This window comes from Corythoichthys intestinalis, chromosome 3 (genome assembly GCF_030265065.1).
Source record: "Corythoichthys intestinalis isolate RoL2023-P3 chromosome 3, ASM3026506v1, whole genome shotgun sequence".
Classification (NCBI taxonomy): domain Eukaryota; kingdom Metazoa; phylum Chordata; class Actinopteri; order Syngnathiformes; family Syngnathidae; genus Corythoichthys; species Corythoichthys intestinalis.
The window spans coordinates 49,675,373-49,910,811 of NC_080397.1; the positions used below are offsets into that span (position 1 = coordinate 49,675,373).

Here is a 235,439-nt window from a genome sequence, read left to right on the forward strand (position 1 = left end):
AAACATCTTTTACATCTTTGACCTGTCACTGGAACAAGCCATCATCCCAGCCTGCCTAAAATCGGCCCCCATTATCCCAGTCCCCAAAAAAGTCACCCACAAGAAACCTCAATGACCTCTGTCCGTTATCCCTCACTTCAGTTATAACAAAGTGCTTTAAAAAAAAAAACTAGCACTGAGGCACATCAAAGCCTGCAAAAACCCTTGAAACATATCAGTTTGCATTCCAGCCAAACAGATCCACGGAAGATGCAATAACCACCACCCTCCAGGCTGCATTAAGCCACCTTGAGAAGAGTTGGAGCTATGTCATATTTCTCTTCCTTGATTACAGCTCAGCCTACAACACAATTCCGGATATTGTCTTTCCCAAATTAGCCAACCTGGGACTCCCACCCTCCACCTGTCAAGGACTTTCCTGGTCAACCAACCCCAGTACGTGAAGCTGGGTCACCACCCTTCTTCCACCCACTAGCTCAGCAGTGTTGTTAAAGTGCGTACGACACCAGAAAATAAGTCTTAAATAGGATTATTATGTAAATTAGAATCATATTTTGAGACCATTCGACTATATACAACAATTTAGCAAAGCGCAGATGACGAGAAATTAGTGTTTTAATCTGCCGGTTAGCCACGCCTACCATTACAGGGCTCTAGCGTCCCCAACAGGTGGATGACGTCAGCGTAGTCACGATTTCATCTGATTTAGTATGCAGCCTATTGAGGGGGATCTATTCACAACGACGGAAACGCGACGAAGAGAGCCGCAAAATGTCACTGTTTCAGTCTATCTACTCCAATATTTTTACAGGATATTCTTTTTATCCAATTATTTTTCCCCAATAGCTAAATAAATGGCTTGAGAAGGACCAGTCAGCCCCTTGAGGGGGAATTATTCAGAACGAGGAAAACGTGAGGAGGAAAGCCGCAAATGTCATTGTTTCAGTCTCTCTACTCCAATATTTTTACAGGATATTCTTTTTATCCAAGTATTTTTCCCCAATAGCTAAATAAATGGCATGGTCATGACAAATAACAGTCTTGTGCTAAATGGAATATGAAATAATAGAAATGCATTTATTCAAGACGACATGGCAAAATTACTCCATAATGGTCAAAACTGTCGACTTCACCTTTACTGTCGCACCTCCAGAATGATATTTTATGCCACCTAAATCGGGCTTATGTCATTTCCCTTTACCAGCTTTGGAGAATGTAAACAAACCAAGAGGCGTGACAGCTAGCCAACATGCTAACCCGAACCGAGTGATGTTTCAAAGTCTTCGAAGCGGAAAATCACACATAACTAGCCCTGATCATTTCACATGACGACTGGGTTGTCGATTGTCTTTGCCAATCGGCAAACTGCCCGGCGGAGAGCAATTTACAGCTCGTTCCCCTACTACGGACAGGAGAGCTCGCCAGGAAAGCAGCAGGACAATGTTGCTAATGTGTATGAGGAGAGCTTTTTACATGCCCATTCATGATCAAACGTAAGTAGTCCTTTATTTAAAGAAAGTTTGTAGTGTTTACTTTGTAATCGCTGTATTCGCGGCTATTTTTAACTTAAAGTTGCAATTTCCGATCGGTCGGAAAATTTGACATAACACCGGGCGCATGAGCACAATAAGCTGGATATAGTGCTCTCCCGACGGGGGAGTGCGATAAGCCGCCGGTGTTGTGCCGAAAAATAGCCGCCCCACATGCATGTCAGCCACAAAAGGCAAGCTACCTACATATTAAAATGATCCCAGTATTTGAAATAATACAAAACACGATGTTTACTCACTTCCTCGTAAGTCCCATGGTCCCACAGTTGTAGGGCTTGTTTTGGCCAATATCCACCGGTGAATGGGAACCTTTTGAAACCCCAAAAAGGCGCACACGCCTCTCCCTCCTACAGCAAGATTTTTCTGCAGCCGTTTGGCCGAAAAATAAACGTATTATTCCGCAAAATCAGCTGAATCAGTCCTTCTTATACAACAGTACGGCTGGATAGTGAAGAGGACTCCTTCCTCTGTACATGTCACACCGCCCTCTTTCTCAACTCGAGATTTTCATGGCGCGGGATTCAAAAAAACTAAATAAATATACCGATCGCTTACACACACATCCAAGCGGTCCATTTCATTCAGGAGCATAAAGTACCATGTGTATTATGAAATAAACATGCTTTTTCGTGTCACAGGCACTTTAATCTTACTTTAAAAAAGTTACAGTTACAAATTACTTCTCCCAAAAAGTAATTGTGTTAGTAACTCAGTTACCTGAATGTAAGAGTAATTAGTTACTTGGCAAAGTAACTGGTGTTACTTTTCCTGTTTCACATAGGTGTTTACTAACGCCGGTGAATCCATCATTTCACATCTAGTTCTCTATACATGTGCTAACGCCGCCGTGTCTGTCATTTCGCATTTAGTTCTATATACAGTACATGTGATATCTACCGTAGCATCATTTGGGCGTTGTTTGTAGGCTATCAACTACAGTCAGGTATCATTGGAGCATTGCGTTTGCAACGGCGTCACAACTCCCTTGCCTCCTCCCCACTCCCACTCTGCCCTCTCGTCTCCGTGAGTCCGTGTCCCTCAGACCTTTCTTGCGTCATTCAACCAACGTAGTAACGCATAGTAACGCACGCCTTTACATCCTCAGTAACGATAACGGCGTTGCAAAGATGAGAAAAGTAATTACCGTATTGGCCCAAATATAAGACGGCCCTGATTATAAGACGACCCCGACTCAGTTACTTTTTGGAAGAAGTAGTGAGTAACTATAACTGATTACTTTTTTAAAGTAACATGCCCAACACTGGCTACCGAAAATAAATGGATGGATCATTGATTACCGTATTGGCCCGAATATAAGACGGCCCTGATTATAAGACGACCCCCTCTTTTTCAAGACTCAAGTTTGAAAAAAACACTTTTTGAGCCCCAAATTAATTTTTATACAGAAAATAATAACAGTACATCTGAAACATGATTATAACAATATATTTGAGAGAAAAAGCATGTTATTTTGCCTCATTCAAATCTTAATATCTGAACATTTGTCAACATATGTCAACTAAAGTGCAATCACATTCTTAAATGAACGGCTTCTGGTTTTTGAAATTGTGATAAAACAACAAAATTGCAATAACTGGATTAACCATCAAAGTGAAGTCTAACTGTAACTGTAGTCTTGAAACAAACCTGAATAAGGAAAAATATTGCAATAAAAAAATGCAAACTGGTAAACTTGAGAGTAGCTAAGATCTGTCATGACAGAACATCGCTTCAGTGATATCTGGCGCCGTCTAGCGTCGTGAATGGGGAGAGTAGCTGAGATCTCACCTGGCACGGCCAGACTGTTCGCCCTGTGTTTTTCAAACACTGACAGTATAGTCTGGGACCCAGCCCATTAACGGCCTCTCAAGCAAGTACAAAATCAATCGACAAATCAGATTTGCTTATTTGCGTGACGTGTTCTTAACGAGCAACGTCACTCTTCCGCGTCCGAAGTCGTCTCCACAACAACACAGATGGCGAACAGGAGAGCCGAGAATATGTTCCTATCCACAGTAAAATCGTAAAATCAGTTTTAAATGACCAAAAACACATCGACACAAGGCATTGAGAACAGTCTGTCTCGCGCTAGCCATGTTTACTTCCGCGCGCAAGTCCCTCGTCCCGCCCGACGCTGATTGGTCCACTCCGCTGTCTGTTTGCTGTGGCTTGCTCTGCCCTGGAAATTTTATCCGCTTAATGGTGGCCAGACTCAATAGCTGGAACAGCGGTGAGTCTGGAGTACCAGGCTAGCTGAGATCTTTCATGACATAACATCGCTTCAATGATATCTGGCGCCGTCTAGCATCGTGAATGGGGAGAGTAGCTGAGATCTGTCATGACAGAACATCGCTTCAATGATATCTGGCGCCATCTAGCATCGTGAATGGGTATAATGTCTAGACCGCGAATATAAGACGACCCCCTCTTTTTCAGTCTTATTTCAATGCAAAAAACACCGTCTTATATCCGGGCCAATACGGTAATTGGATTACTCACTACTGAAACAAATAACACCGCTATACTTTAAAGCCGTTATTAACAGCACTGTAACTCAGCATCGGCTCGCTCCAAGGCTGCGCAATTAGTCCACTACTCAGAGTGGGTGCGGCCCCACCCACCCTGAAAACATAAATGTGAAATACCTGCTATCAGTGTAATTTGTAATATTTGTATGAATCGGTCCTGTATGAAACGTTATGGTGATTTTTCTGTTGCTTTTTTTTCTTCCTAACTTGCTATTTCTGCCTCTGTCGATGCAGTTTGAAAGTCATATTGTGTTTGTTGATACATTAGTCACCTAAAAAAAAATAATTCATTCATTCATTTTCCGAGCCGCTTTTTGGAACTGGATTATTGGCAGTTTCAATTGCTTATCTTTATATGTAGAGTAGTGTTGCTTTCGTCAACGATGAGGATAACGAAAATATTTTGTCAACGAACAATTTTTTTTTTTTTTTTATGACAATGACGTCACAATGACCAGCTACGAATGTGTCCTGGCAGACTAAAATATAACGAAATGGATGCCAGTTGTTGTCTGACAAGACACAAAATTTGCCAGTTTCCGTCATTAGTTCACAATCTTTGACAATTTCTTATCGCAAGTGTAGTTAGCAAGCATTTTATCAGTGTTTGCTCGTGTCACTCATGGGATGCGCTGCGCCTCTCCCCGGACCCCCCACACCCCAGGTAAGGGTTAGTTGGGATTTCTTTCCTTTGCATTATTAAATAAAGCTGTAATGTTCCGTAAAACCGAGTGTTGATTTTTTTAGGACAAATTTCTCCAGCAGTTTATGACCTTTGACTATGACTATGACCTATGACCTCCTGCTCATGTCGACACTAAGCGCCGTTCATAATTTTTTTTTTTTTTTTAATCGTTTTATGTTGCAGTCATACTTGAAACACATAAACTCAGCCTAGGACCAAGTTCCTCAATAGACATGTGGCGTGGGAGGCATTGCCCTTCTATATCCAGTTTGGCATGTATTTTTTTTTTATGTATAACAGAGAGTCATGATTAAGATGTGACATTGCTTTGTATACATAAACATGGAAAACGTTTTTTTTAAGGCTTCATTTTCCAGTTATTACATTCGCAAATATTGAGCCCTGTGAACTCTGCCTAAGAACAAAATGAGATCAAAAATTGAAAAATGCAACTATCACATCAGCTGTTACCTAAAAATGGACACATCTAATTATTACTTCTGTTCATCGTAATACTAGAAAGGTTATGATGTAAAAAGGAGTTCACAGCAGGTGTAGGTCGTGAGTGGTCACAGGATTATCTGATGACATGTTGTTTGTCCAGGGAGGCACACTTGCTCGCCACCACGATGGATGTGCTTACGTCATGAGACCATGCCATGTGACTGTGATATGACCTCTAATGTTTACCTATATAAAAATGTTTCAAACATAACCTCTCGGTAGATTCCGGAACTTTGCCAAGGTTAGTTAGTTAAATGAAATGAATAGTCACTCTTACCTGAATACCCAGTAGCAGAAATGCACTCAAATCAAAGGAAATAAGAAATGATGAGGACATTTTAATACATTTGAATGAAAACTCACCAATGTCCAAATACAACTATATCAAAGACCTTGTTGTTACCAGATATAGAAAGATATTGCCACACTTGGCCCATATGCAAAATAGCAACTTCAAAATGTTATGGCAATAAGATATCTTCTTGCAAGTGTCCTTTCCCAGAATTGATTTAGATTAGACTTTATAGATAAAATCTAAAAAAAATACTTAACATCAATCCATTTATTCATAAAGCAGGAATTTGAGAAAAAAAATGCTATATTCTCCGAGGACAATGATCACTTAACACATTCACTAGTTGCCCATGTGTAACATGGGTTGAGATTCCCTATTCTTAACCAGTACTTGTTGTTCCCACACTCCCTGAATGCACCATGTCACACGATAAGTCGTATTACACCAATTATCCAATCACCAGTCACCTAGGCACTATATAAGCTTGCTTGACTCCTCCCGCTTCAGTCGTGTGGGAGAGAAGCCAACGAGCAACAACTGCACGTCACGTCAGTCTCAAATGCTTTTTGATGCATCCAACCAATTGTACTTTCCAAACTTGTTAAAAGTCTGTTTTATAACTTCTAGAACCAGACCTTTTTATTTGTGTTGGAGACCTGTTTGGTGTGTGTGCTCAAATACATCCACGTGAACTGGTGAGTCTGAATTTTTCCATCTATTGTAAGCGGATTAGCCACCATTCTAACTTACGCTACCATATGTGTTCATGTTATTTTCTGTCTGTGGGTGCTTTTATTATTGTATTTTGTTATGTTAGCATGCTGATGCTAATTTTGTCACCTCAGTGGTGCTCTTAACAACACGGCTCATGCTTGTTACACAGGTCACAGGGTATATATTGTGGTAGTTAGTAAGAGAAGCAAATTGATTTTGAGCATCTGGTGGCCGGGCCTGTACCCATGAGGCCTGGCCAGACACAGCCAGAAAAGGCAACGTGAGTCCATCTTCCCATGGGCTCATCACCTTTTGAAGCCAAAGGGGTCGGGTGCGTAGGAAGTTGGAGCTACAGCCAAAGGCAGGGCCTTGACGGTCCGACCCCTAGCTAAAGAAGCTAACTCTTGGGACATGCAATGTCACCTCTCTGGCAGGGAAGGAGCCCGAGGTGGTGTGTGAGGCAGAGAAGTTCCGACTAGATATAGTCGGACTCGCCTCCACATACATTTCGGTTCTGGTAGCAGTCCTCTCAAGAGGGTTTAACTATCTCTCTCTCTCTGGAGTTGCCCACGGTGAGAGGCACAGAGCAGATGTGGGCATACTTATTGCCCCACAGTTTAGCACCTGTATGCTGGGGTTTATCCCAGTAGACGTGAGGGTAGCCTCCCTCCGCCTTCGGGTGGGGGGACTGGTACTGACTGACTGTTATTTGTGCATAAGCACCAAACAGCAGCTCAGAGTGCCCACCCTTTATGGAGTCCTTGGAGGGTGTGCTGGAGAGCACTCCCTCTGGGGATTCCCTCGTTCTGCTGGGGGACTTCAACGCTCACTTGGGCAATGACAGTGAAACCTGGAGGAACGTGATTGGGAGGATCAACCCCCCCCGATCAGAACCCGAGCGGTGATATACTAAATGCTATGTTCAAACATAGGGGAGTCCATATGTGCACTTGGCAACGGGACACCTTAGGCCGCAGTTCTATGATCGACTTTGTAGTCGTGTCATTGGATTTGTGGCCGCATGTTTTGGACAATCGGGTGAAGAGAGGGGCGGAGCTGTCAACTGATCACCACCTCGTGGTGTGTTGGCTCCGATGGCGGAGGAAGATGCTGGCCAGACCTGGCAGGCCCAAACGTATTGTGAGGGTCTGCTGGGAATGTCCGTCAGTATCCCCTGTCAGAAAGAGCTTCAACACCCACCTCCGGCAGAACTTCTTCCTTGTCCCGGGATGGTAGGGGACATTGAGTCCAGTGGGCCATGTTCCGTACCTCCATTGTTGAGGCAGCTGATTGGTGCTGTGGCCGTAATGTGGTTGGTGCCTGTCGTGGCGGCAATCCCTGAACCCACTGGTGGACACCAGAAACATCTGTGCAGAGTATTTACTGGAGCTTGCAATGGAAAACACCTCCCAAAGTGGTGGAAAATGACAGGGCTAAAATCCTGTGGGATGTCCAGATACAGACGAATAAGATTGTCGTGGCCAACCAACCGGACATCATGATCATGAACAAGCAGCAGAGGACAGCCGTTGTGATCAATGTAGCATCCCACACAATGGAAATATCAGGAAAAGGAACACGAGAAACTAGAGAAATACCAAGGACTCAAGGAAGAGCTGGAGAGAGCCTGGAAGGTTAAAACAATCACAGCATCCTGTTCTGTAATTGGAGGATTCAGTTTTTTCCCAGAAATTCATATTTTTCTTTTTTTGCACTTTTCATGTTTCCACAACCTTTTTTTGTACCTACAAGTGGATAAGAGCAAACTTTTTCCTCTCTACTGGATCATGACTCATGACTCGTAGCGCTGTTGATCTGTGGCTGAGAGTGTGAAATGAATTAGTGGAGCAAACACAAGGTGCTGTATGCCAGCTACAACCGCAAGCAGCAGTGACTCGTTGCAGGCTTCCACGCCCATGTGATAGGATGATGACTTGCAAAAGCAGAAAATTTCTGTTCCATTAGAACTTTTTTGGTGGTGGTGGGGCTGGCTATTTTAAGTGTTGGCCTCTCTCTGCTTTATTCAACAAGTTAAAACACTGTACGTCTCTTGTTTCACATTGAAGTATTACTAAAAGGAGCACTTCCTATGGCGGTGCAAATTATACAGTGAGTCCGCAAGTCACCAACAAGATACAGTGGGGCAAATAAGTATTTAGTCAACCACCAATTGTGCAAGTTCTCCTACTTGAAAAGATTAGAGAGGCCTGTAATTGTCATCATGGGTAAACCTCAACCAAGAGAGACAGAATGTGAAAAAAACCACAATCACATTGTTTGACTTTTAAAGAATTTATTTCCAAATTAGAGTGGAAAATTAGTATTTGGTCACCTACAAACAAGCAAGATTTCTGGCTGTCAAAGAGGCCTAACTTCTTCTAACGAGGCTCCACTCTTTACCTGTATTAATGGCACCTGTTTTAACTCCTTATCGGTATAAAAGACACCTGTCCACAACCTCAGTCAGTCACACTCCAAACTCCACTACGGCCAAGACCAAAGAGCTGTCGAAGGACACCAGAGAAAAAATTGTAGACCTGCACCAGGCTGGGAAGACTGAATCTGCAATAGGTAAAACGCTTGGTGTAAAGAAATCAACTGTGGGAGCAATTATTAGAAAATGGAAGACATACAAGACCACTGATAATCTCCCTCGATCTGGGGCTCCATGCAAGATCTCACCCCGTGGCGTCAAAATGATAACAAGAACGGTGAGCAAAAATCCCAGAACCACACGGGGGGAACTAGTGAATGACCTACAGAGAGCTGGGACCACAGTAACAAAGGCTACTATCAGTAACAAAATGCGCCGCCAGGGGCTCAAATCCTGCACTGTCAGACGTGTCACCCTGCTGAAGAAAGTACATGTCCAGGCCCGTCGGCGGTTCGCTAGAGACTATTTGGATGATCCAGAAGAGGACTGAGAGAATGTGTTATGGTCAGATGAAACCAAAATAGAACTTTTTGGTAGAAACACAGGTTCTCGTGTTTGGAGGAGAAAGAATACTGAATTGCATCCGGAGAACACCATACCCACTGTGAAGCATGGAGGTGGAAACACCATGCTTTGGGGCTGTTTTTCTGCAAAGGGACCAGGACGACTTATCTGTGTAAAGGAAAGAATGAGTGGGGCCATGTATTGAGAGATTTTGAGGGAAAATCTCCTTCCATCAGCAAGGGCATTGTAGATGAGACTTGGCTGGGTCTTTCAGCATGACAATGATCCCAAACACACAGCCAGGGCAACAAAGGAGTGGCTTCGTAAGAAGCATTCAAAGGTCCTGGAGTGGCCTAGCCAGTCTCCAGGTCTCAACCCCATAGAAAATCTGCGGAGGGAGTTGAAAGTCCGTGTTGCCCAACGACAGCCCCAAAACATCACTGCTCTAGAGGAGACCTACATGGAGGAATGGGCCAAAATACCAGCAAGTGTGTGAAAAGCTTGTGAAGAGTTACAGAAAGCGTTTGGCCTTTGTTATTGCCAACAAAGGGTACATAACAAAGTATTGAGATAAACTCTTGGTATTGACCAAATACTTATTTTTCACCATGATTTGCAAACAAATTCTTTAAAAATCAAACAATGTGATTTTCTGTTTTTTTTTTCTCCACATTCTGTCTCTCATGGTTGAGGTTTACCCATGTTGACAATTACAGGCCTCTCTAATATTTTCAAGTGGGAGAACTTGCACAATTAATGGTTGACTAAATACTTATTTGCCCCACTGTATTTTGCTACGATGGCCACGTAACCCAAATTTCCGCGTCTGAATTTCCTAGGCACTGTAAAATCGCAGTTTGTGTCAAAACACTTGTATAAAATTGCTAAAATAACATTAATTTAAAAAAAAATACTTACCATTACTGCTAAGATGTAGATGGAGAAGAAGTTAGGGAGACTTTGAGAGGTATTGCATGTGCACCAACTTTTGGCGACATAAGGTCTGTGTGAACACAAAACTGCTTTTGTTGTAATATTAGACAGTATAAAAAATATTTGCAGATTCAAGTAATATCAGGACGAAAAGTCGTAAAATTGCAAGAGTGAAATCGTTAAATTACTTTTGGCGATGCAAGGTCTGTGTTAACACAAAACTGCTTTTGGTGACCAGCAAAGACGTTTTCGCGCAACCTTTTCCTTTGTTATGGATTCAGCATATTGTAACAAATTGGGTTGCATGCATTCTTCATGTTGCAGTGTTGACGAGTTGTTTCACATGACGACCCTAAACGCATCGTGTGACTAACTGGGGAGAGAGGGAAGGTGGACGAGTTGGCAGGAGCGCGGATTTTCTTGATTTGTTTTCGTTTTGTTGGCAATGGCTAGTTTACAGCAGTGTTGTTTTCGTCAACAATGACGATAACGAAAAGTTTTCGCCGACGAACAATTTTTTTCATGACGACGAGCTCAAAAAGTTGCTAGGGAGACTGGAACATAAGAAGAGTTGCGCTAAGTAATCATTAGATGCTAAATGTAACTCCTAGCATTAGCGTAACATTTGTGTTTGCATTAGCTCCAGAATGGCGAGCATCCTCCTTAAACACAGGCCAGTCTAAAGCAAACTCACTAGCCTTTTCTAGTCAGTAAGTCAAGAGGATGTTAAACGCTCTGACAATTTTTTTTTTTTTTTTTTTAACATACAGTTCGTGGCTTAATGGTAGGTTGAATTGAAAATAATGTACTGCTTTTCCTGCTGAGTGTATTACAATCTGACAGGGATCAGGAACAAAACGGACCCAAATTGACAGTGTTCCCAAGAGGTATAATGTGTGTCACAATTTTTAGCACCCGTGGTGTTAATACTTTGTACAACCCCCTTTTGCCAACAAAACAAGGTCTGGGGACTGAGATGGACATGGGAGGAGCTTGATTTTGTGTCTGGTGAACCATTTCTGTGTAGATTTGGCCATATGTTTAGGGTCATTGTCTTGCGGAAAGACCCAGTGATGACCCATCTTCAGCTTTCGGGCAGAGGGGAACAGATTTTGATTTAAAATGTCCTTGTATTTCAAAGCATTCATGATGCCATGCACCCTAACAAGGTTCCCAGGGCCTTTGGAAGCGAAACAGCCCCACAGCATCACTCACCCAACCCCATACTTCACAGTGGGTATGAGGTGCTTTTCAGCATGCGCATCTTTCGTGGCACGCCAGACCCACTTAGTGTTTGGTTCCAAAAAGCTCAATCTTGGTCTCATTTGACCAAAGCACACGGTCCCAGCCTGGGACCGTGTGCTTTGGTCAAATGAGACCAAGATTGAGCTTTTTGAATTGAGCTTTATTTGAATAAGAAAAATATTAGAAGCTCAAAAACACATCTTAACCAGGGGTGACAAAAATTATGGAGGGCACTGTACATCTGTAGCGCTGCAATGCATGCTAGAAGGCATGTTGGACAACAACAGTTTTGACAGCAGGTGGCAGCAGAGGTTGACTGTCTTCCCCAAGGGAGCAGTGATGGCCAAATGAAGGTTCTTGAAGCAATGAAGCTTTGCAGCCAATGGGTTCAAAGGTTTATGATGGTTCATTTGGTCTTATGACAGTTGTATGATGCTGTCAAATAAAATGTTACCGGTTAATATCTTTTGGTGTAAACATCACATAATACAGTGAGTACAGCTGCAGCTTATAGTCCAATGTGGCTTATCTATGAACAAATGCCGTTTTTGTGTCAAATTTGGTGGGTGGCGGCCTATAGTCAGGTGCACCTTATAGTTCGAAAATTATGGTAATCACATTTCAGGACAGTGCATACCACATGTTACATTAGGGAGATTTATTGTGGCATTGTCAACATATAGAAATCAACACATAGTTTCATCTGAATGACATACAAACATTCAAAATGTTGCACATCACAAAGTTCATAAGGCTTGGTTGTCCCAGAGGAGGGGTGAGTGGGAAAGTAGGGCAGATGTTACCTTAAAAAAAAAAAACTCCCAGAGTCACTTTAATGAATAAAACTAATATGATAAGAGGAAAAATCAGCAGTCTGTAACTATACATGCTCACACAATTCATCAATGCCACCTTTCAACATAATTTCTATGCCCAGTCATTGACCCGAGTTCATATGCAATGCATTTCACTCTGTTATATGAATTATTGTACACACTTTAATGTATTTTTGCTAATATTGATTACCCAAAACACTTGTCCTTGGATATAACATGGAAAAGTCTCTATCTGCCATTATTATTCTTTTTGTAATCAAAATGCACCTAAACAAACTTCCTGTCAACAAAATGTTTGAAAGTGACGCAGGCCAAAAGAACAGCTGACAAAAGTGGATAATTAACGGCTAAGCTACATGTTAATATAATGCTACATTATGTTCATGAGCTAAATTTCAAAATGACTAATATTTGACATTACAACAAGTAGGAACATTTTGGTGGCCAATACCTGCTAGCATGTATTTTAACCTCGTGTTTGGCCAACTACAAGTTATGTTAATTGCATCTTTTATTCTTGAGGCTAATCTGAAGTGAGAGACCCAAACTCAAATTGAATCTAAAAGAGTGGAGAAAAGCTCTGCTAGTTAACACAAAAACATGCTAGCATACGCCGCTCGCCTCATGTTTGTCTTTGGGGAAAGCTCCGCTACTTAACACAAAAACATGCTAGCATGCGCTGCTCGCTTTGTGTTTGTCTTTCAACACGGCAATGTGTTCATGATATTTTTAATTTTGTATATTTTCAATTAGAAAATGAAAATACAACCATTAAGTAAGCACACTTCCGGGGCGGAGTCATGTTTAGTTATTTTTGTCCTTCTCTGTCAACTAAAAAATGTTTTCATGCATTCTAGTGATGGTCAAGACAGCCAAGCCTACAAAAAAAAGACAAAAGTGAGCAACATTTTTCATATTCTCTTTTTTTGCCACATTAAATAACATTTTATTTACAAAAGGAGGACATGCAGGTTTTCGGGCTCTTAAAAAGGGACATAAGGAAGCAATTGAGCATGTAAATGAAGAGCTGTACATCTATGATACCTTTTGAGAATGACCTCAGATCTACTTCTTGATGTTAGCAGTTTGTATTACTGAATATCGTCATAGTGATTTGGCCCTTCTGTTGGATTTCAGTAGGAAAAATAAATGCTTTTTCACTGCATATTTTCTGTATGCATATATCGTGTTTTTATATACGCATTATGCATATTTATATGAAACAGGAAATATTTGTACGGAAATTTGTGACAGTACTGCTTGTATGGGTCAACTGAATTCACAATGATGACAAAGGTAGTGCATCAGTAACAGTTTCGCAAGAAATAAACACACAGCATGGTACACATATACAGAACGTGCAGTGCAAAACTATTAGTATTTTGAGAAATATTTGGATGTGCGTCTAGCTAGTAGATGTAGGTGGTTGCAATCTATGCTTTGGAGAAGCAATTTTGAAAATGGAATCCACTTCTGTGCTGTTGATTTAATACCAATAGCTTTGTCGGAAGCTTATTTGGTCAAATACTTGCTGAGAAAATGATGATAAAAGTATTGTAAACTGATTATTAAAAAAAAAAAAAAAATCAAATGAATTGACGGCAACAAACATGTTTAAAATTTTTCAACCATCTTAGAACACGTCTCTTAATATTTTGTTTTTAACCCCATCACATTTTGAGTTGTGAGTGTGGAGTTTAAAAAGTTTTTTTTAATCTAATAATGATTAAAAAAAAGTCTTAAAAGATGATTTTAAGTCTTCTTTCCAGTAGCGGTTTTAGGGGTGGAGCCACAGGGGTACTAGCTCCACCTCTAATTTGAATGATCCCTGAAGTGCCCTTGTCTTCATTTTACCACAAAGCATGGCGATCGGCGAATCCTTCTTTTCTGAAGTGAGAGAGAATGAGATAATGTTGTTTCTAGAATATGCTAAAGGTGCACAATGTAGGACTGATGGCCAAAAACGGCACTGCATCTAGATCGAACTATTGACTAGCACAAAATGCTCTACTCTTCGGAATACAGCTTCACATTGGAGAACCTGCAGGAAAAGAACTTTAAGTGGCAAATGACTACTCCTATGCAGAAGGTATATCTGATTTTTAATTTTCATGTTTTCAATGTAATACAGTGATCCCTCACCACTTCGCGCCCTCAGTCCATCACAGATTTGTTTTCCAATTAGAAAAAAATTAATAAATACAGATTAGCTGTTCCGAGCGTGTCACGTAGTCTGACTTTTCACCCTGCTGCTTTTTGTTGGTCAGGCAGTGCACTGGAGTTGGTTATTAAAGTAAATGATGATCGACAGACATACAATGTTTGATCTTGCCACAGATTTTATAACCCAAAGCTTCAAAGCGCAGCATGCGTCACTCATCGTTTAACTTGTTAAACAGTTGCTGTGGCAACTCCTTGTGTGTAAGTGAGCAGCTTGAGCAGATTTCAGTGGACTCACTCAATGAAGCATTTTTCTACTTTATTCTTGTTTAAAAATGATTCGGTGGGACAGTAGCATGTTTAAAACTTATCATAATTATTACATTTAAAGTGCTTAAAACCATTTATTAAAATATATACATACATAATTTTTTTCTTAATTATACTTAGGGAAAAAAAGTGAAAAAAAAAACTAGGGCTGTCAAACGATTATAATTTTTAATCAAGTTAATCACAGCTTAAAAATTAATCGCAATTCAAACCATCTATAAATATGCCATATTTTTCTGTAAATAATTGTTGAAATGGAAAGATAATACAAGACGGAAAATGGAAAGATAATACAAGACAGATATATACATTCAACATAAGTACTGTATTTGTTTATTATAAAAATAAAACAACATGATGGCATTAACATTATTAACATTCTGTTAAAGCGATCCATGGATAGAAAGACTTGTAGTTCTTAAAAGATAAATGTTAACGCAAGTTATAGAAATTTTATTCTAAAACCCCTCTTAATGTTTTCATTTTAATAAAATTTGTAAAATTTTCAAACAAACAAAAAAAAAACCAGTAGCTCGCCATTGTTGATGTCAATAATTACACAATGCTCATGGATGGTGCTGCAACCCATAAAATCAGTCGCACCCAAGCGCCAGCAGAGGGCGACAAAACACAAGTAACAAATGGACATGACACTGTCATTTTAATCTGTTTGAGCGGGGCACGTTCGTTAATTGTGTCAAATATTTTAACGTGATTAATTTAAAAAATTAATTGCCGCCCGTTAACGCGATAATTTTGACAGCCCTAAAAAAACATGTTATATCTCTTTCTAATGCTAAATCCGAATAAATACATTGACACACCAAAAAAAAATAATTTCTTTTTGGTGGGGGGGGGGGCGCTACTTCACAGTTTTTCACTTATCATGGCCGGTTCTGGTCCTCATCAACCGCGAAAAACGAGGGATCACTGTAGTACCAACATTTAGTCATGACGATTAAAAGAGCCGTGATACCAGGTCAAAGCTAGTTTATGTCACCATGACCTAGGTTTGGGAGGGATAATTGCTTTTCTCAATGTATAAGCACACTGGAAAAGAAGTATATAATTTGGTAATGAATTAACAGCATCCACAAAACAATTTACTTGCTGCATCCATTTTAATTTCCGTTACTGACTAAATATCCACATGCGTAAAGACTTTATCATTGCCTCGGTCAATGGATCCACATGCTAAATAACGTAGCGCAACCACGTCAAATGAATGTACACTGTATATCCTTGTTTTGCTACCCTTTTTGTCTTGAATCCTTTGAGATTTGTTACGTTTTTTTTTTTTTTTTTGCTTGAATGGTAGATATAATTCAGCCTTATGTGGATTTCAGAGCTGTGGAAACCTGGACGAAGACTGGAAAATGGTCTCGAGACCATGGCTGATCATGAACACGGAACAAGAACAGGAACAACTATGTGACGTGTTAACCGTCTTTTAAAATGGGAAAATCTCTGTTTAACCATTGAGATCAGTTTTAGAAGTATTTCAAAAAACATGTTTAATGTCTATTGAAATATTGTGGTCATTTCATGAATAATTGAAGTGCAAATCTTATATTGTGCATCTTTAAATATGAATGCTGCTTTTTGTGTTTAAAATGGCTTTCAAAAAAGTGATTAAAATTATTGTTCCATGTATTGTATGCTTACTTGCGCACAGTATGATTAAATATCAATTATTACAAACAGGTTCATCTTTGCTTGAATGTCAAAGATGTTTTTAGCGCCACATGCAGGATAATCTGCATATTGGCTTGTTGACCAAAACAAACACTGAACAAAGATGGCAACAACACTTGGCCCCTGCTTGAGAAAAATCCTAGAACCGCCACTGCTTCATTCTCCAAAATCTCCTTTAATGTTTTAAGTCTTTTCATTGTGTTTAATTGTATTTCTTTACATGAGTATCTTTTTTGGAAAAAAATGATTTTATCAAATATATACACACACACATACATACATATGTGTATGAATCTGCTCTCTTGATATATTTTTTGATCATTTAAATGCTTTTTTTCTCCTCCCCCAGTGGTTTAGAGGACATTTTAAACTATAAACATTTCTGTTGTGTAAGTGGAAAAAGTTGTACACCAATTGTATAGCAGTACCTGTGACCCATGAAATAAGTAGTAACCCACAAACTGAAAGAAAAAAATAATGTGTTCATTTTTGGCCTTGGCAAAGATCGGCACTTTTTAATCACATAATGCTTATAATCGACCTTTTGCACAATACTGTATTGTATAAATGGCCACTTGGGCACACTAGCACTAGGCATTTTGCGTCATAGCTAAAGTCTAGATTGTTTAACTGGAAGGAACGCCTCTTACTGCACTCAAGCACGGTATACTGTACTTGTCTGGTTTGGAAAAGGTGCAAAATTTCTGGCAGTGGCTACGTTTACATACAGCTAGTCAGGCTTTTCTTAATCATGTAGCCCGGTAACACACGGCCACGTAAAACCGTTCATACTCAAATGTGCTCATATTTCTGTTTTTTTAAAATGCTTATGTTAACCCTTTTCTAACCAGTTATTCAAAGTATTTGTGTTCTGCACATGCTCCAGCCACAAGGCATCTTGATCTTTTGAGTACAGGTAGTAACTGTTGCTCTGTGATAACTGGCAAAATGCGCCACGAAAAATTTGACTTCATTAGTGGAGTGAAAGGCTTAAACATCGTTTTGAATTGGTGATAGAAAGTACCAGGAGGTTGAAATTCGAAACGCGGCCAATGAAAAGTTACGAGAAGCAGAGCACAATTTCTATCACCACATACTCTGAGTGCATGTCACATTTAGGATAAAAATATCCTGATTCATGCATGCACACCAGAACAAAAACTAAATAAATAAACCCAACAACAACTGAATATTTACCTCTACCCAATTATTGGCCAATAAACAATTTACATACAGTATCATCCTTGAAATAATAAAAGGACCATCATTTCATTTAAAGCAACACGAGGTAACTTTTCAACCTTTATAAACTGCTATCATAACATTTGTGATGATATGTCGACTGACTAGTTGAATGACACTTCTTTTATATCTTGAGGGGGTCTGTATCGCTTTCACCGATACTAATAAACTTTGAGGAGGGTGGCAGGAATCCTGCCACACAAAAAAACAACAAATGTGCAAACTGCTTTATGGCATACTGTGGTATGAAAAAGTATCTGACCTTTTTGGAATTTCTCACATTTCTGCATAAAATCACCATCAAATGTGATCTGATCTTTGCCAAAATCACATACATGAAAATACAGTTTCTGCTTTACCTAAAACCCCCCAAACAATTATAGGTTTTCATATTTTAATGACTCTAGCATGCAAACAATGACAGAACAGGTAAAAAATACGTAAGTGAACCCTCTGCCTAAGGATACTTAAAGAGCAGTTGAAACCAATTTTTACCAAACAATTTAAGTCAGGTGTGTGCCCAATCACTGACGACTGGTTTAAAGCTGCCCTGCCCACTATAAAACACACACCTGGCAAGAAATGTCTCGATGAGAAACATTGTCTAAAGTGCATCATGGCTCGGTCAAAACTTCTGTCTGAAGACCTGCGATCAAGGATTGTTGATTTGTATAAAGCCCGGAAAGGATACAAAACCATTTCTCAAAGTCTGGATGTTCATCAATCGACAGTCAGAGACGTTACAAATGGAGAGAATTTGGCTCCGTTGCTTCTCTCCCAAGGAGTGGCCGTCTACAAAAGATGATGTCAAGAGTTCAGCGCACAATACTCAGAGAGGTAAAAAAGAACACTAGATTGTCTGCTAAAGACTTACAGAAACCACTGGCACAGTCCAATATCTCTGTGCACACATCAACTATATGTAAAACAATTGCAAAAAATAGTGTTCATGGGAGGACTCCACAGAGGAAGCCACTGCTGTCTAAAAAAAAAAACAAAAAAACATTGTTGCTCGTTTAATGTTCGCAAAAAGGCACTTGGACACACAACAGAACTTTTGGCAAAATATTTTGTGCACTGATGAAACCAAAGTTGAATTGTTTGGGAGTAACACACAACGTCATGTTTGGAGGAAAAATGGAACAGCTCACCAACATCAACACCTCATCCCTACCGTGAAGCATGGTGGAGGAAGCATCATGAATTGGGGCTATTTTGCTGCCTCAGGGCCTGGACAACATGCAATCATTAATGGAAGAATGAATTCAAAAGTTTATCAGGATGTTTTTGCAGGAAAACCTGAGTCCGTCCGTCCGTCACAAAGTTGAAGCTAAAAAGAGGATGGACGCTGCAACAAGACAATAATCCAAAACACTGAAGTAAATCAACTTCAGAATGGTTTCAGAAGAACAAAATACACATTCTGGAGTGGCCAAGTCAAAGTCCAGACTTGAACCGCATTGAGATGCTGTGGCATGACCTAAAGACGGCGATTCATGCCAGACATCCCAGAAATCTGACTGAACTACAGCAGTTTTGTAGGGAGGAATCAGCCAAGATTAGTCCTCATCAATGTGCCCGACAGATCTGCAGCTACAGGAAGCGTCTAGCCTGGTACACCAGACTCACCGCTGTTCCAGCTATTGAGTCTGGCCACCATTCAGCGGATAAAATTTCCAGGGCGGAGCAAGCCACAGCAAACAGACAGCGGAGTGGATTAATCAGCAACGGGTGAACGTGACGTTAGTAAAACGACGAGGGACTTGAGCGCGGAAGTAAACATACGAGTAGAGCGGAGTTTATTCAACATGGCTAGCGCGAGACAGACTGTTGTCAATGGCTTGTGTCGGTGTGTTTTTGGTAATTTAAAACTGATTTTACCGTGAATTGAAACATATTCGCGGCTCTTCTGTTCGCCGTGTTGTTGTGGAGACGACTTCCGATACGGAAGAGTGACGTTGCTCGTTAAGAACACATTACGGACATAAACGAATCTGATTGGACTGTTGATTTTGTGCTTGCTCGAGAGGCCGTTAATGGGCTGGTGTTTGAAAAATACAGGGAGAACAGTCTGGCCGTGCCAGGCGAGGAAGCGTCTGGTTGAAGTTATTGGTGCCAAACGAGGGGCCACAAAATATTAAATGTGATGGTTCGCTTACTTATTTTTTCCCCCTTTTGACATTGTTTGCATACTATCCTCATTAAACATGAAAACCTATACATGTTTGGGTGGTTTTAGTTAAAGCAGACACTGTTTTTTCATCTGTGTGATTTTGACAAAGATCAGCTCACATTAGATGGGGATTTTATGGAGAAATGTGAGAAATTACAAAAGGTTCAGCTACTTTTTCATACCTCTGTACGTCACTTCTCCCTTTCCCCATCCATTATAAAGACGGAAGTCAATGCAAGCTCTATTGTGCAAATTCTGCAAAGATGGCAATGCAACAAAAAAGACCAAAAGTTTTGTCTGAGGACGAAAAATAATAAAAGGACACTCAAAAATAAACATTGGACTGGATTTCACTCGCTTGCGTGACACCCCCCCCCACCCCCGCTATTGTTTAGCTACAACTGGATTCATTACCTCATTATTATTCAACCTTCACACAGCCGCTTGAAAACAGAAAAGTCGTTTAATCCATCTGCAGGCAACCGGTAAATGAGGATTTTACTACACCATGCGCTCATGCGCTGGTCCTCATGGGAAACGCAATCTTCCTTAAGGCAAAACACTACCTTTTTTGTCCACCGGCATCGCTAAAATCGACCAAAACTGAAAAGTTATCAAGTGTTGCTTTAACACTACCACTTTTGTGCAGTAGTTTCACTTTTGTTTACCCCACAAATTAGTTTTACACTTTTTTACTCCTGCTCTCTCAAAGTTGTGATCCTTTTTCATATAATTTTAAATTCATTTTTACTCTGTCACTTAGGCCCTGACACGCATTTCCTTCATTGTAACCACCAGAAATAAGCCACAAAGTCATAAAAATTTCCATGAATACAGTTTAGCACAGTGGAATGGCCACGATCCAGTTACTGTGAAACAAAAGGCCCAGTGTAAGTACGCCTAATACTATAGAAGCTTTTCTCGTTGTTGTTGGTAAATGAGGGACACGTTATTGGTTATGGCATGGGCTGCCATTTCCTGAGAAGTTGATAACAACTGACTGGACAGTACGAATGGAAGCCATCAACAATGCTGTGTAGTTTTGAATTTGGTTTGGTTGGATGGAGAAAATGTCAAAATGACCACTTTGGGAGACGAGATGCTCAGTAGATTTTGACACAGTGTTGTGGAAGAGAGCTGCAGGCTAAAACGTCCTCTAAGACACACATCATCGGAAACGTACAAACGACACTGACATAACACAAATCTCAACCAACGTCCTTCTCTTGCCTCCCCGTCTCAACAATTCATTTGAGAAATACCTGCCATTTTTGCTCTTAGATGCTTTCCTCCTGCACACCAACAAGCTATACATTTAACATGAAGACATGACATGTTGTATCAGCACAAAAAAATACACCCCACCCCTCCTGTTACCAAAATGACATCACATGGTCTGACAGAGAGCCGACTTGAATTTGTGCTGTTGGAGTCGTAAAAAATACGCCCTCCGCCCCCAATAAATTTGGGTAAATTTGCTTGGTTTTTTTTTTTCTTTTGTAAATTATCACATTTTTTCCAAAATAAGATCAAGTAGATCCTCTGAATGAAAAATTCCTGAAAGATCTGTGACACATAAAAATGTATAAAACCTTAAAAACAATGTGTACCAATGTTTTTTGTCTGTTTACTCTATTAACTTAGGAGAGTTTGGTAACTTTTAGCATGACTCCTGCCCACTCTTTAATAATCAACATGCTCTGGGACCAATTAGGGCACTATAAAACAAGGACAAAAGTCTTTGCATTATTTCATCAGCAAATTGACAATCTTTCCTTGATGTGCCTCTGGTGTGCCTTTTACCGGTCTTCTTTCGTATGCCACAAACATCTATTATATCTTAACAAGCGATCCCATCTTATGGTGGTCTGCTGATCAAGACTGATGATACAACAGTAGTTAAGACTGAGAATAAAATCGGATTACATGTTAAGACTAAGGAGCCTCAGACATGATACGGGGGATCAATGAAACGATTAAAATGTGTACATACAGTAGTTTAACATGAACAAAGACCAAGCAGGGATGAGAAATTTAGCATAATATATGCATAAAATATACATTTGTGCCCTAGAAGTATGTATAACATGCATAATAGCGATAGATAACATTAATATGATTCCATTGCAGTTAGGCAAATGAAGCACATCTTTAGAAATGTTTACGTAGGAGCAGTGTTGTTAATCTTACTTTAAAAAATTAATTACAGTTACAAATTACTTCTTCAAAAAAGTAACTGCGTTAGTAACTCAGTTACCTGAATGTAAGAGTTACTTGTTACTTGGCAAAGTAACTGGTGTTTCTTTTTTCTCTCTCCCCCCCCCCCCCCCCCCCAAAAAAAAAACAAAAACAAAAAAAAAGGTTAAAGGGTTTTTGGGACAATTGGCCCGAGCCCAATTCTTTACCTTAAACTTAACTAGACTCAGTGGTATTGCGGATATTGCCATAACTAGATAGTAACCTTTGCTATGTGTGGAAGTCATTTAATGTTGTGAATCAACCGTTAAAGTTGTTAAAATTGCTCCCGTTATTGCATTAGCTCCCTTCTGTCTACTTTCGACGTGTACGTTTTAAAACTGTTTCATCATTTAAAGATAGATTTAAGTTTTGCCGATTTAGGAGCATTTTTGATAAAAAGTTACTTAGGTTAGCTAGGAAGGTTCTCTACAACAGAGCTTTCCTGAGAAGTCTACTGCTTTAAGATGACGGCTGTTTACTAACGCATCTACCGGTAGCTTTTTATACACGTTGCTAATTCCGCCGTGGCTGTCATTTGCATCTAGTTCTGGATATATGTGATATCTACCGTAGCATCATGTGGGCGTAGTTTGTAGGCTATCGGTTAAAGTCATGTATTATTGGAGCCACCTAGCATAGTAGCATTGCGTTTGCAACGGCTTCACAACTACCTTGCATCCTCCCACTCCTGCTCTGCTCTCTCGTCTCCGTGAGTCCGTCTCTCTGACTTTTCTCGCGTCTCAGTCAACCAACATAGTAACGCATAGTAATGCACGCCTTTCCCGCCTCAGTAACGGTAACGGCGTTGCCAAGATGAGAAAAGTAATTAATTAGCTTATTCACTCCCGAAGAAAATAACGCCGTTAGTAACGCCGTTATATTCTAACGCCGTTATTAACAACACTGCGTAGGAGTAGACGGAACTTTCCAGCAAAGTTGCGTTTGTTTACACAGAAATCAGGCTAATGATAGTAATACAATAATATTAACACAGAAATTGAGCTGTTCACACACTGTTGCTGGTATTTCGGCCGATTCCTCCATGCAGATCTCCTCTAGAGCAGTGATGTTTTGGGGTTGTCGTTGGGCAACACGGACATTCAACTCCCTCCTCACCCCGTGGCGTGAATATGATAAGAACGGGGAGAAAAAAATCCCAGAACCACATGGGGGACCTAGTGAATGACCTACAGATAGCTGGGACCACAGTAACAAAGGCTACTATCAGTAACGCAATGCGCCGCCAGGGACTCAAATCCTGCACTGCCAGACGTGTGCCCCTGCTGAAGAAAGTACACACCACAGCCCATCTGCGGTTCGCTAGAGAGCATTTGGATGATCCAGAAGAGGACTGGGAGAATGTGTTATGGTCAGAGGAAACCAAAATAAAACTTTTTGATAGAAACACAGGTTCTCTTGTTTGGAGGAAAAAGAATACTGAATTGCACCATACCCACTGTGAAGCATGGGGGTGGAAACATCATGCTTTGGGGCTGTTTTTCTGCAAAGGGACCAGGATGACTGATCTGTGTAAAGGAAAGAATGAATGGGGCCATGTATCGAGAAATTTTGAGTGAAAATCTCCTTCCATCAGCAAGGGCATTGAAGATGAGACGTGGCTGGGTTTTTCAGTATGACAATGATCCCAAACACACAGCCAGGGCAACAAAGGAGTGGCTTCGTAAGAAGCATTTCAAGGTCCTGGAGTGGCCTAGCCAGTATCCAGGTCTCAACCCCATAGAAAATCTGCAGAGGGAGTTGAAAGTCCGTGTTGCCCAACGACAGCCCCAAAACATCACGGCTCTAGAGGAGATCTGCATGGAGGAATGGGCCAAAATACCAGCAACAGTGTGTGAAAAGCTTGTGAAGCGTTACAGAAAACGTTTGGCCTCCGTTATTGCCAACAAAGGGTACATAACAAAGTATTGAGATGAACTTTTGGTGTTGACCAAATACTTATTTTCCACAATGATTTGCAAATAAATTCTTTAAAAATCAAACAATGTGATTTTCTGTTTTTTTTTTTCCACATTCTGTCTCTCATGGTTGAGGTTTAACCATGTCGATAATTACAGGCCTCTCAAATATTTTCAAGTGGGAGAACTTGCACAATTAGTGGTTGACTAAATACTTATTTGCCCCACTGTATGCTGCGGGGTTTGCTGAAGTTTACATCATATTGAGAGTGGTACTCAATTTTGGGGGGGAAATGCATACTATTACTATTGTTCATTAGAAGTAGTTATCACGTTTATTTTGATTTTCTTACCAATTTCATACAGCTGTTCAACATTTTCCACAAAAGAAAAAAAACAGCCTGTACAAGATTCGTGTTGCTAAATTGGATATTTACTTCCATGTATTTAATAAAATAAAAAAATATATATATATATATTTATTAGTAGATATTATTATAGTTTTGTTGTAAAATGCAACATATTTTCAATGAAGGATTTAGGGATGTCTCGATCTGATCACGTGATCAGAAATCGAGCCGACCGCGCCATTTTTCACAGGATTGGAATTGGGTGAAAAGGATTGGGTTTTTAAGTTTAAAAATAGATTTACGTTTTTCTGCTTCTTCCTCATACAGTCTCTCCCTCCAGCTGCTTTTCCTGGTCAGCAGTGCAGCTGGAGTTTGCTAGTTAAAGTTAATGATGATTGACAGGTTTGTACTTTGATCTGGCATTTGAAGGCTTTGTAGCTTTAAGATCAAAGGCCCAACTGTGTCAATCATCGTTTAGTCAACCTTCAGTGTCTAGAGGCTGTTTTCGGCAGCGAATTTGAGTGGACTCACTCATATGATTTATCTAAGTGTTATGGAGAGTGATTGGAGTTAAAAGTGATGCGATTAAAAATGTAGGTGCGCCTACATTTTGTGCTGGAACACCTTAAAAAAGTTAAGCGCACCAGTGCAACCAATGCAAAAAGTAAGTGTGGAGCCTTGGTAATATACTGTATATTTACAATGTTATTTTTTGCAATATCATTTAGGCCTAATTCATATTTTTTGTTTCACTTTTTAAAGGCTAAAAAGTAATAAAATCACAGAGAAATACAATGGCATTGCCAAAAAGATACAAAAAAAAAAAAAACCATTTTATACTCCGCAACACTTCTGGAAAAAACTTAAACTGAAGTACTGTAAAAAGTTTTGTTAAAATTTTTTAAAAATATCGGATCGGGACTCGTCATCTCGATTCTCAAAATCAGGTGACTCGGGTAACTCGAACGCAAAAATTTGCGATCTGGACATCCCTACAAGGAATATATGGTTTACCATTTGTTAACTCAATATATAAAAAAACAAATACATTTTATAGCTGCAATCACAATACTGTGATATTGCAATATTTTTACTGAAGGTTATTGTAGTGTCAAAATCTGATACAGTCCCAAGCCTATATTCAAGTTGTTCATAGAAATTATATTAAATCTACACATTAATGTATTTGTATAGCTGTCTTACCTAATACATGGGCACAAATTAGTATTTCGCAACAGGTTATAATTGGCTAGTAATCAGACTTGGGGTGTAGACATGTTACATTTCATTTGTGGGCACAAATGTATATTTCTTATGTGCATTTTCCCTGCGTCATGACTGGGACTTTGTGTAAAAACAGATTTTTGGGACTGTTCATCGGGATAATATTAAACCCATACCTGAACTCGATGTTCACATTTTACGTAATTTGTGGCCACAAATACCTAATTTTGATAATACTTTATTTTAATGTGAAATTACACTGCAAAAACAACCTCCTTAAAACTAATTAAATTCCCTTGTTTCAATGTAGATCCACTAGAAATAAGTGAAATTATCTGCCAGTGCGTCAAGTAAATTTTACTTAGATGTCTTGAGATAAGAAAAATGGTTGGTTTAAAATAAGCTTAACAGGCTTATTTTCTAGCAATATTAGTATATTAAATCTTAAAGAAAAAAGCTTGTGTGCCAGAAATGTTCTTAGTTCAAGAATAGAGATTGTTCAAAACATTATTTGAAAGGATTTTTTTCATGATTTAGGTGAAAAAGTACCAAATTTTAGATGTGTGGTGACCTTAAGAACAGATAGTAATATTCACTTAAAGTGGAATAATCTGATGAATTAATCTGTTAACTAGTCCTTAACAGTCAAAAAATATGGAGAAAATTTGACAAGATTTAAGAAAAATAATCTGATTGACATTACAAATTTTCAGTGTATAAGTGTATAAATCTTAATTATGACACGACACCTGACATTATGACAGTTTAGTGGAAAAAAAAAAAAGTCACTTTTGATGCAAAGTTGATAGGAGTTATATTTGAATGGAGGCTTCTCCTAAAAGTATTTTGGTTCCCTTGATCAGTGACATGATAGTGAAAATATTAGGAATTGTCTCCATTCAAATACAACTGAAGCCGTTTTGTCAAGTTTGCACCAAAAGTGACAAAAGTTACCGAATGAGACAGAATGGCATCTATCATAAGAATTTTAATTCATGTTTATGAAATTGGGACAGATGTCATGTTATAATTATGACGGTCTCATGAACACATTCAAATAACTGTTACCCAAATTTCAAAGCAAAAATAATCACTTTTCCCCCCCATATCATGTTTAAGGCTCCATATAAGACTGATGTTTGGGCAACAATTTTATTTTCCCTGAAGTGATACCTTCACTCTTTATGCCTATTGGCCTCAGTGCTTTCCCATTCCATGTTCAGTCAGACCACAGGTTCTCCATGGCCATGCTGAACTTGCACACGATCCAGCGGCGAAGAGGGCAGTAGTACTCATAGTGGAACTGCTCGAACTCTGGCGTTTGGCGGATCTCGTGCAGGAAGGATACGTCCAGGTCGGACTCAAGCAACAGCAGCAGCGTGGGCACGGTGACCATCAGGACTCCAGTGAGCGCGGCGACCAGTCGGGCTATGCTTAACACGCATGCGTTGATCTGGGAGTTGGAAGACAGCAGGCTAAGGACCCCGCCGCCGCCTCGCCTCGCTGCCTGCCGTGTACGCTCGAAGGCCCTGTCACGCTCTCTCTCAGCTTCCAGCTGGGCCTGGATGTCGGGGTCGGCATGGAGCTCCCTCAGAAGCCTGGCGGGGCTTTGGACCGGCGAAGAGAAGAGTAGTTCCACATTTCCTTGGCTCTCGTCCACCGGTGTGGGAAGCATGCTGGCGCAAGGACTAAACAGGAACACATAGAAACATACTGTATTTAATAATTGATACTGTATTTGCATACATTATTTTCATTATGAATATCATTTAAAAACTGAATTCTGTAATATGTCTCAGGTTTTCTTTTTCACAAATTATGGCCTCGAGTTGTATACGAATTTCAAAAACAAGGGTGATACACCGTTCGATTCAAACCCTTGTTTTCAAAAACTAGTAAAGAACCATTTTGAAAACAGAAACCAGAATAAATATCTGGATCCTATTAGCAAATTTATATTGAAATATTTGCACATAATTATACTAACATACACAATAAATTCAGACTTTTTGATCATCTCTATCACGGAACGCAAAAAAATAAAAATTTGTCTTAAGAACACTCAAAATTGTCAGTCTAAATAAATTAAATATGTATATAAAAAAAACTTAGTCAGGGAATAACAAAAATAAATAAAAATGGAGCCTTCCTTTAGGCAAAACACTACTGCTTTTGTCCACAACAACAGCCAAACTCAACAAAAAATTAAAGCTCCTTTGGGCTGCTTCAAGACTACATAAATAAAATAATAATAATAATAATAATAATAATAATGAAAATTAGGGAGAAGGGGAAAACCTCAGTCCACGACATTTCTCACAGTTTAATTAAAGTTAATAGTAGAAAACACATACAGGAGGACATCTCTCTATGCAGCTTCCTACTCGAGTTTTCCAGGTTAGCAAATTCATGCAGTTTAATGTTATGCTATTTCTGATGCAGATAAGACTTTCAGTAGCAAAACTAGTGGTGTGTTCACAAACTCCACAACATTGATGTCTTTTTACATTACTTAGAGTGGCTATTGGTGGCAGAAAAAAAATTACTTTAGACTTAGAGTCAACTTTAATCCATTTTAACTGGCTGCAAGTGTGATTGAGTTATTGCCACCACCTGTGCCACAGGTAAGTAACAGGTGCTTTTAATTACACAAATTAGAGAAGCATCACATGATTTTTCAAAGGGTGTCAATACTTCTGTCCGACCCATTTTAGGAGTTTTGTGTGAAATGATAATGATTTTTTTCTCCCCATTCTTTTTGTGTTTTTAATTGCAAGCAAAATAAATGAGGATATTACTACCAAAGCATTTGTAATTGCAATCATTGTCTGGGAGAAATTGAGCATTATCTGACAGAATTGCTGGGGTGCCAATACTGGCCAGCAGCGTATATATTAGTCGAATTTTTCTTTTATCCCAGACAATAGTTATAGGTGGTTTAAATACCTGACATGTTTTGGCAAACACTTCTGCCTTCATGAGAGACTCTCTGATGAACATGTCAGGTATTTAAACCTATAACTATTGTCTGGGATAAAAGAAAAATTAGACTAACACATTGAAAACATTTTGACAGTATTATCCCATTCTGCTGCTGGTCAGATTTTGTTTTGTTACTATGGGGGCAAAAGTCGACATCACACCTGCAGCTAATTCCAGCTCATCAACAGTAGCATGTAAATGTAGGCGACTAAGAGAAGGGTGCCGAGATATTAACTTGCTGGTCGCGATTCAAGACCTAGTACTTTCGAGTTGCATTGTATTTGCTCCTGGAAAAGTTATGCATGCATTCATTTTCAGCAGATTGGACTATTGCAACGGTATATTTACAGGTCTTGATAAAAAAAATCATTCAGGAAGCTGCAGCTAGTACAGAATGCTGCAGCCAGAGTCCTCACAAATACAAGGAAACTGGACCACATTACATCAGTTTTGAAATCGCTACACTGGCTTCCAGTGAGTCAGAGGATAGCCTATAAAATACTTCTGCTCGTCTACAAAACACTTAATGGCCTTGGACCAAAACACATGCTGGATTTGTTAAGATTTCTATGAAACATCTAGACCCCTAAGGTCGTCTGGAACCGGTCTCCTGTATGTTCCAAGAACAAGAACCAAGCACGGTGAGGCAGCATTTAGTTATTATGCTCCTCTCCTCTGGAACAAGTTACCTGAAGGTCTGAAGGGTGCTTAAACTGTTAGCTCCTTTAAATCAGGGCTAAAAACGCTTTTGTCTCGCACTGCATATCCATAACTGTCAATATATTTCAATCTATTTGCTTTCTATTCCTCTTGTGCTTATCTCCATTGCCGATTTCAATTATTAGCAGTAGTAGTAGTAGTATTTGTTTTATTTTTCATTTATTTTTTATTCTATTCGTGATTATATGCGATTTTTATGAGTTATTTTTTATTCTATTCGTGATTAAATGCGATTTTCATGTATAATTTTATTTCCTATTTCGATTGTCTTTGTTTTTACGATCTATTGATTTTAATGTGATTTTTATGATCTTCATGTGCTGTAAAGCACTTTGAATTGTGCTATATAAATAAATTTGCTTTGCCTTGCTAGCTTGTTGGTCAGCCGCCTGTTTTGGGATCCTCTACTTTGTGCAGGTAATAAATGTATTTATTTTTGTTGTCTTATATGCTCTCTGCCCACCGCTTAGTTTAGTATTATTGATCCCCGTCAACCTATTGTCACGGACCCATTTTGTTATTCCCTCTTTTCCGCGATCGCGTGTTTGTTTTGTTTGTAATTAATAAACCCTTGAACCTTTGGCCTTGTTTTTCGCATTCGCGGACCGTAAAAGGTATATATTATGTTGAGTGGATGTGGAGTTTAAGATAATAGAAAATAGATAATCACAATGGTGGAAGAAAAATGCAAAGAAAGGGCAAGAAATAAGGGAGATGCTTTAATATGTTTTGGAAGGTGCTGCTGTTTTAGTTAGCAATGGCATTCAAACGGTTTCCATCGTTAACTCTAATGTGCCTGGGTAAACAGGTGCACCTGCAGTTGCATGTAGTCAGTGGTGTTTCTAGCCTACTTGGTGCTCTGGGCGACAAGACGCTTTGGCGCCCCCCAGGAACCGCCATTGCATGTAGTGGTGTCAGTGTAACATCATGGTAAAAAACTGATGTGCTAATTTATCTGTGACCTGTTGTCTGTCTCACACCTGTAAACAAGCTCAGAGATGGTCCGTGCTCCTTCAGCATCGTCATCCTCATCGACCTCATCCATCTGGGTTCCCGCTTTGGGTGTCTGAGGTCGGATACTTATGGTCTCCATGGCAACATGAGAAGGTGGAGGTTGTGATGCAGTATTTGCGCCATCCATGCTTTTTTGCTGGTCCGCATGAGCAACTGTATGTGTGAGTGGAGACAATACAGCCGAGTCCTTCAGAGCAACAAAGCCTGGTGGGAGACACAAATACGTACATTCAATTAATAATAATTACACATATTTGATTGTGGTTTTAATCAGCAGCAATTATTGCACAGGAGATGGGGGGTATGGTGGAAAATTGGTTATATGGCACATACACCTTACAGTTCAGTTGTATTGATTTTGTAGCTCAGTTACAATGTGGAGTTCATATGGTCAGCCTACGCTTCTGTAGTTTTTCTCTCACATTCCAAAAACATGTATGGTAGGTTATGCTACAATCAGACACTCCATATGTGTTACTGGATGTTTCTTTTGATTAGGGACGTCCCGATCACATATTGATTGCACCATAGTTCGAGTCACCTGATTTTGAGAATCTGCCGAGTCCCGATCCGAAAACCGAAAAAAAGTGTTGTTCAACTGTCCTACCGTGCCGCTTTCCTAATGTGAATTATTTTGAAGCAAGAATAACGTAGAAAAATCTTGCCTTTATTAAAGGCTTCATTGAGTGAGTCCACCCAAATCCGCTCACGCTGCTAAGAACTTACACACACACACACACAATGAATTGCCGTAACACACTACAGCTAGTGTTTAACAAGCTAAAAGATGATTGACGCATTCGGCGCCTTTGAAGGTAATGCTCCCAAGCTTCTCTGGCAAGATCAAAGCTTCAACGCCTGTCAATCATTGTTAACTTTCCCAAGCATACTCCAGTGCACTGCTAACCAAGATAAGCAGCAGGGGGGAGTGAGCGGCTGTACGATCATGAAGCAGAAAGACAAAAATATACCTTTTTAATAGTGCTGTCATAGTGCAGAATGACCCGCTCATGCGTTGCCTCAAACAGAATGCAATGACGCCATATTTTGCACATTGAGAGCTAAGAGGCAGAGAAAGGCGGGTGGACACAGCACTCCATCACAACAAACACAAGTATCATTTAGTTGCCTGGCTCTGCCAGACTATTCTCCCTGTATTTTTCAAACACTGAGAGAAATAGTCTGGGAACCATCCCATTAACGGCCTTTCGAGCAGGTACAAAATCAATCGACAAATCAGATTCGTTTATTTGCGTGACGTGTTCTTCACGAGCAACGTCACTCTTGCGCGTTGAAAGTCGTCTCTTCAACAACACAGATGGTGAACGGGAGAGCCGAGAATATGTTCCAATCCACGGTAAAATCACTTTTAAATCACCAAAAACACATCGACACGAGTCATTGACAACAGTCTGTCTCGCGCTAGCCATGTCGAATAAACTCCGCTCTCCTCGTATGTTTACTTCCGCGTGCAAGTCCCTCGTCCTGCCCTCGCCATTTTACTAACGTCACGTCTGCCCGTCGCTGATTGGTCCACTCCGCTGTCTGTTTGCTGTGGCTTGCTCCGCCCTGGAAATTGTATCCACGTGAATGGTGGCAAGACTCAATAGCTTGAACAGCGGTGAGTCTGGTGTACCAGGCAAATCATTTAGTGAAAGCACAACAAAAATAATATTCCTATCTCTCTCTCAAAAAAAAAAAAAAAAATGTTCACAAAAAGAAAAGCGCTTCAATCTGTATTAATGAGGCCCTATTCTCACACAGTTAAACAACAATGCAAAGAACTGGCATTCCCAATCAAAATAGCTGTGCAAAATACACATAAAACTTACTCAGCCTTTGTTCAAAATCTATTCAAACATTTCGTTAAGCTCAACAAATACACTGGATGGCAATATTTAGTCACAATATACAAACTATCAGAGGTCTCGTACGTTGTGAAGCCAGCACTCAAATGACCGTGAAGTACAATGGAAACGGGGAACTACGGCGTCAGTTGAGGGACAAAACAATCGTTGGCTTGATATCTAAGTAATTTAAAACTCACCATTAGCCACGTTTACATGCTGACTTTTTTTTCATACTGATTCAAATCATTCCGAATGGAAATTTCACATCTGCTGTTTACATGTCACTTCATCTATTCCGATCCAGCGTTTACATGTGACTGCCTTTATTCCGAAAGGACGTTTGATAACTGCCGTCTGACATGCGCAGATTAATCAAAACAAAGCGTCACGATGCAAAACATGGAGATCGATCGTCAGATCAGCTGCTGTTTTAACTTTTCGAGTGGAAACAAAACTTCAGAATGATACGCCGTTCATTTAAAAAGTTGTGTGGGTGCGCTGTGCGTGTGCTTGGAAGCCATGTTGCAAGTGACGTTACTTACGTCACCAAGTGACGTCACCACGTCAGTACGGAGCATGTGCAGAAAGAACGCAACCAGACACCATTCCGCTTCCCTGTTTACATGATATAATTTTACTTCTAATCGGTTTGGGAAAAGGAATATTCCACCCCTGTGAATCGGAATGAAATTCCATTCGGTTTGGACCTGTTCATTCCGAATGAGGTGTTTATATGGAACACATTTATTCGGTTTGAACAAATATTCCGATTGTAATTGGAATATTTGGCTCCATGTAAACGTGGCAATTGTCTTATCTTTCCATTCAAACAATAATTTACAGAAAAATACGGCATATTTTAGAGATAGTTTGAATTGCAATTAATTATGATTAATTGATTTTTAAGCTGTGATTAACTCAATTAAAAATTTTTAATTAATTAATTGTTTGACAGCCCTACTTTTTAATTAAAAACCCGATCCTTTTCGCCCGATTCCGATCCTTAAAAAATGACGGCTCGATTTCCGATCACGTGGTCGGATCGGGATAACTCTACTTCTGATGCTTGTCATGCTGGTAAGAACTGATCAGCAGGCTGTAGATCCAGGTTGTGTTTTTTCATTGCCAGAAGAGTTGATATGCAGTGCTTTGACGATCGCCTCGGCATTGTGGCCAAGGCTAACATAGGAAAGATTACAGCAGTGGTCACTAAAACTAATCCAAAATATGTGCCCGAAGCAGCCCAGCGATATAGTTTTTCCTGAGTAAAAACATTAAATGATTTAGTTGTAGTTGGGAGAATTTTGCAATTGCAGGTAAGCTATTTGATACTGTAAACGCAGATCATTTATAACTGGGGAATAATTGATAGTGAAGACTGTACTGTAACTCAATAATTCAACTTAATGAGTTACTGCTGTCCGAATTACCACTATGTGCACCATCAGTGACTCTTTTTGAAATATTGACATGTCTTAAAATTATATTATTACAAGCAAGGGCGTAGGTTTGGTCTCAACATTGGAAGTGATGATATAACAGCATAACCTGCATGTACACAGACTGGGTGAACGGGAGTCAGGGCTACATTTCTCAACAATATGAACCTAAATAATTGATAGGCTAAATGATCAATGCAAAATAAATCTGGATTGATTTATACGAACTTTCATGTGTATTGGTTCACGTGATACACCATTCGATTCAAACCTTTGTTTTCAAAAACTACCAAAGAAACATTTTGAAAACTTCCAGAATAAATGTCTGGATTTTATTAGCAAATACAAATTGTAATATTTGAACACAAATTCTATCAACATACACAAGAAATACAAACTTAATCTATGTGGGGGGTAATCTTTAAGTATTTAAATTGTAAGAAATGTAGTTAACGTTAACAGTAGAAAACGTACAGGAGGATATTCCTCTCAACGCAGCTTCCTTCTTGAGTTGGAGAAATTAATGTTATGCTAACTCTGATGCGGGTCGAACTTTCAGTATCAAAATTAGTGGCGTGTTCCCCAACTTCACAACATTGACATCTTTTTACATTAATTACAGGAGCTGCTGCTGGCGGGGAAAAAAAAACTTGTAATATCCCTTATCTTCAAAGGGGCCGGAGGAAGTGGCATGTTGTATTTCTGTTCGGCTGTGAATGCGTGTGTGTGTGTGTGTGTGTGTGTGTGTGTGTGTGTGTTCAACTGTTCTGTAATTCACTTAATAATGGTCGGGTCAATTCTATCCTTAGAACATATGGGAAGACAATCTAAATGACCTATATAACAGAAGCCATTATATCATGTAAAAAGATTGCTTAGAAGTTGGTGGGGACAATTTCAGCATCCTGAAAAGTTGGTAGTGTTATTTCCCTACCATCCCTATGCAAACCTACGCCCTTGATTACAAGCCATCTGACAATTCACGATTGCTTCATTATTATACTTAAATTATTGTAATTGCTGTATTGTAGCCACATGATGGCGCTCACACACTTGTAAAATGGGGGAGCAAACATCATATCATAGTTTTCAAATGACACAGAACTAAAATACAAGTCACAATTGAGGGCAGTTCCCTGCATATACAGTTGGCATTACTATACTATATGTCTTGACCACTACATGAAAAAGCCTGGAGGTTACTTATTTGTGCACTTGTGAACTGTATATCTACAGTATGCGGGTTTGTGCATGTGTGTGCGTATCAAGCCAGAGATAAACTCTGGATTAGCAATGTGTTGAAATGCTGAGTCAAACATCAAACAACATTAGTGAACCAACAACCAGACACCCCTCAGTCCCCCTTTTGATGCATCCGAGACAGCTGGAAATATTTTTGCGCACACACACATTATATTAACTCAACTGCATATTGCAAGGGGACCATATTTCGATTTACAAAAAAGGGGACACTTGGCCCGGTCTTGAAATACTTAAGTTTTACTCAAAGTTCACTCAAAGATGCCTCATTCCTCTAATATATTTAAAGTGTGCCTCCTCCGTCTGGATAGAAAATTCAGTTTTATAACAAAATAATAGGTATATAACCAAAGACACTAATTCAAATCCTCAGAAGTTACTCAACAGGCTTGATTATTACTAAAATAGAACAGTAATAATGTAAAAATTTGGAATGAAACAATGATTCAAATAATGCTGCTTCTGTATTAGCGAATAATCTTTGAACAAAATAATAGCTGTCTTTTCAATTCTTACTCAACAAATAATCTGAAATTATGTTCTAAATAATACCTCTTCTGTAGAAAATCCAGCTTTAACAAAAAGCTCTTTTCTCTTCCCAGTGAAATAATGTAAATCAAACTGTAGCCTTACAACAATACTAATTTACAAAACAAAACAAAACAAAAATGTCACTTTAGTCTTTAATTATCTTTGTTTTAGCACTTTGGGGGATGATGGAACACTGCTCCGACACCTGTTTTATCTGTTATTGAGCCCAGCAGAACCAACCACTGGGCAGGCTCTCTGGAAACACGTTACAAGCAGCACAGTACCGTAGTATTCTGTGCAAAGCGCTAGTCAATTTCAACACGTGTTGATTGGTTCCATGAAAATTAATGAAAACCATACATTTTCATGAATTTATAAAATCACACCGGACGCCCCATACAAGATGTAAAAAGTGGACCTGTCCGGGCAAAAGAGAACATTTGGTCACTATGGTATATTGTGGAAGCATCATTTGGAAGAAGCATTTGTGTACTGTTTGAATTTTAACACACAAATTAGAAATGCATCAAAAAGCAAATTAAGGTACATTAAGTCAAATAGATCAAAAAGTAATATGGCTACCAAGAACATAAATGTACAAAACATTGTGGAGTGATCATTTGTTAGCATCTAATGGAATTGTAATCGTTGTCCACATAAGAGCCCACCCTTTTGACTTTGTTCATCTCGTTACCTTTTCTATGGCATCTGACGCTGTCATAGAAACAAAGGATGGGAGTTTACCAACTGTGACGCCGAAGAGACAGCTAGGTTAACTGAACATTGGTTATCCAGCACTTTGTGGACACCAACCAAGTTCGATGGATTTACAAAAGTTTCAAATTTGCAAAACTTCAACTGGTATTCTCCTTGGCAAAAAAAGAAATTGAGTGGAATCATGTTAAGTAAGCCATGAAACCAACGACTTTTACAAAAGTCGAAAGGAAAAAGCATTACAGTGGGGTTCAAATGACAGTCCCTAAATGAAAGAACGCAATTAAGGCTTTATGTCACGCTTTTGGAACAGTAAGATGTAGCTAATGAGCCGTAGAAGTGGACTTGGTTTACCATTTACTGCTTTTGATCAAGTGCAAGGATTATGCTTTGGAACGCATTGGAACATAATTTGCTACTGTGATCGCAAACAGCAAATCGGGATTTAGTCAGAGCTTGAATATCTACCATCCCAACTACAAATAGTGGAAAACATGCTAAATGGAAGATCGATGCCCAGTGATTTGACTGGACCATTGAATGTCATTTTCTAGAATAAAAAGAATTTACTGTATTCTTCGGACTATAAGTCGCAGTTTTTTTTCATAGTTTGGCTTGGGGTGCGACTTATACTCAGGAGCGACTTATGTGTGAAATTATTAACACATTATGATATCATTTCACATGTTATTTTGGTGTTTTGGAGTGACACTGATGGTTTGGTAAACTTGTTAGCATGTTCTTTATGCTATAGTCATCTGAATAACTTAATAGCTATGGCCACGTTTGCGTTCCGCCTTTGGCAATGTGTGTTCAATTGTATTATTGACTTTTTATACTGAAATGCATGCTTTTAGTTTGTGGCGCTTTCACGCCCACGTGAGGGCGCACTTGCACTTGTTTACGTGAAGACAGACACCTACGCAGCTTGAGTGAGTGTGCGAGTTAGCGAGAGAGAAACACGGCTGCGAACCTACGTTAATTGTTTATGCTTGTAAAATATCTCTACAGAGGCAACGCCTGTGTGTATCATCTTTTCTGTTGTTGTTGTGTGTTTTCCACCCACGATCGGACACTTAAAGCCAGTTGTGTGGTTGTTTGAACGATGTGCTAATGCTAGCGAACGCATGCCAACCGTTTGTGTCATTGCTGTAACAGCACCTAATTATCATTCATTTATGTTGATGCGAACCTGTTTGGTATCGAGGACGAAATTGATTCCGCAAATTATATGGACGTTAAGCATCGTCATTTGGGAGCTTAGCTCGCTGTATAGCCTGGACCGAGCCGTAGCGTCCTGGTGAGGACAGTATATTCGCATTTCGTTGTTCATGCACTCTACACTTATTCAGCATGTTGTTCTCCATTGTATTTATTATTAAATTGCCTTTCAAGATGACAGATCTGTTCTATGTGTTGTATTTTATCAAGTAAATGTCCCCCAAAATGCGACTTATACTCCGGTTTGACTTATATATGTTTTTTTTCCTCTTCGTTGGGCATTTTATGGCTGGTGCAACTTATACTCAGGTGCGACTTGTAGTCCAAAAAATATGGTACATAATTATTATTCCTGATATACAGCTCAATTACTCACTAGTCTGCAAAGTTTGTTGGTAAAAAAACATGTCTGTTGTGTGGGAATTATTTGCAATGTCTATGACAGATGAAAGCGAAGCTATATGCAATCTGTTCAACACTGCAGTATCTCATGGGGGAGTGTCTTAAATCTTTTCAACAGGACAAATTTATTCAGAACATGCCGAGTTCATGAAATACACCATGGAAAAAGAAAAATGGGGTTCAGTACGATGCTCAGCTCCAAATATACTGAGTGTTGTTTGTAGTCTTAACTTTAGCTATCATACCATAATCTCATCAATAGATCTCTTTAATAATCTATCCAATTAGACCTTTCAATGTATCAAATCTATAGATATTAATTGTAGTAGCACCAGTGGTGTTACCAGGATGCCAGGTGTGGGTGGGCATTAGTCTTACCTGGGGGGGCAAAAAAAAAAAAAAAAGAAAGCTACAATGCCCAAGTAGGTCGAAATCCAGCGTAGAGCTACTGCAACTTAAAACATGTTTGGTTTTCTCCTTGAGATAACTGTTGTTCTGATTTGGTGTAAACAAATGAAAGTTGATTTGATGTTATTTGATTTGGAACACATCCATAACTGAACAGTATGGACATGCAGGTGACAATGTTTTTTTAGGTAACCTATTGTGGTTCCTCAGTTTTATTAAAATGGTAAAATGGTAAATGGACAGTACTTATATAACGCATTTATCTACATGGTTACCATGCCCAAAGCGCTTTACATTAGCACACATTTACCCTTTCACGCACACATTCATACACCAATGGTGCTGCTGCCATGCAAGGCGCTGTCAACCCATTGGGAGCAAATTAGGGTTCAGTGTCTTGCCCAAGGGCACTTCGACAGTGGGCAGTCGTAGCCGGGAATCGAACCGACCGACCCTTCGGTCTAAGGACAACTCCAACTACCAACTGCGCCACAGCCATTATTATTACTATTATTATAGTTATTCTTTGTTCGGCAGCCCCTTTGAGCTCAATTTAACCCCCTTAGAATGCTTCAAAATGCACCAAAATCGGCAGGCAGGTGCAATCAATCTTTGATACCGTGTAAAGACAAATTTCAAATTCACTATGTAGCGCCCCCTAGCAGTCATTATATGTCCCGTCGACGCTTTGAGCCCTACTTTGACCCCCTCAGAATGCTTCAAAACTCACCAAACTCAACAGCCAGGTGAACACTGGTGAAAACTTTGATAAAATGTAAAAAATGAAAAAATAAATAAATAAAAATATGCGTAAATGTGTGTAGCGCCCCCTAGGAACAAAACCAACATTTAATTTCATTCAATTTCACATCAATACTTTATGAATGGGATACCATACGGGGTGCCCAGACTGCCGTTGGTACACTACATCCACTTTTCTTTGGGTGGGCAGAGCGTGTCTGTGGGTGGGCACTGCCCCCCCCTGCCCCCCCGATAACGCCCCTGAGTAGTACTATTGGCAGTGTCTAGAGAGGAAATCATATAAAAATGATGACGACTGAAGCGAGGTGATTAAAGATGAGCACAAGGAACTTGAGTGTACTGGAACCCAGCCAACAAGTGAAACATCACATTGCACAGTGTAAATGTCCCTTTGAGGAGATGTAGAGATTTATTGCTGAGAGAACAATTAATGCCAGAGAGTGATTGCCATTCATTTGTAAGGACAATCCTGCCGCCTTGAAAACAAGACAATCTTTTGAGGTACTTTCCTGTTATAATATTGCCAAGAAAATTGTCTTACGCAGGACCCATGTAAAACAGGAGTTTACTCTGAGGCTAGGTTCAGACTGCAGGTCTTCATGCACCAATCAGATTTTTTTTCATGTTTTTCCAACTCGAGTGAGGCATAAACTTGACGGTCTGAACGGGACAAGTTGCATAGAAGTGGACCATTTCAAATCCAATCTGGGTCCCTTTCGTATGTGGTTTAAATCCAATCTGGGCCACATTTTTCCAGAATGTGGTGGCGGTCTGAACTGTCAAGTCTCCCAAATCAGAATTCATGAGGCAATAATTTTAGCAAAGAGCGAGAGCGGCAGGCAGAACTGCAGCGATGTAGCTGTGCATTAGCGTTAGCACCTAGGTTGAACTTGGCTTTTACACAGTAGGCGGGCTTGACCACAGTAATAAAAAATAAAATGGAGAACATTTTCTGATTCGACCTTCACTGCGCCACGCCTTCAAGTAGGGGGCCATCCCACAATCCGCTTCATTTATTCGCTGTCGGTCGCAGCAACACATGCAGCGATTCAACGCCGGATTTATGTTGAAAAAGTATGAAAGCTCTACCACACACAAACAGTAAGGAATGTCTCAGGAGTGATTTGTTCAAGGATTCAAGGTAATTATTATATTTTTCGTTTTTTCACAAGAATTTTCAATGTAAAAAGTTCTTTGTTGTAAGGCTGCCACCACATTGTCTAACAGACTAGCATCGTACTTCGACATATCTATGTAAAATAAATGCTAACTGAACGTTTTTTGTTGTTGCTTTTAACCAAGAATTGAGACTGTTTTAGGTCCAAATCTATAAAGAATTCAGGAAGCATTTATTCACAAGAATTTTCACCGGAAAAGCTCTGTTTACATAAGGCGGCCGCCACATTGACTAACAGACTAGCATCGTACTTCGACATATTTACGTAAAATAAATGCCAACTGCACGTTATTTTTTTTTGCTTTTAACCAAATATCGAGACCGTCTTACGTCCATATCCATAAAAAAATCAGGGATTTAAGCATTTATTCACAAGAAGTTTCACCGGAAAAGCTCTGTTTACATACGGCAGCCGCCACATTGACTAACAGACTAGCATCGTACTTCGACATATTTTCGTGAAATAAATGCTAACTGCACGTTTTTTTTTGTGTGCTTTTAACCAGGAATCGAGACAGTTTTACGTCCATATCTATAAAAAATTCAGGGATTAAGCATTTATTCACAAGAATTTTCATCGGAAAAGCTCCGTTTACATATGGTGGCCGCCACATTAACTAACAGACTAGCATCGTACTTCGACATAATTTTGTAAAATAAATGCTAACTGCACGTTTTTTTTTGTTTTGTTTTTTGTTTTGCTTTTAACCAAGAATCGAGACCGTCTTACGTCCATATCTATAAAGAATTAAGGGATTAAAGCATTTATTCACAAGAATTTTCGCCGGAAAAGCTCTGTTTACATATGGTGGCAGACACATTAACTGACAGACTAGCATCGTACTTCGACATATTTTTGTGAAATAAATGCTAACTGCACGGGTTTTTTGCTTTTAACCAAGAGTCGAGACGGTTTTACGTCCATATCTACAAAGAATTCAGGGATTTAAGCATTTATTCACAAGAATTGTCAACGAAAATGCTCTTTGTCGGTCAGCTCTGACGGACACACCAACAATGCAGGCCCCTTATTGTCCCGTCAATATCATTATGAAGTCTATGGCTTGGTTTTCTTTCTGTGCGCCAAATGAGCAATATTTCAGTATTGCTTACATGGCCGAGTCGGGGCAAACTGATGCACACACATAAGCCTTATGTGTGTGCGTCATAGTGCGTGCATGCGTTCTATGAATCAATATAAACATTGAACATAAGACTAAATGGAGATTATTAATGTCTGTTATTTGTGTCCTCTTTTTGGAAATCAAAACATGATCACCCTGAAATGACGTACAGGCAGCATGTGTAGTCATTTGTTTTGATGTTTCTGCGCATGCGGGTCAGTTTGCTCAGCGCGTGTCGGACCGCAAGTTAGACAACGTGCGTAATACTTGAACAGGCTCGATGGACAAAGGCAGTCTGAACGGTCATGCCAAATGACAAAAAATCGGAATTGTGCGTTAAGACCTGCAGTATAAACCTAGCCTTTGATGCAGCTGTGGCTTATCCATTTTCCTCACAGATGATCGATTCGCAAACTGATAGTTAGCGGCATGAGCATTGGTGAATCCCCCCACACAATCCCACCCACTAGTGACAGTGTAGGTAATATAATACAAGAGACTGGCTAACATTGTCTCTTTAAAATTGTAGGCAGTAGTCAATAATTATTTATAGCTTTTGGAACCCCTTTCATGCATGCTATAATTTGCATGCGTAGCGTTATCAGCAAATGAATGCAGCTGAAGTCGCGACTTGTGCATTCTGTACTGTTAACTTTCAAATATCTTGAATGTGCAATTTTTACTCTAATAAATCATTCATTGCTACTCTTTAGGGGCAAAGCATGTTTTCCTAACATTTAAAAAAAAGAAAAAAAAGGAAATAGACTCTAAGAGAAAACTAAATCAACAAACTATAAAGTTCAACAGTAACATTGTGTACAATGGTATGGCACTTTAGAATATCCAAATTGTATTTCTATCACCATCCCAGAATAAATTCAGTTCAACCTTAGAGGTTCCACTGTATTGCGCCAAAGATTTCCTTATCTTACTTGCAGTGGTTAATTTGTAAATCATAAGGTGCCGGAACGCAAAGTACATATGATAGCGCAGGGATGACAACACGGGCACAAGTCCCGGAACGTACGCAGAAAATGGTGCTGAAAACAAAACGCAAATGCCCACTTGCCATGCTGTGGGACTTTTCTTTTTTTGTCTTTTCTCTGTGCTTTTTTTTTTAACTCGTTTTGAACCATCTTCCTTCTTTTTGACAAAAAAAGACAGTAAATGCAACTTTTGGAATGTTGAAATACCGTTTGATCCTGGCTGCTTGCTCCTCAGAATCTGCAAATTTGAAGTTTTTTTCTTTTTATGTCAGGGGCATGATTTGTTGGTCCAGCTTTTCAGTGCATCAACAAATCTCCGACTGCCTCTTTCAAATGACGTTAAATTTTTATAAACAACATGCAATTCTTGGGATTTGTTGAGTAAATGAATGTATGCATATTATTATTTTTATTTTACAACGTAATGTCCATAATGTAACCCAAGTGTCAGCGCTGCCCCGCGTTCCGCTCCCACCAGGCTGGGACGCGAACCCACACGCCACGACGATTCTGTTCGGCAGGCAAGAACGGTAACCACTGTGCTAATAAGCTCGAGCCAACGACACAGCTGTTAGCTTCCTTACATGAAGGAATCGGCGGGGAGGTTTCCACGTTCCACAACGGATACAATTTGTATGTGTGAAACCTTCGCTGCAGATCCCGGACGAGCCCCCATTTGTAACCTGAGTGTCAGCGCCGCCCCGCTCCCACCTCTGACCAGGCATATTCTGATATGTTTTCCGAGGGACCCTGAAGTGCACGCAACCTTACTGTTTTTTGGGTCACGTGATGCGAGAGTGTGATAGAGGCACAGCCTGCCGAGAGCCCCAAGCTGTGTTCGTGCTGTTAGCTCCATGTGTTAAGAAACAAAGTTGTCAGCACGTCGTGTGTTTGATGCCTTTGTCAACAAAAAGTTCAAAACAAGACACTATGCATGATCAGTTTTCGAGACGCTGGGACTCGAGAGGTGTGAGTAGTAGGAAGCGAGGGGGAGACGGGCGAGAAGCAAAAGTTCGTGGTCGAATGTGGCGGCAGTCCGCAATTATTTTGTTTATCGTTTTCTAATTGTTGCTACAGTAAAGTGGAGAAAGTCATCAATGACTCCTCTCCTTCCCCCCGCCCCCAACATTTTTATTAGAGATGTGCCTATCGATCGGGTATGATCACGTCATTTTCAAAGTATCGGAATCGGCAAAAAAATATCAGCCATGCCTTTTTTTGATATATATATATTTTTTAATTTAATCGTTTTCTAATTGTATTTAACGTTACAAACATAATATGTTACACTCATCCAGAGTCTTTAGTTTAGGCTTAAGGTAGGGTTATCAAATTTATCCCGATAACGGCGGTAATTTAAAAAAAAAAAAATTTAATGCATGCGCTGCACGACCCACCCACGCATCGTCGCGCTCAATCTGTTATGGCGCCGTCTTATCTATATAGACCCTACCCACGTGACGTCACAACTCCGCTCTCCTGAATGGTACCGCCCAATTGTCCGTCAAAACATAGTGTTAACCTGTTACGGCTACGTACATTCCTCCTATTTAGGGCGTGTTTTTCTGCTCCTTAACATTAATAATCAAAATGGTGAAGGCGTGTGTGGCTGTTGGTTGCACTAACAGAAGATGGAAGGAGAGACTTGAAGTTTTACTGTATTCCGAGGGATCCAAAGAGGAGAGCGAAATGGACGGCTGCAATTTGACGTGAAAACTGGGCACCAAAAAATCACCACAGGCTATGTAGTAGTCATTTTATATCCGGTAAGATGCATTTAAGATATACTTAGAGGGTTTTGGGCTGACAAATAACCACAATTAAGATCATTGCTAGGCTAATCGCCGACAACATACACGTATGTATGTAGTGAGAGTGCTATCGCTAAACCATATAAACATTAAAAGCCTTAACTCCATTGACAAACGACATGAAATACATTAGACTTGACAGTGGATGTTAGCAATAACAAAAGATTTTGAATTGAAAATTTTGTAACTCACCTTTCCAAGCACAAGATAGATTCCTGCCGAATTTTCGTGGACGAGGACCTGTTTCACCCAACCAGCAACGAAGTATTTATAAGCCTCCAAGCGCTTGAAGTTTTTCAAATTTTCGTGAGAATAGGCTGATTTTGTGTGGACAAGATAATTGTAAATATCAGCGTAGCAGATGTCAGGCAGACAGGGCGAAGACAGTGGGTCGAAAAACATCGATTTGGGCATCAAATATGGATCTGGCGACTGTATAGAACGAAGCTTTTCCACATAACGCCTTTTATGCAACACATCCAGTGAGTTTACGGCATCAGAAAGCACCGGGTCTTCCATGAAATGCATTTTAAATTCCTCGATCAATTGAAACCAATGCTAATACAGAGACAAAATGACGGACAAGTGGGCGGAACCATACAGCGAGCACGTGGTTTTGTGACGTCGGTGGGTAGGGTCGAATAGAGAGATAAGAGGCAGCGTAAAATGACTAGAGTGAATTTTGGCAGGCTTTGGAGCCTTTTTTTAATTGGCTAAAGCCTTACAATCCCTCTCCCTATGAATAGAAATATCATGGGAAGCAATGTGGGGAAGCAAGGTAGCAATTGATCTTTTTCTTAACACCTTATGATAATTCCCAACGCAGAGAAGATATATCAATTGGTAGCACTACGCGCAGTCATGGTTCCACTTCCCATCATGCATTTGGGCATGGCTACAGTATCATTTACTGAAAGCTCAACAAATACACTAGATAGCAATATTTAGTCACAATATACAAAGTCACAAGTCTTTCTATCCGTGGATCCCTCTCACAGAAAGAATGTTAATAATGTAAATGCCATCTTAAGGATTTATTGTCATAATAATACAGTACTTATGTACTGTATGTTGAATGTATATATTCGTCCGAGTTTTATTCATTTTTTTTCTTAATGCATTGCCAAAATGTATATGATCGGGAAAAATTATCGGGAATGATTGGAATTGAATCGGGAGCAAAAAAAAAGCAATCGGATCAGGAAATATCGGGATCGGCAGATACTCAAACTAAAACGATCGGGATCGGATCGGGAGCAAAAAAACATGATCGGAACAACCCTAGTTTTTATATTATTATTTTTTATGTACGAGAGGTGCCGGATCTGCCCAAATAAGTTCCGGAACACAGGGAAGCCAAAATCAAGAGGTGCCGGATCTTGTTCCGGCAAGATCCGGCTTAAATTAACCCCTGCTTACTTGGCTCCAGTGCATTCCTCTGCATTCCAGCAGTGATCCCAGCAACTTGTTGGCCATGGCCCACCAGCCGTACGTAAACATCACGTGCGGTATGATTGGCAATGCGTAAATGGAGGCTGCGCTGGGTGGTGATCTTCACTTGGCACCTCAAGGCTTGTGCCACCACTACTGAGGATGACGATGGCAGGTCCTCCGAGGCCTCTCTTGGGTGGAATACTTCCAGGGTACCGGCATCTTCCTCTTGGACCCCTTTGGCCTCTAGCTCCTCTGGCGGCAAGCTACCCGGGGTACCGTGGTTTGGTTGAGCGGCACCATCCAACTCCAAACCGATTTTACCCAATTCATCATTTCGGTGGTCAAGAACGTCCATCATTCAGTCTGATGAATAAACTCCGACCCAACTATCCACTGTGACACCCCTACATTGACTGACCGGACTGTTTTTGGCATATGAACACACACACACACATACCTCTGTGTACACACTCGAGAGACAGTAGATGACACTGAACAGATACATTCTCTCTCTCTCTCTGCTCCACACACATGGCCAGCCCTCGCGTGAATGTCAACCATGTTAACAAAGACTGCAGGGGCATTAGAGGCAGATCAACCAAAGCTTTAGGTTCTAAATATAACAAGGAGGTCCTGGTGGACGAGGGGCAACTAATCTAACTTTGATTACAAAATGCAGGCCTGACCCCGGATGGGTGGGGATCATTTTCCACTTCCTCACTTCAAGTCAGTCCTTATGAAGGTCTTTTCTGGGTCCCATTGGTGCTTTACACACATCCCATTAAAATGTTTACCGTTGTGTACCTACAAATGATATTTGTCAGGGATGATTCAGCTTTCAAGGGAGCCAATCGATTCGTACTTCGAGACTTGAGCCTCTAACCTAAGGACCTTAAATTCAGTTCTTACAGTAGTTAAAAACTTGGGACTGACCAATTGACCTTACCTACTTTTCACTATTAAAATGCCCCGAGCCAGGCAGCTAACTGCAGATAGTGCAAGAAAAAAGAACAAATGTTTCTCATTAGAACAGAAGGCTCCTGGAGTTAGAGGGAAGCTCTGACTTAAAGGCTCTAATAAGCCCCAATTTTTGTCTTTTACTAAAATATGTTATTAGATACATAAAAATTTTTGCATCGATTTAAAAATCTATAATATTTAGTACATGTTTTGACCTACGGGGGGCGCCATGTTTTATGCGCGCAACGGACACCCGGGGTGATGACGTAGTTTGTCACTGTCACTAGATGAACACTACCGGTAATCTGCAACTCCATCTACACTGCGAGACGTCCAACACATGCACACATCGGTTATAAGTGGCAAGTACTAATTGTGTTTTTATTGAGTCTTTTATTCCCTTTTCATTACCTCAAAATACTTTTTGCACGTGCTTTCCTCTCATACTTTTAAACAATGTGTTTTCTTATGGTAGCTTTGAAGCAGATTGTTGATCTGTTGACCACATTAGTCACGTAGCGCAGGGATCCCCAACCACCTGACCGGGGCCCGGTACCGGTCCGTGGCTCATTTGCTACCCGGCCGCAGAGAAATAATAATTTGTTAATGATTGTAATCTGTCTTGTGCCTCTTGACTAAACCGAGTAGAGATCTGTGTACGATGCCCTCTAGTGGTTGGCCGCCATTACTGGGGTGTTTGCACACCCAGTGTCAGTCAGTCAATGTAAACATTAGCTGCTGTTGGCTGTGTGCTGCGGGCGGCAACATCTTTGGACAGGTTTTATCACTGAAAAAAGGCCACCAGCTGAGCCAGTAGAGGACCCTGCAACCAAGTCCATTCTGCATATTAAGTGGCTAAAAGCTAGCAAAGAAGGCAACATAGCGAATGCACTGAGAGCATCATACCTCATGTCAAACCTTATTGCTAAAGCCAAGAAATCTTTTACAATTGGAAAAGGACCCATGATACCTGCGACCAAGGATTCTTGCTGTCACGTTTTAGGAGAGGCCGTTGTTACAAATGTTTGATTAGGCATATAGCGAGTTACATTTTACTTAATGTTGGCTTTTAGCCCGTCGTGTTATTTTAAATTTACTATAATTTTCTGCCACACATTGTCGGTGCATGAAAAAAAAAAGGCCCACAGCACACCAGTCCGTGGTGCAAAAAAGGTTGGGGATGACTAATGTAACGTATTTAAACCACCCTTATTTGATATTACTACATTTAGTATTTTCTCAAGGCATTTTTATGACGTTCTGCCTGTATGCATCGAAATAAAACAAGATGAAAGCGCACATTAGTACTTTGGGTGTCAGATTTGCCTGTTGTAGGACATTTCACCGGTGTAGCACATTTTGGCAGAACACTGTTTTTGCCTTTATCATGTCTAGTCTCATCCAGTCTTTCCTGTTCATTTTGCTTTTGCTGCTCGTTTTGTGAAATATCGACGGTTCTGTCATGCTCATTAATGTTCCTCTCGGGTTCAAATTGGAGGGTTGAACAGATGACATGTTTATGTCACTAGAGTCATACTCTGGAAGCTGGTAGCATAACCCGTGACGTCAACAACGATAGCGACCTACAAGATAACTAATTTTACAAATTTATAAAAACAAAAACATCAAGAGGGGTTTTAATATCAAATTATTTTAACTCATAATATTGTTTATCATTTAAGAACTATAAGTTGTTCTCTCTGTGGATCCCTTTATGACAAAGGGAACATTAGCTCAACTTAGATACAAATTTATTTCAAAGATCTAGGCTTTAGACAGGTGGACTCAATGTCTAAAGCTCACTGTGGACTAAAATTAGGTTTAGTCTTGAAAAATGATAGTTCATTTTAATGTCAATTTGCTCATGAGGAAATAGGGAAATAGATATCAAGTACTAGAACAGCGGAGGAAACTACAGTATTTCAAATTTTGGGGACTAGAAGGGTATGAGCTCGAGTTAGACCTGAGGGAATGTTAAAAGTAGTGACTACAGGAAAGAAAGTTATTCTGGTTATACCTCATTGGCCAATATTCATTGTTGTTAACTGCTTTTTGACATAGTTTGGTTTCGTTTAAAGTGCAGAAAGTTGCCAAGCCTTGGATTGGTGGATGGCAGGTCTCAATGTGGATGACAGTCTATACTGGTTGCTTATTAATTAGCACTTCTTAAGTGTCTTTGAGGAAGGCATGGAATATTTTTTAAAAGAAATGTATAACCAGGAATCGAGCCTACTGGGAACATTAGCCCAGACTGTTGTTACTAGCGTTACATTAGTGGAAATTGTACTTTAGAGCCACAGAAAATGACTCCTGTACTACTACATATGACAGTGTATTAAAGTAGTATCATTGACTAAACAGGACATGGCAGGAGTGTAGTCCATTGCATAAAGAATATCCATCAGTGATAGCAACAAGGTCGACACAGACGCCCGGCCATGCAGCTTCCTGTTTCTCTTCTAATGTTGGAGATTAGAGCTCTGAATATAGACGGTGATCCTAGACGGCGAGGACACTTTATCCCAATGTCCTTGCAGTTGGTTGTTGATGCTTCCGAGGTGAGGTTGTGATTGGAAACCAACAAGATTGAACTACCCCTGAAGATCCATCACATCCAAACATTGTCAGGCATACTGTAACTACCTATCATCTTACCCTCTGCTCTTTATACCTTACATTTATGCTTTGATCAGATAATATATGGGAGTGGAACAAAGAATAAGGTCAGAGACGGATGAAAACATGCAAATGAAGTAATGAGAGAAAAACTAAAAAGCAGTCTTGGGAAATCCTTTAATGCAATGGTCTCCAAACCATTCCTCAAAGGCCCGCTGTGGGTTGTGGTTTTTGTTCCTGCCGATCCAGCACAGATATAGTTGAACCAATGAGGTTTCTGCTGCTAAAAAAAAAAAAAAAAAAAGCATCTGACTGCAATCAATTGATTGCACTTGTAAAACACCAGATTGGTGAAAAAGTGTACTCATCTTGTTTGGTTGAAATCAAATGCTGCACCTACAGTGGGCCTTTGAGGACTGGGTTGGAGACCCCTGCTTTAATTGACAGCTCTGATCTGGACAGAGGAGGTGGTTTCCTGAGATACTATTATACTGTGATCTGATATGTCTTTGGCACAACCACAATCAAACTGGTCATATTACAGGATTTATTTTTCCCCCAATACTTAAAACAATTTCCCAGTGTCTTAGAAAAATACATTACACTGCATGGAATGAAACTTTACTCCCCCTATTCCTTGTCCTGCTGAAAACATGGAATTTTTGGAGGACTCTCTCCACTAAACACTCAACACCACTGGGCCAATAGCAAGGTCCAGGTTTCCGTACCGTGAAGACTTAAGTTGAACTTTACAACTAGAAAGGGTTTGTACGGTTAACAGACTGGATCACCAGGGCAAGGAATTGTGTAACAATGGGCAGGATCTCGCCTGTTTCTGGATAATAGCATTTCAGTTTAGTCAAGTCATATTTATTTCTAGGGGCGATAGTGGCGCAGGTGGTTCAGAGGGTCGCCCACTAATTGAAGGATCGGGGTTTAATTCCAGTCCCCACCTGTTCCCATTGTCATGGTATCTTTGGACAAGATACTTCACCCTACTTGCCTGTGTGGAAGGAGTGTAAGATGGTGGTCGGGAGGGCTGATGGCGCGGATTGACTGCTTCGCTTCTGTCAGACTGCCCCAAGACAGCTGTTGCTACAGTAGTGGCTTACCACCATCAAGTGCAGAGTGAAAGAAAATTGCAATGTAAAGTGTTTTTGAGTGTCCCCAAAAAAGCGCTATCTAAATCCAAGGCATTATTATTATTGTTATTACTATTAATATTTAGGGTTTTTCCGATCATGTTTTTTTGCTCCCGATACGATCGTTTTAGTTTGAGTATCTGCCGATTCAGATATTTCCCGATCTGATTGCTTTTTTTTCGCTCCCGATTCAATTCAAATCATTCCCGATAATTTTTCCCGATCATATACATTTTGGCAATGCATAAAAAAAAAATGAATAAAACTCGAATATATACATTCAACATACAGCACATAAGTACTGTATTTGTTTATTATGATAATAAATCCTCAAGATGGCATTTAAATTATTAACATTCTTTCTGTGAGACGGATCCACGGATAGAAAGACTTGTGACTTTGTATATTGTGACTAAATATTGCCATCTAGTGTATTTGTTGAGCTTTCAGTAAATGATACTGTAGCCATGCCCAAATGCATGATGGGAAGTGGAACCTGGACTGTGCGGAGTGCTACCAATTGATATATCTTCTCTGGGAAATAACATAAGGTGTTAAGAAAAAGATCAATTGCTACCGTGCTTCCCCAAATTGCTTCCAATGATATTTCTAATCGTGTGAGATTGAGGGATTGTAAGGCTTTATCCAATTAAAACAAGGCTCCAAAGGCTGCCAAAACTCACTCAACTCATTTTACGCTGCCTTTTATCTCTCTATATAGGTAAAACGGCGCTATTACAGATTGAGCGTGACAATGCGTGAGTGGGTCGTGCAGCACATGCATTAATTGCGTTAAATATTTTAACGTGATACATTTTTTTTTTAAATTACCGCCGTTATCGGGATAAATTTGATAATCCTACCTTAAGCCTAAACTAAAGACTCTGGATGAGTGTAAGATATTATGTTGGTAACATTAAATACAATTAGAAAACGATTTAATTAATATATATATATATATATTTTATTATTTTTTTAAAAAGGCATGGCCGATATTATTTTGCCGATTCCGATACTTTGAAAATGACGTGATCGGACCCGATCGACATCTCTGGTTATTGTGATATGTAAGTTAACCCCATCATTGCATAACAATCCAGCGGAAGTGTAAAGGGGCTTGCTCAAATTTTAAAAACGACTTGGTGGTTTAATTTCACACTTAAACGATTGTCAGCAATCGCTTCCGTAAGTTCAATTAAAAATCGCTTTTACCCAATATATTGTCCTGGAACCTGCAAACATTGTGGAATTACAAAGTCAACTATAGAGGTGCCTTCACTTACAAGTGTCGCAGCTTTTTGCTTTTTTTTTTTTTTTTTTTTTTTTTTTTTAAGACAACAAGTGATCAGCCGCTAGTGCGGGTTCGGCCATGTTGCTCGCTGTGCGGTAGGATCAAATAATATTTGTCAGCGCATCTACCCTCCATAGTTATTCTGTATACTTTAATTGAATTTCATGCCTAGACGGAGGGCTACACATTAAAATCTGCATGTTTAAAAGGTTGATACACCCACATATTCAGACAGGAACAAGTGCACTTACACAGACACGGCGGCACCCAAAGGGAGGATCATGGGAAGGGTATTTTTAGCAGGCGGCCATTGGCGTCTCCAGGGTTACTGCACTGATGGAGGGACGGGAGCATCAGCTGCTCAATTAGCACTCTTTGTGAGGGATGTGTTCGTGCAAGCATTCATATGACCTCCCTATGGGACGTATATTTGTGTGTATAAGGTGATGCATCCGCCTACCGTTTTCTGTGACTGCTTCGTCATACTCGTTAGTGGAGGGCAGGGCTGGTAACAGAGGTTCCATGTTCATGATGAGGTTTTTATGGCTCAAAGAGCTAAAACTTCGACTCTGACCAAACAATGCCCTGAAAAGTAAAATAATAGATTTGTAATTATTTTAAAAAATATTAGTAATTAGGGGGGGGAAAGGGTTGTTGGTGCAGCCACACTGCCAGCAACCTCCCTAAGCTTCTGTTCTGTCTTGTTAGAAAGTCAAGCTCATGTAAGCTTGAATCTGATATTATACAAGGAAGTGAGTTTATTTTGGGGGGGGAACAAACTGTATTATGAACTATTAAATCTGTATGAGAACACATGCACTGTGTGAGTAGTCCTTACCTGCGCACTTCAGGTGGATCTCTCTGAATTTTAGAACTGGCTTCTATTACTTCCTTAGCTACTCTTCCACTGCGGGGAGGGAAAAAAAAAAAAACAATTCACCCATTAGTGTCATTATAGACATCCTTAAGCCACAAGAAATTGACACTCTTTTCAAAATGTTAGTACCGTATTGGCCCGAATATAAGACGGCCCTGATTATAAGACGACCCCCCTCTTTTTTAAAGACTCAAGTTTGAAAAAAAGACTTTTCACAGAAAATAATTGCAGTATATCTGAAACAAATGATTATAACAATATATTTGAGAGAAAAAGCGTGTTATTTTGCCTCATTCAAATCTTAATATCTGAACATTTAAATATATAAACTAAAGTGCAATCACATTCGTAAATGAATGGCTTCTGGTTTTTGAAATGTTAAATAAACCAATCTATTGTGATAAAACAACAAAATTGCAATAACTGCATTAACCATCAACGTGAAGTCTAACTGTAACTGTAGTCTCGAAAGAAATCTGAATAAGGAAAAACATTGCAATAAAATAATGCAAACTGGTTAAACTTGAGAGTAGCTGAGATCTTTCATGACAGAACATTGCTTCAATGATATCTGGCGCCATCTAGCGTCGAGAATGGGTATAATGTCTAGACCGCAAATATAAGACGACCCCCACTTTTTCAGTCTTATTTCAATGCAAAAAACTAGGGTTGGGAAACTCTGGCATGAAGCCGATTCGATATGTATCTAGATACACAGGTTACAATTCGATTAAAAAAACGATACATTTTTTAGGCTGAGCGATTCAATACAGTTTAAAAACGATACGGTTCGATACAGAGTGAAAACGATACGATAGTAAACATTTGTTGTGTGTGTTCGTACAGTATTTTAAAAATATTTTAAAAAGTAGGGCTGTCAAACGATTAAAATTTTTAATCGAGTTAATTACAGCTTAAATTATTCGTAATTAATCACAATTAATCGCAATTCAAACCATCAATAAAATATGCCATATTTTTCTGTAAATTATTATTGGAATGGAAAGATAAGACACAAGACGGATATATACATTCAACATATGGTACATAAGGACTGTATTTGTTTATTACAACAATATATCAACAAGATGGCATTAACATTATTAACATTCTGTTAAAGCGATCCATGGATAGAAAGACTTGTAGTTCTTAAAAGATAAATGTTAGTACAAGTTATATAAATTTTATATTAATTAATTAATGTTTTCGTTTCAATAAAATTTGTAAAATTTTCAATCAAAAAATAAACTAGTAGCCCGCCATTGTTGATGTCAATAATTACTTACAGAATGGTCATGGGTGCTGAAGCCTATAAAATCAGTCGCACCCAAGCACCAGCAGAGGGTGGCAAAACTCCATAAAACACAATTAACAAGTGAGCATTTCACTCTACTGGCATTTAAACCTGTCTGAGCGGGACATGTGCGTTAATTGCGTAAAATATTTTAACGTGATTAATTTAAAAAATTAATTACCGCCCGTTAACGCGATAATTTTGACAGCCCTGAAAAAAAGACATTTTTTAATAGCAAAATTAAACAACAAAATTTCCTTCCAATGTTGTTTTATTTTTTTATGAGAAAAAAAATAAGGCTTACTATATGACCGTCATTTTGTTGGATGGGATTGATAATAAAATAAAACCCCAGTGACTGACAACAATAAAGTGCAGTAATTTAATTACTGTATTTCCTGGTGTTTTGAACACAATTGGTAAGTAATTTAAGTGCAAACTTTGAACGTAAACATCTTACAAGCAAAAAATATTATATGCAGCAGCTCTTGAAAAAAAATAAATTAAATAAAAATATGGCATTTTTGACAGACAGGTCTATAATCATTACTTTAACCTTATACACAGCAAAGTCATTCACTTATGCCTGTGCTTTCATGTTTAATTTAAGTAGACTGCGTTTCGTGGAAACAATATCTCCAGGAGATCGTGCTGCCCTTTCCACCACTGTAGTGGGTTATTTTTCAGGGTTAAAAACTCACGATCTCTGTACTGCTTCACACTTCACACTAGCTCTGTCCCATGCGAACAGATCTGGCTGCCTTCGTCACTTCAAAGTCTGACTTTTGTTTTCCTGGGTGCGTTGAAAATCAATAGCTGCACGTCGCTGGCGTGGTGCGCAAACTGTCCATTGTTTTAGCACGTTGCTTCGTTGCTACTACTAGTTTCGTTTTGGGTTGTGAAGAAAACGCTACGTAGCGTGCATTATAGTGGTTTTGTTAGCTCTCGCGTTGTTATGACACGCCCGTGATGATCGGGTAATGACGGCAACTACTAGCGGTTCTGCCGAAATGAATGGGAAGTTGAGGCAACCACGACAGCGGTCACAATCTAAGTGCGCTGTGTCGTGAATGGCACAAGCGCAGCATGTGAGGTAAAAGCTAAATTATTATCATATTGAGCAATAGATTGAACTAGGAATTAGAAGCAGATTCTTGTGCTCGCGATAGCCGAATTCTACCTCTACTATCGGTTCATTGAATATTTAATGGCTAATTACTGTCGAATGGTAACTTTACTATCGATACAGCTGTATCTCTCACCTCTAAAACCGGATATCAGGTCGTATCGGTTTATCGTTCTCAAGCTTACAAAAAACACCGTCTTATATGCGGGCCAATACGGTAATTGTAATAGTCATAGATAATTATACCTAGACTTGTGAGGCTAAAAAACACATTTTGCAACATCACCCTCAAACATAAAATGACACTATTTGATCTTATTAAGTCACTCAGAAGAAGAAAAACATACACATGTGGCAACAGTTCGTAACTCCTGCTAACAACTCAGGCTAATCTTGGCTTAAAAATGAAAAGTTTAGATTTTTTACTTCAATATACCCCCTTGGCAGTTTATTAATTCTCACCTAGCCCAGGCTGTGGTGGCATATACTTGTATTCATATCATGTAAACACATTAGAGCCTTTTCGAAAGATTACAAAAACTGCGAGAAGGTGAACTTTCCAGCACATAGCTGGGCGTAGGTTCTTTAATAAAAGACAACAAACTGTAGAATTTGTCAATAGCCATGCACAAATGGCTGGAGTTCAATGCAATGAAAATGTGTTCCAATTTAGTGTGTTATTCCTGTAGATACAATATGTACAGTACCTGTATTACATACACCCCCCCCACACACACACACACACACACACACACTCACACACAAAAAAAAGCACGTTTATAAAACAAACATCACCTGTATCGGAACCTGCTGCCCTTGAAGAAAATGTTGCTACTTGACATGGTCTTAATCTGACTTGACTTTGCACACCTATTACAAAAAGGGACACAAGACAGATAAGTGCAAATAGCTTGATTATGCTGCACAAGGACTCAGAGGTGGGTAGTAACACGATACATTTAGTCTGTTACATTTACTTACCGTCATTTTCGGACTATAAGCCGCTAATTTTTTCCTTCCTTTTGAAACCTGCGGCTTATAGTGCAGTGGGGCTTATTTGTTGATTTATTTTGGTTAATAGGTAGCACTTATTTGACAGCGGTGTCATAACACTGTGATAAGACAGTCATAAATATGACATGACACTATCATGGGCATTATTGAATGCTTATCTGGTTAAGTGTCATCCAGCTAATTACGTCACTAACTCCATTCATGTCCAGGTAGGATGTTTTACATTCATTCAAAAATGAGATAATTTGTCGGATAACACTAAATGGCATCTGTTATAAGCATTCATAAATGCTCGTGACAGTGTGATGTCATAATTATGATTGTCTAATGACAGTCTTATGGCACAACTTTCAAATAAATTCCATAACTAGCAATTAATGGAACAACTAGAACAGTACCTGAAGAAATAATTAGCCCAGAACATGAATTTTGATTGAATTTACATCTGTAGCGCTGCAATGCATGCTAGGAGGCATGTTGGACAATAACTGTTGATTGCAGGTGGCAGGAGAGGTTGTCTGTCTCCCCCCAAGGGAGCAGTGATGGCCAAATGAAGCTTCTTGAAGCAATCTTGAGCTTTGCAGCCATTTTGTTCAAAGCTTCATGGTGGTTCATTTGGTCTAATGACATTCATATAATGCCGCTGTCAAATAAAGTTACCAGTCTTTTGGTCAAAAAATACCACAATACACTGAGGACAGCTGCGGCTTATAGTCCAGTGCGGCTTATCTATAAACAAATGCAGTTTTCGTGCCAAATTTTATGGGTAGCGACTTATAGTCTGATGCGCCTAATAGTGCGAAATTTACGGTAAGTAATATTTTGAGAAAAATGTACTTAGAGTAGTTTTATCACACAGTATTTTTCTGTTTACTTGAGTAGATTTGTGAAGAAAAAAACACTACTACATATTGACTGACTGACCATATTGTTGAAGCCAAGAAACCTTTCGCGATTAGAAAAGAACTCGTTATGCCTGCGACCAAGGATATTTGCTGTTAAATTTTAGGAGAGGCACCTGTAAAAAAAAAAAAAAGGTTGACTCAGCATACCGTAATTTTCGGACTACAAGCCGCCACCCACCAAATTTGACACGAAAACCACATTTGTTCATAGATAATGTTAGGGCCCCTGCTCCCTGAGCCCTGCTCCTCCTCGTGTGTGTGTGCGTCTTGATTGCAGGATCGAACAGATGGGTGCACCAGGTGCAGTCAATCGTTGTTAACAGCCTACTTAAGCCAGTCCCTGGCCTCACTTCATCGCCAGATCTACAACTCCACTCGAAGAGTTTGTGACACTAGCCCTTGTTAATTCTAGAAATCCGTACTACCTTGCTTCAGCTCATTTTACCTTTGTTCACAGATCCTGCATTGCTCGCCTGCCTTCACAGCTCACCTGCTTACACACCAACCGCCCGCCTGACTATCTGGACAAAGACTGCCTTCACATACAGCAATAAACAATTGTCACCACTGCCACCTTGCCTTCCTTCTCTGCGCCTTTGCATTCCTTCTCTGCGCTTGGGTCCCCCACTCAGCCCGAAACCTAACAGATAAACCGCACTGGGCTATTAGCAGCAGCTGTCCTCACTGTATTGTATTGTACTGTGTAGTCTCCTTACTGGCACATTGCCATGTGACTTTAAGCATGCAGTAGTAGAACCTTTGTTGAAGAAGAGAGGCCTAGACTCCACCCTCTGTTCAAATTTTAGGCCCATTTCTCATCTTCCATACATCTCTAAAATACTAGAAAAGGTTATCTATAGTCAGCTGCTACCATTCCTTGAAGAAAACCAGATTTCGGAACCATTTCAGTCTGGTTTTAAATCCCTCCACAGCACTGAGTCGGCACTTTTAAGAGTATCAAATGATATACTTCTGGCAACAGACTCTGGCAAGTTTGTTGTTTTAGTTCTTTTGGATTTATCTGCAGCATTTGATACCGTAGACCATCAGATTTTAATTTCTCGTCTTGAACACAGTGTGGGTATTCAAGGTGTCGCTCTTGAATGGTTTAAGTCTTACCTAAATGAACGGAGTTTTTGTGTGAAAATGGGCAATTTCATGTCCAAAAAGGCATCGCTTCCACATGGGGTTCCCCAGGGATCTGTTCTCGGCCCTCTTTTATTTTCACTTTATTTATTGCCTCTTGGTTCTGTTTTTAGAAAACATGGTGTTTCATTTCATTTGTATGCTGATGACTGTCAGATCTATTTTCCATTGGCGCAGAATGGCACTTTCTGTCAACTTATTGAATGCCTCAACGATATAAAGTCGTGGCTCTCATGTAATTTTTTAAGTTTGAATGACAGTAAGTCTGAAGTCATGGTGTTCAAACCGAGTAGCCAGGCCTCCCTGAATGTTGACCTCGGTTCATTGTCTCCGTTTCTTAAGAATTATGTCAAAAATCTAGGGGTCCAATTTGATGCTGATTTTAAATTGGAGAAGCAGATTTCTTGTGTTGTTCGGGACTGTTTTTATCAGCTTCGCCAGATTGCTAAGGTGAAATCTATTGTTTCACGCTCTGATATGGAAAAATTGATTCATGCTTTTGTCACAACTCGGCTGGATTACGGTAATTCTTTGTATGCAGGTGTCGGTCAGGCGGCACTGGCCCGTCTGCAACTTGTACAAAACTCTGCTGCTCGACTCCTAACTAGAACCCGCAGGCGTGAACATATCACCCCAATTTTAGCATCTCTTCACTGGCTCCCGGTACATTACCGAATACATTTTAAGATATTATTATTTGTTTTTAAATGTTTGAATAATCTTGCGCCGCCATATTTGTCAGAACTGCTTCAGCCTTACAGTCCAACCAGAACCCTCAGATCAGCTGACCACCTGCTTCTAGTAGTCCCAAGATCAAGGCTGAAGCTTAGGGGTGACCGTGCATTTGCGGTGATGGCGCCCAGGCTGTGGAACCAATTACCACTTACTATTAGACAGGCCCCCTCACTTACGGATTTTAAATCACGTCTTAAAACATTTTATTTTTCGTCAGCTTTTAATGTGCAATGACAGTTTATGACCTCGTCTTTTATTTATTTTATTTTATGTGTTTGTTTTATCTTTCAAAGTTGACTTATTTTGCTGTGTTTTGCTATGTAAAGCACTTTGGTCTCCTTGGCGGATTTTTAAATGTGCTATACAAATAAAGTTGATTGATTGATTGATATTATGGGATATTTACACCAAATTATATGAACCGGTAACAATTTGACAGTGGCATCATAAGACTGTCATAAGACCAAAGGAAACACCATGAAGCTTCGAACCAATTGGCTGCAAAGCTTCATTTGGCCATCACTCAACCTCTGCTGCCACCTGCTGTCAACACTGTTGTCGTCCAACATGCCTCCTAGCATGCATTGCAGTGCTACAGATGTAAATATCAAAATGTTCTGTGCTAATTATTTGTTCGATTACTGTTCCAGTTGTTTCATTAATTGCTAGTTATGGAATTTCCTAACACTTTATTTGACAGTGGCGCCATAAGACTGTCATAAGACAATCATTAATTATAACTAGGGCTGTCAAAATTATCGCGTTAACGGGCGGTTATTAATTTTTTAAATTAATCACGTTAAAATATTTGACGCAATTAACGCACATGCCTCGCTCAGACAGATTTAAATGACAGTATAGTGAAATGCCCACTTGTTGTGTTTTATGGAGTTTTGCCGCCCTCTACTGGCGCTTGGGTGCGACTGATTTTATAGGCTTCAGCACCCATGAGCATTGTGTAAGTAATTATTGACATCAACAATGGCGGGCTACTAGTTTATTTTTTGATTGAAATTTTTACAAATTTTATTAAAAAGAAAACATTGATATAAAATTTCTATAACTTGTACTAAGATTTATCTTTTAAGAACTACAAGTCTTTCTATCCATGGATCGCTTTAACAGAATGTTAATAATGTTAATGCCATCTTGTTGATTTATTGTTATAATAAACAAATACAGTCCTTATGTACCGTATGTTGAATGTATATATCCATCTTGTCTTATCTTCCAACAATAATTTACAGAAAAATATGGCATATTTTATAGATGGTTTGAATTGCGATTAATTGCGATTAATTACGATTAATTTTTAAGCTGTAATTAACTCGATTAAAAATGTTAATCGTTTGACAGCCCTAATTATAACATGACACTGTCATGAGCATTAATATATGTTTATAATAGGAGTGCAACGGTTTGCGGTTCAAAGCCGAACCAAATGAAACTAAACGAACTAAATGAACCAATGCACCCCTAGTTTATAACAGATGTCATTTAGTGTCATCCGGCAAATGATCTCACTTTTGGACGGATGTAAAAGATCCGAGCTGGACATACAGGTAAATGGAGTTAATGACATAATTTGCTCTTATGACACTTATTAACATCTGTCATAAGTCATTCAGTGATGCCCATGATAGTGTCATGTCATAATTATGACTATTTTATGACAGTCTTATGAAGCCACTGCCAAATAAAGTGTTAAATATTATCCCAAATAAATCAACAAATAAGCTGCACTGGACTATAGGCTGCAGGATTCAAAATGAGGGGGAAAAAGTAGCGGCTTTAATTGACAAACCGAATCGAATCAGGCGTTACTGTATCCTTGTCTGATATGTGAGATGAAATTTGTCTGCCTTGTTCTCTTCAAGACACTTTATCTGCTCTTATTAATAAATCAATAACATTGGCAGGGGTGGTTACCGGAAGAACTCTAAAAGTGCTTTCATACTGTCATTTTAGAAGTAGAGGAGTTATGGAAATACCCTGCAAAATTGCCCATTAATAGTAATCATATCATTGAGTTCCTGGAATATAGTGAGGGCCAAAACCGGGTATAAACTTATTAAAGGACGGGATGCTGGAAGGAAATATGAGGGCATGAATTGAATAAGGGAAGAAAAGAAACAATTGAAGGACAGATGGAAGGAATGAAAGGAGAGATGTAGGACAGGAAGGAAGAAGGAGGAATGGGTAGAAAGAACAGCAAACATATAGTGTACAAAGAGTTAGATTTAGAAGATATTGTTGATTCAGGGTACACCACCAAGTTTTCAGAACAGTAAGCACACACTTCAAGATTTTTTTTTACACATCATCATGTGTCGTTGCGTCCTTGAAAGGGTGTTAAAAATTAGCAAGTTTTCACCACACTTGACACAAACCGAGAGTGACGCTTGACGTTCCCTGATTTCCAATTCTTGACATTTCACTTCAGCCTGCAAGCTTTCAGCTGCTCCCTACTCGGGGACAGTGTTTGTCATTCATCGAAGCAGGAATTGAGTAAAAGACAAAACATGATGCGATGTTTTGAGGCAGATTGCCATTATAAAATATTAAATCAACTGTTGGAGACATGTTCTATTCAGTACATTCTGATGCATATTGGCACAATTGTAAAAGAGTTTGCAGATTAATTGATCAATTTTAAAAAGATACCAAAAAAAGGCAGTTACAATTGTGGTCGGCGGTCAGGGCCAGTGAGGCCATCTCTCTTTGTCTAAGCACTATTAGAAGTGCGGACTGCCTGAATATCAATATCTGTTTCCATAGGCGGAGTTTGACTTTTTTGGGGGGTGGGTAAAACATTTTGATGACCCCGAAATGCAGTGTCAGCAATAAAATTAACTTATATACAGTACATGAACCCTCTTGTACTGTTTAGCTTTAATTGTTGTTTTTAAGATGTTACTAGTTAGCGCCGAGCGCTACGCTAATTAGCGACTTGGCTAATATATATTTCCATGTCAATTTGTGTGTTCTTTGGTGGTGTACAAAAGTTACTCCAGATGCAGAATGTTTAAAACCAGGATGAAGTACAGCGGTAAAACTACAAACATGCGAAATAGTACAGAAATCTGTGAAAACAAAGTATATTGGTTAAAAGAAATCTTATTTCAAAAGACACTTTGTTTCCAGAAAATGTTTGTATTGTTGAGAGAAATAAGTACTGCCTTTGAAACAGCTAATGTTTTTCACCTTGTTTTGAAAAATGGCATCTCAAGGTCAGCTGTGTGTTGTATAAGCATGTTGAGAAATAAGTAATGCCTTTAAAATGGTTAATGTCTTTGCACTTTCTTGTTTATAAAAAAAAAAAAATACAGCTTAAGGGCAGCTTTTTGTTTTATGGGCATGTTTCCATCGTTCCCTTTGAATCATTAGGATATTTTAAATAAATAATGGACATAAATTTGTTTGGCTACTTTATGAATTGGTAATGTATGATGCATCGATAATCGTGATAATCGTGGCCATCGTCAATACCGTAATCATTGTTCAATAATCGAATCGTGGCACCCTGAATCGTAATCAAATCGACTCGTGGGGTGCCTAAGATGGCACACCCCGACTTAGAATGCCAATAAAAAATGATATTAACAGACCTAACATTGTCGAATAAATTCAAAATGCAGATCAATGTTTGAAATACCCATGCGGCCAAAACAATGTCACACCAAACGGCTGTAATTTCGTTCTGCAGGACTATTTAAAAGATGCGTAATGCGACCATAATAGAGAGGAGTGGTTCAGCCACTCTTCCTCAGTGTGCTAGGGAGTCCCTTTTGTTCCCACAAAAAAATAAATAAATAAATAACTGTGAAAAAAACGATGTGATATCACGGCGCCTGCTTGCCTAGACAGCCTGCTCCCTGCAGAGCTGCTGGATTAAAAATGTTGCTGTTCACACTTCGATATTAACATGCAATGATAAGTTTTAATTACTTTATCCTGAAAACATAGCCAACACTATTGATTGCATGTTTTATCGGTGACTCTCATACGTGCATACTGTATGTTGTTTTTTATTGGCATGCTAAGCAGGCACCGTTGACTCGCGCTAGCTTAGCCACTTCAGAGCCATGAAGCTAACAAATAACAAACTGCACGGAATTTGTTGAAATCAACTCCACCGACTAATTGAACCCCTGCTTACTGGAAGCCTAATGTCAAAAATCCTGAACTTCCCCTTTAAATTAATTTATTGAAAACTCAATTACATGCAATGATATTTTTCGGCCACCATGGGGGCACTGCCCCCCTTGCCCTCCCTAAATCTCCACCTATGTCTGTTCAATGGAATGGTATTAATTCGTTTTAGTAGTCTATCATTTTCATATTTTAGTGTTTCTAGTGGCCTGTGTTAGATTTTTTTTCCCCATTACAGTCGTGCTGGAATTGATTTTAAAGCCATTATTATTGATAGGACTTTTATGTTTTACCATTCTGATATTTACTGAGTCCTTAAAAGTCCAGTGAAACTAACCTTCAATATAGCTCAGCATATTAGTGTCCTCTAAGGGGTTGATTACTAAAACATCTGGGGGAGGATTTATTACTACTACTACTATTTACATTATTACTTGTATATACATATTTTGTGTGAACTTCCCCAAATAATGTACATGGCACAGTTACAGTAAGTGTTTTTACATTGTGGTTTGTGCAGTATTAAGGTTTTTGGGAATTATTTGGGATGTGGTTGTGGTGGTAGTATGTGGTGTAAAAGCAGGATAATCCTGCCCCCTCCACACACACACTCCCTAATTTTTTCCTGGAAAAATGGTTTTTGAATTGCGCATGTCTGTGTGTGTGCGACACGCACTTGTAAAAGGCCTGATTCTCCACCCCACACTTCCACAAGTGCTTACACGCTGCAGGGGTCGAGGTGTGGAATGTCAACACCAGTTTCTTCTGCACATAAAAAGCACAAAAGCAGAGAAAGAGACAGACAATGAGTAGGGGCAGAAAATTGTGAACTGCATTGTGAAATTGTGAAATACCAATACAGAAACAAAAAATGTGAGCTGTGCAAAAAAATAAACAAGCAAAGAAACAAAAAACGGCTAACGGCCACAATTGGAGACTCGGTCGTTCAAAGCTTCAGTGTTCAGGACGAAGGGATCTTGACTGGCCATATATTTTCAAGTGCAAATCTATATTATTGCGCATATTTCGTAATATGAGAAAATTGATCAATTCTGCCTAGTGTGAAGAGAGGCAGTTCAATGACGTGAGATGACTGTGAAACAGACAGGCATGATTTCACAAGCTCCTACATACATTCAAACATAGATGAGCAACTGTGAACAATTGGGGTAACTAATTTTTGTTACAGTTTAGTGAAACACTGACAAATATAGACATCTTCAAATTGGATACTGGTCACAACCAAACTTTAGTTCCAATTTTGAGGCGTAGGAGGCAGTCTATTATTGCACTCAGCACTTTTTTTAGCATCTGCCAGTTATTGCCTCAGTATGTCAAATGTCCTCTTTTGCCTGGACAAGTCCACTTTTTACATCCTGTCCTGGGTGTCCGGCGGGGTTTTGTAAATTGATGAAAATGTCCAGTTTTTATTACTTTTCATGGGACCAATTAGTGTGTGTTGAAATTGACTGACTCTTTGAAGTCCATTATTTCTTGTCAAAACCTTGACACTCTCTGATACTTTTGATGATTATATGGACTGTAAATAATGAAATCTCTGAGTTCCTTGCAATTTTAAATTGAGAGACATTGTTTTTAAACTATTGAGTTATTTGCTTGAGCAGTTTTTCATAAACCTTGCAATCTCACCTCTGTAAAGTTGGCCCCCCATCAGATGCAAGTCCAGAGAAAAATTATGTCATATGTTTGTGCTGTGATCATTTTTGAGAGATTAACAATTCTTTTATAGTTCAATCTGAGGTCAGCCAGACCCATTTTGACTAAAAATGCTATGTTTGCGCTAGTTGTTGGGACACCCCTCTGTTATTGATGGAGTTGGTACACTTCGTCAGCCGCATCGGAGGTGCTGCGATTGACGTCATCACTCAAAATTAATATCACAATAGCACAAACAAAGATTTTTACAGCACAAACGAGCACAAATGTGGCATAAACGGATGGCACCATTTCGGGTCCATTTTGCAATAAATGGGGGCTGCGTGAAGTCATCACTCGAAATAATATCTCAAACGATAGAGCACAAACGAAAATTTCATTTTGATTTTCTCTAAATTTGCGTCTGATGGGCGGCCAACTTCACAGAGGTCGCTATCTCCTAGCTTGTTAGCTATTGCGACAACCGGAGTGTGTCCTTTTATATCCAATCATGATACGTGTTTGAATTAACCTGGATAAATTTACCAGTCTTTTGTTGCCCTTCTCTGAACTTTTGGGGAACATTTTGCAGGCATCAAATAAAAATTGATTTTTGCTAAAAACAAAACATAAAAAAATATGTATCAGTTTAAATATCAAAGGCTTTTTTTTTTATAGGTGGCAGAGGCTCAGGCATGAAATGCAGCCTAATTGGTCTTTGGACATGGGAGCGCGAAGCTCACCGCGTGTTTTGTGAAATTTGGCAGACTGCTCTGCGATAAGCTAGACGTAAAGGCGAAAAGAGGGTATGCCCTTGTTTGACGCTGCAAATAGGTAGTGTACAGTCCCTGACAAAAGTCTTGTCGCTTATCCATTTTGTAGAAACAACTGCTAATAACCTGACTTTTAATTATTCAATTGGTTTCAGAAATGGCTCATATGAAAGCTAAGACCCTCCCAAATGATGTTGAATGTACAAAAATAAATTTGTTTCACTGAAAAAAGATTTATCATTTAATGAAGAAATATAGGTCAAATTTTGGCAAGACAAAAGTTTTATCGCCTACAGAAAGTAGTGTGAAAATTGAACAAAAAATGTACGTCAAATACAAAAATATGTTACATAACTGGTTTCACACATGCCGCGTCGCAGGTAAATCCTGGATATTATACTATGTCGCGACCCGGTTAATGTCTCTGTCAATCGACCCAGGATATTGCTTTTAGACATAAGGGCTACCCATTTAAATCCCAGGATTTAACCGGTGTTAAGCGTATGTCTGAAAAGGGCGTAATCAATCGAAAAGGGGTGCAGGCAGAGAGATATGCAAGCACCGCAGCCGGGTGCTATGATTCATCCATTCATAAATACAGTGGGGAGAACAAGTATTTGATACACTGCCGATTTTGCTGGTTTTCCCACTTGCAAAGCATGTAAAGGTCTGTAATTTGTATCATAAGTTCACTTAAACTGTGAGGGACGGAATCTCATACAAAAAAACAGAAAATCACGGTGTTTGATTTTTAAATAATAAATTTGCATTTAATTGCATGAAATAACTATTTGATACATCACAAAACTTAATATTTGGTACAGAAAACTTTGCTATTACAGATACCAAATGCTTCCTGTAGTCCTTGACAAGGTTTGCACACACTGCAGCAGGGATTTTGGCCCACTCCTCCATGCAGATCTTCTCCAGAGCCTTCAGGTTTCGGGGCTCCTGCCAGGCAACACGGACTTTCAGCTCCCTCCATAGATTTTCTATCGGGTTCAGATCTGGTGACTGGCTAAGTCACTCCAGGACCTTAAGATGCTTCTTACGGAGCCACTCTTTAGTTGCCTTGGTTGTGTGCTTTGGGTCGTTGTCATGCTGGAAGACCCAGCCACGACCCATCTTCAGGGCTCTCACTGAAGGAAGGAGGTTGTCAGCCAAGATCTGGCGATACATAGCCCCATCCATCCTCCCCTCAATACGATGCAGTCGTCCTGTACCCTTGGCAGAGAAGAAGCCCTCAAAAATGATGTTTCCTCCTCCATGTTTCACGGTTGGGATGGTGTTCTTGGGGTTGTACTCATCCTTCTTTTACCTCCAAACACGACGAGCCGAGTTTAGACAAAAAAGTTCAATTTTGGTCTCATCCGACCGCATGACCTTCTCCCATTGCTCCTCTGGATCATCCAGATGGTCAGTGGCAAACTTCAGACGTGTCTGGACATGCACTGGCTTCAGCAGCGGGACCTTGCGTGCTCTGTAGGATTTTAATCCATGACGGCGTAATGTGTTTCCGATAGTTTTCTTCGAGACTGTGGTTCCAGCTCTCTTCAGGTCATTGACCAGGTCCTGCCATGTAGTTCTGGGCTGATCCCTCATCTTCCTCATGATCAGTGATGCCCCACGAGGTGAGATCTTGCATGGAGCCCCAGAACGAGACAGATTGACCATCAACTTGAACTTCTTCCATTTTCTAATAATCGCTCCAACAGTTGTTACCTTCTCACCAAGCTGCTTGCTTATTTTCCTGTAGCCCATCCCAGCCTTGTGCAGGTCTATTATTATGATGTCCTTACACAGCTCTTTGGTCTTGGCCAGGGGTGGGCAAACCGGTCCTCGAGGGCCGCAGTGGGTCCTGGTCTTTGTTCCAACTGATCCAGCACAGAGCTTTTAACCAATGAGGTTGAAATGGAAACAAGAAGCACCTGACTGCAATCAACTGATTGCACATACAACACACCAGATTGGTGAAAAGGTGTCCTCTTGATGGGTTGCAGCAAAAACTTGCACCCACAGCGGCCCTTTGTGAAATAGTTTGCCCACTTTGATCTTGGCCATTGTGGAGAGGTTGGAGTTTGTTTGTTTGAGCATGTGAACAGGTGTCTTTTATACAGGTAACAAGTTCAAACAGGTGCAGTTACTTCCAGTAATGAGTGGAGAACAGGAGGGGATCTTAAAAAAGAACTAAGAGCTGAAATATTTACTAGTTGGTAATGTATCAAATAATTATTTAATGCAGTTAAATACAAATTTATTATTTAAAAATTATACAAAGTGATTTTCTGGATTTTTGTATTAGATTCCGTCCCTCACAGTTGAAGAGAACTTATGATACAAATTACAGACCTCTACATGGCTTGCAAGTGGGAAAACCAGCAAAATCGGCAGTGTATCAAATACTTGTTCTCCCCACTGTATGTGAACAATGTGCATAAAACCAACTAACTCATTGAATACATTACTGTTATTGACTTTATTATATTTTTGCAAATCATCCCACCGATTGTGGCACAGCTGAGGGTCACTGTGGCAGGGGAGGAGGGATTTTAACACAGATACGAATTATCATGCTGGAAGCCAATTTCATAGTGCAGATCTGTGATCTCCCAAACCAACTTTACATCATCCACCCATTGAGGTTTGCATGTTTTAAGATCACAGACTCTCCCTAATTAGTTTCTTCTTCCATCAAATTAGGGACACTCAATACTTTCTTAGTGCATGTCATTTAGAGGCATTGAAAGGACCATCTTTGATTGATAACTGTTGAATCCATTCAACACCAATTTTACAACAGTTTTAAAAATACCTCGGTGCTTATCCAGACAGCAAGCCAAGGCAAACTTCCCTGAAGTTATATTTTTTATTTATTATTTTTAAAGGCTTTAAATTGTGAAGTGGCACAGAAATGACAACGTACAGATTGACCTTCCTAAAGTGGCTCAGTCAGCTGGATTGCAGCCACTCCACTCTCATCTCCCCCGCGTGTCATACATCACTTTACATTAAGTCGTTAGGATTTCCACACATGTGCTCCACTGGCCTTGTATGTTTGTGTGTTCAATTGCCGTATGTGTACGGTGCTGTCCTTGGTCCCATTTTGGATTGAAAAAGAATCAATGGCGGTATATTTTCTTTATACCAATACAAAATTAAAAGACTGAATTGGTTGATGAAAACCATCACAAAGTGGGACATTTTGAACAGCGTATGACAAGTGATGGCAAACAGTCATGGCAAGGTCATGCAGTGAGGAATGATAAACAAAAACAGATATACACGCACACTGACACACTTGGAAGACAGATATGCGCACGCACGCACACATCTACTCACGCACAAACTCTCATATACTGCAAAAAGTGGCCAAGGGCATTTTTTGAATTGCAGTTGGAGGAGCTACTTTTTAAAATATAATACAACTGAAATACAGTAAACATCAATCTTCACTACTGTCTTAAGTCAACAGGTTGATTCAGCCAAGAACTGTTTACAGTCCCTGACAAAAGTCTTGTTGCTTATCCATTTTGTGGAAACAATTGCTAATAACCTGACTTTTAATTATTCCATTGGTTTCAGAAATGGCTCATATGAAAGCTAAGACCCTCCCAAATGATGTTGAATGTACAAAAATTTATTTGTTTAAATGAAAAAAGATTGATCATTTAATGAAGACATAAAGGTCAAATTTTGGCAAGACAATTTTTTTTCACTGTTTTCTGAGTGAATCTCTGATCCATGCGGGCTCCAGTAGGTCTCCTGCAATATTTGCGGCGACTGTGGTGTAGTTCATTGGAAGTTTCATCTGAAAAATCCACCTTTTGACACACAAGTGAAGTTTGGTGGTGGCAAAATCATGGTCTGGGGTTACATCCAGTATGGGTTTGTGCGAGAGATCTGCAGGGGGAAAGGCAACATAAATAGTCTGAAATATCAACAAATCTTAGCTGCCTCTTACATTCCTAACCATAAAAAGGGACAAATTCTGCAGCAGAATGGTGCTCCATCGCATACTTCAATCTCTACCTCAAAGTTCGAGGCAAAGTAGATCAAGATCCTCCAGGACTGGCCAGCCCAGTCACCAGACATGAACAGGATAAAAGAGGAAGCATGGAAGTCGAAACCCAAGAATGTTGATGAACTCTGGGAGGCATACAAGACTGCTTTTTCTTTCCACTACTGAATTCGCTTATGTAACATATTTTTGTATTTGAAGTACATTTTTTGTTCAATTTTCACACCAATTTCTGTAGGCGACAAAACTTTTGTCTTGTCAAAATTTGACCTTTATGTCTTCATTAAAAGATAAATGTTTTTTTCAGTGAAACAAATATATTTTTGTACATTTAACATCATTTGGGAGGGTCTTAGCTTTCATATGAGCCATTCTGAAACCAATTAAATGATTAAAGGTCAGGTTATTGGCAATTGTTTCTACAAAATGGATAAGCGACAAGACTTTTGTCAGGGACTGTATATGACCAAAAAGAATTGAGTAAAATTGTCATGGGCGTCGCCAGATATTTCACTAGGGCACGTGCCCCAGTATTTATCCGCTGTGCCCCAGTATAAATTTCACAGGTAAGAATTTTTTTTTTAAAAATAGTTTGGAGTTTTAAGTCTACAGAGCATAATCTAGAGAATGTGCCTATTTAATATGGTCATAATACTTTACTCACGCCATAAACAATCTGCTCATGGCTCTCTAATATGGTCATTTATGCATGTAACTTTGGGTGTGATAAGCATATGAGTGACACTACTGCAAAGCACTTCAGTTGGAAAATCGTTCTGATGTGTTGTAAAGTCGTTATGTGGGATAAAAACATGGTTGCTACAAAGAAGGGCAGCGTAATTTAATGCTCCAATGATACATCACACGTTGAGTGACTTTTTGGGGCTTTTTATTGACACCACGTAATAGAGAATCATGTTTTCGATTGCTCCAACAACACGTGAATGCGGCATCAATATTACGGTGCATGTGCCAAACTGCCAATCGTGCAGTCGACGCTGCAAATGACATCTTCCCACCTGCTTTACAGGTAAGTGCCAGATAAACTGCCCATCCTTTTTGTTCGTTTTTACCTCAGTGTTGATGTTTATTTGGTCGCCTATTCCCATGAATTGTGAATGTAAATGGTTCAACTTTACTCTTTACGCATCAGGTAGTTAACTGCTATAAACTACAGTCCCTGTCAAAAGTCTTGTCGCTTATCCATTTTGTCGAAACAATTGCTAATAACTTGACTTTTAGTTATTCAATTGGTTTCAGAAATGGCTCATATGAAAGCGAAGACCCTCCCAAATGATGTTGAATGTTTCACTGGAAAAAAAAAATCATTTAATGAAGACACAAAGGTCAAATTTTGGCAAAAGTTTTGTTGCCTACACAAAGTAGTGTGAAAATTGAACAAAAAATGTATTTCAAATACAAAAATATGTTACATAACATAAGCAAATTAAGTAGTGGTGCTGTGAGATCCAAATTTAATATTTGTATGACATCCATGGGCTTCGGCAAGGATCATACAATTTATTGATGAAGTCATCAGGAACATCAAAGAAAGCAGTCTTGCATGCTTCCCAGAGTTCATCAGCATTCTTGGGTTTCGTCTTCCATGCTTCCTCTTTCATCCTGTTCATCCTGTTGATGTCTGGTGACTGGGCTGGCCAGTCCTGGAGGATCTTGATCTTCTTTTCCTTGAGGAACTTTGAGGTAGAGATTGAAGTATGCAATGGGGCACCATCCTGCTGCAGAATTAGTCCCTTTTTATGGTCAGGAATGTAAGAGGCAGCTAGGATTTGTTGATATTTCAGACTATTTCTGTTGCCTTCCATCCTGCAGATCTCTTGCACACCCCCAGACCATGATTTTGCCACCACGTAACTTCACTGTTTTGTGGGAAAAGGCGGATTTTTCAGATGAAACTTCCATTGAATTACACCACAGTCACCACAAATATTGCAGGAGACCTACTAAAGCCCGCATGGATCCGAGATCCACTCAGAAAACAGTAACAATCTTTTTTCAATGAAACAAATATATTATTTGTACATTCAGCATCATTTGGGAGGGTCTTAGCTTTCATATGAGCCATTTCTGAAACCAATTGAATAATTAAAAGTCAGGTTATTAGCAATTGTTTCTACAAAATGGATAAGCGACAAGACTTTAGTCAAGGACTGTACTCTGGTCGCAAATTAAAGTAGCTGACTAGCTGCCGTCTTTTAGCTAACTGACTGTGAATACAGTGACAATTAAATGCGATTTGAGTGGGAGGCTCTCACTCAAGAGCTTTGTCTAATATTGTGTTAATACGATATGTGGTATTTGAATTGTATCAATACTGATGCTATTTATTGCGATTTGTTTGTATCAGTAGTGCCCAACCACTGGGCCGCGGATTTGCTACCAGGCCTCAGAGAAAGAAATAATTTATTAAGGACTGCAATCTGCAATCTCTTGACACATCAATATCCCTGTCTACTCTAGACTAATCAGAGTAAAAATTTGTATAGGTCGCCATCTAGTGGTTGGCCGCAATTACTAGAGTGTTTGTACACCTATAGCAGCCCAGCACCAGTCAATGTAAACAGTAACTTTAGCTGCTGTTGGAAGTGTGCTGTGGGCAGCGACGTCTTTGGACAGCTTTTTTACCGGGAAAATGCCACCTGCAGAGCCAGAAGAGGAGCCTACAACCAAGTCAATTCTGCATAATATGTGGCTAAAAGCTAGCAAGCGAGGCAACAAAAGCGAATGCACTGATAGCATCATAATGTACCTCATGGCGAACAGTATTTCTAATGCTAAGAAACCTTTCACGATTAGAGAAGAACTCATTATGCTTGCGACCACAGATATTTGCCGACAAGTTTTAGGCGAGGCCACTGTCATTTTCTGCCACACAATGCCGGTCCGTGATAAAAAGACCCACATTACACCAGTCCGTGGTGCAAAAAAGGTTGGGGACCACTGGTTTATATGACCAAAATGAATAAAAATCAATCTGTACAAATCTAATTGCCTATTTTGTGGATATAACTTTTAACCATTTTGTATGTGTGCCCATCATAATTTACAGCTGTTTTACAAGCATTTTTTTTTAGTTACATCAGCCCCCGTTATCTGTAACAAGATGTCTTTTTTTTTCATTTCTAGTTGATTCAAAGAGCATTACTTTTGCAAATGGGCATTTGTTGAATAAGTTGTAGTAGGTAAGTGTAAGTGTGGATAGGTTATTTGCTCGCAGCAAGGATAAATCAGCAAGGAGGAATGAGAGAGGTAAGCTAGGTAACCCACCTAGGCAACATAAACCACTTTAAGGTCACACTGATTAATTGCATAACTGTTACAATGATATATCTCAATTTCTGGCTCGACAAAATTGAGCAGCAGAGTGTAGGAAGAGGTGAAGAAGAGATAGAAGTTGATGAGCAGAGGTGAATTGACTATCAACAAGGGATGTCCCAATTTTGATTTTGAATACTAATGCCTGAAATTTTTTTTTTTTTTACAGAAACATTGTATTTTGGTTTGATTTTATATAGTTTAAAGCGCGATTTCTGACTTTTTATGATAGATAAGTGCTCCGTCAGTGCCCCTCTGTATTGTATTAGGTCTTGTGACCCCACCGGAATGAAATATAATTTGTCAACACCTTCTCTACCTTTCCCCAAATAGACTAATTGAAATAAACCTGTATTAGTATCTGCAGTTTAGTACATAACGTCCGAGGCCACTATTTGAGGACATGTGGTATGTTTAATTTCAGTGTTTTATACAGAGAAATTTCTATGTAAATCATACCTAATTGTTGTAATATTAGAATCAGGTGTACCTAATCTTGTGTCCACATAGTGCTTATTTTGTTTTTTTAACATACCAACAAAAATGACAGTAAGACAAGGAACACAATAGCAGTATCATGACATGAGATGACAAACAGACAACGTACAGCAATCCCTTGCTCTAGTAGATGTATGTTGCCAAGACTATATAAATTTCACCTACAACCTAGGAATAATTTAGCTCTACCCTGCCGTACAAAGCTCATCTCTCTGTTGAGATACATCACTTTAACATGCTTTCTTGTCACCGATGTTTTGTTGTTGCTTGCTGGTTGTTCTAGTTAGCACAATGAATACTATTTTTCTGCTTTTCTGACAACTTGCAAAGGGTGTAACGGTATATGTGTTTGAATTGAACCGTTTCGGTACGTGGTGCTCAGTTCATAACGGAGGCGTACCGAATGAGTTTCTGACGTAATGTAACCCTTACTTTTTGAGGCTGTGAGTCGATCGGGTTACAGTTTCTTTGTGAAAATTATATTTACTCAGTCTTCTCTACTATAATAAGGACCAACACGGTAGGACAGTATAACCCAGAAACGTCAACGGTGCGACAACGTGGCCGCTGCGAGAACGCAGTGAAATGCGGGCGTTAAAGTCAATTAGCCAATGCACACCAGTCGCAGTGCGGCCGTGTGTTAGACGCGTCCCAGAAGCGGCTCAACACGACACACACGAAAAGAACAGCAGAGTTTATTATTTGACGCGAGACCCGACCCTCCTGCGTCAATACTACTACCGGTAGCTAGAATCGGGCAGACCGGAAGTCACTCGTGTAAAAATACGTTGGATCCGGTCGATTTTCAAACTAATATGCACCAATCGTAACCCACTTTTTGAGTCCATCAGATCTCTTGAGTGGTAGATCAGGGCACAGTTGACTTCTCTTTGTTGATTTACTGCTGTCTTCTCTGCTATAATGATAACCAATACGGCCCCGTGTTCAATACAAAAGCCTCCTACCACAACAAAACAAGTAGGAACTAATATTCACATAGAAACTAAAGTTATACAACATAAAATTTACAATATAAATGAATATTACATCACATTTGTAAAATATAAACACATAATAAAATAAATAATAGCCCATTAAAAAAACAAATTACATTGAAATGAGCTAAAACACCTGTAATTTGATAATACACAGATCCCGCTAACACAATCAAATTTATTAATTTCTGTGTGGCGCTTTAACTTGAGAAAATCCACCAATAAAGCTTTTGAAAACCGTTCATGAGAAGAAAAAAAAGAGATTCATTGAGGCATTTCATTTGTAAAATACATGGGTAACACTTTTTAATAACTATCCGTTTTACTAGTTAATAGATCATTAGTAAACTGTTGATAAATGATTTATTGTTGATTTTTGAAGTATTTGTTAACAGTTTGTTAAGCATTTACAGGGTGTTCTTAACCTGAAACAGTTTGTAGAAACGTTTCAAGTTTTTGTGTGCAACGTTTGGCATTTCTATCTTTTCAGGTTAAGAAATGCCGTTCACTTCAAAAGAAAAGGCATTTTGATAAGGCATTTTGCAGGCAGCGCTCATGTTGCACATTTATGAACATCTGCCACAGAACCAACAAATATTTGTACTTTTCTTTGTATATTATGACCTTCAACATAAAATGTATATAGTTTTATTAAGATCCATCAACTAGCATGTGCATTTAGAATGGGGTCAACCATATTGGAACACCCTGTAAATGCTTAACAAACTGTTAACAAATACTTCACAAATCAACAATAAGTCATTTATCAACAGTTTACTAATGATCTATTAACTAGTAAAATGGATAGTTATTCAACAGTTGACTAATGATCTATTAACTAGTAAAACGGATAGTTATTATAAAGTGTTACCAATTAAAATCTTTGTCATTTGGATAGCTTTTCTCTTTAGCACAGGACTTTTTTTCTTCTTTCTTTCAAGAAGAAAGCTGACCAATACGCGGGGTCTGAAAGGCAAATTGTTGTTGGATTATCTTTAAATACCCGCTACTTTTTGAGCAGAATTCTAGCTTTGTATAAGCTAATGTTCCTACTGTTGAAAGCACAAAGGTGTGTAATAAACAACTAGCACATTTATATTTTGCATTTTGTTTTCTTACTGTACCGAAAATGAACCGAACCGTGACCTCAAAACTGAGGTACGTACCGAACCGAGATTTTTGTGTACCGTTACACCCCTACAACTTGCTGAATCTTTACAGTATGACAAAAAAATATTACAACAAAATTTTCAGCAAATAGCTAAAGTTGGGTTGCAAACAGTGTTGTTAATAACGGCGTTACAATATAACGGCGTTACTAACGGCGTTATTTTTTTCAGTAGTGGGTAATCTAATTAATTACTTTTCTGATTTTGGCGTTACCGTTACTGAGGACGGAAAGGCATGCGTTACTATGCATTACTATATTGGTCGAAAAGTGAGGGAGACGGACTCACCGAGACGACAGAGCAGAGCAGGCAAGAAAGTTGTGACGCCGAGCAAACGCGATGCTAGGTAGCTCCAATAATACATGTTGTAGCCGATAGCCTATAGACCCTACTCACGTGACGTCACAGCCACGCCCCCGCACCATGTTGTCCGGATACTAGTCATGTTAATGCATTAGCGCTTCGTAAATTCCTCCTATTATGGCGTGTTTTTCTGCCCGTTAACATTAATAATCAAAATGGTGAAGTCGTGTGTGGCGGTCGGTTGCAAAAACAGAGAAGATAGACGGAGAGACTTGAATTTTTACCGTATTCCGAGAGACCCGAAGAGGAGACCCAGATTGACTGCTGCAATTCGACGAGAAAACTGGGCTCCAAACGACTACCACAGATTATGTAGTAGTCATTTTATATCTGGTAAGATGCATTTAATATATATTTAGAGGGTTTTGGGCTGACAACCACAATTAAGATCATTGCTAGGCTAATCGCCGACAACATACTCTAAGACGTTGTGAATGAACTACCTGAAAATATATAATTATAAGGGGATAATCAGACAGTTGTCATACAATTAATTTACAATTTCACTATTGAGGTCAAAAGCCAAAAAATAAATTCAACGAGGGACAATCTGGAGTAGTGCTATCGCACTTCATATTTATTACGTATTATATATGTATATAGTGAGAGTGCTATCGCTAAACCATATAAACATTAAAAGCCTTAGCTCCATTGACAAATGATATGAAATACATTAGACTTGACAGTGGATGTTAGCAAGAACAAAAGATTTTGAATTGAAAATTTCGTAACTCACCTTCCGAGCACAAGATTCCTGCTGAATTTTTGTGTACGAGGACCTGTTTCACCCAACCAGCAACGTAGCATTTATAAGCCTCCAAGCTCTTAAAGTTTTTCAAACTTTCGTGAGAATAGGCTGATTTTGTGTGGACAAGATAGTTGTAAATATCAGGATATCAGATGTCAGGCGAAGCCAGCGGGTCGAAAAACATCGATTTAGGCATCAAATACGGATCTGGCGAATGGATAAACTGAAGCTTTTCCACGTAACGCCTTTTATGCAACGGATCCAATGAGTTTACAGCGTCAGATAACACCGGGGCTTCCATGAATTGCTCTATAACTTGCTCGACTAATTGAAAACAATGAGAATAGGTCTGAAAAAGATGTACAATATGGCGGCCGGAAACAGCGACACGCCCATTTTGTGACGTAGGTGAGTAGGGTCTATAAACTACATCCGCATGTTACGGTAGATATGGTAGACATGGTAGATATCATATGTACTGTATATAGATATAACTAGATGCAAAATGACAGACATGGCACTAAATGCGTTAGTAGACAGCCGCCATCTTGAAGCAGTAGACTTTTTAGGACGGCTCTGTTGTAGAGAACCTTCCTAGCGAACCTAAGTAACTTTTTATATAAAATACTTCTAAATCGGCAAAATCTTGACTTGAATCTATCTTTAAATGATGAAACAGTTTTAAAACTTTCATTTGTCGAAAGTAGAGAGAAGGGAACTAATGCAATAATGGGAGCAATTCTAACAACTTTTAACAGTTGATTCAGGCTAAAGAGTAAATTAGGGTAAAGAATTGGGCTCGGGCCAATTGTACCAAAAACCTTCACAAAAAACTTCACATAGTGTGGCCAATGTTTTTTTTTTTTTTTTTTTTTTTTTTTGAGGAAAAAAAAAAGTAATTATCACCAATTACTTTGCCAAGTAACTAATTACTCTTACATTCAGGTAATTGAGTTACTAACGCAATTACTTTTTGGGAGAAGTCATTTGTAACTATAATTAATTACTTTTTTTCAGTAAGATTAACAACACTGGTTGCAAAAGAGTGGTGGGATGGTGTGGACACACACATATAGTTAAATTCATATATAGTTACCAGTAATTGGAAATATACAGGGGATTGCTGTACACAAAAATGATAAAATCCAAAAGTTGCATTATAAACATGAGCCAAATTCCTTTAAATGCAGATTAAAGGGCAGGTGTGATGGTGGTGCGTTTAGGGACATCATATTGGAAGATTAGCGTACAACAGTGATTTGTGGCATCACTCTCCTGTTCGTACGCATGTACTCACCAGTGACGACTATGTTTACACACAGAGAGAAGAGATAGAAACACAAAGATAAAACTAAGCAGCCATCATCACATTGGATTAACACAAATCTAGCAGTTAGCTAGCCAGTCGACACATTGGAGACTACGCACGAGTTTTGACTTAATGGCCATAACATAGCCTAGTTCACACCCAATCAACAATGCGAGTCAGTCTCCAATGTCAAACACAATCAGCTGAAAAATGAAGGAACAATGCACAAATGTGAGTGAGGCATCAAAGCTGCAGCACCCAGAGGTTAATGAGAGGTTTACCCAAACACAAGACTTCAATTCAAAATCACTGATGTCCCAATTAAAATGGAATTTAGTAGATATGAAATTGTAATTTTTAATATAATATATATATATACTCTAAATAAAAAAATACCTTTCGATTACAGTGAACAAAATTATTAAAGTTATCAATAATAGGAAATAGTACCTTTTCTCGTAGGCACCGTCTAACCGTCTGCATTACTCCAACACACTTATTATCATCAATCAGGGAATTGTATCATTTCTTGAATTTACTGTTTGACTGTTTGTAATACTCTAACACACCCAATATAAAATAAATAGCACTTATACCATAGTTTAAGGAAAACATACAAGATAAACAACGCCTTCTTATCATGGAAGCCCAGGGGTGAAAGTGGCTAGAATTTCTTGCCGGAACTCCCCGACGTGAAGGTTGCCACAGAGCCAGAAATTTTATTTATTGATTTTTTTTTCTTTCCTTTTTTTTTTAGGGAGCGGGTCAAACCTCTTGAACTACTGAAATGCATAGAAAACTGTTTTAGCACAGTTATTTCTATAAGACATACAAAAACTGATTTTCATTCAAAATTGTATTTTATCAATGATTTGCAAAATAAAAGTAAACAAAAACAGCAATAACCCCAACCTCCATCTTCTAATTTTTATTTAACTCTCATTTCCTCACATACTTCGTGCCAAATCTCAATTTTAACTACTTAAGAACATAGGATGTATATTAAAATTGGAGTAATGTAAAGTGATGTAAATATTTACTTTTTTTTTTCTTTTTTTAAATAATAAAGATATACACTCAGAAAAATAAGTACAAATTACTTACATCATGCAGAGTGAAATGGAATATATTTTGAAGATCGTGCAAACATTGACTTTTTTAAATCATAAGGAAATGAATAAGTAGCCTAACATAAATGAACAAATGTAAGTCCAAAGTGCACACTGACAGCTAAAATGCTTTGAACCTCCCCATCAGAGCAAATAAAACTATGATAAATAATCCTCCTCAACTCTTTCGTTGCTCTTAAAGATTTGATCCATTTTATGTTGCGTTGGCCTTTTTTTGGTCGCATCAATTCAACAACCTTTTTTTTGCTGTTCCAGAAAACATGCACATTTGAACCAATCAGAGCTAACTATCTCTGCTGATCACATGCCGTCCATGGAATAAAATAAATAATAGATATTGGTGGAAACGAATTACGCTACACAAACAGTTTATTACGCTTGTTGTTCACACTTGTGTATGTAAATCTGATGTTGGTAGATTGTTTTCTTCTTGGAGATGAAATGCATGTGTGGCATCTTAGCATTGTTTTGTTTTTTTTACATAGCGTTTTGACAATTGCCGTCGTATTTTCGGAATCAAAGCACCGTGTACCGGAACAGCATTCTGGCTCTGAATCTTATACCGGTACTGCGTTCTGGCCCTGAATCTTATACCGGAACTGCGTTCCTGACCGTTCTTGCCCACTTTCACCCCTGCGGAAGCCCAACGTGTGCGTCATGCAACTAACTGAGCAAGATTGACGCTGACAAAGCCACATCTGTAATCAGTTCTCCTGGACAGTCCAGAAAAAATGGCGGGACAATCTGTCCCAACACAAGGTACACCGGAGAACGTCCGTTATCCAACTGATAACACGACTGACAAGACTCCAAGAGCCCCTTTGACGCTGAGGTGGCAAAATCCACAACCCCCGTTGCCCGGAAAGCTCACGAATCCTCCTGTCCAATCCACAAACAGACAATAATCCTAAACACACCCTTCTTCCTGCCAACAGTCCGCTCCGTGAGAGCCTTCAAAGGAATGTTTAACGAACGCGTAGTGGGAACTTTTGTAACATTTTCTATTTGAAATGCTCGTCGTACATGACGACAATATTCTTCATTCTACATACAATATGAGGCAATAACAATAGTAATGCACAGACCCTAAGGACACTAATTTTAATCAGATTACTGGTTTGGAAGTATAATGCGTTAGATTGCTCGTTACTGGAAGAAATTCATCTGATTACACTAACGCATTACTTATTAATACGTTCGTGACAACACTGAATATAACAATATTAGTGAGCAAATGCAAAAAAAAAACAAAAAAAAACCTGAAATTGTACAGGAAAGTTAAATATTTTAAAAAATATATGAAAAAAATATAAAACACTAAGGAAAAATACCAAACCAACAGATTAGGGGCGACCTGCGAAAGAAAAGAACAGAAAAAGAAAAAAAGTAGGAAAAAAATTCAATGCGTATACATTCCTAGAACATACCTACCGAATTTCTTTCTGATCCGTTCTTGAATAATGGAGAATTAGACAATGAAATTCCGCAATTATTAATCAAATTAATCAGCCGACACAAAAAAATGAATAAAAAAAATCTGGTTCCGAGGATCAATACGTATACTTCTCTAGAATATACCTACCAAAGATCATTCTGATCTGTCTACAAATAACGGATGAGTGGCCATTTTAAATCCGCAATTAGTAGATATTTAACCCAGAGACAAAAAATACATAAAAAAAAAATACGGCTCCAAAGAGCGATGCAGATACCGGTTTAGAATATACCGACCAAATTTTATTCTGATCCGTTCACGAATCACGGAAGAGGGGCAATTTTAGTTAGTGTCCTTCCCAACAACAACGAAGAAAGTGAGATTTTTAGACCTCCCTCCTTTCGGTTAAAAACATTGCTTTCTGTATCTTATTCTGTATGTGTTCATTACGTTGAATGGACGTTTTTCACATGAGATCATCTTGTGTTTGGGTAACATTGAATCACATGATGGGAGTGAGGAGGTTGACACACCCACCATCTTGTTACAGTGTATCCTGCCTGTTAAGGATATCTGAAACAGTAAGGCACAAATACACGGTTTGTGTGTGATGGGGCACAAACTGTGTTGTGTTTAAGGTTATCAAAGGTGGAAACCAGGAAGGAAGGACAGCAGAAAGGTCACACGATACACAGCGACTCTTTCATGACAGGAGTTAACACTACGATGAAGTGTCTTCCTTCATCTCGCCATATGAGAGGAGAAGGCGACGCACTCACCTCTTTTTGAATGCCGATGACATAAAATGTTTTCCCTTCAAACTTGAGTTTACTGACATCGGCCCTGGACCAAGAACACATGAGGATCATGTTAGATTAAACCACAGAGAGAAGATAAAGTCTAAGATGTTGGATTTTTAATCACACAATCCATCTATAGTGTTTATCGCGGGAGGGCTGAGTAAAGCAAGTGGAGTACAGCATATATAATGATGCTGCTTGGCATTACTTGCCTGGTAAGGTACAAAAACTATCACCCAATTGTTTTGGCAGCCCTTTTAATTTTTGTTTTAGTCTTATGGACGAAAATACTTATCAGTGTTAGTCATATTTTAGTCATTTCAAAATGTTTCCGTCTTTGTCTAGTTTTAGTCGACGAAATCTCATACAAATTTTGTCTAGTTTTAGTCGACAGTTACTCAAAATGTGTTTGTCCGTAAAATTACAAAGTTTAAGTCCAAAAATAAAGGTTTTCAAACATTTCGAATGAACATTGATAGACGAGCACACATTGTAGCATCAACAAGGACAATGCCAACTTTGTGATGATAATACACACTTAGCAGGAAAAGCAGTACATTATTTTCATTTAAACCTACCTAGAAGCCACGAACTGTGTGTTAAAAAAAAAGTCTGATCGTTTAACATCCTCTAGACCAGGGGTCGGCAACCTTTAACCCTCAAAGAGCCATTTCGGCCCAGTTTCCACCATAAGCGGATTTTATGGGGGGCCAGCCCACCCCCCGGTGGCCGAAAAGTGTCATTGCATGTAACTGACTACTATATATATAAGTTGTAAAGCAATAAAACTGCAACAAAATGAATGAAACGAAAAAAAAAACATTTTTATAATGGGTCGAAATTATTTTTCGAGCACCTTAGACAGTCATTTGCATTGCATACAATTATATATATATATATATATATATATATATATATATATATATATATATATATATATATATATATATATATATGTGTATATGATTTTTTTCTTTGATTGAAAATATTTTATTTTTTGATTGAAGCAACTTTTTGCGGGATTGAATGATTTAGACACAAATGTCCTAATCATAATATGACCCAAACACAAAAAGGATTGCTTCAAAGAAAACTTTTGATGAAAAATTAAGTGTTCAAATGCAAATTTTTCAATCTCAAATATTTTTTCGCATTCAAAATTTTTTTTCTATGATTGAAAGTTTTCTTTTTTTTTGATTGAAGTGATTTTTTTTTTGAAAATCTATTTTTTCTGAAGCAATTTAGTTTGTGAGTTTGAATAATAAAGAGGAAAATGTCCTTGCCAAAATGTGGCCCAAACGCCAATAAACATTACTTCAATCAAAAAGTTGCTTCAATCCCCCCCCCAAATATATTTATATATTAATTAAAAAAAACAGCTTTCACATTTATTTTTTTTTAGTTTTTGCATTCAAACACTTTTGATTGAATAATAAAGACACAAATCTACCTCCATATGGCTCCGCCCATGGGATACAATTTTTGACTGGGGTAACTACATTGGCACGACACCGGCGGGCGTACCAAATTCAATGGATGACAATCTTGGCGAAAAGTATTGCCTAAGCAGCCTGATTTAGAATTCCCCTCAAGAATGATGGGAAACAAAAAAACGCTCATTGTCAGCTTATTATTTTAAATATTCTTGTAAGTTAATTTTATTGCTGACACTGCGTTTTGGGGTGATCAATATGTTGTGCTCCCCCCTGCCCCAAAAGTCAAACTCCGCCTATGGTTTCCACAGAGAAGATAGCACAGGGAGTCGCCCGCACGATTGTATATTCTGTGGTGCATATTTGACTTAATGGAAGCGTTTAACCTTTTACTAAGTAGAATAAGTGCTCACTTTAATTACATGTTTGGATTCACCAACTATGTAAGGTCACAGTTGCCAAACAGAATGTGTACCCTCAAGTCGTCGTACCTTTTCATACAATTGTATTTATAGAACACTCACACGATATGAATTCACCCACTATATAAAGTCACGGTTGCCACTGGAAGACGTACCCACAAGAAAAAAAGAGCCCGTGAATGCCTCTTAGGCTACGTTCATACTACAGGTCTTAATACACAAATCCGATTTTTTGTCATATCTGTTTTTTTGGCGTGCCCGTTCAGACTGCCTTTGTCCATTGAGACCATTCAAGTATTACGCATGCACACTAATTCGCAGTCCGACAAGCGCTGAGCAAGACCACCCGCATGCGCAGAAGCATCAAAACAAAAGACCACACATGCTGGCTATCATCCGTCATTCCAGGGATATCATATTTTACTTTTTAAAAAAAGGACACATAACAGACATAAATAATCCCAGTTTAGGTTTATATTCAAAGTATATGGATCGATAGCATGCACGCACTGTCCGTGCATGTCACACACACATACGCGAAGTTTGCCCCGACTCTCGGCCGTGTAAGCAATGTTGAAATATTGCTTATATGGAGCAGACAGAAAACCGATCATTCTCAGGCTTATCCTCAACCCATTTTTATTTTTTTTATGATTGTTGTCAAGTCCGACCCTTCCTAAAAAGCCGTGTTCAAGGCAAGCTAGGCGCTAATAACGCACAGCTGCACCGCTACGGTGGCGTCTCTCTCGCTTTTTGATGACGTAATTGCTGCATGAATTCCGATTTGAGAGACTGGATAGTACAGACCGCCACGACAGTCTGGAAAAATGTGGCCCAGATCGGATTTGAACCACATACGAAAGTGACCCAGATCGGATTTGAAATGGTCCAGTTCTATGCAACTTGTCACGTTCAGACCGTCAAGTTAATGCCTCACTCGAGTCGGAAAAACACGAAAAAATCGGATTCGTGCATTAGGACCTGTAGTATGAACGTAGCCTTAGTGAAATATGTAAAGTCACGGCTGTGACGCGAACAGTGTACACGCAAGTATTTGTTTGATGAATGGTGCAAAGATTTGTGGGTACACCTCCCGATTTGCGACCGTGACTTTACATAGTTGGTGAATTCATGACCTGCCTGAGTGTTCCGTAACAAACAAACAAAACACTGAGCCTGAGTTGATCTCCAGTATAGTGTTTATCCTTAATAGCGCTGAAGGTGAGCTGGAGACAGTCCTAAGTCCTAACTGATTTAAAATGAGAGACAAGCTACAACAAGGACTATTCTCCAATTTGAGGGCACAAAATAGACAAATATAAGCCGTTACAATCGCATTTATACGAAAAAATAGTTTTTGAATCTTCAATGGGCCTTGTTGCAAAGAGAAACAAGAAGAGGAATGGTAAATGGTAAATGGTGTTATACTTATATAGCGCTTTTCCACCTTTCAAGGCGCTCAAAGCGCTTTACACTAGCCTGGGAAGGCTGAGTAAAGCCAGTCGAGTACAGCATGTATATTGTTGCTGCTTGGCATTACTTGCCTAATAAGTCACAGTTGCAACACAGAAGGAGTACCCTCAAGTCTTTGCACCTTTTCATACACTTGTATTTACAGAACACTCACGCAGGATATGAATTCACCAACTATGCAAAGTGACAGTTGCCACTGGAAGACAGACCCACAAGACTATGAGGCCGTGAATGCCTATTAGTGAACTATGTAAAGTCACGGCTGTGACTCGAACGGTGTACACGCAAGTCTTTGCAACTTCCGAGTGGCGACCGTGACTTTACACAGTTGGTGAATTCATGACATGCATGAGTGTTCTTTAACAAACACACAAAACACTGAGCCTGAGTTGATCTACCTACTAGTTCTTAGCTAAATCTAGCAAAAGAGAAAAAGTTTAATTAAATATTTGTTTATTTAATATAAAACCCTGCCGCATCGGAGGATTCAAAAAGCTGCGGGTTGCTGACCTGTGCTCTAGATTTACTGACTAGAAAGGCCAAGTGGCTCTGCTCTAGACTGTTCAGTGTTTTAAGAGGATGCTCGCCATTCTGAAGCTAATGCGAACATGAATGCTACGCTAACACTAGGAGTTCATTTAGCGTCAGATGATCACTCACCACAGTCCTTTAAAGACTAAAGCAACATTGCCTATGCTCTCTTGCCAAGACAAGAAAACTAATCGTACCGTGTTTCTAAGCAAGCAAGATGGAGCGCAGCCTATAGCTTGAGATACATCCCAAACTCTGGTGAGGAGGGAGAGGAGCAGCTTATCTAACATGAGTGAAACGACTCAAACACTGCTAAGATGCAAGCTGACATACTCCACATACAATATGAAAATGTCACGCATTGTGAACATATGACAGAAACGATGTCGCATTTTCGTCTCATTGTCGTCTCATCAGACGAAAACCGGCATTCGTCATCAGACGAAAACCGGCATTCGTCTCGTTAAGTACTAGTCTCCTGAGCCACGATTTTATCTCGTCATTGGCACATCATTGTCGTGAAAAAATTGTTTACCGACAAAATATTTTCTTCATTGTTGACGAAAACAACACTCCTATCAACAGAAAGGTGTTAGTAGGTAGAGTGGAAAATTTGAAAGCTGAAATACAATGCAGACTACAGTATAATTTGTTTTTTGCTTGCTTACAACTTTATAATAAAGGCACAAGGAATTCATATTTTCTTTACCATTTGAGAAGATGGATCCTCTTGTTTCCCTGGAAGACCACAAAACCTGTCGCTGTGAAACCGAGAAACGCTGTGGAACCAGTGAAGTCCTAACCACAATACACACAGGCATGTACTCAGGATTATCAAGCTATGAACAAAGGATACAGCAATACCAGATAGATTTAACACAAAGAAGTGCACACTACCTTGCATGGATGAGGGTCAACTCCATATGTTTCAAGGTTATGGGCCCTTTGGAGCATGTTGAGTTCTGCTAAGGCAGCACATTGGCCCCTGTGTACGAGAGGAATTAGACATTATCAAACTATTATTATTATTTATCAACCATGAATCATACAAAACAAATTGTTTTTTTGTTCTTTTTTTACTCGATTTGACATCACTCAATGTTTTCATCTGATACTGAAGGTTTCATGGCAAGATCAAGAAAAGAAGCAGCTGGGAGATCAAATTGAGACGCATTTGAGATCAACACAAGATCTCATAAGTCCCTTTCACACACTCCGAAACACCGGGAATATCGTGGGATTTAACCGTGCAGCAGTTGTATGTGAAAACAATTTCCCGGGTCGACTGACACTGACATTACACGGATATTTCAAGGGTCGCGTCCTAGTATAATGTCTGGGACGGTGTGCGTGAAAGCAAGCGTTAAATTCCCGGGTCACAGTACGATGGCTGATGACGTAAATATCATGGCGGCCGATTGTCACTTCTTCCCTCTCCGCAGTAAGACGAAAAGCGGTAAACAAACATCGCTATTGTTAGGTTTTGAGTTGGTTATCTCCGAGTGTGTCCCTGTGATTGCCCATTGATTTCACCTGTTGTGCCTGCTCCTAGTGTATCCTCCAACCTGCATCCTCCTGTGCCACCCACCTGTTCCTCGTTGTCTTGTTACCCCTTATCTGTGTGTGTATATAAGCTCCCAGTTTCTTTTCACTCCTTGTCACGACATTGTCAATGCGCATGTCCACGTTCATGTTAGCGTTTCCCCCAGTTCCTCGTGTTCCTCGTCCTGCTTTGAAAGTAAGTTGATTTGTTAGCCTGATATTTGTTTGTTAAGAATTTTTGGATCGTTTTGTTGGTACTTTGTTTTTTTGTTGGCATTAATTAAAACATTATTGCACCGTTTTTTCTGCCTCACCTCTATTTCCTTGCAATTGGGTCCACACACACCGACTGCCTGCCCGCATTCCCTGACAGCAATTATCAACATAGCAAGCTGGAAACAGCTAAATTCAACTGAAAACATCACAAAATTAAATTGCTACGCGATCGTAGAGCCAAGGAAGAAAGTCCATCGTCCATCTTTGGAAATGTGTGGTTTATTTTGTTGCTGACGTTAGGGTCCGCTATTGCGGAAACAGGGTTGTACTTCAAAACAAAAAACAACGGAGGGATGCGTTCAATGGTTTATTAAACAAAAATACGCGCGATCGATGAAAAGGGGAATTACACAAGGTGTCCGTGACAGTAGAACCGAGGACGAGAGTCCATCCTCCATCTTTGGAAATGTGTGGTTTATTTTGTTGCCGATGTTAGGGTCCGCTACTGCGGAAACGAGGTTTTACTTCAAAGCAAAAAACAACAGAGGGATGCGTTCAATGGTTTGTTAAATACAAAAATGCACGCGATCGCTGAAAAGGGGGAATTTCACAAGGCGTCCGTGACAGTAGAACCAAGGAAGAGAGTCCATCATCGGAAATGGTAAAATACTTGTATAGCGCTTTTACACCTTTCAAGGTGTTCAAAGCGCTTTACACTACATTGCCATCTACCTACTGGTGACGCAGCACCAGGAAATGTGGGGTTCAGTATCTTGCTGAAGGATACTTAGGCAAGTTCATCAGGGTAGAGAATTGAACCCACAACCTCTGGGTTGGGGGACAACTACTCTACCACTGAGCCACGCCATCCCCGTGTGAATGTGTGGTTTATTTTGTCAGGATGATGTTAGGGTCCGCTACTGCGGAAACAAAGTAGTACTTCAAAACAATGGAGGGAAGCGGTCAAGGGTTTATTAAATGCAAACTAAAATACACATGATCGCAAAAAAGGGGGGAGTAACACAAAGGGTACGTGACAGTAGGTCGACGGGGATCAATAATACTAACCTAAGCAGCGGGCAGAGAGCCGATAAGACAACAAAACACTCAAATACCAGCACAACGTAGGGGATTTCAAAACAAGGGCGGCAGAGGTGTCAAATGGTGCCAAGCAAGTTAATATCTCGTCACCCTTCTATTCGTGCCATCGAACGATTTCTCAACACCTTCTCATGCAATGCTCACTGTGAGACTTAATTCTAATGAGACAAATTTGAGAAAGCTGAGAAAACCAAACTAGTCTCAATTGTCGCTGATTCACTTAGAGATGTAAATGAGACATGAACAAGATCTCATCTTCAATTTTGCTTTGCTACCGGTTTTGACCTGCACGTCAGTCTCAAAGTCAAGCCAGTCGTAAACATTTGTTTATATGCAGAGAAAAGAAAAGTGTAATCGGAAATACGTGAGACCTTAAAAGCACCGTTCTTAGCTACGAGCTATGATTGCCGTCATTGAGACCCAGCGGGGCAGAATGCGGTTCGTGTCAATGTGTGCTCCTGCGCTGTTGACAAATGAGGGATTTGTCTTTGATGCTTAAAAGCTGCCAGTGACAAACCTCGCAGGCTACAGCTCAGCTATAAACAAACACACAAACGCATCCTGCAGGAGTGGGATAAGAGCATCTTGTGAATTTACCGCGTCTGTGCATTGAAGACAAGGGGACAGAATGGAATTTCGTGTTTTACTTCACATCCTAATACACCACAGTCACTGATTGTGACTTTGGAAGTAATGTGAAACTTTAGACCTGTTCAATCAGTAGACCTTGCTATGAGGCGACCGCTTCTAAAAGCAAATTTTCTGATCCCTGCACCAGTTTTTACGCGCCTTTAATCAAATTTCACACCGGCTAAAAATAGATTCTTCCCTCCAGTTTCTTTCAAATAACTTGCGCTGTTCTTTTAACATCAACCATATTCTCCCATTTTCGTTTAGTGGCTCTGCTGATAAAAAGGCTTTAAAAAAACATGACACAGAAATCATAATCTTTCTTGCCTGAGCTCAGTCTTATGTATATCCATGATCTTCCGTTCCAATTTGAGCGACTGTTTGGGAAACAGCCTAAAGTCTCTGATATAGTCGGACGGATGCTCCTCCGGGTCGTAGTCACCCAGCTCGGCTGAAAAGAGACAAAACGGTTGAGATGACACACTGCAACAAAAAGCACACTTGGGGCTCACATGCTTTATCCTGTCCAGTCCTACAGGTTCATTTTGCATGGCCCGTGAAACAAGGGCATAGGTTTGCATAGGAACGGTAGGGACAAAACACTACCAACTTCTCAGGATGCTCAAATTGTCCCAACCAACTTTTAAGCAACCTTATTTTCATTATATAATGTGTTCAGTTATATAGGTCATTTAGATTGTCTTCCCATATGTTGTAACGATAGAATTGACCCTACCATTATTAAATGAATTATTTTCAGACTTACTTTTACTTACCCCTTATGTTCACTTACATTTACCCCTTTTTAATGAAAGTAATAGAGTTGGCATTAGCATTACGATAAACTGTGAACTTGCTAACCTGAGTAGGAAGCTGCTTAGGTACAGTAGAAGTGTCCTCCTGTATGTGTTTTCCACTATGTTAATGATATTTAAACTGTTAGAAAAAACAAGTCGCACATGAGTATAAGTCGCACCAGCCATAAAATGCCCAACGAAGAGAAAAACATATACAAGTCGCACCGGAGTATAAGTCGCATTTTTGGGGGAAATTTACTTGATAAAATCCAACACATAGACAGATACAGTGGGGAGAACAAGTATTTGATACACTGCCGATTTTGCTGGTTTTCCCACTTGCAAGCCATGTAGAGGTCTGTAATTTGTATCATAAGTTCTCTTCAACTGTGAGGGACGGAATCTAATACAAAAATCCTGAAAATCACATTGTATAATTTTTAAATAATAAATTTGTATTTAACTGCATGAAATAAGTATTTGATCCATTACCAATTAGTAAATATTTCGGCTCTTAGTTCTTTTTTAAGAACCCCTCTTGTTCTCCACTCATTACCAGAAGTAACTGCACCTCTTTGAACTTGTTACCTGTATAAAAGACACCTGTTCACATGCTCAAACAAACAAACTCCAACCTCTCCACAATGGCCAAGACCAAAGAGCCTTGTAAGGACATCAGGAATAAAATAATAGACCTGCACAAGGCTGGGATGGGCTACAGGAAAATAAGCAAGCAGCTTAGTGAGAAGGTAACAACTGTTGGTGCGATTATTTATATAATGGAAGAAGTTCAAGTTGATGGTCAATCTGCCTCGTTCTGGGGCTCCATGCAAGATCTCACCTCGTGGTGCATCACTGATCATGAGGAAGGTGAGGGATCAGCCCAGAACTACACGGTGGGACCTGGTCAATGACCTGAAGAGAGCTGGAAGCACAGTCTCCAAGAAAACCATCGGAAACACATTACGCCGTCATAGATTAAAATCCTGCAGCGCACGCAAGGTCCCGCCGCTGAAGCCAGTGCATGTCCAGACACGTCCGAAGTTCGCCACTGAACATCTGGATGATCCAGAGGAGCAATGACAGAAGGTCATGTGGACTGATGAAACCAAAATTGAACTTTTTGGTCTAAACTCGGCTCGTCGTGTTTGGAGAAAAAAGAAGGACGAGTACAACCCCAAGAACACCATCCCAACCGTGAAACATGGAGGAGGAAACATTTTTTGGGGCTGCTTCTCTGCCAAGGGTACAGGACGACTGCACTGTATTGAGGGGAGGATGGATGGGGCTATGTATCGCCAGATCTTGGCTGACAACCTCCTTCCTTCAGTGAGAGCCCTGAAGATGGGTCGTGGCTGGGTCTTCCAGCATGACAACGACCCAAAGCACACAGCCAAGGCAACTAAAGAGTGGCTCCGTAAGAAGCATCTTAAGGTCCTGGAGTGGCTTAGCCAGTCACCAGATCTGAACCCGATAGAAAATCTATGGAGGGAGCTGAAAGTCCGTGTTGCCCGGCAGCAGCCCCGAAACCTGAAGGCTCTGGAGAAGATCTGCATGGAGGAGTGGGCCAAAATCCCTGCTGCAGTGTGTGCAAACCTTGTCAAGGACTGCAGGAAACGTTTGGTATCTGTAATAGCAAACAAAGGTTTCTGCACCAAAATCAATTTTTGTGATGTATCAAATACTTATTTCATGCAATTAAATGCAAATTTATTATTTAAAAATCATAAAACGTGATTTTCAGTTTTTTTTTGTATTAGATTCCGTCCCTCACAGTTGAAGAGAACTTATGATACAAATTACAGACCTCTACATGCTTTCCAAGTGGGAAAACCAGCAAAATCGGCAGTGTATCCAAAACTTGTTCTCCCCACTGTATGTCATCTTGAAAGGCAATTTATTTAATATAGAAATACAATACAGAACAACATGCTGAATAAGTGTACAGTGTACAATGCATGAACAACGAAATGTGAATATACTGTAATATACGCAACGGCTCGGTCCTGGCTATACAGCGAGCTAAACTCCCAAATGACGATGCTGGACGTCTGTATAATTTGCTGAATCAATTTCGTCCTCGATACCAAACAGATCGCATCAACGTAAATGAATGATAATTATGTGCTTTTACAGCAATTGCCACGTTTACATGGAGCCAAATATTCCAATTACAATCGGAATATTTGTTCAAACCGAATAAATGTGTTCCATATAAACACCTCATTCAGAATGAACAGGCCCAAACCGAATGGAATTTCATTCCGATTCACAGGGGTGGAATATTCCTTTTCCCAAATCGATTAGAAGTAAAATTATATCATGTAAACAGGGAAGCGGAATGGTGTCTGGTTGCGTTCTTTCTGCGCATGCTCCGTACTGACGTGGTGACGTCACTTGGTGACGTAAGTAACGTCACTTGCAACATGGCTTCAAAGCACACGCACAGCGCACCCACACAACTTTTTAAATGAACGGCGTATCATTCTGAAGTTTTGTTTCCACTCGAAAAGTTAAAACAGCAGCTGATCTGACGATCGATCTCCATGTTTTGCAACGTGACACTTTGTTTTGATTAATCTGCGCATGTCAGACGGCAGTTGTCAAACGTCCTTTCGGAATAAAGGCAGTCACATGTAAACGCTGGATCAGAATAGATGAAGTGACATGTAAACAGCTGATGTGAAATTTCCATTCGGAATGATTTGAATCGGTATGAATACAAGTCAGCATGTAAACGTGGCTAATGACACATACGGTTAGCATGCGTTCGCTAGCATTAGCACATCGTTCAAACAACCACACAACTGGCTCTAAGTGTCCGATCGCGGGTGGAAAACACACAAAAACAATAGAAAAGATACACACAGGCGTTGCCTCTGTAGAGATATTTTACAAGCATAAACAATGAACGTAGGTTCGAAACTTTCTCTCTCGCTAACTCGATTGAGATTGAGTTTTAAAGTCAGTGAAGTGCCTGCAATAAATTGATATATAGAGTATAGACCCTACCCACCGACGTCACAAAACCACGTGCTCGCTGTATGGTTTCGCCCCCTTGTCCGTCATTTTGTCTCTGTATTAGCATTGGTTTCAATTGATCGAGGAATTTAAAATGCATTTCATGGAAGACCCGGTGCTTTCGGATGCCGTAAACTCACTGGATGTGGTGCATAAAAGGCGTTATGTGGAAAAGCTTCGTTCTATACAGTCGCCAGATCCATATTTGATGCCCAAATCGATGTTTTTCGACCCACTGTCTTCGCCCTGTCTGCCTGACATCTGCTACGCTGATATTTACAACTATCTTGTCCACACAAAATCAGCCTATTCTCACGAAAATTTGAAAAACTTCAAGAGCTTGGAGGCTTATAAATACTTCGTTGCTGGTTGGGTGAAACAGGTCCTCGTCCACGAAAATTCGGCAGGAATCTATCTTGTGCTTGGAAAGGTGAGTTACGAAATTTTCAATTCAAAATCTTTTATTCTCGCTAACATCCACTGTCAAGTCTAATTTATTTCTGTCAATGCAGTTAGGGCTTTTTATGTTTATATGGTTTAGCGATAGCACTCTCACTACATACATACGTGTATGTTGTCGGCGATTAGCCTAGCAATGATCTTAATTGTGGTTATTTGTCAGCCCAAAACCCTCTAAGTATATCTTAAATGCATCTTACCGGATATAAAATGACTACTACATAGTCTGTGGTGATTTTTTGGTGCCCAGTTTTCACGTCGAATTGCAGCCGTCCATTTCGCTCTCCTCTTTGGATCCCTCGGAATACGGTAAAACTTCAAGTCTCTCCTTCCATCTTCTCTGTTAGTGCAACCAACAGCCACACACGCCTTCACCATTTTGATTATTAATGTTAAGGAGCAGAAAAACACGCCGTAAATAGGAGGAATGTACGTAGCCGTAACAGGTTAACACTATGTTTTGACGGACAATTGGGCGGTACCATTCAGGAGAGCGGAGTTGTGACGTCACGTGGGTAGGGTCTATATATGTTTTTGGGGTTTTTTTTTTTCTTTTTTTTTTTTTTTTTTTAATTCAAAAGCGTTTTTACTTGTTTATGGAAAATAATTATTTTTATTCTAATGTTTATCAACTTCAGCTATACTCTATAAGTTCTATTTATTTCAATTTTATTTAAAATATTTCATTTATTTTAACATTATATTCATGTTGATCTCCCAATTAGCAAATATGTTGTGATTTTTTTAAATTTTTTTTTAAAATCCTGTTCAATGGAATTTATCTTTAACCCATACATCTCAAAATAACACATTTCAAAGCTATAAAATTGCAGTATCGTGATACCATGAAACCATTGTATATTTTGCTTAAGGGTATCATACCGTCAAAATATCAAACCGGCACATGCCTAGGTTCCAACACGGAATATATTTGTAAGAAAAACTGGCTCACACTTGAGCCACATGCCTAGTATGTAAACAAATACAGCACAGCTAAGTCGACCGTTTAGCAGATGTCATGTCCTGCCATATGGAAAAAATGAATAAATGCTATCACCATACACAGGAATCTTCCATCGGTATTTAAAGAGGTTCAAACTGGCTCTGCAAATGGAGCCAAGTCAATATAACAAATCCCATTACAATATTAGTGATTTTACAGCGCTATAATTCAGACTGTTCAAACTTTTACTGTTGCACTTGCTTCCATCATTCATTCATTCATGGGGAAAAAAAGACAAGTGATTGAATTCGACATAGAAAAGATTCAAACTGTTTGAATTTCAATGTCATTTAGGCTGTTGTTGTGTACGCAAATATACAGTACAGTATATGCTTTTGCACGTTGTTACCATCTTGTGAGCTTTTAAAAACAAAGTACAGTACAGTGCCTTGCAAAAGTATTCGGCCCCCTTGAACCTTGCAACCTTTCGCCACATTTCAGGCTTCAAACAAAGATATAAAATTTTAATTTTTTGTACAGAATCAACAACAAGTGGGACACAATCGTGAAGTGGAACAAAATTTATTGGATAATTTAAACTTTTTTAACAAATAAAAAACTGAAAAGTGGGGCGTGCAATATTATTCGGCCCCCTTGTGTTAATACTTTGTAGCGCCACCTTTTGCTCCAATTACAGCTGCAAGTCGCTTGGGGTATGTTTCTATCAGTTTTGCACATCGAGAGACTGACATTCTTGCCCATTCTTCCTTGCAAAATAGCTCGAGCTCACCGAGGTTGGATGGAGAGTGTTTGTGAACAGCAGTCTTCAGCTCTTTCCACAGATTCTCGATTGGATTCAGGTCTGGACTTTGACTTGGCCATTCTAACACCTGGATACGTTTATTTTTGAACCATTCCATTGTAGATTTGGCTTCATGTTTTGGATCATTGTCCTGTTGGAAGATAAATCTCCGTCCCAGTCTCAGGTCTTGTGCAGATACCAACAGGTTTTCTTCCAGAATGTTCCTGTATTTGACTGCATCCATCTTCCCGTCAATTTTAACCATCTTCCCTGTCCCTGCTGAAGAAAAGCAGGCCCAAACCATGATGCTGCCACCACCATGTTTGACAGTGGGGATGGTGTGTTCAGGGTGATGAGCTGTGTTGCTTTTACGCCAAACATATCGTTTTGCATTGTGGCCAAAAAGTTCAATTTTGGTTTCATCTGACCAGAGCACCTTCTTCCACATGTTTGGTGTGTCTCCCAGGTGGCTTGTGGCAAACTTTAAACGAGACTTTTTATGGATATCTTTGAGAAATGGCTTTCTTCTTGCCACTCTTCCATAAAGGCCAGATTTGTGCAGTGTACGACTGATTGTTGTCCTATGGACAGACTCTCCCACCTCAGCTGTAGATCTCTGCAGTTCATCCAGAGTGATCATGGGCCTCTTGGCTGTATCTCTGATCAGTTTTCTCCTTGTTTGAGAAGAAAGTTTGGAAGGACGGCCGGGTCTTGGTAGATTTGCAGTGGTCTGATGCTCCTTCCATTTCAATATGATGGCTTGCACAGTGCTCTTTGAGATGTTTAAAGCTTGGGAAATCTTTTTGTATCCAAATCCGGCTTTAAACTTCTCCACAACAGTATCTCGGACCTGCCTGGTGTGTTCCTTAGTTTTCATAATGCTCTCTGCACTTTAAACAGAACCCTGAGACTATCACAGAGCAGGTGCATTTATACGGAGACTTGATTACACACAGGTGGATTCTATTTATCATCATCGGTCATTTAGGACAACACTGGATCATTCAGAGATCCTCACTGAACTTCTGGAGTGAGTTTGCTGCACTGAAAGTAAAGGGGCCGAATAATATTGCACGCCCCACTTTTCAGTTTTTTATTTGTTAAAAAAGTTTAAATTATCCAATAAATGTTGTTCCACTTCACGATTGTGTCCCACTTGTTGTTGATTCTTGACAAAAAAATTAAATTTCATATCTTTATGTTTGAAGCCTGAAATGTGGCGAAAGGTTGCAAGATTCAAGGGGGCCGAATACTTTTGCAAGGCACTGTATATACAAAAGGGCGGCCAACACACATTGATTTAACCGGGTCATTAATTTTTGATTTTAGCAAGACATTTTGGACAATTGTTTTATTTCCAACTAGTGCCCCAATGAATAAAGCAAGGTCCATAAAAGCATGCTTGAAGGGTTATTGAACAAGCTCATCAAAAAACAATGTGAATGTTCTTGTGGATGAATGCTCAAAAATTCCCCACAGACACCCTTGGATATTTTCCCAGAACTAAAAGGAGGCTTCGTACACTGCAAAAACACACTTCCTTAAAATTAGTTAAATTAACTTGTTTTCGGTAAATCTACTAGAAATAAGTGAAATTATTTGCCAGTGCTTCAAGTAAATTTTACTCCCTTAGATTTCTTGAAATAACAAATAACCAGCTGAAAATAAGCTTAACAGACTTATTTTAGGCAATAAATTAGGAGATTTTTTTTCTGCCTAAAACTTTTGCACAGTACTGTATATTTTTATTATGTATATACAGGATATACAATATTTTCCCCAAGTGGAAGCTTCCATGATCCTATTACTGTATGTATATATTTTCCCCAAGTGGAAGCTTCCATGATCCTAATAAATTTAATAATTAAAAAAATATATATAAAGTACTGTGCAAAAGTTTTAGGCCTGCCTAAAACTTTTGCACAGTACTGTATATGTCATGTGCCTGGCCCTTCTCTATTAATTGTCAGCATATTCCATCACACTCGTGCGTCACAAAGACAGTGTGCTCCTTATTGTGTCACAAAGACCAACTGAGAACAAAAAAATGACAGTTACCAGCTGTGCATTTAAGGCACGACCTCATAGCATTCAGTGTAAGTTTGACCACTTGACCCGGTCTGCCTATCCTGCTCTTCCTGACGACGCCAGCCCCCAACCTGATCACCCTAATCTACTCAACCCAACAACACCATGACAGTACCTGACAGTATGGTCTTAATAAGAACAAATAGTAATATTATTTACTTGAAGTACGTGAAATAATATGACTCATTAATCTGTCAACTAGTCTTAAACACACAAAAAATGATGGAGAAAATTACTTGACTAGATTTACGAAGAATATGATTAAGACATTATAAATTTACAGTGTATTTCCTCCTCCTTTGAATTTTAGTCTGATTTACTATTAGCCGCAATTCTTTTGTTTCTATGGTGAACCCGTAGCCTTCAGGAACTGTAAGACATAAAGACTAATGACGGGCACTGTCATTGTTTCCACTTTGCTGCTATTCCACAGTAGGTTATGCAAACAAAACAGCGACAGAATGGGGTGAGTGAATCAATTAATCACCAATTAAGTCGATCAAGTCAAAATCACTTTAGTAGTTTCGAGGTTATATATCGAGATTTGAATGTCAAACCTTCAATATTTTTCTTTTCATCCTGTTGTGACACAATTTCCAAATTAGGAAAAAAAAAACATTGGAATTGTGTCACCACTTGAACTATGGAGGGTAAATCCAGCATACTAAACCAATCCACGTTGCAAAAGTTTTATTACATTTTTTTCCATTAAGTTATGATTTATGAGATACTTCATTACTACTTTAAACTGCAAATACCAATACAATGTGATCTCAAAACAGCTTAATGCTATTTTAATCTGATTAACAACATTAGCCTTAAAATGATTGTTTTACACATTAATTCATTTAAAATGAAGCCCAAATGTTTTATGTTTTTTTCTCTTCCCGTTTCTTCTGTACTTTCTTTTATGTTTATCATCATTTTTTTTTACTATTGTGTTTCCTATAAAAGAAAAATTTAATGCAGTGATCCCTCGCTACTTCGCGCTTCAAACTTTGCGCCCTCACTCCACTGCGGATTTTTTTTTCCAAGAAAAAAAAAATACGAATGAGCTGTCACGAGCCGATTGCTAGTCTCACTCTGGCTCCCTGCCTCTCCCTGCTCTCTGTTCGTCAGGCAGTGAGTTCACTGGAGTTGCTTTTTAACATTAACGATGATAGGCAGATAATATTTGAACTTGCCGGAGAAGCGCACTTCACAGTGCCGCATGTGTCAATCATGGTTTAACTTGTTAAACAGTTGCAGTGGCAACTCATTGTGTGCAAGTGAGCAGGTTGTTAAAAAATAATTCGGTGGGACAGTATCATGTATCATCAAAAATTATAATTATTACATTTGAAGTGCTTAAAACACTTATGAAAATATATACATATGTTTTTCTTTTATTATGCATAAAAAGTGGGGGGAAAAAACGTGTTATATATATATATATATATATATATACACATATATATATATATATAACATACACTCACCGGCCACTTTATTAGGTATACCTGTCCAACTGCTCGTTAACACAATTTCTAATCAACCAATCACATGGCGGCAACTCAGTGCATTTAGGCATGTAGACATGGTTTAAGACAATCTCCTGCAGTTCAAACCGAACATCAGTATGGGGAAAAAAGGTGTTTTGAGTGACTTTGAATGTGGCATGGTTGTTGGTGCCAGAGGGGCTGGTCTGAGTATTTCAGAAACTGCTGATTTACTGGGATTTTCACGCAAAACCATCTCTAGGGTTTACAGAGAATGGTCCGAAAAAGAGAAAATATCCAGTGAGCGGCAGTTCTGTGGGCGGAAATGCCTTGTTGATGCCAGAGGTCAGAGGAGAATGGCCAGACTGGTTCGAGCTGATAGAAAGGAAACAGTGACTCAAATAACCACCCGTTACAACCAAGGTAGGCAGAAGAGCATCTCTGAACACTCAGTACGTCGAACTTTGAGGCAGATGGGCTACAGCAGCAGAAGACCACGCCGGGTGCCACTCCTTTCAGCTAAGAACAGGAAACTTAGGCTACAATTTGCACAAGCTCATCGAAATTGGAAAATAGAAGATTGGAAAAACGTTGCCTGGTCTGATGAGTCTCTGTTTCTGCTGCAACATTCGGATGGTAGGGTCAGAATTTGGCGTCAACAACATGAAAGCATGGATCCATCCTGCCTTGTATCAACGGTTCAGGCTGGTGGTGGTGGTGTAATGGTGTGGGGAATATTTTCTTGGCACTCTTTGGGCCCCTTGGTACCAATTGAGCATCGTTGGAATGCAACAGCCTACCTGAGTATTGTTGCTGACCGTGTCCATCCCTTTATGACCACAATGTACCCAACTTCTGATGGCTGCTTTCAGCAGGATAATGCGCCATGTCATAAAGCTGGAATCATCTCAGACTCGTTTCTTGAACATGACAATGAGTTCACTATACTCAAATGGCCTCCACAGTCACCAGATCTCAATCCAATAGAGCATCTTTGGGATGTGGTGGAACGGGAGATTGGCATCATGGATGTGCAGCCGACAAATCTGCACCAACTGTGTGGTGCCATCATGTCAATATGGACCAAACTCTCTGAGGAATGCTTCCAGCACCTTGTTGAATCTATGCCACGAAGAATTGATACAGTTCTGAAGGCAAAACGGGGTCCAACCCGTTACTAGCATGGTGTGCCTAACAAAGTGGCCGGTGAGTGTATACAGTATAAACATACCAGTGGCTGGAAAAGGCCAGACTGAAAGACAGCACAGAGGTGCAGGCTATGCAAAGAGGCCCCTGAGACAGTCCAGCACATCACAGCAGGGTGTAAGATGCTGGCAGGAAAGGCATACATGGAACGACATAACCAGGTAGCAGGCATAGTGTGCAGGAACATCTGTGCCGAGTACGGACTGGAGACCCCAGAGCCAAGGTGGGCAACAAACACCTCCAAAGGTGGCGAGAACAACCAAGCCAAGATCCTGTGGGACTTCCAGTTACAGACAGACAAACTGGTGATGGCCAACCAGCTTGACATGGTGGTGGTGGATAAACATCAGAAGACAGCAGTAGTGATAGTCTGATAGATGTAGCAATCCCGAGCGATAGCAATATCAGCTAAAAAGAACACGAAAAGCTGGAGAAATATCAAGGGTTGAAGGAAGAGTTGGAGAAAATGTGGGCAACAGTGGTGCCAGTAGTGATCGGGACACTAGGGGCAGTAACCCCCAAGCTGGGTGCATAGCTCCCACAGATAACAGGAACAACGTCCGGCGTCTCCGTCCAGAAGAGCACAATCCTAGGGACAGCTAAGATCCTGCACAGGACACTCAAGCTCCCAGGCATCAGGTAGAGGACCCGAGCTTGAAAGGAGAGACCATCTCCACCGGTCTCGCCCACCCGGGCGGTATGGTCTGGCCATATACATTTTTTTTTTTTCCAATGCTAAATCTGAATAAATACATTGAACACACACACAAACATTTTTGGGGGGGGGGGGCACTACTTAGTGTTTTTTCACTTATCGTGGAGAGTTCTGGTCCCCATTAACCATGAAAAACAAGGGATCACTGTACATCGTGAAATAATTATCTTAATTCACTATTGTATGTACAAGGTACATTATTTGTGAGATTCGACTAAAAAAAGATAAATAAAAATGAAGCCAAGTTGCGCTGTTATTTCCACAATTCCCCAGGCTAAATTTAGGTGCTCTGCAACATACTGTACGTACCAAGCTTGTCTCTCCTTTGATAGATCACTTCCTTATCACCAATTCCTACATTTTAGGGCATTTCACAAGAGGATCAAAAAACACAAACAGGTTCATCTTTTACGGAGTAGCTGTTGCCACATGACCATAAGCATATGAAAATCCCAACTGTCTGTAATAACAAATCAGAGTAATGATGAAATCAAAGCGTTGCCTAATTAAAACTAATCCATTACTCTGAAGTCATCACCCCGGAGGGCCCTGTTCTAATTACACTACTATGACTGTTGGAAGTGAAAGTGAGAGGACTCTGTGCTTTGATACCAGACAATCATAGAGCACTCGACCAGACATGCCGAACCTCAGATAGAACGAGCCTTGCTAATCCTATAATCCGTACACACATACTGTCAAATCAGAAATTGGTGTTGAAGGTGTGTGCGTTTCCGCAGTGGCACTTTGTCAGAGTGCGCAGTATTTTTTAGCCAAACAAGAGCGCACGGCAAAGAGCACGGAGCATGTGACCTCGGGAACATACTTTTTTTTGCCATACTAGAATAAAGTGTAATTGCACATCAGTGGGTGGCAGTGATGCTCTCATTGTCAGAGACTGCACAGTATTTTTGAACAAAACAAGAGCACACTGCAAAGAGCACTGCAGATATGAAGAGGTAAGACGAGGAAATATGACGAAGCGTATGTAGCGTTTGGCTTTGAGTTTTAATACGGTGGGAGACAAGGAAAGACCAGTCTGCTACGCTGTCTAAATGTTTTCAGCAGACCGCAAGAAGCCAAATCACTTAAGACGATACCTAGAGACATTAGACCTCAATCACATTGATAAGCCGCTTGATTTTGCCGAACATTGCCAACAATCGTCCCGCTTTGTCAGTTGTATCAGTATACCAGTGAGCACTGTTAGCATTATACAAGGTGGCCTACCAACAGTGTTGTTACAGATTACTTGAACAAGTAAGTTAATTACTGATTACCGATTACGCCTCAAAAACTGATTACTTTATTATCAAAGAAACTAAGTTACTTTAAAATTTATCAGTTATTTTTTTACCAATTTTTCTCCCTTTGCCACCTGAACATAAGAATGATAACAGAAAAATGTACTCGCATGTAACTGAAATTGTAAATGAAAATCAGAATTTAGTTGTAGTTTAATAATTAGCCACTCGGGAGCCTTGAAACTAACAAAAAACTGACAAACTATACGGAATTTGTTGAAATCAACTCCACCGACTAATTAAACCCCGCTAACTTGAAGATTAAGCCTAATGTCAAACATTCTGAATTTCGGGTTAGGGTTTAGAGGTCAAGGTTAACAGCATATCAGTGCCAGTGTAAAACAATGCCAATTGACTGCAACACATAATCAACAACACACAAATGAATTGCACAGTGCAATAAATACAAAGGTATGGGCGGGCGCAGATGCGCGCGCAAAACCCTGAAGCACACAGTACACACACGCTGTCAATTCGGCCACAAAACGTGGCGGCAACAAAGCGCTTTACACTCAGTCGGACTTAAAACACATCCCAAAGATGCTAAACTAACACATGTCCTCACGGCATTATTGTGCAACACGAATATGACAATGGTCGCCGATAGGGATGGGAATTCATATGATTTTTACGATTCCGATTCCATTATCGATATTGCTTAACAATTCTTTATCGATTCCCTTATCGATTCTAATATGTGTACTAATGGACTATATGAGGTTCTGGGTTCAATATGTTTTATGGTTCATTCACCTTGGTGTGTCGGTTACAACACCAGGAGCGAAGAGTGGAGTTGGTCTTTGGCACTTTTAATCCAACTTGGCAACAGGCACAACTATATGCAGGCAATGGCACTCGATATGACAATCACTCAATGAGCAGATAAGAGCACGCGTGGAAAAATGTTGATGTATTTGTATGTGTGTGGAAGAAGACTGGAATGCGATAAACAATGCAAATTGACTGTAAAGCAGCCAATAACACACATACATGACTCGTAATCTTATAATGACACAAAGGTGGGGGTGCGCGAGCGCACAACAAGGAAGCACGCTACGTGCACGCAGTGTTGTTAATTTTACTGAAAAAAAGTAATTAATTATAGTTACAAATTACTTCTCCCAAAAAGTAATTGCGTTAGTAACTCAATTACCTGAATGTAAGAGTAATTAGTTACTTGGCAAAGTAATTGGTGATAATTACTTTCCCCCCCTCAAAAAAAAAAAAAAAAAGTAATTAATTATAGTTACAAATTACTTCTCCCAAAAAGTAATTGCGTTAGTAACTCAATTACCTGAATGTAAGAGTAATTAGTTACTTGGCAAAGTAATTGGTGATAATTACTTTCCCCCCCTCAAAAAAAAAAAAAAAAAAAAAAACAACATTGGCCACACTATGTGAAGTTTTTTGTGGAGGTTTTTGGTACAACTGGCCCGAGCCCAATTCTTTACCCTAATTTACCGTTTACCCTGAATCAACTTTTAAAAGTTGTTAAAATTGTTCCCATTATTGCATTAGTTCCCTTCTCTCTACTTTCGACATATGAAAGTTTTAAAACTGTTTCATCATTTAAAGATAGATTCAAGTCAAGATTTTGCCGATTTAGAAGTATTTTAGATAAAAGGTTACTTAGGTTCGCTAGGAAGGTTCTCTACAACAGAGCCGTCCTAAAAAGTCTACTGCTTTAAGATGGCGGCTGTCTACTAACGCATTTAGTGCCATGTCTGTCATTTTGCATCTAGTTATATCTATATACAGTACATGTGATATCTACCATGTCTACCATATCTACCATAACATGCGGGCGTAGTTTGTCGGCTATCGGGTACAACATGTATTATTGGAGCTACCTAGCATCGCGTTTGCTCGGCGTCACAACTTTCTTGCCTCCTCCCCGCTCCTGCTCTGCTCTGTCGTCTCAGTGAGTCCGTCTCCCTCAGACTTTTCGACCAATATAGTAACGCATAGTAACGCATGCATTTCCGTCCTCAGTAACGGTAACGGTGTTGCCAAGATGAGAAAAGTAATTAATTAGATTACCCACTACTGAAAAAAATAACGCCGTTATATTGTAACGCCGTTATTAACAACACTGCATGCACGTGCTATCATCTTGGCCATAAAAGTGGCAAAAACGAATCACTTTACACTCATATGGATGTGCACTATCATTTCAAGATTTTAAGATGCTAAACTAACACTAACAAACTAACTAATGTGCAACGCGAATATAATGTAAACAACGCTCTCCTCGACCCAGCGAGAACGAGCGGAAGCAACCAGCCTACGTAACAGTAAAAACATGAAACGGTCGTGCTGATAACGGCTCTAACTTATAAGAACTTGCATGGCATGAAGAAGAAATACTTACATTCGTTCATGGATGCACAGATTAATATTTCCTCTAACAGATGGCCGTCCTCTGCTCGAAATGTGCACCTTACGCCTATTCTCGGTCCCAGAATACGCAGCGCGCATGACATAGGACAATAACAAGAACTGACTGGTTGCTACAGGAACGAACGCATACCCATGGAATCTTTCTAACAGGAGTATTGAAATTGCTAATCGTTTGGGATTATTTTAGATGCATATACTGTATGTAATATTTTTCTGATAGAATATTCGACAAGGAATACGATAGGTTCGCTTTAAGAACCGGTTCTCGCCGGTTCTCGAGTCCCATCCCTAGTCGCCGACTTCGCAAGGAGCGCAGGAGCGACGACTAGCCGCCTTTGCAACGGCAAAGCCACGAAATAGCAGCGCATGTAGCAGTTCCAACCTATCGCTGGAACCCTCCAGAATAAAGGAAAATTCATGGACGTTCATTCATGGACGCACACAGATCAACATTTCCTCGCATATTTCAACTGGTGGCTGCTCTCGGCTTAAATGTGCACCCGCGCTGACGCACACATTTCTCAGTCCCAAAACACTTAGCGCGTGTGACTCCAGACCAAAACAGGAAGTCACTATGAGCGGTTACCATGAAAACGAACACGTCGTGGGAACCTTTTTAACATTTTGTATTCGAAATGCCCTTAGTACATGACTACAACATTCTTCATTCTACATACATTATGAGGCAATCACAAAATAACGCGCAGACGCTAAGGAAACTAATCAAATTCCTGTTTTGGAAAAATGAACACGTTAGCTTACTCGTTACTGAAAGAAAGTAATCATATTACAGTAAAGCGTTACTCTTTACGGGTTAGTGACAACACTGGTTATAATGTAGCTCAAGTAAAATATTGATCCAAAAAAAAAAAAAATCGGTCCCACCTTGCACAATGCATGCGCCCAGATACGCAGCTTCCGCAAAAGGACAGAGGAGGCGGCCGTGATACACATCTCTCTTCAGCTGGAGGTACAGAAGATACCTATAAACACAAGGAAAAAAGTACAATCCAACAGAAAATCATCCGTTTGTATTTGTGTTACAAGAATAACACTGTTCTTTAAATTATGCAATTAAGGCTTGTTTGGAAATGACTGTGTTAAAGGATTTTAATTTATCTGATGTTTTGATCAATAGTATGCCATTGGAACTGTTTTCATGCTTTTCGGCATTAATTAGCTCAATTCCTGAGCAAATACAACAACAATGATGAAATCTACATTAATTATCCAGCAATACATTGGATGACCTCAATTCTGGTTGATATGAAAACATTTTAACATTTTTTTTTATATTTAAACAATCCATAAAGAGAATGAGTTACTTTCATATGACATCCAAACATACAGACTTACGGTGGCGCAACCTTGGGAACGGATTGAAATTTTAACGGCACGCATCTTGTTGCGTTACCACGGAAATAAGAAATGACAGCGGTGCCGCAGCTGGGAGATGTATTTGTTGCCATGGTTACTGAGGTGGGGCAGCAGCAAATTCGTTCATGCAAATTATATGAAGCATGAAGGAAGCAGAAGTATGAATATGTTCTGACTCATGTGGTATTTTACTAGGTCAGCAATTTCTCCACACATAAAAACAAATTTGTTTCGTTCAGGCAAATCACGTTTGTTAGTACAAGTACAAGAGAACAAAAAAACACTTTCTTCTATAATTCGACTTAGTTTTGGATTATTTACATTAACTATTAATAAAACAAGCAACCACTACTATGCACATTCACCTCAATAGACAGGTGACAATTACCGTCTGAAATGATTGGAACGTAGAAGGAATTTGGAGTACATGGAGAAAATCCATGCTCAAAAAGGTTCCCACAAATGTACAGTAGCTGGCAAAAAATAGATCGGTAAGGATACATTATTAGGAGTGAAGCAATAAAAAGTGTACAACCGTTTACAGTGAGGAAAATAAGTATTTGAACACCCTGCGATTTTTCAAGTTCTCCCTCTTAGAAATAATGGGCGGGCTTTAAATTTTCATGCTAGGTGCTTCTCCACTGTGAGAGAATCTAAAAAAAAAATCCCAAATCACAGTGTATGATTTTTTTAACAATTTATTTGTATTACACAGCTGCAAATAAGTATTTGAACACCAGAGAAAACCAATGTCAATATTTGGTACAGTAACCTTTGATTACAATTACATAGGACAAACGTTTCCAGTAACTTTTCACCAGGTTTGCACAGACTACAGCAAGGATTTTGCAGCACTGCTCCACACAGATTCTCTATAGATCACTCAGATTTCTGGGCTGTCACTGAGAAAAATGGAATTTGAGCTTCCTCCAGAGATTTTCCATTGGGTTTAGGTCTGGAGACTGGTTGGGCCACTCCAGAAACTTGATATGCTTTTTACAAAGCCACTCCTTGGTTATTCTGGCTGTCTTCTTCGGGCCATTATCATGTTGGAAGACCCATTCATGACCAATTTTTAATGCTCGAACTGAGGGAAGGAGGTTGAAGGGAGAAAAACACTTGTAACCTTTTTATGACCTTTTTTGTAACCCGAACTGGATCCACATATATAACTATGCCTTTGAGAGTGCCTTTAAGAGTAACTAACTGTGTATTGCTGTTTTTTATGTGCACACATTCTTTTGGACTGACTGTACAACTTCTTATCAGGTTATGCCCGCCACTTTGACGCTGGTTAGCTTGTATCTATGGTTATCATTATACCTGATACAAACCATCTGCTGCTAAAAAGTACACCGAGTGAACCAATCATATTTGGAAACGAGACTCATCTCCTTAAGAGGTTGAGCAAAACATGTTAAGATTACCATTTTTGGGCAGGCAGTGTGCCTCCTGAGAGCAGGGGCTGGCCATCTCTGTTCTCACGTGGCATGTGCCAATAAATTGGCGTGGCCCATTTCCGGGCCACGCCAGAGTCTGCCATAGGATTGACGTGTGATCGCTCGGTTTCGTTCCTTGGATACTCAGACAGACATGGACCGTTGGCTCTCCGCTCATTGTCAACAGGTAGGAGCTTGATTCATTACCAGGGAACTCGTTGTGCTTTAACTGTGGCGTGGGGGTGTTAGCTTTGACAACTATATATCTAGCGCCATTGTTTCTTGTACTGGTGTGTGTTTTAACTGCATCGTAGAGGTTTTATACGTTATCAGTGACAATTTAGACCTAGCGCTGTGGTTATTCTGTGTTATGCTTGTTTTTTTGCTTGCCTTTGTGGGATTGTAATCAATAAACTTCATTTATTTGCAATTTTCTAATCAATAAACATTGTCTATTTCGCAAAAGTGTGCCTGTTGCTGACTCGCTGTGAAACCTTGAAATTTCTTAAAACAGAGGTTATTCCCAAAAATCTCACAATACATGGCTCTGGTCATCCTCTCCTTAATACAGTGCAGTCTAATCCCATATGCAGAAAAACACCCCCAAAGCATGATGCTACCTCTCCCATGCTTCACGGTAGGGATGGTGTTTTTTTTTTTTTTTTTTTTTTTTTTTAAACCTGTCCTGTTCAGCTGTTTGACACAGAGAATGGAAGTCTAAGTGCCCGGATTCTGAACAGTTTTAATGTTTCACATGGAGAGTCTGACATACTCCCATTGTGATCATTCAAAATACCTTTTTATTATGACAAAGCAGCGACCAGGAAGGGATTATGGGGGGACAGGAGAAAAGAAATACAAGAGAAGAAAGAAAAGAAACATACACAAACAACAACAAGAAATACATTGAACATCTAAACTAGTTACTAATATGCTGGTGCTATCGTCAGCGAGATGTATTTCCGGTTTACACCATGTGGGGGCCAATTGGCCAGTGAAAGAGGAGAATGGGGGTGGGGGTGTATATAAGACTATAAGCTAAGTGATTGAAAGGGGTACAGTGTACACAAATCAGTTCTGTGATCTAGAACCCAGTAATCGTGTGAATCTCTTATGAGTGTAAGCCCGTTGGCGACCAACCCTACGCCGCCGCATCGCCAATCCCGGCACCGGAACCCCCAACCCGAGCATGCCCTACCACATCCAGCAGCACGCAAGCCCCACCGGGCGCGCGACAGCCACGCAGACGGGCGGAGAGACCGGAGAGAGGGATGGTGTTCTTGGGAAGGTACTCATCATTCTTCCACTCACCAAAAAGTTCCATTTGTAGCTCATATGAACACATGACTTTCACCCATTACTCATCTGGATCATCGGCAAACTTAAAACAGGCATGGACTTGTGCTGGTTTAAGAAGGGGAAACATCCGTGCCATACGTGATTTTAAACCATGACGTCTTAGAGTATTACCAACAGTGACCTTGAAAATGTCAGTCTCAATTCCTTTGAGGTCATTGACCAGCTCCTCCTGTGTAGTTCTAGGCTGATTTCTCACCATTCTTAGGATCATTGAGACCTTACGAAGTAGATCTTGCATGGAGCCCCAGTCCGAGGGAGATTGTCATATTTAGCTTCTTCCATTTTCTAATAATTGCTTCAACGGTGGATCTTATATCACTAAGCTGCTTGGCAATTGCCCTGTAACCCTGTCCAGCCTTGTAGAGGTCCACAATTCTGTCCGGTGTTTTTGGACAGCTCTTTGGTACTGACCATGTTAGGAATTGGAGTCTTCATGATTGTATGGGGCAGACAGGTGTTTATATGCAGTTAACTGCCTCAAACAGGTAAAAGTCAGAGTAAAAAAAATCCATCTCCACTCTATTCATTTGTTGGACTTTTTAAAGGCAACTAACAGGTGTTTGAGGTTCTCAAATTTGGCTAATACAGAGGTGTTCAAATAAGTATTTGCAGCAGAATAATACAAATAATTAGTTAAAAAATACACAGTGATTTCGGGATTTTCTCCCCTGTAAGTAAAATTTATGGTCCCAACTATTGCCTTGTTTTATATTATTTATCATACTAACAGTTTCACTTCACTCATGTGTCAGCCTAGGTTAGCGATGAATGGCGGACGGACAAATTCAGTCATAAACAAAGTCCTCTTTAAATTACATTTAATACCAATTTGTTCTTGTTTATTTCCAGTTCCCATATATCCCTCGATACCATTGCACCACTCAACAAGTATAGCTGTTACTGTGTAAGGGATTCTTATACCTTGTGAGCTCCTCTTTGATCTTCATTGGCTCGTGTGGATAAAATTTGACCCTGAAGCACATGGTGAAGGGTTGCAGGGCTGTGAAGGAACAAGTCAAACATGTTCACACACAAACAAACTGTGAACATTATATTAACAAAGGCTTGAGATATATTTTTTTCGATAAAACTAAAAAGATACTATCCCTTAACCTTACTGTCGAGGCAGACCGCAACCACTGTCGAGGCAGACCGCGACTATTGGCAAAGACTTAAAGGACCTGAGGTCTTGCCTATGCCATGAAGAGCGCAAATTTGACTGAAGACTAGAGGTGGGAATCTTTGGGGCACCTAACGATTCCATTACGATTACAATTCAGAGATTCCGATTCGATTATAAATCGATTATTGATGCCCCCCTCCCCCCATTTTTTATTTTTATTTTATTTATTTTTTTTAATGTTTTGTATATTTGTTCCAAAATTGTTCAAAAATCCTCTCAGGCTAAATAAACCAAACTACTATTTTAGTATCAAGTTACCGGTTAAAAACAGTAAATAAAATACTCAAGTCCCCATTCTGTATCAGCAGCTTTAAACTACATTCAATTAATTTAATGTTGTGAATCGAGCGTTAAAGTTGTTAAAATTGCACCCGTTATTCCATAATTTCCCTCATGTCTACTTTCGACATGTGAAAGTTTTAAAACTGCTTTGAAGATAGATTCAAGTCATGATTTTGCCGATTTAGGGGTATTTTAGATAAAAAGTAATTAGGTTCTCTACAACAGACCCTTCTAGAGAAGTCTACTGCTTTAAGATGGCGCCTGTTTACTAGCGCGGGAAAGTCTGTCCTTTCACAACTAGTCTAGATATATGTGATATTTACCAGAGCCGTATGTTGTCGTATGTTTGTAGCAACTAGCAACTGGGCGCTGTTTGTAGCGGCTGACGGCCACAGTCAGGTTTTTTTTTTTACCTAGCGGCATTAGCTGCACATGATATTTACTCTCGGTCCATTCCTCATTGCGTCCTGAAGACCGCGCTGACTGCGTTTTATTTCCGCTTTACCTGGTATAATTCAATAATCGGAATTTGGATGTTTGTGAATCGTTCTCGAATCTTCCACGGCCGAATCGCGAATAATCTAAGAATCGGAAATTTTGCACGCCTCTACTGAAGACATATTAAATTACTTATTCGGCTTAATTCGATTATCTTACCCCACCCTTCTCCTGGGGAGAGCCGCGCAAATGACCCTTGATCTCTTCCCAAGGCCGGTCACAGGGCCCTGCGACTCTTATTTTGTCTACAGACACGTACAAATACTGATACACTTGTGCATACACACACTCACACACAATCTGTATATTTTTCGTGCATTAGTTTTTTTCTCCCTTCTGATTTTGACAGTTTCGGCAACGAGACAATGCATTGAATTAGTCTGTAGCCGTTTGCTTGCGAGAATTGCGCGCTGAGCTGCTTCTTCCGGTCACGTGACTGCAGTTGCACGTCCGCCACCATTTCATGGCTCTCAGTCGACAAAGTTGATTAAAAAAACGTGATAAAAATATGGATGAACCAGCTCGTAAGAAAAGAAAAACTGTTGCCCATGGACGCCATCTACCAGAATAGGAGACACAAACTGGTGAATACACTGGATGGATAAAAGCAAGCGTCTTCGAAAGAATGAAAAGCTGCAAGCCTATCAATGGACAATTTTTACTGCAAAACAAAACCACACACTCATTGGATGCTGTGACAAAAGCGAAGATTTTATTCTTCCAATTTGTTGCCAAACACAATTTTCCTGCAACTATTGCTGATCACTTCTCAGAATTAGCAAAAGAAATTTTCCCTGACTCAAAGATTGCATCGGTAAGTTAATTTTATCAATTGAATTGAATCAACTTTGAACTCCAAGACAAGTGTCAACTCGATAGCTCGATGCGAGAAATGAATCAGACCAATCAAGGATTGCCTGCTTCGAAGACTTTATATAAAAACTTGATATATCAAGGATACAATGGCATGATCCGGCAAGGAGCCGTGAACACGCAGGAGTACAAAGTGGATACAGAAGTCAAGGGTTTACATATGATTGTGAAAGGGCGTTGCTTTCTATGAAAACGATACCTACTGTGAAAGCAAAAACGAAACTTATTACAGCTCACCTCTGGTAATTTTTAGCTGAAAAACATTTTGAGCTACGACCGTGGGAACCTACCCGTAGCTGACACCAAAAGGGAGTGAAAATCTGATAAGACAGTCGACAGAAACTCTTTGTATTATGTTGAAAGAAATACAGCACACGAACATGGATGAATACAGTCTAACAAATATAGTATCGCAGCAGTTATGTGTTTTATAAGCATGAATAAAATTTCTTTCACACACATATAGTTTTTGGGATTTCTCTCAATAGTTTTTATTTTTAAGTAAAATTAAATATTAATAAAGTTAAATTTTAGTAATCATGGTGTAGCTGAGGATATTGATTGTTCTCTGATTCCACTAGGTTATATGCGACAATATTACCAATAAATTAATATTTTAAAAATTGAGTTTTATTTTTGTTTCATATTGCACGCTATGTAAAACTTGTAAATATGTTGTAAGATTAGTCACCATTTTGTAAGGGCATACGTCACTATTTGTAAAATTGCTAACGGCCTCGGGTTGACAGGTATTCTACCCAGTGATCTTTGCAGTATATCTACCCTTTCACTTTTCAAATCCAGACTGAAAACGCACCTGTTCACTCTTTCTTACCCACCATGATCCCTAGCTCTGTTATATCTTTACGTCTCTATCGTGCTTTTAATATTTTTATGATTGTTTTGTTGGTACTGTGATTCCATCTCTTGTGAAGCGTCTTTCTGTAGCTTGAAAAGCGCTCTAGAAATAAAATGTATTATTATCATTATTAATTGATGATTGATGCATGCGGTACTTTCAAGTTTCGGCTTCCAAGGTTCTCTGGCAAGATCAAACCTTAACGTCTGTCAACAATCGTTAATTTTAAAAAGCAACTCAAATACTGCATTTATCTATTTATTTAATAAAAAAATAAATTAAAAAAATCCACGATGGACTGAGTAGTAGACTGAAGTAGCGAGAGATCATTGTAGTGAATTGTGTATATGTGGTAGATTATATAATACAAATGAAATTAATTTGAAACAAAGTGAATCATCCCCTAAATATAAACGTAAACAGAGCAAAGGAATTGAAGCATGTAAAGGACCACCAAAAATCTGGGTAGATTTTGCCTTCAAAGTGGTGATCCTCAGCGGCATTATGTCATTGAGAAAAAAGAAGCCACATGTAATACATAATACATGTTGAGGAATACGAAAGCCAAAATGCCTCCACTGGCTCCCTGCTTCCCTCCACCAAACAAAATCTGAACAGCTGATTGGCTGAGAGGTTTGTTTTTTTAAACATAGTTAGAAAATATATGCAAATCTGACGTCAATGTCCAAAGTAAAAATACGTCACATGTCCTAATTTAGGAGACAACTCCGCCACAGGGAGAAGAAGACACGTCAGGACGGCTCAGCGCCACTTTTCTTTATTCTGTTCTCCCACTCCGTCCCTGTCAACACAGCTCCTTGTCTCAATTTTCTTTCTTTAGTTACATTATCTGTCAGTGTCTCACATTTCCTCCGCCATGATCTCAATCTCTTGCACAAATTTCCCGGTGCATGTTCTACTCCCAATAACCTTGTTCCGTTATCAATTTATAGCAGAACAGGAAGACGAGCCAGCCATTAAAAGACACCAAGAAGATAGCAAGAAAGAGCGAAGGAAAAAACAATAAAGACGGTCCTTCTCATACAGCAGAATTTATTTACTCAAGTAAATACAGGGTAGCACTGACATAAAAAGGCAGAAATAGCGCTTTAAACTACTAAAAAACTGACTTTTTTTCCCCCAGCCATCAGTTTTCAAAATCAAAATTGGGACATCTAGTGTTGATAGTCAATTCTCCTCTGCTGATCTACTTTGTCTGGATAGAAATCGGGATATATCACTATAACTTATGCAATTAATCAGTAGTTCTTAACTGGTAGGTTTTAACCTAAAAGTGGTTTATGTTGCCTAGGTGGGTTACCTAGTTTACCTCTTTCATTCCTCCTTGCTGATTTATCCTTGCTGCAAGCAAATAACTTTCTAATATTCATTTGCAAGAGTAATGGTGTTTGAGTCAACTAGAAAAGTTCAACTCATATGCCTATCACAGCCAAAGTTACATGCGTAAATTACCATATTAAGGAGCCATGTGCAGATTGTACTTATGGAGGGACTAGAGTAATATGACCATATTAAATAGTTGAATTCTGTAGATTATGCTATGTAGATATAAAACTACAAAGTATTTTATGTATTTATTTTTGTTACCGGTGAAATTTATACTGAGGAACAGCAGATCAATACTAGGGCACGTGCGCCAGTGCAATATGTCTGCCGACGCCCACCCATCTATGACTGGGAGACTATCTACAGTGGTATAAAAACTATCTCAACCTTTTGGAATTTCTCACATTTCTGCATAAAATCACCATCAAATGTGATCTGATCTTTGTCAAAATCACACAGATGAAAATATAGTATCTGCTTTAACTAAAACCACCCAAACATTTATAGGTTTTCAAATTTTAATGAGGATAGCATGAAAACAATGACAGAAGGGGAGAAAATAAGTAAGTGAACCCTCTGCCTAAGGAGACTTAAAGAGCTATTGAAACCAATTTTTACCAAACAATTTAAGTCAGGTGTGTACCCAATCAGTTATGAGTGGTTTAAAGCTGCCCTGCCCACTATAAAACGCACACCTGGTAAGAATTGTCTTGAGAAGCATTGTCTGATGTTCACCATGGCTCGGTCAAAACAGCTGTCTGAAGACCTGCCATCAAGGATTGTTGATTTGTATAAAGCTGGGAAAGGATTAAAAAAACATCTCTAAACGTCTGGATGTTCATCAATCGACAGGCCAGAGAAGTTGTCTAAAAATTGATAGAGTTTGGCACTATTGCTTCTCTCCCAAGGAGTGGCCATCCACCAAAGATGATGCCAAGAGTTCAGTGCAGAATACTCAGAGAGGTAAAAAAGGAACCCTAGAGTGTCTGCTAAAGAGTTACAGAATTCACTGGCACAGTCCAATATCTCTGTGCACACATCAACTACCCTAATTTTCGCACTATAAGGCGCACCTGACTATAAGCCGCAGCCCACCAAATTTGGCATGAAAACAGCATTTGTTCATAGATAAGCCGCACTGGACTATAAGCCGCAACTGTCCTCACTGTATCATGGGATATTTACACCAAAAGATATTAACCGGTACAACCTTATTTGACATCGGCATCATACGACCAACTGTCATAAGACCAAATGAACCATCATTAAACTTTGAACCAATTAGTGCAAAGCTTTATTGCTTCAAGAAGCTTCATTTGGCCATCACTGCTCCCTTGGGGGAAACAGTCAACCTCTGCTGCCACCTGCTGTTGACTGTTGTCATCCAACATGCCTCTTAGCATGCATTGCAGCGCTACAGATGTAAATAACAATCAAAAATCATGTTCTGTGCTAAATATTTCTTCAATTACTGTCCCAATTGTTTCATCAATTGCTAGTTATGGTATTTGCTAACACTTTATTTGACAGTGGTGCCATAAGACGGTCATTACACAATCATAATTATGACATGTCTCTGTCCTGAGCATTCATGGATGCTTATAACAGATGTCATTAAGTGTTATCCGGCAAATGATTTCACATTTGAATGGATGCAAAAGATCCAAGATGGACAAAAATTGAGTTAGTGACATAATTTGCCAAATGACACTTAATGACATAAGCATTCAGTAATGTCCATGATAGTGTCATGTCATACTTTTGATGATCTTATGACAGTCTTATGACACCGCTGTCAACATCAACACCTCATCCCCAACACGAAGCATGGTGGAGAAAGCATCATGATTTGGGGCGGTTTTGCTACCTCAGGGCATGGACAACTTGCAATCATTAATGAAAGAATGAATTCGAAATTTTAGCAGGATATTTTGCAGGAAAACCTGAAGCCGTCTGTCAGACCGTTGAAGCTAAAAAGAGGATGGATGCTGCAACAAGACAATGATCCAAAACACAGAAGTAAATCAACTTCAGAATGGTTTCAGAAGAACAAAATACATGTTCTGGAGTGGCCAAGTCAAAGTCCAGACTTGAACCCCATTGAGATGCTGTGGCATGACCTAAAGACAGCGATTCATGCCGGACATCCCAGGAATCTGACTGAACTACAGCAGTTTTGTAGAGAGGAATGGGCCAAGATTAGTCCTGCTTGATGTGCCAGACTACAGGAAGCGTCTGGTTGAAGTTATTGCCTCCAATGGGGGGGCCACAAAAAATTAAATGTGATGGTCTACTTACCCCCCCCCCCCCCCCCCCCCATCATTGTTTGCATACTATCTTCATTAAAATATGAAAACCTACAAATGTTTGGATTGTTTTAGTTAAAGCAGACACTTTTTTCATCTGTGGGATTTTGACAAAGATTTGATGACGAATTTATGCAGAAATGTGAGAAATTCCAAAAGGTTCAGATACGTTTTCATACCACTAGAAGTGATTGTTTAAACTCCCACCAATCCCCCGCTTGGCCACTGGAATTATTTTGAAAATATCATACATTGGGATCTGACCGACAAAAATTTCAGCCACCACGCATTTCTTAGAAGGAAAATTTGGAGTGAAATCCATTAAAAGAAATCTATCTCAATAAGAAGCACAATAATGAGAACTGCTTTCGTTTGGAAAGAGCTTTCCATATAATATTCAGCCATATGAAATGAGTTTTCCTTTGAACAAGATCCCCTTTTTCTGACTTTCTCTAAACTTGCATGTATTCAGAAGAAAATAATAAAAATTCCCTTTAAAAATTCTCTCTCATATTATTGCGGCATTTAGCCAATTTCGGTAATCCTGACTGATCTGTGACAGGAGCGGTTTAATCTGATTTGACTTTAGACAGTGAAAAAAGAAAATCTTATTTTTCTGCACAGTCTGGAGTAAAAGGATTTCAAGTTTTTTTTTTTTTAATAACTATTTTATAAGTGTCTTAAAACTTAATCACATTCTTCCATATAAAAATACATGCAATTGGGTTAGAAAGGAGAAAGTGTACTTACACTTCATCTGTCGAACCACAGCTTTATTCGGCTCCAGCCAGTGCTTTAAGTAAATGGGAAAAGCGTAAAGTCAGATATTAATGTTATGGTAATGTGTCATCCGCTTACAAACTAAGTTGAACAAGTTGTGTTTATTACCACAGGCGCATAATTTAAAGCAATGATGTACGTCACTTGACAGAGATGAGACGTCTGGATGCATTGTAGCGGAATACTTCACCTCTTTTACGCAGCCTCCTCATTTGTTAGATATACAAAATAATGGAAATACCTAACATTTTGGCATCAGAATAATTTAACACAATTGTTAAAGAATGGCATAAGGAACATTCTAATGAATTTGAGCATCTCGTACGGCCAGCACAATCCCCAGACCTCAACATTATTGAGCATTTATGGCCAGTTTTAGAGATTCAATTAAGATGTCGATTTCCACCGCCATAGTCTCTAAAATAGTTAGAGGGTATTCTAACTGAAGAATGGCTTGAAATTCTTTTGGAAAAAATCCACAAGTTGTATGAATCAATACCTCGGAGAATTAAGGCTGTAATTGCCGCAAAAGGCGGACCTACACCATATTAAAATAGTTTTTATTTTTTTAAGTTGTTTCCATTATTTTGTCCAACCCCTGTACATATGCTGTATAGACCCCAATCACGTGACGTCACAACTCTGCCCCCCTGACTCGTGCCGCCATATTGTCCGTCAGCTCATCGTGTTTACATATTACCGCTACGTACATTCCTCCTATTACTGCGTGTTTTTCTGCTTGTCTAAGGAATCACCGCCTAGTAAACGAACCAAAAAACCTTCCTGACAATCGTTAACATTGATTAATCAAAATGGTGAAGGCATGTGTGGCGGTTGGTTGCAGTAACAGAGAAGATAAACGGTCATTTTAGTAGTTGCTGTGTGCCCATTGTTAAAAGGGGCAAATCTCGAAAGCAACACGGTTTATCTCTGTCCATAATGCGTTTGTGTCGACAGCCGTTAGACAGCGGCGAAAACATCAATATGATGCCAACACGATCGCAGACATCATCAGATGGAGACTACGAAGCTCGTCGCCATGGTCGCGCAGCAAGAAGGTGAGCGCAACAACAGGTGTTGCACTGAAAAATAGCCGCCCTGCGTGAAATGTCCCCCCTGACGGGGGCGCCCACACGGAAACGACTTTCTTGTGCCGTAAATATGTATTTTACTCTGCTTGAACTAATAAATGTCATACCTGTGTGATTGTCATTGGGATATGGTCGTGAAAACCTGTAGACATTTCTGTTCAAAGATGGTTATGTGGCCCAGTCCACTATTTGTTACTAAAATACAGTACTTATTTTTTGTGTAATTTAATTATTTAAAACTGATCTTACAGTTGTAAATCCATTACTGTAATGCGTCCATGAAAACATTTGATGTTTTCACGTCAATAAAGCGTTATAAATAAGCGCTCCCGTCAGGGGAGACATTTCACTCGGGGCAGCTATTTTTCGGCACACACCGGCCCGTTGTCGATCAAGTTTCATTTTACAATCGTGACAACGGTGACGATCAGCTGACCAAATGTCGATTTATATACGGGCCGGTGCCGATTTTGGGTACCCGACTCCTCATCGTGACATAAACTGGAGTATGATTGGAAATTTTGTGGTCTCAGGAAGAGCTCTGACGCACGGGACAGGACCGGATGGGAGGAAACATCGGTTTGGGCATCAAATATGGATCTGGCGACTGGATCGACCGAAGCTTTTCCAAATAACAGCTTTTATGCAACTCATCCAATGAGTTTGCAGCGTCGGAAAGCACCGGGGCTTCCATAATTTGCAAGTGAATCCACCTTTAGAAACTGCGATCAGTGACAATACGGACACACAATGACGGACAATATGGCGGCACAATACAGCGATCACGTGATTGTGTGACGTTGGTGATTGGGGTCTATATAGAGAGACTGATGTATTGCTAGAAATACAGTGCTGGCCAAAAGTATTGGCACCCCTGCAAATCTGTCAGAAAATGCCAAGTTTCTCCCAGAAAATTATTGCAATTCAAATGCTTTGGTAGTAATATTTTTATTTCTTTTCCTTGCAATGAAAAACCACAAAAGAAAATGAAAAAAAAAATTTTTTTTTAATCATCATCATTTTACACAAAACTCCAAAAATGAGCCGGACAAAAGTATTGGCACCCTCAGCCTAATACTTGGTAGCACAACCTTTAGACAAAATAACTGCAAACAACCGCTTCGGGTATCCATCAATGAGCTTCTTACAATGCTCTGCTGGAATGTTGACCCTTCTTCTTTGGCCAACTGCTCCAGGTCTCTGAGATTTGAAGGGTGCCTTCTCCAAACTGCCATTTTCAGATCCCTCCACAGGTGTTCGACGGGATTCAGGTCTGGCCACTTTAGAAGTCTCCAGTGCTTTCAGTCAAACAATTTTCTAGTGCTTTTTGAAGTGTGTTTTGGGTCATTATCCTGCTGAAAGACTCATGACCTCTGTGGGAGACCCAGTTTTCTCACACTGGGCACTACATTATGCTGCAAAATTTGTTGATAGTCTTCAGACTTCATAAAGCCATGCACACGGTCAAGCAGTCCAGTGCCAGAGGCAGCAAAGCAACCCTAAAACATCAGGGAACCTCCGCTATGTTTGACCGTGGGGACAGTTTTCTTTGAAGGTCTTGTTTTTTTTCCCTGTAAACTATGTTGATGCCTTTTCTCAACAAGCTCTACTTTTGTCTAATCTGACCAGAGAACATTCTTCCAAAACATTTTTGCTTTCTCAGGTAGGTTTTGGCAAACTCAAGCCTGTCTTCTTTACGTCTCTCGGTCAGAAGTGGGGTGTTCCTAGGTATCCTACCATAGGGTCCTTTTTCATTCAGACGCCGACAGATAGTACGGGTTGACACTGTTGTACCCTCGGACTCTTGGACCGCTTGAATGTTAGTTGAGGTTTTTTATCCACGATCCGCACAATCTCTCATCAATTTTTCTTCCCCGTCTAAATCTAGGGAGGTTAACCACAATGCTATAGGCTTTACACTTATTGATGACATGCTCAATGTGGTAAGGACACAGGACAGAGATTGAGTCAACCTTAATCCATTTTAACTGGCTGCAAGGGTGATTTAGTTATTGCCACCACCTGTTATGTGCCACAGGTAAGTAACAGGTGCTGTTAATTACACAAATTAGAGAAGCATCACATGTTTTTTTAAAGGGGGTCAATAATTTAGTCTGACCCATTTTTGGAGTTTTGTGTAAAATAGTTATGATTTAATCCCCCCCCCCCCCAATTCTCTTTTGTGGTTTTTCATTGCAAGCAAAATAAATGAAGATATTACTACCAAAGCATTTGTAATTGCAATCATTTTCTGGGAGAAATTGAGCATTATCAGACAGAATTCCAGGGGTGCCAATTCTTTTGGCCAGCACTATATATGCACACAGTAGATACTATATTGTTATGCTAATTCTTACTGTGCTGTGACCAAAAATAAACATACCTAAGCTTTTGTTTGTACTTATCTCCTATCTGCCAATGCACGTATGCTGCATTGTTTTTATTTTTAAAGGTTAACATTAGCATACGATTGTGTGATGTTTACCCTCTGTTTCTCTGGATCCACATAGCGAATGCCAAAGTAGTCCTTCTCGAGGAGGTTGTAGTGATTGCACACATGGTCAAACAGAAACTGGCCTTTTGTCTCTCTCTGAAAAGAAAATACAAATAAACAACATTTGAATTCAGTGTCGGGTTCTTTTTCACAATTTAAACATGTTATCAATAAAATGCTAATATAGACATCTCACATGCATTAGCACATATGCTTGCAGCAATTCATTACCCAGACTCTGGAACACACGCGGGAATATACCGTGGGACAATGCATGACTTCACAGTTCAGACTTGAGTTTTTGATTGAAAATTTGACATTTCAAATACCGGTATTGCATTCATCACATATGAAAATTAATATATTTTTCAAGAAAAAAAGTTTAGTTCCACATAGGACTGGACTCAAAGCAGGACCCAAATGCAGAGTTTTCTTGGTTAATAAAAATGATTTATTTAACAATGTCTCTCTCAAGGTGAAATCAAACAAGGCCGGTTCTTCAACAAAAACTCACTTCCCAAGGAAAGCGAAAAACGTTATCAAAACACAAAGTAGCAAACAAACTCAGAAATGCTTACAAAAGACTCAAGATCAGATTTTCGTCTGTGGCTGCGGACAAGTAAGCTAGGGTGACACAACGGCAGACGATGACACTCTGGCACAAAACAAAGTGGAGACTGACTATATATACACACAGAAGGTAATGGGGAACAGGTGGAAACAATGGGTGATCAGGTGACAAGAAGAAGGCAAGTTCGCAGACACGTGGAGGGTGAAGCCTTCAAAATTAACAGGAAATGACATTGATATTCTGACGTATGACAGCAAATTCGAACATAAGTAAGTAAGTTAAGCTAAAATATTTTTTTTTAATGACAACAAATAACTGAAATATTCTAAAATGAAATTAAAATAATAACAGTACTTTACGTGAGCCTAAACCCACAGCCAGAGCTCAACATTATTACCATTGGAAAAATAACAATTATTTTTCATAAAAATCACTTGTGTATGACTCATATCATGTTTAAATTATACAAACACTCTCTTTCTTAACACAGACAGTTGCCAGAGAGGGGAAAAAAACACCATGCTTTACCACCGCTAGACACACTAAACACACTGGAGTTAACTCGTAGCTGATGGGAAACGTTCATGACAGGGTTTACTAACCTTTAATTTTGTATATATGCGAAATCATATTGGAGGTATTGCCTCTCAGCAGCCACCCTCCGGAAACATGTTTTAAATGTCGATTGGCCCTCCTCCTCTAAGCTGCGGCCGTCTGAAACTTTTCTGTGGCCGAAATAGTCCCATACCAGCAATTTCATTTTCATTGATGGGGGAAAAAGTTCAGAAGTTTAATCTCCTCCAACCATCGTGTAGCACAGCTGACTCACCGACACTGAGCAAGGTGGGGGAGGGTTGAGCCTTATAGCGGGGAATTTCTCCATGCATTTTTGGGACATAAAAAATAGCCAATATCTTAGGGACGGTATGACGGAAATGTATGTATGTATGTAATTATATGGGTTTTGCACTTTAGCAACTTAGCTGTATGAGCTGTATGGATGCTCCAAACAAAGTTTCGTTGTGCTTTTTGTAACAATGACAATAAATATTCTGAATCTGAAATGTTTTGCAGTTTTGAAACCTAGACGTTTTCATACCACGGTATACCTTGAAACCGGTAATCGGCACATGTCTAGTTCCACGATTGAAAAGCTGGTTATTTTTATCCATCTGTCCTTCCATGTACAGTGGGGCAAATAAGTATTTAGTTAACCACCAATTGTGCAAGTTCTCCTACTTGAAAAGATTAGAGAGGCCTTTAATTGTCAACATGGGTAAACCTCAACCATGAGTGACAATGTGGGGGGGGGGGGGGGAACAGAAAATCACATTGTTTGATTTTTAAAGAATTTATTTCCAAATTAGAGTGGAAAATAAGTATTTGGTCACCTACAAACAAGCAAGATTTCTGGCTGTCAAAGAGGTCTAACTTCTTCTAACGAGGTCTAACGAGGGTCCACTCGTTACCTGTATTAATGGCGCCTGTTTTAACTCATTATCGGTATAAAAGACACCTGTCCACAACTTCAGTCAGTCACACTCCAAACTCCACTATGGCCAAGACCAAAGAGCTGTTGAAGGACACCAGGGACAAAATTGTAGACCTGGACCAGGCTGGGAAGACTGAATTTGCAATAGGTAAAACGCTTGGTGTAAAGAAATCAACTGTGGGAGCAATTATTAGAAAATGGAAGACATACAAGACCACTGATAATCTCCCTCGATCTGGGGCTCCATGCAAGCTCTCACCCTGTGGCATCAAAATGATAACAAGAACGGTGAGCAAAAATCCCAGAACCACACGGGGCGACCTAGTGAATGACCTACAGAGAGCTGGGACCAAAGTAACAAAGGCGCCACCAGGGACTCAAATCCTGCACTGCCAGACGTGTCCCCATGCTGAAGAAAGTACACGTCCAGGCCCGTCTGCGGTTCGCTAAAGAGCATTTGGATGATCCAAAAGAGGACTGGGAGAATGTGTTATGGTCAGATGAAACCAAAATAGGACTTTTTGGTAGAAACACAGGTTCTTGTGTTTGGAGGAGAAAGAATACTGAATTGCATCCGAAGAACACCATACCCACTGTGAAGCATGGGGGGTGGAAACATCATGCTTTTGGGCTGTTTTTCTGCAAAGGGACCAGGACGACTGATCAATGTAAAGCAGACATGTCCATATGAAGTAGGTTACACACTAAATGCTGCTCCTCATTTACCACTAAAAGGCAGCAGCACTCTAAGCAACATTACCCCGTGAGACCATTTCCCCCCAATTTTCTAAAATGGCAACAACCATCAAAAAAAAAAAAAACTAAGTTGACTGCGACACTCAACGCTTCAGGGGTAGGTGCAAATTGGGCTATTTCTTCACTAAAATACGCAACAACTGTGTCTGCCTCATTTGCAAAGAGACAGTTGCTGTTTTTAAAGAGTTCAATCTGAGGCGATATTACCAAACAAGACACGCTGACATGTACGACAAGATTGCAGGGAAGATACGCAGCGAGAACTTGAAGCAACTTGAAGCTAGTTTAATTTCACAGCAGCAGTATTTTGCCCGAGAGTCGAAAGAGAACGCCACAAAGGCGAGTTGTGAGATTGTAGAAATTATTCATTAAAAAACAAAATAATAACATCAAATGTGACACACAGAATGGCTTGCTAAAATTTGTCTAAATATATTGTTCTACGTAAAGGACGTCAGCCAAGCCCCCCCCCCCCCCCCCCCCCCCCACACACACACACATTTTTACCACACCAAATCTGGCCCCTTTTGCAAAAAGTTTGGACATCCATCAGCAAATCTATTGAAGATGAGACGTGGCTGGGTCTTTCAGCATGACGATGATCCCATACACACAGCCAGGGCAACAAAGGAGTGGAGTGTAAGGAGTATAAGAAGCATTTCAAGGTCCTGGAGTGGCCTAGCCAGTCTCCAGATCTCAACCCCATAGAAAATCTGTGGAGGGAGTTGAAATTCTGTGTTGCCCAACGACAGCCCCAAAACATCACTGCTGTAGAGGAGATCTGCATGGAGGAATAGGCCAAAATACCAGCAACAGTGTGTGAAAAGCTTGTGAAGAGTTACAAAAAAACGTTTGGCCTCCGTTATTGCCAACAAAGCGTACATATGAACAGATGAACTTTTGGTATTGACCAAATAGTTATTTTCCACCATGATTTGCAAATAAATTCTTTAAAAATCAAACAATGTGATTTTCTGTTTTTTTTTTTCCCCTCGTTATGTTTCACTCGGTTGAGGTTTACCTATGTTGACAATTACAGGCCTCTCTAATATTTTCAAGTGGGAGAACTTGCACAATTAGTGGTTGACTAAATACTTATTTGCCCCACTGTAAATATACAGGTGCTATTTTTCAGTCATAGTTATTGGATCAAACTGCTCTGACTTCTCAAAGGTCCACATTGGCGGCATGAATCTTTCTGATATGAGCATGAGTGGGTCATAGTTTACAGCCCTCATGAGGGCTGGCACAGTAGTTTCAAGCCTGGTGCTGACTTCCTAAATAGAAGGTATTTTTGGCGATACATCCAAAAGCTTCCTATCAAATCTGACAAATCCCATAAAATCCACCTCTTCCTTTCCTCGTTGCTTTGTAATCCCAGCCAACAATTCCGCGTTGGCTTCAACTCTGTTGTGCAGGTTTACGATTGTAAATATCATCATAATAAGAAAAGCATCAGCAGATTTGCGGTGGGAAGGCATCTGCTAAGGTAAAGTAGTGCCAGTAAATACAGTCCGGATGTTCAGTCCATAAAGGCGATGCGGACACACAGAGAGCGATCAATAAACACTCCTCAGTCAATATCTACTTATCATGTACACACACACACACACACACACACACACACACACACACACACACACACACACAAGTAAGCAGCAGCTCTTAACAGAAAATAGCATAGATAGATGTGATAAAAGGAGCGGTAAAATGCTTGCGATCAGAACTGGACACACCAAGGTTAACCAGTTAATATAATTATGAAAATACGATTTAGAAAAAAAAAGCTAGCAATGAATGGCCCAAAGTAGATGGTGTAAATTTAAAACAAATAGGAAAAAATTTGAATTCTCGCCTAGGAGTTAATATAAAGTAAGTTTCACTATGATTTTATACACTGGAGCCTATTCAAGCTGAGTTTAGCTTTAATCTAAAACTACTGACTTTCTGTTAAATTTCACACATGGGTTATTAAGACTTTTTCATGCTTTCTGTTATGAGATACATGTTTTGTGACAATTTGTGAAATTTGTGTCAGGTCAAAATTGCCGATACCCTTTTATTAATCATAGAAAAAACCGTAACGGTCACTGGAACTGATGCGGCTACCAGTACACTATGTTACTTCATCCTATATCTTAAAGGGGCTCTTAAAACACTACAGAATTAAAAAGCGCCACCCAATAAAAATTGCTGTTGAATGTAATACCGAAAAACTCACATATCATAGCTTATCACAGTCACCCAATTAGCTAGCGTATCAGCACAAAAACCCGGAACCGTAGGCGGAGTTTGACTTTTGGGGCAGGGGGGGCACAACATGTTGATGACCCCGAAATGCAGTGTCAGCAATTAAATTAACATACAAGAATATTTATAATAATAAGTTGAAAATGAGGGTTTTTTATTTCCCATCATTCTTGAGTGGAATTCCAAATCAGGCTGCTATACTTTTTGCCAAGATTGTCATCCATTGGATATGGTATGGTATGACCCCCCTCCCAGAGATAAGTAACACATACAACACACGCTGTCTAAACAGAGTGCAGAACATCCTGCGGGATAAATACCACCCTGCCCATCACCTGTTCGTCTTTCTACCCTCAGGTAGAAGGTACAGATCATTGAGCAGCCTTACTAAAAGATTTGCAAACAGTCTGTACCCTCAGGCGATAAGACTGTTGAATTCACAAGTACACTGAAATTGCTGTTATGGTTATGTTGTCATTAGTACGCACTTGACACGGTGGGGGGGCATAAATGGTTATGTAAATCTATTATTTATTATTATTTATGGTGGGATTGTGGGGGCACTGGGGACACTTTACCTTTATATTGCTCTGCACCAAGCACTTTAATGGAAACTAACCCATAGTATTGTTGGAACTCCAATCTGAATTTCGTTGTTATCTTGACAATGACAAATAAACTCTGAATCTGAATCTGGTATGCCCGCCGGTGTCGTGCCAATGTAGTTACCCCGGTCAAAAATTGTATCCCCTGGGCGGAGCCACTGCGCTGCACTGATTTGCTTGATTTCCGTGTTTTGGTGATGTAGTTATCCACAAGGTTTTAAAACATGGCACATCCATAAAAAACTTTTTTTTTTCTGTCATTTACGCTTCATGAGCAAGATTGACGCACCAACTCTCGCAATCAGTTCTCCCGGGCACTCCAGGACAAAGAGCAGGGCGTTCTGTCCTAAAACAAGTAGCATCGGAGAACGCCCGATATCCAACTGATAACACAACTGACAAGACTCCAACAGCCACCTTTGACGTTGAGGAGGCACATCCATAAAAAACTTTTTTTTCTGTCTTATAATATAACATACTTACGTGCGTCATGAGCGAGATTGATGCACCAACTCTCGCAATCAGTTCTCCCGGGCACTCCAGGACAAAGAGCAGGGCGTCTTGTCCTAAAACAAGTAGCATCGGAGAACGCCCGATATCCAACTGATAACACAACTGACAAGACTCCAACAGCCCCCTTTGACACTGAGGAGGCAGAATCCACATCCTCGTTGCCCGGAGAACAGTAACTCCCAAATCCTCCTGTCCAATCAACAAAAGACAATAATCCCACACACACCCTTTTCCTTCCTTCTTCACACCCTTCTTCCTGCCCACAGCCCGCCCCCGCGAGAGCTTTCAAAAGACTGAACATTTAGACAACAACTGTCGCTTCTCGGGGACATTTCTATGTAGCCGTTGTTCTGCCGACCCTGTCCAGGCCGACTTGCGGGAGTGGTGCCAGCGGAACACCATTTGGTCCGGCTGTCGCTATTTCCGCGCCGAATTCCTTCAGCGTCATCTGAAAACTCTGAATATATTGCCGAGCGAGGCGCCATCTAACGAGAAGGAAGCCAGGTAGCGAGTGACAGCTGGTTAGATTAAGCGAGCAACTTTGTGAAACGTGCGGAATGAATCATAAACTAAATTTAACGCAAGCAATTGCGTTATTTGATCAAGTCGAGCGAGGATGAGCCAGATATGTCGTCGTTTTCTTCGGACGAGTCGGCAAGTGAGAAGAGTGACAGTGGTGCGCAAAGGGCGGAAGTAGGACGACACCCTCTGGAAGTGTGGACTGTGAGGCATAGCCCTATGTCCTTTTCCAGGGTGAAACTGAGTGGCATGCCTGAAGAAATTGAAATGAAATGGTTTATTGTAAATATTTTTTTAAAAACTTTTTTTCAATGCTATATTTTTTCAATTTGTATATTGATGTGTGCATTCCAGAAACTTGATTGTATGTATAATGCTTTGATAAGGTGATGGGTACAATACCAAACCTCACAAAGAGATACTCTTTTTGTGTTAGATGTTATATATGTATACATACATTTTCAGTATTTTGCACTGTTGGTCTACTGTATAAAGTGGTACCTCTACATATGAAGTCAATTCGTTCCAGGACTTTGTTTATAAGTCGAAATGGTCAGATGTCGAGCAGGATTTTCCCATAAGAATACATTAGAATTCCATTAATTCATTTCATAGCCCAAAAACCTACACTAAATCCTTAATAAATACTGCTGGTAATATTACAAATAGCAATTACACATAGCAAAAAAAAAAAAAAAATCCTACATAAAATAGTGCTGTCAAATTTATCGCGTTAATGGCCGGTAATTAATTTTTTAAATTAATCACGTAAAATATTTGACGCATTTAACGCATGCGCAGAATGACCCGCTCATGCATTGCCTCAAACAGATTACAATGACGCAGTTTTTTTGCATATTGAGAGCCAAGAGGAAGAGAAAGCCAGAATCAAAACCAGAATCAAGAAATCGTCAGAGAGCTCCATTTAATTCGCGCTGAAAACGAGAAACTCAAGCAGGCGGTCGAGGAGAGAGATGTTCGCATCAAGAAGCTGGAAATTTTGGCTGACGATCTCGACCAGTGCCGACGCGCAAATGAGCTCATCATTTCTGGATTACAACTGACGCCTGGCGCAGGGGACACAGTGGCGCAACTGGCAATTGCTAAGCTGAAAGAGTATGGAATAAACATGGAACCGCTGGACATCCGTCGCTGCCTTCTGCTCCCATCTGGGGGGAGAGGACCGGCGACGGTGCTCATGAAGCTGGCAGACCACTAGACCAAGACTGCCCTGCTTAACCAGCGCCGCCACCTGAAAGGGTCGAAGATTTTTTTGAATGACAACTTAACTCGCCGAAATGCCGAAATTGCAAGAAAAGCACGTCAACTCAAGAAAGCTGGGAAAATAGCCAACACCTGGGTCTCGTATTGCAGGATCCTTGTCAAGACGCAGGTTATGAAGATTAGAGCTATTACGAGTCTTGACCAACTGACTACAATAGCTGGATAACTGTAAATACTACACAGCCGACCAGTATAACAACTCGTGGATGTGGACAGTAGCTGAAACTTATCAATGGCAGGAGTTAAAAGAATCTTGAACACATTAAGGATTATCTACTAAAGACAACAAAGGCTCTGACTTTAATTTTCACGGATATAACATGACACAAAAGTATCGGGCATCTACGGGGGGAGGGGTGTTGCAATTATGATTGACAATATCCTGGAATGTATTACAATTGAACTCCTAATCCCCAATTGTAAAAACATAATTATCTGCTGTGTCTACCGAGCTCCTGATTCAAATGTCTAGTTTACTGAGTATATGAAAAAGATACTGTATAAAACGAATAATAAGCATGTTTTCGTTGTGGAGACATTAATCTTGGGACAAAATATGTACAGCATGTTGTTTGATTTTCTCATACATTCATGTCTGATGAAACTGTTACAGTGACCTTGTGTGCGCCAATTGTTGCCACCATGTACACCTCAGCAATGTATCCTTTTAAGAGACTTATAAGAAAAGCATTTTGAGTTGCTACTCACACCAGCTGTGATAACATGTCACACAAATAGCCACAACAAAATGTTCCACAGCAAACAGATGCAAAAATGTCAGGGACATGACAAAGTCATAACCTTGTACGCCCTAAAATTCATCGAGCTGCTTGACTGGACGCTTAGTCACTAAACCCAGATTGTTGGCTGTATTATTCTACAATTTTGATGTATGTTCCATGCCTGAATGTGCGTCTTTAGTTGTATGGGGGACGGGAAACTGATAAGCATATGCTTCATCTCGTCCGCCTTTGTCGTCTTCTTCGGTTTCTTCGGGCAAATCATATCACATTTTGTAAATGTCAATGATTGTCAATGTTACTGATAATGACGAAAATAAAATTCCATAAATAAATAAATAAAAAAAGGCGAGTGTCACAGGCGTTCATCGGACCATGCCGTTTATTGGCATAAGCTTCGGCAACTCCTTCACAACAATCATAAGTATCATTTAGTGAAAGCACAACAAAAATAATATTCCTATCTCTCAAAAAAAAAAAATAATGTTCACAAAAAGAAAAGCGCCTCAATCTGTATTAATGAGGCCCTATTCTCACACAGTTAAACAACAATGCAAAGAGAACTGGCATTCCCAATCGAAATAGCTATTCAAAATACACATAAAACTTACTCAGGCTTTGGTCAAACTCTATTAAAACATTTCGTTTAGCGCAACTAATACACTGGATGGCAATCTTTAGTCGCAATATACAAGCTATCAGAGGTCTCGTATGTTGTGAAGCCAGCACTCAAATGACGTGGATGGACCAGTAAACAGGGAACTACGGTGTCAGTCAAGGGACAAAACACACTCATAGGCTTGATTTCTAAGTAATTTAAAACTCGCAATTGACACCTTCACTTCACTTCAATCACTACTTTACGTAGTTAAAGACACTGTGGAAGGTCGGCAGGGAGCCCGATGTGACGTCACCGCTCGACAACGTCAACAATGGCGAGCTACTAGTTTATTTTTTCATTGAAAATTTTACAAATCTTATTAAAACGAAAACATTAAGAGAGGTTTTGACATAAAATTACTATAACTTGTATTTCTTAAAAGATAAATGTTAGTACAAGTCTTTCTATCCGTGGATCCCTTTAACAAAGAATGTTATGTTAATGCCATCTTGTGGATTTATTGTTATAATGAACAAATACAGTACTTATGTACAGTATGTTGAATGTATATATCCGTCTTGTGTCTTATCTTTCCATTCCAACAATAATTTACAGAAAAATATGGCATATTTTGGAGATGGTTTAAATTACAATTAATTACGATTAATTAGTTTTTATGCTGTGATTAATTTGATTAAAAATTTTAATCGTTTGACAGCCTTAAAGTAAAATCGAAATAATATTATAATAATAATAATTCGGACGTTTTTTTTCTGTACCTGAACCCACCGCGTGACTGACGTGACAGAGAGAGGCAGCGGTGCGGTTGAGAGTTTACTTTCGCTTTCAATGTTTTCTTGAGAACACCGTCAACTGCGGTGGACAGTAGGCGTTTTGTGTTGGATAAGTTCTGAAATGAATGATAAAAACCTGGCGAAGCTGGTGATTTCTTTGGCGATGTTACTACAATAATAATTGTCAACTTAATTTATAAAGACTGAACGGTGGTCAGAGGAGGACCGTGGAGATGTACAGTGGGGCAAATAAGTATTTAGGCAACCACTAATTGTGCAATTTCTCCCACTTGAAAATATTAGAGAGGCCTGTAATTGTCAACAATGTGATTTTCTGGGTTTTTTTCCACATTCTGTCTCTCATGTTTGAGGTTTACCCATGTTGACAATTACGGGTCTCTCCAATATTTTCATGTGGGAGAACTTGCACAATTAGTGGTTGACTAAATACTTATTTGCCCCACTGTATTGTTGAGCCGGTTCACGGATGCGCACCCCACGCTCATATTTTTCTTTAATTTGCATCTTCATTTCAAGGGTGAGCGTCACCTTTTTCCTTATTTCACCACCTGTACCAAACTTTTTGAAACCTGTGTTGATTTTTCTCACAAGAAAATCAGCCATGCGTCCGTCTGCGGTGCTGTCATGTTGTCGTTTTTCGAGCATGTCGTCGGATGTAGAAACAAATGGCGAGTCAAATTTTACGTCGGATGTCGAAAAGATCATGTGTTGAAGCGATCGTATGTCAAGGTACCACTGTATAACCTGTTTTGACTATAGTATGTAGAAAGGCCAAAAACGCCTTTGACCATACCTGCTGTTTCTGTTGAATTATCAAATATAAAACTATTCAGTCTCATTTTTTGGTGACTGCTTATCCTGACAAGTTAAATAAATATTATCAAGTTTCAAAACGGTTGTGGATCATGTTTGGTGTTCAATGGGACATCGATATTTCAAATTTTGACCCCAAAAAATTGGGACTTTTTTGTCTTTTTGGGTCCAAAATGTTGACTATAATATGTCAGTGAAGAAAACAACAGTTTAGACATGACGGTTATGGTGTCCTGAAAAAAGGGACACAACCAGGCCATTGTGATTTTTTTCAAAGGCATACAAAATCGGACAAAATAGGCCTGTACCTTAAATGGGTTGAACACAAAAAGCAGCATTAATATTTAACATACTCTAGAAGCAACATTATCTCATTCTCTCTCACTCGCTAAAATGGGAACAGGGGCACATCAGACTTTAATTAGAGGTGGGGCCAGTGCCCATGTGGCCCTACCCCTAAAACCGCCACTGCAAGCCAGACAACACATACAATCACATAATAATATCCAAATCATCTCATAGTGGATTTTAGAGGTAATCAGAGTTGATACTGGGAATGGTGAAAAATTTCCTAAGTCCTGTAACTTGCTACATATTTTCAGGAAAATCTGCCAATAATAAACACTGACACTCCCATTTTGTCACATCATGTCCCCCCCTCTCAAGTCCTATAGCAATCAGTGTGGGGAGCGTGTCCTCTAACTGCTCAATAACCTGCTGATGGAGGTTGAATTTATGCTCAGTTAAGCAGGACTGATTGATTTGAGTCCTCGGGGCATTCGCTGAGATTTACTCTCTCACTGGGACATGCACTAAAAAAAAAATGTCAAAAACACAAAACAAAAACACACACAGCTCAAGCAAGCATTGTTTTGTTTTGCAATATTGCATTCACATTGCGGAAAATCTTGCTCAACATAAAATCAATTTTAAATGCAAATATTATCTGTCACAGCCTCTTATATATTTCACACCACATAGTTTGTACAATATTTTTTTCCATTGTCAGTGATGGCCATTAGGAATCCAGTAATTGTTAGTGGTCTATTTAATACTTCATTTAAGCTCTTATTATTATAGACAAATGTCCAAAATACTTCAGCTTTACTTCCGCATTTCTGCTCGCGACTTCCGTTTTACATTTTCCCCATCCAAAAATACAGTGGAGCTGGAGTGGCATCCACTCATCAAAACCCCTCAAAAATGACCATTTGGAAATACCGCATCCATCTGCCATCATATTGCCGCTGGTTTTATGGAAGGTAAGTTCTTTCAATCCCTGCATTTTAATGTGTCCGGTGCTCAAAAAATAATAAAGCTAAAATCTTCCGCATGAAACGACTTGTTGTCTTTGATATTGTTTTTATGATGATGATTTTAGTTATTATGATGTTTAATATTATTTACTACAACTACTGTACTGCTGTGGCTGCAACATATGCTATCTGCTGCTAGCCTGTTGCTAATCAGTACGTGTAGGATGGCACAATTATGTGAACGCATACAGTGGGGAGAACAAGTATTTGATACACTGCCGATTTTGCTGGTTTTCCCACTTGCAAAGCATTTAGAGGTCTGTAATTTGTATCATAAGTTCTCTTCAACTGTGAGGGACGGAATGTAATACAAAAAAAACTCACGTTGTATGATTTTTAAATAATAAATTTGCATTTAAATGCATGAAATTAGTGTTTGATACATCACAAAAATCGAACTTAATATTTGGTACAGAAACCTTTGTTTGCTATTACAGATACCAAACGTTTCCTGTACTCCTTGACAAGGTTTACACACACAGCAGCAGGGATTTTGGCCCACTCCTCCATGCAGATCTTCTCCAGAGCCTTCAGGTTTCGGGGCTGCTGCCGGGCAACACGGACTTTCAGCTCCCTCCATAGATTTTCTATCGGGTTCAGATCTGGTGACTGGCTAGGCCACTCCAGGACCTTAAGATGCTTCTTACGGAGCCACTCTTTAGTTGCCTTGGCTGTGTGCTTTGGGTCGTTGTCATGCTGGAAGACCCAGCCACGACCCATCTTCAGGGCTCTCACTGAAGGAAGGAGGTTGTCAGCCAAGATCTGGCGATACATAGCCCCATCCATCCTCCCCTCAATAAAGTGCAGTCGTCCTGTACCCTTGGCAGAGAAGCAGCCCCAAAAAAGGATGTTTCCTCCTCCATGTTTCACGGTTGGGATGGTGTTCTTGGGGTTGTACTCATCCTTCTTTTTCCTCCAAACACAACGAGCCGAGTTTAGAGCAAAAAGTTCAATTTCTGTCTCATCCGACCACATGACCTTCTCCCATTGCTCCTCTGGATCATCCAGGATGTTCAGTGGCAAACTTCAGACGTGTCTGGACATGCACTGGCTTCAGCAGCGGGACCTTGCGTGCGCTGTAGGATTTTAATCCATGACGGCGTAATGTGTTTCCGATGGTTTTCTTCGAGACTGTGGTTCCAGCTCTCTTCAGGTCATTGACCAGGTCCTGCCGTGTAGTTCTGGACTGATCCCTCACCTTCCTCATGATCAGTGATGCCCCACGGGGTGAGATCTTGCATGGAGCCCCAGAACGAGGCAGATTGACCGTCAACTTGAACTTCTTCCATTTTCTAATAATTGCTCCAACAGTTGTTACCTTCTAACCAAGCTGCTTGCTTATTTTCCTGTAGCCCATCCCAGCCTTATGCAGGTGTATTATTTTATCCCTGATGTCCTTACACAGCTCCTTGGTCTTGGCCATTGTGGAGAGGTTGGAGTTTGTTTGTTTGAGCATGTGAACAGGTGTATTTTATACAGGTAACAAGTTCAAACAGGTGCAGTTACTTCCGGTAATGAGTGGAGAACAGGAGGGGATCTTAAAAAAGAACTGAGAGCCGAAATATTTATTAGTTGGTAATGTATCAAATACTTATTTCATGCAGTTAAATACAAATTATTTAAAAATTATACAATGTGATTTTCTGGATTTTTTGTATTGGATTCCGTCTCTCACAGTTGAAGAGAATTTATGATACAAATTACAGACCTCTACATGGCTTGCAAGTGGGAAAACCAGCAAAATCGGCAGTGTATCAAATACTTGTTCTCCCCACTGTATATGCAAGTGTTACATGTTTTTAGTTCGTTTGTTTACAGGTGGAAAACGCTGTTAGGCAAGGGAAGACAACTTGATATGCCTCACAACAACACTTATTGTGCGTTGATGGACATATATGGAGACTACGTGTGTTCTACTTTGATAATGGAAGGCTAGACTTATGCTTCACCTTCGTTAATATTTTTCTAATAATTTTATAAATTTTTTTAATTTATTGACCTGTTCTGCACATGCACCAATCGTTTTAAGTTAAGCAAGAAATGGAATCATGTTGCTCAAAAGTTTTATGTACATACCTTGTAGTATTTCCTTGTAACAAAATAATCCGTGCTAGCCCTTCTGCATTCAGCAACTTTAATATTATTTATAATTTCATTTCATTTTGGTTACCCAAGTGGGCGGCGTATCAGTCTACACCTCACGTTAACAAAGACTGCGCCGGTTGTTATAATTTTGTCCACGAATGATCAACGAGGTAATAACAACAAACATATAATGTTTTAGGTGGATCCTTAGGTTTAAATCACAACCTTAACTTATTGTCTGCAGCTGGTTTCGATTTAAGGCGTATGGCGAGGTAGATCCACACTGGCGCATTGTAGTTACTAGCTGGTCGCTGATCAAAACAGTCCACTTCCAACCATTTATATACAGTGCCTTGCAAAAGTATTCGGCCCCCTTGAACCTTGCAACCTTTCGCCACATTTCAGGCTTCAAACATAAAGATATAAAATTTTAATTTTTTGTCAAGAATCAACAACAAGTGGGACACAGTCGTGAAGTGGAACAAAATTTATTGGATAATTTAAACTTTTTTAACAAATAAAAAACTGAAAAGCGGGGCGTGCAATATTATTCGGTCCCCTTGCGTTAATACTTTGTAGCGCCACCTTTTGCTCCAATTACAGCTGCAAGTTGCTTGGGGTATGTTTCTATCAGTTTTGCCCATCGAGAGACTGACATTCTTGCCCATTCTTCCTTGCAAAACAGCTCGAGCTCAGTGAGGTTGGATGGAGAGTGTTTGTGAACAGCAGTCTTCAGCTCTTTCCACAGATTCTCGATTGGATTCAGGTCTGGACTTTGACTTGGCCATTCTAACACCTGGATTCGTTTATTTTTTAACCATTCCATTGTAGATTTGGCTTTATGTTTTGGATCATTGTCCTGTTGGAAGATAAATCTCCGTCCCAGTCTCAGGTCTTGTGCAGATACCAACAGGTTTTCTTCCAGAATGTTCCTGTATTTGGCTGCATCCATCTTCCCGTCAATTTTAACCATCTTCCCTGTCCCTGCTGAAGAAAAGCAGGCCCAAACCATGATGCTGCCACCACCATGTTTGACAGTGGGGATGGTGTGTTCAGGGTGATGAGCTGTGTTGCTTTTACGCCAAACCTATCCTTTTGCATTGTGGCCAAAAAGTTCAATTTTGGTTTCATCTGACCAGAGCACCTTCTTCCACATGTTTGGTGTGTCTCCCAGGTGGCTTGTGGCAAACTTTAAACAAGACTTTTTATGGATATCTTTGAGAAATGGCTTTCTTCTTGCCACTCTTCCATAAAGGCCAGATTTGTGCAGTGTACAACTGATTGTTGTCCTATGGACAGACTCTCCCACCTCAGCTGTAGATCTCTGCAGTTCATCCAGAGTGATCATGGGCCTCTTGGCTGCATCTCTGATCAGTTTTCTCCTCGTATGAGAAGAAAGTTTGGAAGGACGGCCGGGTCTTGGTAGATTTGCAGTGGTCTGATGCTCCTTCCATTTCAATATGATGGCTTGCACAGTGCTCCTTGAGATGTTTAAAGCTTGGGAAATCTTTTTGTATCCAAATCCGGCTTTAAACTTCTCCACAACAGTATCTCGGACCTGCCTGGTGTGTTCCTTGGTTTTCATAATGCTCTCTGCACTTTAAACAGAACCCTGAGACTATCACAGAGCAGGTGCATTTATACGGAGACTTGATTACACACAGGTGGATTCTATTTATCATCATCGGTCATTTAGGACAACATTGGATCATTCAGAGATCCTCACTGAACTTCTGGAGTGAGTTTGCTGCACTGAAAGTAAAGGGGCCGAATAATATTGCACGCCCCACTTTTCAGTTTTTTATTTGTTAAAAAAGTTTAAATTATCCAATAAATGTTGTTCCACTTCACGATTGTATCCCATTTGTTGTTGATTCTTGACAAAAAAATTTAATTTCATATCTTTATGTTTGAAGCCTGAAATATGGCGAAAGGTTGAAAGATTCAAGGGGGCCAAATACTTTTGCAAGGCACTGTAGGCGCTTCCATGAGTTCACGCACAGCACAGAAAGTCTCTTTTTTAATTAATCACGTTAAAATATTTGACGCATTTAAAGCATTCGCAGAATGACCCGCGCATGCATTGTCTCAAACAGATTACAATCACGCCTTTTTTCGCTTATTGAGAGGCAGAGAAATACGAGTGGACACAGGCGTTCATTGGACTGTGCCGTTTATTCAAATAAGCTTTGGCAACTCTTTCGCAGTAATACATAACTATTGTGGCAAACGACGTGGGGAAGAATGACAGGAGATGATCTTTTATTTAGCAGGTTTTACTTCACACAACGCAGAACATATACCATTTGCAGCCATCACTGACAGTCATGGTTGCCCAACTTCCCATCATGCATATGGGCGGAACAGTTAAGTCGCTACAGTATCATTTAGTGAAAGCACAACAAAAATATTTCTATCCCTCAAAAAAAATAATGTTCACAAAAAGGAAAGTGCTCAATGCAAAGAGAACTGGCATTCCCAATCAAAATAACTATGCAAAATACACACAAAACTTACTCAGACTTTGCCTTGGCTAGATCTCTTAATTTAAAACTCACCATTGACACCTTGTGGGGCATTTCAATCACTACCTTACGTAGTTAAAGACAGTGTGGAAGAGCGGCAGGGAGCCCATGTGACGTCCCGCTCGGCGACGTCAACAATGGCGAGCTATTAGTTTATTTTTTGATTGAAAATTTTACAGATTTTATTAAAACGAAAACATTAAGAGGGGTTTTAATATAAAATTACTATAACTTGTACTCATCTTTTAAGAACTACAAGTCTTTTTATCCGTGGATCCCTGTAACAGAAAGAATGTTAATAATGTTAATGCCATCTTGTAAATTTGTTATAATAAACAAAACAATACTTATGTACCGTATGTTGAATGTATATATCCATCTTGTGTCTTAGCTTTCCATTCCAACAATAATTTACAGAAAAATATGGCATGTTTTAGAGATGGTTTGAATTGTGATTAATTACGATGAATTAATTTTAAGCTGTGATTAACTCGAATAAAAATTTTAAATCGTTTGACAGCCCTAATTTAAACACATAATTTTTACAAGATGCAAGTAAGCCAGTTTAGCTAATGGTCACAGTATGCACAAGAATCATACAAATCAATAATCACTTGAACTTTTCAATAGAATAAAATAGAATAGGTTATTTTTGTTGTGACAAGCAACATTTAAAAAAGTGGCGTTAGCATTAGTAACTAGTAGTCATAGTATTTGTTGCTTTTTTGTAAAAGAAAAACTGTTTTAAATATATTTGTTCCATTTTCTGTTATGTATTTTATGTCATTTTTAAAGAAACAGTCCTAGTTTTGCAGGTTAATAAGCTGTCTCGAGCACACATTTGCTCATTTTACATCATTGCATCATTTCCGTCAGGATGTTTTAATTCCCCCCGTGACAAAAGTGTTAGTGAGCTGTGAAACGAGGAGAGACGAAAAGCAAGGCAAGCACACGAACGCTGCCAGGAAGGCCGCAGACGGATCATGAAGTCACAATCGTCCTCGTCCTCAGGGCAGACACTTGATGACAGAACAGCAGCGGCATGAGAGGCCAAAACCGCCAAGAGGATAGAGATGGTGCTAAATAAAGACAACGCTTGACTCACAGAGGAAAAAGGAATTTAGGAGTCTATGTCATGTCCAACAAGAGAAAAATTCATTTTTTATATTGTCAAAGGCTTGAATATGAAAAATTAACCCGGTCAGTCTCTCCATGAGCGTCACTTAATGATGGCAAAGTGGTCTTCTTTCTGGTTCATATACACGCACTTCAGCGTAAAGTGGATTCAATTCAACAGTACCAAAGTGCACTGCACGATGCATGCGTGTGTGTTTGTGCGTACCCGACAAGCTTTTGTGCAGCCAGCCACGTCCAGACGTCAAGCGATATAAAATAAAAGCACTTATGCCATCAAATATTCATTCCGGATGTCCTTCCTAAATCCACAAAAACTCACAAAGCATCAAGTATTCATGGTGGAACATGACCTCGGACAACACCACATTTGCAATACGGAGTCACTTATTGCGTTTTTGGGAAAATAATTGAATATTGAGAAATTGCTGGAGTGCAAATCCAAGTGAAATGTTAATGATGACGAGAAAGATGAATGTCCACAAATAATCCAGATAAAATGGAGGCAGAATTCATGTGTATACTGTAGTTGTTCGAGGCGTGCGAAATTTCCGATTCTTAGGTTATTCGCGATTCAGCCGTGGAAGATTCGAGAACGATTCATAAATATCCAAATTCCGATTATTGAATTATACCAGGTAAAGCAGAAGTAAAACACAAACACCGCGGTCTTTGGGACGCAAGGAGGAACGGACCGAGAGTAAATATGTTCAACTCATGCCGCTAGATAAAAAAATCAATCATACCTGACTGCGGCTGACAGCCGCTACAAACAACGCCCAGTTGCAACTTGCTACAAACATACGGCTACAGTAGATATCATATATATGTAGAACTAGATGCAAAATGACAGACGACGTCGGAGTTAGAACATGTATTATTGAGTATCTTTAAATCTATCTTTAAATGATGAAATAGTTTTAAAACTTGAACAAAAGTAGACAGAAGGGAAATTATGGAATAACGGGAGCAATTTTAACAACTGTTACAGTTGATTCACAACATTAAATTAATTGAATGTAGTTTAAAGCTGCTGATACAGAATGGGGACTGGAGTTTATTTACTGTTATTTTTGCATATTTGTTTACTGTTATATATTAACTTGATACTGAAATAGTAGTTTGGTTTAGCCTGAGAGGATTTTTGAACAATTTTGGAACTAACGTACATTAGAGCCTAGTTCGGGCCTAAAAAATCCAGCCCGACCCGACACGGCCTGCTGGTATTGAGGCCCGACCCGGCCCGAGCTCGATCACTTAACTAGATTTGCAGGCCCGAGCCCGAAAAACCCGATTTTTATCTATTTATTTATTTATTTATTTATTTATTTATTTTTTGAGTGACGCGGAAAAAACGCAGCAGCAGCAATTTATTTTCATTTCTTCGAGTTGGCAGAAAAAAACGCAAGTTTTCTTAATGTTTAAATAATCTACATATTTTTCTGAGAATTATCAAAGCATTCACACAACGAAATAACGCTGGGAAAGTTTGTTAAACATATTTCTGAGTGTGTGGGATATTGTTCTCACATGGACGCGCCTCTCTGACAAGGAAATGAAAAAGCGGCCGGCGCCACGGCGTTCGTGCACACGCACAAGCAAAAGTGCAATACAGAGAGCCTGCTCTCCATTTTTTTTTTTTTTTTGGAGTGACGCGGAAAAAAACGCAGCAGCAGCAATTTATTTTCATTTCTTCGAGTTGGCAGAAAAAAATGCAAGTTTTCTTAATGTTTAAATAATCTACATATTTTTTTGAGAATTATCAAAGCATTCACACAACGAAATAACGCTGGGAAAGTTTGTTAAACATATTTCTGAGTGTGTGGAATATTGTTCTCACATGGACGCGCCTCTCTGACAAGGAAATGAAAAAGCGGCCGGCGCCACGGCGTTCGTGCACACGCACAAGCAGAAGCGCAATACAGAGAGCCTGCTCTCCAATTTTTTTTTTTTTTTTTTAAATAATTTATTAGTCCGGCATGGCGGCCCGACCCGAACTGACCCGAACGTGAATGCTTAAAATGTGGGCCCGACCCGACCCGAATGTCGGGTCGGGTCGGGTCGGGTTCGGGTTCGGGCACAAAATCTAACCTCTAATGTACATAACATTGAGGGAAAAAAAAAAAAAAAAGGAGGGGGGTGCTTTAATAATCGTTTTATAATCGAATCTGAGCCTCTGAATCGTAATAGCAATCAAATCGTTAGTTGCCCAAAGATTCCCAGCTCTACGTAGAGGTGTGCGAATTTTTTTTTTTTTTTTTTCAGCTTTTGTAACTGATGTACAAAACATTAAAAGCAGCTAATCCGTTTATAATTGAATCGTAGCCTCTGAATCATAATCGAATCGTTAGGTGCCCAAAGATTCCCACCTCTAGTAGTTGTGTCTCTCAGGGAGTTTGACCTTCCATTAAGTGTTAAACTAAATAACTAAGTTAAAGCAACACTTGGTAACTTTTCAGTTTTGGTTGATTTTAGCGACGCCAGTGGACAAAAGCGGTAGTGTTTTGACTTGACACATTCACTCCCAGCCATTTTCACCGGTGCAACCCCCTTGGCTCCCGGCCGTTTTACTTGATTCTGAATGATTTTGCAAGGTTCACAGAAAATTCTGATATATTGCTATATTCACATGGAACCCACCAAAAGAAAGATTAGACTCTTTTCTTTCAGTGGGAAAAAAGATAGTTCATATCTTTTTCCATTCTTTAGAAATCAGCATTAGAAAATAGCTTAGTTTGAGCAATTTTCCAATTTCTGATGAAAAAAACAGAGAAATTGGGCTTTTTGTAAATGCATACATTTCAAACATAACTTTAATAATAATAAATAATAATACCTCAAACTTGTATAGCGCTTTTTTGGACACTTAAAGACGCTTTACATAACATAACACATAGACAGAATTAAGAGGTGGGAAAAGCTAGTTTGAACAAGTGGGTTTTTAGGAGTGGTTTGATGTTATGTAATGAGTCCAAGTTCCTGATGGGTTTTAGGAGTGAGTTCCAGAGTGAGGGAGCAGCAGCGGCGAAGGCTCGGTCCCCCAAGGTTCGGAGCTTAGTGCGAGTGATGGGTGTGAGGAGATTGGAGTCGGCAGAACGTAGGCGTCGGGAGGGACAGTGCTGTTGTAGAAGGTCAGTGAGGTAGGAAGGGGCCAGGTTATGGAGGTGTGGAGTTTGTACTGAATCCGGTATGAGATTGGAAGCCAGTGAAGCTGTTGGAGGATGGGGGTGATGTGCTCTCTGGAGCGGGTGTGGGTATGGAGGCGGGCGGCAGAATTCTGGACGTATTGCAGCTTTTGGAGATGAGAAGATGGAAGACCACAGAGGAGGCTATTGCAGTGTCTGTTAGGGAGCGCGAGGAGGAGAGGATCCCAGTGCAGACAAACAGGGCTTGTGATGACCAACGCTTTATTAGCGACACCAAGGAAAAAGTGTTGTAGTAGCGTGCTCTGTTCAGGGTGGCTGAGGCGAGGGAGCTCGGAAGGAGGCAGGCGTGGAATCCGACAAGGGGCGCGCAGAGAACAGGTCGGTGGAACCAGACGAGTTGATCGGGCGACGTGGTGGTGCGTCTGCTGGGCTTTTAAAGCTGGCTGATGTAAACCGCTCTCAGCTGTGGCCGCTCCACCCGTCTGACCTGTAATCAGCCAAACTCCCCTCACCTGAGGAAGGCTTCAGGAAGAAGGGGCGGAGGCCCTAACAGAACCCCCCCTCCTACGGGCGCCACCTGGCGCCCGACAGAGAGCATCCGGATGGGCACGGTGGAAATCCCTGACAAGAGCCCGAGACAGCACCCACCGGGACGGGACCCATGAGCGCTCCTCAGGACCATAGCCCTCCCAATCCACAAGGTATTGAAGCCCCCGGCCACGGCGCCGGACATCCAACAGGCGCTGGACCCGGTACGCAGGGCCCCCATCGACCGACAGAGGTGGAGGAGGGGGCGGAACAGGGGGGGACAAAGGACTTGAGGAAACCGGTTTGACCTGGGAGACGTGGAATGTAGGATGGACACGGAAATGCCCAGGGAGTCTGAGACGCACTGCTGCAGGGTTCACCACCTTGATGATTTCGTAGGGACCGACGAACCGGGGGGAAAGCTTTGCGGACCCAGTCTTCAGTGGCAGGGACTTCGACGAGAGCCACACCTTCTGACCGACTGCGTAGACCGGTGCAGGTGTGCGGCGCCGGTCCGACTGAGCACAGGATCTTTCGGAGGCACGTATGAGCGCAGAACGTGCCTGTTGCCAGACCCTGGAGCATCGACTGACATGGCTCTGGACGGACGGGACAGCGATTTCGCTTTCCTGTGAGGGGAACAATGGGGGCTGGTAACCCAAAGAGCAGAGGAACGGGGACATACCAGATGAGGCGTTCGGCAGCGTGTTGTGTGCGTATTCAATCCATGGAAGCTGGTCACTCCAGGTGTTCGGACGGGATTGCGTGGTACAGCGGAGGGCAGTTTCGAGCTTCTGGTTGGCCCGATCAAACTGTTAGGGAGCGCGAGGAGGAGAGGATCCCGGTGCAGACAAACAGGGCTTGTGATGACCAAGGCTTTATTAGCGACACCAAGGAAGAAGTGTTGTAGTAGCGTGCTCTGTTCAGGGTGGCTGCGCCGGCGTGAGGCGAGGGAGCTCGGAAGGAGGCAGGCGTGGAATCCGACAAGGGGCGCGCAGAGAGCAGGTCGGTGGAACCAGACGAGTTGATCGGGCGACGTGGTGGTGCGTCTGCTGGGCTTTTAAAGCTGGCTGATGTAAACCGCTCTCAGCTGTGGCCGCTCTACCTGTCTGACCTGTAATCAGCCAAACTCCCCTCACCTGAGGAAGGCTTCAGGAAGAAGGGGCGGAGGCCCTAACAGTGTCGAGTCTGGATGTGATGAAGGCGTGAATGAGTATTTCAGCTGTGGCTTGGGAGAGGGAGGGACGGATGCGGGCGATGTTGCGGAGATGAAAGAAGGAGATTTTAGTGAGGTGGCTGATGTGTGATTGGTATGACAGTGTTGAGTCCATTATGATGCCAAGATTGCGTACGGAGGTGGAGGGGGTGACAGGGTGACCATCAATGAGGAGAGTGAGGTTCTGTACAGAGGGGAGGAGAGCTTTGGGTCCGGTGATGAGAAGTTCTGTTTTGTTACTGTTGAGTTTGAGAAAGTTATTGTCCATCCAGGTTTTTATGTCGGACAGGCAGTTTGAGATTTTAGAGAGAATGACAGGGGTGATGGATTTAGCTGAAATGTACAGTTGAGTATTGTCTGCATAACAGTGGAAATTGAGTCCATGGTGGCCAATGATTTGACCGAGGGGAAGCATATAGATTATGAAGAGGAGGGGGCCGAGGACTGAACCTTGGGGGACACCATGGGTGACTGGAGAGGTGTGGGATTTACGGTTATTGATGGAGACGAAGTGGTGACGATCGGAGAGATAGGAGGTGAACCAGAGGAGTGCAGTGCCAGATATCCCTATTGACTGAAGACGGTGGAGGAGGATGTTGTGGTCAATGGTGTCAAATGCGGCAGAAAGGTCGAGGAGGAGGAGGATGGAGATGGAACCAGAGTCAGCGGCAAGGAGAAGATCATTGGTTACTTTGATGAGAGCTGTTTCAGTACTATGGTGTGCACGGAATCCAGATTGAAATGTTTCAAACATATGGGAGGAGTGGAGATGGTGCTGAAGTTGGGTTATGACGGATCGTTCCAGAATTTTTGAGAGAAGTGGGAGATTGGAAATGGGTCTGAAATTGTCCAGGTTGTCGGGGTTAAGGCCAGGTTTTTTCAGGAGGGGTGTGATGGTGGCGAATTGACTTTAACACAGCTATTTTTTGCTTTAGTTACATCCCAAACATCTGAATAATGTTTTCCTTTTACAAAATAACAAACAACGAGACAAATAGAGATTTTGATAGCAAAGTAACAATTTATTTACACATAACTAACTGAGAGATGACGCTGTTGTGGCCGCGACAGCCGGGGTAAACTTTTCCCTCATCGCCGCCTGTCTCATAAAAATGGATTTTTTTTAGTCTTTCTTTTGTGGTGACCACTGCCTCGTGGCTGAGTTCGCCTGGGGAACTTGTGTGCCTGGGGGGGAACTGGTTTGGCCATGCGCGTTTCTGGCTGAGTCGCAGGACACTGGAGGGTGCTGGGGACGCCAGCAGGCGAGCACGGCGGCGCAGGCTCTGCTCGGCGAGCAGCATGGACTCAACAGCATCGTCTGCTGCACTGGTGGTCCCGGTCGTTCTGCTTGGTCGTCCGGCGCCTGGCATCCCGGGCATCCTACCAGTTGTTCTGCTCGGTCGTCCGCCGCCTGGCATCCTGGACGTCCATTCGGTCCGGCATGAATCTGGGGACTCTGAGGTGGGCTCTTCGATCTCTCGGGTTGAAGTCACTGAGGCGGTTGGAAAGCTCCTCAGTGGCAAGGCCTTGGGGTTAGATGAGATCCGCCCGGAGTTCCTAAATGCTCTGGATTTTGTAGGGTTGTCGTGGCTGACACGCCTCTACAACATCGCGTGGACATTGGGGACAGTGCTTCTGGATTGGCAGACCGGGGTGGCGGTTCCCCTTTTTAAGAAGGGGGACCGGAGGGTGTGTTCCAATCATGTTTTTGGATAGTTGTTTTGACATTTAGGGGGTATTTATTGGTACTTAAAGGGTTAATTCCGACTTAAGAGGATATTAAGTCGCCAGCGTAGGAACAGAACTCGTCCAAGCACTAGGACCCTGGGTTATGTGTGTCCCACTGAAACGGCTGGTGTTGTTTAATTAATGCGCATGTCAGATCAATTATGACTGGTTCTTATCCACTTAAGTATTTTCTTTTCATGGCACGGCCCAGCTAATTGGCTCAATGTAAAGATGAAATGTCATTAATTATAAATATTGAGTGTGGCTCGCAGAAGGTAACAGCAAGGGGGGGGGGGCGTTGGGGTTGACATAGGGCTCCAGACTGCCTATCTCATTTAAAAAAAATATTCCCTACGATATTGCTTATCATCAACACAAAAACCTAGTGTTAGGGGGTTAAAACCTATAGCTTTAAACAACAACAACAACAAAAAGCATCAACTCAACTGAGACAAAAACAAAGATTTTCAAATTCTCCATCTGCATTTGTACATCAATAACCGGAGCTTTGCATTTGGAAAAGTCATTGTCTGCAACAAAATATCTTCCTACATCACATATGCAAACAGTGTTCACATATGGGAATGGTACGTATGCCCATGGGAAGATTTTGACTAGTGCTGCCACGATTACTCGATTAACTTGTGTAATTTGATTAGAAAAAGAGCTTCGAATCAAATTTTGCTGTTTCGAGTATTCGTTTAATCAGAGTGATGTTATAATGTGTGTTTTGAAAGTGTTTGCATTTAGATTTATTGATTTGGGTGGACACACTGCCCTCTAGTGGCAACTGTGAATATGACACAACTCATTTAACATGGCTGAATCTCCCTGTTAAGACCAACCTAAGCTAATATGTTTTATGTGCATTCGTAATTAAGTTTATTTAGATGTTGTTGTTTTTTTTGTTTTTTTTTGTGGGAATATGTGTTTGAATGATTTGTCAAGTGTATTGGAAAAAAAAGTTAGCATTTTATAGCATTTGAGCTAGCGGACTTTTGCTATGCAAGTTAGCCATTTGTTCTCTTGTTGTACTTAGATCCTCATTTATTTTTTTAATAAAATTTGAGGCTAGGTTCAGGTATTTTAATTTATTTTAAAATGAAAGTGCAATCCTGCATCGGTTGAAGAAACAGTCAGGAATTTTATGTTGGCATATAATGCTCTTTTGAAAGTGCAATCTTAGCAAGACTTTGCTTTCCTTGTCCGAAAATGTATTCTGCAATGCATTAAATGTTCCTAATCCGATTACTCGATTATTCGACCTAACTTGTTGATAGATTAATCGATTCCTAAAATAATTGATAGCTGCAGCGCTAGTTTTGGCCCTTCTTGTTGTTCAGGTGCTTCTTTCTTGCTTGTTTTACAGGCCCAGGTATTACGCGACATTCAAGACGACAGGCATAGGTGGGTTATATTGGGCTACTTTGCCCCGGCAAGCAGCGCCGTGGCTAACGGATAGGCAAGGCAGGCAAATGATAGGAGCCCCGGCCGCTAGGGGAACCCAGACGGCTGCCAAAATGTACTCCACGGAAATGACAAGAATTTGCCATTAGAAATGACATGGTTTCTTTTCAAATGGCCCATTCAAAGTGGGGTTTGCTACATCCGTGGAGCCTCCACTTCATCTGTAGCAATCTGCACTTGATGCTGTCATTGTACCCCCCTTATTGTTTTTTAAGTGAAATGTAAGTGTATTGATAAGTCCGTCAGTTCTTATGTATACAACTTCCCAGTGTGTCTGGTTCATTTGAAAAAATGAATAGTTATCCTTCTGGATCTGAAAGGAAAATACTGAAAAAGAAAGATAGTGATTAGTGCATTGCTGTATACTGTTATTGACTGGTTGTGTCATTATTACGGATTCCATCGAGGCTAACAAAGCTACTACCAAACTTTTGTGATATGCTAGCCTTGTCAAGCACATGGCGTCTTTAAAGCGCCATAAAAGGTGAATTATTTTACATAGCCGTCACTATTACTCCAAAGTACTGACTTCAAACTTTTCTTTAATGTTATTTATTAATATTATTAAGGTGTTTTATTTACAGTGAGGAGCAGAAGTATTTGCACCCCTTGTGATTTTGCAAGTTCACCACTTAGAAAATAGGTAGAGGTCTGAAATTTATATCATAGATGCATTTCCACTTATAGAGACATTAACCCAAAAAATATTCCAGAACTCAGATTGTATGATTTGTCAATAATGTATCCTTAACTTACTGGGGTTCATAATTATTTGTACCCCTGAGAAAATCAGTGCTAATATTTAATGCAGAAGACGCTTTCTGTAGTTCTTCACCAGGTTTTGACATATGGATACAGGAATTTTGGCCCATTGCTCTACACAATTCTTCTCTAGATCTGTCAGGTTTCGGGGCTGTCATTGAGAAGCACGAAGTGTCAGCTCCATCCAAAGATTTTCTATTGGATTGAGGTCTGGTGACTGGCTAGGCCATTCCAGAACTTGATATGCTTTTCATGCAGCCACTCCTTGGTCAGCTTGGCTGTGTGCTTTGGATCATTGTCATGTTGGAAGATTAAGCCACGACTCATCTTTAAGTCTCTGACTGAGGGAAAGAGGTTGTGGCTCAGAATCTGACGATACATCTGACTATTCATCCTCTGCTTTATACAGTAGTCGAGTCGTCCTGTCCGCTTTGTCGAAAAGCATGAGGTCTCCACTCCCATACTTCACAGTGGGGATGGTGTTCATGGGATTGTACTCATCCTTCTTTTTCCTCCACACGACGAGTAAAGTTTGCACCAAAAATTTCTACTTTGCTTCATCTGACCTCATGACTTTCTCCCATCACCCCTCAGCATCATTCAGATGGTCCTTGGCAAACTTCAGACTGGCCTTCGCATGTACTGGCTTCAACAAGGGAAACTTCTGGACCAATGCATGATTTTAAACCAATGCACCATAGTGTTCTACTGACAGTAGCCTTTGAAACTGTGCATCAAGCTCTCTTCAGGTCATTGACCAGCTCCTGTGGAGTAGTTCTAGGCTGAACCCTCACTTTTCTCATCATAAGTGATGCCCCACAAGGAGAGATTTTACATGGAGCCCCTGTCCGAGGTAGATTATCAATCATGTTTAGCCTTTTCCATTTCTAACAATTGCTGCAACTGTTGATTTATTCTCACCAAGCTGCTTTCCAATTGTGCCATAGCCTTTTTCAGCTTTGTGGAGCTCAACATTTTTTTTCTCTGGTGTCTTTCGAAAGCTCTCTGGTCTTGCCCATGGTATCAGTTGGATTATGACTGACTGTTGGGTGCACAGGTGACAGTATTGAGCTCAAACGGGTGGTGGGTGGGTGGTTACTCAAGGAGTAAAGGTGGGCTTTTTTTTTTTTTTTTAAGGTAGACCGACAACTCTTTGCATGTCATAATTATTGCTGATTGTCAGGGGTACATATACCTATGAACCCCAGTAAATTACAAATAAATGATTTTTAAAAAATCATAAAATGTGATTTCTGGATTTTTTTAGATTATGTCTCTATGATTGGAAACACATCTATGATTGAAATTTCAGACCTCTACCTATTTTCTAAGTGGGTCAACTTCAAACTCACAAGGGGTGCAAATACTTCTGCTCCTCCCAATATACTTTGTCTGCCAACTTTTTATTTTTCTTTTCATATAGCTTTATACATTGTTTACCTATTTATTGTGCATTCATGTGTGCAAAATAAAAACAAGAACAACAAAAAACTTTTTGCGGCATGCATTGAATGGGGCCCCAGGGATTTCTTGCTGGGCACTCCAAGGGACCCTAGCAATGCCACTGCCACCACGTGAGGCATTGTGAAAATTGTTTTAAAGTAGTGCTGTCAGATTGATCGCGTTAACGGGCGGTAATTAATTCTTTTTAATTAATCACATTAAAATATTTGACACATTTAACGCATGCGCGGAATGACCCGCTCATGCATTGCTTCAAACAGATTACAATGACGCCGTTATTTTGCACACAGAGGTAAGAGGCAGAGAAATGCGAGTGGATACGGGCGTTCATTGGACCGCGCCGTTTATTGGCATAAGCTTTGGCAACTCTTTCACAACAAACATAACTATTAAGGCGAGCGACGTGGGAAAGAATGAGATGATCTTTTTCTTAATACGCTTCATTGAACACAACGCAAAACATATACAATTTGCAGCCACCACTGACAGTCATGGTTGCCCAACTTCCCACCATGCATTTGGATGGAACAGTTAAGTCACTACAGTATCATTTAGTGAAAGCACAAGAAAAATAATATTCCTTTCTCTCAAAAAAAAAATGTTCACAAAAAGAAAAAAACTCAATGCAAAGAGAACTGGCATTCCCAATCAAAATAGCTATGCAAAATACACATAAAACTTACTCAGACTTTCGTCAAACTCTATTCAAACATTTCGTTTAGCTCAACAAATACACTAGATGGCAATATTTAGTCACAATATACAAACTATCAGAGGTATCGTACGTTGTGAAGTCAACACTCAAATGAACGTAAGGTACAATGAACCCGGAAACTACGGCGTCAGTCAAGGGGCAAAACGCACTCGTTGGCTAGATCTCTAAAGAATTTAAAACTCGCCATTGAAATCTTGTGGTGTATTTCAATCACTACCTTACGTGGTTAAAGACACTGTGGAAGAACGGCAGGGAGCCCATGTGACGTTCCGCTCGGCAACGTCAACAATTTCGAGCTATTAGTTTTTTTTTTTTTTTTTATTGAAAATTTTCCAAATTTTATTCTAACGAAAAAATTAAGAGGGGTTTTAATATAAAATTACTATAACTTATACTCACATTTATCTTTTAAGAACTACAAGTCTTTCTATCCATGGATCCCTTTAACAAAAAGAATGTTAATAATGTTAATGCCATCTTGTGGATTTATTGTTATAATAAACAAATACAGTACTTATCATCATACTTATCATGTTGAATGTATATATGCATCTTGTGTCTTATCTTTCTATTCCAACAATAATTTACAGAAAAATATAGCATATTTTAGAGATGGTTTGAATTGCGATTAATTATGATTAGGGTTGTTCCGATCATGTTTTTTTGTGCTCCCGATCCGATCCCGATCGTTTTAGTTTGAGTATTTGCCGCTCCCGATTCAATTCCAATCATTCCCGATAATTTTTCCCGATCATATACGTTTTGGCAATGCATTAGGAAAAAATGAGTAAAACTCGGACGAATATATACATTCAACATACAGTACATAAGTAATGTATTTGTTTATTATGACAATAAATCCTCAAGATGGCATTTACATTCTTAACATTCTTTCTGTGAGAGGGATCCACGGAAAGACTTGTGGCTTTGTATATTGTGACTAAATATTGCCATCTAGTGTATTTGTTGAGCTTTCAGTAAATGATACTGCAGCCATTCAACCCAAATGCATGATGGGAAGTGGACCCTCTTCTCTGCGTTGGGAAATAACATAAGGGGATAAGAAAAAGATCAATTGCTACCTTGCTTCCCATGATATTTCTAATCGTAGGGAGAGGGATTGTAAGGCTTTAGCCTATTATAAAGGATCCAAAGGCTGCCAAAATTCACTCTACTCATTTTACGCTGCCTTTTATCTCTCTAAATGGGTAAAACGGCGCCATTACAGATTGAGCGCGACAATGCGTGAGTGGGTCGTGCAACGCATGCATTAATTGCGTTAAATTTTTAACGTGATACATTTTTAAACAATTAATTACCGCCGTTATTGGTACCTTAAGCCTAAACTAAAGACTCTGGCTGAGTGTAACATATTATGTCCGTAACGTTAAATACATTTAGAAAACAATTTAAAATAAAATAAAAAAAAAAAAAATATATATATATATATATATATATTAGGGCTGTCAAACGATTAAAATTTTTAATCGAGTTAATTACAGCTTAAAAATTAATTAATCGTAATTAATCGCAATTAATCGCAATTCAAACCATCTCTAAAATATGCCATATTTTTCTGTAAATTATTGTTGGAATGGAAAGATAAGACACATGACGGATATATACATACAACATACTGTACATCAGTACTGTATTTGTTTATTGTAACAATAAATCCACAAATGGCATTATTAACATTCTTTCTGTTAAAATGATCCACGGATAGAAAGACTTGTAGTTCTTAAACGATAAATGTTATAGTTACAAGTTATAGTAATTTTATATTAAAACCCCTCCTTATGTTTTCATTTTAATAAAATTTGTAAAATTTTCAAAAGTAGAGTTAATATAATAATAATAAGAATAAAAATAACAATAATAAAAATAGTGAAAAGTTTTACGTGTATTTTGCATTGCTAAATTGATATGGAATGCCAGTTTATTTAGCATTGTTGTTTAACTGTGTGTCAGAATAGGGCCTCATTACTAGACTGAAGTGCTTTTCTTTTTGAGAACATTTTTTTTTTTGAGAGACAGGAATATTATTTTTGTTGTGCTTTCACTAAACGATACTTATGTTTGTTGTGAAGGAGAAGCTTATGTCAATAAACGGCGCGCCTGTGTCCACTCGCCTTTACTGTACAACATATACAGTGGGGAGAACAAGTATTTGATACACTGCCAAAACCCATTGGCAGTGTATCAAATACTTGTTCTCCCCACTGTATCTGTACATATCTTACCCAAAATAAAACAAGAGACACATAATTGCCACTAAAAGAAAGAAAACTTACCGAAATATGTGTGGCGCACAAATAGCAATTAGCATTGCATTGTGAATACAGCATAAACGTCTCACAACTACTAATTCTCCCACGTTTAGAAGACATAACATGAGTATAGAACGGCGCTGCCCCCAAGCGATAATCAGGATGCCGATCGATCGGGATGCCGATCGATCGAGACATCTCTAATTATGATTAATTAATTTTTAAACTGTGATTAACTCGATTAAAAAATTGTAATCGTGTGACAGCCCTATTTTAAAGATAAGTAAGTGTAAACAGTGTAATGTGAACGCAAGATACACAGTAGCCGCTTCAGTGCAGCTATTTATTAACTAGGTGCCACACTTTGTAAACTTCAATACGTGTTACAAGTTAAACAATGTAAGGTCTGGCCATATTTTTTAATAAAATAATAAACCTCACATTCAACCAAAGAAATTATTTTGTATTTCATGTGTTTACTGTATGTTTTCTCAATGCCTATCGAAAACCCCATATTTTTATTAATGTAGCATTGCATTCAGATTATTAATCCACGCCATTTAGTGTTCCCGTGTTCATTTCCTTAGTTACTGGCATTTTTTTTTATATTGTTGACCGTTTGAAATGTTTTGTTCAACCCTATAAAATCTTCAGAGCATCTCATAAAGCAGATTTTCATTAGGAAACAGTCAAGGAAATAGACAGGAAATTCAATTTTGGGGATGAGTGCCTTCTTAATATCAGTAATCAAGTAAATCAATAGATGAAATGCTAATATTTACTTTGCAAGTCGATTTAGAGTTTGCGCCCCTAAATATCCTTTTAAAACATTTTTAACATGGGGGCTAAAGTGCTCTTGGTAAAATAAATTACTGTAGTTTTAATCCCTAGGTTGACAGGAATTTAAACACAATGATATTCAGTGAGGGGAAAAGAGATTTACAACATGCAGAACAATTCATTTAGCTCTTAAAGTCAGCTCTGTGAGTCGGCTTTGTTCACGTTTCTGTCTTATTAACGTGCACAATCATTCTAAAGCCTGTTTGTATTCAGCAGCGGGTCAAGTGCTGCGACTTGAGCAGGATACATCAAGCAGGCAAATCAATACGTCAGATGCAAGAGCTTAAAAGAATCAACAACAACCATTTTCTTGTTTTCGCAACCCTGCTTGTTTCACACTTAATACAGTATAGTTTACAATTGTATGTTTTTCTTTATGAACATTTTGTCAAACAGTTGAAAGAAAATTGTTTTGTGCACTGCTGTGAAAAGTATTTGCTTCTTCTCAAATTGTTTTTTGCAGTTTTCCCAATTTAATCTTTAAGATGAAACCAATGTCAATATCAGTCCAAAAAAAACCTAGGGGTAAAAGTGACTATAATTTCTTGCTGTAAGTCCCTGACATAAAGGTCACACTAGAGCCAGATTTTTTCATGATTGTCTATTTATTCATGTATTTATTTGGGGGGAGGGGGGTGTCAAACCTCCTAAAACCACTGAAATGCAAAGAAAAAGGGTTTTGGCATAGTTATACCTAGTAATACCCATCTGTTTGGAATATGAAATATTTGTGTATAATATATTGAAAAACTCATTTTGGTTTGCTAAAGAAATTCAGGAGTGCTGTGCTTGTGTTGTTGTGCATGTGACACGATAAAACAAATCTCAAATAGCATTGTTATGTGAATTAAAATCATATTTTGAGACAATTCATATATGTATGTATGCATATATGCAACAATTTGGCAAAGCGCAGATGACAAGAAATGAGTCTTTTATTCTGCCGTTTAGCCCCGCCTGTAATTATTACGCTCTAGCGCCTCCAGCTGGGTGATGACGTCAGCAGACTAAGAATTTCAGCTTTAGATTCAGAACGAGGAAAATGCGACAGAGAGCAGCAAAATGTCATCATTGTTTTGATCTCTTTACTCCAATATTTTTACAGGATATTATTTTTAATATAAGTATTTTTCCCCAATTGCTAAATAAATTGTATGGCCATGACGAATAACAGTCTTGTGCTAAATGGAATATGAAATAATAAAAATGCATTTATTCAGTACAACAGGGCTAAATTACTGAATAATGGTAAAATGGCGACTTCTTAAACCTCCCAAATGGTATTTTATGCCACCGGAGTTAGTCCGGCTTTTGTCATTTCCCTGCCCCAGCTTCGGAGACTGAGAAAAGAGCGTAAACAAAACAGGAGTCGTGGGAACAAGGCAACATGCGAACGAAGCGGCTCTTCCAAGTCTTTTTTTTTTTCATTTTCGAAAATAAACAAATCACACACGTGTCACACACGGCGGCAGGTTTGATTATCTTCACCGATCGGCCAGCCCCCAGCGGCGAGCTAGTTTCGGCATGTTGTTCTGCTGCGGCCCCGGCAGGCAGGTAGTGCTCGTCGCCGGGATATGGAGGGGAATGAACGCCGATAATGGCGCATTCTCGGTAGACAAACCGGCCGACGTCTGAGCGCGTGGCTGCCCGAGCCCAAGCCAAGTATAACGCTCTCTAGGTGGACACGCAAAGAGGACCGAGGGGGGTGGAAGTCTGGACACAATCGAGAACCGGAGACAAGAGCGGGGGGTTCCCTGAGCCCAAGCCAAGGATAGTGCTCTCTCGTTGGGCACACAAAGAGGGTAGAGAAGAACCGCAGACGAGAGCGCATGGCTGCCCGAGCACCGATGCTCATCGGCCGCCGACCATGATGTGCAACAAGTAGCCGGTCGTTAGCCAAGTGGCCTTCTCGGTGGACAGGGAGCATTGTCACCAACAAAATGCAGCCACCTCCTTATTAAAACGTTTGCCATGATCCCAGTATTTGACATAACATAAAACACGTAGCTTACTCACTTAGTCATCCGTCCAATGGTCTCTTGATTGTTGGACTAGTTTTGCCCGTTCTTCAGGATCTTTTGGAAATCCAGAAAGCCTCACACCACTTTCCCTGGTGTAGCAAAAAAAGCCTGCAGCACATTGAGCTGGCGTGATGCAAAAAAGAAATAATCTGCAAAATCTGGTGAATCTCAGTCCCTCTGCATACGATAGTAATGGCTGTATTGTAAGATGGTTAGTCCGCCGATGTCACATTCGCCTTCTTCCTTAATCCGAGACCGTGGCCGGAAGTCCCTCATTTTCGTAGCGCAGGATTAAAAAAACTGTATAAATATATCGATCGCGTCCACACGCTTCCAAGCGGTCCATTTTATTCAGGAGAATAAAATACCGCGTGTAATATGAAATAAACATGTTTTTTTGTGTCACAGGCACTTTAAACTAATGGCCAAACTTTCTGATATTTTTCTGATGTTGAGCAAAAGTCATGGTATCACCCTCAGGTAGTCATCCATGAGCCAGGTCCTGAAGGAGGGAGACCATCACACGATCTTCACAATGTTTGACAGTGGGTATGATGTGTTTGTGACTGAAACTTCTGTACTAAAACTAAATCCTCACTGAAATATCTGCTGCGTACGGTATACCTTTGTATGCCAAGAACAAGTCCTCTCCTTCTAAGTTTGTTTTCACTTTACATGTAGAACGAGATCTTAAGGAAAATAGTTAATAATTAATTTCTCTTTAAATATGTATAGTGAAATGATCAGGTGCAAACTATCACATAGTAATCCTCCCACTTTTAAAAACTTCAAAATATCTCTTACATGAGATGAGCTGATTTAGGCACTCAAGCATTTTGCAGAACATTTGACTGAACTGATTTGACTTTGTCAAGTCTAAGTGGGTCACTCGTCGCTGTTTGGACCACTTGACAAGATTAGTCTTCCAGCCGATGATGCAGGATGCAAATCATCCTCTGAGGCGACACTCCGAAGACTTTAGGAGCCAAGCCGAGGATCAAACACTGCAAGAGTCAGACTAACCCAAACATAAGATGGAAACGAGCCTTGGAAATGACCTATGATTACCCTTCAAAGGGAAGAGATTACTGAGATTCTCCCTCTTGTGCGAACTGTTTCCATTCTTTTGTAAGCTTTTGGGTTTTTGGTTGAGCGTCTGTGGGAATATTGTCCGGCTAATCCGAGTTCATGGCATCAAAACGCTCAGTAATTATTAGAAAAGCCTTGTACAATGAGGTCAATACAGCTTACTGTTGTACCAATTACACAAGCGATAAAAAAACACCTTCTGGGATACACATGACTGCGGGTAACAAAAAAACAAAAAAAACTCATTTAACACATCAGTTGGAAATACTGTACGTGCGCTAACAAATAGTGGTGGTATGCTACAGTAATAGCAATAAAGGTAGGGTTGCCACAAGGGTTGTTCCGATCATGTTTTTTTTGCTCCCGATCGTTTTAGTTTGAGTATCTGCCGATCCCGAGATTTCCCAATCGATTGCTTTTTTTTTTTTTTTGCTCCCAATTCAATTCCAATCATTCCCAATAATTTTTCCCGATCATATACATTTTGGCAATGCACTAAGAAAAAAATGAATAAAACTCGGACGAATATATACATTCAACATACAGTATTATGACAATAAATCAAGATGGCATTTACATTATTAACATTCTTCCTGTGAGAGGGATCCACGGATAGAAAGACTTGTAATTCTTAAAGGATAAATGTGACTTTGTATATTGTGACTAAATATTGCCATCTAGTGTATTTGTTGAGCTTTCAGTAAGTGATACTGTAGCCATTTAACTGTTCTGCCCAAATGCATGATGGGAAGTGCAACCATGACTGTGCGTAGTGGCACCAATTGATATATCTTCTCTGCATTGGGAAATAACAAAGGATGTTAAGAAAAAGATCAACTACTACCTTTCTTCCCCACATTGTTTCCCACGATATTTTTAATTGTTGAGAGAGGGATTGTAAGGCTTTAGCCAATTAAAAAAAGGCTCCAAAGACTGCCAAAATCCACTCTACTCATTTTACGCTGCCTTTAAGCTTTATATATAGCTAAAACGGTGCCATTATAGGTTGAACGCGACAATGCGTGAGTGGGTCGGGCAGCTCATGCGTTAATTGCCTTAAATATTGTAACGTGATAAATGGAAAAAATATTAATTCTCGCCATTAACGCGATAAATTTGATAACCCTACCTTAAGTTTAAACTAAAGACTCTGGAAGAGTGTAAGACATTATGTCTATAACGTTAAATACAATTAGAAAACAATTTTAAAAATATATATATATTTTAAAAAAGCGTGTCCGATATTTTTTTGCCGATTCCGATACTTTGAAAATGATGTGATCTTTAGCTGCCACCTGTCCCTTAAAATAAGGAACAATCTGAAATTGGGAATTAAATGCTGCGTTCCGTATTGAACTAATACGGAATATAAACGAACAGATAGAGTTCTATGCATTTTAGGAGTTTTGGGGATGTCTTTTTTTCTCTGCCTGTACAGCTTTGGGCGCGAGGGGGACGTCCCATATTTTTTATTTCTGAAAGGTGGCAACCCTAAATAAAGGGCGTCAGGGCACCACAACACTTCTAATAAGTGATATCACTAAATAAACCACAATTGTTCTCTTGTACTAAAATATGTTGTTAGAAACACATAAAATGTTAAATCAATGGCAATATTTGATAATATTTAACACATATTTTGACCGTTAGTTGGCGCCCTGGTTTGCGGGCTTGCATTGATGACGTCATTGGGATCATTCCATATGTGTAGCGTGTTCAACAATTGCTTATTGCTGCCTAAACTCGCGAAGTAAAATGCCACGATGTGCTGCTTTTGGATGCAATTTCCAGTCAAATGGAAACAAGGGGAGTGAAGTGAGTGGTCAAGGTGGAATTATTATTTTTAGTGAATAAATGTGCATAAGTGGAAGCTTCACCCCCTTTTTGGTCCCTGTATGCACATATCCTACCCACCACACGTTACAACTGGCGAACATTTTTCCTGGATCCTTAGTCAAGTAAGGGATCAGTCTATTTTCTGGATCCGACGGTCCCACCGCGTCTGCAATATTGGTTTCGGATCTTTTTTTTTTCGTCGGTTCCACAGCGGCTTTTCGGATCAGTCCATTTTGTGGAATCGACGGCCTGATTGCGGCTGCAACATTGCCATGGGATCGGTCTAATTCCTGGTTCTTCGAGTGAGTAAAAAAAACGCAGATTTGGATTACTATTGCTATCTTTTTTGTTGACTATTCTTAGTTGGAGTTTTCCCCAAATCATACCAAATAATCAAAGCACTATGGCACGCTACAGTGACGGCAGTGACTCTGACATAGACCTTACAACAATGTTGGAGTTCGTCAGGGAACGCGTGTTTGCGTACTGCTGAGCTCTCGAGTGAAGAGTGGTCAAGGTGGAAATATTTTTTGCATAGGTGGAAGCTTCTCCCCTTTTTGGTACTTTTATACACGTATCCTACCTACCACGCGTTACAACGTACAAGACATGGATTACACAAGGTGTGCTCTTTGGCCTGTACTGTATGTAAAGCACACAACAGCTGTGGATGCTAACAATCTACATAATTGTATTGGGATGAGTTTGAAAACGCAATATGCTTACCTTGAATATCTGCTAATGAAACCGAGTTCCCAACAGCATACACTCTCGCTCCCAACCGGAGTTCCCAACAGCATACGCTCTCTCGTTCTGTTGTCATTGAGACTTTTGCTCAACTTTTGTCTTATCAGGTATTTGCTGCACGGATTTTTCCCTGAAGCTCGTCTTGTGAACGACCGACAGTGTTGTCCTGCTCCTCATTTTTCAGATCTGGTTCAAATAGGAAGGGTAGAACCGACGACATGTTGGGAAAGCTAACGAGTGACACGCTGGAATTTCGGCAACGGGCCCGGTGATGTCACGCACTGCAACATAACAAGAATGGCGACCTATCACTTAAAATTTTTTTTTTACAAACTTTATTAAAACAAAACCACTAAGAGGGGTTTTAATATCAAATTATTATAACTCATTCTAACATTTATCTTTTAAGAATTACTTGTCTTAAAAATAGAGGATCCCTTTTAAAAAAATCAGTTGATTTCAAACAACTGTTTGTCTCAACAATGGCAGGGACGATATAACAGCATAACGTGAAAGTACACTTTTTGCTGGGGACGGGACATTAATAAGACCGAACAGATTGGGTGAACGGGCATCAGGGCTACATTTCTTAGAAATATGAACCTAATTAATTGATAGGCTAAATGATCAATGCATAAAAATCTGTCTAGACTTATATTAACTGTCCGGGTGTTCCAAATTTGGTACTTAGGTAGCCGACAGAATTTCTTTCAAACATTCAACCCGTTGAACCAACCTGCTTAATCTTGGAAAAATTACCTCTCCCGATGCATGCCTGTTAACCCATCTGTATTATCCGATGACACGATATTGTCTCCCCCCCCGTTTCTTGCAACAACAGTTTATATTAACCCTCTGGTACATAGTGAACACTACAGTGGACAGCTACTGAAACATACCTTTTTCTTTAATGCATTGGCTTCTATAGTTTGACTGAATGGCAACCTCAAGAGTGCTCTCTGCTGCCATACTCTATTGAGGTCAATTCAGTGGTCGGTTGGTGTAACTGTAAGCAAATATCCTCTGAGTCCAAGATAGCAGACAAACTGCAACCCGTGTCGACTACAACTGGCTTATCCTCACAATACTTCTGTGCCCGAAGAGCTACAGTGGTACAAAAAAAAAATATTATAGTATACAGTAACATCTAGGGAAAGATAATATCTGTTTGGAATAGGAAATATTTGTGTATAATATATAGATTAACCATGTGTCCAATGAAGTTGACATCATTCATCCCCCAGTATATTTTTGAACACGTTACATAATTGTGTCACATTTTTTATGACTTTTGGTTATAAGTTAGTAAATGGTAAATGGTGTTATACTTATATAGCGCTTTTCCACCTTTCAAGGCGCTCAATGTAGTAGTTACATTTATAAGAATTTTAAAAATATAAATTTTTCTGTAGATTAGCTGTAGTTTGCAATACTACAGTGATCCCTCGATTTTCACGGTTAATGGTGACCCCCCCCAAGCCCCACCCCCACGATATTCGAAAATCGGTGAGGTAGAGGCGGAGCTTATTTACATTTTTTTTTTTTTGTTCAATGTATTTATACAGATTTTACATTGAAAAGTATAAGTATATATGTTTATATACAGTATAAGACGTTTTTCCCCTTCCCCCCCAAAGTATAAGTTAAAAACAAAAAAGTTTAAAAAATGTTACTGTCCCACCAAATTATTTTTAACAAGAATAATGTAGCAAAATGCTTGTTTTTATTAAATGCTTCATTGAGTCCCTCCACTCAAATCCGCTCACTCTGCTCACTTACACACAATGAGTCGCCACAGCACACTACCGCTAGTGTTTAACAAGCTCATCGAGCTCATATATTCAGCGCCTTTCACGGTAGGCGCTCCCGAGCTTCTCTGGAAAGATCAAAGCTTCAGAGCTGTCACTCATCGTTAACTTTAACAAGCAGCTGGTTGGTGAGCAAGAAAAGCAGCAGGAGGGAGAGGTGAGAGGCTGTAAATGATTGGATCAGGACATCGCTATAAAGTACTGTATTTATTTATTTATTTATTTATTTTCATTAAAGAAAAGAACATCCGCGATGGACTGAGGGCGCAAAGTTTGAAGCGCGAAGTACCGAGGGATCACTGTATCTGTTTTTTATCTTAACTATAGTTTGCATTAGAGGTGACCCGATCGATCGGCATCCCGATCGATCACGTCATTTTCAAAGTATCGGAATCGGCAAAAAAATATCGGCCATGCCTTTTTTTAATTTTTTTTTTTTTTTTTTTTTAATTGAATCGTTTTCTAGTTGTATTTAACGTTACAGACATAATTTGTTAACACTCATCCAGAGTCTTTACTTTAGGCTTAAGGTAGGGTTACTAAAAAATATCCCGGTAACGGCGGCAATCCATTTGTTAAAAAAATGTGTCACGATAAAATATGTAACACAATTAATGTATGCGCTGCACGACCCCCTCACTCATTGTCGCGCTCAATCTGTAATGACTCCGTTTTACCTATATAGAGAGATAAAAGGCAGTGCAAGATGAGTAGAGTGAATTTTGCCAGCCTTTGGAGACTTCTTTTCATTGGCTAAAGCTTGCAATCCCTCTCCCTATGATTAGAAATATCCTGAGAAGCAATGTAGGGAAGCAACATGGCAATTGATCTTTGTCTTAACACCTTAAGTTATGTCCCAACGCAGAGAAGATACTGTATATCAATTGCTAGCACGACGCACAGTCATGGTTCCACTTCCCATCATGGTTCCACTTCCCATCATGCATTTGGGATGGCAACAGTATCATTTACTGAAAGCTGAACAAATACACTAGATGGCAATATTTAGTCACAATATACAAATTCACAAGTCTTTCTATCCGTGGACCCCTCTCACAGAAAGAATAATGTAAATGCCATCTTGAGGATTTATTGTCATAATAAACAAATACACTACTTATGTACTGTATGTTGAATGTATATATTCGTCCGAATTTTATTCATTTTTTTTCTTAATGCATTGCCAAAATGTATATGATTGGGAAAAATTATCGGGAATGATTGGAATTGAATCGGGAGCAAAAAAAAAAAAAGCAATCGGATCGGGAAATCTCGGGATCGGCAGATACTCAAACTAAAACGATCGGGATCGGATCGGGAGCAAAAAAACATGATCGGAACAACCCTAGTTTGCATTACTATATGCGTTTTATCTTATTTTGTAGTCTTCAAAAGCAACCGTTTACAGAATAACCCAAGAAATTCCATCCAGCTTCAGTGATGATGAGTGACTGCCAGACAACAACAGACTCATTGGTGTTTAGGTGTAGTAGTCTCAACTAGAAGTTTAATTGTTTGTCTAATACAAGCAACACTGTGCCTCTAGTGTTGAAAGTTGAGATTTCTCCAAAAATGTTGACATTTTCATCAAAGCATAAAAGGGATCGAGTTTCTATATTCACAATTGAACACAAGTTAATTCATTTTTATAGTAAATTTACATTATTGTATATTTAGAGTAAAGGTGAATGGAGTCCACTGGATTGGACGTGTCTAACTTCATGAAAAAAATCATATATTTGAAAAATAAGAAATTGGACATTATTTTCATATCCTAAGAAGAATAAAAACACATCAGAAAAAAAAGGATTTCATAATTCATGCATCAGAGGGTTAATTTGCACTGCATGCACGTGGTGTTAGACAGCCAAAATGGCTAAAGGTTCTCGTTACAGTGGAGTCAAATGACAATCGTGACGTCGGTGAAAAAAACTCTATAGAACGTCTTGGCTTTTTTCTGAGGCGGGCGATCTTTGTCACGTGACCCAGTGACTGTGCTGAAACCTTGTCCTTGGACAGAAGAGGTAAATTACCTCATCATCACTTGGAATATGAGAAGAACACACATGTGCATGCACATATACGCACACACACACACATTCAGATGGAAGTTGGGTGGGGTGGGGGTACTAATGCATGCACATGAAGTGAGTTCATGGCTGGGTACGCTGGCTAATAAGCTTAGATTTAGAGTCATAAATTATCCATTTATGGTGAAGGATCAGTTCCTATTCTAATAGAGAGCTATCCATCCCTCTTGCACTGCTTGCCACCACACATACAAACGCACATGCACACACACATGAGAGGGAGTGAGAGGAGCGTGACTGAAATTGAAGCAACAGCGCCACAATTGTGATTTGCGCTCTTGTTCTTATCTTCAGACCACAGCATGGAGAAGACAAAAAAAAATTGACAGGAAATAAAACCTTTGGTGTGTGTGTGTTTGTTGAAATACATGCAGTAAAAGATGTTAAAATGTTCTTGTGATACAAAAAACAAACAAGTATTGCCTGTTAAAAGAGAGCATTTTCCACCTTTTTTTTCATGCGTCACTGTTCCGTATAAATGGCATTTATAGTTGTGTTCAAAATTATTCAACCCCCGCAGTGGACCCTAATGAGCAGCAATTAAGCAGATTTAAAATGACAGTGACCTATGGCTCCTCTTGGCAGACTTCACAACATGGTGAAGTCCAAGGAATGGTCAAAAAAGTTCAGAAAGGAGGTTATTTCACTTCATAATCAAGGATATGGATATAAAAAAAGATAGTAAAAGGACTAAAATTATTACCAGAAACAATTGGGAGCATAGTCCACACGTTTAAAGCTAAAGGCATAGTGGAAATGCTACCTGGGCGTGGTAGAAAGAGATTACTGTCAGCAACTGCTGTGTGCAGGGGTCGCGTTAACCGAATAGTTTCCGTCGTTGACCGATTTTTTAAAACGGTGACGGAAAAAACAAGTCCATCCGTCATTTTGACCGGTTGCAATTCACACCCCAGACCACAGGGTGGCGAGTGAGCATATTAATTAGCTATTGTCTCTCTTGATGCATGACGTTGTTGGCCTTACTCTGAAAAAATGTCAAGGCAACTGAGTGTCCGAAGTTTCTTCAAAAAGCCCCAAAACGATGATGGTGTTGATAAAAGAGGTGAAAAAACAGGGACTGCATAAGCGGGCACGCAATTCAAGTCCATGCGCACCAGGAGGAAAGTGTGAGACTACATTCAGGCCACAGCAGGTGAACTGTTAATTTCATTGTTCCATATGCTACATATGGTAGGCTACCTACCTACTGGGGCCTCAGTGACGTTTCTTATTCTCGCTATATGATTATACAACTTTAACATTTGTTAATAATACGCTCTGTGTGTAGTATCATCCATCGCTTTTCCTTTTTAAATGGGCACTTATAAGCGAACGCAAGAAGTAACAACGGGAACATTTTTAAACAGGCATTTCACGGGAGAGCATTTCGACTCTTCGGCCAATCATATAGCGAGAGGATAGTGAGGGGACCGCGCGCGGCTCTTAAGTGTCTCTGTCACGTGATTGTCGTAGCCGGTGTAGGCGCTTGAACCTACACCGGTAACGCACTCGGAAAAAATGGACACACAAGTACGGAAGGTGAATTATGCCAAACAAAGGGTCACCACAATGTCATTATCATCATTTAAAAAATTTAAGTGACGGGTAAAAATAGATTATGACCGGATTTTTATGACCCTGTCAGTCAAAATGACAGACAACGAAAAAGTCTAGCGCAACCTCTGGCTGTGTGATACCTGACGCGAAAGGTGGAGAAAAATCCCCGGGTGACAATGGAAGCACCATGATAGGACATGTCATAGGAAGGTATTCAGGTTTCATCCTAGGCAATAACACACACAATGCGAAATAATAATACCGTAATTTCCCGAATATAAGGCGCACCCGTGTATAATGTGCACCCCAAATTTACTTGCAAAATCTAGGGAAAATTATTGTACCCATTTATAACGCGCACCCTAATTTTAGCACCAATAAATAGAGGAATACAAGAAAACAGAGCTCGTGTACAAAGACAGAAATGTCATTTTACTGACTGGTGAAACACAGCACAAGCATAGCATATTGGTAGTTCAAAACATTACCATAAACTGACAATATTTACGGTAATAATATGATTTGACAACTTCTCCAACTTACCAGAATCTAGGAGAAAAAACAGATGTGACTTTCTTTTAAAGGCTGCTGTATAACCTGCTCGTTTCATCATGATGAATAAATGTACGGTAAAATGAAAGTGAGAACGTAAGTCGGAAATCTGAGAGTGCTCATTGCTGTCGACACGACAGTAACAATAGGAACTATTGTTATTTGGGTTTGAGTTTCCAGAGGGACAGATATAGTTGACGGACACACACAGGAAGTCTGTTGTTATGTTTGTTATGGTCCGAGTTGCGGAGCTGCAATAAACGTTGACTCAAATGAGTTCAAGAAACTAAATTCTGTGCTTTATGAAGAGTGAAAAAAGCAGAATGTAACACAGACGAAATCATTCGGCCGATACTTCACGTATTACCGAAACAAAATGGTGACGTCACGTACCGTAATGGTTGGCAACGGCTTGCCGCATACGTTTCTTTAACACAACATGGCCGTGTCTATAAAAAAAAAAAAAGGGATATATATATATATATATATATATATATATATATCCCGGGTTTTTTTTGGCGGAAAACAGAAAAGACTGAAAAAGCAGTTTCTGCTCTTGCACTCCTCTTTAAAAGAAACTGCTGTATTTTAAGCTAAAACAACTGTTGTGTTTGATAGAACAATATGTCTATATGCTGCCATAACAATTTCATGGCACATTAAGCCCCCGAACTATTTTTAAATTGTCCGTTTTACCCTGAAAACCCCCGTTTACAGACGTCGCGCAACCGCTTTTGTTTCAACCCAGCCATAAAACGAAGGTAATTAATTATATTGATTATTCAAAATGTCTGTCGTTTTTAGCTTAGAATCATTCATTGATGTCTCATATTTTGTTAAAAAAACAAAAAAACGACTTTAAAAAATTATTCACTCACATATTTTAAACTTTTAAACAAATTATGTCACAATGCAAAAAATGGCGTCTGTAAAAAAGTCACGGATATCTACCTCATAACTATCGCTTAATTGTATTTTTTTGTTACTGTCGCATTTTCTCCCATATGTTAGATGATAAATAATTGATACAACCAAAAAAAAGTTGAAAAAAAAAACATTTAAAAGGGTAAATATATGAAAAAGAAAATCTCGACCACTCCTTGAAGTCTGCGATTTCTGCATCGTGACCCTTGTTATATTACCATCTTTCACCCATAAAATCCCCCAAAAATCCAGCTGTGGCCATTCACAGCTGTGTCTTGACACTCAGTGATACATGCTACATGGAGTTTTTGGATCGAAACAAAGTAGGTAAGCGATAATATCTCGTTAAAGTCATGGCGTCTGTAATTCTGTTCTCATGTGCTCTCACCTCCAGATAGGGTTTTGCTGTTTAAAAAATATGTTTTTTTTTTAAAAATGCCACCTGCTCAAAAATTTTCTTCCACCAGAAAATTGAGATTTTAAGCTTTCCAATGATGTATCACACATGCATATCGGACAATTTTGAAAGTTGGCCAAATTGGGGGTCTCAGAGCGGAACTTCAAGTCACCTGAGTGTTTTCTGCGGAAAACACTCAGGTGACTTGAAGTTCCGAACAGGACGGCTTTTTTTTTTTTTTTTTTTTAAACAGCAAAACCCTATCTGGAGGCGAGAACACGCGAGAGCAGAATTACAGACGCCATAACTTTAACCAGATATTATCGCGTACTTATCTTGTTTTGATCCAAAAACTCCACGTAGCATGTATCATTGAGTGTCAAGACAGCTGTGAATGGCCAAAGCTGGATTTTATGTGTGAAACACGGTAATATAACAAGGGTCGCGATGCAGAAATTGCAGACATCAAGGAGTGGTCAAGATTTTCTTTTTCATATATTTACCCTTCTAAACTTTTTTTTTCAAATTTTCTTTGTTTGGATCAATTATTTATCATCGAACATATCGGAGAAAATGCAACCGTGACAAAAAAATACAATTAAGCGATAGTTATGAGGTTGATATCCGTGACTGTTTTACAGACGCCATTTTTTTCATTGTGACATAATTTGTTTAAAAGTTTAAAATATGTGAGTGAATAATTTTTTTAAGTCGTTTTTTTTTTTTTTTTTTTTTTAAACGAAATGAGAAATCAATTAATGGATTCTAAGCTAAAAACGACAGACATTTTGAATAATAAATATAATCACCTTCGTTTTATGGCTGGGTTGAAACAAAAGCGGTTGCGTGACGTCTGTAAACGGGCTTTTCAGGGTAAACGGACAAATTAAAAATAGTTCTGGGGCTTCATGTGCCATGAATCTGTTATGGCAGCATATAGAAGTATTCTTCTATCAAACGCAACAGTTGTTGTGTCTTAAAATGCACCAGTTTCTTTTAAAGAGTGCAAGAGCAGAAACTGCTTTTTCAGTCTTGTCTGTGTTTTCCGCCACATATATATTATATTTGTCTCCATCCATGTACCCGTTTATAATGCGCACCATGATTTTACAAGTTGATTTTGGGAAAAAAAGTGTGCGTTATATTCGGGAAATTACGGTAATAACAATAATACATTTTATTTGAAGGCGCCTTTCTGGCACTCAAGGTCGCTGTACAATCATTTAAAACATTAAAACATTAAAAGTGAGAAAATGAAAGTATAGAACTTTAAGGAAATTTATGATACTAAAAGAGATATAAGGGCAGTTAAAAAGACCCGAACTTAGTGATTATTGTGGATAGGCTAGTCTAAACAGGTGAGTTTTGAGTTTTGATTAAAAAAGGGGGAGGGAATCTGTGATCCTGAGGTCGGGTGGGAGTGAATTCCAAAGCCGGGTTAGGGCTAGGGACCCGAGCTGCTGAACGCTCAGCTCCCCATGGTGCTGAGGCGAATGGGAGGGACAGACAGTTGTATGGAGGAGGAGGCTCTAAGGGCACAGGAGGGAGTAGTAACATGAATGAGATCGGACAGGTATGGAGGGGCGAGGTTATGGATGGCCTTGAATGTGAGGAGGAGAACTTTGAACTGTATTCAAAAGTGGACCGGGAGCCAGTGAAGCTGTTGGAGGTACAGGGAATCGTCAGCGTGTGCATGAAATTATGAAATCAGTTCAATACTTGGATGCAAATGTCATGCAGTCATTGACAAAGCTGAGGGTTGGGTGAGGTTGGACCTTCCAACAGGACAATGATCCTAAGCATACCTCTACATCTACCACATGTTGGTTGCAAAAGAAGTGCTGGAAGATTCTGGAGTGGCCATCGCAATCACCAGACTTAAATCCCATTGAAAATCTCTGGTGGTACTTGTAGAAGGCAGTTACAGCACGCAATCCCAAAAATGTTAATGAACTGGAGGCCTTTGCCCATGAGGAATGGACAAAGATACCTGTGGATCACTGCAAGAAACTTGTGTCAAGCTGTGCTTTAGGTCTGAAGGATGTTATTGTTGCAAAGGATGTTGTACTAAGTACTAAAGTTATACATACCTAAGGGGTTGAATAATTTGGTCAATGGACTAATCACAGAAAGGTCGTTAAATTGGAATATTCCAAAATACATTTTTGCTATTTCAGTTGTATCTGTCTATTTAACATGTCATTATTTAATTAATGTATTTATCAACAAAATGAAAAATAAATGTCAAACTTGCAAAAACACTTATCTACTGTGGGGGTTGATTAATTTTGAATGCAACTGTACGTAAATTCTGGTAGATGAAGGCAACAAGGGAAATTTCCACTTTCCCGAGTCATACAGGAAGTGCCATTTTACTGTTGTCAAATGTCCCTTTTTCTGCTTTTTAGACCGCCCAGAGGTAGGTTTCAATTTCTCACTTACTTTGTTGTTCTTCTCTTTAAGAAGGACACTAACTAATATTGGTAATCCTCCATTATGTGTGGACAGATCAGAATGAAATCTGACATGTATAGTCTAGGTATGTATACGCATCGACCCTCTGAGCCATAATTTTATTTTTATGTCTCTAGGTTGATTACTCACATTCATTAATTGATGACTTATTGTTGCCTGTAGGCACCGTATTAACCAGTAGAAGGACCCTGGCGGTCGTAGTTCATTTTGAACTTTTTGTAGTGAAATGATAAAGGAAACAAAGATGACGTGGACATTTTCCACTCACCAGATATTGTCAGAAGACCCTTTTACTGACTATAAAATTATTTTTCAGCTTTTTTGCCCAATGTCACATTTTTTGTAGAAATGGGGCACGAATCCCATCCAGTACAATGTCCACAAAAGCTCATTTGAGATTTACAAATGGCACTGACAGGGTTTGGGGAGGGCTCAAGTCATCTGGGAGTCTTTCACGTTTAAATTTTTAGTGAAAGCTGCTTTTACCCAAGTTTTCCACTTTTGGAGGTGGTATCAGAGCTGCAACAGAGGCCACTGGATGATCGCACTACAACCTTATTATATGAGACAATGCTCAGTATGATACCTTATTGTTCAAGCACAATGATGAATACATTGTGAAGCGGACACTTGTAATGAACATTATTATCTTCGTAAAGGCAGAATCTTCCATACAATGCTTGCATTGGCTACTATTGGTGTACCTAATGTTGTGACCACTGGCCAATGAGGGCAATTGCTGTGACCACGGTGATTATCCTCAACATCTGAGGTGTCCTTGAGTAAGACCATGAATATGAATAAGGTGCATGATAAATGTTTATTGCCATTCACATCCCGTGTTTGGATCAATGATCCATTTTGACACCCGAAAGGCCCTCTCTAAATTGTTCTTTCATACTAATAGGTTAACCTCATTACTTTTTCTAATTATAATGAACTGGGAGCCACTGGACAGAAAAATAACCTCATTCTTTAAGCGTGATAACACAGGGTTGTGTGTCACAATAGTTATAGTCAGCAATTTGATTCTGAACACTGGTGTGGTCAGCTTTTGCTGCCATTCAAAATTGGTCGGTAGGAATTTCAGACATACAGACATACTCACTGTATTAACAGAAAGAGCACAAGAGCATCTTTCATAGATTTGACATTTTCTTTTCTATTTTCCATCCATCCATTTTCTCCTGCTTATCCGAGGTTGAGTCGCGGGGGCAGCAGCTTCAGCCGGGAAGCCCAGACTTCCCTCACCCCAGCCACTTCATTAAACTCTTCATGGGGGATCCAAAGGCGTTCCCAGGCAAACCGACAAACATAGTCTCCCTAGCGTGTCCTGGGTTGGCCCCGCAGCCTCCTCCCAGTGGGATGTGCCCAGAACACCTCACCAGGCAGGCGCCCTGGAAGCATCCTAATCAGATGCCCAAGCCACCTCATCTGGCTCCTCTCGATGTGGATGAGCAGCAGCTCTACTCAGAGCCCCTCCCGGATGACCGAGCTTCTCACCTTATCCCTTAGGGAGAGCCCGGACACCCTACGGAGGAAACTCATTTCGGCCTTTTGTATCCGGGATCTTATTCTTTCGGTCACGACCCACAGCTCGTGACCATAGGTGAGGGTAGGAATGTCGGCTCAGCTCCCTCTTCACCCCGGCGGACCAATGCAGAGTCCACATCACTGCAGACGCGGCACCGACAAGACCCCGAGATACTTGAACTCCTCCACTTGAGGAAGGACCTCATCCCTGACCTAGAGAGGGCATTCCACCTTTTCCCAACTGAGGACCACGTTTTCACATTAAGAGGTGCTGTTTCTTATCCCGACCGCTTCACGCTTGGCTGCAAACCATTCCAGTGAAAGATGAAGGTCACGGCTTGATGAAGCAAACAACACTACACCATCAGCAAAAAGCAGAGATGCGAGGCCACCAAACCGGACTCACTAAACACCTCAGCTGCGCTTAGATATTCTGTCCAAAAAATAGAACTTGTGACAACATAGGGCAGCCTTGGCAGAGTCCAACCCTCACACCCGGCTACACGGACCAAACTCTGACACCGGTCATACAGGGACCTGACACCCAGTATCAGGGATTCCCATAGCCCACACTCCAGGAGCACCCCCCACAGGACTCACGGTGGAACGCCTTCTCAAAGTCCACAAAACAAGTTACTGAAGACGGGTTGGAGAAACTCCAATGACCACCCAAGAACCCTGCTGAGGGTTTAGAGCTGATCCACTGTTCCGCTTGCCCAGACGAAAACCACACTGTTCGTCCTTTAATTAAAACAGCAGAATTGGGTAGTTTTATGAATTGCTTTTAATTACACAAGGAATTGTTTGGGAGTAGGCATAGTGTATTATCAGGGTCAAGAGGCAATTCAAATCAAAAAATATATTGATTGACAAATGAGCCATTTCATTTGACAATTTGTGGTTTAGATCGACAACTGGTTTGACAACCGATTGGAAACCTAAAAAATATGGTTATGACAAGTTCATGTAGCACAGACGCAATATGCAAAAGAACAGATGAATGACTAAAAACAGTCTATTTTCAAATAACTAACAGCATGACTAGAGGTCGACCGATGTATCGGCCAACTGATATACACTTTTTCACCCAACATCGGACATCGGTCGATTAACAAAAAGAATGAGCCGATAAAGGATTTTCATCAGGCATCTGTGTGGGCAACTGTGGCCGCTGCTGACTGACAGTCGGACCCCGGAAGGACCCTGCAGCAACTTGAATGCAGGCTGCTACAGGAAGCTTCAGGCTTACCAGTTTTGTAAGATTTTTATTATTCTATTGAATGAGAGAATATGCAATGTTGCTTTACCATTTTAAAATGTTTACTGAGTGATCCTTACACTTTAAATGTAACTTGTAGCATTAGCAGAGCATTCACATTAGCATTAGAGTTTGCTTAGGGAGCATTCTCTTAAACTCTCTCTCTTGCTGAGTCTGTATAATCTTAAAGAGAATGATAATACTAAGGGGCTGTGAGATATCAATAGAACCTATGTGGCAAGATAACAAATCTTAATAAAGTTAAAAAAATAAATTACATTCATGAGCAATTATCGATAATAGATCGAAAATTATGAACATTTCCTAAAGTATTCCGGAAACAGCCGAATGGGCTTTGACGTCACAGCCAGGAAACAAAAGGTCGAGGCAGGTGCCATCATTGTTTATCCACGAGAGAGTTGCGTTCGTGTTTGATCAAAAAAATCGCTAAAATGGTTCAAACCTGTCATGCTATGTGGTGTACAAATAGCCATTTGTCGCAATGTAGTACCCATGAGTTCCCGAACACGAGAAAAAGAGCTGGACCACGCAGACAATGAGTAAAGTTCGTCTGTGCAAAGAGGGCTAATTTTGCAGACCCAGCCTCCGGCACGGTTTTGTGTGGTGCGCATTTTACACCTGAAAGCCATTCAAACTAAGGACAAATGAAATCTTGTTTTGCTAAGAAATTGCTGCTGAAAGCAGATGTGGTGCCCACCATACACGCACAGCCACCTAAATGTCCCGAGATATCAAGAAAGAGGGCGATGACTGGCATTGATGAGACCACCCCACTACCCCAGGCTAAGCAAAGGAGGGGAGCAGCCAAGCTCGAAATGGCCAGAGTGAGTACTCTTTTATAATAAAAAACGTATCACGCATTGGATATAGGACTGGACACATGTATAAATTATCGCTCGTGAAATATATACAACAAATCCTCTAATCCCATTCATATTTGTGTCTGTTGACAGAGTGAAAACCTATGATAGCACAATAAATGATAATTATTCTATACATTACTTTATTTTGCAGTCACGGTGTATCAGCTTCACAAAAAGAAATGCAAAACAACCCATTCGGTGTTTCTCACACGATCTGTTGCCGGTGTTTCATCAGTGTGATTGCTCCCCTCAATGATCATTTCATTAGGCTGCATTGGCTTTCGTTTGGGCTCAAATTGATAACCCAAAACACCAGAGAAAGGTTCATAATTCTCCTCGTCACCATTAGAAGAACTTTCATTACGTCGGATTCGTCACTGCAACTAGAAACAAAATTGTCCGCCATCATTGCCGCCATTCAGCACTAAGCACTGAGCCGGGGTGTTTCCTAGTTGTGACGTCACGCACACAAATGCTAGATTTCCGGGATCTCGGGCGCCGGTCGTTTTAGCTTGACAATTAATCCAAATTTCTATCATTTTCTTGGTGTTGCGATGTGTGTAATCACACGAAGTGGCATGATATGAATCCAAAAGGCATGCGTTTATGGATAAATGATGGAATATTAGCATTTCCCCAAGGGTTTTCATACTCTTTAAAAAGAAGTGCTGCGTTCATTGGTTTGGTAGCACTATAACTACACCGAATTAATCCTTGAAGTCTCAGGTCATCATTGTAAATTTGAAGCTGTTAAAGCAATTTAAAAAAATAAATAAATAAAAAATGCCTTTCGTAATCTACGTGACTTAATAAAAAGACATCAGACTCAGATAATTTTAAAAAATAAAAATAAAAAACTACAAATCCGGCTTTGAGGAACAATGCGTATACATGCCTAGAATAAATCTACCAATTTCTTTCTGATCAGTCCATGAATAACAGAGAAGCAATTTTAGTTAGTGTCCTCCTCTAGAAGGAGAAAAACAATAATGCAAGTGAGTTTTTGAACTTTCTCTGGGCATTCTAATTAAGTGATAGCCTCTCCAGCCAGTACAGTCGTGTGCCGCCTGATATTTTCAGCGGTTTAATGCGGCTTCTTACTTTTCCACGGTTACTAGGAAGCCACTGCTCTATAGGAAAAAGTTAACATTACAATAGAAAAGTGGAAGTGCTTCATGCATCTTGATGCCATTGTTCATTATTATTAGGGCCCGAGCACTGAGCGTGCGAAGGCCCTATTGTTTTGCAAAGGATTATTATTATTATTATTAGGGCCCGAGCACTAGGCGTGCGAAGGCCCTATTGTAATGCAAAGGATTATTAGGGCCCGAGCACTAAGCGTGCGAAGGCCCTATTGTTTTGCAAAGGATTATTTTTTTTTTTTTTTTTTTTATTTTTCAGGGCAAATGAAAACGGCCAATTTGGAGGCCTGAACATGCACGAAAAGTCACCAAAATTTGCACATACGTCCGGAAAATTGTAAATTTCGATAATTTTGCAACGTTGCAAAAAAATATTACAAAATGGCTCAGTGGCGCCCCCTTGAAATTTTAAAATTGGCCTATAACATTAGGGTCTGTCAGCGTAGAGCAATGAATTTCGGGGGGTCTATACCTTGTCCAAAACCGCTCCAAAAAAGCATTTACACCCATATTCCAAACCCAACAGGAAATCGGTTATTTTGGATCAAATATGAAATTTTTATCGATTTACAGGGTGCACATTTGAGACCTTTTCGCCGAGGGAGTTAGTTGGATCATCTTCAAAATTGGTGAGACTGTTCAGGAGACATATGAAATCTTAAGTTTTGAAAATGGTGCGTTTTCATTCACGGGTCTGACCTGGGCGTGGTCCCAAAGTCGGCCATTTTTTCGGCAAAATGACAAATTCAGTAAATGACTAATAGTTCCTTGACACAACGTTCAATCTTTTTCATATTTGGCATGTATGTGTGGTATCCCACCCTAAACACGATTGCATTGAAATATTACCCATTAGGTCTAGCGCCCCCTAGTGAGAACAGGAAATGCCTTTTTTTACGAGACAGGTTCCTCCTCCAAGGGAAAAAACTCTGTTGACCTCAAACCTGCATCAGGGGAGCCTTAAGACCTGTGTTCAGGTGCCTGATGAAAAATATTGAGGTTTCGTTGAGGCGGAGGGGTCCAAACAGGAAAGTGAAAATGAACGTCAACAATTTGTCACGCAAAAAGCTTTGAATAGTCATAACTCGGCAGATATACAACATATCTGCGCCAAACTTCCTGTGTTTGTTGAGAGTCATACCCTGAAGGTTCTTGTAGGGGTCATTTGCATCAACTCTACAGTGCCAACTAGTGGCGACAGAAAGAAGTTTTAAAAAAGGCCTTTCCTATTGGGTTTTTTCAACATAGAGCGAGGAAATTTGGGGAGTAGATACCTTATGCAAAACTGCTCCAAAAAGTCTCTTGCACCCATATTCCAAATCCAACAGGAAATCGGGTATTTTGGATCGAATGTGAAATTTTCATGGGTTCACAGTAGGAGTTTACATTTGGAGGCTTGAACATGCACGAAAACTCACCAAAATTTCGACATACATGCGGTTTTGCATAACGTTCAATAATCTTGCAACGTTACGAAACAATTTAACAAAATGGCTCAGTGGCGCCCCCTTGAAATTTTCAAAAAGGCCTCTCCATATAGGTTTTTCTAACATAGAGTGATGAAATTTGGAGAGTCAAAACTTTGTGCAAAACTGCTCCAAAAAGTCTCTTGCACACACATTCCAAATCCTACAGGAAATCGGGTATTTTAGATTGAATGTGAACTTTTTATCGATTTACAGTGTGCACATTTTACACCTTGGCACCTAGGGAATTAGTTTGATCATTCTCAAAATTGGTGAGACTGTTCATGAGGCATATGAAATCTTAAGTTATAAAAATGGTGTGTTTTCATTCACGGGCCTGACCTGGGCGGGGCGCCAAATTCTTCCATTTTTTCGCCAAAACACCGAATTCGGAAAATGACTGATAACTCCCTCATACAACGTTCAATCTATTTTAAATCTGGCATGTGTGTGAGGTATACCAGCCTGAGCAGGACTGGATTGAAAATTTACCATTTGTGCCTGACGCCTCCTAGTGGGAACAGGAAATGCCCTTTTTTACGGGACACACTCCTCCTCTAAAGGGAAAAAATCAATCTACCTCAAACCTGCATAAGGGAAACCTTAAGACCTGTCTTCAGGTGCCTGATGAAAAATATTGAAGTTTCGTTGAAGCGGAGGGGTCCAAACAGGAAAGTGAAAATGACTGTCAACAATTTTTCTCTCCAAAAACTTTGAACAGTCATAACTCGGCAGATATACAAGATATCTGTGCCAAACTTCCCGTGCTTGTTGAGAGTCATACCCTGAAGGGCCTTGTAGGGGTCATTTGCATCAACCCTACAGCGCCAACTAGTGGCGATAGAAAGTCACTCGTTTTTCCAAAACATGTCCAGTTCTTTTCATGTTGGTCATTGTAGTTTCAAGACCTATTAAAATACTTTTTTACGGCCCATGTCCACGTGTCTCTGTCTGTTGCCGTGACGACCCTTTGTTCGCCATTTAAAGGAAATATTTTTTTTCAGAGACTCAGGGAGCTTATAGAGCCACAATAGTTGGCACACTTGGTCGAATTGGCCCAGTTAGAAGATTAATTTTGGTTTTGAATAAGGGCTTGGCTGCACAGCTCAGTAGTGGCTCCTTTTTTGTAGTACTCTCTCCAATAGGGGTTTTTATCTCTTGGGTGTGGGAATGTAAATAGGCGACTTTCGAGCATGTTAGGTTCTAATGAGATGATTAGAGAGGAGGATCTCCCACCACCCTGACCTGCACACAGTCCGAGTTGCGTGACGTCCGAGTTGCGCTAGATTGCGAGGGCCCGTTCAGTCCTGCTTGCAGGCCTAGTTATTATTATTATTATTATTCTTTTTTCAGGGCAAATGAAAATGGCCAATTTGGAGGCCTGAACATGCACGAAAAGTCACCAAAATTTGCACATACGTGCGGCTTTGCGTAAATTTCGATAATCTTGTGTCGTTTTGAAAAAATGTCAAAAAATGGCTCAGTGGCGCCCCCTTTACCCTTAAAATTTTCAAAAAGGCCTCTCCTCTCAGGTTTTCAACGTAGAGCAATGAAATTTGGGGAGTAGATACCTTATGCCTAACTGTTCAAAAAAGCCTCTTGCACCCATATTCCAAATCCAACAGGAAATCGGATATTTTGGATCAAATGTGAAATTTTTATCGGTTCACAGTTGGAGTTTACATTTGGAGGCCTGAACATGCACGAAAACTCACCAAAATTTGCACATACATGCAACTTTACGTAAATTTTGATAATCTACAAAAAAATTTAACAAAATGGCTCAGTGGCGCCCCCTTGAAATTTTCAAAAAGGCCTTTCCTATTAGGTTTTTTCAACGTAGAACGATGAAATTTGGCGAGTCGATACATTGTGCAAAACTGCTCCAAAAAGTCTCTTGCACCCATATTCCAAACCCAACAGGAAGCCGGAAATTTTGGCTCAAATGTGAAATTTTATCGATTTACATTTGAGACCTTGTCGCTGAAGAAAATAGTTGGATCGTCTTCAAAATTGGTCAGACTATTCAGGAGACATATGAGATCTTAAGTTTTGAAAATGGTGAGTTTTCACTCAAGGGTCTGACCTGGGCGTGGTCCCAAAGTCGGCCATTTTTGGGCAAAATACCAAATTCAGAAAATGATTAAAAACTCCGTGATACAACGTTCAATCTTTTTCATTTCTAGCATGTATATGAGATATCCCAGCCTGAACACGACTGCATTGAAATATTACCCATTAGGCCTGGCGCCCCCTAGTGGGAACAGGAAATGGCCTTCTTTACGAGACAGGCTCCTCCTCCAAGGGAAAAAAATCTATTGACCTCAAACCTGTTTCAGGGGAGCCTCAAGACATGTGTTCAGGTCCGTGATGAAAAATATTGAGGTTTCGTTGAAGCGGAGAGGTCCAAACTGGAAGTGAAAATGACCGTCAACAATTTGTCTCGCCAAAAATTTTGAACAGTCATAACTCGGCAGATATGCAACATATCTGCGCCAAACTTTCCGTGTTTGTTGAGAGTCATACCCTGAAGGTTCTTGTAGGGGTCATTTGCATCAACTCTACAGTGCCAACTAGTGGCGACAGAAAGAAGTTTTAAAAAAGGCCTTTCCTATTGGGTTTTTTCAACATAGAGCAAGGAAATTTGGGGAGTAGATACATTATGCAAAACTGCTCCAAAAAGTCTCTTGCACCCATATTCCAAATCCAACAGGAAATCGGGTATTTTGGATCGAATGTGAAATTTTCATGGGTTCACAGTAAGAGTTTACATTTGGAGGCTTGAATATGCATAAAAACTCACCAAAATTTGCACATACATGCGGCTTTGGATAACGTTCGATAATCTTGCAACGTTACGAAACAATTTAACAAAATGGCTCAGTGGCGCCCCCTTGAAATTTTCAAAAAGGCCTCTCCATTTAGGTTTTTCTAACATAGAGTGATGAAATTTGGAGAGTCAAAACTTTGTGCAAAACTGCTCCAAAAAGTCTCTTGCACACACATTCCAAATCCTACAGGAAATCGGGTATTTTGGATTGAATGTGAACTTTTTATCGATTTACAGTGTGCACATTTTACACCTTGGCACCTAGGGAATTAGTTTGATCATTCTCAAAATTGGTGAGACTGTTCATGAGGCATATGAAATCTTAAGTTATAAAAATGGTGTGTTTTCATTCACGGGCCTGACCTGGGCGGGGCGCCAAATTCTTCCATTTTTTCGCCAAAACACCGAATTCGGAAAATGACTGATAACTCCCTCATACAACCTTCAATCTATTTTAAATCTGGCATGTGTGTGAGGTATACCAGCCTGAGCAGGACTGGATTGAAAATTTACCATTTGTGCCTGGCGCCTCCTAGTGGGAACAGGAAATGCCCTTTTTTACGGGACACACTCCTCCTCTAAAGGGAAAAAATCAATCTACCTCAAACCTGCATAAGGGAAACCTTAAGACCTGTCTTCAGGTGCCTGATGAAAAATATTGAAGTTTCGTTGAAGCGGAGGGGTCCAAACAGGAAAGTGAAAATGACTGTCAACAATTTTTCTCTCCAAAAACTTTGAAGTCATAACTCGGCAGATATACAAGATATCTGCGCCAAACTTCCCGTGCTTGTTGAGAGTCATACCCTGAAGGGCCTTGTAGGGGTCATTTGCATCAACCCTACAGCGCCAACTAGTGGCGATAGAAAGTCACTCGTTTTTCCAAAACATGTCCAGTTCTTTTCATGTTGGTCATTGTAGTTTCAAGACCTATTAAAATACTTTTTTACGGCCCATGTCCACGTGTCTCTGTCTGTTGCCGTGACGACCCTTTGTTCGCCATTTAAAGGAAATATTTTTTTTTCAGAGACTCAGGGAGCTTATAGAGCCACAATAGTTGGCACACTTGGTCGAATTGGCCCAGTTAGAAGATTAATTTGGTTTTGAATAAGGGCTTGGCTGCACAGCTCAGTAGTGGCTCCTTTTTTGTAGTACTCTCTCCAATAGGGGTTTTTATCTCTTGGGTGTGGGAATGTAAAGAGGCGACTTTCGAGCTTGTTAGGTTCTAATGAGATGATTAGAGAGGAGGATCTGCCACCACCCTGACCTGCACACAGTCCGAGTTGCGTGACGTCCGAGTTGCGCTAGATTGCGAGGGCCCGTTCAGTCCTGCTTGCAGGCCTAGTTATTATTATTATTAGGGCCCGAGCACTAGGCGTGCGAAGGCCCTATTGTAATGCAAAGGATTATTATTATTAGGGCCCGAGCACTAAGCGTGCGAAGGCCCTATTGTTTTGCAAAGGATTTTTTTTTTTTTTTTTTTTTTTTCAGGGCAAATGAAAACGGCCAATTTGGAGGCCTGAACATGCACGAAAAGTCACCAAAATTTGCACATACGTCCGGAAAATTGTAAATTTCGATAATTTTGCAACGTTGCAAAAAAATATAACAAAATGGCTCAGTGGCGCCCCCTTGAAATTTTAAAATTGGCCTATAACATTAGGGTCTTTCAGCGTAGAGCAATGAAATTTGGGGGGTCTATACCTTGTCCAAAACCGCTCCAAAAAAGCATTTACACCCATATTCCAAACCCAACAGGAAATCGGTTATTTTGGGTCAAATATGAAATTTTTGTCGATTTACAGGGTGCACATTTGAGACCTTTTCGCCGAGGGAGTTGGTTGGATCATCTTGAAAATTGGTGAGACTATTCAGGAGACATATGAAATCTTAAGTTTTGAAAATGGTGCGTTTTCATTCACGGGTCTGACCTGGGCGTGGTGCCAAAGTCGGCCATTTTTTCGGCAAAATGACAAATTCAGTAAATGACTAATAGTTCCTTGACACAACGTTCAATCTTTTTCATATTTGGCATGTATGTGTGGTATCCCACCCTTAACACGAGTGCATTGAAATATTACCCATTAGGTCTAGCGCCCCCTAGTGAGAACAGGAAATGCCTTTTTTTACGAGACAGGTTCCTCCTCCAAGGGAAAAAAATCTGTTGACCTCAAACCTGCATCAGGGGAGCCTTAAGACCTGTGTTCAGGTGCCTGATGAAAAATATTGAGGTTTCGTTGAGGCGGAGGGGTCCAAACAGGAAAGTGAAAATGAACGTAAACAATTTGTCACGCAAAAAGCTTTGAACAGTCATAACTCGGCAGATATGCAACATATCTGCGCCAAACTTCCCGTGTTTGTTGAGAGTCATACCCTGAAGGTTCTTGTAGGGGTCATTTGCATCAACTCTACAGTGCCAACTAGTGGCGACAGAAAGAAGTTTTAAAAAAGGCCTTTCCTATTGGGTTTTTTCAACATAGAGCAAGGAAATTTGGGGAGTAGATACCTTATGCAAAACTGCTCCAAAAAGTCTCTTGCACCCATATTCCAAATCCAACAGGAAATCGGGTATTTTGGATCGAATGTGAAATTTTCATGGGTTCACAGTAAGAGTTTACATTTGGAGGCTTGAATATGCATAAAAACTCACCAAAATTTGCACATACATGCGGCTTTGGATAACGTTCGATAATCTTGCAATGTTACAAAAAAATGTAACAAAATGGCTCACTGGCGCCCCCTTGAAATTTTCAAAAAGGCCTCTCCATTTAGGTTTTTTCAACGTAGAGGGATGAAATTCGGAGAGTCGATACCTTGTACAAAACTGCTCCAAAAAGTCTCTTGCATGCGTATTCCAAACCCAACAGGAAATCGGGTATTTTGGATTGAATGTGAAATTTTTATCGATTTACAGTGTGCACATTTTACACCTTGGCACCTAGGGAATTAGTTTGATCATTCTCAAAATTGGCGAGCCTGTTCATGAGGCATATGAAATCTTAATTTATCAAAATGGTGTGTTTTCATTCACGGGCCTGACCTGGGCGGGGTGCCAAAGTCGGCCATTTTTTCGCCAAAAAACGAATTCGGAAAATGACTGATAACTCCCTCATGCAACGTTCAATCTATTTTAAATCTGGCATGTGTGTGAGGTATACTAGCCTGAGCAGGACTGGATTGAAAATTTACCATTTGTGCCTGGCGCCTCCTAGTGGGAACAGGAAATGCCCTTTTTTACGGGACACACTCCTCCTCTAAAGGGAAAAAATCAATCTACCTCAAACCTGCAAAAGGGAAGCCTTAAGACCTGTCTTCAGGTGCCTGATGAAAAATATTGAAGTTTCGTTGAAGCGGAGGGGTCCAAACAGGAAAGTGAAAATGACTGTCAACAATTTTTCTCTCCAAAAACTTTGAACAGTCATAACTCGGCAGATATACAACATATCTGCGCCAAACTTCCCGTGCTTGTTGAGAGTCATACCCTGAAGGGCCTTGTAGGGGTCATTTGCATCAACCCTACAGCGCCAACTAGTGGCAATAGAAAGTCACTCGTTTTTCCAATACATGTCCAGTTCTTTTCAGGTTGGTCATTGTAGTTTCAAGACCTATTAAAATACTTATTTACGGCCCATGTCCACGTGTCTCTGTCTGTTGCCGTGACGACCCTTTATTCGCCATTTAAAGGAAATATTTTTTTTCAGAGACTCAGTCAGCTTATAGAGCCACAATATTTGGCACACTTGGTCGAATTGGCCCAGTGAGAATATTAATTTTGGTTTTGAATAAGGGCTTGGCTGCACAGCTCAGTAGTACCTCCTTTTTTGTAGTACTCTCTCCAATAGGTTTTTTTTTATCTGTTAGGTGTGTTAATGTAAAGAGGCGACTTTCGAGCTTGTTAGGTTCTAATGAGATGATTAGAGAGGAGGATCTGCCACCACCCTGACCTGCACACAGTCCGAGTTGCGTGACGTCCGAGTTGCGCTAGATTGCGAGGGCCCGTTCAGTCCTGCTTGCAGGCCTAGTTATTATTAGGGCCCGAGCACTAGGCGTGCGAAGGCCCTATTGTTTTGCAAAGGATTATTTTTTTTTTTTTTTTTTTTTTTTTTCAGGGCAAATGAAAACGGCCAATTTGGAGGCCTGAACATGCGCGAAAAGTCACCAAAATTTGCACATACGTGCGGAAAATTGTAAATTTTGATAATTTAACAACGTTGCAAAAAAATGTAACAAAATGGCTCAGTGGCGCCCCCTTGAAATTTTAAAATTGGCCTATAACATTAGGGTCCGTCAGCGTAGAGCAATGAAATTTGGGGAGTCTGTACCTTGTCCAAAACCGCTCCAAAAAAGCATTGGCACCCATATTCCAAACCCAACAGGAAATCGGTTATTTTGGATCGAATATGAAATTTTTATCGATTTACAGGGTGCACATTTGAGACCTTATCGCCGAGGGAGTTAGTTGGATCATCTTCAAAATTGGTGAGACTGTTCAGGAGACGTATGAAATCTTAAGTTTTGAAAATGGTGCGTTTTCATTCACGGGTCTGACCTGGGCGTGGTGCCAAAGTCGGCCATTTTTTCGGCAAAATGACAAATTCAGTAAATGACTAATAGTTCCTTGACACAACGTTCAATCTTTTTCATATTTGGCATGTATGTGTGGTATCCCACCCTTAACACGAGTGCATTGAAATATTACCCATTAGGTCTAGCGCCCCCTAGTGAGAACAGGAAATGCCTTTTTTTACGAGACAGGTTCCTCCTCCAAGGGAAAAAAATCTGTTGACCTCAAACCTGCATCAGGGGAGCCTTAAGACCTGTGTTCAGGTGCCTGATGAAAAATATTGAGGTTTCGTTGAGGGGGAGGGGTCCAAACAGGAAAGTGAAAATGAACGTCAACAATTTGTCACGCAAAAAACTTTGAACAGTCATAACTCGGCAGATATACAACATATCTGCGCCAAACTTCCCGTGTTTGTTGAGAGTCATACCCTGAAGGTTCTTGTAGGGGCCATTTGCATCAACTCTACAGTGCCAACTAGTGGCGACAGAAAGAAGTTTTAAAAAAGGCCTTTCCTATTGGGTTTTTTCAACATAGAGCGAGGAAATTTGGGGAGTAGATACCTTATCCAAAACTGCTCCAAAAAGTCTCTTGCACCCGTATTCCAAATCCAACAGGAAATCGGGTATTTTGGATCGAATGTGAAATTTTCATGGGTTCACAGTAGGAGTTTACATTTGGAGGCATGAATATGCACAAAAACTCACCAAAATTTGCACATACATGCGGCTTTGGATAACGTTCGATAATCTTGCAATGTTACGAAAAAATGTAACAAAATGCCTCAGTGGCGCCCCCTTGAATTTTTCAAAAAGGCGTTTCCTATTAGGTTTTTTTAACAGAGAGTGATGAAATTTGGGGAGTCGATACCTTGTGCAAAACTGCTCCAAAAAGTCTCTTGCACCCGTATTCCAAATCCAACAGGAAATCGGGTATTTTGGATCGAATGTGAAATTTTTATCGGTTCACAGTAGGAGTTTACATTTGGAGGCTTGAACATGCACGAAAACTCACAAAAATTTAGACATACATGTGGCTTTGCATAACGTTCAATAATCTTGCAACGTTACGAAAACATGTAACAAACTGGCTCAGTGGCGCCCCCTTGAAATATTCAAAAAGGCCTCTCCATTTAGGTTTTTTCAACGTAGAGGGATGAAATTCGGAGAGTCGATACCTTGTACAAAACTGCTCCAAAAAGTCTCTTGCATGCGTATTCCAAACCCAACAGGAAATCGGGTATTTTGGTTTGAATGTGAAATTTTTATCGATATACAGTGTGCACATTTGAGACCTTGGCACGGAGGGAATTAGTTTGATCATCCTCAAAAGTGGCGAGACTGTTCATGAGTCATAGGAAATCTTAATTTATCAAAATGGTGTGTTTCCATTCACGGGCCTGACCTAGGCGAGGTGCCAAAGTCGTCCATTTTTTCGGCTAAACGCCAAATTCGGAAAATGACTGATAACTCCCTCATACAACGTTCAATCTATTTTAAATCCGGCTTGTGTGTGAGGAATACCAGCCTGAGCAGGACTGGATTGAAAATTTACCATTTGTGCTTGGCGCCTCCTAGTGGGAACAGGAAATGCCCTTTTTTTACGGGACACACTCCTCCTCTAAAGGGAAAAAATCAATCTACCTCAAACCTGCATAAGGGAAGCCTTAAGACCTGTCTTCAGGTGCCTGATGAAAAATATTGAAGTTTCGTTGAAGCGGAGGGGTCCAAACAGGAAAGTGAAAATGACTGTCAACAATTTTTCTCTCCCAAAACTTTGAACAGTCATAACTCGGCAGATATACAACATATCTGCGCCAAACTTCCCGTGCTTGTTGAGAGTCATACCCTGAAGGGCCTTGTAGGGGTCATTTGCATCAACCCTACAGCGCCAACTAGTGGCAATAGAAAGTCACTCGTTTTTCCAATACATGTCCAGTTCTTTTCAGGTTGGTCATTGTAGTTTCAAGACCTATTAAAATACTTATTTACGGCCCATGTCCACGTGTCTCTGTCTGTTGCCGTGACGACCCTTTATTCGCCATTGAAAGGAAATATTTTTTTTCAGAGACTCAGGCAGCTTATAGAGCCACAATATTTGGCACACTTGGTCGAATTGGCCCAGTTAGAATATTAATTTTGGTTTTTAATAAGGGCTTGGCTGCACAGCTCAGTAGTACCTCCTTTTTTGTAGTACTCTCTCCAATAGGTTTTTTTTTAATCTGTTAGGTGTGTGAATGTAAAGAGGCGACTTTCGAGCTTGTTAGGTTCTAATGAGATGATTAGAGAGGAGGATCTGCCACCACCCTGACCTGCACACAGTCCGAGTTGCGTGACGTCCGAGTTGCGCTAGATTGCGAGGGCCCGTTCAGTCCTGCTTGCAGGCCTAGTTATTATTCTTTTTTCAGGGCAAATGAAAATGGCCAATTTGGAGGCCTGAACATGCACGAAAAGTCACCAAAATTTGCACATACGTGCGGCTTTGCGTAAAATTCGATAATCTTGTGTCGTTTTGAAAAAATGTCAAAAAATGGCTCAGTGGCGCCCCCTTGACCCTTAAAATTTTCAAAAAGGCCTCTCCTCTCAGGTTTTCAACGTAGAGCAATGAAATTTGGGGAGTAGATACCTTATGCCTAACTGTTCAAAAAAGCCTCTTGCACCCATATTCCAAATCCAACAGGAAATCGGATATTTTGGATCAAATGTGAAATTTTTATCGGTTCACAGTTGGAGTCTACATTTGGAGGCCTGAACATGCACGAAAACTCACCAAAATTTGCACATACATGCAACTTTGCGTAAATTTTGATAATCTACACAAAAATTTAACAAAATGGCTCAGTGGCGCCCCCTTGAAATTTTCAAAAAGGCCTTTCCTATTAGGTTTTTTCAACGTAGAACGATGAAATTTGGCGAGTCGATACATTGTGCAAAACTGCTCCAAAAAGTCTCTTGCACCCAGATTCCAAACCCAACAGGAAGCCGGAAATTTTGGATCAAATGTGAAATTTTATCGATTTACATTTGAGACCTTGTCGCTGAAGAAAATAGTTGGATCGTCTTCAAAATTGGTCAGACTATTCAGGAGACATATGAGATCTTAAGTTTTCAAAATGGTGAGTTTTCACTCAAGGGTCTGACCTGGGCGTGGTCCCAAAGTCGGCCATTTTTGGGCAAAATACCAAATTCAGAAAATGATTAAAAACTCCGTGATACAACGTTCAATCTTATTCATTTCTAGCATGTATATGAGATATCCCAGCCTGAACACGACTGCATTGAAATATTACTCATTAGGCCTGGCGCCCCCTAGTGGGAACAGGAAATGGCATTCTTTACGAGAGAGGATCCTCCTCCAAGGGAAAAAAATCTATTGACCTCAAACCTGTTTCAGGGGAGCCTCAAGACATGTGTTCAGGTGCCTGATGAAAAATATTGAGGTTTCGTTGAAGCGGAGAGGTCCAAACTGGAAGTGAAAATGAACGTCAACAATTTGTCTCGCCAAAAACTTTGAACAGTCATAACTCGGCAGATATGCAACATATCTGCGCCAAACTTTCCGTGTTTGTTGAGAGTCATACCCTGAAGGTTCTTGTAGGGGTCATTTGCATCAACTCTACAGTGCCAACTAGTGGCGACAGAAAGAAGTTTTAAAAAAGGCCTTTCCTATTGGGTTTTTTCAACATAGAGCAAGGAAATTTGGGGAGTAGATACCTTATGCAAAACTGCTCCAAAAAGTCTCTTGCACCCATATTCCAAATCCAACAGGAAATCGGGTATTTTGGATCGAATGTGAAATTTTCATGGGTTCACAGTAAGAGTTAACATTTGGAGGCTTGAATATGCATAAAAACTCACCAAAATTTGCACATACATGCGGCTTTGCATAACGTTCGATAATCTTGCAACGTTACGAAAACATGTAACAAAATGGCTCAGTGGCGCCCCCTTGAAATTTTCAAAAAGGCCTCTCCATTTAGGTTTTTTCAACGTAGAGGGATGAAATTCGGAGAGTCGATACCTTGTACAAAACTGCTCCAAAAAGTCTCTCGCATGCATATTCAAAACCCAACAGGAAATCGGGTATTTTGGATTGAATGTGAAATTTTTATCGATTTACAGTGTGCACATTTTACACCTTGGCACCTAGGGAATTAGTTTGATCATTCTCAAAATTGGCGAGACTGTTCATGAGGCATATGAAATTTTAAGTTATAAAAATGGTGTGTTTTCATTCACGGGCCTGACCTGGGCGGGGCGCCAAATTCTTCCATTTTTTCGCCAAAACACCGAATTCGGAAAATGACTGATAACTCCCTCATACAACGTTCAATCTATTTTAAATCTGGCATGTGTGTGAGGTAGACCAGCCTGAGCAGGACTGGATTGAAAATTTACCATTTGTGCCTGGCGCCTCCTAGTGGGAACAGGAAATGCCCTTTTTTACGGGACACACTCCTCCTCTAAAGGGAAAAAAATCAATCTACCTCAAACATGCTTAAGGGAAGCCTTAAGACCTGTCTTCAGGTGTCTGATGAAAAATATTGAAGTTTCGTTGAAGCGGAGGGGTCCAAACAGGAAAGTGAAAATGACTGTCAACAATTTTTCTCTCCAAAAACTTTAAACAGTCATAACTCGGCAGATATACAACATATCTGCGCCAAACTTCCCGTGCTTGTTGAGAGTCATACCCTGAAGGGCCTTGTAGGGGTCATTTGCATCAACCCTACAGCGCCAACTAGTGGCAATAGAAAGTCACTCGTTTTTCCAATACATGTCCAGTTCTTTTCAGGTTGGTCATTGTAGTTTCAAGACCTATTAAAATACTTATTTACGGCCCATGTCCACGTGTCTCTGTCTGTTGCCGTGACGACCCTTTGTTCGCCATTTAAAGGATTTTTTTTTTTCAGAGACTCAGGCAGTTTATAGAGCCACAATATTTGGCACGCTTGGTCGAATTGGCCCAGTTAGAAGATTAATTTTGGTTTTGAATAAGGGCTTGGCTGCACAGCTCAGTAGTGGCTCCTTTTTTGTAGTACTCTCTCCAATAGGGGTTTTTATCTCTTGGGTGTGTGAATGTAAATAGGCGACTTTCGAGCATGTTAGGTTCTAATGAGATGATTAGAGAGGAGGATCTGCCACCACCCTGACCTGCACACAGTCCGAGTTGCGTGACGTCCGAGTTGCGCTAGATTGCGAGGGCCCGTTCAGTCCTGCTTGCAGGCCTAGTTCATATTGCTGCTTGTTGAATCGTTTCATTTTTTTCAGAACTGTATATCACATCATGTTGTTTAAGCCGTATATTGTATAACACATTGCTAATGCAATCTCTGCAAAAGTCAAACACAGAAAATAGATTACAGGTCTTGAATTGATGAGCATCAAAGAGACGGAGGGTGAGTGGGACGGGAATAGAACCAGTCGAGCTATTTTTAACTTCCTCCAAACAATTCCTAGAACCGCGTCACTGCAGCATTAGTTATCTTTGTAATAGTCTGACTCACACGTGCATACACCATCCTTATTCAAAACATGTGGAGGAAAAAAACAGTCATAGCATTGTAAATTATTTTGTTGTATGTACAGTTGTGGTCAAAAGTTTACATACACTTGTGAAGAACATAATGTCATGGCTCTCTTGAGTTTCCAGTTATTTCTACAACTGATTTTTCTCTGATAGAGTGATTGGAACAGATACTTTGTCACAAAAAACATTCATGAAGTTTGGTTCTTTTATGACTTTATTATGGGTAAACAGAAAAAAGTGATCAAATCTGCTGGGTCAAAAATATTCATAAAGCAGCGCTAATATTTGGTAACATGTCCCTTGGCCATTTTCACTTCAATTAGGCACTTTTGGTAGCCATCCACAAGCTTCTGGCAAGCTTCTGGTTGAATCTTTGACCACTCCTCTTGACAGAATTGGTGCAGTTCAGTTCAGCTTTCTGACATGGACTTGTTTCTTCAGCATTGTCCACAAGTTCTCAATGGGGTTTTGGGAAGGCCATTCGAAAACCTTAATTCTAGCCTGATTTAGCCATTCCATTACCACTTTTGATGTGTGTTTGGATCTGCTTTTTGGTGATTCTCGGTTGAATCTTCACCCTCCTGACCAATTTTCTCTCAGCAGCAGGTGATAGCTTGCGTTTTCTTCCTGAGCGTGGCAGTGACAAAACAGTGCCATGCACTTTATACTTACAAACAATTGTTTGCACTGTTGCTCTTGGGACCTGCAGCTGCTTTGAAATGGCTCCAAGTGACTTTCCTGACTTGTTCAAGTCAATGATTGTTCAAGTCAATAATCACTCACAAGAAATTGCTAATTCGTGTTGCTGTATGTATATTTTTGACCCAGCAGATTTGATCAGTTTTTCTGTTAACTCATAATAAAGCCATAAAAGAACCAAACTTCATGAATGTTTTTTGCGACAAAGAAGTATCTGTTCCAATCACTCTATCAGAGAAAAATCAGAGTTGTAGAAATAACTGGAAACTCAAGAGAGCCATGACATTATGTTCTTCACAAGTGTATGTAAACTTTTGACCACAACTGTATGTATGTACTGTATGTATGTACGTATGTAGTTGTGTATGTGTGAATGTATGTACGTATGTATGTATGGAAAAGGTACATATGGTTCTAGTTATTCTTAATTAGGGCTGCAGCTATCGATTATTTTAGTAATCGATTAATCGATGAACTACCATAATTTCCGGACTACAAGCCGCTACTTTTTTCCCCTCATTTTGGGTCCTGCGGTGTGTGCAATGATGCGGCCAATTTGTGTATTTTTCTGACGGCCGCCAGGGGCGCTCGAGCATGGAATGTGGGAGTGAGACACGTGGAATATATGTGTCGAGGAAGACACTAGTTTGCACTACTACCGGTAGTTTAACTTTGTGCGTTGTGCATGAATAGAGGTAGCGGACCCTCGTCTTTGTGCATGAGTAGAATTGGCAGACCTGCATCATGGAAAATGCTAGAAGAAATTAAATTGTTCATCCGAGTTGTATGGGAAGCTTTGATGACGAGCGGCGGGAGATCATTTGCCAAGACTCACCGCATGCGAAGAGCAGCTTTTGCACAGGTTTGCCGGGGGAGCCTGACAGCGTGAAGCGCTGTGAAAGAGTCCGCCATCACCAACGGGTTTGGAGGGGCCAGTCTGCTGCGTGACGAGGCGAGGAGGACGGCACAGGCTGGGAGTGAATATGCCTTATTATGAGAGACATTGAAGGCGACGGCGAAGGAGAGACTGAGTAGGTGCGTGGCGAAGGGCATCTGAGGATCTTCATATCTGACACTGAGGGTGAAGACTTCCATGGTTTGAATGCACAGGAGGAAGATGAAGATTGCTAACAAAGACTTATGTTTTTATCAACTAGCACAATTAGTGCTGCACCGCCATGCTGATGCTATGTAACTTCCGTGCCGCTGCTATATAACTGCCGTGTTTGTCGGCGCTGTTTGGAATGAAAAGTTAAGGTGTGTTATTAAAAGTTTGAAAACTGTATTTCTTTGTCAATGTCTCTTGTTACTAAGTGGGCACACGTGGCTTATAGGCAGGAGAGGCTTATGTATGTACAAAATGTTTTTTCCTTTAAAAATTTACTGGGTGAGGCTTGTAATCAGGGGCGCCCAATAGTCCAGAAATTACAATAGTTAGTTCGAATAATCGAGTAATCGGATAAGGAACATGAAAAATTAAAATACCTGAGCTGAGCCTCAAACGGTATTAAAAAAAAAAAAAAAATTTAATGAGGATCTATGTACAACAAAAGAACAATTGGCTAACTTACATAGCAAAAGTCAGCTAGCTTAAATGCTATAAAATGCTACCATTTTTTTTTTTATAATGCTCTTAAATAGTTCAGACACATATTCCGACAAAGAACGGCTAAATATTCCTATAAACTAAATTACTAATGCATTAAGAAACACTAGCTCAAACAAAACTTGGTTTACGTTGGTCTTAACAGGGAGCAGTTGGATTCAGCCATGTGAAATGAGGCAGACCAGAGGGCAGTGTATCCACCCTAATCAATAAAACTTAAATGCAAGCACTTTCAAAATAAACCATTACAACACCACTTTAATTAAACGAATACTCGAAGCAACAACATTTCATTCGAATTTTTTTTTTTCTAATCGGAATACTCAAGTCAATCGATTAATCGTTGCAGCGCTACTCTTAATACAGTTGTACCTCTGCTTTCGAACGTCTCTACAAACTTTTTTTCAGGTTACTACATGTTTAAACGTGAAAATACTGCCTCTTGTAAAGAAAGAAATTTCCGATTACGAGAGGCAAAAGTACTATACAATACTGTAAAAGTTAGGCACATACAGTACATATGTATTTCCTGCTTTCTGCTTTTAGAGATTCAGATCAGATTTCCTTTGATTGTCATTGCACACACACACAAAAAAAAAAAAAACCACTGCAATGAGATTTTTGCAATGAAATGTCATTGCTTGCTTCCGGCTTGCCAGAGTTAAAAGACATACAAAAATAACTAAAAAAAAAATGTAACTAAAATAAACTGTGCTTATAGTAATATATTTATTTTTCCATCATATTAAAACTAACATGATCATCATAATAACTTTCTTTTGAATTGTGGCCCTAACCAAAGTAACATCAAAAAATGAAAATAAGCCTTTGCTAGAGAATGTTACAAACTCCGATGTATTTTGTTGTTGTTGTTGAATACGATATTTCTAAGAAAGACATTTTATTTACAAAATGAAACGTTTTTATTTTTGCAATATTAAAACCTAAATATGATTTGAACACTATTTTACGGAAATAACAACCATCCAGACAGGACATACTAGTATTGAAATGCATAACATAATCCAAAAGAATACCCTGCTACAATAGAGTGTGCTCATCAATGAGCAAGCAATTCTAATGTCTTGATCTAACCCTGATTTTGACACACTCGTCATGCAAAGGCATCGCTGACAGCTGACGACTGTTGGCCGCATGAGGAACACTGATCCCTCTTAATTATGCATGATGTGTCACAGACACGCCAGGGGAGAATAAACGAAGGAGCAGAGAAAAAGACACTTAGAAAGAGAATGTGAGAAAAAGTGCTACAGAACAATAAGTACGATGGAATAAAAATGTGATGAAGAAAACATAAGCATGCAGCCTGCAGGGAGAAAGTGAGGTCAAATGTGTAACGACTCTGCTTGTCTCTCCTGTAGTACTTCTGACATAACAGTACTTGCAGCGTGTTACCTGAGTGCAACACGCCACACACACGCACGCTTACACTCATGTAGCAGTAAAAGCTGCTTAAAAGTAGGAAATACTGTGCACCCTCATGATACGAACACCTCACGAGTTTTTCATGATACGAACATCTCACGAGTTTTTCATGATACGAACATCGCCACAAGAGATATGGAGTGTCATTATGCGAGCAGATTTTCACGACAGGAGAGAGAAGCAATGAGCGAAATGCAGAAAAACCTCATTTTTGGCTTCTCTAAGTACCTCGGCATCCCGCCAGGTGGCATGCAAGTTCTCTTTCGCTTTGTCATCCAGCTACATGACATACGAACATATCGCATCAACAGAACCCCCACCTGCTGCTCATCCTTGATGGTTCCGGTGATAGAAGTTTGTATCGAAGTGCATCGGAATAAATTGAGCTTACAAGTGAACATTAACCATGTCCAGAGGTGGGTAGAGTAGCCAAAACTTTTACTCAAATAAGAGAAGCGTTAGGGGCAAAACACAGGCTGACGTGGCTAGCGTTCAATATATTTTCTATGGAACGAGCGCGACGAGGCGAAAATTGCCAACTCTCTTGCAGCGAATTGATATGCGACGTCCGTTCACGTGAGATTTCACACTCGCACATGTATAAAGTGGGGCAAATAAGTATTTAGTCAACCACCAATTGTACAAGTTCTCCTCCTTGAAAAGATTAGAGGCCTGTAATTGTCAACATGGGTAAACCTCAACCCTGAGAGACAGAATGTGGAAAGAAAAAACAGAAAATCACATTGTTTGATTTTTAAAGAATTTATTTGCAAATCATGGTGGAAAATAAGTATTTGGTCACCTACAAACAAGCAAGATTTCTGGCTGTCAAAGAGGTCTAACTTCTTCTAACGAGGTCTAACGATGCTCCACTCGTTACCTGTATTAATGGCACCTGTTTTAACTCATTATCGGGATAAAAGACACCTGTCCACAACCTCAGTTAGTCACACTCCAAACTCCACTATGGCCAAGACCAAAGAGCTGTCGAAGGAGACCAGAGACAAAATTGTAAACCTGCACCAGGCATGGAAGACTGAATCTGCAATAGGTAATACGCTTGGTGTAAAGAAATCAACTGTGGGAGCAAATTTTTAGAAAATGGGAGACATACAAGACCACTGATAATCTCCCTCGATCTGGGGCTCCATGCAAGATCTCACCCCGTGGAGTGAAAATGATAAGAACGGTGAGCAAAAATCCCAGAACCACACGGGGGGGCCTAGTGAATGACCTACAGAGAGCTGGGACCACAGTAACAAAGGCTACTATCAGTAACACAATGCGCCGCCAGGGACTCAAATCCTGCACTGCCAGACGTGTCCCCCTGCTGAAGTAAGTACAGGTCCAGGCCCGTCTGCGGTTCACTAGAGAGCATTTGGATGATTCAGAAGAGGACTGGGAGAATGTGTTATGGTCAGATGAAACCAAAATAGAACTTTTTGGTAGAAACACAGGTTCTCGTGTTGGGAGGAGAAAGAATACTGAATTGCATCCGAAGAACACCGTACCCACTGTGAAGCATGGGGGTGGAAACATCATGCTTTGGGGCTGTTTTTCTGCAAAGGGACCAGGACGACTGATCTGTGTAAAGGAAAGAATGAATGGGGCCGTGTATCAAGAGAGACATTAATTCTGACTTTGTTTTACTTGGAATACAAGATGTTCGGTGTAATTTTTCCCTCAACCCCAACACTTTTTTAGGTTTCATTTAATCTCCGCAGCGCTGACGGTTGTCATGATAAGTATTTAGATTACATACTGCTTTTAACTCACTGGCTGCCATTGACTGCGATGGAGGTCCGATCCACTTAGCGCTGTCAATAGCAGCTATTCTCATGAATATATATATGTGCTGGACAAGAAAACAATACGAAAATGGGTCCAAATGTTGTTTTTGTGTTCATTGATGTCATGATAGGATGGAATCATTTTGTACATTTTCTGTTTTTTCACAATGTGAAATTAATGACTGAGTAAACCTGAGTTTTTTCCTCTTATCTGTACAGGTATTCCCCGGGTTATGAACAAGTTCCGTTCCTACGCTTGCGACGTAACCGGAATTTCCGTGTAAGTCAGAATTAACTCTCTAAAAATTCAAAATAACTATCCAAAAAGTCCAAAAGTGTTGTGTTTTGTTTATTACTGGATGGACGTTTGCACACCATTAGTTTTGTGTCGAGTGTTTTATTGCGAAAATGTGTGTCGTTTTAAACAGACGTGTATAAATGTGTTTTACAGCTTTAAAAATTGTCAAAAGTAAAGGAAGTAAAAAGCTTCAAAAAGCACAATTGTTTTTCTGTAAAACAACTTCATGTTTAGTAAGGACAGTGCATGTCATATTACTGTATTGGCCCGAAAATAAGACGAGGTTTTTTGCATTGAAATAAGACTGAAAAAGTGGGGGTCGTTTCATATTCGGGGTCTAGACATTATACGCATTCACGACGCTAGATGGCGCCAGATATCATTGAAGCAAATGCTGAACTTGAGGAGTAATGTTGTAATGCGATGTTGTGTCATGACAGATCTCAGCTACTCTCAAGTTTAACCAGTTTGCATTATTTTATTGCAATGTTTTTCCTTATTCAGATTTGTTTCAAGACTACAGTTACAGTTGGACCTCACTTTGATGGTTAATGCAGTTATTGCAATTTTGTTGTTTTATCACTATAGATACCAGAAGCCATTCATTCACGAATGTGATTGCACTTTAGTTTACATATTTAAATGTTCAGCTATTAAGATTTGAATTAGGCAAAATAACATGCTTTTTCTCTCAAATATATTGTTATAATCATTTGTTTCAGATGTAATGTAATTATTTTCTGTATAAAAATTAATTTGGTGTTCAAAAAGTCTTTTTTCAAACTTGACTCTTGAAAAAGAGGGGGTCGTCCTATAATCAGGGCCGTCTTATATTCGGGCCAATACGGTAATAAACTAAAGTAAAAAATAAGATACTGTGAGGTCCAATAAGGTACTGTTTGTGCGACACAAAAAACAAACAAACAGAACAAAAACGACTGGAGACAAAATGGCCATCGAAATTGTGTAAGTTGAGCAGGTCGTAACCTGGGGACTACCTGTACTCAAGTAAAAGTAGTCATCCAAAAATTTACTAAAGTACAGTACTAGTAAAAAAAGTATTCATTGAAAAGAATACTCAAGTAATGAGTAACATCTTGAGTAACTGCTTACAATGTCAGATTTTTTTTTTTTTTTTTTTTTTTTTTTTTTTTAAATAATGGTATTTTTTTTTCCCGGCACTACTTCATTTACATGAACTATTATGACCATATTAGGCAAAAAAAATGGCATAAACATCATCGAATACAGAGCACAACAACACTTGAAACATCACCCGTCCAAAGAGAATGAGCGCCCTCTAGTGGATAAAAAACATTGTTACCTCTGATTGGTATAATAAAGTCGCGATTATTGTTTCGACGTCTCATTGGTGAAACAGAGCCACTCGGGGCATATCTGGCAAAAATAAAGTCAATATGTAGAATAAAGAGGGAAAATGTAACGCCTAGATTAGCCCAAAGTAGCAGAATAAGAGTAGTGTTACTTCTTCACAAATTTACTCAAGTAAAAAGTATTGCCTAGTATGGCTAGAAGACTCGAACCCTCATGGTAAGGGCTTCTACATACACTAAATAACATCGTTTTTAATACTTTAAATTTCTTTTTCAGATTATTTACCTTAAAAAATTATGCCTTGACTTTTAACTTAGGGGTAACATGGGGGCTCATGGGAAGTGTTGCACGCATTAACTGAAATTTAAACATTTATTACGGATTACGGCACATTCACGTTGCGAGCTTGGTCATGTAACATTGTGCTCTTATTCTTCTGCCCTCAGCCGAGCGTATGGCTACTCGACTTTGGCAGCGAGCTAAACCGACAAAGAAACTTGGAGGCCCGAACTCCTTCCTCTCATTTATTTCTTTGTGTCAACGTGTGTGCGTGTGTGTGTGTGTGTGTGTGTGGTAAAACTGAAACATACATAAAACACAAATGTTATACACAAAATAAAAGGTTCTATACAATAACATGTTTATGTAAATAACAGAAAACTGGCTCCATTATGAGCAAATGAAATGAAGTGGCTACTTTAGCTTAGCACAAAAACGTGTGGGTTCGCGCCACATAAATAACAACAAAATAACAGAATAGACACACCAAAATTACATCTAACCCACTGTTAAAACGTACAAACTTACAGATTTTGTTTTGTCAAGGGTTCCCAACGATGTATGGTGCAGAGGAGGTGTGCAACGTCTTAACACCTCAAGGCCTCTTTTCCAACTGAAATAAAAAGTTCTTTCTGCCTGCTGCTTACAGCAAATCGCCACTAGGGGAAGCCGAGCGCAAACAGCAATACCAAAGAAAAACTGCAAAGTCAGAGTTACAATAGCGACATCCTGTGGACGGATGAACAATGTACAATCTTAGAAAGAAATTAAACCCAAAAAGTAGTCAACATAAGACCAGAGGACATAACACTCCCCGCCTGACATCTGCAAGATGTCAGCTCTTAACTAATGAACGATACACAACAACAACTCGTTTTACATGCTATCCTTAGACATCAAAAGCACAACTTCACGAATTGGGCGAATGTAAAACCTATTCTCGCCGTTTCGGCAAATCTTAACCTCAACTTTTCTGACATTACCGTCCTCACTTGGGAAAGATTTTGTGATCAGTCCGAGTGGCCAATTATTCCTATGTTCCAGAGACTCCCTCATTAAAACAACGTCGCCCATTTGAAGGTTCGGCTTTTTTATTTTCCACTTGCGACGAACCTGCAAGCCTGCGATGTATTCTTTCTGCCAACGACTCCAGAAAACATTAGCTAAGTACTGCACGCGCTTCCATTGGGCTTTGAATAGGTCACTGGTCTGAAACTGCCCTGGTGGAATCGGTGGTGTGCCAACCTTTTGCGTGAGTAGCATCGCAGGAGTAAGAATGACTGGGTTTTCGGGATCTGTAGAAACGGCTGTTAGCGGACGGGCATTTACAATTGCGGTAACTTCAGCTAACAATGTTACGAGTACTTCATGTGTGAGCTTCCCATATGGATGTTCAAGGAGCATTGCATTGAGGATTTTTCGGGTGACGCCGATCATGCGTTCCCAGGAACCAGCCATATGGGATGCATGTGGAGGATTAAACTGCCATTTGCACGCACTGTCTTTCAAGAATGTGCCTATTTTGTCATTGTGACAGCCTAGTTTGTCTATTTGGAGCTCTTTGCAGGCACTCACAAAATTTGTCCCACAATCAGATCTCAAGAGTTTGGCACCACCTCGGATGGCAAAGAAACGACGCAGTGCATTAATGAACGACGATGTGTCCATTGACTCAATCACTTCAATATGAATTGCACGTGTACTCATGCAGGTGAATATGACTGCCCATCTTTTAGCATCTGCATTAGCACCACGCGTTTTTCTCACTGTAACGGACCAGGGACCGAACACATCAAGGCCTACATTTGTGAAAGGAGGGTCCGTGGACAGCCTGTCCTCAGGAAGTTCAGCCATTATCTGTTCAGGTTGCCTGCCCCTTAATTTGCGGCATGGGATGCACTTGAAAATCACACTGCTTACTGCTCTTTTTCCTCCCACAATCCAAAAGCCCCCTGCTCTGACTGCTCCCTCCGTGAAATGCCTTCCCTGGTGACATAATTTTTCGTGAAAGTGTCTTATTATGAGCTGAGCAAGATGGTGCTTTCCAGGGATTAGTATGGGATTGGTTTCTTCTGCAGACAACTGTGCTTTCTTTAGTCGGCCTCCAACTTTAAGGAGCCCTTGCGTGTCAACAAATGGATTCAGTTTGCTGAGTGGACTTGAGTTTTTTAGAGCTGTGCCTTTTTCAATGCATCCAATATCTTCTGCGAAGACCTCTCTTTGAACGGTGCGAATGATCGTGGTCTTGGCTAGTTGCAGTGACTTTTCAGTTAAATGTTTGTTGCAGTTGTGCCAGCCACGACAGGAAACCTCAGAGTTGTTCTTGAATGATTGAGCTATATGTTGGAGTTTGGCAATAGCCTTTTGCAGCACCTTCCAACTTGAAAACCTTTCAAATCTGGCACTATTAAACTGGCCTTTTGATAGGGTGGTAGTGCAAGTTGTTACCTCAGGACGCAACTCACAGTCAGTCTCTGGGTCTATGAGATCGAAGGTTTGACTTCGAACTTGACTTTGGTCCAACCTGGAGAGGAAAGCTGGGCCTCTGAGCCAGGTGGAGCTGGAGAGCTGCTCAGCGGGCAACGCTCGTGTGGCATGGTCTGCCGGATTTAAGTGTGTGGGCACGTAATGCCACTGGTGAGTTTGTGCAAAGCGCCTGATGCGTTCGACTCTGTTGTGCACATAAACGTGAAAGCGTCTCTTGGTGTTTGAGATGTACCCAAGCACTACCTTTGAGTCTGTGTAAAGATTCACCTGATCGACTGTGACATCCAGCTCCTCTAGAACCAACTCTGCTACTTCCACGGCCAGGACTGCTGCACAGAGTTCAAGTCGGGGTGTGGTGATGTCTGGTTTAGGAGCTAAACGTGCTTTGCCGAGGAGGAATCCCACTTCGCTGTGTCCGTCCTCATTTGTGAGTTTGAGGTAGGCTACCGCACCTACGGCTTTTGTGGAAGCATCACAAAAAACGTCAATCTCTATTCTTTGGGCTGCAGACAGCGGTATTGAAGTGTACATTCTGGGAATTTCAAGATGTTGTAGGTGTCCGAGGGAACTTTTCCACTTTTGCCACTGTTCTAATTTGTCTTTTGGCAGTTCAGTGTCCCACTCTGAAACATTTGTGGAAATGTCTCTGAGTATGGTTCTACCCCCTACGATTACTGGAATAGCAAAACCAAGTGGGTCGAACACACTGTTGATAACTGACAGAACTCCCCTTTTTGTGAACGGCCTTTCATTTACTCTTACTTGGAACTTGAATTGGTCAGTCAACAGCTCCCATCCTAAGCCCAAACTGCGCTGCATTGGTGGGGTAGTCTGCCCAATGTCAAGACCTTGCATGCCTACAGCACGATCTTCGGTTGGAAAGGCTCCTGTTATGAGAGGACAATTGGATGAGATTTTGTGCAGGCGTATGTTACACTGAGCCAGCATCTTCTGTGCCCTACTAAGAACATCAATGGCCTGCTCTATGGAAGAGAATGATTTTAGCCCATCATCTACATAGAAGTGCCGTTCAATGAATTCTTTTGCGTCACTGCCAAATTCCATTTCTCCTTCTATGGCTGTTCTTTTCAGTCCAAAGATGGCGACTGATGGGGAAGGACAATTACCAAACACATGGACAGTCATCCTAAATTCTTGCACTTTTCCATCAAGGTCATGATTTTGGAACCACAAGAAACGAAGGTAGTTACGGTGGTCTTCTCGGACTACAAAGTTGTGAAACATATGCTCCACATCTGCCATGACGGCGTATGGGTCGGACCTAAACCGCATCAGAACTCCTACGAGAGTGTTGTTAAGATCTGGTCCCTTGAGGAGCACGTCATTGAGAGAAACATTGTCAAGTTGAGCACTCGAATCAAAGACTACCCTAATTTTTTCTGGCTTTTGCGGGTGGTAAACGCCAAAACTAGGGAGATACCAGCACTCTTGATCTGGCGCCAGTGCGGGCGCTGGTTCGGCATGGCCCTTGCTGAATATTTTCTCCATAAACTCAGCGTAATGCGCTCTCATTTCAGGTTTTCTTCTCAGCGTTTTGCGGAGCGACATTAAACGATTGTAGGCCTGCTCCCGATTGTCAGGTAGGCGCCGCCTAGGTGAGCGGAATGGAAGTGGAGCTACCCAGTTATTCGCCTCATCTTTAGCAAAGTTGTTGTGCATAATGTCTAGGAACAACGCATCTTCTGCCGAAAGTGCAACTTTGTCGTCATTTGTTGTTTGTTGGAAAATATGTTGTCCTAGTTCCGCTTGTGTGTTTAGTGGATCGTTTTTGGTGTATTTCTCTTTGATAACGATTGTGTTTTCGCAAGGACTGAGGAACGTGGGACGTCCACTGTTTAGAACGTTCGTCTTAAATGAGTTCAATGTGGGTTTATGAGCTCCAGAGAGACAGACATCACCTATGACAACCCATCCTAAATCGAGACGCTGGGCATGAGGTGCATTGTTTGGCCCATTTACCTGACCACGAACTTTATGAGCCTGAATGATGTCCCTTCCCAGGAGCAGAAGAATGTCTGCCGATGGGTCGAGAGGAGGAATCTGTGAAGCGATTGATCGCAAATGAGGGTGAGCTGCTGCTACCTCAGGGCTGGGAATTTCGTCTCTATTATCTGGAATCTGATCACATTCTGTTATTGTAGGCAGCATCATGGAGACCTTACCATCTACATCTTCTACAACAAAGCCATCAGCTTTACGACCTTGTGTCTCTGATAAACCTGCACATGTTCTCATGGTGTATGGGAATATGGTACCTTGCACATTAAACATGTCAAAAAACGCAGATCTGGCTAAGGATGAATTGCTCTGATCATCCAACATGGCATATACCCTCTTTTTCTTTTCTGGAGAAGTTCGGCGATATACATTAACTAAACAGATCTTTGAGCATGATTTTCCTTTTACGCCTTGCCCACATACTTCTGTGCAACTGGCTGTGTTCACAGGATTTGGGCCCTCAGACTCCCCGCCGTGACTCTGGGTTGGGGGATTAAAGTCTTGAGGTGTCCATGGAGGTGGACCGACATGCATGGCAGACACATGAGCATCGCTATCACATTCTGAGCATTGGATAATAGCTTTACAGTCTCGAGCCCTGTGATTTGTGGACGCACAACATTTAAAACAAATGGCGTGCTCTTTGAGAATGTTCTTTCTTTCGTCTAGTGTTTTCATTCTAAACCCCCTGCATTTGACGAGTGAATGTGGTTTTTGGTGGATAGGACATTGTTTGTCTGGATCGGGTGCTGTCAATTTAGCCGGACTGATCTCTATTTTATTCACCGCCAATGGAACTCTGTATTTGTCTCGTCTTACTGATGTCTTATCAACCCTTGGATTTATTACGTTTGAACACTGTAACATAAAGCTAGGGTCTGTTCTCATTTCAGCGTAGTCATTTACGAACCGCACAAAATACGAAAAAGGTGGATAGACTGCACCGTTTTCCCTTTTGTATTTGGTACCTTGTGTAACCCATGACTCCTGGAGTCCATATGGGAGTTTTTCAACTATCGGGTTTATGCCCCTTGGTGTGTCGAGAAAGCTAAGACCCGGCAAATAACTTTCACTTTTGGCATACGATAGCTCTAACAGAAGATCAGCAAGCTCCTGCAGTAAGTGAGTGTCTTTGTTGGAGATTCTTGGAAAAGTCTGCAACCGTTGGAAGAGTGAGGATTCAATTACCTCTGGAGAGCCATAAGTCTTGTCTAGCCGCTGCCACAGACGTTGGAGACCTGCCTGTGGATTACTCACGTGGACCGCCCTGATCCTCTGAGCATGTTGAAGAGACTCCCCGCCGAGCCACTTGGTGAGAAGGTCGAGCTCTTCGCTGGGCTTGAGATTGAGGCCTTCCGTCGCGTTGCAGAACATGGACTTCCAGGACAGGTAGGACTCTGGCCGGTTGTCGAAAACCTTGAACCCCGATGTCAGCAGATCACGCCGTGCTAGATAGGCTGCTAAATTGGACAGTTCACTTTGTGGGGTTGCTGAAGGTGTAGGCTGGTGTGAGATGTCCGTTCTCGCACGATGAGATTGGAGATGCTCTTCGTCAGCGATGTCGATGTGACGCACATGTGGAAAAGCACCAGCTGATTTTGGGCTATTTTCTGGTTGTTGAGAGTCATTGTGCCTAACCAGGTGCTCAGTGTTTGGCGTTTGTGTGCCATCTGCTTGCACACGCTGGTCGTCAAAGTGAGCATGCACATACTCTTGTGCACGCCTGATGGAGGGGGGTGTCTTGGAAAATACCCCTTGCTCGCTGAGGTCGACTTTGGCGCGCTCCTCTTCTTCGAAAGTCGCCTCCCAAACTTTAGCTGCGGCGAGCGCTGCTTCTGCTTCACCTTCCGTCTTCAGAGCGTGTAGTGTTGCCTCGATGCGTGCCTTCTCGACCTCCATGTCGATTTGGCGTTTGGCGTACCGTGCTCTGGCGTAGGCAGCTTCGGCGTCTGCTCGTGCTTGTGCAGCAGCTTGACTCGTTCTGGACCGGCGTGAAGAATGAGAATGACTGGCCTCCGACCTGGTGACCACTTGGCTGATAGGTGGTGAAACTTCTTGCTGAGACATCTTGGGTGCTTGATGTGTTGAAAATCTTTTTACTCTTCTGCCCTCAGCCGAGCGTATGGCTACTCGACTTTGGCAGCGAGCTAAACCGACAAAGAAACTTGGAGGCCCGAACTCCTTCCTCTCATTTATTTCTTTGTGTCAACGTGTGTGCGTGTGTGTGTGTGTGTGTGTGTGGTAAAACTGAAACATACATAAAACACAAATGTTATACACAAAATAAAAGGTTCTATACAATAACATGTTTATGTAAATAACAGAAAACTGGCTCCATTATGAGCAAATGAAATGAAGTGGCTACTTTAGCTTAGCACAAAAACGTGTGGGTTCGCGCCACATAAATAACAACAAAATAACAGAATAGACACACCAAAATTACATCTAACCCACTGTTAAAACGTACAAACTTACAGATTTTGTTTTGTCAAGGGTTCCCAACGATGTATGGTGCAGAGGAGGTGTGCAACGTCTTAACACCTCAAGGCCTCTTTTCCAACTGAAATAAAAAGTTCTTTCTGCCTGCTGCTTACAGCAAATCGCCACTAGGGGAAGCCGAGCGCAAACAGCAATACCAAAGAAAAACTGCAAAGTCAGAGTTACAATAGCGACATCCTGTGGACGGATGAACAATGTACAATCTTAGAAAGAAATTAAACCCAAAAAGTAGTCAACATAAGACCAGAGGACATAACACTTATCATAAGTATTCACTGTATTCCACTTGGAAGGGATGCATAATGGATAACTTGAGCCTTATTAGTTGTATCAGTTGTTCAGTAGAGCTCATCAGTGATTATGTTAATATCTGTCTAGCCATCAAAACACAAAAAACAGGCAAATTTCAGCAATGTAAGCTATAAAGTGTAGTTTAACACACCTTGATATTCTTCGGACAAACTACGCTTTCACGCCATACAATATTTCAGCATATTTCAGATTTCACCATCTACTGACAACTGCATTAGTCCACAGAATGGTACACATAGAAAGTAAAAAATAAATTAAAACCAGTGTCAAGAAAGAGAAGTGCTGCTGCTTTGGTGAGTGAGAGCGGGCGAGGCGAGGAGGTCATGAAATATGCACAGTGGAGCACAAAACAAGAACTCGGCACACAGGCAACACAAAGCCATTAAAGAGAAACATTCCAGAATGAAAAAGAGGAAAGAAAAGAAACTAGAATTGTATAAGTCAATTTCTTTGTTATTGATTGTCCCTAAACAGTCACACAAAAGTTGAGACCATTTCTTTAGCTTGTTTTGTTTGTTGAAAGGGGGAAGGGGGATTCAAATGAGAAGTTGGGTTACATAAAATAAGTAAAAAGGCATGATTTTTTTTTTTTTTTCCCCCCAAAGTAAAATGTAAATCACTTCCCATTTGTTGTAATTAAAGATCTCTAACATTCTTTGGTCCAAAGCAGTGATGTAATCTTCGTGATAGGCAAGTATACGCAGTATACCCATTTGAAAGGGTTTCGTCTTCATGATGCCTAGGCCTATACCAGGGGCCGAACTTAGGGGGGTGCTGGAAGTGCGACTGCACCCGGGCCCGGGCCTCTAAGGCTAGGTTCAGACCGCAGGTCTTAATGCATGAATCCGATTTTTCTGTGTTTTTCCGGCTCGAGTGAGACATTAAATTGATGGTCTGAACGGGATAAGTCGCATAGAAGTGGACCATTTCAAATCCGACCTGGCTCACTTTCGTATGTGGTATAAATCCGATCTGGGCCACATTTTTCCAGAATGTGGGGGCGGTCTGAACTGTCAAGTCTCCCAAATCGGAATTCATACAGCAATTACGTCAGCAAAGAGCGAGAGCGGCAGGCAGGATAGCAGCAATAGCTGTGCATTTGCGTTAGCGCCTAGCTTGAACTCGGCTTTTACGCAGGAGGTGGGCTTTACCACAGTCATAAAAAATAAACTCATTAATTAATTTAAAAAAAAAAAAAAAAAGGATACGACTGAGAATATTCTGTTTCTTTCTGTGCGCCAAATAGGCAATACTTCAATATTGCTTAAATGGCCGAGAGTTGGGCAAACTGACCGTATGTGTGTGCGTCGTGTGTTCGCTCATACCGTCAGTGCATGCGTTCTATCAGTCCATATAAACTTTAAATATCAGACTAAACAGGGATTTATTATGTCTGTTATTTGTGTCCTCTTTTTGGAAATCAAAATATGATCACCTTGGAATGACGTACAGCCAGCATGTGCAGTCATTTGTTTTGATGCTTCTGTGCATGCGGGTCAGTTTGCTCGGAGCGTTTCGGATTGCGAAATAGTGTGCATGCCTAATACTCAAACGGTCTCAATGGACAAATGCAGTCTGAACGGGCACGCCCAAAAATATGATATGACAAAAGAGTCGGAATTGTGCATTAAGACCTGCGGTATGAACCTAGCCTAAGGGGCCCAGTTTGCGGGTGTGAAGTGGGCATGGTTGGGCACCCAAAATACAGAGACGGGGCATTCACGAAATATGTGGCAAAGTTGTCAAATTTTCTCAGCAACCTCTATTTTCAAAAACGTGATGAACATAAAATCTTGTGGATTTCTATGGTGTTTTTGGAAAGTACTAGAGATGTTACAGTCTACAGAGCAGTCTACAGATCAGGAGATGTTCACCCTTGCTTATCCAGAGTGCAAAAGAAAGGCACTGGCAAGAAGCCACCTTCGGTTAATCTGACCAAATGCAGATAACAAAAAAATGTTTTGATTACTTAATGGTGAAAAGGCGATCCAAAGCGTGAACTCTTCAAATAAAATAAACTAAAAAGTTAGTTTTAATCTTTGAAGCGCCTTTAACATATCTTTTGAAGGAGATGACGCCGTTTCTCGTAGGCCCCGTCTAACTGTTTGCATTACTCTAACACACTTAATATAATCAATCACGGAATAGTATCGTTTCTCATATTTACTGTAGGACTGTTTGTATTACTGTAACACACCTAATACAAAATAAATACCACTTATACCATAGTTTAATGAAAAGAAGCAGAATATGGGGCATAAAAGATACACAACGCCATCTTATCACAGAAACCCAACGTGTGCGTCATGAGCAAGATTGACACACCAACTCTTGCAATCAGTTCTCCTGGGCACTCCAGGACAAAGAGCACGGTGTTCTGTCCTAAAACAAGTAGCATCAGAGAACGCTCAATATCCAACTGATAACACAACTGACAAGACTCCAAGAGCCCCGTTTGACGCTGAGGTGACTTTGCTCCCGATCCGATCCCGATCGTTTTAGTTTGAGTATCTGCCGATCCCGATACTTCCCGATCCGATTGCTTTTCTTTGCTCCCGATTCAATTCCAATCAATCCCGATAATTTTTCCCGATCATATACATTTTGGCAATGCATTAAGAAAAAAATGAATAAAACTCGGACGAATATATACATTCAACATACAGTACATAAGTCCTGTATTTGTTTATTATGACAATAAACCTTCAAGATGGCATTTACATTATTAACATTCTTTCTGTGAGAGGGATCCACGGATAGAAAGACTTCTGACTTTGTATATTGTGACTAAATATTGCCATTCAGTGTATTTGTTGAGCTTTGCGTAAATGATACTGTAGCCATGCCCAAATGCATGATGGGAAATGGAACCATGACTGTGCGTAGTGCTACCAGTTGATATATCTTCTCTGCGTTGGGAAATAACATAAGGTGTTAAGAAAAAGATCAATTGCTACCTTGCTTCCCCACATTGCTTCCCATGATATTTCTAATTGCAGGGAGAGGGATTGTAAGGCTTAAGCCAATTAAATAAAGGCTCCAAAGGCTGCCAAAATTCACTGTACTCATTTTACGCTGCCTTTTATCTCTCTGTATAGGTAAAACGGCGCCATTACAGATTGAGCGCGACAATGTGTGAGTGGGTCATGCAGCGCATGCATTAATTGCGTTAAATATTTTAACGTGATACATTTTTTTAAAAAATTCATTACTGCCATTATCGGGATAAATTTGATAACCATACCTTATGCCTAAACTAAAGACTCTGGATGAGTATAACATTATGTCTGTAACCTTAAATACAATTAAAAAACGATTTAATTAAAAAATATATATATATATTAAAAAAAGGCATGGCCGATATTTTTTTGCCGATTCAGATACTTTGAAAATGACGTGATCGGACCCGATTGGCGATCGATCGGGACATCTCCAATCCTAAACACACCCTTCTTCTTCCTTCTTCACACCCTTCTTCCAACCCACGGTCCGCCCCGCGAGAGCTTTATAAAAGACTGAACATTTAGATAACTGTCGCTTCTCGAGGACATTTCATATCCGTTGTTCTGCTGACCCTGGATCCAGTATTGCCTCGCCGTCGTCTGTTTTTGCCTTGCTTTTTGACCATTGTCGTCGAATAAATTGCCAACCTGTTATCGGTGAGCTTTCTAAGTTTAGACCGTTCAAATGGTAAATGGTGTTATACTTATATAGCGCTTTTCCACCTTTCAATGGAGTCAGTACAAAGGGTTAACACCAGAGTGGACGCGCGGAGTTTGGCCTCACCGGCCGACTTGCTGGAGCGGCGCCAGCGGGACGCCTTCTGCTTCGGCTGTCGCTGTTCCGGCGGCTTGGCCGGGAGGCCGAATTCCTTCATTTTCCAGCTAATAAAAATTTTATGATTATACAATTTGAATGAAATAGTGACATGTACGTATGCTGTAATTAAGGTATGAGTTATTCCCTCCCCCCCAGCTTCAAGCCCCTCCCCAATCACCAGTTAGGGTCCCTGCAGTGTTTAACGTGTTTGTAATGACAGAGAAAAACATTCGCTGTGTTTAAAGAAGTCAGATAACACTGTGTGTTGAGCATTTTATCCAGCTCCATTGAATCCAATAACTTTTATTTATTGCATTCTCAAAGCTATCTTTTCTTTAGCTTTAAATCGTGTATTAGGTTTTATTTTTATATTAGAAAAATCTAATTAAGTGGTACAAAACCAACTACAAGGAGCAGCCCCACCCCTGAAACAGGATGCATCCTCAAAAAAGCCTGAGGTACTTCAATGAAAATAAAATAAAAAAATAAATCAAACTCCATACATCCGGCATCTTAATCCCCAATATCATCTGAGAACAATGTGGATTTTGTGGCCCATGATTGGCAGGGTTATGGCCTGAGCGGGTTTATACAATACGTATCATGGACAACGAATGAATTTTATTGGAGACCTTCTGAATGCACTGAGATACCTTAAAGAGATTCTGAGACCTGTCATTGTGCCATTACCACATTTTAACCTTCCTGGGGCGCCTCATACAGTGAAATTGTACATTTTAATTTTAAAGTGGTCTTTTGTTTAGGGTAGCTGATGTCACACATGTGCAATAACCATGCTGCCGAATCGGCCTTATATATATGGCTGGATCAACTGGGAAAAGGTGACGTGCTCGAAAACACAGATTGTAAACAAAAAATTAGGAAAAACTGGCTTCTTGTGTGCAAGTCTTAAATTTGTATGTTTAGCTCAGGAAAAATGTGTGCAAAAACAGATAAGCAGTATTTACATTTATTGTTCAATATATTATGTATATACATAAAAAAAATCAACTAGCCACAATTACTACATCACCTACCCCCACCACACCCATGGAGCTCCATAACTCCCTGTTTTGCTTAGAAGAAAACTTACCACCTAACTTCTCTTAGTACACATGCATTGAAGCACGCTAAAATCTGTGTTTCTGCCATGAGGCGCATATTTGAGGGTGTGTATGGCTTTGCGTCGGAGAAAAACAACACATTATGTAAAACTACAGCGTTTCGCATTGAGCATGTGTGCAAGCGTGCTCTACTCTATCCCACCATTTGTTATAGTCATTGCGATGATGCTTCCCTACCTGGATGCTGCAGGAGATTTCAGAGTCGTCCAGCAAACGGATGGTACATGGGATCTCCTGGTGGTTCTCCAGGGAGCGGATGCTGGGGCTGCGGAAGCGGAGCATTTTCATCCTCGTGTGAGGTGCCGACGTAAAGCTCCACGCGGCATGTCAGCACATAATAGACTGGGATGGATGAATGGACTGATGCAGGAGGAGGATAGACAGATGGAGCATGTCTGCTGCCTACAGTTGCGGCACAAACAGCATGGAGTCAGCCTCTCTCCCCCCCCCCTCCATTCTCTCTCACTTCCCCTCTCTAGTCACGGATCCAATTTAAAGGGCCCTTGCGTACTACATGGTGTCATTAGGAAAGTGTGATGTCACACTGACATGGACACAAGAACTATTACCGAAGGTGTGTGCAAGTCAAAGGCGTAGGTTTGGTCTTAAAACTGGTAGGGACGCTATAACAGCGTAACCTGCATGTACATTTTTTGCTGGGGACGGGACATTAATAAGACCAAACAGATTGGGTGAAACCGATTCAAATGAGAGCACAGTGAAAGGTGTACTTGTTGTGTTTTTCGGAGTTTTGCCGCCCTCTGTTGGCGCTTGGGTGCGACTGATTTTATAGGCTTCAGCACCCATGAGCATTGTGTAAGTAATTATTGTCATCAACAATGGCGGGCTACTAGTTTATTTTTTGATGGAAAATTTTACAAATTTTATTAAAACGAAAACATGAAGAGGGGTTTTGATATAAAATGTCTATAACTTGTCTTTTAAGAACTACAAGTCTTTCTATCCATGGATCACTTTAACAGAATGTTAATAATGGTAATGCCATCTTGTTGATTTGTTATAATAAAGAAATACAGTACTTATGTACCCTATGTTGAATGTATATATCCATCTTGTGTCATCTTTCCATTCCAACAATAATTTACAGAAAAATATGGCATATTTTATAGATGGTTTGAATTGCGATTAATTGCGATTAATTATGATTATTTTTTAAGCTGTAATTAACTCGATTAAAAATTATAATCGTTTGACCCCCTAAATTTTTTAAAATAAACGATGTAGAAAAAAAAAAAAAAAAAAAACTTTTTCATTAATGAATAAATGCACAAAATGCACAGTTGAATTAACGTTAACGGTAGAAAGCATACAGTAGGACCCTTCTCTCTAAACAGCTTTCTACTCGAGTTTTACAGGTTAGTACTTTCAGTAGCAAAATTAGTGGCATTCCCCACCTCCACAACATTGACGCCTTTATACATTACTGACATTGCCTGCTGCTGCTGCTGGCCGAAAATAAAAAAAACTATTATACCTCCTCTTCAAAGGGGGCGGAGGTAGGCGGCATGTTGACATGTATTTCTGTTGGAATTGTGTGCGTCTTTCTAGTCATCAGCCAATCAAATGTGCATTTGGGGGGGCCGGATGGACCGGCACATTTAGCAAGTGAAAAGAGGGGAAAGACAGAACATGCTCCGTCGCAGGTCGCTGGCTGGGTGCCTGTGTATCGGCTGGGTGTTGTCTGCTCCGGCGGGGGACCCTGCCCTGCCCTGGGCTTGGTCGGCCGCTGGGGGTCCCGTGGTGTGACGTGCCATCCCTGAAGGCCGGTTGTTGGTTGCGCGGGTGGCCCGGGGGACCACACGGGGTACGGGGGGGGGGGGGGGGGGTCTCCTTTGCTGGGCTTCGGGAGGCAGGATGGGCTGCGCTGACCCCCCCCACCTCCCCGGGCTGGCTGGGTGGGGGCCGTGGCCCTGGGTTGGCGCCCGTGTGGCGTCTCCGCTCGTCTGCGTGGCTATCGCGCGCCTGGTGGGGCTCGCGTGCAGATGGATGTGATAGGGCGCGCTCGGGTGGGGGGACCTGGTGCCGGGATTGGCGATGGGGCGGCGTAGGGTCGGTCGCCAACGGGCTTACACTCACAAGGGATTCACACAATTACTGGGTTCTGGATCACAGAGCTGATTTGTGTACACTCTACCCCTTTCAATCACTTATTTTATAGACTCCCCCACCCCCGTCCCCCTCTTTCCCTGGTCAACAGGCCCACCACATGGTGTCAACCAAAAATACATCTAGCTGACGATAGCACCAACATATTAGTAGTTAGTGGAAACGTTCAATGTATTTCTTGTTGTAGTTTGTGTTTTTCTTTCTTCTCCTGTGTTTCTTTTCTTCTGTTCCCACATAACCCCTTCCTGTTCGCTGCTTTTTCATAATAAACAAGGTATGTTGAATGATCACAATGGGACTGTCAGACTGTCAATGTGAAACATTAAAAATGTTCAGACCATCTGGGCACTTAGACTTCCATTCTCCATGTCAAACAGCTGAACTGGACAGGTTTAAAAATAAATAAATAAAAGAGGGGAAATGTAAGTCTGAACATAATACAGTAACTCACTTAATAATGTTAAGGTCAATTCTATCCTTACAATATATGGGAAGACAATCTAAATTACCTATATAACTGAACTCAACATATAATGCAAATAAGGTTGCTTAAAAGTTGGTAGTATTATGTCCCTACCGTCCTTATGCAAACCTACACCCTTGGTGCCAGTACCACATTCGAAACACCAGTAAAGAAACTTTATGGCAAGTAACAGCTTTTATTAAAATTGTACAAGTACAAAGATCAATTTTAGCATGACTTGTAGGCTCCTAGTAAATGCACTGCTCCACAAAAACATAAGAGGGGGAATTGTAATTTGTCTTCGTATGTACCGGTAATGATTTATGGAAAATGCCAAAATGTCACAGGAAAAATATAGCATTTTGGGGTCAAGTATATAAAATTTAATGGAACAGAATGTCCTTTTTATGTGGAAATCAGTAATTCTACTCTTTAAAAAAAGAAGTTTTAGTTTCTATAAACTTGAAATTTAATATTTTCAATTATATATATTTTTCTCTCTCCAGAAAACAAGTTACAAATATAGAAGAATAGCACATTAGGAAAAACATGCATTGTTCTTGAGGGAAAAACAAAAAGCTAAGCTAATGTTATTAGTCTGTTTTATAGTTATAAATATACAGTATATTCGAACCAGAAGTGGGTAAAGTAGCCAAATATTTGACTCAAGTAAGAGTAGCGTTACTTTAAAAAATAATATAACTCAAGTAAAAGTAGTCATCCAAAAGATGTATTCAAGTACAAGTAAAAAAGAATTTGGTGAAAAGAATACATTGTGAGTAACTGCTTGCAATGTTTGATTTTTTTAAAAAAAAATTTAACAATGGTATTTTTTTTTTCCTAGCACAACGTTACCTATATGAACTGTTATTACTATAGCTTTTGTTTATAGTATTTTACTGTTATATTATACTATAGTACTATAGAATATTACATAACCACATTAAGCCAAAGACATACAAAAAAAAAAACATTAAATTCCAGCGAAAGAAAACACCTATGGAAATTAAGCATTATTCATCCAAAGAGCGTCCTCTAGTGGAGAAAAAATATTTCCTATTATGAAGCCAAAAGGATAATATCTCCGGTTTTCTGTGGTCAATTGGTGCAAAATAAAAACAGATTAAAATATCTCTACTCAAGCGAAAGCAAAAAGTATGGCTTAGTAAAAGTACTGTTAGAATTACATTTTTCTCAAAAAGTTACTCAAGTAAATGTAACGGAGTAAATGTAACGCATTACTACCCACCTGTGATTAATAAGAAGTGTAATAAGAAGTGTTATTAAAATGAATACTTTTAAAAGATATAATAATAGACGTTAGATCCGTATCATATGGTACATTAAAATGTTATGAAATTATTGTAAATTAAAAAAAATAACAATTTGTGATTTTACACAAATATAAATGAACTTAAATTGTCATGTACTTGGGTAACAATCAAAACGATTACGGTATTATTCATATTACTTCATACATGATTTATGATTCATTCTTAAATAAATTTAGTTGAGATTTCAAAATTTCGTGGTATTTATTTTACAGTGTTTGTATTTGAAGCCTTAATGAAATGTGGACACTGGCCCTTTAAAACCTGACTACGTCAAAGTAGGTGGTGACGTTCCATGGCGGTATAATCATTACCAATGATGCTGGTTCTAGGTGAGTATACTCGTCGCTGTCACAACAACATCTGTTCGATTGGACTTGCTTGTTTAGCAACATACTCGATATGTGCGATTGGCTGGCAACCAGTTCAGTGTGTGCACGGCCGTCCTCCAGTCCAAAGTCAGCTGGAATAGGCTCCTCTACACCCGCGACCCAGAAGCGGTAGGGAGAACAGGTGAAGATTTAAATTGAGATGAAAGTGGTTTTAAGTGACAATACCTTTAACTAATGGCTTCTCTTAAAATGTTTTTGCGTTTTTGATTGTGGAGAGAATGAACGGCGTGAAGTGTTTAAACGGAAGTTAGCTAATAGCAAAACAATTACACCATGGATTTAAAATAAGACAGAACTTACATTAGGAATGTAAATGTATGTCTGCAGTGTTAAAACAAGTGTTTAATGTATGCACTGTTGCTCCAGCAGGATGATCTACATCATCATGGGAGTGTCAGGCTCTGGGAAGTAAGTGTTTGTCACAGATGGAAAAGTTGTCATAGTTTGTACTTTGATGTAAAAAAAGAAAAAATAAATAAAGGGGAAAAAAATGGTGTACTGATTCAAGTCACTAAAATATTGAATGATTAATAATTTCATGCATGAATTACGATTTTTTTTTTCTAATTATTTATTTAAAAATAAATGACATCTAGTGTTGCCCACACATATTTTGCAATGGGCAACATATCTCTCTCTCTCTCATATATATATATATATATATATATATATATACACACACACAAGTATACAATAATTTTAAATAAAATGAATGAATTAAAGGATCCATTTTTAGGGTTGGGAATCAATTATTTAAATAGTATTATAAACACACACATATATATATATATATATATTAGGGCTGTCAAATGATTAAAATTTTTAATCGAGTTAATTACAGCTTTAAAATTAATCGCAATTAATCGCAATTCAAACCATCTATAAAATATGCCATATTTTTCTGTAAATTATATATATATTCTGTAGAATAAATTGTTGGAATGGAAAGATAAGACACAAGATGGATATATACATTCAACATACGGTACATTAGGACTGTATGTGTTTATTATAAGAATAAATCAACAAGATGGCATTAACATTATTAACAATCTGTTAAAGCGATCCATGGATAAAAAGACTTGTAGTTCTTAAAAGATAAATGTTAGTACAAGTTATAGAAATTTTATACTAAAACCCCTCTTAATGTTTTCGTTTTTAAAAAATTTGTAAAATTTTCGATCAAAAAATAAACTAGTAGCCCGCCATTGTTGATGTCAATAATTACTTACACAATGCTCATAGGTGCTGAAGCCTATAAAATCAGTTGCACCCAAGCGCCAGCAGAGGGCGGCAAAACTCCATAAAACACAATTAAATGGGCATTTTACTCTACTTTCATTTAAATCTGTCTGAGCGGGACATGGGCGTTAATTGCGTCAAATATTTTAACGTTATTAATTGCAAAAATTAATTACCGCCCGTTAACGCGATCATTTTGACAGCCCTAAAAAAATATATATATATATATATATATATGCACATTTTAAACAGCCATGAGTGATAAAATATAAATATTTCTACATAAAAATTAAAAATACTAAAATTTAAAAATAAAATATATTGTTAAAAAAAAAATTGAAAAAAAGATAAAATTGAAACTCAAATGACTGTCACCTGTGCGCATTTTACTCATTTATTTTTCTTTTTTTAATAAATCTCTTGTGACCTCACGTAGCTCAATTCTTTGGCTGCCATTGATAGCAAAAGACTTCCAATCCATTTTAACTGGGAGGATTTGAAGGCAATTGCCGTCAATAGTAATTTTCGATATCAATTTCCCTTTTTGTTTGATACCACACCACACATTATGTGACCTGTAGTGAAAGAGTTAATATGGTGATAATTTATGAATAGATTGTACGTGTCCAAGAAATGGTTAATAAATTACAAATCTGTCAAATTAACAGAAACTAAAGAGTAACATATTTTATAAAACATGTAACTACTTGTGTAGTCTTCTCACATTGTTCTTGTCAAAATAACCCCCAACTGCCCCAAAAAATGAAACAAAAAGCTAAACCAGATACAGGTAGTCCCCGGTTTACATGAGTTCCGTTCCTGAGTTGGCGATGTAACCCGGATTTTAGTGTAAATCGGAATTATCCCTTTAAATAATACTTAAAAAAAAAAAAAAAACTATCCAAAAACACGTACTGTATTATACGTTATGTAATGTCCTCGCTAAGACATTGGAGCTTAGTCCTAGCTTAGTTAAAGTTTGCCGACTTTCCAGCTGCTCATGACATCAACACTTGCAGAATGAAACTAAAATAAAATGCGATTAAATCAGTCTCATCTTCAATAACGGCAATTCAAATTTGAGTTTACTAGTATTTGCTGATACAGCAATATCAAACGATTAGCATGAATCAGTTAGCGTCCGCATCAAAAACGATCACATAAACTCGCCCCAAGCATTCGACCACAATCGAAAGTGCACAATAAAGAGTACTTCCGTCACGGCTACTCTGTCTGTGGGCAGTGTTGTTAATCTTACTGAAAAAAAGTAATTAATTATAGTTACAAATTACTTCTCCCAAAAAGTAATTGCGTTAGTAACTCAATTACCTGAATGTAAGAGTAATTAGTTACTTGGCAAAGTAATTGGTGATAATTACTTTTTTTTTTTCCCCTCAAAAAAAAAAAAAAAAAAAAAAAAAAAAAAAAAAAAACATTGGCCACACTATGTGAAGTTTTTTGTGAAGGTTTTTGGTACAATTGGCCCTAGCCCAATTCTTTACCCAAATTTACCCTTTACCCTGAATCAACTGTTAAAAGTTAAAATTGCTCCCATTATTGCATTTGTTCCCTTCTCTCTACTTTCGACATATGAAAGTTTTAAAACTGTTTCATCATTTAAAGATAGATTCAAGTCAAGATTTTGGCGATTTAGAAGTATTTTAGATAAAAAGTTACTTAGGTTCGCTAGGAAGGTTCTCTACAACAGAGCCGTCCTAAAAAGTCTACTGCTTTAAGATGGCGGCTGTCTACTAATGCATTTAGTGCCATGCAGTGTTGTTAATTTTACTTTAAAAAAGTAATTAATTACAGTTACAAATTACTTCTCCCAAAAAGTAATTGCGTTAGTAACTCAGTTACCTGAATGTAAGAGTAATTAGTTACTTGGCAAAGTAACTAGTGATATTTTTTTTTTTCTCAAAAAAAAAAAAAAAAAAAAAAAAAAAAAAAAAAAAGGTCACACAATGTGAAGCTTAAAGGGTTTGGGGGACAATTGGCCCTAGCCCAATTCTTTACCCTCCACTTAACTAGACACAAGGGTATTGCGATAACTAGCTAGTAACCTTTGCTATGTGTGGAAGTCATTTAAAGTTGTGAATCAATCGTTAAAGTTGTTAAAATTTCTCCCGTTATTGCATTAGTTCCCTTCTGTCTACTTTAAACATGTGTAAGTTTTAAAACTGTTTCATCATTTAAAGATAGATTTAAGTTAAGATTTTGCCGATTTAGGAGCATTTTAGATTTTAAAAAATTACTTAGGTTCGCTAGGAAGGATCACTACATCAGGGCCTTCCTAAGTTCCTGAGAGGTCTACTGCTTTAAGATGGCGGCTGTTTACAAACGCATGTAGTCCTTAAAACATGTTGGCAATGCAGCAGTGTCTGTCATTTGCATCTAGTTCTATAATATGATATCTACCGTGTCATGTGGGCGTAGTTTGTCGGCTATGGCTGCAGTCAGGTATTATTGGAGCCACCTAGCATCGCGGTTGCAACGGCGTCTTCCCCACTCCTGCTCTGCTCTCGTCCCTGTGAGTCCGTTTCTCTCAGACTTTTTATTCAACCAACTTAGTAACGCATAGTAACGCACGCCTTTCCCGCCTCAGTAACGGTAACGGCGTTGCCAAGATGAGAAAAGTAATTAATTAGATTACTCATTACTGAAAAAAATAACGCCGTTAGTAACGCCGTTATATTGTAACGCCGTTATTAACAACACTGTCTGTGGGTGTGTGGGGTGGGCGGGTGCGTCTGTACATGCGCTTGATTCCTGTTCTACGCTTCTTGCGCCAAAATAAAAGCATGCTTCACAAAACAAAAGTCAACATTAAAAAATTTTTTTTTAATTTAAAAAGACGAGACGCAGAAGTCGTTAAGTCGAAATAGCGTAAGTTGCGTCCGCCGCAGCCCGGGAAATACCAGTATAGTAATAAGGTTCTTAGTAAACTGATATTATTGTTGTGCTTGGAACTATCGAAATTTGTTGCAACTCTAGAGGTTTGTGCCATAATACAAAAAATAACTGCTTTGTCATGTTTTAATACAGAAGCTCTTTGGGGGCCTTCCTATCAGAAAAGGTGATTAAACCCATCACTCAAGCCCTCAATCTCAAATTGGTATTTGACCACGTCATTGCCTGAGCCTTTTGTGTTTTGTGTGTGTGTTATTAGCTAGGGTGGCCGCTACATGAAGGCGACAGCTTCCACTCAGAGGAGAATGTGGCCAAAATGGCTCGTGGAGAAGCACTCACCGACCAGGTTGGTTGCCGTCTCAAAATTGAGCCGAATCATCATTGTAATTCAAATTCAGTTACATTTTAGGATTAAATTGTGCCTGGTTTGCATTTTGTACGAATGGTTATCATGATTGTCAAGAGACTAAAACAACTATGCACTGACGTTAGCAAAGATCATGTGAATATACAGCATGGGTTGTCTACAAATTATGTCTTTTACATACCAAAAATTAAATGACTACATGCTACGGTCTTCAAGGTGGTCTTTAAAAGTTGTTGCACAAACAAATATTCATTTTTACCAGAGTAGGCTCACAAAAACTGCAGTAGCTAACAGTAAACAAGCAGAGTAAGGAGTGCCATGTTTGTTTCTATCACTATGTTGGGAGGGGTACTATTCGAACTACTTTTTCACCTTATAACACCACTAGTAAAGAAATATCTCGTTTGGTAATGCATTGACAGCATCCACAAAAACAATTTACGATTTGATCATTTTTAATGTAAATTACAAACAAACATGTACACACATAAGGACGCTATCTAATCGACCCCACAAACAGCATAGCACGAGTATGCTATCTCTGCTCATATTTCAAATGTTAGTTAACCATGCATGAAAGTAATAATACTAGACAGTTGAAAAGTATATCACCCTGTTGAGAGGTGGGTAGTGTTGCCAAAAATTTTACTCAAGTATGAGTAGCGTTACTTCTAAATAACATTACGCAAGTAAAAGTAGTCATCCAAAAAGTGTACACAAGTACAAGTAAAAAAGTATTGGTGGGGAGAATACTCAAGTAATGAGTAAAATTGCTACCGATTATTTTATTAGTCGATTATTCGATGAACTAGTTAGTTCACATAATCGAGTAATCGGATAGGGAACATCAAACATCAAAAATTTAAATACCTGAGCTGAGCCTTAAACGGTATTAAAAAAAATGAATAAATAAGGATCTAAGTACAATAAAAGAAAAATTGGCTAACTTACATAGCAAAAACCCGTTAGCTTAAGTGCTAGAAAATGTTTTTTTTTTTTTACAATACTCTTAATAAATGGTTCAAACACATATTCCCTCAAAAAAACCTAAAGATACATATAAACTAAATTACGAATGCATAAAAAAATCAGCTCAAACAAAAACTTAGGTTGGTTTTAACTGGGTGCAGCTGGGTTCAGCCATGTGTAATTAGTTATGTCATATTCACTGTTGCCACTAGAGGGCCGTGTATCCACCTAAATGGTGCAATTAAACTAAATGCAAATACTTTCAAAACAAACCATTACCATGCCAATTTAATTAGACAAATACTTGAAGCAACAAAATTTAACCTGAATCTTTTTTCTAATTGAATTACTCAAGTTAATCGATTAATCGTTGCTCACTACTTATGTTTGATTTTTTTTTTTTTATATATATAAACTTATTATTATACTTTGAAGAAGAAAACAATATATATACAAGAATAAATTATTGAATCCTGGCGAGAGAAAAAACATACAGAAATGCAGCATCATTTGTCCAAAAAGCATGAGTGCCCTCTAGAAGAGAAAGCATATTTCCTATATGAAACGTAAAAGGATAATATCTCCGGTTTTCCGTGGTCAATCTGTGCCAAATAAAAACTGGGAGAGGGGTTAAAATCTGCGTTTTTGAGTCATGTTGACGGCGGCGCTCTATGTCAAATACTTAATTTCTTACGGTGCTTCAAAGACTCCACGTGATTGAACAGGTTGGCGTGATTACAGAACAGCAAGCTTGAATCTGATTGGTAAAATGGAGTCATTTGATGATTGTTGCGACGTCTCATTAGTGAAACTGTTCGTCCCATTTTTGGAGTCTCTGGCAATAAAAAAAAATGAAAATCTAATATGTAGAATAAAGAGGGAAAATGTAATGACTTGTGTATCCCAAGTAGCGGACTAAGAGTAGCGTTTCTTCACAAATCTACTCAAGTAAAAAGTATGGCTTAGTAAAACTACCTGTAGAAGTACATTTTTTTCTCAAAAAGTTACTCAAGTAAATATAACAGTAGATGCAACGCATTACTACGCAACTCTGCCTGTCGAGGAGAATCGTGCACTGGTATCTTTCGTAAATTTTTTTCGTTTTCAGATTTTTCCATTGATCATAGGCATTTTCAATGCATTGTCAGGTATTCAGGGCAGGCAGGTTGTGTGGACCCAATTGCAGGGAAACAAAAGGCAGCCAGGGAAGTGGTGGTGATCACAAAAAAGTTTTAATGATAACAAAAGCACAAAGTACAACCAAAAGTACTGGGGATAAAAAAATGCAAGGTTCAAACAAAACTTACTTTAACGGAGGGTTTAAAACACGAGGGCTTAGACAGACTTTAGACACAGACAGACACTGACATTGACAGTAGCCACGTTTACATGATGACTTTTATTCATAACGATTCAAATCATTCCGAATGGAAATTTCAGATCAGCTGTTTACATGTCACTTCATCTATTCCGATCAAGCGTTTACATGTGTCTGCCTTTATTCCGAAAGGACGTTTGACAACTGCCGTCTGACATGCGTAGATTAATCAAAACAAAGCGTCACGTTGCAAAACATGGAGATCGATCGTCAGAGTGCTGCTGTTTTAACTTTAACCCACTTGTTGTGTTTGTGGGGTCGTATCCGCTTCTTTTGCCTTGTAGTAGCCGATTGTCAGCGTTTTCCACCGGTGTTCGGCCATTCCTTACTACGTGGCGAAACGTCCTACACAATGCTCAGGGCGCTTGCGCATGCATTCACACGCATGCGCACATCGGTTAGAGGCGGCGATTACTCACTATTTTTGTTTTTATTTAGTTATTTAGAACTTTTTCACAGCCTCAAAGATACTTTTTGCATGTATTACCCTCTCATACTTTTAACCATTGTGTTTTTTTGTGTTAGCTTTGAAGCAGTTGACCACATTAGTCACGTAGCGTGTTTAAACCGTCCTTATTTGATATAACTACATTTAAGTATTTTCTGCAGGCATTTTTTTAGTACCTTATTCCTGTATGCATCTAAACAAAACAAGTTTAGAGCGCACGGTAGTACTTTAGGTGTCAAATTCGACGAATGTAGAACATTTCGCCGATGTAGAATATTTTGGCAGAACACCGGTTTCTAATCTGGTCAACGCTCCGGTCTATTCCGGCTTCGTGTAACCTCTCGTGAACTTTTTTAAATAGTTCACTGTTCCTCGTTTTACGCCCGTCTAAGCAAGCAATTATATTCAATTCTTTTAAAGTTTGAATTAAATACAATCTTTCCGCCGGACTCCAATTAGGTGCGCTGTGCTTGGAAGCCATGTTGCAAGTGACGTTACTTACGTCACCAAGTGACGTCACCACGTCAGTACGGAGCTTGCGCAGAAAGAACGCAACCAGACACCATTCCGCTTCCCTGTTTACATGATATAATTTTACTTCTAATCGGTTTGGGAAAAGGAATATTCCACCCCTGTGAATCGGAATGAAATTCCATTCGGTTTGGGCCTGTTCATTCCGAATGAGGTGTTTATATGGAACACATTTATTCGGTTTGAACATCTAAACCGATTGTAATTGGAATATTTGGCTCCATGTAAACGTGGCAAGTGACGCAACAAGGAGTGACAAGAAACTGGGTGCTTATATACACGCACGCAGACAAGGGGTAACGAGACAACGAGGAACAGCTGGGTAACACAGTAGGATACAGATTGCAGGACACTAGGAGAAGGCACAACAGGTGAAATCAATGGGCAATCACAGAGACAAGTCACACTAGGAGAAACCCAACACAAAACCTAACATGCATATCCTTATCTTATGTCTGATTCTGTCATGACTCGTTTGAGATTCTGAACCATTTTTTTACCACAAAATGTGAGATGACAGGTGATCGCCATTGCGTTTTGCAGCCGCTTTATACTGTAGTCTGTACTGTATTTGCATCTGCAACTGAGACAAAAATAAATTTGAATTACATGGCATATACAGTATAATACCGTGGAGCATCGTATTGTGGTTTTAAGTGTATCATGCCCTCCCTAGTCTGTATTAGCATTTTTCTGTGCAAGCTGTGGAATTAAAAATAACAGCATAAAACATATGATAGATGATGTGGGCAACATTATGTAAATAAGCAAGCATGCTAATAATAATTAGAACTGTATACAGTATAGGGCATTTTCAAGGTCGTAAGAATGATTTGCATGTTTAAATGATCATTTATCATTATTTTATTTATTTATTATTTATAATTTACCGGAAAAGGGCTTGAGTTTGCAACTTCTGGATGATTTAAATCTTTTTCGGGCAAAAATCATGTTTTCATTTATCTCTTCAGGATAGGTTTCCTTGGCTTCTAAGACTGCATGATGTCATTGAAAGGTGTGACTAAATAAGCACACACACATACACACAATGTTGAATGGCCAGGGGTTTATTAATTATGAGCATGAAATTGTCAAAGAAAGATCAAAACCATTGCGCTCGGTTTTTTTTCCCCCGGTCTGGGGCGTTGGGTGTCTTGGACTAAATAAAAAGAGCGAAGCCAAGTGTTGGGCCAAGGAAAATTTTAAGTAACTGAAAGTGTGCCACCATGTCGCCTGCAACATCAAAGACTTACTCGTCTTCCCTCCTCCCACTCTGCTCATCTCTCACTTTCTTCAGCCAATCTTCTCTCTCTGCCATTCCCTATTTGTAACTACAAACAACATCTTCAAACTTTGTGCCTGCATATTGAAAATTGCACCAAAGTTCATTCTGCGCTTTTTAGAATGAGTGTGCACATCAAGAAATTTTGCACCCATATTAAAATTCCTCAAACCCAAGGACGTAATTTTGCATAAGTTCGGTAGGAACATCACACTACCATCTTTTCAGTATGCTCAAATTGTCCCCACCAACTTTTAAGAAACCTTATTTGCATTATATAATGAGTTCAGTTATACAGTGGTACCTCTACATACGAAGTTAATTCGTTCCAGGACCTTGTTTGTAAGTCGAAATGGTTATATGTCAAGCAGGATTTTTCCATAAGAATACATTATAATTCCATTAATTCGTTCCATAGCCCAAAAACTTACACTAAATCCTTAATAAATACTGCTGGAAATGGCAATTACAAATAGCAAAACACACTGATTATAAATGGAAATCTTAATAATAAAACAGTTAGGGTTGTTCCGATCATGTTTTTTTGCTCCCGATCCGATCCCGATCATTTTAGTTTGAGTATCTGCAGACCCCGATATTTCCCGATCCAATTGCTTTTTTTTTTTTGCTCCCGATTCAATTCCAATCATCCTCGATAATTTTTCCCGATCATATACATTTTGGCAATGCATTAAGAAAAAATTGAATAAAACTCGGACGAATATATACATTCAACATACAGTAATAAGTACTGTATTTGTTTATTATGACAATAAATCCTCAAGATGGCATTTACATTATTAACATTCTTTCTGTGAGGGATCCACGGATAGAAAGACTTGTAATTCTTAAAGGATAAATGTGACTTTGTATATTGTGACTAAATATTACCATCTAGTATATTTGTTGAGCTTTCAGTAAATGATACTGCAGCCGTTTAACTTCTGCCCAAATGCATGATGGGAAGTGCAACCATGACTGACTGTGCGTAAGGGCACCAATTAATATATCTTCTCTGCGTTGGGAAAGAACATAGGGTGTTAAGAAAATGATCAACTACTACCTTTCTTCCCCACATTGCCTCACACGTTATTTTTAAATGCTGAGAGAGGTATTGTAAGGCTTTAGCCACATCATAAATGGCTCCAAAGGCTGTCAAAATTCTCTCTACTCATTATACGCTGCCTTTTAGCGCTATCTATAGGTAAAACGGCGTCTTTATAGATTGAATGCGACAATGCGTGAGTGGGTCGTGCAGCGCATGCGTTAATTATTTAACGTGATTAATTTTAAAAAATTAATTACCGCCGTTAACGCAATAAATTTGATAGCCCTACTTCAAGCCAAAACTACTCTGGATGAGTGTAAGACATTTTGTCTGTAACGTTAAATACAATTAGAAAACGATTTAAATATATATACATATTTAAAAAAGGCATGTCCGATATTTTTTTGCCGATTCCTATACTTTGAAAATGACGTGATCGGACCCGATCGACCGGCATCCCGATCGATCGGGACATCTTTAATAACAATAATAATTCCTATAATAATGTAACGAATCGGTTTCTAATGTACCGGAAGTTTTTATCTGTACCTGAACTCACCGCGTGACTGACGTGACACAGAGAGCAGTGGTGCGGTTGAGTTTACTTTCGCTTTCAGTCTTTTCTTGAGTACGTAGTCAATTGCAGCGGACAGCAGGCGTTATGTGTTGGACAAGTACTGAAATAAATGATGAAAACCTGACAAAGCTGGCGATTTCTTTGGCGATGTGACCACAATGGTAATTGTCAACTTGTGGTCGTCAGAGGACCGTGGAGATGTATTGTTTAGCTAGTTCACGGATGCGCACCCCACGCTCATATTTCTCTACAATTTGCATCTTCATTTAGAAGGTAACTTTAGAGGGTAAGCGTCACCTTTTTCCTTATTTCACAATCTGTACCAACCTTTTTGAAACCTGTGTTGATTTCGCTCACAAGAAAGTCAGCCGTACATCCGTCTGCGGTGCTGTCATGTCGTCGTATTTCGAGCATGTCTTCGGATGTAGAAACAAATGGCGAGTCAAATTTTTCGTCGGATGTCAAAAAGATCGTGTGTCCAAGCGATTGTATGTCGAAGTACCACTGTATGGGTAATGTAGATTTTGTTCCCATATGTTGTAAGGATAGACTAGACCAGGGTTCACTAAATCCGGACCTTGGTGCCACTTTTCCTGTCGTGTTTTCCATGTCTCCCTCCTCCAACACACCTAAATCATAATAATCAGGATCATTATCAGGCTTCTGGAGAGGTTGCTGATGACATAATCATTTGATTCAGGTGTTTTAGGGGAGAGAGACGTGGAAAACGTGACAGGAAAAGTGGCACCGAGGTCCGGATTTAGTGAACCCTGGACTAGACCCTACCGTTATTAAGTGAATTATTTTCATTATCTTCAGACTTACATTTATCCCTTTTCATTTGCTGAATGTGCAGGTCCGCCCCCCACCCACACACACACACATCCCCCAACGCCACAAAGTCACACAGCTCCGACAGGCTCATGTCGAAAACATGTCACCTTCTCCGCCCCCTTCGAAGACGAGGGATAATAGCGTTTTTTTCTGCCATCAGCCACTGTAAAAAGACGTCAATGTTGTGAAGGTGATGGAAACACCACTAATTTTGTTACTGGAAGTCCGGCCTGCATCAGAGTTAGCATAACATTAAACTGTGTGAACTTGCTAACTTGCAAAACTACTGTGGTCAGGCCAGCCTCCACAAGGAACATTGTTTGCATTATGTGCATTACAGTAATGCAACATGGCGGCTTCAGAGTGTAAGTCCCTTTATTTAAAAAACGGGGCGATATGGATCCACTTCAGGGGAACACTGACATGAACATGAACTGACATGAAAAAAAAAATCTATGAAATCACACATCAGAATTTCATGAGAGTACTTTGGTTCGAGTCTTGGGGTAGTCTGGTATGCATCAGATGTCGATCGGTCCTTGCATATCTCTATTGTTTTTTCATTAATTTTTTCCCAAATCACTTTTATATTCAAATACTTTGAGTCTAGGGGTGCTTCAGTGTCCCCCAGAAGTGGAACCATAGTTAAATAGCTCCTTTTTTTTTTTTTTTTTTTTTTTTTGGTAATAAAGGGACCTGCACTTCAAGTAAATGTAAAGGTTTGACTTGAACGTTGTATCACCTAAACCAATACTCATGAAAGTTAGTTAGCCTATCAATTAATTAGGTTCATATTCGTGAGAAATGTAGCCTTGACCCCCATTCAATAATATGTTTGGTCTTAGTAATGTCCCATCACCAGCAAAATGTCTACCGTATTTTTCGGACTATAAGTCGCACTAGCCATAAAATGCCCAACAAAGAGAAAAAACGTACCGTATATAAGTCACACCTGAGTATAAGTCGCATTTTTGGGGGGAAATTTACTTGATAAAATCCAATACATAGACACATATGTCATCTTGAATGGCAATTCAAAATAAAAATACAATAGAGAACATGCTGAGTAAGTGTACAGTATGATAATGTTACATGATGTATGAACAACGAAATGCGAACTTGGCCGGTATATTAAAATACCTATATATTAATACATAGCTATTAAGAGTTATTCAGATAACTATCATAAAGAACATGCTAACAAGTTTACCAAACCATCAGTGTCACTCCAAAACACCAAAATAACACATGAAATGATATAATAATGTGAAATAAAATAATAATTTCACACACAAGTCGCCCCGGAGTACAAGTCGCACCCCCAGCCGAACTATGGGGGAAAAAAACGACTTATAGTCCGAAAAATAACGGTACTGTACATGCCGCTTATGCTGTTATATAGTCCCTACCAATGTTGAGACCAAACCTGCAACCTTGCTCAAACCTGGGACGAATTTCAATAACTGATTCAACGTTTTCATAACAATAACAGCAGTTATTGCTGCAGTAAGGAGGTGCAAGCAAAATAAAAAATGATGCTGACCTGAAGGCAGTCAAAAAAGGATCATGCCCTATCACGTGTAACAAAACGTGTTTCACCTCTGCATTCGGTCAGGGTAATTTCAGCGTTTGTTGACACTCGGAAGTGGCTTCACCAAATTACTTTTCAAGTGTGCTGTCCCAAAATTTAAATCCCCAATTCGTAAGCATTCAGAAATCAAATGAGACTGACTGGCTCCCCTGAACTCATCTAAGTGATAGACTTCTTTAATGCAGCTCAATAATGTTTATTTGCCTCTTCCACAAACACTTCCAATTCTAACACTTCTAACTTCATTTCCTGCTTGCGTGCTCTTCAAAGCTTCCCATGCTAAAATCCAATAGCACTATCCAAAGCGTGCTTTGCCATTTACACTTCTTGCCAATCGTGCTCAATCTATTAGAGTGAATGTGCTATTTGGGATCTTAAGCTTCATACCTCAGATGTCAGGTCCTTCAAAAAATCTACAATTCCAAATCTTTATTGTTGCTTATATTTTTTTAAAGCAACACTAGGTAACTTTTTAACCTTTATAAACTATTTTCATAACATTTGTGATGATATGTCAACTGACAACTAGTTGAATGACACCTCTTTTTTATCTTGAGGGGGTCTGTATCACTTTGACGAACTACCGTCTTGGCCCGAATATAAGACGGCCCTGATTATAAGACGACCCCCTCTTTTCAAGACTCAAGTTTGAAAAAAGACTTTTTGAACACCAAATTCATTTTTATACAGAAAATAAGCACCGTAATTTCCCGAATATAACGCGCACTTTTTTTCCCTCCAAAATCAACTTGTAAGATCATGGTGCGCATTATAAACGGATACATGGATGGAGACAGAAATATATACAGTGGGGAGAACAAGTATTTGATACACTGCTGATTTTGCTGGTTTTCCCACTTGCAAAGCATGTAGAGGTCTGTAATTTGTATCACAAGTTCTCTTCAACTGTGAGGGACGGAATCTAATACAAAAAAACAGAAAATCACGTATGATTTTTAAATAATAAATTTGCATTTAATTGCATGAAATAAGTATTTGATACAACACAAAAATCGAACTTAATATTTGGTACAGAAACCTTTGTTTGCTATTACAGATACCAAACGTTTCCTGTAGTCCTTGACAAGGTTTGCACACACTGCAGCAGGGATTTTGGCCCACTCCTCCATGCAGATCTTCTCCAGAGCCTTCAGGTTTCGGGGCTGCTGCCGGGCAACACGACTTTCAGCTCCCTCCATAGATTTTCTATCGGGTTCAGATCTGGTGACTGGCTAAGCCACTCCAGGACCTTAAGATGCTTCTTACGGAGCCACTCTTTAGTTGCCTTGGCTGTGTGCTTTGGGTCGTTGTCATGCTGGAAGACCCAGCCACGACCCATCTTCAGGGCTCTCACTGAAGGAAGGAGGTTGTCAGCCAAGATCTGGCGATACATAGCCCCATCCATCCTCCCCTCAATACGGTGCAGTCGTCCTGTACCCTTGGCAGAGAAGCAGCCCCAAGAAATGATGTTTCCTCCTCCATGTTTCACGGTTGGGATGGTGTTCTTGGGGTTGTACTCATCCTTTTTCCTCCAAAAACGACGAGCCGAGTTTAGACCAAAAAGTTCAATTTTGGTCTCATCCGACCACATGACCTTCTCCCATTGCTCCTCTGGATCATCCAGATGGTCAGTGGCGAACTTCAGACGTGTCTGGACATGCACTGGCTTCAGCAGCGGGACCTTGCGTGTGCTGTAGGATTTTAATCCATGACGGCGTAATGTGTTTCCGATGGTTTTCTTCGAGACTGTGGTTCCAGCTCTCTTCAGGTCATTGACCAGGTCCTGCCGAGTAGTTCTGGGCCGATCGCTCACCTTCCTCATGATCAGTGATGCCCCACGAGGTGAGATCTTGCATGGAGCCCCAGAACGAGGCAGATTGACCGTCAACTTGAACTTCTTCCATTTTCTAATAATCGCTCCAACAGTTGTTACCTTCTCACTGAGCTGCTTGCTTATTTTCCTGTAGCCCATCCCAGCCTTGTGCAGGTCTATTATTTTATCCCTGATGTCCTTATACAGCTTTTTGGTCTTGGCCATTGAGGAGAGGTTGGAGTTTGTTTGTTTGAGCATGTGAACAGGTGTCTTTTATACAGGTAACAAGTTCAAACAGGTGCAGTTACTTCCGGTAATGAGTGGCGAACAGGAGGGGTTCTTAAAAAAGAACTAAGAGCCGAAATATTTACTAGTTGGTAATGTATCAAATACTTATTTCATGCAGTTAAATACAAATTTATTATTTAAACATTATACAATGTGATTTTCTGAATTTTGGATTAGATTCCATCCCTCACAGTTGAAGAAAACTTATGATACAAATTACAGACCTCTACATGGCTTGCAAGTGGGAAAACCAGCAAAATCGGCAGTGTATCAAATACTTGTTCTCCCCACTGTATATATTACATATATAGATAAACCAATTTTATTTTTTATTGACACGGCCACGTTGTGTTGAAAAAACGTATGCGGCGATCTGTTGCCGACCATTACGGTACTTGACGTCACCATTTTGTTTCGGTAATACTTCACTCTGATCGGCTGAATGATTTCATCGGTGTTAAATTCTGCTTTTTTTCACTCTTCATAAAGCACAGAATTTAGTTTCTTGAACTCATTTGAGTCAACGTTTATTGCAGATCCGCCACTCGGACCATAACAAACGTAACAACAGACTTCCTGTGTGTGTCCGTCAACTATATTTGTCCCTCGGGAAACTCAAACCCAAATAACAATAGTTCTTATTGTTACTGTCGTGTCTGTTTTATCTTGTCTTGAAAAAATACTAGAATACTTCCAGTGCAGTGTTCAACGTTTTATTTCTGGCATTCAATGAACTTAAATGCCGACAGTCTGGCAATAATGCTGCGCTCTTTTGTCTAGCCTCAGCAGCCCTCTGGCTCATAGACAGTCACAACATAGATTTGACAATACAGCTGCATGGATCCACCAGGGCCACAACATAGAACAACATGACATAGAATACCAATATGTCACAGTGTCGACAGCGATGAGCTCGCTTGGATTTCCAACTTACGTTCTCACTTTCATTTTACCGTATCAATCCATGGAAGAAACACTTATTCATCATGATGAAACGAGCAAGTTATACAGCAGCCTTTAAAAGAAAAGTCACATTTGTTTTCTCCTAGATTCTAGTAAATTGGAGATGATGTCAAATCATATTATTACTGTAAATATTGTCAATTTATGGTAATGTTTTGAACTACCAATATGCTATGCTTGTGCTGTTTGACCAGTCAGTAAAATGACATTTCTGTATCTGTAAACGAGCTGTTTTCTTGTATTCTTCTATTTATTGGTGCTAAAATTAGTGTCAAGCTCTTTTTAAATGTGTGTCCCGCTTGATGGGACGGCGAGCACATATGACGCGAGGCCAACTTGGCTTCTTCCAATATTTTTTATTCGTTTGAATATTCAGAAGGAGAAAAGCAGGTTGAAAAAAGCAAACGGTAAAAGAGTGAAAATGTTTGTGTACTATTTACAGTGAAATATTTACAGTCAAATCAAATATCGGTGTCATCAACTTAAACAATTTCTATCTTAAACTAGACCAATCGATTCCTTAATCTACTTATTTAATTAATCATTATCAATGATAATAATTCACATTCAGTCAAGCCTATTTTAGCATGAAGTAACTTGTCACCATTTTAACTTAGAAACGGAAATGTGCTCAAGCTTTGCTAAACAGATTCAAATTCTAACAGAAAATGCTTACAAACAAAGGGCAGCATCTCAGGCCACTCCGATCAATACCTGAATTAAAACATATCAGCCTACAGCTGCCCAACTTCTGAACTCATAGATGTCTCACTTTTACACTCACAAAGGCTTATTCTAGTAGCCTGATCATTCATAATTTGGAATTGGAAAGCAAACTGCAACTCACCAGCAACGTCTGTGCTCTGTTGTTTGGGTGCTTACATACACACCTGATTCCCCTTACCTATATAACATTGCTCACAGACACACCTGGCTTCCATCCCCCATTAGTGGATCATTAGAGGCCAACTCTTAGGTGGCTTCATCTGGTGGCAACAGGGGTGACTACACTAAAGTTCTAAATAAAATGAGGGAGTCAGTGGTAAAGAAAGAAAAAGAAAATTTGTGGAAAATAGAGAAAAATAGAGAAAGTGAAAAGATTAGCTTTTGCTGGATCTGTGGATCTTTCTTCGCCACGACAATTAGGGTGTGCGTTATAAACGGGTACAATAATTTCCCCTAGATTTTACAAGTAAATATTGGGTGCACATTATACTCGGGTGCGCCTTATATTTGGGAAATTACGGTACATTACATCTGAAACAAATGATTATAACAACATATTTGAGAGAAAAAGCATGTTATTTTGCCTCATTCAAATCTTAATATCTGAACATTTAAATATGTAAACTAAAGTGCAATCACATTCGTAAATGAATGGCTTCTGGTTTTTGAAATGTAAATAAACCATCAAAGTGAAGTCTAACTGTAACTGTAGTCTTGAAACAAATCTGAATAAGCAAAAACATTGCAATAAAAAAATGCAAACTGGTTAAACTTGAGAGTAGCTGAGATCTTTCATGACAGAACATCCCTTCAATGATATCTGGCGCCATCTAGCGTCGTGAATGGGTATAATGTCTAGACCGCAAATATAAGACGACCCCCACTTTTTCTGTCTTATTTCAATGCGAAAAACACCGTCTTATATTCGGGCCACTATGGTAATTAACTTTGAGGAGGGTGGCAGGGCCCCTGCCACACACACACAAAAAAAAAAACTACATATGTGCTGACTGCTTTACAGCATACGTCACGTTCCCTCTTCATTATAAAGACTGAAGTCGATGCTAACGCTTTCGCGCAGATTCTGCAAAGATGGCAGAGCAACAGAGACAAAAAGTTTTGCATGAGGAGGAAAAAGAATGGGCAGCTACCAGGATGTACAGAATAATAGGGCTGCAGCTATCTAATATTTTAGTAATCGAGTAATCGACTGAAAATTCTATCGATTAATCGAGTAATCGGATAAAACAAATATATTTTTAGGTGAAGAGCAATTATAAATATACATGAGAAAACAAGACATTTAATCTAATCTTTAACCATTTTCAGTCAATCAATGTCTTTATTTTCGATGTATATTGTTGAAAACAGCCAACAATTGCGTCTTAGATGTAACTAGAATTAAAAAAAAGACTAATTCACTGCTTTCACTCAAAAAACCTTTAGATCTTATTAAAAAAAAAAAAATACACACATATAATATATATATATATATATATATATATATATATATATATATATATATATATATATATATATATATATATATATATATATATATATATATATATATATATATATATATATATACCTAAAAATGCCGTTACACTTGATACCCCACATCACTTAAAAGTTAGGATTTTTTCCCACGTGTTTCAATTGAATTTCTATTTGTGTCAAGCCATTTTAAGTTCTAGTTAAGTTTTAAGTTAGTCTAAACTGTAAGTCCTGATAGGATTTTGAGTTTATGCAGTGTTCAAAATAAATGTAAGATACAGGCTGTATTTGAGCACATTAGGGACCAGTGCTACTTGGTGTTTTATCCAGCAATGACTACTGAGCTAAAATTGATAGTTAGCATCATTGAGTTTTTATTTTACACCCTCATCACTCCACAACGCTATGCTATGTTAAAGCCTGTATGTAAGACACGTTAGCCACGCATCGACAGTGGTCATAATTAATAGAAACCTGGCCCTCCGCAGGACTAACATTACGTGAGCTAGTGACAGTAACGTTAATCTTATTTATTAATCTTTATTAGCGCTTAGCGCTCTACTGCTTTAAGATGGTGGCTGTTTACTAACGCTGCCCAGACGCAGCCGAGTCTGTCATTTCGCATCTAGTTCAACATACATGTGATCTCTATGAGACGCATCGGACGCTACCTGCTATCAATGTAGCATCGTGCGGGCTAGTATTTAGCAACGTCGGCGTCGTTTGTAGCGGCTGTCGGCTGATGTAAGTTTTTTTTTTTTTTTGCTTCTTCCTCTACGCGCGTGACATAAGCGCGTTGTCCCGCATTAAAAGTAGTCCGAGCAAAACGTGATGCTTAGAGCTGTCAAAATAAACGATTACTCGAGGTGAATAAAATTACTCGGATCAGTTTTTAAACTCGAGTTACTCAAGTTGCTCGAGTATTCGTTTCAGCTCTACAGAATAAACATTGGCCCGGCTTTGACTCGCTGACGTGACCCACCCACCCCCAACTGAACTCGTCAGCGCTGACAAGTTTGTGTGGGATGGGGAGGGGTAGCCACACGCTTGCTAACCGTCATATGCTACTGTTTAGCTACAACTGGATTCATTACCATATTATTTTTCATCCTTCACATAGCCGCTGGAAACAGAAATGTTGTTTAATCCATCAGCTGGCGACCATCATGATTTTACAACACTATGCGGGTGTGCGCATGTCCTCATGGGAAACGTAGTCTTCCTCAAGGCAAAACACTACCGCTTCTGTCCACCAGCCTCCCTAAAATAGAATAAAACTGAAAAGTTACAAAGTGTTGCTTTAAATCATATTCAGCATTGCAAATGTTACACAGAACAGCAACAGATCTGCACATGCAGTGTGACATTAGAGTGGAACTTCTATTGTTGAATAATGCCCAATGCACGTTTTCTTATATTTAATTGTTATTTTTATTATTTAGATATTCTAAACAATGAAATAAGTTGTCCTAATTTGATCAAAATGTTGATTGTGTGTGTCCTCTATCATAGGGAAAGATGTTCCGGCTCTGATGCACTTGTGGCCTGCTCAGCCCTCAAACGCTTTTACAGACTCATCCTCCTTCACGGCTCCAAAGCCTTCTCTATCTCTACCTCCTCTCCTCCACTTCCACACTCTCTCCCCAACACCTTCTTTCTCTACTTGCACGGAAATCAAGAGGTCATCCGTCAGAGGATGGTTGCCCGCAGAGGACACTTCATGAAGGCAGACTTGCTGAACTCCCAGTTTGATGTCCTTGAGCCCCCTGGGGAGGGGTCGGAGGAGAATGTTATCCATCTGGATGTGAGCATGAGCCTCATTGACATGACTGTGGAGGTGGAGAAACATCTTAACAGCCTCAAGCCTCCAAGACTGAATATCCATTGAAGTTGATCTCAGCGCTGTACATGTGTCTTGTATCTAATTATGTGATTAACTTCTGTTATTCAGACACTTCCACTTGTCGTGTTTTATACAGACAAGTTTCCTGAGCGAAACGTGGGCGGCGCCTCTTCGACATTTTCTGCTACGAACTTCTGGTTTAGACAGAACAACATGAAGTGCGCTTGAAGTAAGCAGTGTGTAGACAAAGTTAAAACTGCAAAATCAAACCAGTGGAACCCACGGAATCTCCGAAAATGGATTCAGCACGACGTAGATGAAGCTCCAGGACTTCTGTATTGTTTGTTTGTTCTTATCACTTTATTGATTATTTGTGGACAAAATTCTAACAAGCTATGCAGCCTATGCTGACATGAGGTGTAGATTGACACGCCGGCCACTTGAATGACCAAAATGAGGCTAATTACAAATAATATACAGTATAATTGTCTTGATATACTGTATGTCCATCAACATGCTGTTGTGAGGCACATCAAGTTGTCTTCCCTTTCCTAACAGTGTTTTCCACCTGTTAACAAACGGACAAAAAACGTGTAACACTTGAATTTATGCATTTAGGGTAAAAAGCCCATGTATGACTTGTAGTAGATGACTGTTTGTTTTCCATTCTTTGTTGTTGAAGCTAATGCAAAGCTAATGATGTCTTAGCTGTGACGCAATGCAGGATTGCATTCAAATTGAGCATAATTGTACCTGTTACTGCTTTATGGTGGCACCGTTTTGGTTCCGCATCTGCCTTCATGAACAAAAAATTCCAATATTCATGTATTAGGACACATTCAACTGGATGCTTCGGAGATTTTCAGGTCCCTGATTGTGTTTCTATTCACTGCCATTAAATCAATAGCCATTTCCTGACATGTTGTCCTCCCATGTCGTGATGATGGCAGATGGATGAGGCATTTCTAAATTGTCTTTTTTCAGTGATTTTTATGAGTAATGCCACTCCAGCTCCACTGGTGTTTTGGTTGGAGAAAGTGTAAAATGGAAGTCACGAGCAGAAATGCGGAAGTACCTCGGAAACTTGTCTATATTTATTTTTACTTACCGGTATGTTCAAACCTTACTTCATATAGGGTCCCTATCCTCCTGAGACCCATGTTTTTTTGTGCAATGCATTTTTCAAATCTCTTTGCTCTTTGAAATGTAACCTCAAATGAGTAAGCAGGGTCTCAGGAGGATTGCCAAGCCAGTCTTCGACCCAGAAATATGAGACACAGACACACACGCATAATACTTCACATTAAAGATTACACAGCATACATGCCTTTATAAAGTGGATTTCATGCGTAGGTATTATGTGATGTTTGAAATCAAATTATTGGCCGCAACTACACGGGTTGGACAAAATAATGGAAACACCTTAAGAAATCAACAAAAACTCATTTATTATGGTGTAGGTCCGTCTTTTGTGGCAATTACAGCCTCAATTCTCTGAGGTATTAATTCATATAACTTGTGAATTGTTTCCAAAGGAATTTTAAGCCATTCTTCGGTTAGAATACCCTCTAACTCTTTTAGAGACGATGAGACGAGAGGCGGTGGAAAACGACGTCTTAATTGAATCTCAAAAATAATTAAGGTAATTGCTCAATAATGTTGCGGTCCGGGAATTGTGCCGGCCATACGATATTTTCAACTTCATTAGGGTTAGCATACAGGGGACTATCTCTGTCAAAGCTGACCGATTGGAAACACAAAGAGCTTTTTACGTTGAAAATTCTTGTGAATAAATGCTTAAATCCCTGATTTCTCTGTAGGTATGGACGTAAAACAGTCTCGATTCTTGGTTAAAAGCAAAAAAACAAAAACAAAAAACAGCCAGTTAGCATTCATTTTACGTAAATATGTGGAATGTGCGGTTAGTCTTGAAGCCACTGTAGCGCAGCCTTATCACCACAAAGAGCTTTCTCCTTTTAAAAAATTGTTGTGAATATGCTTAAATCTCTGAATTCTTTATAGATATCCACGTAAAACAGTCTCTTGATTGACAGATTCTTGGTTAAAAGCACACACACATAAAAAAACGGGTAGTTAGCATTTATTTTACGTAAATATGTCGAATGTGCTGCTAGTCTTTAAGCCACTGTGCCACCACCTTATCACCACAAAGAGCTTTTTACGTTGAAAATTCTAATGAATAAATGCTTAAATTCCTGAATTCCTTATAGACATGGGTGTAAGACAGTCTCGATCATTGGTTAAAAGCAAAAAAAAAAAAAAAAAAAAAACGGGCAGTTAGCATTTATTTTACGTTAATATGTCAAATGTGCTGCTAGTCTTTAAGCCACTATGATGCCGCCTTATCGCCACAAAGAGCTTTTTTTGTTGAAAATTCTAATGAATAAATGCTTAAATCCCTGAATTCTTTATAGATATGGGCGTAAAACAGTTTCGATCCTTGGTTAAGAGCAACAAAAAAAAAAAAAAAAAACGAGCAGTTAGCATTTATTTTACGTTAATATGTTGAATGTGCTGCTAGTCTTTAAGCCACTGTGGTGCCGCCTTATCACCACAGAGAGCTTTTTACATTGAAAATTTTTGTGAATAAATGGCTAATGCTTTGATTCTTGGTTAAAAAGCAAAAATAAACAGGGCAGTTAGCATTTATTTTACGTAGATATTGGGAATTATGACGCCAATGCTGTAGCGGCTAATTTCTCCCATTGATTTTTTTTCACGTTTCAAAATGCATGTGTGGCACGAAAAATATAATAGTTACCTTGAATCCTCAAACAAATAACTCCTGAGACAATCCTTCCTGTTGGTATGCGGTCCAGCTTTCGTACTTTTTAAACCAAATCCGGCGTTAGATCGCTGCGTGCGTGTTTGAGAAGAACTCCTCTTGATGCTGGTGTGGGCAGGCCCCCTACTTGAAGGTGTGGCGCAGTGTTTGAGGATGTGACCCGTCAATATAATTATGATGTCTGTGCCAAAATGTTAGGTGTTTCCATTATTTTCTCCAACCCCGTAAGTGAAATACTCTACTTAATACTTGTTTTGAAAATAAAATTGAGTGATAACATTGAGTATGTTTTCAGTGGGGCATTGTATGATGGAGTACAATTGACCCTAGGGTTGCCAACCGTCCCTTGAAAAACGGAATCGTCCCGTATTCAGAAGCAAAAGTGCAGTCATGTGAAAAAATTAGGACACCCCATTAAATATTCAGTTCTTTATTAAGAAATGTTCACATATAAATGTCTGATCTTGTTTTTCTTTATGTCTGGAAAAGAAAGTGGTTTAATTGCAGGTAAACAACAAAAAAATGACATTGTTTTACCCATTAAACCAAATATATCAACAAAAATGCATATTCTAACTGAGGAAAAAGTTAGGACACACTACCACCTAATAGCCAGTGTGAGCTGGCCAGGTCCTGCTGTAGCAAAGCATCCCCAAACCATGACACCTCCACCTCCATGCTTCACAGTTGGTATGAGGTTCTTTTCCTGGAATGCTGTATTGGGTTTACGCCAAGCATGTCCTCTGTTCTGGTGTCCAAATAATTCAATTTAGATTCATTTTTGTCCAAAGAACATGATTCCAGAAGTCCTGGTCTTTTTCTACATTTACTCTGGCAAACTTCAGTGTAGCCTTCATGTTCTTTTTGGAGAGCAAAGGTTTCCTCCTTGCACACCTCCCATGAAGGTTAAACATGTGAAGTCTCTTTCTGATTGCAGAGGCATGCACTTTCACATCAACAGTAGCAAGAGCCTGCTGTAGGTCCCGTGATGACAGTTTAGTTTTTTTGGAGACTTTTTTTTTTTAATCTTGTGGTCTGCTCTCGGGGTGAACTTGCTTGGACGGCCAGACCTGAGCATGATGGCAGTTGTTTTGAATGTCCTTAACTTGTAGACTATTTTCCGGACAGTTGAATATGATTGTATATCTTTTGAAATCCCTTACCAGACTCATAAGCGTCTATAATCTTTCTGAAGGCCTCAGACACCTTCTTTGATCTCAACATGGTGTTTTCTCTCACTTCAACAGTCAGGAGCACACCAAACTAAATGTGAGGTTTAAATAAGGCAAGCCTCCTTCAAAACACTGTGTAATGATATTCTAATAATGTGCACCTGATGAGATACTTATGTGTTATTTTAGCCATTTTAAGTGGGATTGAATGTTGGGGTGTCCTCATTTATTCCTCTACACAAATTGCATTTATTTAAAATTACATTTTACAGAAAGTTATATAAAAACAAAGTTTTAAGTTTTAGTTCTATTACTTGAATCTCTCAAGATTGTAAAAATTGATATTAAATATCCATATGACCAAATATGTTAGAAAACGCACAGGCTTAATTTTCACAGAGGCCATATTTTTTTCACATGATGTAGTATAAATTTATGTTCGGTCAATTTCATTTGTATTTCCACATTATCTTTGCAGTAAACATTACTGAGGGAACTTTGTACGCATCTTTTTTAAGTTAAAAAAAAAAAAGTTTACCTAAGAGTTTATGTTTGCACTTTTTCAAAAAAAGTGTTTAAAATAAATAAATAAATAAAACAACAGAAACACACACACACACATACAAATGGCTCAGGACCTTAAGAGTTAAATTTTATATTTTTAAATTTAGCAGGACAAATGTTAATTTTATTCTAGTATTTTTTGCATGAAGATACATTGGTGATAATTACAGTTTCTCCATGTGCTTATATCAGTCAAATTCATACCTAATTAATTCAGGTTTAGTATAATTAGTATAATATTATAATTATTAATTAAAAAGAAACATACAAAAATATAATAAAAAGGTGACGGTTATCGGGCTACCAATGGCTACTTTTTTTTTTTTCAGGGAGTTGGCAACCCTAGTTGACCCATCTTGACAAATAAAGTCTACTCATTGGCATACTG

The 235,439-nt window shown here is 39.8% G+C and overlaps 2 protein-coding genes across 3 annotated transcripts; one reads left to right on the forward strand and one right to left on the reverse strand.

The window, feature by feature from the left end:
* Positions 1–25,221: 25,221 nt before the first annotated feature.
* frmd3 (FERM domain containing 3) lies at positions 25,222–206,324 on the reverse strand. 2 transcript variants are annotated; one of them, XM_057832493.1, is made up of 16 exons: positions 206,067–206,324; positions 119,320–119,424; positions 115,714–115,756; positions 108,537–108,615; positions 104,326–104,423; positions 88,555–88,678; positions 85,636–85,723; positions 85,448–85,536; positions 80,859–80,922; positions 80,617–80,652; positions 63,326–63,414; positions 55,493–55,567; positions 52,239–52,307; positions 51,861–51,985; positions 30,239–30,476; positions 25,222–27,244 (listed from the first exon to the last, which is right to left on the reverse strand). In XM_057832493.1, the coding sequence occupies exons 1-16, from the start codon at positions 206,175–206,177 to the stop codon at positions 26,776–26,778; spliced, it is 1,902 nt and encodes a 633-aa protein (XP_057688476.1). In that variant the 5' UTR covers positions 206,178–206,324; the 3' UTR covers positions 25,222–26,775. The 2 variants fall into 2 exon arrangements, with proteins under 2 accessions (XP_057688476.1, XP_057688477.1); XM_057832494.1 differs by lacking the exon at positions 80,617–80,652 and having other exon boundaries at positions 206,067–206,321.
* On the forward strand, positions 106,366–231,464 carry LOC130913698 (probable gluconokinase). The gene is made up of 8 exons (XM_057832495.1): positions 106,366–106,443; positions 191,937–191,997; positions 210,026–210,323; positions 210,569–210,610; positions 214,490–214,520; positions 214,614–214,700; positions 219,019–219,062; positions 230,179–231,464. Exons 4-8 carry the CDS (start codon positions 210,573–210,575, stop codon positions 230,552–230,554), a joined length of 576 nt encoding a protein of 191 aa, XP_057688478.1. The 5' UTR covers positions 106,366–106,443; positions 191,937–191,997; positions 210,026–210,323; positions 210,569–210,572; the 3' UTR covers positions 230,555–231,464.
* The last annotated feature ends 3,975 nt before the right edge of the window (positions 231,465–235,439 follow it).

Coding starts and splice junctions, on each gene's coding strand:
- frmd3 (XM_057832493.1), bottom strand. CDS start 206,177: ATGAAAATGCTCCGCTTCCGCAGCCCCAGCATCCGCTCCCTGGAGAAC. Junction 80,923..85,447: donor AGGATCCATCTTCTCAAATG/GTAAAGAAAATA, acceptor TTCTTGGTCCAG/GGCCGATGTCAGTAAACTCA. Junction 52,308..55,492: donor GGCAGCAGGTTCCGATACAG/GTGATGTTTGTT, acceptor CCCTCCCCGCAG/TGGAAGAGTAGCTAAGGAAG.
- LOC130913698 (XM_057832495.1), top strand. CDS start 210,573: ATGATCTACATCATCATGGGAGTGTCAGGCTCTGGGAA. Junction 210,611..214,489: donor GGAGTGTCAGGCTCTGGGAA/GTAAGTGTTTGT, acceptor GTTTTAATACAG/AAGCTCTTTGGGGGCCTTCC. Junction 214,701..219,018: donor GAGAAGCACTCACCGACCAG/GTTGGTTGCCGT, acceptor TTATCTCTTCAG/GATAGGTTTCCTTGGCTTCT.